Source organism: Antedon mediterranea, chromosome 3, assembly GCF_964355755.1.
Source record: "Antedon mediterranea chromosome 3, ecAntMedi1.1, whole genome shotgun sequence".
In the NCBI taxonomy this organism is placed as follows: domain Eukaryota; kingdom Metazoa; phylum Echinodermata; class Crinoidea; order Comatulida; family Antedonidae; genus Antedon; species Antedon mediterranea.
In genome coordinates, this window is record NC_092672.1 from 18,060,987 (window position 1) to 18,349,344 (window position 288,358).

Sequence of the window (288,358 nt, forward strand, 5' to 3'; positions counted from 1 at the left end):
TACCAAGAAAGTTACAACTTAAAACCTTTATTTTTGTTTTTAAAAGAAGTTGTAACATAGAAACTAATTTTGTCCGGAAATGTGTTTTTATTATTTATGTGATTTATTTGTGTTTAGAAAGTTACAACATTAACATTTAATTTGGTAAAAAAATGTGAATAACCCATTGTTCCGACAGAAGCTAATGATATTTACAAAGGATGACACACTTTGAATAGAATAAATACCGTATAACATAATTAAATTTTGTCAAGATAGTTGTCAAAAATAAATAAAATATATTATACTGAATTTACTTTGTACATTTATTTAATTTAGGCCGTAATTAGGTTTATTGTTCATTTATGATTGTGAAAAAAAAAAAAAATACATACTAATAAAACAGCATAGGCCTATAAAAAAAGTAAAAAAAAAAATAATGATTCAGTGTTATAATTTTATTTACCTGTCATTATGTTAATAAAACATATTTAAATTTAATTTATGTCATGTTAGATATATTTTCAAGGACATTTGTTACATACAAATAATTTTGTAAAGAAATTTGTTACATAAGATAAATTTGTTAAGAAGTTTGTTTCATAAAAATATTTGTGAAGATAAATTTGTTACATAAAAATAATTTTGTAAAGAAATTTGTTACAAAAATTTATTTTTTACAAGAAGTTTGTAACAGAAAATTATTTTGCAAAGAATTAGTTGCATCAATTGATTTTATATATCTAACATGAAATAAATTAAATTTAAATATGTTTTATTAACATAATGACAGGTAAATAAAATTATAACACTGAATCATTATTTTTTTTTTTACTTTTTTTATAGGCCTATGCTGTTTTATTAGTATGTATTTTTTTTTTTTCACAATCATAAATGAACAATAAACCTAATTACGGCCTAAATTAAATAAATGTACAAAGTAAATTCAGTATAATATATTTTATTTATTTTTGACAACTATCTATCAAAATTTAATTATGTTATACGGTATTTATTCTATTCAAAGTGTGTCATCCTTTGTAAATGTCATTAGCTTCTGTCGGAACAATGGGTTTCTTTTCTTTGATCATGTAGATTTCCAATTTCAATCCATTTCTATATGTCTAATCTGCAATCATTAATTTCCGTTCGCTCTTTTTTTGTTTATAAAATCTCTCACTATACTAAGGATTAAAAATTACAATCGGCTCCGTATATTCACATTTTTTTACCAAATTAAATGTTAATGTTGTAACTTTCTAAACACAAATAAATCACATAAATAATAAAAACACATTTCCTGACAAAATTAGTTTCTATGTTACAACTTCTTTTAAAAACAAAAATAAAGGTTTTAAGTTGTAACTTTCTTGGTAATTACATCCATTATCATTTGTTTTGTCGAGCGTTATGGTTGATTTAGAGGAAGTAGTTTTAGCATACATTGAATATAAATTGACGGGGTTAGTTGTTTTGGATTCACCCATCCTCCAGAGTACTATTCGTGCTTGTAAAGAGTTGGAAAACAATTTTAATGTGTTAGAATTGTGTAAAGATATTTCTTTGGAAGCGCTGTATTATGTATTAGAACAAATGATGAGCGATAGAAAAATAAACGTCGGCAGACTTGTGACAGGACTCGTTGTATGTACATGTGTTGCGACACAATGTGACACTGAATTGCAGTTAGAAAATGTAAAACGTGTCTCCTGTGGATTTTTCAAGGAAAAGTTTTCGTTATTTGAACTTCGTAATGACGATGAGTCGGTTAGTATGTTTCGTTTTTTGTTCGTGGGTAGTTTAACAAATATTCTTAAATTATTCATTTTATTTATAATGCGCGTGTTTTGTTTACTAATTATTTTTATTTATTATTTTCGTTCAGAATTTGTCTCTGTGTAGGAAGGGAGATGTTTTTTTCAAAGCAGTGGCATTTTTAGTGACTGGTATGGTGTTAACGCTTGTTTTTCGTTGAATGTCTTCAGATGTTTCGTCTAGTCATCAAAACAAATTATTATGAACACCATATTGTATTGATCTCTCTAATTACTTTTAGATGTGTTATCATTTATCTAAAATGTATATTTCTCAATAATAAACATTTACTTTATAAATTTTGTAAAAATACATTTATAATATGCCTTCTTATTGAAAGTGTCGTTACAAACCGTGCGTCTCAAATTTGTTTCCTTTTGTGTGCGTTTTTATATCAGTACGTATTGTGTCTTTCTTAAAAGATTTAAAATTGAAAACACGTATAAAATGAAATTCATTTTGAAAAAAAGAAATTGTATTTAAATTTAATAAGTCTATACTTTATACATTTTGTATGTTTATTTTTGTAATATTACTTATTATATATAAAATATAACTACTGTTAAAAATACTACTGTTTAAAATAAAAAATAAAAAGTAAACAGAATATTTTTAATCACAATCATTTAATATGTATGTTTGCAATTACATTTAACAAATTCAAAAACTTCATACACGAGTTAAACAACACGCAAAGATCAAATTTCATTTTTGTTGTTGACGTTAAAAACAAAATGTATTTCAATACACATTCTATTGTAATACACTTTACAAAATATAATTTTTAATCGCAATCATTTATTTTGTATGTTTGCAATTACATTTAACAAATTCAAAAACTTGTTTTCTTTTTTTTTTTTTTTTTTAAATAAATTAGAAAAACATCATACACGAATTAAACAACACGCAAAGATAAAATTTCATTTTTTGTTGTTGATGTTAAAAACAAAATGTATTTCAATACACATTCTACTTCAACAGAAAAGAAAAAAATTAAGTAAAGTCAAGAAATAAACTTATCATGAATTAAAATAGGAAAACTACTTTTACAAATTTACACTGACATAAATTAAGTCAAAACATAATTAATTTATTTTATTAAACAAATCTATTGCAATACACTTTACAAACATAATAATAATAAAAATTCAACAGAAAATAAAACAAATTAAATTAATTCGAAAAATAAATTTACCATGAATTAAAATAGGGTAACTACTTTTACAAATTTATAATACAAAATAAATATTAAGTGAGATTTTGGTTTACGGGTTATTTTGTTAGGATTAGTTGTTGTTATTTTTTCCAGTCCGATTCCTCGTACCATGCTACCAACTATTTCAAAATTGACTTCCTTTGATTTTTGGAAATCTAGAGTCAAACCTTTGATTTTGCAAACAGTTTGTCTGAATCAAATTTTATACACGTTATTTTTCCAAATCCATTCCCCATTGTTCATCAATAGCACTTACAAGTACCCAGTTTTGTTTGAATTTACGTTGAATGGATGTGTGTAATGTATTGCTTGTTCAGTCAGTCTTGAACTTGTCTCTTGGTAATATTTAAATCGTCTTTTACATTTTGATAAAGTCGGTCCACACCACCAAAACTATCAGGATGCTTAGGATCTTAATATACTTTTCTTAAGTACTCATCCATATTCATTACCCTCATTCACCCAAATGAAAATTAAAAAAATAAATCAAATACTTAAATAACACGCAAAGATCAAATTTCATTTTTGTTGTTGTTGCTTTTAAAAGAAAAAAACACAACCTTTATTTTAACACACATTCTATTTCAATATAATTTATAACCATAATAATAATAAATTTACCGAAAAGAAATAAGAATTATAACATTATGTAACATTAATTAAAAAAGTGTTAAGATATTATTTTAAATTTGTACAAATTACAATTGGTAAAGAATCTTATTAAAAAGCTCTGAATCATTTGTAATCAACTTTATGGCTTTATCGAACGCATCAACATTGATACAACGTAAATGAAAGTAGTTTAGCGCCCATTCAAAATGGGTAGCGCTATTGTCCACAAGTTTCAATGCCAGAATTGGTCGAAAAAATGTTAAGAGTTGTTCATATCTTGAGCCGTGAAAGTTATAACGTTCAACCATGTCCTTCAGAATGAATATAAATTCTTCTATGAAAACCTTCTCAATTGTTCTCATTATTTCTTTGTACTCAAGTTCGGTAGTTTCTTTCTTAATCTCCGCCTCCAGCACAGGGTTCAGGTACTCTTCTGCAAACACCTCATCTTCTACCTCATCTTCTACATCGGATTTTCTTGTCAGAAATAGGTGGTAGTCAACTACCGATGACGTGTCGTCGTATACAATCCTCTCCTCTTCAGAAATTATTCTCGATCTATAATGTTCGTCTTCTTCAGTATTAGATACATTATTGAAATCAACGTTCATTGGAGGTGGAGGTTGAATCGCCATTAAACACGTCATACAATTTGAAGGTACTGCTGTGCCGTGTTGATGTGAAACTTTGTGTATCTTTACTCGATTAGATACAGGGCTCTGTCCTTTTGAAGAAGAAAAAACTCTCTTACTACCGGATTGATTTTGAGTAGAATTCATCCTGATAGATAATAACAGCAGGATAAAGAACAGATGACTAAATGTTAAAAATCTAAAGCAGGAAAACTGTACTGTTTTCAAATTAACAATCTGTATATATATATAGTAAATCAGGTACCGTGTTAAAAATAAAACAATTTACATATATCATACTTAATTAAATAATTCATAGAATAAATACCAACGCAATTACTAAGTATTCGTTAAAACACTCTCATATTAATAAAAATATATTAATATTCACGATCGAATATTAAAACATCTCATTACTTATTCATTGGACTGAGATCGCTACGCTTACAAAAACAACGAATTATGATTGGTAGATTAATTCATTAGCGCTATGTTTATAAGGAATCTTATTGGTTCATTGCCTGATGACGTCACATACCCTCTAAAATCACAGGATTTGAAAAAAATAGACAGCGGATTGATGTTATGATTTTGTTCTTATACAAACATATAAAAAAAGCAGTAATCAAAGCTGATTAAACTTGTAGATTTTATTCATTAAAATATACTATAATATCAGACTTCTCAATGAAGGTAAGCACATTATTTTTAATTTTTATTTATTTATTTATTTATTACCATCTTTATATATTGAAGGAATACCCTTAAAAAATAATGCGGTTATTTAACTAAACGAAAAAACAAAAGGATAAAAAACTAATAAAATAATTAAATAACTTTTAATATCTTTGAATATCTCAACAAGGACAACGAATTCTAATTTCATTAGCATTATGCTTATAAGGAATCTTATTGGTTCATTGCCGGATGACGTCACATACCCGCTAAAATCACAGAATTACAAAAAATGACCTGTCCACGCCTCACATGTAAACTAATTCCATGGAAAGACAGCGAATTGATGTTATGATTCCTTATACAAACATAAAAAACAGTAATCAAAGCTGATTAAACTTGTGGATTTTATTCATTAAACTGTACATCAGACTTCTCAATGAAGGTAAGCACATTGTCTTTAATATTTAAATGTAAATATTTATTTAAACATCATGTAATACATGTATTACGTTTAAAAATTATACGTAAAACTATCACTCATTTACTAATTATTCATTAAAACACCCCTCATATTAATAAAAATATATTAATATTCATGAATATTAAAACATCTTATTACTTCTTCATTGGACTGAGATCGCTAAACAAATTAATTTATTCATTTATTAAAAAATAATACCATTTTAATTATTAAATATTCATAAAACTACCCCCTAATTAATTATTCATAAATAGTACACTCATAATTAATATATTAATATTCATTAATTAATTTATGAATTATTCATTGGACTGAACGGGGAACTATACTACTTGTGTTACACAAGCTTCATCCATATACCACGAATGGTCCAAAATATTAGATGGTACGAACCCACCAGTCGTCGATGCTATATTCCTTGATTGGGAAAAAGCATTTGACCGTGTGAGTCACCCTAAACTATTACGTAAGCTCCACAATTTTGGTCTATGTGGTCCAATTTTGAAATGGATGGGCTCCTTTCTTACTGATCATTGCCAACAGATTGTCCTAAATGGACTGATATCTGACCGTACGCCTGTTGTTTCAGGTGTACCTCAATGGTCGGTACTTGGCCCATTACTTTTCAACTCGTTCGTTTTTTACCTCCCTATGTCGATCAACTCTCAAAATATGACAATATGCCGACGATACGGTGGTGTTTAGGTCAATTAGATGTGAATATGATGCGATATTACTTCAAAAAGATCTAGATAACATCGATGAATAACATGATGAGACTTAATGCTAAAAAATGCAAAGTTCTCCATATTACTCGCAAACGTAATCCCATTCATGCTCGTTATCATATTCACACTAATGACCTTCAGGCAGTTACCTCCTACAAATATCTTGGTATTCACTTTGAAAGCAATCTCTCTTGTCAACGCATGTGTCCGCAATTACCACAAAATATCTCCAAATTGTCGGATTCATAAAGCGTTTAGTGATATTTAACGACCCTGTAGTTTTGATGAGGCTTTTTAACGGTTTATGTAGGCCCATACTTGAGTATGCTGCCCCTGTTTGGGTGCCTCATCAAAAACAACATATTACTAGCATAAATAAACCTCTTCGAAGGATCACAAAATTGTGTGCTAAGGGCGATTACGAGCAACGGCTTGAACATGGACCAGAGAGTGTGTTTTCTCAGTATACTTTTTATTATGAAATGTTTGTATGGTCGAATTGATCTTAATATTCATGATTTTAATCCAAGATATTCCGAATCAGTTATTTTTAAACACAAATATGCCAGAACCAATTCTTTTAAATATTCATTGTACACTACTTTTCCCCGTGTATGGCAAGAGATTCCTAATTATATTAGAGAACATTCTTTATTTAGTTTTAACACATTTGTGACAGCTCTCCGGTCTTATGTCAGGCAACTTTAAACTTTTTATTTTTTTATCTTTAAACTATCATTTTTATCTGTACATAATATTTATATATATATATATATATTTTAGATTCAATTTTAATGATTGTTCAATTTGATGCCTCGCAATTTTTAAATTTTTATATCTTTGTATTTTGAATGTTCAAGTGCGGTTCTAGGACACCTACCCCCTAGACAGTTACCCCCCGGATGTTTACCACCCGGACAACTACCCCCTTAGGACAACTACCCCCCGGACAACTACCCCCCGGACAACTACCCCCTTAGGACAACTACCCACTTAGGATAACAACCCCCCGGACAACTACCCCCCGGACAACCACCCCCTTAGGACAACTACCCCCTTAGGATAACTACCCCCCGGGTAACTACCCCCCCGGTCAACTACCCCCCGGTCAACTACCCCCGGTCAACTACCCCCCCCCCCCCCCCCCCATCCAAAAGTAGACAAATATATAGGACCGGTTTCTGTAAAAATGAAATCATCTGTTTTTAACGGGTGTTTCGAAACTAGAGACCCGAGACCAGAGACCTGACACGAGACCCAATACGAAAAGGGAGACCTATATTTGGGTCTCCCTTTTCGTATATTAGGGTCTCCCTTTTCGTCTAGTGTGGTCTCTCTTTTCGTATAGTGGGGTCTCCCTTTTCTTATAGTGGAGTCTCCCTTTTCTTATAGTGGGTCTCCCTTTTCGTATATTTGGGTCTCCCATTTTGTATATTTGGGTCTCCCTTTCGTATAACTGGGTCTCCCTTTTCGTATATTTAGGTCTCCCTTTTCGTATATTAGGGTCTCCCTTTTCGTATAGTGGGGTCTCCCTTTTCGTATAGTAGGGTCTCCCTTTTCGTACGTGGGTCTCCCTTTTCGTATATTTAGGTCTCCCTTTTCGTATTGGGTCTCTGGTCTCTGGTCTCGGGTCTCTAGTTTCGAAACACCCGTTTTTAACCGATTATTCTGTTTAACAGCACGCTAGACCCTAGATGCGCTAGATTTAAAGTACCGTATTTAATGAAAAAACGGCCTGGGCTGTTTATTGTTTAGGTGGTTTTTAGGTGGACATTTATTGGAAGAAAGTTGTTTATTCAATGGGAGGGGGTATAATCTAATGGAAATAGACGCCGATTATTCCATATGATGTTTCATGGGAGTGACATGGTCACCGTTTATTTGAGGGGAATTTATTTAAAGATCGACGTTTATTCGGTGAGTGAACATTGAGGTCAAATATCAAAAGTGATATTATTCTTCAAGTGTACAAAAATACATATAATTATGACAAATTTGAGACAAAAATTAATTCTTTTAAGACCAGTAGTTATCGAAGCATTGTCCTGACGCAAAAATTATTATTATTAGCGAACCCAGTCTTTACAGTAAATACAGGGAGTACTATATAATACGTTCGACTATCCTATTATCATGTGTGACAATCTTCAGTTTATACCAGGCTATATTTATGTTCAATCTTTTACTTTTGTTTACAATGGTGAATAGTAATTCGTCAAAGTAACGAATTAAAATATAGTTATTAATTCCTATTATACACTGTTGCAGAGTCAGGTTGTTGAATGGTCTGGGTGGTTAGGGTGTTCTAAAGGGATAGTTTTCTGGGTGGTAATTGTCCGGGGGGTAATTGTCCGGAGGGTAATTGTTCCTAGGGGGTAATTGTCCGGGGGGTAGTTGTCCAGGGGGTAGTTGTCCTAAGGGGGTTGTTGTCCTAAGGGGGTAGTTGTCCGGGGGGTATTTGTCCGGGGGGTAGTTTTCCTAAAGGGGTAGTTGTCCTAAGGGGGTAGTGGTCCAGGTGGTGGTTGTCCGGGGGGTAGTTGTCCGGGGGGTAAATGTCCAGGGGGTGAATATCCGGATACGAAAATTAATGACTGTTCGAATACTAAAACATCCTTAGAATATCTATAATTATCACACACTAAATTAGAAAAAACATTATGACGCCATTCCTGTTTTGAGATGTCACTCAATCGGAGATTACTCTTTTTTTTTTTTCTCTTTTGTGGCGCAAACACCACTTTTATTCACATTCATATTATCTCATATTACATAAAATCGTATTATTTAACTTGTAAATGTCGTTACAGTTCATAAGTAACATTTTTACATATATGAATTCTGTATTACTCCTTTTTTCATTAATTTTCGTATATTTTGTTATACACTTGACAGGATCATCATTGTCATCTATCCCGTTTTAAAATAGTTCACACATTTTCATTTGTTTGTTTTCATTTTACAACCCGGATTATACAATATATTTATATACATGATAAAAAAAACAATAATAACTCAGTACCACCAGTAACCCGTATTACTGTAATTCTTTTTCGGTTAATCGTATCAAATTAGAAATTATATTATCATAATCTTATTTCTTAAAGCTACCCATTTTTCTATACTTGTTTCTTTATTGTTATATGTTTCACATTCAATGTTATATAACATATTGCTTTTAAATGAATTCCATAAAGATTTACCCACTGGCTTATTTAGTGCAGATAACATTTTTATTCTATAAATAGTAAATGCTGCAAAAGTGTAAATATAATCTATTAGCTTATCTCCCGTTCCTAGTATTAATTGTTTAAATGATATATTATTGTGATTTAAACTTACAAAGATACTAAGCATTTTCCTCCAATATTTCTGAATAAATCTACAACTAAAAAACAAATGATTTTCATTTTCAATTTCTCCACATTTGTCACACGTTTGTGTTTCCTTAACTTTCCACTGATACAGCCGTTTGTTGGTAGGCAGTATTCTATGTAACATCTTATAATTGAATTGTGCTAGTTTCTTATCTTTCATTTTACATACTTTCCGTAACCAAGAAGTTTTCCAATCAATGTTGTTATCATTGAAGTACTCTTCCCATTTTAGTTGTGACATTGGAATAATGAAATATTCTTTCACAAACCATGAGTATATTAGTTTGGTAGTATTAATCTCATACTTGGTCCCAACTAATTCATCATTATCATCACAATTGAAAATATCTACCTCCTTAATAATACGTTTCCATTGAATTGGTATTGCCTTAATAATGCACAAATACTCATTTAACCAGTTTGTTTTACATTGTAGTTTCACCAGTATTTCGTTTGATGTTAAAAAAGTGTTCTTATTAACAATGTCTTTAATACTGATAATGCCACTGTCAATCCAATGCTTGTAGAAAAGCGATTTTTTTTTTTAGTTTAACGTAGTGGTTTCCCCACAGTTGCTCATTCATTATATCGTTATAAGTTTCAGGGTTTTTTTTAGAGATTCTGTTATAATTTATGTAGGCTTTTATCATATTTTTGTAAAACAGTGGAATTTTATCAGAATTAACATCAATAATGTTATAACATGACATATTAAGTAAAACATTAACATCACATATTTTTTTAATATAATACATTGGAATATTTTTCCATTTAGCACCATCATCATTCATAATTCTTTTTAACCAGCCACACATGAGTGCGTTAACATGAAGAGTAAAATCAGGCATTTTAATGCCTCCCATCTCAACATCACCAATTAGAGTTTTTCTTTTTATCTTTTCCCTTTTATTGTTCCAAATAAAATTATATATTAGATTTGTAACTTGTGTATATACATATTTTGGAACATCAGTGATATTTGCAGCATATGTTAATTTAGATAGTGCAAGAATTTTCAGGATTATTATTCTACCAAAAATTGAGAGATTTCTAGCATTCCATTGTTTTAAAGTCTTTTCTAGCTCTATTAATTTAACATCCCAGTTTTTTCTGGTACATTCTTCTGTATTATATCCTACATATATGCCTAAAATTTTGATCGGGTGTTTTACCCAATTTAATTCTAAAGGTCTATCTATTCTGTTCTTCCATTTACCAATCCAAAAAGCATTGGTTTTTTTTTTTATTTAGTGTCATTCCAGATACTTCACAAAAACGTTCAATTACACTGACTGCTGACTTAATACTTTTGTCATTACCAACATACAAAACAGTATCATCGGCTAATTGGCTTATTCTAGCTTCTATGTTATTTTCATTATTTGGAAGTTTAATACCCTTATAGTCATCTTTGTTTCTTATTCTAGATGCCATTACTTCAACCACTAAAATGAATAACAGAGCAGATAGAAGACAACCTTGTCTAATACCTCTTTCCATTTTAAAATTGTTTGAAACCCAACCATTGTTAACTGTGACACATTCAACGTTATTGTATAATACTTTTACCCAGTTACAAAAGAACATTCCAAAGTTAAACTTTTCTAGAACATTGAACATAAAATCTCTACTAATAGAGTCAAAAGCCTTCTTAAAATCTACGGTAATTATTGCCCCTTCGATATCATTACACTCTGTATAATAAAGCAGGTCTTCTATTAACCGAATGTTTTCACCAGCGAAACGGCCTTTTATATAACCTTTTTGGTCTGAACTTACTATTGATTTAATAACCATTTTAAGTCTGTTACTTAATACATGTGCAAGAATTTTGTAATCGGTGTTTAAGAGGGTAATGGGACGCCAATTATTCAAATTTTCTCTTTCTCCATCCTTGAACAAAAGGGTGATTACACCTCGTTTTTGCGAAAAGGATAATTCTTGAGAATTATAACTTTCATTTAACGCATCGCAAATTAAATGTTTAATATTATTCCAAAAGAACACATAAAATTCAACACTTAGACCATCCGATCCAGGTGTTTTATTTTTTTCCATCATTGAAATGGCCTTTTTACATTCATCAATAGTGACGTAACCTTCACAATTTTCTTTTTCTATTTCTGAAAGCTTGTTTATAGTAGAATTACAAAGGTATTTATTAATTTTTCCAGGGTTTATAACATTTTTTGCGTATAAACCTTCGAAATGTTGTATTTGTTCCTTTAAGATATCAATTGGGCTCGTTGCTAAGCTCCCATCTTTAGTAATTAAACTTTTTATGTGTTTCTTTTTACTTTTGGATCTTTATAACCCAAGAAAGTATTTTGTATTCCGCTCGCCTTCCTCTATCCATTTTACTCTGGACCTAATTTGCGCGCCTTTTGCTTCTACATTATAAATGTTTTCAAGCTCTATTTTTTTGTTTTCAATTTTATTTTCAATGGTTATATCACAATTTTGAGTATTCATAATTGTTTCATTTAAGTTTTTTATTTGTTTTTGTAATTTTTCTTTCTTTTTATTCTGGTTTTTATTTTTTTGTTTTCCGTATGCAATTGAAAATTCTTTTATTTTTGTTTTTACAAGCTCCCATAACAAACTTGCACTTACAGGTTCTCTATTATTTTTTAGTATTGAAACATCAATTATTTTAATTACTAATTTTGTAAATGTTTCATCTTTCAGAAAGCTATTGTTGAACATCCATAAACCAGGACCGCGTATTTTTTCATGCAAATCTATTTTAATTGATACCGCCTGGTGATCTGTGAGAATGGCTGGACGAATGTCACAGGCTAAAACATCTCCATTTGAAAAGAGATCTTCTGATATTAACCAGTAATCCAGCCTACGGAAAATGTTGTTAAATCTCTTACGCCACGTAAATTGTCGCTTATTCATGTTTTTGGATCTCCAAATATCATTTAAATTTAAATTTTTCATTAGGTTTTTAATCGTAAAAACAGATTTATCAGACCTATTTGCGCTACCTTTTTGGTCAATGTCACTATTCATGATGCAATTCAGATCTCCACCTAGAATGATAGAATTACCCTTCCCTCCATCAAAGTCATTGTAACATTTGTGTATGGTCCTAAAGAATGCACTTCTATTTTTGCTTTCATTAGGAGCATAAATATTTATAATGTCCAATTCCTTTTCATTTATCATTAAATTAAGAAATATATATCTTCCATCAATATCAGTTAACTTTTTAACAATTTTGCATTCAAGACCTTTTCGTAATAGTATCGACACTCCTCTACTATGTGAATTACCTATACTATGGATCGCTTCACCTTCCCAAACAAAGTTTGATTTATTAATAATCTCATTTGTTAGATGGGTTTCCTGAAGCAGACATATATCCGCTTTTTGATCTTTTACCCATTGGAATAGCTTATGTTGCTTATTTATATTTCTAGCTCCTCTAACGTTTAGTGTTATACAATGTAAATTCATAAGATTAGAGTAAAGAGCTTCCTAGGGAAATTACAATATTTAGAATACATATTATTAAGATTAAATTACTTGTTTTTGTTTCTCTTTCTTAAACTTCTTTTTTCAATACTCTTTGTTTTTTCTTCTGTCCTGCCTTCATTTCCGGACTGTTCCTTCAGATCTCTCGCTGCTTTCTTGTTTGTGCTAACACTTTTACTTTTTTGCATACTTTTTTCAAAGTAGTCAGTTACCTTCTTCTGTTCATGCTCCTCTCTTTCCCCAACTTCCTGCTCCTCTCTTTCTTCAGCTTTCTGGTACTTTCTTCCCGGTACTTCTTGTTCCTCTCCTTCTTCAACTTCCTCCTCCTCTCTTTCGTCCACTTCCTGCTCTTCTCTCTGCTCCTCTCTGTCATCATCTTTCTGCTCATTTTGGTTTGTGTGTTGTTCTATAGTGATCACACTTGTTTCTTTCTGCGCATTTTCATCATCTGATGATTCACTACTTCCATCAATACTAAACACTTCATCATGTGTTTCTGTATCAGATTGTACCGTAGCTCTTTTCCCGTAGTGGTTATCGTTAGCATTACTATTTTTTGGGTTTTCAAAGTTAAAAACCGATTCCCAAACTTTATTAATGTATGCACCAGGTGAACCAGATGATGATACATTATGCGCTTCAACATTACATCTGTCCCTAGTATGCCCTGGTAAATGACACTTGAAACAGATTATATCAGCTTTGCATTGAAAAGCTAAATGCCCAGTCTTTGTACATTTGTTGCATTTCACTTCCTGACCGTCATGAAAAGCCCGTGCTCTAAAACCATTTATTATTATCTGTCTTGGTATAGGCGATTTTAGCTTTTCTACAACGACAGCTCTGTCACCGTTTAGCCAGCTGGTTAATTGGCCATTAACCCTTATTTTTAGCCTTGTAACATCTCCTATTGGTTTGCATCCTAGCGCTTTCAACTTGCTAGCAATCTCTACGTCAGCAACCGATAATGGTATATCCTTTATGACTATTCTCGTTGTTTCCATGTTGTTGTATGCCAAATAAGGATTTTTATCATGAATTGTAATATTACAATTCCTAATGTTTAGTCCATTCGTAATTAGTTTCACTCTATCATTTCTATTATTTAGATAAATTCGCCATAGGTTCCGTATTTTTTGAACACCTATTATACTTTCTGCAGCAATTATTTTTAGTAGGGCTATACATAGGTCTTCATCTTTGAAAAAGCTTTTTCCTGTTGGTATTTGATCAGCCTTCAAAAAGATTGGCTTCACTACACTACGTTCTTTGTTTACTGTTTGCCCGTTCATCCTGCTGATTTCGTCACCGTCAGCCTGTGCAGCACTGTACATTCCTTTGTTAGTCCCGTTTCTATGGGTTTTTGACGCCATTGTTTGGCTTTCACCGGGCTTAGACGTGAACGATATACAAATTGTTTTTTCCTAGTATTTCTTTCAGGTAAAAACTTCCACCTTAACAAAGACTTGGTTTAACTTGACTTATTCACTATATTATACTCACTTAGAAATCAATCGAGATTTAGAAAACGTCAAATTTTAACCGTATTTCAGGAGCTGTAATAAACTATACCTTGGTTAAGTAAAATCACAACGCCCGGAGATTACTCTTTGCTAACCATTTTTTATTAAAATTATCGAAATCATTTTTTTTTTGTCTTGTGTGGGGTTGTCCCACTTTTATTATAATTCTGTGTTTTATATGTATATATATATATATATATTATATATATAAAAACAAAGGTACATTTGTAACAATTAATTATTTGCATGAATATTTCTCTTTCTATTGTATATTACTACGATTTTTACAGTGTTAAAAGTAGTTAAATTGCAGGCATATTTACATAAAAAGATGATTGATTTCAATATAAAACCATATGCTTTCATTTACAATCTTAAAAAAGATGGTAATTAAAATATAAAGATAAAACATGGTAATAAAATTCTGTGAACTGTCATTGAAATCGTTCTTATAAAATCTTGTTCATGTTCGGGCAGAGAGGCTATAAACTCAGAGAAGGCGTATAAAATATCATCCCTTTTCACCCAGACAAAAAGGATGAGATGAAAAAAGATGAATGCAAAAGTTTGAAAACTAGATAATAAGGATGATAGCATAGGATGATATTTAAATGAAAACCCTAAGCACTGTGCAAGTCCAAGATGCCAATTTGGCTCTGTGTGCATGTGAGACGCTTCATACCCGATGTCATCTTATTATAATACTACTTCAGTGTACAAAAAAAAACAATATTGCATTTTAGAAAATATGAAAAAACACTTCATACAAATTATATTCATGCTATCAATTGTAGCAGAGTTTCTTTTTTTGCACCCCATTTACGTTGTGTCTTAATTAAGTTACACATAATATGTTCATTTTCTAATAGATTTTTAACTTCAGCAGTGAAAAGAATCCAGATCTTTTTTTTATCATCTTTATCATTTCTTCCAGCTTTGGATATTATGTGTACCTTGTATATACAGAATAAAAACAGAGAAATCAATTCATTTACAATATTGTTTTTTGTTCCTGTAACAATTTTAAACTAAGTAATATTATCTTCAGCTGGAAAGCAAACAGCCAGCACATCTTTAAATTTGTGCCATGTCCATTGAATGGCATTGCATTCAAACAGCATGTGTTGTTCACTTTCTATCTGATTTATACAATTGTCACATAAATTGTTTTCTGCTAGATTCCATAGTTTTAATCTTTTTTTACACGGTAATATTCGATGTAGGAGTTTAAAGTTGAATTGAGCAACTTTACTATATGTTTCATCTTGTATACCTTATAATACCATACTTTATTCCAATCTATTTCTACGTTATTTAGCTCACATTCCTATTTTTTTTTTGTGAACCTGGTTCACTGGAACAGTTGTTTATAAATATTTATAGTAGATAGATCCTTTAATGTTCGTATGCAACAATGAATCATTATTGCCTACATCTTGATTATTTGTATTGTCTTTTCTAATAATTTCTTTCCACTCATTTGGTATGGCATTCATAAGCTGTAAATATTCAATTAAATCATTATGTTTTTTATACAAATTTGAAATTATTTCCCCTGCAGTACATACTCTATCATTTATAAATATATCACCAATTGTTTTATAATCAGAATATAACCATGATTTGAAGTACAATGATTTATTGTTAGATAATATAAACTTATTTTCCCATAATTGCTGATTTTTTATTTCTATTAAAGTTGTTGGTTTTGGATACACAATATTATTAAATTTTACTACAGCATTAATCATGTTCTTGTAGAATGTAGGCATATCTCTCAAGTTAGCATGATCATGTACATTAAGTTTAGTACTTTTTATTGTATATTCAATTGGGTGAAGGAAATATTTTGGTATGCATTTCCATTTACCTGGATCTGGACCTAACAGTCGCTTGACCCAATTTAGTTTAAGTTATTCAACCACAGAGCTAACATCTGGCATGTTTAAACCACCTTCTTTAATATTTTTAATTAAGGTTGTTCTCTTTATCTTTTCTCTTCTATTTGTTTAACTATATCTTTTGGAACATCAATTATACTTGCGTTATATATAAACTTACACAAAGCAAGTGTTTTAATAATAGTGATTTTACCAAAAAATGTAAGATTCCTTCTTTTCCATAAGTTTAATACATTTTCTAGATTGGTAATATTTTTGTCCCAGTTTCTCTTCTCACATAAATGCTTATTGTAACCTACATGGATTCCTAAAAAAGGGTTCACTAGTCCATGTAATATCTAATGGTCTTGAAACACTATTTTCGTTTTCACCAATCCACATACCATTTGTCTTTTTTCTATTTAATTTTAACCCTGAAACACTACAAAATGACTCAATCTCATTCAAGAAATATTTTAAACTACCTTCATCATGTGAAACAAGGCCAACAGCCATTAAGTCGCGTGCTACAATGCATAGTGATACCGGACCGACAGACCGACAGACAGACCGACAGACCGACAGACAGAGAGACCGACCGACCGACATAGTGAACTATACTGACCGAAATTACTGAACATGTTTAAAAATGTTGAAATGTTTAAAAACATTTATTTTTTTAAAATTTACACGTGCGTAGCCTGTCACTTTCGACGTGCTCGTATAACGTAATTTCGAGTTGAAAAGTAAGTCAAGAAAACAGAAATCGGGCAAAAAGAGTGCGTGATAACATTTAACGCGCAGTGCGCGCGCAAAAATATGCGCACTCATGGCAATTTTGTAAACGCTTAAAATTGCCTGAAATGTACTCTTATTTCATCGAAAATAAATTTTGAAAATGTTAAGCGCGCGTACGCATGCGTTACATGCGCTACGCACGTAATTGTATTGCCATATGATGATTTATGCCCTGAAATTTATGAGTACCAAATTTTATTTAATTGTGATTCATGGTTGTGAAGATATGATTACAAATCGTGCGTAGACCGCGTAATTTTTTATTGCGCACCGTGAAAACATAACCACATTGATTCCTGGCCATAAGGAATATACTGTGAAAAATTGACCTAGCTAGATTAAACTGATATCAAGATAAGGTCAGAAAGCGATAAAACGCATAGTGATACCGGACCGACAGACAGACAGACAGACCGACAGACCGACAGACAGACAGACAGACCGACCGACCGACATAGTGAACTATAGAGTCGCTTCCACGCGACTAAAAATTACGGTGTCATCCGCTAATTGAGCAATTTTAACGATATTATCATCATCATCGTCAGTGCTATTAGGTAACGTAATTCCTATACATTTAGGATTATTATTATTTCTGACATTTACTGCCATTATTTCTTATACCAGAATAAATAGCAAAGCAGATAATGGGCAACCTTGCCTCACGCCACATTCCATTTTAAACTTTTCTGACAACCATCCGTTGTTTTACTATTGCACATTCTGTTTCTTTATACATAACCCTTATCCATTTGATTTAAAACCTTAAACAGTAGTATTCTGTCTATTGAATCGAAAGCTTTCGCATAATCAAGAAAAACAACAGCACCTGTCATATTGCTTTTGTGTAGTTTAGTATGTCATTTACCAGTCTTACATTTTCTCCTCCAAACCTTTTTTTTACATATCTTTTTTGATCTTCATTTCATCCTATCACATTTTGTAGTCTGTTAGCTAATACATGGGCTAATATTTTAGAATCGACATTAAGAAGAGTAATCGGTCTCCAGTTTTCTATGTTTTCTCTTTGTCACTTTTTAGTCGCGTGGAAGCGACTCGTATAGTTCACTATGTCGGTCGGTCGGTCTGTCTGTCGGTCTGTCTGTCGGTCTGTCTGTCTGTCTGTCGGTCCGGTATCACTATGCGTTTTATCGCTTTATGACCTTATCTTGATATCAGTTTAATCTAGCTAAGTCAATTTTTCACAGAATATTCCTTATGGCCAGGAATCGATGTGGTTATGTTTTCACGGTGCGCAATAAAAAATTACGCGGTCTACGCACGATTTGACGAAATCACGTTTGTAATCATATCTTAACAACCATGAATCACAATTAAATAAAATTTGGTACTCATAAATTTCAGGGCATAAATCATCATATGGCAATACAATTACGTGCGTAGCGCATGTAACGCATGCGTACGCGCGCTTAACATTTTCAAAATTTATTTTCGATGAAATAAGAGTACGTTTCAGGCAATTTTAAGCGTTTACAAAATTGCCATGAGTGCGCAGATTTTTGCGCGCGCACTGCGCGTTAAATGTTGTTGCGCACTCTTTTTGCCCGATTTCTGTTTTCTTGACTTACTTTTCAACTCGAAATTACGTTATACGAGCACGTCAAAAGTGACAGGCTACGCACGTGTAAATTAAAAAAATATAAATGTTTTTAACCATTTCAACATTTTTAAACATGTTCAGTAATTTCGGTCAGTATAGTTCACTATGTCGGTCGGTCCGTCTGTCTGTCGGTCTGTCTGTCTGTCGGTCTGTTTGTCTGTCTGTCCGGTATCACTATGCATTGTAGCACGCGACTTAATGGCTGTTGGCCTTGTTATATATTTGGTTTATTATACATCTTTTTTGTGTTGTAGATAACTTTCCATTATTATAGTTTTAGTTCAAAGAATCACATAGGATATGTTTTAAATGGTTCCAAAAAGTGCGATAAAATTCTACAATTGGGCCATCAATACCTGGACTTTTATTTCATTTCATTTTAAAAATCGTTTCTGTACATTCATCAACAGATAGAAGACCTTCACATTTTTCCTTTTCTTCATCAGATAAAATGTTAAAATATGTATTGTTTAGGTATTTATTCATTAACATTCACAGGTACATCTTTATTAGAATAAAGGTTTTTATAGAATATAACCTCTTCTTTCAAAAGTATATTTAGCATTTCTTTTTAATACAGTGTTAATTTGTTTTCATTTTGCTTTAGCTTTTTCTAATCATCAATATCATTACACATTTGGGGCATACCACAATTTTACATTTAGAATTTTGCTATAGAGTCCATTGTGAGAGATAAATACCATGATCATGTAATTTTTTTAGCAACCTGAACATAATATTTGACAATTTGCTTTGTTTGCTACTTATTAAGCGTACCCAAAACTGTAACATTCTTTTATCAATTACTAATTTAATATTTACTCCATCGACTTCACCATAAACCATGCAATTTGCAGTGGATTTATTAGGTTTTTTGAGAATATGCTTTAAAAATTTTCTGTAAAAGACCTCGATCTGATCAAGCTTTTGGAATCCCCAAACTTCGCAACCATATACCAAAATTGGCAAAACGAGCTGGTCAAACAGTTCACACACAATGTCTAACGGAAGATTTAATTGTTTGGCTTTTGTTAAAGATGTATTGTCCCTTGAAACACAAAAAATGAAAAAAAAAATATTCTAAATTTAAATTGGCCATATCAAAGTAATATTAAAGTTATTCACTTTAAGTCGAAAATTCGAGCCAAAAACAACAGTTTACGTAATTAACAGGTAAATTAATTAGATTACATTTCGTCTGAGAAATCGTCGCAAGTGAAAGTAAACAAAGATTTCAAACCATGAGTATGCATTATGCATGATGCTAATTAGGATTGTTTACAACTCATCACGGTTGAGAAGGTGTTTTCACACAGATCGCGAGGAAGTTTTATGATTATGCATACAGAGTAGCCAAACAAGCGCATTGCATTATGGGATATGTTTTGATTGAAAACTTTGACTGGAAGTCAAAGTTATTTTTTGAACAAAAAAACATCTGTATTTCGGTTAAATTTTTTTTTTTTTGACTAATTTTTGGTGGAAGTTAATAACTATTATGATACTTCAAAATGACCCACTTTTTTTCGAAATGAAAAAAAAAAATTTTTTTTTAATTAGTCAAAGGGACAATACATCTCATACTGTACATTAATTGCTCTTTTGGCTTGTGTTACTTGCTTGTCAATAGCTTTAATAGTTTTACATTTTTACAGTATTTTTAACTTTTTATCTTGAATCTTTATTAAATTAGTCATTAAAATTAAAGGTTGTCCCTAAATGACCTTTATAGTAACGACTAACAGATATCTCTATGAGGATGTATCTGTAAGTTTTATTTATTTTTATTTATTTATTATCATATATTTTTGTTGTTCTGTTTTTATTTTTGTAATTTATATATATTGTACATACAGTTTACGTATTATGTATTTTCATACAGATCTAATTAATTAATTAGTTTACATTTTGTTTTGATGTTATGTGTTAGTATTTAGAACTTTGTAGCTTATGTTATTTGTATTTTGTCTGTAAAATGGATGCACCATTAACTGATAATGTGTGCCACCGATATAAAGGTGATTCCTGTGAATAAAAAAAAAAAAAAAAAAATTCAAAATCATCAAGGTAAATCGCAAACAAAAGTGGTGACAAGTTTTCCCCTTGTCGTATTCCAACATTAGGGCCTACATGGAAAACAATCGGAAATTAAACCATTCAATTTGACACAAGACTTGGCCGTTACATACATATAATATATAACATTAATAACTTTACCGTTTATGCCACATGAAATTAATTTGCATGCTCCGCAAAAAAGATCTATCAACTAAGTCGAACGCTTCTTATATCGAACGAAGGTGCAGGTATTATGGGCGATGAACTATTAACAACCTTTTGTGTTTGTTTAAATATACAGTAGTTCAATTATGGAGTGTGAAACTAGAATATTATAATTAGTTGAGTACCCATCCCTAAATCCTGCTTGTTCTTCGCCCATAATACCTGCACCTTCGATATAAGAGAGTCGATTGTTAATAGTTGCCGTAAACAATTTCCCCATACAGCTAAGTAGGGTGATCCCTCGATAGTTATCAGGATCATTGGGGGAGCCCTTCTTTTTGTATAGGCACAATTCCGATGCACCAGTCTTGTGGCACTACACCCTAATCAAGAATCAAGTTAAATAATCGAGTAATTGTTTCAATTAATTCCATCTAAGTATTTGTTGATTATGTTATCAACGGTATCAACAGTAACAAAACGAACGCGTTCATCCGCCGTGTCTAGTGTACGGTTGCTGAATTCCGCCAAAGAAAACATTTATTTTATAATAATACGGCGTTATAACGCCGTAATTAGGGCGTCATAACGCCCTAATTATACAATCCGTTCACACGTACATGCGCAGTACATTAACAAACCTTTAGAATCTATTCAATATCATACATAACGGAAACAACAAATATTGATTCATTCATGTCACGATTATTATATATCCCTGGTTCTCTATTTTTCATCCTGTATATCAATGATATGCTGATGACATATCTATTTTTAAATAAAAAATCTTAACTATCTGTATGAAGAACTTAAATTAATAAAATAATAAATTAAATAAAATAAATCAATCAATCAAATGCTTTATGGACGAAACAAGCTTATAGGCCTACAACCTTCCCAAATGTTTAATGACATTGAGATTCAACTGGTAGACCTTGTTAAGTTTCTTGGTGTATTGACTCTTATTTAAGCTGCTGGAAACATCAAATACATTATTGCAGATGATAAGGCTATCCAGATTTGTACCTCAAAGTATTCTCCAAAATAGTAATAATGATTATCGAATAGGGCCTATTTATAAAGCGCTCTTTACCGAGCGCTTTAGTCTCACAGCGCTACATGAAAAGAATAAGTTTTGAAATAGAGTGAGTTCAAGAGAGATTCCACGCTAGAAGTGAAACACTGTGATCTTGTATTACAAAATATTCAATGATACTTCGGAAATAGATCCAGTATCGAGAATGGGCTGTAGTGGGACATAATAATGGTTTAGGTTCGTGATATGTGGAGAGCAGTTCCATGGAAAAGGTTGCAATCTTGTAGGCCTACTACTGGATGCGCTTGTTTACCGGCAACCAGTTACCTAGCTTTCCATACTTTTATCATTGTAACATTACTTGGGGCATGCAATATTTATTACATTCCCACGAAAGTGGTTTCCCTTTTTTTCTAAGTAAGATTATTTTCCTAATTGCTATTGATATCTACGAACAGCAGCATTTCTAAACTGGTGTCGGTGTCTTCTCTAGGCTTGCAAACGCATTCGATACCGTACATTTCTACATAAACTATAAAATATGATATATATAAAATATGCCTTTTCAACTTATTAAAGCTCCTTATCTAACCTCTATAACCTAAAATGTACCATGATGTACGTTTTATTTATCAATCATATTCTTTGTATTATGTTAAAATTTAATTTAAACCAATTAGGCAGCTATGCATAAAGGAAACATACAATGTATAGTTACCTAATGTATCCTCATTTGCGAACGTTGTATCTATATTGTATTAATATTATAATTATTGAAATTTTTTTTTTTTTTTTGGGTAGAAAAATAAAATTTAACATTGAACTTGCTGACTAAACTCTTTATAATACTGGATAATACAAGAATATCTCTTGTTGCTAAAAAAAACCAATTTCTCTTCTAACACAATCCCTTAGGTTGATGTAAAAGCGCATAGAACCTTCTGGAGTAGTTGGGATCTCCCATTCGTTGAATATGATTTTATTGAAATAGTATTCAAATATAGATCACGATGACATGGGTATTGGTCTTTAAATTTACTTGATTCTTTACAAAGGTCTATTCTCCTCTGATCTACCAGCTTGATGTGATCCTTGCTGTGATAAACCTGTGGCAGCTGAAACTTCACTAGAGGGCGTCCATTGGTAACATAGTCCAGAGCCATATATATATGGCTCTGACATGGTCCTACTTAGACCTTCTTATCAAATGAGTGTCCCATCTCCGCTGTTCTATCAAGATCATACTGCATAAATGTAAACAATGATAATTATAAATACATAATTTACAATCTAAATCCAACGTATTACAAGCTTGAAACCGAATAAGCGAGGTTCTCTAGTTCCGTACTACACAGTGATTGTTTCTCAGAAATGGCATCCATGTATTTCAATATAGCTAATAATTATTTAAAAAATGCAATATCTTTTTAACCAGAAGCTGTACAGTAGGTATGGTATATGAAGGTGTGTTGAAATGTGTGTTGTGATCATGGAATACTATAAGTACATTAGCTAGATTGACATTGAGATAAAAATAAATCTAATGTAGCCTATAATTAAACTACTACATTCATTTAGTTAAAATTTGAAAGCGTTCTTTTTATGGAAAAAAACCCATAAATTAACAGACAACCACAATTGACATGCCTTCTATTTTAATGCTTATAAATGATTTTCTACATCTACATGAAGATGGCAGATGATCAACAGGCATTATGAATGTCTGTATCTGTATGCGACAAACACCTTCCTGGTTGTCGTTGCACGCAGGTCGGTGTCTGATGTGCTGCGACAAACACCTTCCTGGTTGTCGTTGCACGCAGGTCGGTGTCTGATGTGCTGCGACAAACACCTTCCTGGTTGTCGTTGCACGCAGGTCGGTGTCTGATGTGCTGCGACAAACACCTTCCTGGTTGTCGTTGCACGCAGGTCGGTGTCTGATGTGCTGCGACAAACACCTTCCTGGTTGTCGTTGCACGCAGGTCGGTGTCTGATGTGCTGCGACAAACACCTTCCTGGTTGTCGTTGCACGCAGGTCGGTGTCTGATGTGCTGCGACAAACACCTTCCTGGTTGTCGTTGCACGCAGGTCGGTGTCTGATGTGCTGCGACAAACACCTTCCTGGTTGTCGTTGCACGCAGGTCGGTGTCTGATGTGCAGCAGTTATATTAAATAGTGGACGGTGGATCAGGTCGTTAATGTTTATTTGTTCAAGTTCGGATTTGACGGTCTTGGTATTTGGAGCATCGCGGACTTTGAAAGGCAAATTGTTCCATTCAGGGATCGTTTTGGGAGACAATGAGTGACGATAACAGTCTTTGTTAGCAGGAATAAAATCGATCGTTAGCGAGGGCGTCAGTCTGTCTTGTCTTTATACCTGTAGATGTATACTTGTAGATGCTTTGCGATAATTCTGGATATTGTTCGGTGTTATGTTGTGAGTTTCTTTGTAGAGTGTGACAAGTCTTGATTTTGCTCTTCTTTCATGGAGGCTTTCCCAGTTCAGATCCTTCAGAATGTGTGTGATGCTTGAATCGCGACTGTAATCTCGGACTGTGAATCTAGCAGCTCAGCTCTGTTCTTCTTATAGGATTCTTGCTGGGGATCCCAGATGGCAGAACAGCAGTGGTGGCGCCAGCGGGGGGGCTACGGGGGCTCTAGCCCCCTCGTCGGGGAGCCTAGCCCCCCCGTCGGGGAACACGGGTACTTTTTGTCGGGGAATATAATATACAGTAAAAAATGTTCGCGTTCACTTCATATAGCTTCAGCGCCTAGAAAACCACGTTCCATTGACCGTGTGAGTACGTCAGAGGGCTATTATGCACTTTTATGCATTCATTTATTGCCAGCGATCTAACTTACTACTAAACATTAGCTAGGTACGCACTTGTCTGGCGGTATCCCTTTGTACGAATCGTTCAACGTTGGGTCAACACGCGTGATATCAAGTTCCATCCAGGGACCAAAATGTGTAATGTAGTTATTTTCCAGGCGAAGTTTACCGACGGTTACCGAAGGGAACACGGGTACTTTTTGTCGGGGAATAAATTATAATATACAGTAAAAAGCGTTCGCGTTCACTTCGTAGCTAGCTTCAGCGCCTAGAAAACCGCGACGTTTCATTGACCGTGAGAGTACGTCAGAGTGATATTATGCACTTTATATGCATTCATTATTGCCAGCGATCTAACTTACTCCTAAACAATAGCTAGGTTCGCACTTGTCTGTCGGTATCCCTTTGTACGAATCGTTCAACGTTGGGTCGAGACGCGTGATATCATGTTCCATCCAGGGACCAAAATGTGTACTGTAGTTATTTTCCAGGCGAAGTTTACTGACGGTTACGTCGTGTACTGCGTCGACGTACGTTACACTATAGCAGCAAAAACGAATTATGTTAATTGTTCGTATGTTCACCAATTTTTTAATTTACAAGTAACCTTCTTTACCGTGGGGCACCTAAAATAAATTTTTCATCCATTACTAAACAAAAAAACATGCCATTTTCGCTTAGCCAACATCTTATTATAGCTAAGTTATTACATTTTCAATGTCCTGTATGTCATGAATTTCTCACCACTCGGAAGTCCAGATGGTACGCACGCATACACTTGGGAGGAATAAACTTATTTCCCTGACTGAAAAAGGTCTACGCTTGCGTTTTTTAAGCCTCTAGGCCTGATGTTTCCAAAGTATAAAATGCTATTTTTTGAAGACCTGCAGCTCTAGTTTTAAACAGTTTCTTAGCTCAGCCCCAACAATAAAGCTGGTCATATTTCGAAGTACAAGAAGTGCATTTTCCGGGACCTAACATCTCTATTTTTCAAACATTTCATAGCTCAGTCACAACCATGATAGGGACTTATATATTTTGTTTCATGTTTTGAAGTATAATAAGTTCAATTTCCGGGACCTCCAACTCTATTTTTCTAAATTTTCTTTGAACTTTTATTTTTTAAATTGAAAAATATGGATTGAAACAGTCATCGCGCATCGTTTTTTTGCACGCAGTATTTTATTTATGCATTATAAAAAATGGAAAAAATGGCTACCCTAAATCTGATTAAAATGACCTCAAATGACGCTAGAACGCGTTGCTTCCGGGGGCTTCGCCCCCTGGACCCCCACCGGGGGTCCTTGGCGGCCCCCTGGCCCCAGCCTAGTGATGCTCGCTTCGCTCGCATAGCCCCCTCGTCGGGGAATGTAGCCCCCGCGTCGGGAAGATCCTGGCGCCACCCCTGCAGAACAGTATTCCAATCTTGGTCTAACCAATGTTTAATTTGTAGGCAATGGATTTTGTGTTTTTATTATAGAAGTACAGATTTTTTTTCAGCAAACCTAGCATACTGTTAGCTTTGGATGCTATTTGGTCTATGTGTGTCGACCACTTGAGATACCTAGCATACTGTTAGCTTTGGATGCTATTTGGTCTATGTGTGTCGACCACTTGAGATCAGAGCTTAGTTTCACTCCCAAATACGGATAATGCACTTCTTTTAATTTCAAGTGTCCCATGGAGTATTCAGATTTAATCGGTTTCTTCTTGTGGGTGATAGTCATAGCGTACTAGCATTTGGACGCATTTAATGACATTTGCCAGTCGCTTTCCCATTTGCTTATTCAAAACATTTGCTTTATCAGCTGCTGATGAATATGTTCCTTCGGTTGAATTCCAATATGCCTATTTTCTGTTCCTTTGTCTCTTCTGACAAGAGTAGGATATCCTCCTATCTTTTCGACTGCTTTCAAGAAGAAACCTCCAATATACGTTGGGTCATTTGTTGTGCTGTTTGCCTCAAGCCATTAGTTTTCTTGAAAATCCATCAATGCATCCATTAATACCAATGCCATAGGCCTACCGCGCATGTAGCTTACATGTGAACGGATTTTAGGCCTACTATAATTAGTTCGTTATAACCCCGTAGGCTATTTACGGTGTTATAACGCCGTATTATGGCGTTATAACGCCGTGTTAGGGCGTTATAACGCCGTATTAGGGTGTTGTACGCCGTATTAGGGTGTTATAACGTACACAAATACAAAATGAAAATGACGCACAGAATTAATGAAGGCTATTTTTATCAAAACAAGGTTTAATCGGATGCGAAGACCTGCATATTCCAAAAATGTCGATTTACTAAAGGAAAGAATCTTTAAAGAAAATCCTTGTTAATACGCTATTTTGCCGCCGAAATCAAACACGTCATGGTTGCCGTTTCATACTGGAAGAAAAATTCTATTCTAGCGAGTGCATTTTAACAATACATTAAAATTGACTGAAGAACATTGAAAGTAGCCGACCTGATTGACAAGCGGATCGTGAAACCAACAAGCCATTTTACCTATTTTGTAGGGCTATGATAAAATTCCACGTTTACTTTTATTGTATGTTTTGTTATGTTATTAACATAACAAAATGTATGTACCGTTTTTGCCATACGAAACATGATTAAAACATAATAACCGTAATGAAAGAAATCGCGCAATCGATTGGTGTATTTTTGTGTACCAATTTTTTTAAGATGTCGTACATTTTTCTCCAGAGATGCGTAGACAGAAAATGTGAGAAAACTCTTGACTAAAAATTACAATTAACACAATCATTTTTAATTGGTTATCCGCCCTTGTTATTATTGTAATTAGGCTATAATGACGTAAGTTACGCGCGATTTTATGAATTGCTGGTATTTAACATAGGTCGATAAGATAACCCGTACAAAAATTTAAATTGAAACAAAGCGTAAATTTATGTCATGCGCTAACTATCTGTGGAAAAAAAAATGACCCAAAAGTCAGAGCCATATATAGAGAGAGTTACGGCATTGCGTTCACGGATTTTAGAAAGTCACGTGGTGTGCACGCCGGCCATGTTTGTGTCCAACTATGCCTATGTAGCGTATGAAGTCGAGTCATTTGCTTAAAAAATGTATAACATTCACAAGGCTTTAAATATCGAATTTAATATCAAAACAATCAATTTTTTTAAAGGTTTCTGTTAGAATAATAACGGAGTTACTGCGAACATGATTTTAAACAACAAAATGTAAAAACAATGCATTACTATAGAGAATCGCTGTACAAACTAAACGCGTACGCGTAGAGTGTGCATGGAGCGCACAAAGCCATTTATTGGAAAGAGTCGGAAATTGAATGGATTAAAGCTAATCCATTCAATGTCGAAACTCTCTCTCTGCCAAAAGTGGGCCGATAGCGCCCTCTATAAAACAAAAGACACGTGTGTACGTGAGACGTCCCTCTCTCTCACCACCACCCGCCGCCGCCGCCACGCTCTTGCTTCTTTCCCTTTCCTTTTTGTCAAACAACATGTAGCCTAGGCCTAGTTGGCGTCTGTGCGATTATTAAATCATCTACAAATACAGTTTTCCAAATTAATATTGTATTCCTTTAGGGTTTATGTGGTGTACGGATTCTTAGGAAGTTGTTAACCATCCTCGTTTAACGTATGTATGTTTGAGATTTACTAGGCCTAGGCTAGACTCTCTAGTAGGCCTAGCTAGCTAGGCAGTTATTAGGCTAGCCTAGTAGTAGTAGTAGTATAGCTGAGTTTCAAAACCAAGACTTGTGGTGGGCCAGCAGTGCGTTGTGTGAATGTCGGGTTGATTACCAATGCGTGTGGACGATTGGGCCCAACGTGTTTAGACGTAATTCCCACGGACGGGTAGACTACGCAATTCATGTAGTTTAATTGGCGCTAATTAATAATGTAGGCTAGTAGTTTATTTATTAAATTCTCTTTAGTTAGTTTATTCATTATTGGGAAACGAAAAATACAGTGTTATATTTAGGCCGCTGGAATACATTACATGGTTCTCGTCGGCGCCCGCTTGCGATTTTAGGCCCCGCACCCAAAAAGTTCATCTTTCATCTTTGTGTATTTGTTAAGAAAAATCAGGGGTAAATATGGGAAAAGTACAAATTTTGTTATATTTTCATGAAAATCTGACTCACCTCCCGCCGATCGTGAACACTCAAACAATTGTGTATGTGATCGCACGATTTTGCAACATAAAGTGTGTATGTTAATCGTCGCGGACCGCCATCAATCTGTATTTTGAGCCTCAGTCTGAAACCAAGTGTTCTAGTAGTCCGGGCGGTGAGCGTGTGTTTGAACATTACGGTTATTTCACCTAATTAAAATACTGTGATGAAAGATGAACGTTGACAAAAATCAAGTGATGACGAGAACCATGTAATGTATTTCCAGCGGCCTTATAGGCCCTATCCTAGGCTATATCTATTCTCACTAGCCTACGACGATGAAAATCATTTTATAATGTTTCTTGTTTATTTATTTTGCAAATAAAGTTTAGCACTGTACTGAATTAAAGTTTAGCACTGTACTGAGTTAAAGTTTAGCACTGTACTGAATTAAAGTTTAGCACTGTACTGACTTAAAGTTTCAGAAACACTTTCTTTCAATTAGACAGTGGTTTAGGTATTTGTAACCATATGAACTGGATAAAACCTTCTCATTTTTGCTGTTTGAGCAGTTTTAGGATAATAATAAATTAAGTGCATGTTCTAGAAATAGAACGCCCTTGTCGGTAATCAGGATTTGGTCTAAATTGAAAACTGATGAGCACAAGTTGTGGCTCGGTCATACAGGACTTGAGGGTCTCCTACCCTATTAAAGAAACTGAAATTCATAAAGTGAATAACTGTGTTCTTAAGTTAGGGAAAAAAGGAATCCCCGGTCAGCAAAAACACATAACTGTTGTTGAAGAACTGCCATTGAAGGTGCAGCTCCGATAAGGTTATAACTACTTAGTATAAAAAGGATATGTTGGCTTACTTTCCGGGCTTAATCGTATTTAGTTTTATTGGTCTATAGACTTATCTAATAATACTAATAGTACTATAGGATGGTAAAAATGTTTATTAATAAGTTGTTTCTTGCATACATATAAATGTTGTCTATAAAATAAAAATATTAACTAATTGCGTCCTTGGGTACCGTCGAGTCTAGCTTCTACCAGCTAGACCCCAGTACTTGGCTAGACCTAGAGTAGTAGTAGGCCTAGTACATAATAGGTCTAAGTAGCCTATTAATTACTCCCTGAGCAGATGATTACTAATTGTTTTGATTGAATTTTAAGCTTGATATCAAGATTACAGGTATTTGAAAATGGGAAAGAAATCGAAAGTTGGTAAACAACGGAAAGATAGATACTATCATCTTGCGAAAGAAACTGGTAATATGTTAATTATAATTTATTGACAGCGTTAAAGCTTTTTATTTTGCACAGAAACGTTCTCATTGGTGGCACTAAGAACAAGACAATTACATTGTTCCCATTAAATTCTAATAATTATGAGTTGATCTGCCAAAAACACTGTTATTATTAATTAGTATAGTATAATTTTAAATCACTCAACCGACCCTAAACTGACGAAAATGAAGGTTTTTTTTTTTTTGTGAGCCAAACGAAAATTGTGAAACCAAATGGTGAAAAAATATCGACTCATTCGCCAAATTGGCGAATATATTTCACCTCCGCCCGACATGTAAAAAAAGAATCGTGCAACCAACCGTAAATCAATCACGTGATAACCGGAATACGTGATTATCCATTTTGAGAGGATCAAAGTTTTAACTACCGTAAATAAACTGTTTGATTACACAGTGGTTGAATCACGTTTTTAATAGTTATCAAATTTTTAAACACCCATATAATTAATGGACTCTACCAATGTTGATCGCAAAGAACAACAGATCGTCGCACATAGCACGAAGTTGTTGAGGCGGTATTTTTTAAATTTTACTGTACAGTACTACGATCCGATTACGAACTTGTTAAATGATTGAAAAGGCATGGATTCGCCAAGCAAGTAGGCCTAGGCCTATACGTTTAATAAAAATTTACCTAGGATTGTCGTAAGCCTTTTGTTCAAACTTGTTATTTATATAGCGATAATCAACCCGTACCGGCATGCACACTAGGCCTTTAGCCGGACCTCTAGCCTAGGCCTAATCCTCGGTCGATCGATGTCGCCGGTGGGGAATTTCCTCGCAATAATAAATCTGCGAAATATAGCTTATAAACGGCCTATATTTTAATGTTATATATTTAATGCCAGTGTAAGTACGTATGGATAAAACAATATAAAACTCAATATTTTTCATCTGAAATAATATGTTAACTCGCGTAATGTAGTTAACACGTTAATAGTTATTTCGATTTTCATTGTTTTTGGGTTTATGGAAGCCTAGCCTCAAAAAGCTATAGGCATACGTTTATTCAATAAACCTTTTTTAAACTTTTGTTGAAACAATATTTATACCTAGCGCGAGCCTACTGTAGGGTGCAGTGAAGTGTTTTTAAAGTCTTTTTGTATCATTTGTGTAAATTGTTTATTTTTTTGCTGGCAACACATTTTTGTTGTATTAAGGCTAATAAGGCACGATTTACAAATAGTTTCTTTCCAGGAGCTATTAGAACCTTAAACATCATGTAGAAACTTTTTGTGTTGTGTCCGTTGGATATTGTGCTCCGCCAACAGAGCAAACAGAATTTCTATGTTTTTTTCCTTAAAACAAATGACAATAAATGATACTTGACTTGACGTGCCAGTGAATGTATGAGGTAATAACCCTGGGAATCTTGTAATCTTTATAGTAGCACTCGGCCGTGGTGCTATTCCATCGTGCTGGGCCAGTAGAAGTACACAGGTCAGACCAAGTGTGTAACTTAGGCCTAGCATAGACACTCGGCCGTGGTGCTATTCCACCGTGCTGGGCCAGTAGAAGTACACAGGTCAGACCAAGTGTGTAGCTTAGGCCTAGCATAGATCCTTAATTTTCTGAATGAAGGCTAGCGTTCTAGTGATAAGAACCAGGCTAAAACCTGTATTATTAAAAGCTGTATTTAAAATAACCAATACAAATCAATAATTCACAGTTTGCAAATATATTTTGACTGAAATTCACTGTACTACATTCTCAAAAAATCATGGCAAGATTCTCAGCCATGATTTTGATAAACTTTTGCAGCGTTATATGACGTCATACTACGTCCACTGGTACTCGTGTCAAAGAGCGACAGTCAAAATGATCAAATTTACCGCCTAATACATGCTTGTATCATACAATGACATAATAGTGTAGCAGTCGACATAGTAGATTTGAAAATCTAAAAGTCCTTAATAATGCAATAATTATTGTCTTGCCTATACAGATATTTCTCCATCTTCATACAGTCAACCAGCCTCTAATAACCTTGTTTGCTGCTAATTTTGTCTAGATAGAACTCAACTCCCAGTTGCAGTCTTAAATCTAAGATCGTATATACACATAAATTTTTCATATTTTTTTTGCTTAGGTTATCGTTCACGCTCTGCATTCAAATTAATTCAGCTAAACAGAAAATTTCAATTTCTTCAGAAGTCTCGTGTTCTTGTGGATTTATGTGCAGCACCAGGAGGATGGTAAGCAATAGGAATCGTAGTAACATTAACAACGTTATGCAGATGTTTCTGCCATACTGAATACTCAATTCTTTCAGTTAATTAATTTTAATTCCCACCTGAGAATTACTTGCACCCGTATTCTTAAACTGGACTTTAGTCATAGTTCGAGCTAAAACTTTAAAAGTGACGTCATTTTAATTCATAAATTGAACTTCAACTAAATCAGTGACTAAATCAGGCCAACCTCCACTAAATCGAAACATTTTTTTTGTCCTTGAGGGGGTAGGTTTTTAAATGAGGTTTATAAAAAATGTAACGGTTATTAAGTTTTTATATTGGCCAGATATTGAAGAATGAAATATCTATTTATGTATTAATTAGCTTAATTTGATATCCATTGGCATGTGTTAAACTGTTATAATATTGCAAATCATGTTTATTTACACCCGTATACAAATTTTATTTGTATTTATATATATTATTTTAATACTGATCTTGTTCCAATAATAAACGATATGTGATAATGTTAAAAAAATACCACTCAAATTATCTTTTTTTCTTGATATTGAGACAGGGGTCGCTTAAGTTCATACTGAAATGCTTTATTTGTCCATTAACATAGTAAAATAACAATCTATATATAAATTATGGTTAATTCTGACATAGGCGAGCACAATGGAAAAACTTCGGTACTAATCTCCGCCTTGAACACCTACCTTATCTATCTCAGATGTACCGCGAAACGTAGATTTGATAACATTAGTTTTCAGTTCGACGCTATTGTTCCATATTTCTATCTTGGGAAGATATTATAAAGAGTTTTTTAACAAAATTTATGATTTCAACAGAAGATTTTCAACTCAATTTCAATTCTTCGCGGTCAAAGTAATTTCCGGGTTGACTTCAACTTGCAACAACCTGGTTTCAACTATTTTCTCTCTTTTATACACAAGGGAGCAGTTAAAATAATAGATTTGACCCTAAAGGTGACTGGAAACGGGCACTTTCCATTAATCAATACAGTGTCCCTTTGGAAGACGGAAGAAAAAAACAGATAGTAGGACTGGAGCTTAAGTTAGCCATAGTCATAGCCATTTCAGTTTTTTTTTTATTTTAGAAACGGACCTTGCATGTGAAGGTACAGTAGTTAAAAAATAAAAATTATACTGCAAATAATAATAAAGATCAAATTAAATATATGCCATAAAGAATCGGAATATATTGTGGGGAATAGTATTATAAAATTACATAGGGAGATTTGTTGATAAGACATTTTGTTTAAAATCGAGTGAAATCCTGATAGCTGAGTTTTATTGAGTAAGCTGGAAGAAATGACTATAGGCTATCTGTGTCCCGTTAGGACTGGGGTGTCTGCCCATGTTGCAAGCCATCTAAAACATCTTCTTGTCGCGGAAGTTAGTTTCAAAAGATGTTTAAATTAAATAATGTATTAATAATTATTAGGATGGTATTTATTTGAATAAACGCCTCATTATAAACATCACTTTTGAATAATAATCCTTCCCCCCCCCCCCCCCCCAAACCCAACTATCTAATAAACGTCCATCAACATTTATAATAACACAATTATACTATTTGTAGTAGAATTCATCGCACTGTTATCTACAATTTACCAAGCATTTGTTATTCTTTTTTACCACTTTTCATATCTATTAGAGGATTTCATTTTATTACAAATGTTACCATATTATTAAACCTAAAAAATGTAACATTATATACTGTACCTTTAATAAGCACCTCCCTCAAATGAACTCCGCCTCCCCACCTCCGCCCTATAAGGTCTCTACCAAACAATAAACACTACTTTAAAATGTTACTAATCATCTAAGACACTGTGAAACAGAGTAGTTTAGTTTTACGAATGTCTAGCATTTTCAATAATGGTAACCGACAGAAAACGTACAAGGAGAACATTATCATTCCGAGAACCATCGTCTACACTTCCTAGACGGGCTCACCCTCTAGTAATAGAAATTCATCTTAAAGCAGGACATCCAACACAAGGTATACAATTGAAATGCATTCTGTTGTTGTTCTAGTCTCAGACATCCAACACAAGGTATACAATTGAAATGCATTCTGTTGTTGTTCTAGTCTCAGACATCCAACACAAGGTATACAATTGAAATGCATTCTGTTGTTGTTCTAGTCTCAGACATCCAACACAAGGTATACAATTGAAATGCATTCTGTTGTTGTTCTAGTCTCAGACATCCAACACAAGGTATACAATTGAAATGCATTCTGTTGTTGTTCTAGTCTCAGACATCCAACACAAGGTATACAATTGAAATGCATTCTGTTGTTGTTCTAGTCTCAGACATCCAACACAAGGTATACAATTGAAATGCATTCTGTTGTTGTTCTAGTCTCAGACATCCAACACAAGGTATACAATTGAAATGCATTCTGTTGTTGTTCTAGTCTCAGACATCCAACACAAGGTATACAATTGAAATGCATTCTGTTGTTGTTCTAGTCTCAGACATCCAACACAAGGTATACAATTGAAATGCATTCTGTTGTTGTTCTAGTCTCAGACATCCAACACAAGGTATACAATTGAAATGCATTCTGTTGTTGTTCTAGTCTCAGACATCCAACACAAGGTATACAATTGAAATGCATTCTGTTGTTGTTCTAGTCTCAGACATCCAACACAAGGTATACAATTGAAATGCATTCTGTTGTTGTTCTAGTCTCAGACATCCAACACAAGGTATACAATTGAAATGCATTCTGTTGTTGTTCTAGTCTCAGACATCCAACACAAGGTATACAATTGAAATGCATTCTGTTGTTGTTCTAGTCTCAGACATCCAACACAAGGTATACAATTGAAATGCATTCTGTTGTTCTAGTCTCAGACATCCAACACAAGGTATACAATTGAAATGCATTCTGTTGTTGTTCTAGTCTCAGACATCCAACACAAGGTATACAATTGAAATGCATTCTGTTGTTGTTCTAGTCTCAGACATCCAACACAAGGTATACAATTGAAATGCATTCTGTTGTTGTTCTAGTCTCAGACATCCAACACAAGGTATACAATTGAAATGCATTCTGTTGTTGTTCTAGTCTCAGACATCCAACACAAGGTATACAATTGAAATGCATTCTGTTGTTGTTCTAGTCTCAGACATCCAACACAAGGTATACAATTGAAATGCATTCTGTTGTTGTTCTAGTCTCAGACATCCAACACAAGGTATACAATTGAAATGCATTCTGTTGTTGTTCTAGTCTCAGACATCCAACACAAGGTATACAATTGAAATGCATTCTGTTGTTGTTCTAGTCTCAGACATCCAACACAAGGTATACAATTGAAATGCATTCTGTTGTTGTTCTAGTCTCAGACATCCAACACAAGGTATACAATTGAAATGCATTCTGTTGTTGTTCTAGTCTCAGACATCCAACACAAGGTATACAATTGAAATGCATTCTGTTGTTGTTCTAGTCCATCCAACACAAGGTATACAATTGAAATGCATTCTGTTGTTGTTCTAGTCTCAGACATCCAACACAAGGTATACAATTGAAATGCATTCTGTTGTTGTTCTAGTCTCAGACATCCAACACAAGGTATACAATTGAAATGCATTCTGTTGTTGTTCTAGTCTCAGACATCCAACACAAGGTATACAATTGAAATGCATTCTGTTGTTGTTCTAGTCTCAGACATCCAACACAAGGTATACAATTGAAATGCATTCTGTTGTTGTTCTAGTCTCAGACATCCAACACAAGGTATACAATTGAAATGCATTCTGTTGTTGTTCTAGTCTCAGACATCCAACACAAGGTATACAATTGAAATGCATTCTGTTGTTGTTCTAGTCTCAGACATCCAACACAAGGTATACAATTGAAATGCATTCTGTTGTTGTTCTAGTCTCAGACATCCAACACAAGGTATACAATTGAAATGCATTCTGTTGTTGTTCTAGTCTCAGACATCCAACACAAGGTATACAATTGAAATGCATTCTGTTGTTGTTCTAGTCTCAGACATCCAACACAAGGTATACAATTGAAATGCATTCTGTTGTTGTTCTAGTCTCAGACATCCAACACAAGGTATACAATTGAAATGCATTCTGTTGTTGTTCTAGTCTCAGACATCCAACACAAGGTATACAATTGAAATGCATTCTGTTGTTGTTCTAGTCTCAGACATCCAACACAAGGTATACAATTGAAATGCATTCTGTTGTTGTTCTAGTCTCAGACATCCAACACAAGGTATACAATTGAAATGCATTCTGTTGTTGTTCTAGTCTCAGACATCCAACACAAGGTATACAATTGAAATGCATTCTGTTGTTGTTCTAGTCTCAGACATCCAACACAAGGTATACAATTGAAATGCATTCTGTTGTTGTTCTAGTCTCATCTGTACAGAGCATTGATTCCTGGTTCTTTGGTTCTCATCTTTTGACATTTCATATGAAAAAGACACTGCGGAATGATATGGTGCTTTACAAACAAAGTTGTCTTCTTTGTCATCTTAACATGTGTCACCACCTTCACTTTACAAATATTGTCAAACCTTTTATTTATTTTACATTTTTTACAGCCCTTATTAATTTTGATAGATGTCTAACGCACTTTAATATGTAGATTTGATTAAATTTGGGATAAATTAACTTTTCTATGAAAATTAGTGACAAATCAGTAACAATGCGTGTCCATTTTGATGTTTTCTTAAATTTACATACCCTATAGGCTATATTTTGTTACCAAAATCATAAAAATTCATCAACTAAATCAAGCCTAAAGCACACTCTTGTATCGGGTTGTGGCATTAACCTACAGTTTATCTAAAGTAATTAATTAAAATGATTTTACAGGCTTCAAGTTGCATCCAAGCATATGCCAATATCAAGTCAGATTATAGGAGTTGATCTGTTTCCTATCAAAGCAATACCAAATGTGGTGACATTTACTGCTGATATCACCACTGAAAAATGTAGACAGGTAAGGAAACTTTTCTTATTTAAGTCTACATTATTACAGCAAGACTGGATGAACTCTACATCCACTAGATGTCTATTTACATAACCTACCATATCAAAGGAGAATTATCAACAGTTTGGGTGGAAATTAATTAACTTTGTAACAAATTCAAGAAATGTAAAATGTGACTGTACAGTGATCAAAGCATCATACCATGTTTTAATGTGAAGTGAATTACTGAGCAAAACAATAGAAATGACTTTCCTTTGGAAATAATTCAATTATAGTTCATCATTCAAATGTATAAGGTAATGCCCTCAATTTGTTACTGTACATGATCTTAGCTAAGACTGTTTATAGCAATGTCTAACAGGGCATAGCATAGCATTTTCAACACCCCTTCAATAATGACTGAATTTAGTATGCAGTAGTTATTGTTCTATATAGCTACTGAAGAAAGAATTAAAAACATGGAAAGCAGACTGTATAATCCATGATGGTGCACCAAATGTGGGGAAAAATTGGTTGCATGATGCCTTTTCGCAGGGTAAGTGTTAATTATAAAATATATTTTCAAATGTGTTAAAGAGTTGGTTTTTATGATGTTTTTTCAGAGAGTTGTTACAAATGTTTTTACATGAGGATACAGCTAGTTTAAAGTAGTGAAAGTTAGTGAACTGTAAAAGATGCTTCCACAGACAGATGTTCATTGTTATAACAATTTTGTAACAGCAGATGTGATGATGAAATTTACACTTGATAGATAATATTACAGATATTTGATTGTACAATTTAAACTGAAACTTTATTACTTTTAGATTTAAGTATTTTATATTGTTTGAAGGTTTGCATAGCAAAATCAAATGTTGTATTAGTTCTGAATATTAATTCAACTCAAAAGAACATACGTTCTACCAAACATTACATATTTATGCAGTATTGTATCTTGAATTGATAATATTTCGTACAGTGTGAAAGCCTTTAAGCTTGTTTTCCAGTCGACTTTATTCAACGCTATCGGCTATCTACTACGATTTACAGGAAAAGATACTTTTTTAACCAACGACGACACAAAACTTTGTTGATTACAGGAAAAGGTGTAATAATTGACGCTACAAGTCTAGATCGCAAAACCCAAAAAATGACCATTCGTCTTGGCGATACAGTACATGACGTCACATAATTTATGGAAAAATCCTGCTGAATACATTTATTTGAGTTGCATCGCGGCGCGTTCAAAGCTAGGCCTTGTCTCCTGTGAGCCTAGTAGAGGCAGGGGAGTTCCTATTACTCCATGCTATAGCCTAGACCTATCTCAGTACAAGTTTTGAAATAAGATTCGATAAAACAAGTTATTTTTTCTGTTTCATTTTTTTCCGTTATGACGTCTGTTTCTTTTTTTTGCGTTATGACAGCGTTGAGTTTCAACTCTAACATTGCAGTCTCATGCTAAAGTGTTTACCGACCGACATAGTGAGCTCTAAAGTCATGTTGCACGCGAATAAAACACATCTTGGCGTACACCATCAAGGCCATAGCCAGCATTAGGCAGACAATTCTTTAATTTTCACAACCCAACCCAATTCCCCTGCACAGAACTATGAAGCATGGCATCACAAAAGCGGTGCAGAGTTGCAACCCCAAGTTTTGAGATATTTAGACTTGAGGTTCACAATGTGAAAAACGGCCTAACCAATCCATTTTGAGATTTCAATAAAAAACCGAAACTATCATAACTATGAATATTTTGCAATTATTTAAGTTGTTTCCATTGAAAATCTTTTAGTAAATCGTATTTACAATCTTTACGACGCTTTTGTAAACAGTCATGTCCTGTTTGGTACGTATCTGTTCGAAAATATATCAGCTACCATATTTTTCAACATAATGGATTTTCTCTGATTGGCTGACGCTTTTTACAATGAAACAGCATGGCTTCCACCGTTAATTTGTTTATTTATTATTTTTTTTAAATAACATAAAATATAATATTATATACTGGAGAGTGATGGTGTAATGGTAATATCGGACTAGCATGTGATAGGCATGGGTTCGAGGTTATCTGTACCATACTAATTGCATCCTTAGGCAAGATGCTTTAACTCTCATTGCCTAATCTGGTAGGCGCTGCACTGCTGGCTGCCGTGGGTCCGTGGAGGGCCTAATCCGAATTTCCTCACTGAGGACAAATATTAATACAAAATACAAATACAAAAAATACAAAAATATTATGTACCACTTAGTGATATCTTTTCAACTAATTCGCTGTTATTGAGGAGAAAATGGTGAGTTTTGTCCGAGAACCTTGTCGCATTGATTGGCCGGCTACGCTAGCTAGGCTTAGCTATTCATTGATGCTTTCCTTAGCTAGAAGGTGATTCATATGTTTTCATTAAAAACTCTTCATATAATAAACCAATTTTAAAGCATATTAAAGTTAAGCTTCATTTAATTTAAGAGAGATTCTGCACTTGCTTTACATCCCATACCACTACTGCACTGCAGCATTATTTCATTCTTTGTTTTCACAGCTCAATTAACACTGTCCTCGTTGAAGCTGTCTGTAGAGTTTTTAAATAAGGGTGGTTGGTTTGTAACCAAGGTGTTTCGATCCAAAGATTACCAGGCTTTGCTGTGGGTGCTCTATCAACTTTTCAGGAAGGTACACGCTACCAAACCACAAGCATCCAGAAATGAGTCAGCTGAGATATTTGTTGTGTGTCAGGGTTTTACAGCACCGGACAAAATTGGTGAGATATTGGGGTTTTATGTATTTATCATCAAGAGGAACTGTTGTATAAACATGTACTTGTTTAAAACATGAAGCTATCTTGTCTAAAAAATGTATAGACATCACAAGGACCAGTGCGAGTACTATGCCTACTTGTAGATAGCCCCAGTCTAGGCTAGGTAGAGATGCTAGGCACCCTGTTGGTCTGCCCAGTAACCACCCTCGGATGCATATGCCTCAATACAGACAGGTTTAGGCCTACACAGAATGTTGGTTTGTTAGTAGCATCTAGGCTAGACCTATTTTGCTTGATCCTCATACAAATTAGTCTAGGTCTAATATTCATTTACTTGTTTTTGTTTTGACTGCCATTTTCTTTTTATTGATCATCGTCCACACACTTTTCTCTCCATCCTCCCCGTGGCCCCTTTACTCTTTTTAAAAATATGCAAATTAGTTTTAGAGAGGAAAGTGATTGGACCATAGGGGAATTAAATCTTCTGTGATTGGACAATGGGGACACTCATGAATATTTATGATTATTTTTACCCTTAAGTTTTACCCTTAAATTAAGTGTTTTCCTTAGGTAAGTGAATCCCTTAACTCATTTGGGAATACCCCTTAAGTGTTTCCCTTTGTTAAGGGAATTCTTAAATTTTAAGGGTAAGTATTTCCCTTAGCCTAAGTGAGATTGGTGAATACGGCCACTGGATCTTGTCATATGACCATCTCTTCTAAAGAATGTAGGCATGACAAGGACCAGGATCTTGTCATATGACCATCTCTTCTAAAGAATGTAGACATGACAAGGACCAGGATCTTGTCATGTGACCATCTCTTCTAAAGAATGTAGGCATGACGAGGACCAGGATCTTGTCATGTGACCATCTCTTCTAAAGAATGTAGGCATGACAAGGACCAGGATCTTGTCATATGACCATCTCTTCTAAAGAATGTAGACATGACAAGGACCAGGATCTTGTCATGTGACCATCTCTTCTAAAGAATGTAGACATGACAAGGACCAGGATCTTGTCATGTGACCATCTCTTCTAAAGAATGTAGACATGACAAGGACCAGGATCTTGTCATATGACCATCTCTTCTGGAGAATGTAGGCATGACAAGGACCAGGATCTTGTCATATGACCATCTCTTCTGGAGAATGTAGACATGACAAGGACCAGGATCTTGTCATGTGACCATCTCTTCTGGAGAATGTAGACATGACAAGGACCAGGATCTTGTCATGTGACCATCTCTTCTAAAGAATGTAGACATGACAAGGACCAGGATCTTGTCATGTGACCATCTCTTCTAAAGAATGTAGGCATGACAAGGACCAGGATCTTGTCATGTGACCATCTCTTCTGGAGAATGTAGACATGACAAGGACCAGGATCTTGTCATGTGACCATCTCTTCTAAAGAATGTAGGCATGACGAGGACCAGGATCTTGTCATATGACCATCTCTTCTAAAGAATGTAGACATGACAAGGACCAGGATCTTGTCATGTGACCATCTCTTCTAAAGAATGTAGGCATGACAAGGACCAGGATCTTGTCATGTGACCATCTCTTCTAAAGAATGTAGGCATGACAAGGACCAGGATCTTGTCATGTGACCATCTCTTCTAAAGAATGTAGGCATGACAAGGACCAGGATCTTGTCATGTGACCATCTCTTCTGGAGAATGTAGACATGACAAGGACCAGGATCTTGTCATGTGACCATCTCTTCTAAAGAATGTAGGCATGACGAGGACCAGGATCTTGTCATGTGACCATCTCTTCTAAAGAATGTAGGCATGACGAGGACCAGGATCTTGTCAATTGATTATCCCTTCTAAAATTTGTAGACTTTATTCATGATCTCATAATTATTACAAGTCATGCGGACTTGACGTTTTAATTATCTCTGCATCCAGATGGTCACTATAAGTTTCCGTAAAACAAATTTTGTTTAGATGTTGGCACTGAATAAGTCATTTGAGATGTGTGTGGAACTACAACTACAGTTTTGTACAATTTAGTTGAAAAGTCTTAATTGAAAATTACCCAATAGAATAAGGTCATAATATGGATTTATAAATCTTGAAATTGTATTCCTTCCACTTCAGATCAGAAGTTTTTTGATCCCAAATATATATTTAAGGATGTGAATCCTGATCCCAAGAAGAAGTTAACTATTCTTATGGACCCTTCCAAGCTGAAGAAAGCCAAAGCATTAGGCTATGCTGAAGGCGATTACACTCAACATAAGCAAGTTTTGATTTCTGACTTTCTCAGTACAAATGAGCCTATCGAAATGCTTAATGAATGCAATGAGGTACGATGCAGTTTGCTTTATTAGTAGTAGTTTTCTAAATATCTGGTAATGACACTTCCTTGGTAGTTAGTAGGGAGGTTTCGCAACCTTACGAATACGATAACGAAAACGGATACGTCACACATTTGTGAAACTTTTGAGGTGATCCCCATTTCATATTCATAAAGCGTATTCGTGTTGACGAATATCACAAAACGAGTATTTGATCTATTTTGCACATTTTGCATTTTCATGATTATAATATAATTATACTTTTATTGAAAGTAATTTACTAAAATGCCAGGTCAATTTTTGATAAATAGCAGTTTTTTAAGTCCTCACTCGCTTTGATGTTACGTTAGGCAGCCAAGCACCAAGCAACACCTACCTGCGCTTCGCTCAAATTTACCACAGTCATATTTTGGACGGTGCCCTCAATATTTCGTTGCCATGCGAAACAGATTTTTACTGGCTTACGCTATCGTATTCGTAAGATTTAAGTGTAATTACCCAGATTAGATAAGGTGTACATGGCAATGACGTTTTCTTAATGAATGTATGACAACATCCTACTTTTAATATATTATGTATACCTATGTTTTAATCAAAATTAATGGGTTCTTATTCTTATTCTTTTATTGCCAAATATAAAATACATGAAAAACACGACATACAAAAAAAAACAATAGAACCAACTGAGTGAGCTGGCATGGGACACAAAAGCGAACCTAATCACTGACTTAAAGCCTGTGTTCCCCACTCACCCAGTTTCACAAGAAATGATTATACCATCTTAAAATATAATATATCAAGATTCCAAAGTTAGAATGACTTGACGTTCGATGTTAATAGTCTAGGATATTTTGGAAGGTTGCATTTTTTATTTGCTATATTGATAAATTTTGGATATGTTGTAGAATAGACATCACTGAATCAAAAAAGTATTTGCTCCATAATTTCTTTCATACAAAATTTCATTTCAAAATGGCCGCCATTTTGGACAAAATTGTTAAAAATATTGTAAGTTTCATTAAAAGATGTTATCGAGATATCTGAAATTCAATCATAAAAGTAAAAATAAATGTTCAAATAATATTTCACATCATTTGGTTGAAATTTCAGCCATTTTGGCTTGTTCAGTTACACAAATGATGTGAAATATTATTTGAATATTTATTGTTACTTATATGATTGAATTTCTATCTTGATAACATTTTTTAATGCCATAAACTTTCAAATAGAAAAAAAAATTGTCAAAAATGGTGGCCATTTAAAATTGCTGCCAACCCCAATTGCCTATGAAAAAAATAGAGCAAATACTTTTTGGATTCAGTGATGTCTATTCTACAACATATCCAATTTTTACAAAATATATGTAAATAATTAAGTTTAAAAAAGTATTTGATGGATATATGTGGCCATTTTAGATATATGGAGGCCATTTTGGCGTATTCTATTACACAAATGATGTGAAATATTATTTGAACATTTATTGTTACTTATATGATTGAATTTCTCAATAACATCTTTTAAAGTCATATTTACAATATTTTATAAAGAATTGTCAAAAATCTCGACTATTTTGAAATTGCTGCCAACCCCCCTTGCCTATGAAAAAAAACCAACTGGCAATTTCATGGAATACGCAGCTTTACACAAGCCACACTTACGGAATTAACAGCTTTGAAATTATATCACAAAAAATGTACTTATAATTCTTATGAAGCCGAGTATAAAACTGAATTCAAATAACGGGAGGCAAGTCATGATTCAACGTTTCAATCTATATTTGATCGTCATCAGGAATGAACAAATAAAGATCAAACGTTATTATACTTATTGGATTCAGTGATGTCTATTCTATTCTATTTTATTTATGTGCTGTTTTATACCTACAGCTTGTATTTGACAGTGATCAGTTGCTAAATCATAGACTTACAACAGAAGAAATTAAGAAATGTTGTCAAGATATACGTGTTTTAGGCAGAAGAGAAGTACGCGAATTATTACAGTGGCGAAGTAAACTTAGAAAACTATTAGACAAGTGTGGTGATGATACACAAGATGGGTAAATAACTTTGCTTAATACTTGTTCATAACATTTCTACACACTACCTACTGTATGTTGTAAAGAAGGTTCTAATAGTGCCCAATAAGGATACTACACTTATTTTCTTGCTCGCATCATGTTTTTTACTTTTTTACAACTGATTTATTTTCATGCTTTCTATGTCTATCCTCTTCCACCTCTGACTTATAGATTCCAAACTCTCTTTATTGATTCAAATCGTTTCATAGAACATGTCCCATTTATCTCAACCATACTCCTTCCATTATTTATAAACCAAATACAGTATTGTACTTGCATTATACTATTCATCAGTTCTATTGCTATTCAACAGAGATAAAGAAAAGACACATGAAACCAAGCAGAAAGAAGATGAAGAATCTGAAGAGGAAGAACTGAGTAAAGAACTTACTAAGCTCAATGATGCAGAAAAAGCTGACGCAAAAAGGTTAGAAAGAATAATTTCCAGCTTCAAGTAAAGGCGTTTTTTAATTTAGACCAACCTAAGAAAAAAATTTTTTTCCTGTCAATTTTTGGCCTCAAAAATGTTTTATTTATTTATTTTTTTCATTGAAGACGTACATAGGCGTGGCTAGGCCTAAAGCCTGTTTTCCTGTTGACCCTGTCATCGATAATCGTTAAAAGTTTAACGACAATCGTTTGAAAACGATCAAGTTGAAATGATATTGATAGCGCAAACATTTGATTTCTAGCGTCGCTGCCTCTACTAGTAGGCTCACGGTGTAGGAGACGTGGGCCTAGGCATACTAATAACTCTATACTGATGGTTCTTCGTTTTCAATAGGCCTATCCTAGTCCAAATAGCATTTTGGACTAGGCAGAAAACTTGGACCTACCTAATATCCCCACGCCTACTTTCCGCCTACAGTCATTTTGGGAAGGCTAGGCCTAGCTTTGACTGCGCCACGATGCAACAAAAATAAATGTAGTCAGCAGAATTTTCCATCAATTATGTGACATCATGTGCTGTATCGCTAAGATGATTGGTCAGTTCTTACGTTTTAGCGTTGCGATATCGCTAGAGTTGAACTGGATTTAACACCTTTTCCTGTAAATCACCGACGATTTGTATCGTCGTCGTTATTTTAAAAAGTGCCATTTCCTGTAAATCGTTAACATTTCAATGTTTGCGTAGGAGATTGCCGATTATTGTTAACGATAGCGTCAAATTATGTCGACAGGAAAACAGGTTTTATGTTAATAGACCTGACAGTCACATGGTTGTAACTACTGCACGAAAGTGCCTGTCTGTCAAAATAAATCAAGAGCCTATCCTAAGGATAAGCCTAGGCCTATTTCAACAGATTATTAAATTACTAGGCCAGCCTAATTAAACTAAAGCCCTACCCTCCTAGACAATAATAATATTACAATATGTCCTATTATTTTACTGTCAAATAAGGTAAATATTGATTTCAATAACTCTTACGTACATATTCATAGCTGTAGACGTGTGCATATCGATGCTTAAATGAATCGGAGTATAGGCCTATCATATATTATATATATGAGAATTTTAGATATATTAGTCATATCTTAAAAATAATATTAACATGTTTTAGATACGGAAATGTTCATTATTTAAAGATGTATTGTCCCCCTGAAAAAATGTTTTTTTGACAGTTTTTTGTTGATTATGTCATTTTAATATCATATAATAGTTATCCACTTTGACCAAAACTTGGATCGAAAAAAATTATTTACCTGAAGAAACTGTAATTTAAAGCAAAAAAATAGGTTGGATTTAACCATTTATTTTGTAATTTTAGTGAAAACATAATGTTGTCTTCGTTTTTTTCTACACAATTGATTAACTTGATTAAAACTACAAAATAACCTATTCAAAGTCTGAATGTAAGGCTATCAAACAACTTGGTAGCCTCGGTCTGTGTCCCTTCTTGCTGACATTTTCTTTAAAGTTGTCTTTTCTATAAATACAGTCAACTCTCCCAATACCGGACTCTCCCAAAACCGGAATTCACGGAAAACCGGACTTTTTTTGAGAGCCCAATTTGTCCCTATTCTAAATGTACTGTAATTTAAACTCCAAATATTTACGAAAACAACGTAACATCTTTGTCGCTGACTCTGATTCAATACATTCACAATGTACAAAAGCTTTTAACCATACCCTGACCATGCATGAAGTGCACAACGTTTTGCGGTACGATCAAATAATGTTGCCATGGAGCGCTACACTGTGATTGACAGGTCAGTTCATTGTTAACCCACGAGGCGGCAATTGCTTTGTTGCGTATCGAACTGCGGTGGGGTTTTTCACATCGAAGCGCTATGTCTTAATGTCTATTGTTTTTAGCAGGGAGTTGTTAACAACTCCCTGTTTTTTAGCATATGAATTGTTTTTTAATAAAGTTCAATTTACATTCCACTTTGTGTCTTTGTTTTTTTAAATTATTGTTAAATTCACAATTGCAATAGGACTTTAAAATGGAATGTTTCACTAAAAATGTGCATCATTATAAATTTGGAAATCATTATGGCAAAAACGTAAACGGAATGAACTTGACTTAACTAGTGTTAATAAACTTTGAAATGTTACCAATTAATTATTGTGTCATTATTGCTTGGCTCGTTTACCTAAATCAATTTTCATCATTGCTATCAAATTACGTCAAAATAAAGGAGCTTAAAAAACATGTGGTCTAGGTGTGGGCATTTTTATTTGATTATGACACCTCTGCACATGCGCATCAATCAAAGCCCCGCTCTCTGCTATTTTTATCACCCATGCTGCTGCTAGCTCGCGATAAACAATAAACAGACCAAAATTATGTTCACCGTACGTACGTAGGCCTAGCCTAGGCCTTTGCTGCTAAAAACACATTGAGAAACAATAATTTACTACTGTAACATGTTTTATTGGTACAGTAAATAATGTAACTTTTAAAAAAGGTAAATTGAATTAGCTTAATATTAATAAAGTAGGCCTAGGCCTATCAGTATTTATTTAATTAAAACTAGCTTGACACAATCATAGCCTAGGCCTTCCCTACGCTAGACCGTACCGGGCAGCATTCGGACCGGTGATTCAAAGCATTTTCAGTGACAACGTGATGACTTTAAAAATATGTTTTCAGGAAACCGGACTTTCGAAAAACCGGAAAATATATGCCCGCCCAAGGGTGTCCGGTATTGGGAGAGTTGACTGTATATTGGGTTGGATGGAACAACTCAGTCACAATGTACTTCATCGGAGCGAAACTTATTTCTTGAACTATGATCTAATCGGATACTATAAAGGATATTACTTTTATAATTTAAAGTTCCTTTCTTTTTAATGCAAAAAATAAAGAATACTAAAATCAAACATTAAAAGTCATTTTTGTAGTTTTAACTTTTGATATCAAATATTCAACAACAAATACTTCTAATTCTAAATTATAGATCTCATTTCTTTTCATAAAAGTGAAACTTGTATCTCAATTGTTGTATCTCAGACAGGACCACAATATAAAACAAGTGTATTTATACCTTATTGTGAAATCCTGTAAAAATATGATGTAAAATAATAAATGCGTTATTGCCATGTAATTCAATGTTTAAACCTTCAGGGCCATAGTTACCAGTATGGTTGGTAAGTTTTCAACCTGTCAACTTTTGGCAGAAGCTTGAAGGAAAGTTTCACTTGAAAGAAATAAAGATACAGCTCATTCACAAGCTTCATAGGCATCATTAACTCCCACTTCTCATCTTCTACAATCTCAACCGATTTCATTAGATATGAATGCACATGGCTGTGGTCTAAAAACACATGTACAAGGGCAAGGCAAGAAAATGCCGGGTGATGACTCTTGCCCGAGATGAGTGGAGGTGGACAGAGATGACATTAAGAAGCAATTCTTATTTCGACCCGGTGAATTAAACGGCCTTTTGACATGTAGAATTGTGAAAATAGTAGCTTTTGTTGAAACTGAACTTGTATTACCTATACAACAGTGACCCAAATATCTTAAATGGAAAACATCTCTAAAGGACGTCACAGAAGCACATACTAACTCTGCTTTCTCTCTACTACAACTTCTGACACTTTTCTAGAAAAAATGCAGACAGAGAAAGAGATTCTTAAGTGACGTATCATTTTCTTTGAAAGACGCTGATCATAAAGATATTAACTTGAATACAGAGAATCGACGAAATCTAAATGATGTGGTTAAACTATCCCTATATATGTCAGAGACGCCAGACAACGATATCTGCACACATGCAAAGTGTCAAATATTTCTTTGCTCATGACCACCTGAACTATGGCCGGTTACTTCCACTGTATCACTTTCAACAGATTACTGAAACAAATTACAGATATTGGAGTTAATGAGGGGACATGTATGTGTGACAAAGGGACTTTGCTGGATTTACATCAACTGATCAAGGTCATTGAGCGTTTATCATTGGAATAACACAAATTAATGATATCATCAGAGCTGGCAAATCTAGGTGATGAGTTTACCAACATTTAAAGAGAGATGATATCGCGATTAATGAAGAATGCTGCAATTCTCACAGATGTGTTTGTTGGCCATGGCATGATGACATTGGACAGAAAATGTTTGAGGTATTGGTAAAAGTCTTCTAGAAGGCAAATAGTCTCGATGGGATCTTAAGAAAAGGACGAATATTGGCAAAAAACATATATGATGGTGAATACAGGTGACAAACTTATCAAAGTAAAAGAGGACTCCTATAGATTGTTGGGATTCAAGACAGCTCACTGATTAGAAATATTTCCTTTGGCAGAGTTAGTTGTTGAGATGCTGAGATGTTTTAACATTAAAAGTGTACTGAACTGTAGACCTCCTGACGGTCAACATTTTGTGTAATAATCACCATGTTGTCATAGGCATATCATATCATCATGTTGTTTCAATCTTATTTAATTTAACTTGCACACCCATTTTTTTTTTTTAATTGCGACCATTTTAAAATTTAAAATGGCCGCCATTTTGTGTTAATAACCACATTGTTGTCATAGGCCTATCATTTTATGTGATTTCAATCGATGTCATAACTTGCACATGTTTTAATACGAAATTTAATCCATTTTTTAAAAATGGTGGCCATTTTGAAATTCAAAATGTCAGAATACTGATGAATATAGGTTTATGATAATTCTTATATAGCAGAAAACTCATATGGCATTAATTTTAACTTAAAATATTATTCATAATGGGTGTTACTAATGGTACATTTATTGGATATTTTACGTATTGGTGGCCATCTTGGATTTGACACCTTTAAGCTTTTTTAAAAAAAATGGCAACATATATTTATTATTACCTTACATCCTAAAGACACAAAATCAGCTGGAATTTTGCTTTTTTTAACAAAAAAAAAACGAAATTACATAGTGGCCTACATTATAGAGCAAGATTGGCACAAAAAGATTTCACATAACAAAATGGTAAAATTTGCGGGGTTTTTTTTTTTTGGTGGGGGGGAGGGGTAGTTAATGGACACCTGTTACCATGGCAACCAATAATTTGTTTTCAAAAATATTTCAGTTTTGTTATATTTACCTAAAGTGTGATTAATTACCAAAGCATGAAGAAAATCCATTTTTTGGCATTTGGCCACTTTTTAATGAAATAGGTTGATATTTGTAGTCACTAATAGTGTATGGCGTATTTGGCATTCATTCCCTCTTACTGTATTATAAATAATACACAGCAACCAGTTGGACCAATTAGTGTTTTGTATACTAAATTACATTGATCGCTGGAGTAATATTTAACTCGCTGTGAGGTGTTTATTTTGGATTTGAACAAACACTGCAGCACATCTTTCTTGTACCACTTCATCTCAAGCAAACCAATTGAATAAAATACAAGATGGAATTTTATACAAAGATGGTTTTTTTTTTCAGAAAAAGAAAAGATACCATAAAAAAGAGAAGAAAACTGCGAGAAAAACTACAAAAACTGAAAACTGTTGGAGATCATCTTGAATCTGATGATGTTTCTTTATTTTCACTTAAGAAAATTCGTAGCAAAAAGGTTTTATTTTCAATTTCCTACTGTTACGTAAAAACATTGTTCCCTGTATAATTTGGCTAGTCTGTAAGACTGCCTTCCCTTTCCAAATGCATTATCCCTAACCTTAGCCTAGTACAAGCAAACCTGTTTGCAAACTCAGAATTTGCCACTGCCTGGGTTGAGTGTAAACTGGAAGCTGGTTATCTGAGAATAACATGTTGTGTAATCTTCAGATGGACAGTCTCCAAATAATGAAATAATTGGGAGGTTGTAAACTAGTGTAGGCTATTCTTTGATTTAAAAAAAAAAAAATACATTTTCACTATGATTGATGTTTCATTTACAGCAACTGGAAGAGGTTGACAAAGGAGGTGCTGTTGATGTAGATGACGATTTGACTGAGGTTATAGAGCTTAGTGAAGATGAGGAAGATATAGACAGCGGTTTAGATTCAGATGAAACAGAAATACTTAGAAAGGATAACTTGAGCAAGGAGGAGGAGAATGATGATGATCTGTCAGATTAGTATGTTTGAACCCTAAAATCATAGCTTCCACTGAAAAGAAGAGATTAGAAATTTATTTGTTTAAAAAAATGGTTATTATTTACTGTTGATTGATTGATTGATTTTATTTAGCATCTTAATATGCATAATACAGAAACACTTTGCAAGATAAAAATAAAATTTAAAATAATTTTTTTAAAGCGCATACAGATAAGAACATATAATGTAAATTTTCAATGAGTTACTCTATTAAACATTTGCATGCAAACATATAACAACATTTTAAATAATAGTATCCATTGTTTTGTGATCTCAATAGACAATAATTGTATCCATTGTTTCGTGATCTAAATTGAGCTAAACTTGTATTTTTACATAAATAAATAATTTTAAAACAGTATATATTTTTTTATCAGTTAATAATTAACACTAGAGTAGGTACACAGAATAATTCGTTTGTAATAATACTTTTAATTGCATCATGATTCCATAACATTTTTCTTACTCTTATAGTGAAATAGATGCAAGTGAATCAGGGAATCCTTTAACTGTTGACTTGGAACACGAAGAAAAATCATCACAATTAGAAAGGCAAACTAATTTATGGTTTGATAAGGTATGAACTGTTGTGTATTACCTCATAGTACCATTATTTACATTGTAAACCATGGGCGAAAATTTTTCCAGATTTGCAAAAAATAAAACGGCTACTTTAGCCATTTTGGCGATGAAATATGATTAAATCATTTTTACGAAAGCATTCACCCGCTGTGCGTAGTTGACAGCGAGTAAACCATGAAGTCTTATCACACGATTTTCGTGGCATAGAAGCATCAGCATGACCAGCCAAGCGTAAAAAAAACCAAAAATTCAGGGAATTTTTAAAAAACTAAATTAATAACTGTATGATTAAAAACAATTTGAACAATTGTTTTGATCGTCTAAAATACAATGTAAATTATTATTTTTTCAATCATACAGTAATTTAGACCTGGCTCTCTCTAAATGCCTTACAAAAAGGTACAAGGAACAGGGTATAGTTAGGCCTAAATAATAGACATGGATAAATTGACTTAAATGTTTTTACCATTATATTTTCTTTTTTGGCTAAAGACCGATTCCTTTGGCTAAATAAAAAAGGGGACTTAAGCCATTTTGGCTATAGATAAACTGATTTTACTAAAAAAAAAATATTTTGACTTTCGCCAAATGGCTAAACAAAATGTTAGTGCTACCCCAGATTGTATACTACCTTATTGAAATCTAGTTTTATTTTAGTGTCACGGTTTTAGTCTAGTTGCCCAACATCATCAACTTCTTTCTGATCTTTTTTATCACTTTCAAAGCGTTGTGTTAACATGAATGGATGAAAAAGAATTTCAGTCAAATAAGCACCTCACTCAGCCTGAGTACCACCTCAGTCAAATTATCACCTCACTTAGCCTATGTACCACCTCAGTCAAAATAAGCACGTCACTTAGTTTAAGTATCACCTCATTCAAAATAATCCCCTCACTCAGACTAAGTACCACCTCAGTCAAAATATGCACCTCACTCCATCTAAGCACCACCTTATTCAAAATTAGCACCTCACTCAGTCTAAGTACCACCTCAGTCAAAATAAGCACAGCATTCAGCTCAATTATCACCTCAGTGGAATAATTACCCGACTCTGCTTAAACAAGCACCTCACTCAGCCCATTTACTACTTTAGTCAAATAAGCACATCATTCGACTTTTACCACATCAGTCAAATAAGCCACCTCACTTAGCCTAATTACCACCTCAGTCAAATAAGCACCTCACTCGGCCCATTTACTACCTCAGTCAATAAGCACCTTACTCCGCAGTGGAATAAGCACCTCACTCCGCAGTGGAATAAGCACCTCACTCAGCCTAAGTACACCCTCAGTCAAATAAGCACCTCACTCAGCCCATTTACTACCTCGGTCAAATAAGCACCTCCTTCCGCAGTGGAATAAACACCTCACCCAGCCTAATTACCACCTCAGTCAAATAAGCACCTCATTCGGCTCGGTTACCACTTCAGTCAAATAAGCACCTCACAATGAATAATTATTACTTAAGTCAAATAAGCACCTCACTCAGCCTAATTACCGCCTCAGTCAAATAAGCACCTCCCTCCGCAGTGGAATAAACACCTCACCCAGCCTAATTACCACCTCAGTCAAATAAGCACCTCATTCGGCTCGGTTACCACTTCAGTCAAATAAGCACCTCACAATGAATAATTATTACTTAAGTCAAATAAGCACCTCACTCAGCCTAATTACCGCCTCAGTCAAATAATAACCTCACTCTGCACAATTACCACCAATTTTTAAAATATTTTTTTGTGGCTACATCATGCTATAGATACTGCTATAAAACAATTTCAATTTGCTTTTTTCAAAAATCTAGGCAATCTTTTCTGGAATAGAAAATGATGAAGATGAAGATTATGAGATTTCACAGATGACTGAACATTATAAAAAAGAAGGTGGTTCCATATTAGGTAATTAGCTTGTAATGTCATTTTTTGTGATTGTAAAAACATTGTTAACCCTTGCAGAGACAACATTTCTTGCCAACATGACACAGCTGCATGCAGGCATTCTGTACCTCAACAACAAACCAACTATTTATGATATTTCAAATGTCAATTAAAAACATAACATTAAAATTATTGTATTTGGTGTAGGCTGAGGTTACTGTAGTGTTTTTATAAAGTTATTACTCCTAATTTAATTTTGCCTTATTTATTTCAGAAAGACCAAAAATGTCATCCAATAAAAACCTGACAACAAATATAAAAGAAACCTTGGAAAGTGACTATGAAGAAAGCAGTGATGATGATAATGACCATGTTAAAAAACAGAATGTTCATAATAATAATATGTTAGAGGATGAAAGTGATGATAGTGATTATGATGATGAAGTACTGATAAGCAAATCAGACAGTAAATCTAAAAAACGAAAAGCTTTTGAAGTAGTACCAGCTGAAGGTCCAGGTAATGATGCATTCTATCGTTTTTAAAATGAATATGTATTCTCATACTGTATAAAATAATATACAGTCCACTCGCCTAAGTCGAGTCTAATGGAACTGGTATAACTTTGACTTACAGATTTGTAAAAAAAAAGTCTAGGCCTAAAGGCTCACTCGCCGCGCTACTACTAGACCCTCTTGTTAGGCCTACTTCGCGATTACATATATCGATCACTGCCCACACGATGAGCCTTGAAATGAGTTTGCTTAGCTAGGCCTAATAAATGCTAAGCCTCCCTTATCGGTAATGTGTACTGTTTTCATTATGATTTAAGCCGTAACAATAATAAGAAAACATATAATAAATATATTTCAGTTCTTTATTGTTACTCATTGTTTATTGCCATCTGTCTAGCACATAACAAAATACAACGCTAAACAACTCGCGTAGTACTTTATATACTAGTGCAAGTTATAGGACGCCGCCTATGCTATGCAACCTGCTTGAGAGAATCAATATGGTCCCACATTATCACCTCTGTCGTTTGTTTATCGAATTACTTGCGTTTCGTCAGCTTTTTTAGAATGTTGTTGCCGCATGATTTGTGACTTTGACTTATACGATACAAATCACTACAGAATGTGTGTACCCAAAAAAAACGTCGACTTGGGACGAATTTCAACTTACAAATACAAATTACACAGTAAAGTATAGGAAAGAATTGGAACTTTCATAAAAATTTGAGTTTCCCACTTTTATTTAAAGCAGATACAGATTCCCAAATGAGACAAACATAGTATTAAATCTTCCCCAATGTATTTGGAAAAAAACTTAAGACACAATTTTCTTCAAGAAATATTAGGAAACTAATGTTTTTCATATATATTTCAATGGTATTTTATTACAAAAATTGTGTATTAGTGTGATTACCAATCATGACATTAAAAAAGCATTTTGAGCAGTTTTTTAAAAGAATGTATTTTGTTTTCTTTATTTGTCCTATAATTCCATGCTTGTGTTCAAATATCAGGATCTGGACCTGTGGTTTGCCATGGCTTTGGGTTTGTATGCAATATTAATTAAATCTTTTATTTGTTTATACCCATAGCGCCTAGACAGCTAGGCCCTCAAGATTTAGCTCTTGGAACTTTGATAGCAACATCAAAAAAGAAGAAAAGGGAAATCATTGAAGGAGGCTTTCATAGGTAAAATAATAATTACTGAAATTGGAAAATGAATAAAGGTTTCATCTGTCTTCAATTACTAAGAATGTTTTCACATGTATGAACAAAAGAAGACATTTAAACAAAATATGTAATAATAAATAAATCATGCTATAATTATAAAATTACTGTATGAAACTGTACATTTAACGTACAGTATTTGATATTGTATGTTGATTTTGCCATTTTAAGATGATCACCTACCTTGTTCAGTGACAATATATTATCTGCATTATCTGTTTTACAGGTACACTTTCAATGATGATAATCTTCCAGAATGGTTTGTAGATGACGAATTGAAACATTACAAAAAACACATACCAGTTACCAAGGTAACATACACACATTGTTCACACTATTTTATTTATTTTTATTCAGGGTACCCGAGTCTAGGACTCGCTCATCTTCTTTTCTTCTTCCATCTGGATACTATTGAGCCAACTTTCAAGTCCTACTAGTTCTTTACACGTCGTTTGACGGCTCAGAAACATGGCATGCATATACTAGGGTAATAGGTGAACAAAGCTATAGAGAGAAAATCTTCCTACTTTCAACCGGATGCAGAATTATGACGTCATAAACATAGTACCAATTGAAAAAAGTGTGATTTATAAAGTACTACTCCTCCGTTGTAGTATTGAGCTGGGATTTGGCATTGGTATACTACAGGGACATGTCCTCAAAGCTATAGAGCCAGATTTTTTTATTTCAAACCGGATGCAGCCATATGACGTTAGAAGATGTTACCTAATATAGTCGTGTTTGGTGTCATTTCAAAGGCCTTGACTTAAAACCTATTTATGATATTGTGACGTCACTTCTGCTCCCGGAAATAGAAAAAAAAATCACTGAGATTTCATAATTTAATGTGACGTAACTTTTCGGAATAAAGCCGTATTTGGTAGCGAGGTTATTGTATGTGACGTTACATCCCGTCTTATGAGGTCATTACAATTGCAATTTTAGAAGGAAATTATCCGAGCAACAACATATTAACGTGTTGAAGAAATTGGGACACGTAGAATATAGATGCGCGTTTTTTTAAACGTGATGAACTATGATGTAAAAGATGAAAATACGACTTTATGAAGACATCACAACATCCGATACATAAAATGTTTATATGAATTCATATCTACAATTCAACAGCTTCCAGAAACGTTTTAATAATGAGTATCATTTTTTATTCTGAGGAGCTATAACATATTGGAATTTACTGTAAAGATGAAAATAAGTGACCCACGTTATACACACTTTTGCACATGATGAAATTAAAATGTTTGTAACTCCCACAAAAGATAATTGATTGAACAAACAAATATTAATATCTGGGAGAAATTAAGTTACGGATAAGCGATATGTGCTCTATTAAATTTGATGAGCTATGACGAAAGAGGCAAAAATTCTATATTTTATATTCAAGTGGCCATACGATGACGTCGTAACACCCGAGAAGTAACAATTTTGCATGAATTGATATCTACAACTTATTAAAAAAATCGGGATCACGGTTGTTCCCGAGGAGCTATAATAGATTCAAAATAGGCAGGATTTCGCACAAATTGTCTAATTCAACATGCTCGTATGGTGTCATTTCAAGTGGAAATAGTCAAATTTTTTGTTAATTTCTAGAAAAGGCTGGAAAAACAAAATTTGTGTTTCCTACCCCAAGGGCACCGTACGCATAGAAAAGTTTGAGCTTGTGGGAATTTGCGTAGAAAGTTGATTAGAAATTCATTTTGCCCAAAAAAAAATGTGCACGTAACTTTGTGTGAAACATGCCATTTTTAATCCACAGAAAGTTGACTCTTGAAATGAATTAAATTTTGTGTCAATACAAAATGACATAAAATCGTGTTGCGCAACTCTGACGTTTTAAAAAATAGAAGGTGCACAACTTCATGTAAATGGCGAATGTTGACAAAGTTACGAAATGTTGTCTTTACACGTTTTAGAGAAATATAATGCACAAAAATAGGGTGGAAAGAAAGAAGAAAAATACAGGAAAAAAAAGTTGATGATTTCATACAATCACAGGGAGTTATCCGCTCAAAGTTTGGATAACTAATTATTGTTTTATTATTAAAGGCCATAATGTCTAGTAATCATTTCATTTCCTCCATTGGTTCAATTGTATTGTATGTTTTTAATTATTTGTATATTTTGTAATTGTACAGGAATTGGTAGAGGAGTACAAAGCTAGACTAAAAGAAATAAATGCACGGCCAATCAAGAAAGTAGCAGAGGCAAAGGCTAGAAAAAAGAAAAAAGCAATGATGAAGATGGAGAAATTAAAGAAAAAAGCAGAAGCAATTACTGACACAGTTGATACATCTGCAAAAGAAAAAATGAATCAAATAAAAAGGTATTTTGGGTTGTTGGGTAGGGAATATGGCAAACAATTTCTACATTATTTTAATCATAAAACTAGGGATTTCTTTAGAAAGAAATAGATTAATGTTGCTCATTAGAATGCTATTAGCATCTACCTCTGAGCTAGAAAGTGAAACTTAAAATTGTTAGTTTATTGAAATGAACATAATGTTATATGTATGTTGAGGAAATTATTAGGATTGGTATTACAACCTATTATTAAGATTGGTATTACAACCTATTATTAGGATTGGTATTACAACCTATTATTAGGATTGGTATTACAACCTATTATTAGGATTGGTATTACAACCTATTATTAGGATTGGTATTACAACCTATTATTAGGATTGGTATTACAACCTATTATTAGGATTGGTATTACAACCTATTATTAGGATTGGTATTACAACCTATTATTAGGATTGGTATTACAACCTATTATTAGGATTGGTATTACAACCTATTATTAGGATTGGTATTACAACCTATTATTAGGATTGGTATTACAACCTATTATTAGGATTGGTATTACAACCTATTATTAGGATTGGTATTACAACCTATTATTAGGATTGGTATTACAACCTATTATTAGGATTGGTATTACAACCTATTATTAGGATTGGTATTACAACCTATTATTAGGATTGGTATTACAACCTATTATTAGGATTGGTATTACAACCTATTATTAGGATTGGTATTACAACCTATTATTAGGATTGGTATTACAACCTATTATTAGGATTGGTATTACAACCTATTATTAGGATTGGTATTACAACCTATTATTAGGATTGGTATTACAACCTATTATTAGGATTGGTATTACAACCTATTATTAGGATTGGTATTACAACCTATTATTAGGATTGGTATTACAACCTATTATTAGGATTGGTATTACAACCTATTATTAGGATTGGTATTACAACCTATTATTAGGATTGGTATTACAACCTCGTACAATGTTTATTATTGGACTTTGCACACCAAGAAGCAAATATAATCAAAGTAAAATTAGGCATTCATGAACTGTTCATTTTACTTGGCATTTTATGCTTTTTACCTGAAGCATATCTACAGTATTAACTTCAAATCTTATCTTCTCATTAAAAGTTTGTACAAGAAAGCTGGAATGGGGAAGAATAAGAAAACAGAGGTGAAATATGTAAGAGCACGTAAAAGCCTAGCGGGAAAGAAAGCAGTTCGACCAAAAGGCATCAAAGGACCATACAAGATGGTAGATCCAAGAATGAAGAAAGAAGTACGAGCTAAACAAAGAGCTGAACAAAGGAATAAGAAGAGAGGAGGAAGGCGATAAAATGAATATAAATAAACAGACAAAACCTATTTAAACAATATAATAATCTTAAATACAGTTTAATTGTTACATAGTACAAAGCAATTGTTTAGAAATAGGAAGATGTATTCATCATTATCTTAAGCTGTTCAGCAGCTTGAAATAAAAATATGATTTTGAGCAATCTAATCATTACAAACCAAGGTATTTGGGTAAAGAAACTGTCTTTCCGACAACTGCAACAATTTTAACACATAACAATTCTGTTTACAGTAAAACCAGTCGCACAGGAATGCTTCTGACATATTCTATTCAATTCAACTAATAGTAAATTAAAGTTCCTTTAAACCATTTCACTGTCTTTTTATGGTTACATTGTGGACTATTGCTACAAGGTCTTGGGCTTGAATCCTAACAAAATGTTTTGACCTTTTGCCACATTTTCAACCAAGTCAAAAATGATTGTTTGACCACGCTAAACCAATTTCTGAAGTCAAATTCTCTGGACCTCAAAGTGCATAAGAAAGTTGATGTAGCTACTAGAGTATAGGGCCTGGCCGCTGCCATAGTCTTTTCTTCAAGATAGGAGTTTTTTTGTTGTATAACTACAGAACTTTCCCACATCGTCATCTCGCCATATCGCATCATATTTTTATTGTGATGATGAAGAGAAAGAGGTCACATACACGCACAAGAATCATACAATATGCATAATTCATAAGCTAATTCAGGTCAAGGGTTAAATTAAACTGGAAGCCAGTTGGCCGCCAGCCAACTGACTTCCGGTTGATAATTTTTTTACTTTAAATAACAATTTTCTCAGGTAAATATTTTTTGTTTCCTCCAATTTTTGGTCAAAGTAAATAACTTTCATGTGACATTAAAATGGCCTATTCAATAATTTGTTGTTTTTAAAGGGACAATACATAATAATTGATAATAATAATAATAAATAGATTTGAACTCGTCACTATAGACGAGTTAGGTTATCCGCACGACAAATGCCATGTGCACGTCATATGTTACAATATTGCGCACAGAAAAACGATTATGTTATTGTGACCTGCAGAAAAGAACATGTTGTGAGTGTGCTTTCTGTTCTGTGTCTTATGTGTTTATATATATAAAAGTATCTCTTCGGAGATCCCGCCTCGTGAATAAAAATACTGAAAGATGAGGGCGTATATATTCGATCTCTGTTGCGCGTGCGTACAACCGAGGACTAGTGCTGTCCCGCCGTACCACGCCGAGAATGTTAAAGAGTCGCTATCCAATCGAGTTTGAACAATACCATGAAAGCCCCAGTGGTCTAATGGTTAGGGCAACTGCATATCAAGCAGACGGTCCGAGTTCGAGTCTCGGTTGGGGCGACTTTTTCTCATTCTCACAGATTTCCTCATCTTTATCGTTTCAAACTATATATATATATATATATCCAATCGAGTTTGAAAAATACCATGAAAGCCCCAGTGGTCTAATGGTTAGGACATCTGCATATCAAGCAGGCGGTCCGAGTTCGAGTCTCAGTTGGGGCGACTTTTTCTCATTCTCACAGATTTCCTCATCTTTATCGTTTCAAACTATATATATATATATATATCCAATCGAGTTTGAAAAATACCATGAAAGCCCCAGTGGTCTAATGGTTAGGACATCTGCATATCAAGCAGGCGGTCCGAGTTCGAGTCTCAGTTGGGGCGACTTTTTCTCATTCTCACAGATTTCCTCATCTTTATCGTTTCAAATTAATTAATTAAATTTCAGTATATCACCGGGCGGTTTAGAATTAATGTTCTTTGCCTGTTGTGTTTATATATATATATATATATATATTATACTATATACAGTCCAGCATAGATAAAATTACGAGACCCATCTTTCAATCCAATTTTTAACATGATAATGTCATCAAAATGAAACACATAGATAGCAATTTCGGAAGGGACTTTTTTTAGCAACAACATAATAATGTGTTGAAGACATTTGAATACGTAGAATATGGATGCGCGCTCTTTTAAATGTCATGAACTTTGACGCAAAATATGAAAAAAACGACTTTTACAATTCAACTGGCCATATGACGTCACAACATCCAATGTGCAAAATGTTTACATTAATTCGTATCTAAAATTCAACAGCTTCCAGAAAAGGTTTTAATCATGAGTATCGCTTTTTATTCTGAGGAGCTATAACATATTTAAAATTAATGGAATGTTGAAAATAAGTGACCCAAGTTCACAATTTTAAAAATGGTAAATCATGCGAAAGATAAAAATGGTGGGGGCGGGGGAATGGAATAGGGATAAGTGGAGATGCGCTGTATTAAATGGGATGAGCTATGACGAAAGAGACAAAAATCCTTTATTTTATATTCGAGTGGCCATACGATGATGTCACAATGTCTGGTTAGCCATATTGATTCATGATCCGATATCTGCAACTCATCAATTTCCAGAATATGTAATTTTAAAAAGTTCACCACGTAGTTTAGAATCTATGACTGTTTAAAAAAAGGCATAATTTTGACGAATTTTTGAACTTTTTAATCAAAAACGCGCGCAAATTGTCCAATTAGACGTGCTCGTATGACATTTTAAGTCGAAATATGTTTTTAATGCTACATGCGCGTGCGTGGGACTTTTTGACATGCTCAAAATGAATTGAAACGTGTAGAAAGTATATTAGAAATTTATTTAAAATTTTTACAAAATTTGCCTTTTTTTTCACAGAAAGTTAGCGCATGACATAAATTACACCTTTGCTAAGTTTCAATTTAGTTCTTGTCATGAAACACCAGCATCATGTGGTAGGGATGACTTAAACTAACCAAATCCTCAGATACTATACAGAGCTATTATATAGTTAGCGGTCCAGACATTAATGATAACTTTGAAAACGACAGAGCAGACTAAATCCAGAATGAAGTGACTTGTGATTACAGGTTTCCAATCATCCGTTGTAGCTATATATTCATTTCAAACATAGGAGGTTCAGAGTTCGACTTTTTCTTATTCTCACAGATTTCCTCATTACATGTTTATTGTTTCAAATTAATTAATCAACATTCACTGGGTGGTTTAGAACTTCTTCTAATGCCTGTAAATGTTTATTTACAACATAGTTATGGTCTTTAATGGTTGCAAGGTTATTAAAGAACCATTACATGACATTTATTAGAAATACAGTTATTGTAGACATTTAGAGAATAACAATGAAATGAACATTTCTTGTTTCCAATCCTTTTGTTGCCAAATAAAATCACTGGATCATGTGATTTATAAATAAGCAAATTCCACCACTTACGAATGTTTTAATTAAACACTTTAAATTGAAATGGCAACAATACCTATAGTCTGAAATTTTTTTTTTTCAAACGCCAACGGACTGTAAGTTTAAATACCATAGGCCTTAAAAGTAGGATATTATATAATAATATAATACGAAGTTACCATTTTTTCAGGCAACTAATGGAACATACAGTTACTAAGAGATGCAAGAATCATTTACTTAGCTCAAGTGTCATCGATTTGTTGGATCCACTGATACTTTCCTCCTTAGTGGACTAAAAGTATCATGTAAAATGTTTGGCATTACTTCCGATATTATAGGCTCCTACACAAATTGCGTCACAACATTTTTCAATCCAATCCCCAATTATATTGGCTGCAAACATTGCTCTATCCAGAAATGTTTCCAAATGCAACAAATAATGAATACTGTAACTATATGTTCAATCTTTTGTATTTTATTTGCCATGAGGCATGATGGCAGTGTCCCCTATGCATACACAATCCTAAGCTGGACTCAATGTTCCCGGATATCGCAGCAATCAAAGTCAAATTTGGAACATTAAATTAAATTGTTTATGTAAAGAGATATTGCAGAATTCATGAAAATGACCTGTCTCTTGTCAGCCGCACCTTCAAATTGCAGGAATGGGAGATGTTCTATCACTGATCAATCAACGTTATGTTTACGCCAACATTTTTTCTTTATCCGTTTTCCCCCATCTAAAAATAAAAGTGTTTCGGATGTGACATCACAATGACATCCAAAATAAGTACACGCTATCAAGCTAATCATACTGCTGTACGACAAGATGGAATGTTAAAATCTATCAAGCTAATCTTACTGCTGTATGACAAGATGGAATGTTAAAATCTATCAAGCTAATCATACTGCTGTACGACAAGATGGAATGTTAAAATCTATCAAGCTAATCTTACTGCTGTATGACAAGATGGAATGTTAAAATCTATCAAGCTAATCTTACTGCTGTATGACAAGATGGAATGTTAAAATCTATCAAGCTAATCTTACTGCTGTATGACAAGATGGAATGTTAAAATCTATCAAGCTAATCTTACTGCTGTATGACAAGATGGAATGTTAAAATCTATCAAGCTAATCTTACTGCTGTATGACAAGATGGAATGTTAAAATCTATCAAGCTAATATTACTGCTGTATGACAAGATGGAATGTTAAAATCTATCAAGCTAATCTTACTGCTGTATGACAAGATGGAATGTTAAAATCTATATTATATATACAATTTACTGCAGACTATTGCACCATCCCAAGTTTTTCGGAACTAAAGATAGATGCCATGTGTTGCATCTGACCAGATGAAAGGGGCTACCTGTACATTGTACATTGTATTGTGGCGCAAAATAATTAAAAGACGAAGGTGTTTAATAGCAAAATGAACAGGTACAATTACTTTGATGTTGGAAATGAATGTTGGGATAGTGTCTGTACTCACATTGGTCATGTATGTGGCATCGTTGTTTAGCCTAATAGTACATCTATCTGTCTGACGGCTTAGTTTTATCAACTATGAACTTGTCTTGATGAAAAACAATTTGAAATCCACAGGTGTCCGAATCATGGCATTGTCCTAACCTTGGGTCATTGAGGTACATGAACATTGACAATGTCACAAGTTTCGAAACACATTCCTTTTCACTAAATAATCTTTCACATGGTCAAGTCTACGATTTCTAAATTTACAATTTTGCGTAGCGGATAATGATTCGATTTTGTAAAATCTAAAAGTTACTCCAAATCGGGCAAATTTGAAGAGAAAATACTGAAAACATTTTCACTTACCTATTCATCATCTTCATGATCATCTTGAACTTTTAACTTTGTTAGGGTGACATTTTGTTTACTCTGAGTAGAGATTAAAAACTGAAATATACTGTTTTAGGCTTTCTAGTATTTTAAGATTTATTGATAATCTCACTACTTTAATTTAAGACTTAAATTTACAATCAACTTCATAAATATAATATTTATATTATATAATTTTCCAGAATGCAACGTAATACAATTACAATCAAAGTGCTCTATGCAATGGTAATGATTACATCAACATTATAGTGTCGTCTTTCATAAACAAATTTCAAATTCCATTCTACTACGTGAGAGGTACAATCGTGCAGTATTTACAACTGTCACAGATACTCACCAATGTTGGATATAAAATATTTGATATGACAATTTTAACTGTTTTGATGAATCACAAAAACAATGATAAAAAAATTTACTATGGATATCACAAAAGTAATCAATAAATACATTTCTATATAAATTAAATATAAATTAAGTGCCCAATAAATAAACTTACTGTACTATGTTATTTTTTTATGTAAGGGGAAAATGGCAAAATCAGCAATGTGGTCACATTATACGAGTTTTCAAAAAAATATATATATAGTAGGAGGCCTTTGTCATTTTCCCCCTGTATATTGTAATTATAAATGAAACTACATAAATCACGTAATAATTTGAGCAATTAACTTATAGACACTGGAAGGCAAAGCAATGATTGGTCAACACATTTGTCCAGTACTAACAATTACAACAATAAACATAAAAACAAAACTACATATCAAAAATATTAAAGGAAGACTTAACTTTTAAGTAAGTAACCAGTGTACAATAATGTGTTAGTTTGAAGATAACATTAATAAATGAGTAGTGAAATCTACCACCATACTTATTTCAAACATCAATTCTCATCACCAATTAAAATGTCATTAAACTATATTTTGAATGTTAATCATAACATCCTGTTGTCACCATTATTTGAAGAAATATTTAACTAATGTAGCACCCTTTAGTTGTTAAAACTGTTAAAATATCAAATAAATGTTTTCTATAAATTAATTTTGTTAATTTTGAGTGAAATAGTGAATAGCACTTTGTCTAACAAGTACACTAGATTAATTAAAAGCAATCATTGAAAGTGAATTTGTAAATCATGTAGATGCAGAATACCTGTCACATAATTCCTAATGGTGCTGCTATATTTATTTTGGAAGTATTATATGACTTAAAGATATGTCCTGAAAAATAATTTTAAAAATTGCCATTTTAATGTCGCATCAAAAATTTAGATCGAAAAAGTGAAAACATTAATAAAATCTAGCTTTATTTATTTTTAAGGTTGTGTGTTGGAAGTTGGACTACTGATCGATGGTTCGATTTCAACTCTCGCCGCATTGCTTGTATCCTTAGGTAAGATACTTTACTTAACAAGTACACTAGATTAATTAAAAGCAATCATTGAAAGTGAATTTGTAAATCATGTAGATGCAGAATACCTGTCACATAATTCCTAATGGTGCTGCTATATTTATTTTGGAAGTATTATATGACTTAAAGATATGTCCTGAAAAATAATTTTAAAAATTGCCATTTTAATGTCGCATCAAAAATTTAGATCGAAAAAGTGAAAACATTAATAAAATCTAGCTTTATTTATTTTTAAGGTTGTGTGTTGGAAGTTGGACTACTGATCGATGGTTCGATTTCAACTCTCGCCGCATTGCTTGTATCCTTAGGTAAGATACTTTACTTACTTTTTCCTCTATCCACCCAGGTGTATAAATGGGTACCCAGTTAGATCAAGACAAACATTTGCACTGATTACTAGCTACATTATGGGAGTATGTTTCCAGACATGTTTGGTGCAAAAAACATGACTGGGGTAATAATGTGAAGCGCTTAAAAGCATTGTGCAATAAGAACTATATAAAAAACGAATATTATTATTTTATTGACTTTATTAAAACTGCAATATAGCCTTTAATCTTTAATTGTGAGGCATTGTCAATTTACCACAAAAAAATGTTGAATATACCAATGCATACTTTTTAAAGGATTGTAATTGTTAGTGCATCTGCCATTGATTTTGTGTAACTTAGATTACCATTTTTTTAAATATATTCTGTTAACAGTATGCACGCTAGCTTACTGAACTAGTGATATTAGCTGAATTGCTTTTAGTTGTTACAAATGTTAAGTTGTATCGGGAGCTTCCTTGCTGAAGTAAGGGGCAGACTCGTTGACAAGTAGTGTGTGGCATATGTTACAGACAGGCATCTTACGTCGTCGTGGTCCGCTTTCAACCATCTTTGTGAGACAGTCACTGCAGAATACCTTACAACAGTGCATACAGTGATGCTACAATAAAAAAATATAAATAAATAAGCTATAATCTTGAGTTTGACAAAATATTCTTGTTTGGAAATTATTTTCTCTTTCTCACTGAATGCTGATGATGTTTTATGATGCATTTATTAATTGTGTTTTCAGATAAATATGACCATAATCTATGTATAATATATATAAAAGAGTTAAAATATTTATTAAATTGAAAATATAAACATTTGTGACCATGTTGAGAATAACATTGACTGGTAAATCCGGTAAATAAGCCTAAAAGAGTGCAGTGGTGCTACAGTACATTTTAGTAGTGTTAAGATATAGGAAATTAATTAAAACCGACTTTAATTTATGCAAATTTCAACCATTTTCATACAGAAAACTATATAAACAAAAACAACAATAACAAAATCTTGGAAAAATACTAATTTATAAAAAAAAATCAGCATTCCTAACACTATGAATCTTGTAGCATCACTTTTTGAAAAACAAATGATTATTTAATGATGCTCATTCTGCTTCCCCAACGTTGAAAACTAATGAGGATGCAGCTTCTGTAATAAAACACTAGCAGTAACCCTTTTCTGCCTTATACTTTGCATGTATAATAAAAGCGCACTCTAATAAAAGTAATTTGACAAAAAAAAAATGTTATGGCCATGGATTTTGTTATACACTATAAACTTTAAAATGTTATACACTTTAAAATATCTGTAAGTTAAAATTTTTTTTACTTGGGAGATTTGCTACTTTTGTAATTAAAGTGTGGTCTAGCAATAACATGTCTAACACGGTCTTGTCTGCCTTAAAAATAATTCACATGGGATGATTAGTATTATAAAAGCCCAATACTGGATATTGAACTTTGTGCTGTGTGAATATTAATCTAGGGTGCGCATCAGAAAGTGACGTCTGTTAATATATCAGGGGTTAGATTAAAACTTTTTAATGATAAAATATAAATATGAATTAAGTTATAGAATTAAGATGCGAGTATTGGAATAATAAAACAGACTTTAAAATATACACAAAGAGTGCACTCACTACTTGAAATTAGATGATGCGCTCGGACACAAACTTTTATATCTAATATTTTGTGGAAACACGACTTTGGAATCATTTTATTTGTGTGTGGGGGTGTGTGTGTGGTTTTTTTTTCCGTTTTTTTTTCATTTACATTTTGTTATTTTAATGGTTTTTATATTTTGCAAATTTTTTGCGTGAGGTTTGGTATCTTTTCTGTACTTTTGTAATTACATTGTGGTTAAGATGTTTTGCTTTAAGCAGAGATACTTATTATTTACACTATCGCAGATTTGAACTCGAACCTACTAAGCATTAATTTCAATGGCCACAGCGTTTTACAAAATACATTCTGTCCATAGGATAGGTGTAATTAATTAAAATTTCATTGCGGTACACAACGGAGAAGGTTGTGTAGTTTATACGTGACGTAACAACTTGCAAAACATGGTCAAATTACTGCTATTTTTTGCCTTTTTTTAGTGTTTATCCTTAAAATTTAGGAAAGTGACATAGCCATTGTGTGCGGCCCAATAAACATCAGTGTGCCAAATGTGAGAACGTATCGTTTAGTGATTTTGGAGATACGTAAAATACGCGAAAAATGTAGTAGCATTAATATATAGATATCACTTTTAATCACAGTGGCACCCTTTTAATAAAAGTTAATAGATTAATATTTACATTAAAAAATATTGTAAATGGGTTAAAATATAATCTTACCTTTTTTCGTTTATCTTTTAAATGTTGTTTGCACCCATTACAACTATCTACATCATCTTCATGCTGCCAGCGCACTTCATTATCTGTTTGACGAACATTTTCTAATTGCACCTTTTAACAAAAAACAATAAGATATGTTGTTTTTGTTGGTGTATAAAACAGTACCTTTCGTTTGAATTTGTTATTTATTTATACTGGGTAGGCTCTTCAGTCAAAGAATGGTCTCCCAGAGAGTCGAGTTATGATCAGTGGCTGGGGAAATCTCCTACTCGTCTCGAAAGATGTACTAGGTTCTTTAAAGTGCACATGAGCTAGATGTGTAGACTGGACCTACAGATAGTCCTTACCCAAGAAGACTTGTTCTACTACCAGAACCATGGAGCGAGTGAGCCTCGAACCCTTTACTTGCTGATGTTATAGCTACATAATTACGGTTCTAGTGTCTTAACCACTCGGCCACTCACTCGCTCGTTTCGTCAACTACATTCAAACATTAATTAATAAACAATTTTTAACAATCCATAAATCACACCAACCAAATGAATGAGAATCCAGTATATAAAAGCATTTCAAAGTTTGCTGTATGTGTAGACACCATCAATGCACACTCACTCACACTCACACAAGATTACTCAATGCACACTCACTCACTCACACAAGATTACTCAATGCACACTCACTCACTCACACAAGATTACTCAATGCACACTCACTCACTCACACAAGATTACTCAATGCACACTCACTCACTCACACAAGATTACTCAATGCACACTCACTCACACTCACACAAGATTACTCAATGCACACTCACTCACACTCACACAAGATTACTCAATGCACACTCACTCACTCACACAAGATTACTCAATGCACACTCACTCACTCACACAAGATTACTCAATGCACACTCACTCACTCACACAAGATTACTCAATGCACACTCACTCACTCACTCACACAAGATTACTCAATGCACACTCACTCACTCACACAAGATTACTCAATGCACACTCACTCACTCACACAAGATTACTCAATGCACACTCACTCACTCACACAAGATTACTCAATGCACACTCACTCACTCACACAAGATTACTCAATGCACACTCACTCACACTCACACAAGATTACTCAATGCACACTCACTCACACTCACAAAAGATTACTCAATGCACACTCACTCACACTCACACAAGATTACTCAATGCACACTCACTCACTCACACAAGATTACTCAATGCACACTCACTCACTCACACAAGATTACTCAATGCACACTCACTCACTCACACAAGATTACTCAATGCACACTCACTCACTCACACAAGATTACTCAATGCACACTCACTCACACTCACACAAGATTACTCAATGCACACTCACTCACTCACACAAGATTACTCAATGCACACTCACTCACACTCACACAAGATTACTCAATGCACACTCACTCACTCACACACACAAGATTACTCAATGCACACTCACTCACTCACACAAGATTACTCAATGCACACTCACTCACTCACACAAGATTACTCAATGCACACTCACTCACACTCACACAAGATTACTCAATGCACACTCACTCACACTCACACAAGATTACTCAATGCACACTCACTCACTCACACAAGATTACTCAATGCACACTCACTCACTCACACAAGATTACTCAATGCACACTCACTCACTCACACAAGATTACTCAATGCACACTCACTCACACTCACACAAGATTACTCAATGCACACTCACTCACTCACACACACAAGATTACTCAATGCACACTCACTCACTCACACAAGATTACTCAATGCACACTCACTCACTCACACAAGATTACTCAATGCACACTCACTCACTCACACAAGATTACTCAATGCACACTCACTCACTCACACAAGATTACTCAATGCACACTCACTCACTCACACAAGATTACTCAATGCACACTCACTCACACTCACACAAGATTACTCAATGCACACTCACTCACTCACACAAGATTACTCAATGCACACTCACTCACACTCACACAAGATTACTCAATGCACACTCACTCACTCACACAAGATTACTCAATGCACACTCACTCACTCACACAAGATTACTCAATGCACACTCACTCACTCACACAAGATTACTCAATGCACACTCACTCACACTCACACAAGATTACTCAATGCACACTCACTCACTCACACACACAAGATTACTCAATGCACACTCACTCACACTCACACAAGATTACTTGCACAGAAAAGAATGAGGGAACACAAATTGAGTTCAAATCAAACATACCTGTAAAGTTTGTGATAATTTAACAAGATCATGTTGAACTGTTTCACTATTTTCAAGACCCTGCTGTAACCCCTGTACTTTACGCTTACATTCATGTAAATTATTCTCAAGGGTTTCCTGGAAATTACATAAAATAACATTACTATAAACATTAGCTACAGATTGAGCAATTTGGTGATGACATTTGGTGATGACATTTGGTGATGACATTTGGTGATGACATTTGGTGATGACATTTGTAATTACAATATAAATGTGATATGACAATGTTTGCAAGGACAATAATGCTATTTGTGATTACGATAATAATACTTGATTATGATAATAATGAGGTTTGTGGTAAAAATGACAATGTTTGTGATAATGATGAAAATAATGAGGTTTGTGATAGCAATGACAATATTGATGTAATACTATATGTTATAATATAATTTCCAAAAATGGCAATTTATTACTACTACTTGAAACATTATTAACCATTTGATGTACCTTTGTTTCTTGAAGTTCTTGGTTCTGTTGTTTTAATGAGTCCAAGACCGTTCTCATTTCTTCATCTTTACTAAATAAATCTGTGTGCTCCTTTTCAAGTTCTTGTAAATTTCTGGTAGTTCTATTTAATTCATCTTCAATACTACGTAATTTTACTGCAAAAAAGTGTGCAATACCTAAATGAATTTAGACAATATACAAACTAACAATGTACAAATATTTTAGAGTTAAAGCAACATATTTTATAACTCAAAACCTCTTTATTTTTATTTTAAATAGACTTTTTGTGCCCAATATATTGTCAGGGTTGACATGCATGGCAACATTTTTAGAGCAACAACCAATCAGAAAGCAGACAATTTTGTCAAAATACATGTTTTAGGAGCTACATACAATGTTTTGAGTGATATACACCAGGTTTTGAATTAGCAAGAATTTCACTAAAAATGATTATGGTTATTGAAAATAGGTTTTTATAAATAATTTTTATTTCAACTAAATTTTTAATAGATTTTTTGTGAAATTTGTGCTCCCAAAAATATTTAAATGCACTTCAGAGATCTTTTTTTTTTAATTCTACCATATCGAATACAAAGAAAAGACAAATGAAATATAAAAGGCAAGGAAATGTGAAACAGGTGCAAAACACCTATGTTGGTTGCAGGTCAACCCAGAACACAGCACAGAACAAAATAATTACATTCTACAATTTAAGCAAGAAAGCGACCAACTAGAAACATATTTCAAAATTATTTAAAAAATAAGTATTTAGATAATTTAAAAATTTGGCCCTTTTAAAAGAACTAACAGATATATCTAAGTTACGAATTTCACCGGGTAAGTTATTCAAAATTCTGGTAACACGTTGGTATGTATGATTGAAAGAAGATTCTGTTCTGCAGTGACGAATATCAAAACGAGTACCAACAGAAGAAGAGCTACGAGTAACATGTTGTGGATTAGGAATATTAAATAAATTGTCAGTAATAATTATATTAGAATTGAATAACTTAAAATAATAATTCAACATGTATTAGTTTCTATCAATGGTAAAGCAATACAATGAAAAGAGTGGTAATTTATAATGAGACAATACAAAATATACCATTAATAGAGGATCTTGCAAGAAGAGATTTCTTGTCACGCAAGACCCATAAACAAAAAGAAAAAAATACATTTGTATATAATTATTAATTATATATATGAAATAAAAAAGTCATTACACGGAACATTTTGAAGGTCTAGTTTGAGTACAATGATAATAAATGATTTTTTTACGAAAAGTTGGGAGAGAGGAAGAGTTAACAATAATAGTTTCTAATTGATTCCAAATTAAGGGCCAAAAACAAAATTAAAGTGGGAAAACTATCTTACAAAAGGAATAGTTAACTGAAACTTACGAACCGTACTTCTTAAATTATGACCATGGTTGAAATCAGCAGTGTTAAATAAATTCATCATGGGAGAAGGAAGATTGTTAGAAAAATATTGAAAGACAAAAGAGGCACTTTGCAATTTATGCACCTAACTTAAGTTCATAAAATAAAGGTTCAAATGGAGTAATGCGAGACGTAAAAGTAATATTTTTAATAGCACGCTTAATCAGCTTATTAAGTTTATCAAGATGAGATAGATAGTCAGCAGCCCAAATTATGTTACAATAATGAAGATGAGGTAAAATTAAAGAATTATATAATGAAAAAAAGAATATGCTGGGGAAAAGTGTGCTTAAGATTATTTATAATCCCAATTGTTTAGAAATTTTATTTGCAATATGATTTTGATGACTGGTCCATCTCAAGTTTTCCTGGATTAAAACACCAAGGAACAAAGTCTCTGACGTTTGTTTAATGTTATCTCCATTAATAAATATATTGTAATTTGTGAGGTCTAACGATTGACGTGTATGAAAAAGAATGTAATTGGTTTTCATGGATTTTATAAGGAGTTTATTTGAGATTATATATTTGACAATTCATTATCTATATATAAATTTACGTAAGGGCAAAATTCGATAAATCGCGCGTTATTTCGAGAATGTTTACTCGATGGTATATCAAGTTGGTTCATACTGTTGGTACTGATTTTAACCACCTGATGTAACCCTGTTTACTAATTAAATTGAGTTCGGTAATTAGTTATTGACGATTAAAACGAATTTAGGTTCAACGATTTGCCCCAAATAGGGGTGTTTTCTGATCGTGGTATACACTGTCTAATGGATGTCAATTTGAAAAATACCCGCATACAATAAAACGAGGACACTTCGCATTTTCGTATCTCCTCCTACGATAATTGTTTTTAATAGCTGAAAACCGGTTGAACAGCTAGAGTACAGCGTCATAATGTTGAAGACAGGCCGATTTTCCTTAAAAAATGCTATTTTGATACATTTAATATAGGTTTATACAAATGTATTGATTTGCGATGAATGGAACATTCCAATCTCTGTTCCACAAGTGTCTATTCCCTCAGGCGTCGTAAAGGCAAGTACTGTATACTCATAACAGAAATTCGATCCATTTTTTTTCAATCTGTGCTCCAGAGGTTGGATATAGATTTTTTTTAACGTATAATGAGCTAGCGTTTTCAGTCGCCGTTTATTATGTACAAATCTTTATTATTGCAGTTAAACCACCCCGGGAACCACCCACATCATCACCCTTCCCTCACTGGCATGAGTGGCGTTGTAAAGCCAGTAGAGGATAGGCCTACGGTGGTACGAAGGATCAACAACAACTTTGGTGGGTAGGGTAGGAACCAACTTAAGTATGAATTGGCTCTATAAACAATTGAAAACTATTAGGCCTACTAATTAAGTTGAGTTAGAAAATTTAATATTTATTAACGATTAAATCGAATTTATGATTTGCCCCGAATAGAGGTGGTTTTCACAAATTGTTTAACATTATAATAGTAATTACATCGTAATGTTTTACTGTGTTTAGTGGTATATTATTTTGTAAAACATGAAAACAATTAATATTTCGTTACTAAATGGATAAAGAATATATTTAAAAATTGTTACTCTTTGCACCCATCCTCTTCCATATCCCTCAACCATAATGTTACATACAAAACACAAATTAAGTTTGTTTAAATTTGACTTAAACAATTGGTCTCATTTTGTGACAAGTTTCTCTTTCGGAAGTAATTCCCAGGGTGCTAATTTTAGTTGAGTACATAAATCACAGTGTCTATTTATTCGTTCCTGTAAACGACATGTATTATTGTCCTGCATTATTGTACATTTGAAATCGCCAGTTTTTTAACGTTGAAATTATTATGTATTTGAGAACCATCTGTGGGCACGACCTAGATGGTACGCGAGCGAAGCGAGCGTACCATCTAGTAATAATAATTACAATAAAACATTTAAATCTGAATGAGAAAAAAAGAGTGTAGTGTCATCAGCAAAGGAGATGACATGTAGGGTGTAACTAACTCTGGATAAGTCATTTACGTAAAGGGTCATTCCATACCAAATCACCCAAAAAAAATGACATTTTAAACCCTACTTTCTTCAAATTTGTTCAAATTTGGTTTTTGGGTTATTTTTAGCCAAAAAAACCCGAAATTTTTAATTTGAGCGCCATACGACCAACGGTTCGCGCTACGTGCCGGCGTTTCTTTGCAATTTTTAAATTACCGTATCTCCATAATGTGTGGACCGATTTTGTTGTGACAGTTATCTTTGGAAAGCTAATTGTTAAATCTATCTATCCAAATCTTACTTTTGAGATAGAACTATTTAAAAGATTTATAACTTATTCTATTCCATTTGACCTAGGATTTGACCTTGTGGGACAAATTTTTTTTAGATGAAATTTTGTGAAAATTATCTCCTACATGATATTTACATAATATAAAAAATGTCTTTCTAACTGGTTTATTGCAGATAGATTAACGGTGAACACCAAAAAAACAAATTATATTGTATTTACTAATATAAATGTAAAAATTGACACATAAATCTAAATTTACTAATTAATACTGATATTATAGAACGAGTAAATCAAAGTTTCTTGGTGTTCATCAAGATGAAAAAGTATCATTTGCATATCATGTAAATTCAAGTTTCAACAGCTATAGGCACCATGAATAAAATAAAACACATACTCCCATAAGAACTCAAATTAAAAATATACAACTCTCTCATATTACCTAACATAGCCATAACACTATAGAGATCTACTAATCAAACTATTTTAAATCTTCTTTATATATTTACAAAAGAAAGCACTTAGAATTGTTTGCATCAATCCTTTCATCATCCTTCTTTACCACTCATTTCCCGCACACAAACATTATAATATATTAACGCTACTAAATTTTTTGCATATTCTAAGCCACTGAATGGTACGTGCTCACGATAGGCTATTTCACTTTCCTGACTGTGCTAAAATAAAATCTAGTTGAAGGCTGAACTCCCTCAAGTTGTCTTATATCTACTTTCAAGATACTATAGTACAGTAGCTAACTCAAGGTCAAATAATCATTTTTGTTGCAACAAAAGGTTGCACAGCAATAAATGGTTAAATGGCATTCTAACACACAATCACACAATTTAACTCGTTATTTAAAATTTGCCATCTTTTTGCTAGTAAAAAATAGGAATAATTCATTCACACTGTTTTTAATCAGTTAATTTAGTTTTAGTAATTGATACACATTTCATTTCTTTACCATGATCTTCTTTATATTCCTCCAGTTCCTGCTGATAAGTTTCATCAAGTGACATCCGTGTGTGCTGTTCACTTTCAAGTTGATTCTTCAAAAAAGATATTTCATTTCTAAGTTTTTGACTTTCTTGTTCAAATGACACTTTCATTTTAACAACATCTTCTCTGTACCTAGTTATTACAGCTTGGCATTCCTGTAAACAATGATAGTATCAGATGATGTGATTCAAAATCTAATAACGTTATTATTTTATGTAAACACTTGCTAGTTCAATCTATAGATTTAGATTCAATTCCTGTGTATGTATATAACACCTAACAAATTCCTGTCGTTTAATTGGACGATTGTGGGTCACATGGTGTGCAATAGTACGCACTATTAAACGGTCCTTATCACGATGGCAGTACATTTTTGGAGAGATATATGTACCAATTTAGACCAAAAAAATCATTTAAATTAGCTTTAGATCGTTTGTATGATTTTGATTAATTAATGGGAACATCTCTACAAGACAGAATTAGCCCAGTTGTCCAAGGTTCGTAATGGTATTGATGCCTTTCTAGTAGCCTAACTAGGCATATTGGTATTACGCTAGACTAAAGCGCCTAGGCCTAGCCTAAGATTGTTTGGTCGTTTATTGACATAATTAACACTACAGTAGGTGTGTTTATAAAATCCAAATAAATATAATATTTATAATATTATAAACAAAGCAAATAAATTTTACTGTTTCAACATGAATAAAATGTAGGCCTAGGCCTACCTTTTATTCAATCTGATTAAAAGGACAGGAATCTATTTAGATGTTACATAAAACTGTGGTTTTCAAACCTCTGTTGTCTTTGGCATTTGGAAACCATCTTTATTAGCAATTGATGCATGCTTAGCATGTTTTCCAACAAGGTCTTTGTTCTCTTCCTGTAGTCTTGTAACCTGTACATAATCAATGAAACAATGCATTACAAACAAGAAGGATAGCACAAATGCCTGTAAAGAATCAATTGGCATAGACTTGTGTTGTCAGACCTGTAGGGCCTAGTACTTGAGGATTCGGATCACGATGAATTTTTCGAGCCGCCGCTTTAGCCAGCTATATCCCCAGAGGACTACTCATTTAGAGCTATAACAAGGAAAAGCTTATTATCTACAGCTGACATTTTCAGTATTTTGTAAACTCGACTAATTGATAGCTCCAAGCTGTGGGACCCAAAAAATGTCTGTGAAAAGAGAGTCTATGGCTCACGGTTGAACGATAGTTTTTGGTGTTGCATAATTATAATAAACTTGACAGCAAGCTAGCTGGTGAATAGAACTATTGAATATCGCTTTGACCATTGATTGGAATGTGATACAAAATCAGCCAATCAAATAGGATATAATAATGACTATTTTGTACTTACCTCTTGGTAAATTTGTTCCCTTGATTGCATAAACATTTGCTACAAGACAAGACAAGATAATCAAATATGTTTCCTATACTGCTCTTACAAAAAACATCTAGGCTGGATATAATCACAACCAACAACTCCCTACAAGATTAGACAGTTGCACTAACCAAGAAAGTGTATGTGAGGTATATACTTGGAATATGATAATCGGAGGTAGGTTACCACACCTATTTGGTTATGTTGCTTTGTAATTTCCTGTCAGCTAGTGACTCCCATACCTTATTGTTTGTTTTATATTTTGTAAATGTATCTTATTTGCCAGAATAAATACAATGTATTCAAAAAATCAAAAAATAACATAAGGCGTAAATACTAAGTCTACCAGATAGTAACAATAGTGAATAAAGCCGCAAAAGAAATAGTGTAGCATTCATTTAAATAGTAAGAACAATTCTAGGTTATTAGACAAAGTACATTCACACTAACTGATTTTAGTTTTAGCTTTTTTATACATTTTATCTATTTTTACTCACTGTAAAGAAGTCAGTGATACCAAGTATTCAAGGACTAGTTCCTTGTTCATGCATCACTGATCATGTTTTTGAATAAAAGAAATTTGTTGTTGTAGGCCTATCATTATGCTTTACAATGTGTTGTATGGGAGTGGGATTTGACAGTGCATTCAATCTTGATGAATATAATCTATTTGAGTAATAAATTCATAATTATTACCAGTTGATCACGAACTTCATTATTAGTGCGCAGAAAGTCTTGACGAAGATGAGACAAGAAGTCTTCGGACTCTTGATTCTTATAGGTTAAAGAACGAATCTAAGACAAATTACACAAACAAAAATTATGATTTAAGAACACTTGTTTATATAAACACAAAAAATATACAGTATTTGCATTAAATGTGATAGAGTTATAGGCGGATCCAAGGGGGATGGGTTGTACAGCATCCTCAGCCACCGACCCCTGGGATTATACTGTATTTCTTAAAATTAGTTTGGAGATAATACAGTATTCAGATGAGTATGTGTGTCATGTATTATGAAATACTCCAAACATAAGTTATAGCACACAATTTTATTATCACCAGTATTGTTGCAATACTACTATATTAACAATGCTACTTCAACTTTTTTTTAAACCACAACGACATCGCCGCCGTCACCAGTCTATAATAAGTGACAGCGATGTAGCATTACTTGCCATCAACAACGTTTTTTTCGCGTCACTCAAATAAATTTTTAAACAAGATTTCCGTTAGGAGGCTTATTAATTGTACAGACGAGTAGTTGTAAATCGCGTTATCTGTAAATGTACACGCGCACAACTAAAGACAATTTATTTTATGAATAGACATGTGCAGCAATTGTAATTAAGCTTGGTTGCCACTAGAGACGCAACACAAGGACGTAACGCAATGTAAGTTAGTTTGAATAATTCATCGCTTGTCATTGGTCAACACGCTTGTGTTGCATTTACATCCTTGCGTTATGTCCTAGTGGGAACCAAGCTTTACGAACAAATAAACAAACTGCGCATGTGTACAGATGCAAATATCGCACAATAACAAACATGCTGCCTGAACATTCAGACGTCGTCGTAGTTCGTTTGTGGTGTGTGTTACGAGGTTTTCGCGAGTAAAACGCCGACCATACATGACTCAGCCGTTGCATAGTCAACTATTGAGTAGGCCTCCAATGGATGTGGCGACTGGTATCGAGTCAGGACGGTGAGGCTGCAGTGGATAGGCTGCAGTGGATAGGCCTAACATTTTTTAATGCGGTCATATTTTATTTCTTTTTTAAATAGCAAATTTTGAATAAATAAAAATAAAAACAATACAAGACAACAACCTACATATTTATTTGATGTATCCATTTTCATGGTAACTCACCTGTGTCTGTGACTCACCTGTGTCTGTGACTCACCTGTGTCTGTGACTCACCTGTGTCTGTGACTCACCTGCGTCTGTGACTCACCTGCGTCTGTGACTCACCTGCGTCTGTGACTCACCTGTGTCTGTGACTCACCTGTGTCTGTGACTCACCTGTGTCTGTGACTCACCTGTGTCTGTGACTCACCTGTGTCTGTGACTCACCTGTGTCTGTGACTCACCTGTGTCTGTGACTCACCTGTGTCTGTGACTCACCTGTGTCTGTGACTCACCTGTGTCTGTGACTCACCTGTGTCTGTGACTCACCTGTGTCTGTGACTCACCTGTGTCTGTGACTCACCTGTGTCTGTGACTCACCTGTGTCTGTGACTCACCTGTGTCTGTGCATCTTCTGCAGCATTCTTTAAAGATTCTTCTAACTCACATCTTTGTTTCATCTCCTTTCTTACTTTTTCTTGTTGTTGTCGTACATCCTAAAATAAATAATAAAAACATGAATCTTTGAATTTAAGGCCACTCTCAGTGTGCCAACACTAACAGCTCACTAAAAAGTTCCACTTATTACAATAAGTCAGAGCGCTGTATAGTGTAACAAATAATTATCCAATCAGATTCTTTGAAAGCACTCGCGTACTGAAGCCGTTTAGTATGTGTCCGATAGAACGTGATCATAGTTTGCGGCAATTTTTTTATTGAGCAAAGTGTTATTCGTGCCAGTTGAATGGTTAGTTTACACACTTTGTGCTATCAGTTGTCACAATTGCTATATCTGAGAGCAATGTGATGTGCATGTGAACAAGGTATAGCATTATTTCCAAACACTTTTTGTAATTCCAAACTAAATTTTGAAAATTAAATTGTTTTTTGATGGAATTATCAACACTAAACACTTTGTGTACTTAGTATGATAAGCACTGTGTAGATGATTAAAAACACACTCTGGGAATCATAAAAATGTTATTCTTTATTTTAAAATATCCAGAACATCAGCCACAAACAGGCTGGTAGAAACTTATAGATTGTTCACCATCTGTAAAGCCGCAACTTGTTCCTTGAATGCAATCTCCACTGACTGCACTTTTTGCAACTGTTGCTCATAATTCACACACATGTCACAGGGTCTTCCAAGTTTCTCTCTTGATTGTCGAACCTAAATAAAAAAACTTCAGGGTTATCCATACTATTAACTTCTCTACCAAATATAGTCCATTTTAAGAGAAAATTAATCGGTTAATTGTAAAATTATGACATTATACTGGGATATTTGGTATTTACAGTATGACATTGGCAGTGCAAGGAATACAGACTTATTATCAATAGTGAGGAATTAGACTAAAATTCTACTAGAGGGAATTTTGGAAATTGGCTTTGTTACAAATAAGATTCTTTCTTTACCTGTTCTTGAAATTGAATCCACTCTTTCTCGCTAACAATTCTCTGACCAGATGACACCTTCATAAACTCAGAGGGCGCTGTAACACTTGCTACAACAGAACGCATTCTTTCACCCTCTGGAGTTTCACCTGTGTGATAAATTGATGTATATAAGATAATATTTTTCAAAAAAATGTAATATATAATATTATGGCAACTGGAATAGAATTTTTTTCATTTATCATCTTTCTCTAAAAATGCTCATATAAATTATTTACCTACAGTCACAATAATTTATACTATAGAGACTGAAGTAATAGACAGCACAGTAATTTGCTGTTGTAAGGCAATATTCCCAGATCATTTTTCAAGAAAAAAAATGATATTCTTAAGATTTATTTAAAGGTTTCTAACAAATTTTATGCACACAACAATTATACAATGATTATGATTGAACTTTAAAAGTGTAAACTAAAAACTCTACTAATACACTTAGTCTAGATTATTAGCTATTGATTATGTAACATTTATTCAAATATGGCAACAAATAATGTCTATGCAGAGATGATTGTTCTACAAAAATGTCATTGTAAACATTGTTTAAATCGCCGTTCCGCAACCTATGGGTCGCAATCTTGCGAAATCATCTCCGATGTTGAATTTTTATCAATTATAGTTTATACACTACTGATCTAGATGTGAAACTCTACAAAACTGATTACAGTATTTTCCCTGTGTTGATGCGAGTAGCGTAAATTGGGAACTGATGAGGGCACATGGAGGTTTTTGGTGCATAGTTTGTTGTTACAAGTGGTGAATTCTCCTTTAGAACAAGGAATTAATCACCTAAGTTGGTTCTACGCCAATAGATTTATGTAGAACCTTTGATGTTGTCGAAGGCTTTTGAAGTTTTGCTTTTACCTACTTGTACAATGTACCGGTGGTGGAAACTTCTACTATTGATTTATTATCTGTTTGTTTTAATTTAATATCTTAATTTCTTAAACACAGGGGCGGTCGCAAAACTATTTAAGCGGTTGCCCAAGAGTCCAGGGCCATTATATAACGTGTGGTGGAGCCTGTGGCGAAGTGATTTTCGTTAAATGAAACCTCTAGATGGCCGTAAAATGTACTCTACGCTACCAAACAGCAATACCATCGTATCCCGCCTATTTTTTCCACCGGTAAAAGGATAACATTTTGTTGAAGCTGCTGCTATAAATATATTGAGCAAAACATTGAATTGTATTATTTTGAAATAAATGCTAAATAAGTCAGTAAAACCACAATTTTCATTTTATGATGATGATTTCATATGACAGGGTTTTCCACGAACAAAATGTGTAGTGGCCTTTCATACCTTCTCATGATGCACACAAGAAATCCAAACAGTCAGAAATTCATTCTGAGCATGTTCAGAAACATATCTACAAAAAAAAAAAAAGCCCACCGCCGGTAAATTAATATTACGCTGTATTCTGTCAATTTAAATATAAGCTCTTCCAACCCTGGACTTCTATAACGGGATGGGATTTAAATTTTAATTTAGTGGCAGAAAAAACATTTTGTATGTAATTAGGGGCCATAGCTAAATGATATAGCGATAATAGCGATTTTGTTGAGGCCATAGACAGGGGGAGGGGGAGGGTTCTGGTTCGGGAGGAGGGTTCTGGTTTGGGAGAAAATCCTCTTTTTTTTTTATAGCGAATCCCCCCCCCCCCCCGCCCCCTATATAGGGCTATATATGGGAGTGTCATTTCCGGTTACTTACTTACAATTATCTATCATAAATTAAACGTGCGAGAGTACCATTTCCGGTCACAGGGGTGTCATTTTTCATGAATTTTACCAGTGAGAGTACCACTTCCATCCATCTAGCGTTAACATTTAACTAAAATTTGCTTCGCCACAGGCCACACCATATGGGGGTTGGGCGGTGTGTGGCTCAAATACCTGTTGGGCCCCGAAAATAAAAATATAATCATGGGGTCGTGTTCAAAAAAGGTTGCGGAATGCAGGTTTAAGTGACTCCTAAGCCTGCTGAATGGTTTTCATAGATGAATAGTGGCATAACGACTATGAGCACTCACTGGCTAAATCCAGGGACCCCAGTTCTTAAGGGGTCCCAGAACATAGCACTTTGGAATGCTAAACTAGGGGGCCTGTGTTATGTCACTGTAATGATATGCTTCCACTACCTACTGGGTATCAACATATTATTATTGGATTTATAATGCATATAATGTATCATAATTCTGCATGTATTTTATTGGTTTGTAAATTTCTATATTGAGATAAATAAATCAAACACTACTATTATTAATTTGGTGGTTTGGTTTTTCTACACTTTTTTCAATACTTACTAAGTATGGCCCTTTCCTGTGCTTCAGTAAGACTATAGCTAGATGCAATTGACTGGGTGTCTGCATTTATTCCACTATCTGAGAAGTCCATTTGATTGTGTGACACTGGTGTATCGATGTCAGGAACATCTGATATACTCCTACCGTAGTTCCTGGAGCCTTCTGATCCACTGGTCGATTGTAGAAAGCTATCTTCAGAAGTTATACTAGTTCCTTCAGGAGTTTGGTAATGATCATTAGATGATGGAATTCCTACTGGTGAACTAACACCTCTTTTCAAAATCTTGTCTCCATTAATCTTGAATAAAAAAAAAAATATTTGGTACAATAAAAAATGTTAAACTAGATTTTAACTAATTACTTTGACAAGTTAGTTATCCGCACAATAACAGACCCCGTATGCACGCATGTTAGCAAATGAGCACAGAAAAAGACTATGCCATTATGACCTGAATAAAATAATAATATGTTCTAAGTGCTGAATTCCACCATTTTAAATCCACAGAAAGTTGACCCTTGATTTTCTAAATTTTCATCAAGTGTCACTAAAAGAATACTTTTGGTTTTTAATCTATGATCAATCATTGAAAAACATAAAATCATGTACAAGTTATGTTGTGCAAGTCTGAGTACGTCATTGAAAAATAGGTGGTGCACAACCTTAGGTGAATGTCAATATGTTGCAAAAGTGAAATGACATAAAAAATCGAGAGAAAAAAACATGATTTTCATACTCCGTGTGCACCATACACATAAAATGTCATGATTCGTGTAGAAAGTTGATTAGAAAGAAATTTAGTTTGTTAAAGTTAGATAATTAGTTATTGACAATTAAAACTAATTTAGGTTCAACGATTTGCCCCAAATAGACATGTTTTCCAAACGTGATATACAATGTCTAATGGATGTCGATGCTAAAAAATACCTGCACTCAATAATACGAGAATGCTTCGAATCATTGAACCTATCTCCTTCTACAATAATTGTTTTAATAGCTGAAAACCAGTTAAACAGCTCGAGTACAGCATCATAATGTGGAAGACAAACCAACTTTACTTTAAAAATGATGATGATGGAATATTCCAATCTCTCTTAGAAGTGTCAATTCCCACAGACGTAATAAACCATGAGTGCAAAACAAAAACCACTACTCATAACAGAAATTCAAACTAGTTTTTATTAATCTGTGACTCGAATGCAGAGGTGGGACGTCAGGTCATCTTTTACGAAATTTGAGCTGTTTTTTCGATCGGCGTCTATATATTCAACTTTTATTACTGCAGTTTCACCACCACCACCTAGCCCTGTCTGATGCACATAGCGTTGTAAAGCTGTTTTGAAGGGACGTAAAGTTTTATTCCTATTCCTAGAGTATTAAAGGACAAATTTCAGTAAATCGCACAAAACTTTGTCCTCAACGGTTTAGAAAGTATGGGTTCATACTCTCTGTAGTGTATTGTGCCATCAATTGAAAACCAGTATTGAGGCCTACTAATCAAGTTGTGTTAAATAATTAAAGCTAATTTAGGGTTAAAGGATTTGCTCCGAATAGGTGTTTTTCACAAACTGATTTACATTATGAAATAATAGTATGTTAACTTGGTCCCATTTCTTTTTGTACCCAACTTTATTTTGGCTAGGATCTATCAACGCATTTTTTTTCTGTAATGCAATGTGTACATATTTATGTAACCCTGCCATGGTTTACCATGTTTTCCTTATTAGAAATGAAAGGAAACTAACAGGAAAGTAAAACGACCCGTAGGAAGACCAAGAAATATTATAACTGGATGAATCAAATAAAGAAAGACTTACAAGGACTAGTAGACACTAACACAATAACAAACCATCCTGCCATAAACAGAAAAAAATGGAAACAAATTGTGGAAAGCGTAATGTCGGAAGACGGAAAACGTTAGCAACCTTATTAGATTTTTGCTATACTTTGTAGTGTAGTAGAATAATCCTTTCTTTGTTGTTAAGCCCAAGTTTTAATTAGTTGTTTATCTTTTTGTTAGAACTTCCTTTGCTGTTTATGTCATTATGTCATAAACTATGTGGTAATGCATGAGAGCTTTCTGTTTTTCTATAGACACTGACCAATAAGGGCCAGTTTACCCTTTAAAATATATGACTTTATTTAAAGCTAACTTACGTTTTACTGTACTGCAGTATAATTACATTACCGAACTAAGTTTTAAGTTCGCGTTGATTGGAAGTTTACATTACCGAACTAAGTTTTAAAGTTCGCGTTGATTGGAAGTTTGTGCTAGTTTGGCATATTGCACTAAAAAAACTATATTTGATCGACTGTATTGTACATATTGAAGACTGTTCGTTTTATTTTGAATATTGGCTCTTTGTATAGGTGAGTGATTGAACACCAATTTACTTTGTTCTATATTTAAAGTTCATTATTGTATAAGTATATTACTGTTGTTATTATTTACAGTTAATGCTGTTTTAATGGAAGTCATTACAGTATACTGTAGTATAACTTAACATGACATTATTATCAATTATGTTTAAACCTATTTTTATAAATGGAATGTTTCCATGATTGGTGTGTTACTGTTAGGGTAAGCAGGCTCAAGATAGACCTATTACTGTATATCATATAGGCATTGTATAGATCAGCAAATTGTTATTTTCCTCTTTTACTTATTTATTGTTCTTTAAGACAATGTTTCATTTTCCTTTTTCATTATGTTATTTTTGAGACAACGATTGCCATTATGAAGTCGTTTTATGACTATTGCCATGTAAGGCTGATAATGTACTTATGGTACATTCAATGTTAAACTATTTTAGACAGTATACTGTATTATTATACTGTATCCGAAGAACCACTGGTTCTCGGACACCGAAATTATCTGTATAAAGTAGACTGCTATATAAATTAACTGTATTCATCTACCGTAAGGCGAAAAACGCAAGACGGAGGTCAAGGTCGCCGTTGGAAGCGGTAGCTACCTTATCTTGAATAACCTTATCGGCGCCTTAGATAAGTCATACTTTCCGTTCTCTATTGTTTTATTTTTTTTTTATTCTAGTTTGGTCGAATAAACCGTGTTTTGTTCCATTTAAATTTATGTTCTGATGTTTTTGTATTTGAGTTACGTTTGCGCTATATTTATTCGTTAAGATTAATTATAAAAGTTGCGGAAACAAACCTGGGTTACATTTATTTATGTGCCTTTTCACAATGTTAGTTGTGTTTTAACACATTATTTAACAGGCTTTGCCTTTGTTGCACGTATTCCACCTTAAGCTTTTATTAATGATGGCCACAATTATATTTGTGAGGTAATTATATTCAACTTTAACATCGTGTCTGTACTGTGTGTGGAGTGCCTTGCATTCACTTTGACAATTTCGGATTACGATACAGACACGGTACCTTTACTTGAGGGTATGCGAGCAAAGTGAGCGTACTGTCAAGTATATCTAATTAAAGATGTTATATAAATAAGAAATAGTTGAAAATTACAGGTGTGTTTTACCTCCAATTCTTTTACTTTCATTTCTTCCATTTCCTGAAAATGTTTGTCCCTCATTGATTGTAAATTCTTAATTCTTTGTTCTTGTTCTTCCCTTTCTCTGTCTTTTTCTTGCATCTCCTGTATCTGTCTTTGTTGTTCTGAACTGAGCACAGCTTGGAATCGTCTCATGTCATTCATCTGTAGTCTCTGCATTTCAAGAAATTGGTCATTGGCCATTTGCCAAGTTCGTTTTAGGTTGTCATGTTCACTTTTTTCTTTTTCTAAGCGCTTACAAACTAATTGAAAAAAAAAAATTTATGATTATATAGTGTTCCTCAATCTGTAATGATGATTTACACTGTGTTTCTGCTGCATACCCTCAAAATACTGTAATTTTTTTAAATTAAAGTTTGCTCGAACAAACTTTGCTAATGTAGACTACTTTAGGTGTGGTGTGATGACAACTTGTAATTAAAATTATTAGACAGAGACAACACATTTTAACACGGACAAACTTGTGGTTTGCACCATATAAAACAATGATCATTTATTTTGTTCATAACATCAGTGCAAACATGCAAAATATAAACTTGTAATATTCCAGAAACCAGAAATTGTAAAGTTATACAGTATTTCAAATTTTTTGTTGTCGCAAAACAAAGTCATTAAGAGTAAACAAACAATAAATTCAGAAGCAGGAAGATCACGATAATCAAAAAATCAAATCCACCAACCATCAAAGAGTTCTTTACTGCGAGCATCAACTTCTTCTTGCAGGACTGATTTCTGTTTATTCAATACTGCTACATACATCTCAAGATCTACCCTTGAAGCCTTCTCATTGTCTAAGGTATTACTTAGTTCTTGAATCTACAAGAATTTAAATCAAAATAATAATCGCAGAAGGTTCACTGGAAAAACATTAATTGCTCAATAATACGGGCATGACGTATGTTACAACACTACACATCTATCTGCTAGTGTGGGGGCGGTTATCAACGCTCTGTTAAAAGTCCTACGAATTTCGAATGCAAAAATCGTTTATAATTTATATTTACTCTTTTATGGTTTAGTTGGTTGTTAGGTCATCAACCACGTACAAGCTTTTAGCTTTTTGTTGATGGACCTTTTCGTCTTTTAATGTAATTTATTCTATGTTTAATGACATTTTTCTTTTCTCTTGAATGAAAATGAATAAAATGAAATATATCAGGGAAACATGACATTAAATGAATTGCAAGTATCTTAAACTAAACTTCAAAGGTTGCAATTCGATGATTATATGAACAACTACTGTAATTAATGAAAATGAGAGATGTCCAACATTTATTAAAATGTTAATTTTGTGGCTTTCTCGAAAGCTTTTACCAATTGTTCTAAACCGAAGAATCTGAAGGCCTTGATAAAAAGCACAAGACCACTTGTTCTGAGTGATCTAAGGTACGAAGTGCCATGTACAGTTCCTTCTAAAAGGGGACATGAATTGGTAAATTTTAGAGTTACATACTGTAAACATGTATAACATTAAAGATTAGAACTTGTCTTCATTAAAAAAAGAGCTTTCATTTATTAATTAAACGGTTATCAAGAATTTGATGATGTCACGAAAGGTCCTCACAGTATGTTGGCAAAAAGAAATAGAAAATTGTCTTAATTGTCTATTGTTAGTAAAACGCTTTACAGTATTTAATAATGCCGTATGGCACCAGGGTGCACTAATAAAGGTTACTACAAAATCAGGAAATTCTACGGAAATGGCTCAACACAACGCAACTAAAACCATCCACCGCCAGTGAGCATTTCGAAAAAGATTGCTATATGAAAGACTTGAAAGCATAGCTTTTTAAAAAAAAATTATTCTGTCCCTACATTGATTGATTTTCAAGCTATAAAAAAGTTACAAAAAATTCTAGGCCTAACCCGACAGTATCCGACGACATGGAGAGACGATCGCGAATGTATGGAGGCTAGAGAGAAATGCTACCCTTTTAAAGCCTAGTTTCCTCTGTCTTCATCAATTATCGTACCCAGCCATAACAGTACATAGCATTGGCGTTTGTCACCACCGTTTTTCCGCAGCGCCTATGCTTATACACTGTCGCACTGAAAACGCTATGTTATTTTTGTTTTTCACGTTCAGCTGGTCACGAATGTTCACCAGATGAGAGGCTGACGTATACCTTGTTGATTTATAAACTCTAGGCCTTACTACAAGATGTGTACTACTGTGTGTTTAGGTTGAGGATGTGATATACACTACAAGCATGTGTATGCGAGTTTAGCGTAATGGTTATGTAACCAGCCTTTCAATTAACAATAGCTTCAGCTGACTACAATACAACAGCAACGGCAAAATCAAAAGGGTGAATTTGAAAAGAAATAGGGATTTGAAAAGAAATAGGGTTTTATTAAACTACTCGCATCAAAAAACCTTGACCACATATCTATCTGTATTTTCATTTTGGGAAAGATCTTGTAATTACTTTTTGAGTAATCCTGCTAACAAACAAACATACAAACAAACACTTACTAAGTGATCGCTTACATATACAAGTATTAATTTTTTTAAATACCTTTTCTTCTAAGTCAGTTGCAGATCGTTTTGTTGACTTTGAACCTGTCAAATCAGACATCATTTGCTAAAATAAACAAAAAAGAATTTAGTGTTTTTAATAAATAAGAAACCTTTGTTAGAACTTTTACATGCAATTGGGATGTAAACAAACAAAAAATAAATATACCTCAAGTTGTAGTTTAAGATGCTTATTTTGTCTTTCAGATGCTTCTAATTTCTGTTTCTGTTTTTTAAGATCTTCCTCTAGTGGTATGATGATAGACTTTAACAAATCGGAGTCCTTCCTGGCCTGTATCGTTCAATACAATTTGATGTTAAACAATGTTACATAAAATTATTAGTAAACTGCAAGCTACATTTACTGAGTCTTCACTTGAAGAAATGATACTTGTACTAAAATGTCTATTACAGTACCAACAAAATACATTCTAAAGACCAAAGTAATAAGATAAATATTTTGGCACATATGGCGTTTCATATGTATACTACTTGCTTAAAATCCATCTGGGCAAACATGTACATGTCATATGGTTGGACAAGAATTCTTGGTGCATACGATTATCTGGTTGTTTAGTTTCAGCCGCATGCGATTGGCTGCTCACTCGAAAATGAATTTTTGTAATTTCAAAGATCGAACAACTAAGATGATGTGCAATGCACTATGTTACGTTTTGACAATGTGGAGACACACATGCGTGTACATTTAATTTTAGTTAATTTTACGCCTACTGGTAAACAGTTTACAGAGTAATGGAATTTTCCTCAAGAACAGGAAAACTGGATCTTATTGTTATCTTTATTCCCACCCAGATCCACCTTGCCCTGCGTGGTAGTAATGTCGGTGATATATACCTAGGCCCATATTGGCATTTTAGTTGCTAGATCGCTCATACGAGTACAACCACTACACTTGTTATTGTAACAAACACTTGGCAACACTCTTATAATACCGGTCACAATTTATATTTCAACAATTGTCGAAAAATTTTGAAATCAAAATAATTACAGACTTGGGGCAAGTCTAAGACCGAACCTGTATGAATGATAGATTTGGTTTTAAAGCGGAAACAGTTATGGCAAATTTTATGTTCAAATCTATAACACTACAATTGGATAGCCTTTTTCGTTAATTGACTATTCTTGGCCACTCGCACTGGTTAAACTAAAGGTGTGAAACCAAATTAAGTGCAATCTTGTATCAGACTGGAATGGCACAGAGCATTTGCTCATACAAATTATACTTTGCTAATTATTTGGTTGGAATAAGGGGATGATCACAATACCGATTCCAATTTGTTTTGGTCAAATATTTGTGTGGATTTTCCATGATTCATTTCTATAGGTATAGGCCTAATTAAAAATTAATTTGGGAAACTGACTGACAATTCGGACATGAGAGGTGGGACAAAAGAAAATCTTAAAAACACATGGTGTTGATGGGGGTCTGAACAGTTTGGTGGGTAAGTATAGATATATCAAAAACATTTTTAAAATGCATCTTGAATGAAAAATATTTTTTACTTGGCTTAATTTGATTCACCTGATTCATACTCTGTTCTAGAGACTCGTCTTCAGTATTGGCACTAGGTACATCTCTTGACACTGTCAAACTTTTAATAGACTTTGTCACTGCACTTAATATACCTTTATCACTAAAATAAGGAATCAAAAAAATACTTGAATTGTCAAAGGAAAGAAACCAAACTCTTTATTTTATTATATGATGCCTCCCAACTAATGCTTTTAAATTTATAGGCAGGGCAGTCTATAATGTTTGCATTTGTGCAAGGCAGTGATTGTTTTTTGTTGTTGTATTGTTAGTTAGTGCAATTATGCTTTGTTATCTTTTGTTTTCTTTCTGGATGTATTTATCTTGTTTTCTGGTTCAGTACCATTTCATTTTGCATTGATGTTAATTTGGTAATATCTAATATTTTTTCTTATACTGATTGCAACAAGATTATTCAAATTGAATTAAGGTTTGGAAATATATTTTACTTGCCTTTCTCCAGAAGCATTTTCATTGATATAGTGATGAAGTTTCTGTAGTTCCTCTGTTAGGCGATCATTTGCTTCTAATAACTTTAGTCGCTCTTGTTGATAAGTTGCACTTATTTCTTCTGTGGTAACAGCAACTGCTTCTGTAATACAAGTATTTGAGATGAGATCCTACTAAAAGGTTAGTTTGCTTCTCACATTGGAATCACTCATGTCATAAAAAAGATAAACAAATCATGAACCAATATAGAAAAGTAGCAAAAATAAACAATTAACAGAAACAACATATAGCTATGTTTGTTATGAAACACTCCCCAAAAAATATTAAATATTAATTCTGTAGTTTATCATTTTAAATGTCCTGAAAAACTTTCAACTAGTGTATGTATAACAGTAGCATCTTTGAGATGCTTTCTACTGTACATGTTTCTGTTAATTGCTTATTTTTGTTATTTATTCGATTGGTTCATTATAAGTTAGTTTTATACTATACAGTTAACTTCTTGTTGATTTATTGTTACTCAGTGGTTTTGTTTTCAGGAATAAAATTATGTACAATTTTATTAATCAAAATTATAACAAAGGAGTTACTTCCTTAATATAAGCTCTGTCTACACTATTAAACTTTATGTGACAACAAAATGTGCCCAAGTATGGACATGATGATGTCATATCACTACCATATTTAGGCATATCACTACCATATTTTGCATATCACTACCATACAGTATTTGAGCATATCACACCTTTTTTGTCAAACCAGTTTGATAGTGTAGACAGAGCTTTATTAATGTTTTTAACTACTGCCTCAGTTTAGGTTGTACTACACATGGGGAATAGTATTTATACTCCTTTTATTAACAAGAAATGTGAACCTGCTGTGTATTCATGAATAAATGTTAATTTCTATTTAAATGCATTAGCTTTATTTGATTTGATCACTTTATTTCAGAATAAATATTCCATATATACTATATATACAACAACAAATAATAACAAAACCGAAAATCAAACTAAAATAGCAGTTTTTCCCACTTAGTGTAGAGATTTGAATATCGGAACAAATAGTTTGTGGTACACCTAACCAAATCGTTTTCACTATTCACAACTCTTAATCTAAAACCATAGACGCACTTGCGTACATGCTCGTAAAAAGAGGGAATTCCCCCGTGGCAAACATTTACAACAAAAAATGAATGAATACTGTACCATCAACCATCTTCTGCATGGAAGCAATGTCTTGTTGATGTTTAATTTTTAAGTCATTTAACTCTTCATATTTAGAAGTCTCTGCAAATGCTGTCAAAGTCTTCATTTCTTCTAGTTCCTTACTGAAATTATCCCGTTGTTCTTGAATGCTATTTGCTTCTTTGACCAACTCAGCTATAAATAAAAAGTTCAGTTTGGACATTTAACACTAAAATTTTCATCATTTTTATATAACACACCTTAGTAGATTCTTGTCATTTGTTAGGAGGATTGTGGGACATATGTTGTTCAATAAAAACTCCACTGAACTCTTACATCATCAAGAGTGCAATTTATTTATATATATGCGAGTGTAATTTTGTTAAATGTTGTTATTTGCTCGTTCATTACTAGGGATTTTCATGTCGACTGTTACCATTTATGGTATGCACATGCGATAGGGGAGTAGCATGTTGAGCACTTGTTTAGTGGCATTTTGGCATTCGTTATCTAACATGAGTTTGAGTGGACATATGACATCATAACACAGCAAAAGTTTACCAAAATAATGGTGGAGAATGATTTCGCAATGATTTTATGAGAATGTAGTAAAGTGAATTTCAGTAAAATTATATTTCCAAACTGTGAATTATTAGTTTTTATTGGTTATTTTTAATAAAGCTTTTAATAATACAGGTTATGGTCTAGGACACCAGCCACAAAATTAAGGATCCTAAGCTGTACACTTAGCCTGGCCTAAGCCAGTGTACTGCCACCGGTCCAGCGCAGTGGAATAGCTCCTTTATACCTTCTCTTGCAAGAAAGAGCTCTTTGAACTTGGCTCTTTTTTGTGCAAAGTCTGCTTCCATTCCTTGTCTTTGTTGTATTAATAACTGCTGGTTTTTCTGCAGTTCTATATTCTGACTTTTAAGTATTGATATTTCATTGTCCTGGGTACCTGAAAAAACAATAAATTAACACAACAATTCAACAACACATTGTTCTAGAAATTATAATATGTTTGCTAGATCAGCAGATTGGACCGGTCATCACAAACATATTTCAAACAAAATGTCTAAATGCATTGTTAATCATCATTAATCATGTGTTATAAAACAGATAAAATATTATTTTCCTCAGCACATTTTACTTTCTTTGTATAATTCGCTTATATTACCACATTTACTATATTGCAATATTATATGGTCAGCTGATTAGTGATTACCATTGAAATTTACGGTTCAGGGACGATTCGGCCCGGGACTATTCGGCCCACTTTTGGAAACGTCTCACTTTAGACCAAATTCATATTCATTTTTTTGGGTATTTATCAAGTTTTTAAAGGTGTTTAACAATCCGTATTTTATTGATATTGACAAAGTTGATATAATATATAATAAATTACTAAAAAAACGTAATTTTATATTCAATTTATTACTTCGAAAACCTTGTTTATTTCTTGCATTCGCCAAGCGGCCAACAGAGGGCGTAACTTGTTTACATCGTTCGCGTGACTAAAAATTGATCATTTTCGACAATGTTTTCAAAATGTTTGCTTTATTGCATCTTTATCCCTAGTAGTACTACACCATATAGTCTCTCTGGAAATAACGTTTGGGGAAAAAATTAATTTTGTGCTTATAAAATGCCGATAAATTTAAGTGTGCCGAATCGTCTCAGGGCCGAATCGTCCCGGGCCGAATAGTCCCGGGCTGAATCGTCCCAGGGCCGAATCGTCCCGGGCCGAATCGTCTCAGGGCCGAATCGTCCCGTTACCAAATTTACATAGAATTTTCATTTTTTTAAAACGTGTTGTTTCGAATATTAAACTTTGAACCATCTAAAACTGCATCAGAACCTTTGTTTAAACAAGAAATATTTCTTACAAAAAACGCTGCTCGCTTGTTGACGTAACAGTTTTAAAGATATATTGTCTCCCTAAAATTGGTTTTTTTCGTGCCGCTGCTCTAGCCAGCTATGTCCCATGAGGACATATTCATTAATAAGCTGTTTCATAGCGGTAGCTTTAGTATCTAAGGTCTGCCAATTTGCAAACTCAACTATAATTTATAGGTCCCAGTTGCTGGACCCAAAAAACGTCTGGGAAAAGAGAGTCTATGAGGGCTCACGGTTCAACGATTTTGGATTCTTGCCCTTTGATTGGTTGATGCGAATCAACAGATTGTGGAAGAATTTTCACTTGTACCACATACGTTGTCTCTAGAGGGTTGCATGCCTGCAACAGTTTAGGTTGAGGTCACACATAAACAGGCTACTGCACAGCACAGTAAAGTTCAAAATTGACCATTTTTGAATTAGTAGATTATTATTTGTAGGCAAAAAATACATTGTTGGAAAGGTACACATTCCTGTTCTTTCAAATGCTGTGTATAAAATTAACTAGTGAAAAAATGGGCATGTGATTCATAAATATAGAACTATCTGTGATTTGTATGTATCTTTGAGATTAAAGGACATCTTTTTAATAATTAATCATAAATTAATCAAAAGAACAATGATTAATTTTAAAATTTCGAGCGGCGTTTTTTGTAAGAAATATTTCTTGTTTAAAATTTGCTTTCGAATGTGTCATTTTAATGATATTCACTTTATGATGAGCAATTATTATATACTATTTTTTTTAATCTCTCTTTACAGGTCCTGGAGTATAGAAGATGGGATTTTCATTGGCAAATCTCACCGTTTAAGGTACAAATATATTATTTTATGATGATAAATAAATGTCATTGTTAAGAATAAGATTCTTTAAATGTAATGATTTAAACGTACCTGTACATCAACGGCGTGGTGTTATATTTATTTGCAAGAAATGATGACGTAGAGACAATATAAATATTACTGTAAAATACTTCATTGAATATATAAAATATAAAAATTTAAGAAATAATTTTGAGTGATAGGCGGATAATTTCATTTTATGGTAGGAGATGAGGCGAGTAAACTTTCCTTATGCATGCTCAGCACATGGTTTTGCTGACTCGATCCCGGAGATTCCCCTTTTAAAGTAAAATATCAACAATAATGATACTATAGACGTAAAGGTGACCTGAATTAAACATTTTAGAGTTACATACTGTAAACATGTATAACATTAAAGATTACAACTTGTCTTCATTACAAAGAGAGCTTTCATTTATTAATTTCAAGTTCAGGTAATTAGCATAGAAGACATCTGATTTGACAGGGATTTTATGACGTCACGAAAGGTCCTTACAATTCAACGCAATCTTAATCGCGATGATACACATGCAGTATGGCAGATATTGAGACAATAGAAAACTGGCTCAGGTACACGCATGAATTTTAAATATAATATCTGGTTAATTGTACATAGATCAAATATTTGTATAGATAAGATGAAAAAACATGAATTTCCCTTAAAATGGTAAAATACCAAATTTGGCAAAATTCTGATATAAAAACTAGGAAGACCTTTTTTCAGTAGTTAGGTAGTTTAACCTAATGTAATTAACGTGTCTGGTGACTCCCTAGAAGGTGAAAAAAAAAGATGGTGGATATACAGTACAGTGGATATACAGTACAGTGGATTGTACATTTTTTTTTGGTTTTTATCAAGTTTTTAAAGGTGTTTAACAATCCGTATTTTATTGATATTGGCAATGTTGATAAAATAAATTACTAAAAAAAACCAAAGTTTATATTCAATTTCTTACTTCGAAAACTTTGTTTATTTTGTGCATTCGCCAAGCGACCAACAGAGGGCGTAAATTGTTTACATCGTTAACGTGACTAATGATAATTTTCGACAATTTTTTCTAAATGTTTGCTTTATTGCATCTTTATCCATACTACAGTTACAGTAGGTCTTAGCCTAGTAGGGCCTAGTAGTACTAGACCTACAACATATAAATTATGCCGTGGCTATTAAAGATACGGTACCATATCCTAACTTCAGTGACGTAATGCAATTTTACCGTACCTTTAGCAAACGGAAGTTAGGATACGGTACCGGCGTATAAATGTATTCTATATCTGTCCTGAAAATAAAGTTTGGGGGAAAAAGCTTATTTATGCTTATAACTGTGCCGAATTGTCTCAGGGCTGAATCGTCTCAGGGCCGAATCGTCCCGCTACCGTATCAGCTAGGCCTAGGCTAGGCCCCTCTACTCTAGCTAGCTAGGCCTAGCCTAGTAGCCTAGCTAGTACAGTAGTACTAGTAGAGTACTACTGTACTCTATCTAGCCTAGGCTAGGCTAAGTAGGAGGTTTACTTACTAATAGTAGTAGGCTATGCCTACTTGGTCTATCATTTAGGTAGAATAAATAATTGTAGCATACGTTTACCTGGAACAGTCACATCCCCTGGTTCAATAAAAGGTTCTAGGCCTAGCTGCCCATAAACGCCAACATACCGGCCACCGCCCGTCAATGAATCCCCGGGTGGTACACAACCTTCTCCGGCTGCTGCAGCAGCTGCCTGCATCCCAACTAGGCCTGGGCCTAAGTTCTTCTGGGTCTGATTTTGCATAATTAATCAGTTATGGTTGAACCATTTAAGTACTGTACTTAATGATGTCAATAATATAATGTACTTAATGAAATTAACCTTCATAAGTAGCGAGATTTCTAAAATATAGCAATAATTGTTTCATTGCAAACCGTAGTAACTTCTTCCACAAAAAAAAAAACAGAATCGCAGATGATGATCAATAATTTTATAACCAGTGCGCATGCTCAATTCAAATAATTATTATTATCAGCCCCTGAGACAATTTGGTCCGGGACGATTCGGCCCTGGGACGATTTGGCCCGGGACTATTCGGCCCGTGACGATTCGGCCCTGAAGCAGCGGTACGGGTACTGCACCAACAGGGTTGTAATTCTTAAACTACTGTGGAGTAGCTTTGCGTCAGGGAAGCTAGTCAAGTCGCCCCATCACAAAGTCGCCCCATACAAAGTCGCCCCTTACACAGTCGCCCCATCGCAAAGTCGCCCCAAAACAAAGTCGCCCCGACACAGTCGCCCCATCGCAAAGTCGCCCCATCGCAAAGTCGCCCCAACTCAAAGTCGCCCCATCGCAAAGTCGCCCCAAAACGTTAACATAGTTTTAACAAGTGCGTAAATGTCGCAATGATACACAAAATAACACGGAACGTATAAAAGGGGAAGCCCCGGTCGCGATTTTTTTTTTCGTACATAAGTTGGGGACCCCCTCATAAAACGTCACAAAATAAACATGAATAATTCATCAGTTAAATTTTCTTGTTCCGTGTGCACCCAAGCGTATAGCAACAAGAAGTGATTACACAAGTGCGGTACGATTCTAGGCCTAATCTCCGCTGTGGTTGCCGCGTGGGATTTCATAAAAGAATAGCGGCGTTTTGTGTGGATTGTCGAAATAATCAGCCTTTAGTTTATGGTGTTTTTAATATAATTTATTACTAAAGAATTACGTGTTAAAATTATAGTTTCTATTAATACTATTAGGCCTAATTATTAGTCTCTATAAACCCATGTCTATTCTAGTAGTAGCTGTGTGGGTGTGCAGGGCCGTAGCCAGGATCTGTCAAGGGGGGGTTCGCACACTAAGTATTTGGGTCACTGTTGATGATCATTGCTCTCAATCTTGTACTGTTACATGCGGGGTTCCTCAAGGAAGTATCCTTGGACCCCTTTTGTTCTTATGTTTTGTTAATGACATGGTAACTTGTATTGATCCTGATTGTAAACTCCTTCTATACGCTGATGACAGTGCAATTGTTTATTCACACAGAAATCCAGATATTATTTCTAAGAAGCTAGGGTCAACACTAGACTCCTTGTGTGATTGGCTTGTAGACAATAAGTTAACAATTAACCTGGATAAAACTGAGTGTATACTATTTGGTTCTAAGAGAAAAACTAAAAATGTTAACAATTTTAATGTCTCAACAAATGATAACAATATCAACACTAGTAATTGTGTCAAGTATCTGGGTATTGAAATAGATCAAAATTTAACGTGTTCTGAATATGCATGTAAAACCATTAAGAAAATTAATAATAGGCTTAAGTTTATGTACCGCCAACGTAAGATACTAAGTTGTAAGAATCGTAAACTATTATGCTCTGCTCTCATCCAATGTGTTTTTGATTATGCTGCATCTTCTTGGTTCTGTGGAACCAGTAAAGCTATCCAAAGAAAACTACAAATTGCTCAAAACAAAATGGTTAGACTCATAAAAGGAGTTGAACCCAGAAGACATATAGGTGCTGATCAATTAGACGATTATGGATTGTTAAATGTAAAATATCGAGTAAAGTTCTTGCAAATTAGCCAAGTTCATAAAATATTTATGGGCAGAAGTGCTTCATACCTAAACGAAAACTTTCGTAGAGTTAATAACTTACATGGTCACTTCACTCGTGGTAGTAAACTCAATTTTGTTGTACCTAAAGTCCAAGGCATAGAATGTAATACGTTCTATTTTAATGCAATCAGAGAATGGAATAACCTTCCTGACTATATTAAACAAATTTCCAACACATCTAAATTTAAAACTGAATTGAAACAATATTACAAAATTAAACATAGATAAATTATTATTGTGCCATTATATCAGATGTTTTGCTTATATGCTTATATATTTATGAACCCCGTCTTATAATGTTTGTTTTGTTAAAATTATAATTACTATCTTTTTAGGGACCACATTGGAATTAAGTTGTTTTACTTTAAACGACTTTATGTGTTTTCCCGTGCATCGTCAGACTTCATTAATCCCGCCATTTTTATTTGCTTTTTTGATGTACATGTATATTAATATTTAAGGTGATTTTATATATTATTGATGTATTTTTAATGTTATTTATTGAGAGATGCCAAATAAATGAAAGAAAAAAAAACACCCCCACCCCCATACCATAATCCTCTATGATACATTATACTTCATATCCACACATAAATACTGATGTATGTCGGAAGGCTATATACTTTATGCATGCTGCCTGCAGGGGAGGCGCCAGGATCTTCCCGACGTGGGGGCTACATTCCCCGACGAGGGGGCTATGCGAGCGAAGCGAGCATCACTAGGCTGGGGCCAGGGGGCCGCCAAGGGCCCCCGGTGGGGTCCAGGGGGCGAATCCCCCGGAAGCAACGCGTTCTGGCGTCATTTGAGGTCATTTTAATCAGATTTAGGGTAGCCATTTCTTATAATGCATAAATAAAATACTGCGTGCAAAAAAACGATGCGCGATTACTGTTTCAATCCATATTTTTCAATTTAAAAAATAAAAGTTCAAAGAAAATTTAGAAAAATAGAGTTGGAGGTCCCGGAAATTGGACTTATTATACTTCAAAACATGAAACAAAATATATAAGTCCCTATCATGGTTGTGACTGAGCTAAGAAATGTTTGAAAAATAGAGATGTTAGGTCCCGGAAAATGCACTTCTTGTACTTCGAAATATGACCAGCTTTATTGTTGGGGCTGAGCTAAGAAAATGTTTAAAACTAGAGCTGCAGGTCTTCAAAAAATTGCATTTTATACTTTGGAAACATCAGGCCTAGAGGCTTAAAAAACGCAAGCGTAGACCTTTTTTAGTCGGGGAAATAAGTTTATTCCTCCCAAGTGTATGCGTGCGTACCATCTGGACTTCCGAGTGGTGAGAAATTCATGACATACAGGACATTGAAAATGTAATAACTTAGCTATAATAAGATGTTGGCTAAGCGAAAATGGCATGTTTTTTTTATTTAGTAATGGATGAAAAATTTATTTTAGGTGCCCCACGGTACAGAAGGTTACTTGTAAATTAAAAAATTGGTGACCATACGAACAATTAACATAATTCGTTTTTGCTGTGTGTAGCGTACGTCGACGCAGTACACGACGTAACCGTCGGTAAACTTCGCCTGGAAAATAACTACAGTACACTTTTTGGTCCCTGAATGGAACATGATATCACGCGTCTCGACCCAACATTGAACGATTCGTACAAAGGGATACCGCCAGACAAGTGCGAACCTAGCTATTGTTTAGTAGTAAGTTAGATCGCTGGCAATAATGAATGCATATAAAGTGCATAATATCACTCTGACGTACTCTCACGGTCAATGAAACGTCGCGGTTTTCTTGGCGCTGAAGCTAGAGCTACGAAGTGAACGCGAACGCTTTTTACTGTATATTATATTCCCCGACAAAAAGTACCCGTGTTCCCTTCGGTAACCATCGGTAAACTTCGCCTGGAAAATAACTACATTACACATTTTGGTCCCTGGATGGAACTTGATATCACGCGTCTCGACCCAACGTTGAACGATTCGTACAAAGGGATACCGCCAGACAAGTGCGTACCTAGCTAATGTTTAGTATAGTAAGTTAGATCGCTGGCAATAATGAATGTCAATGGAACGTCGTGGTTTTCTAGGCGCTGAGGCTGTATGAAGTGAACGCGAACGTTTTTTTACTGTATATTATTATTCCCCGACAAAAAGTACCCGTGTTCCCCGACGGGGGGGCTAGGCTCCCCGACGAGGGGGATAGAGCCCCCGTAGCCCCCCCGCTGGCGCCACCACTGGCTGCCTGACTGCCAGTGATCTAAACAATTGGTACGCAGTTGTCTGGCGGTGTCCTTTGTACGAATCGTTCGTCCCCCAGCTCGCTGTGAGACGCGTCAATATCATGTTACATGAGGGACCAAACATTTGTTTTTCAGGTTAAAATCGGCAATTCATTTGCAACTCTTTACAGACTATATCACTCGAAGTACGCTCATACAGGGAAGAAGGTACTGTATGAGTTATTCCGAACGAGTTCACGAATTTTTTAATTTACGAACAACTTTTTGTACTGTGGGGCACGTATTTGGACGATTTTCGCAGATGAGGGTGAGGTATTGGGCATTTCGGGGATGGGGGTTCGCAGTCGGTTAAGGGGGGTTCGCTGTAAATCGCTGTTCGCCCGAACCATAAAAACCCCCCCTGGCTACGGGCCTGGTGTGTTTGACGTGTGTGTGTTAGGTATGACCAAAGATAGTTACACTATCTTTGGTATGACACAATCCGAGTAATAAGTCAGCAAAATTAAACAATAAACATTACACAAAAATACATTTTTTATTCTCGTGGGTCAAATCTTCCCATCTCATGTGTTCATATACGCGCATTTTTAAAGTTCCTTTGAGTACATGCATATTGTTTGATAATAAAATAGCAGAAAAAAAAAATACAGTACACAAATTATACACATTCTTTATTCTTGTGGGTCTAAACTTTCTTTGGGCTATGTCCAATGAATTACTACTTAGAATGTCTTGCCTAGCTGTCGATTAGCCTCGACTCGACACATTTTGTGTGAAGAGTGCGTGAAGGCAATCACGTGAATTGACTTAGAATCCTAGGCCTACTGTAGAAAGTATCGTGTCGCAGTTGTGTATAATCACTTCTTGTTGCTATACGCTTGGGTGCACACGGAACAACAAATTTAACTGATGAATTATTCATGTTTATTTTGTGACGTTTCATCAGGGGGTCCCCAACTTATGTACGAAAAAAAAAATCGCGCCCCGGTCGCCATGTAGTCTCAGGTCACACGATCGGCACGCTCCCCCCCCCCCCCCCCCATCATCAGAGAGGACGACAGTCAATCCGCGGTTGCACTAACGTGCTAGCTCACAAGAGGGAAACCCCCGTAATTACTCCGCCGTTGTCGCACTAAAGCCGGTGTTTTCCTGTCGACGTTATTCGACGCTATCGTTAACAAAAATCGGCGATCTTCTACGTAAACATTAACATTTTAACGATTTACAGGAAAAGGTACTTTTTTAACTAACGACGACGATACAAAATGTCGGCGATTTACAGGAAAAGGTGTAATAATCGACGGTAATCGACGCTACAAGTCGCGATCGTTGACAATCGCAAGAGTTGAATCCAGTTCAACTCTAGCGATATCGCAACGCTAAAACGTAAGAACTGACCAATCATCATGGCGATACAGCACATGACGTCACATAATTGATGGCAAATTCTGCTTTTCAATTCACATTTATTTACTCATCGTTACTTACTACATTTATTTTTGTTGCATCGCGGCGCGGTCAAAGCTAGGCCTAGCCTTACCAAAGTTACTATAAAATGATGTTCCGGAAAGTAAGTGCGGGAATATTAGGTAGGTCAAAGTCTTCAGCCTAGTCCAAAATGCTATTTGGACTAGGATAGGCCTACTGAAAACGAAGAACCATCTGTATAGAGATATTAGTATGCCTAGGCCCACGTGTCCTACACTGTGAGCCTACTGCTAGAGGCAGGGGAGTCCTCTATTCATTTTTGCGCGTTACGACGACGTCGAGAAAGAAGACCGGAGTTTCAACTCTAACGTTCAACGCTAGAAATTAAATGTTCGCGCGATCGTTAACATTTCAACTTGATCGTTTTCAAACGATCGTCGTTGAACTTTTAACGATTAACGATGATAGCGTCGACTACTAACGTCGACAGGAAAACAGGCTTTACGCACCATCTGAAGATTGGGAAACCACGCCGGAGTTTTACGATATCAGTCGCGTTTGAAATCGGTCGCGTTTAATCTTGGTCGCGTTTAATTTTGGTCGCGATAAAAATAATGATGTTACGATCTAGGATTATTTTTACTTTGGTCGATGAATATTTATTATTATATTATTAGGCCTATATTAATAATTGATTTTTTTTATTTTACAGGTCTATGATGAGAAAGATGTGTGCCTTAAAAAATGACAATTTGTAAACATAGTTTAAGATTATTTTTATAGTATTATTCGGCATAATGTCATTTAACAGTACATAATATTTAAATGTGAAATATTTTATAGGAAACGCTACGTCAGTGTCTTTTATTTTATATGCAACAAATTACGTAAAACAATTTATTTATAAAGATTCAGTTTACTATTAGTATTACAATGAACATTGATTATAAGCCTGGAAAGGCAACTGTCTTGTTTGATTTCAAATTAAATAAACACCCGATATGAGGATATATTTATAAGGCATGATAATTAGAATGTTCTATAACCAAAAGGGTTGAAAAGAATGTCTTACAGTAAAATGATAATTGTGCTGTTGAATAAAAGGCGACTCCAATCTGAAACAAACCGGAGCAGCTGCGCCTTCTGGCATCTGTTACGTCTTTCTGCTGACCGTCTGTTTTAAAAACACCGAAACAACGATACTGTACGATGGTTTTTCCAACTATTTTTTTAATGATTAATTATGTATTATAATAGGATAAACATTATAATGTATACGACATTTAGCGCGACCAAAGTAACAACGTGATCGATACCAAACGCAACCGATATGATTAAAATAGCGTAGGCCTACTAGTAGCGGCGGCGCTTCATAGTCATACCGAAATAAAACCGTGGGCGACTTTGCGATGGGGCGACTTTGCGATGGGGCGACTTTGCGATGGGGCGACTTTGCGATGGGGCGACTTTGCGTTGGGGCGACTTTGCGATCGGGCGACTTTGTATGGGGCGACTTTGCGATTGGGCGACTTGACTGGATCCCTTTAGTAATTGGTCAGTTGTTTTGCCCTACTCTGCTTTCTATATATTATCTATGTAACTAAAAATCATAGAGGTGTCACGATGAATATGGTCCGGGGCCAAAATCGGTCCGGCCGGACCAGTTTTGGCTCTAAAATTGTGGTCAAAAACAGTCCGCCACTGCCAAAATCGGTCCGGGCTTTTCTTCTGTCGATTTTAATTGAATTACTAGGCCTATGATGCTGTTTTAAGTTGTTTATGGCTAGAAAAATATCCCATGATATATATTAGTAAGTTATCTTGTCGGATAAATACTATAAATAAATGTATTTTATCTAAAAACATAACTTAGGTGTTCACTCATATTTGGACCTGCCACACACTCACATGAACGGGTATGAGACGCTGATATTGCCAGCTATATTTTATTTATGATTGAGGCCTTTTCCTTCCTCCTCAGCCTAATCAATATTGGATAATTGTTTTATAATAATTGTATTGAATTGATATATTGAGTGATAAATAAATGATTTAAAATTAAATTGTTTTTAACATCATGGGGAAACGAAGATGTTAAAAAAGAACAAAATGGATTAAAAACAGGCAGAGATACATATTGTATACAAAAAGCCTAACAATTAGTACTTATTATTGATGAGTTAATACTAATAATGATAAAAAAAAACAGGCTTAATTTATAATATTAAAATAACAAATAAAACCCCATAGTTTTCAATATAATGACTAATCATGGCCTTTTTTTAATGATATATGCATTGTGAATCATTTTGCGCACCATATTTGTAAGACCGGACCATATTTGGCGGCCAAAAACAGTCCTACTACCAGTTTTGGTCCGGCCGGACAGGTTTTGGCAGCCATAAATGGTCCCCCAGACTGATTTTGGCAGCCAAAACTGGTCCGCCGGACTTTGGCCCGGACTGATTTTGGTGTGACAGAGCCTTGATATAATTGGTGTCAAAATTGATCAGAACAGACATATTTATACTATTTTGGAAAACGCAAGGTTTTTCCTTTGACACGATGTCTATGCAGACCCTGTAATATAGGCTACAGATAGGCCTACAGGATCTTGAAGAAGACAAATGACAAAACAATGGCCATAGGCTACTGAATCTAGCATATGAGCGGGACAAAATTGTAGGCAAAGGTTTTTTAATTTTAAATGAATGTACTCCTGATCACGTACAACAAATCAACCCCTCCGTCATCCATCGCCTTCATATGCAAATGAGCATATATCGGGGCATATTATGTAAATTATATATAAAACCCATATTTTCACGATATCTCCAAAACTAATAATCACTTTATTACATTTTTTGTAGCACACCCTATGTTTTCATATCCAATGAACACATTCAAAGCATTTTCAGATACCATATAATACCGTAACAATTACCGATAATGATAATAATACCATTTCGCTGACAACCATTAAACGTCGCGCGCACAACTGAAATAGAAACGCGCGATAGACACCTTACAAATACACGCCTAGTGAAACAAGGCCATATAGATGGCTGTAGTCGCGTGCTCATTAGTGTTTACCGACCAACCAACCAACCTACCAACTGACCGAAATTACTGAACATGTTTAAAAATGTTGAAATGTTTAAAAACATTTATATTTTTTTAATTTACACGTGCGTAGCCTGTCACTTTTGACGTGCGTAATTTCGAGTTGAAAAGTAAGTCAAGAAAACAGAAATCGGGCAAAAAGAGTGCGCAATAGCATTTAACGCGCAGTGCGCGCGCAAAGATCTGCGCACTCATGGCAATTTTGTAAACGCTTAAAATTGCCTGAAATGTACTCTTATTTCATCGAAAATAAATGTTGAAAATGTTAAGCGCGCGTACGCATGCGTTACATGTGCTACGCACGTAATTGTATTGCCATATGATGATTTATGCCCTGAAATTTATGAGTACCAAATTTTATTTAATTGTGATTCATGGTTGTGAAGATATGATTACAAACGTGATTTCGTTAAATCGTGCGTAGACCGCGTAATTTTTTATTGCGCACCGTGAAAACATAACCACATCGATTCCTGGCCATAAGGAATATACTGTGAAAAATTGACTTAGCTAGATTAAACTGATATCAAGATAAGGTCAGAAAGCGATAAAACGCATAGTGATACCGGACTGACAGACCAACCGACATAGTGAACTATAGAGTCACGTCCACGCGATTAAAAATCAATAACGACGTAAACGGTACCGGAGCAATCCATAAAGGTATCGCGTCCGGCAAGAGTACTGTGAATCAGCAGCATAGGCCTTGTCGACAACATATTACTGCTGAACAACGTCAGAAGTGATTAGGATGGTCAAAACATTAACGAAAAGCTTAATAATGTAAGTGAACAGAGATTAGCTGATCAAGTACGTAAGATTAAAATGAAAAAGTATCTAGAGAATGTGGAACAACAAGAAATAGCACTCAAAATAAAAAATGAAAACCAACAGTTAAATCAAACTGTTATAGTAGCGTCAAATAGAGAAACATCATCTAAAAGCCCAAGTAACATATTAGGCGAAGATCAACATTATACATTACTTGAACCTTATAGAAACGAAAGCAATATTATTACCAATAATGAAGTCGTATAATAGAGCAAAGTTAATATCAGAGGTTAAAAATGAAGCCGTGGAAATGATTGAAACTCGAAATATCACAGATCTAAATTCATTAATGTACGCAGCTGCTTATGTCACAACTGAAAACATGGGAATGTTAACAAAACGAAGGGAAAGAAAAGTATATGAACCATTCTTGAAACCATTCTTGAAACGGAGAATAAAACAAAGTATTGAAACATGAAGAAAAGCTCTCAGCAAGATCAAGGAAAGCCGAAAAGGAAACATGAGATTAAAACACAAAGAAAGAAAAAGATCGATTGAATAGAAAATACAGCCTCGAAGAGAAAGGCACTTTGCAAGTTTCAGACATATTAAAGCAGAAAATCAAGGCAGGAGATATGATGAAAGATGTCAACAGTTTAAACAGAACCGCCAATTTAAAACAAACCAGAAATGGTTTTATCAAACTCTGGATGGAAGGGAAAAAAAGAGGCATAACAACCTGACCCAATTGAGGTAGGTTCATTTTGGAGAAAAATTTGGTCGGAAGATATTAAGCACAATGAGTGTGCTTATTGGCTAGAAGAAGAAGGGTTCAGTACAATTGAAATACAAGATGATATCAAATCACTATGGTAGATATCAAAATAGCAGTTAATAAAATAGCAAATTGGAAGGCAGTTCGACCTGAACTAGTCCAGGGACACTGGTTTAAAAGGGAAGAACAGTATTAATTCAGAAAAATAATTATCGCCATATTGCCTGTCTGCCAATAATGTGGAAACTACTCACTGGAATCTTGGGAGAAAAGTAGTACTAGCACCTTGATAGGAACAACATTCTACCTGATGAGCAAAAAGGTTGCAGAAAGAGAAGACGAGGAACAAAGGACCATTTATTGGTAGACAAGGCGATTCTAAAAAATTCCCGAATAAGACTGACTAACTTGTCAATGGCGTGGGTAGATTATAAAAAAGCGTACGACATGGTACCACATTCGTGGATTCTCAAATGCTTAGAGATATGAGCAAGTTGACATCAAAAGAGGAATTTTCCAAAGAGACTCGCTATCACCGTTACTGTTTGTCTTAATCATGCTGCCACTGACCTTTGTATTACGGAAGGTGAGAGCTGGTTATAAATTTGAAAAGGGCATGAAACATGTTAACCATCTTTTGTTCATAGATGATCTAAAATTGTATGGATCTAATAACGACCAACTAGACTCACTTGTACAGGCTGTAAGGGTATTTTCACGAGATATTAGAATGTCGTTTGGTCTTGACAAGTGTGCGGTTCCAGAATTAAAGAGAGGTAGACAGGTTGGCTGTAATGGGTTAGATTTGTTAGATGGTGAACATATCAGAGAGGTTGGAGAAGACGGCTACAAATACCTTGGTATATTGCAGCTGGATAAGATTCTGAATGCTAAGATGAAAGACAAGATCACATCTGAGATATAAAGAGAGTTAAAAACTATGTAAATCTAAACTAAATGGGGGAAACATGATAAGTGGCGTCAACGCATGGGCTGTTAGTGTGTTACGCTACAGTGCAGGGATAATTGATTGGTCTTTGGAAGAGCTGGGCAACATCGGCAGACGAACTAGAAAAGTTATGGCAATGAACGGAAGTATGCATACCAGAAGTAATGTCATGAGACTATATTTACCGCGGAAGGTCTTTTTTTAGTCTCAGCAGCCGGTCAACCATATCGAATGATTGCGTTAGTTTTAATTAATTACACATATTCTTTGAACAGAATGGTCAATATTGACCCATCAATGTTTATCATTCTGTTAAGACATCAATCAATCATACACAATCAAAAGAGCACATTCATCATTACACCAGTTGACATAGGTCAAAGGTCAACACTTTTACAAGTGATATGCTAAATAATTCAAAGATACTCAAATTATAAGATCGATGGTCATAAAGATAATCACGTTATTTGTGAAGTTATGTTATTTTGATATTTTTTCTAGTGCGCATTATTTTTAATGTATTATAATACTGTAAAATAAATAATAACATTAATATTATGACTGTTAAATTTAAAGTGTTATGATGTCAAATGTGACGCTGACCTTCAATGATTTACCACTACACAGTTGCATTTATTAGAGCTACAATATTCGTAAACTACTATTCATCAGAATCAGGGAATACCAGTTTATCCACAGGATAGGGCATAGGCAGATCCAGGTGGCCCAGCCCACCCTCATCCTCCCACCTTTAATTTTAATTCACATTCTAAGACTCTGGCAATTCACTGATCCCCATCTTTTTCTATTTAATAATCTTGGATTCGTCACTATGTGTTTGTCTTTTCATTGTCAAGTTCTGAAAATACTGTATGTTTCAAATATGTCAATGATTACCTTTCATAAGGGACCATCTGGATCCATTTTGAAAATATTAAGAGAATATTGCCTGTTTCCCTAGTTGACGACACATTTACTCAGATCTATAATCTTGGTCAATAATGCTATATATTTTACTTTTATTGGCTAATAAAAACTGGAATCCACAACTCACTACACAGACGGATCACAATTTTTATATGAGTCTCGATATGGTTGCTAGCCACAGATAGTTTTCCTGTGCATGGTGTAGTACACATTTTTACTCGGGGTACCCGAGTCTAGGACTTACTCATTTTCTCCTCCACCATCTGGACACTATTGAGTAAAAAGTGCGATTTTTAAAGTACTACTCCTCCATTATTAGTTGTAGTATTGAGCTGGGATTTGGCATGAATATACTACAGGGACATGTCCTCAAAGCTATAGAGCCGGATTTTTAATTTTTTGTTAATTAATTTGTTTAATTAAGAAGCCACAATGTGTGACACACACCACAGCGTTATGTAGTTATATGGTTATATGCGGCTTCTTGGCGTAGTGGTTATCATGTTTGCTTAACACGCAGAAGGTACCTGGTTCGAGCCCGGACGAAACCTTTTTTTTTTAAACTTTATGGTGAAAAGTACTGTATACGCAATATGATAATTATACACAGTATATCTTATTTTTATTATTTTTTTAAATACTTATTTTGTGTAATCGGTAATTATCACTTTTACACATGTTTATTTTTCTTTGTGCTTATTACCATATTTATTTGTAATTTAAATGGATTAAAAAACTTTCTGTAACCCACATTTTTAGTGTAAGTGGGTTTCGTAGTGTAGTGATTGTCAAGTCTGCTTAACACGCAGAAGGTCCCGGTTAGAGCCCTGGCGAAACCTATTTTTCTTTAACTTTAACTGTATACGTCTGTATACAGCTTTTTTCTCTGTACCCCGAGTATTGCACATTCGTGCTTTTTTGTTAATTAATTTGTTTAATTAAGAAGCCACAATGTGTGACACACACCACAGCGTTATGTAGTTATATGCGGATTCTTGGCGTAGTGGTTATCACGTTTGCTTAACACGCAGAAGGTACCTGGTTCGAGCCCGGGCTAAACCTTTTTTTTTAAACTTTACGGTGAAAAGTACTGTATACGCAATATGATAATTATACAGAGTATATCTTATTTTTATTATTTTTTAAAATACTTATTTTGTGTAATCGGTAATTATCACTTTTACACATGTTTATTTTGCTTTGTGCTTATTACCATTTATTTGTAATTTAAATGGATTAAAAAACTTTCTGTAACCCACATTTTTAATGTAAGAGGATTCGTAGTGTAGTGGTTGTCAAGTCTGCTTAACACGCAGAAGGTCCCGGTTCGAGCCCTGGCGAAACCTATTTTTCTTTAACTTTCTAACTGTATACGTCTGTATACAGCTTCTTTCGCGGTACCCCGAGTATCGCACATTCGTGCTTGTTGTAATAAGGTCCATCTTTCCCAAGGTTGCAAAATATACCGTTCAAAGTTAGCAGTATGATATCAGGAGAGATTAAACTCATCTGATTCTCTTCTTTAAGATATTTTCATTTCAATTTAAGCTTATTGATCATAAAACATTACATAGTATTGGAAAACAATATACTATTAGAATAAAATGAATGGAACGAACATTATTGGCAGTGGCAAAGGTTCGGAGACAAATAGAACCAAGTCAATGTCTATGTCATCTAATATATAAAAAAAAAACAATGCTTGGAATGATTGTGTTCATTGTAAATGATTCTTCCTTTTTTCGAAAGAGAAATCAATCATGGTGGTCAAATCCTGGTGGTCACGTATAGAGATAATTAAAGTTTTTTGAAGAACTAGACCAAACGACCAAAATCTTCACAGAATAGTGTCTGGAAGTTGTGAAACATGTGCGCTCTACAACAAAAGTCAGAGTTAATCATCTCTTTTAGAATTTTCTTTTGATGCACCGGCTAGTGTTTGGATAGTAAAAATGTAAAATCATTACATGTACAAGGGTTCCAGATATATCTATTCAGTGAGGTTGGTATGTACATATTCTGGACGTACTAGTTGAACTATGAATTATCTTCTGATAATGGGGATGATAAAAGTGATAACCAATAATATAGTAAGATTTGTTGGACGGTTATCCACCAAGGTGTTCAAGGCGCCTGTGAAAAACAAATGGAAACTAATAATCCGTAAATTTTACAAACCTACCAAATCTAGACAAAAACTACATAATTGTATTTTGTTTACCAGCACCTAAACAAATAAAAACCAAAATGATATATTGCCAACGTAAAGAAGCAGATCAAATCAGATAGTTTATTGCCTCAACATAAAAATTGCAGGTCTGCAACCATGTTCTGACCAATCTCTACAAAATGAATTTTGAAAAATTTTATAAGTTGCTTTAACTATTAATTTTATTCAAGGTCAGTGTAACATTTTATGTCTAATTTGATTAATAACAGTATTATAATTATATTGATTACAATTATAATGAAATAACATAACTTTACTGATCAGCTAATTTGATTACTTGTAAAACTATCGATATCATAGTTTGGACAAATAATGAAATTGACCTGATGTCCACTGATGGAATTATGTATTCGCTCTTTAGTCTAGGACCTGGGTCAGATTATGGATTAAGGAATAGAAAGATATGCATCGACGGTGACATCAAACGATTTTCGAACGCGCATGCCTATACTAAAGCACTGCTGTCAATCAAACAAACACGCTCATTGAACTCCGTGTCTCTAACCGCGGCCCTCTATAGAACGCTGCGAATCAACTGTTACATTTTTTTAGAACAAATCGTATGCGCAGTCTGATTGTTTTATTGACATGTCTGCATCGATGATTAATTGACAACAACAATATATTGCTGAACAATTCTGTTTTAATTTCATCACAATCGGACTACGAAAAGTTCACTTTCTTACGACCGGTAATTTTAAGTAGTTGGTAATATTAATAAAATACGCAATTTTTATATTTGAATTATCATATTGGCCTTCCACCTGCTGCCATTAAAAATTGCGGTAATCTATAGAATATTAAATTATGCATTTGACTATGTATGTTGTTACCGTGTCCTGTGGTCTCACGTACAGCAAACGTGTTTTTAATATATGGCTAAGCAGAGGTTTCTTCATAAATCTCCTTAATTATCGATGTGATTATATTTAAATTGTAGTGCCTGGTGATTGGCTAGTGGTTATGTCATCCAAATCACATCCAATCACCGGACCTAATTGAATGAAAAATATATAATACAACATAATTAATATCTAAAAGTAATAAAACAGTAAAAAGTGGTTCAAAATGCTTGGTAAATTTACCAAGATCTTCCAAACACTTGAATCATTTAATATTATAAATAAACCAAAATAAATTTACACTATTTAATATACTCATTTTTTTTTTTAAATAATAAAATATGCACATTTTCCACAAAATTAGCATCATAATTGCAGATTTTTAATAAACAATGGATAGAATATTTTATGGGCTTTCATTTGATACCAAATAGTTTTTCAAAAACTTAATTAATATTATATAAATAAACACAACAATTACGCTGCAAAATATTCATTTTTTGTATAAAAGTAAACAAATTATGCACATTTCCCATAAAATTAGCTTCATAATTAAAAATTGTCAATACAAGTTGGGTAGCAATGGGTATAGTATATTGTATATGCTTTCATTTGATACCATATACAGTGTGTCCATTGACATTTTAAAGAATAATTTAACCCGAAAATGTGGTTTTTGGTCACTTTTGGGTCAAAGGCCGGCCAGTAAAAGCATTTCTGGTCATTTTTTCGCTAAAAGTTGTTAGACCGAATATATAAATATGTATATTCTGAACAATTTGTCACCAAAATCAAATCTGTACGACAAGTGTTTGTCGAGATATAAGAACCACACATTTTTAACCTATGACCCCGATTTTGGGCATGTTCGCTTAGGATAGTGAATTTGGCACACATCCCAATCATGTTGTTCTTTGGGGTCAAATTATGCTATAACAGTTGAGATATTCTCTTCTAAATTAAATGCATACAAATCTTACCCAGGTCGTAGACTACTGTAAAATTAATTCGTTTTTAAAGTTTAGCTGTGCCATTTTGATATAGGCCCTAATTATCTTTCATAAAAATTTATGTTTAACGACGTTTAACAAGGCCATATACATGTCTGCAGTCGCGTGTTTAAGTTAGTGTTTACCGACCGACCGACCGACATAGTGACTAAAAATCGTTTTTAAATTGTTTTGCACAAAACGATTACATTCATCATTAGAATTGAAGAAAATGTAGTTTTATACCGTTACGCATGGACAAAGATACTTTTGTCCAAGGTTTAACTGTTTTGGTTTCGAGTACAGTAATAATTAGGGAGTTTTCGCAACCTTACGAATACGATAACGAAAACGCGTGTGGCGATAGCAAAAATAGAGGCTTTATGATTAATGCCGCCCTCTATTTTTTTGAAAACTTTTGACTGAGGAGTGACGTAGGCTAATTTCGTTATTTTCGTCAAAAAAAGATTGTAATTCAGTAACAGTACACCATTCGGCATTATATTAAACAATATCAATGGGGAAGAAAAACGAAGCTAGTATGTATAAATTATGATTAGTTTAATTTCATCTGGTTTCTTTCACGGTTTCTACTTTTTTACAAGGCTAGGCCTAGGCCTAGGCCCTAGGCCTAGCCTACTCTAGCTACTAGGCCGGCAATCGCCCACCAGTACCAAGCTAGGCCTAGGTAGGCTAGGCCGGCTAGGCTAGTAGTAGTAGGCCTAGCCTCTACTAGACTAGGGCTTAGCAATGCTTAGGCCTAGCTAGCTATGGCCCGGGATCCAGTCAAGTTGCCCCATCCAAAGTCGCCCAATACAAAGTCGCCCCATCGCAAAGTCGCCCCAAAACAAAGTCGCCCCAAAACAAAGTCGCCCCATCGCAAAGTCGCCCCATCACAAAGTCACCCCATTCCAAAGTCGCCCCATTGCAAAGTCGCCCCATATTAGTTTCCAATGGTTTTTCTTTATTTTTTTAGGTGAATCTTCAAGCAGTCCTCACAAAAAACACAAGAAACATAAACATAAAAAACATAAAAAGAAACGAAGCCACCATCCAAGTGAAGATGAGAGTGCTGTCATTATGCCTTCAGTTACAAGCATTGGGGAATCAGGCAAACCTCAACTCAAACTTAAAATCAAACTGGGAGGATATATGATTAACACTAAAGAGTATGTATTTATTTTGCCTCCTTTCATGGTAAACCCTACACTGAAGGCTTCTGCTTTAACTTGTAATACTTTGTGAAAATGAGCTGTATGAAAATTGCTGAAATGTATGATCACAATTTAAAAACTCTTAATAGAGGGCATACATAAATATTAACTTATAAACAATAATAATACTTCATTCTTATATACGGTAATCAATTTATATAGTGCAAAATGCCCTGGTCATTTGTTAAACATACTTCTATAATTGTGCGGTTTGTGCAGTATTAAGCATGCTTTTCACAAATTTGTTAGGGCGAATCAAGGCTTTAAATCAAAGCTTATATGTATGCATACTGTATTTATGTTTCCATCTTCCAAATCCCTCTCTGCAATTAATTCTTGTTAAACCTCAAGTTTTACGCTTCAGGGAATTATTTCTACTTTTTGCAAAGCATAACATTGCACAACTAATCAGAGCTTAGGAAACAAGCTATGATGCGTACATGAGCGAATCGAAAAGTTCAGGAGACATGCAATGAACAAGACAATCACAGCTATTGCTCTTGTAGTGGAAAGGGTGGTGTGATTTTTTTCTCATACCAGTTTATTAATTTATCTCTTGCAATTCCAGTTTTCTTTCAGAATGTCTATTTTATATTAAACAATTTCATTTTCCTCCTAAATATTTAGGGTCTCAAGATCATCAGTTACTGATCTTGATGATGAAAGCCTTGAATATTCTGGTAAGAATTCACAGCAGCAAATTAGTATCAAATTAAAAATTTAAAGTAAAAATCTACAATTATTCTAAAGAAAGCTTTTCGTTTTGTCTAGTCAATAGGAAGCATACGTTGGCAATGACAAGATCTAGAACTTATGGGAATTATACATTAATGATGTCATTTGTTACAAGATCATCACCTGGACTGTATCTAGAATCTATGAATTGGGTGGGTCATTCCATATCAAATCAACTACAACAAACGGTTTGCACGCTATGACATTTACATTTAAACGTGTCAACTGATTTTTGTTGATACAGATGTCATTAGAAAGGTTATGTTTTAAGCTATTTAAATATCACATTTACTTTTTATTCATATCTATTTTAAAGATGTTTAAACTATTCTATTCACTTTGACCTTGGATTTGACCTTGTTGGACATGTGATATGAAGACAACATTTTGTGAAATTTATCCCTTACAATTTACATGTTTGATAACATAAGTTTGGTATTTTGGAAACTACATAGAATTCAATGACCACCTATTTAACCAGGGAGGTATCTTCCTGATTTAACTGTGTCCAGTTGTAATTACAGTACTACAGTATATTTGTATTTCAAAACCTTAATTGGTCACGGTACAGTATTTTATGGAAGAAGATAAAAATACATTGGTATCAGTGGCTACATTTCATTGATTGAATGGTCTAATAATGAATGCAAGTCGATATATAGTAGTCACAGAATTTCTTTCACCATCCCAATCCATCCATATTATATATATCCATTTTATTTAATTAAATCTTTCTATTCAATTTCTTTACTTAATTAATTGTATATTTTGTGGTCTATATAGATCATTCTGAAGATGTCCACCATAACACCAAATCAAAAGACACGGAAGAAGAGGCCTGGCTTAGTGCCCTTGAAAAAGGAGAGTTAGATGATATTGGTGAATTGAAGAAGATTAGAGATCCTGCAAACTTAACTGCCAGACAGGTTAGAATCAGTCACTGTATAAAGTAATGTAGGTCTCAGGTCCTCTATGATCCACACCAAACTGTAGCTGCACATCAAAAGACCATAAACTGTTTTTGTAGACCTAAAAATTGGAATTTTGATTAGGGTATTACTCAAAACAGCACATGCACAAGGTCCTCAACACTTCAAAGATGTTACAACATTACACTACTGTACAGTGCCTGTGTGTTAACTACCAGGGTAACCCCCAACTTGCTCATGACACTACAGTGGCTGTGTGTGAACTACCAGGGTAACCCCCAACTTGCTTATGACACTACAGTGGCTGTGTGTGAACTACCAGGGTAACCCCCAACTTGCTCATGACACTACAGTGGCTGTGTGTGAACTACCAGGGTAACCCCCAACTTGCTCATGACACTACAGTGGCTGTGTGTGAACTACCAGGGTAACCCCCAACTTGCTTATGACACTACAGTGGCTGTGTGTGAACTACCAGGGTAACCCCCAACTCATCTCTGAAGATGTACTATAGTAGGTTGCACACAAGCATTTTGTGTACACTGGATGGTTTATAGTTCATATCCGAAAAAACTCCAAAACCATGGATCAAGTGAGCCTCGAACCCTTGATGATTGTATGGCCATGTATTATGGTTCCACTGTCTTAATCATTTGGCCACAACAACAATCATTTTTTTAAACTTCTTTATAAAAAATTGTTTGATGTTTTTCAAAATGTTTGTTGTTACTATTGATAATTGTCTTTTATTTATTCATTTAAGAAAGCAATGTTGCATGGGTTAAGCGCAGAAGAGGAGAAAAAATTAATGAAATTGCCAACTGGTCAAAAATCCGCAGAAGTAACAGAAGAAATGCTTGAAAAGAGAGCAGAAAGAGCATTAAAGCGACGTCAACAGGCAAAGAAAAAAGCAGAAGAAAATAAAGTATGTTGTTGTTGTAATATTTACAGTAGACAAAGGTGTACATCACCAACTTCTTGCCATCAGCAAAACTATTTTGATATGATACACTTTTAATTTAACTTGAACTTATGCTGCTTTGAAATAATGAATTGTTCAGCATTGTTTATCACCATTTCAGACTTCCCAACTCTCCCGATAATTGCAGGGGTTTCCCGATTGTTTTTTTAATGTACAAACAAAAATATCCCAGTGTATTACAGTATTTATTTAGGCTCTACTAATACAGTAGTACTACTACTACTACTACTATTTCAACATGGTATTATTTTGTTTTTCATTTTTCCAGGGACCTCTGCCATTTGTATGAACTACCTCTGTGCTAGTTAAATTAAAGTTTAATTGCTTAAGTATTTTAATTGTATTTATTTTATTGAATTCTCAAACAGAAGCTAACACTTGAACGTCTTTTGAGAAAACAAGCAATGAAATCAAAACTTGAAAAGGTAAACTTTAAATTTGATTATTTTGGTTGTACTATTTGCAGTCAGCATAATAAAACAGAGTATGTTGCTGTTATCTATTGCTATCTATTTAAATATTTTTTTAAATTAAATTTAAATTATTATTCTTATTTGAAATACAAATATTATGACATCACAACAGTCTTTCAGACGTTGAAGACAGATGTCCTCATATTATGTGATTTCAAAAATAAAAATAGGCATTTTTTAATTTACCAAGAAAGATGTAAAGATTTTTTTAAACTAATACGTTCAACACAATCAAATGTAAGATACTTTAGAATTATTAATTTTTATTCTTTTTTTTTAAAGTCTAATACAATACACTAAGTAAAATTGTGTTGTTATGTTTAATACTTGAAATTTTTACACAATTGTGCTAGTTTTGTATTTTTTATTTATTTTTTTTTAGGCAAAGCATAAAAAAAAAGGAAACATTCCATTTGTCCGGTACATTAATAGTAGTACTAAAGGGATTTCTCTGAACTATCCAGAAGGCTTAGGATTCCCTTTGGAACCAAAATTATCAGTGTAAGTACAAAAAATATGAACCATACCATTAACAATACAATGAATATTTATGAGATGAATGGAGACAATAGTTTCATGATTTGATTATATTGTTTATAACACACATTTATTTGATAAATTAGCCTGGCATTCATTTAGACCACTAAATTTGCACAGATGACTAGGATATATACACTCAAGTTCAAGGATGTACAATGCACCAACATGATTAATTTAACTATTACATTGTTCTTGTTCTTCACAGGCCAATTCCATTACCCAAAAATTGTGGAGTAGAAGGTTGTAACAACATAAAGCGATATACATGTTCCAAAACTGCTGTTCCTCTTTGCAGCTTACAGTGTTATCAAAAGAACTTAATTATTATGAACAAATCATGATGTGCTAAAGCTAAATACTACATAATTTATGATTTCGAATTAGTGCTATAACATGGTGACAGAAGAAAGATGGAACAGATTTACAGTTCAAACATGCTGAGAAAAGATATTTTCAGTGTTTCATTTAGGTGGCTGATTAATTATGGTTTTCACTTGCATGGCTAGCAACAACTAAATAATGTGTGTACATTGGGAAACGAGTGAATTGCATTTGTATGTGTGGATAATGAAATCATGTACATTCGTTATGTGTGCATGGTCAAAGTTTTTACTTAGTACATATTTATTAATACTAAAGAGACTAAATGAATGCTGGAAGAGCAACAATTTCAATACACAAATTCACATAAACCATGAGTTGTAGCTTTAGTGCTGGTTATGATCCTTTCCTACAAATCCAATAATTTGCAAAACAACTCTAATGTGTGTATTGAAAATTAATAATATTAACATAGCATCAGAATAATTGTACTTACTAGATGGTACGCGAGTGAAGCAAACATACCATCTAGGTCGTGCCCACAGATGGTTCTCGAATACATAGTAATTTCTGCGTTAAAAAAATGGCGATTTTAAATGACAATAATACATGTCGTTTACAGGAACTAAAATTAGGTTTTGTATGGGATTGAGGGATGGGGAAGAGGATAGGTGCAAAGAGAAACAATTTTCAAATATATTCTTTATCCATCCAGTAACGAAATATTAATTGTTTTCATGTTTTACAAATAATTTAATGTAAAACATTGCGATTTAATACTTTGTTGAAACTGTCACTGTCATAGACGATTGAAATAGTAAAGTACATGTAACGATACATCACTACAACGTTTACATTTTTTTTGTAATTACAGTATTAATTATAAACGTTGAGAAGCAACTGTCAGTAATAAAGTTTATTTGTATATGTGTTTTTTATATAATGTAAAACAGTTTCTGTAAAACACCTATTCGGGGCAAATCGTAAATTCACTTTAATCGGTAATAAATAACTATCTAATTTAATTTAATTAGTAGGCCTAATGGTTTTCAGTTGTTTCTTGGAGCCAATTCATACTTAAGTTGCAGTAACTGTGCAAACAACTATGCCTAAACGGGCCCTTAGAAAGTTATGTGATGGTAAAATGAGAATTTTAAAATGAGAATTTTAAAATGAAAAATAAACTAGACTTGAATTGCATGGAATCGGCCTGCCACATTCCTGTCTTACTATCTTATGATTTTAACTGTCTGATCAATTGAAATAAGAAGTACATTCAGGGGGGTGGATGGTGGTTGAACTGCAAAAATAATGTTGATTGTACAGATATCCCACCTCTGCAGTCACATATTTTTTTTAATGGATCGAATTTCTGTTATGAGTGCACTTGTCATTGTGTTATTACGCTTGAGGGAGAAGAGAGACTGGAATGTTCCATTCATTGCCAAGCAATACGTTTGTATAAACGTATATTAAATCTATTAAAATAGTAGTAGTAAAGCCTGTCTACAACATTATGATGCTGTACTCGAGCTGTTTAAACAATTTTCAGCTATTAAAAACAATTATCGTAGAAGAAGATAGGCAAATGCGAAGCATCCTCGTATTATTTTTCGGCATTGACATCCATTAGACAGTGTATACCACGATCCAAAAACACCCCTATTTGGGGCAGATTGTTGAACCTAAATTCAGTTTAATTGTCAATAACGAATTATCTGAATCAATTTAATAAGAAAACAGGGTTACATCAGGTGGTTGAAATCAGTACCGAAAGTACGAACCAACTTTATATTACCATCGAGTAAACATTCTAGAAATAACGCTCAAAATTGTAAGTGGGTACAGGAAATAATTTTAACAAAATGTTACCAATATTCAATTACATTTTTTAGGATCATAAATAAAATCTAAGATTCCAATGAGTTTACCTTCGCCGTGGCATTCTGTTTCATTTTTTAATTGCCGTGGGTTTTTAAATTGCCGTGATATTTTGTGAAAATTGCTGTGACACTTACAGGCCACTGTACCAAAATGAATCTGTCAAATTAACAAAAATTATTTGTTTGTTTTTCTAGTTAATGCACTATCGTGAATTGTCTTAAAAAAGGATCCAATTAAAAATTAACTTGTAGTGTGTACCATCTATATTTGTTTTAAAAAATTATTTTCATTTATGTCTTGGCCTAGACTCTCGTCTTGCAGAAAAAAAGTAAATATTGTAAAGTAAAAAAAGTAAAAGTAAATTTGTTATACTCATAAAATGGAACAAATACTTTCTTGTGTTATTAGGGAGGTTTCGCAACCTTAAGAATACGATAACGAAAACGGATACGTCATACATTTGTGAAACTTTTGAGCTGATCCCCATTTCATATTCGTAAAGCGTATTCGTGTTGACGAATATCACCAGTCATATTCGTAACTACAAAACGAGTATAGTTTTTGATCTATTTTTGCACATTTTGCATTTGAATTAGGAATGATTCATGATTATAATATAATTATAGATTTATTGAAAGTAATTTACTAAAATGCCAAGTCAATTTTGATAAATAGCAGTTTTTAAAGTCCTCACTCGCTTTGATGTTACGCTAGGCCTAGGCAACCAAGCAACACGTACCTGCGCTTCGTTCAAATTTACCGCAGTCATATTTTGGACGCGCCTCAATATTTTGTTGCCATGCGAAACAGATTTTTACTGGCTTACGAAAACGAATACGTGTGCGTGACGTATCCGTTTTCGTATTCGTAAGATTGCGAAACCTCTCTATTGCTATTATTTTTACAAGGTGAAATAGAATATTTCACCTCATAAAATTATTTGTACCATTGCACTCATAAACATTCATTATTTGTATTATTTGTGTACAATTGTTCAATCAAAACACTCTAATCTGGGACTAGTATGAAATTAATGATAAATTGTCTTTCTATATTGTATTGCAATTCTCAAATTTAATAGCATGATTAGCAATGAAATACACAAATGTTTCACAAAACAATAACTATACTAAATAAAGGGCTAATATTAATGTTCATTTTTAGCACCAAATCAAACTTTGAATAACAAATTTTTATATAAACATACCTACACAATAAAGTCATAACATTTAAAATAAATAATGATACTGTTTTTCAAACTACAATATAGGCATATACAACTTTTTCTTAATTAGATACACAATTATATATATCAATTAAAAGATCAATTGTTCCATGAGAAATGTAAGGCTTGCATAGAAACATTGCTTTTACAGATAATCTCTCTTATCACTGATGCAAAATAACTAATCATGGAATTTCTTTTCATATCCTACATATGATTATTTTCATTATTATAAATCACAAGTTTACACATACACAAAATATATTTGGTTTTAACATGCTAAAAACATACAAAAGATACAGCGAAATCACATCATATACAACTTTAGAACAAACATCAGCAACAATAATTGAATTGAAACTTAGATACTGACATTTCATTGAGCACACTTATAATCAATATACATACACAAAATACACAGAGGTATAACTTGTAAATAAACTTTTAAAATACTTTGAAGTATACACAAAGTAGTTGATTGTTGATATTTAGATAACAACATGAAGAAAATCACAGTCCTGAAAGATACAAAAATAATAATTAATTGTATTACAGTATGTTTGTTTTGCAGCTAAATTGTAAGCTATACTGGGATTGGGTGCAGGTGAATCTAGATAGCAACTACAGCCTGACAAGGAGATCCTTGAATATTCACCTATTTTTTGACTACAGGTTGCAGTGCTCATTTGTACATTGTATTTTGTGTATATACTTTTTTGTAAATCAAAGTAGCTGTAGTTAGTATGTTATTGCTTAAATTTTCAATATAAATACAAATATAGGATACAAAACACTTCCGTCCGTTTCATGCTAAAGGCTATTGTGACAAAATGGCAAAATACAAAACAAAATTCATGTTTTTTTTTCATATCCATATTATACATGCTTACCTCACATGACATCAATAAATTCTGACTGCCAATCATATCCAGTGAATTAACAGAAAATACAGGCTGACCAAGACACATACTGTTTGTATGCAGATCTACTCCATCACCTAACTGTTGCCTTACATTACTAAGCGTTAAACAGTCTTGCTGTAAAAATAAAAAAACGAATGATGTCAATTTATTAATATTATTTGGTTTTTAAAGATATAGTGTCCTCCAAAAACATGAAAAATCAAGATTAATTAAATCAGAGTTTGAATAGGTTATTTTGTAGTTTTAATAAAGTTCATCACTTCCATAGAAAAAAAAAAATGTTTTCACTTATAAAATGACAAAATTAATTGTTAAATTCAATCAAACCCCACTGGCTGGTAGCCAATTTTCCTATTTTTTCCTTTAAATTACATTTTTTTTCAAAAAAATTTTTTCAATCCAATTTTTGGTCAAAGTGGAGTGTCTTATATGACATTAAAATAGCATAATTCAACAAAAATGTTTTTAAGAATTATTAGTCATCCACACCTTGATGGATAACGCCTTGTGATTGTATGAGGTCATCAACTTTTTTTCTATATTATTAGTTATCCGCAATATGCGGTTAACTCCTTGTGATTGTATGAGGTCATCAACTTTTTTTCTATATTATTAGTTATCCGCAATATGCGGTGAACTCCTTGTTATTGTATTGGATCATCACTATTGTTTTCTGCATTATTCTTTCTCCCTTCCTTTTTTGTGAGTTACGTTTCTCTAAAACGTGTAAACATAACATTTCATAACTTTGACAACATGTGGACATTTACGTGAAGTTGTGCACCTCCTATTTTCGACGTCAGAGTTGGGCAACGCGCGATTTTATGAATTGAACGAGCACAAATGTGCGATACTCGGGGCACAGTGATTTTCTTTTCAAAGATACCAAACATGTCTATAATGCGAAGATTTTCGTAAACCGGAAGTGACGTCACATAACCCGAAATGACTTTATGACAAAAATTATGAATCTCCAAGTAATTTCCTTTTTAAATAATATGAAACACGGCTTAATTTTTTAAAACCGGAAGTGATGACGTGATAATTATACATCCGGTTATGTTTTTTTATTCAGCCACAATAACCTATATTTTCCAGGATTAAGTTCATTGCATGATACGGATTTTTTAGGGTGGATTTAGACGATAAGGATTTTGCCAGGGTGGGTTCATTCTACGTTTTTGCAAGGGTGGGTTCATTCTATGACTCTGATTTCATCAGGATGGGTTTATAGACGATACGGATTTTGCCAGGGTGGGTTTATAGACGATACGGATTTCATCAGGATGGGTTCACGAAGTACGAAAATTCTCTCTCTACAGCTTTGTTCACCTATTACCCTAGTATATGCATGCCATGTTTCAGAGCCGTCAGACGACGTGTAAAGAACTAGTAGGGCTTGAAAGTTGGTTTAATAGTGTCAAGATGGAAGAGGACAAGATGAGAGAGTCCTACCCTGAGTAAAAACCAAAATTCATTTTGTATTGACACTTGTCGAGATTTAAGGACATATTGGTGTTTGGTATTATAACCTTTCACCCTGACCTTTTGACCTTTCGCCACATTTTCAAAATGTGTAACCAAGCCAAAAATTATTGTTTGACCATCCTAAGCCAATTTCTGAAATTAAATTCTCTGGACCTATATGAAAGTTGATCTAGCTACCAGAGTATCTATAAATGATGTTGACAGAGCTTATAATTTATTTCATACTAAGCTCAATGAACATTCGTAAATAAAACAAACCTTGGATTACAGACGGTATAATTAAATCCATTAATAAACGCAATAAACTCTACAAATTGACCAATCTAACCTGTGTTATATCTAGAAACTATTTCAGAAACAAATTTAATACCTATGGGAATGATAAAGAAAACATGGCAAACTATTAAATTGATCCTCGGTAAAAATAATAATCGCCGACTTCCGTCTTTTATCAAAAACAATAACATTAAAATCACCGATCCGCAAAATATTACTAACGAATAATGTGTGTGTATTCTATTTTTTAATGTTTGTTTAAATTTATATATATATCATGTTTTTAATTGTACTAATATATACTTGCCAATCTTTAAGAAGAATTTCTTATTTTATATGATAATGGAAAAATTAAGCTATTCAGTATCAGTATTCAGAAAGTATGTGGGATCCTGAAACTATAGCTGAAAAGCTACCAAAACAAGAATGAGTTTGTGACAAAACCGATTTACTCACTAATTACTGTGCCATATATATTTTATCAAGCCTTCATGTCTTTAATATACAAATACTGAATATTTACAAAGTATAATAAAATAATTGTATTTGTTTTATAACACACCTGCTGTGAATTATTATTATTATCATTTTTTGTGTGGAAGTCTAGCAATATGAAAAAATTTAAGCGAAAATGATATATAGACTCGCATTTATAGCCATCAAGATAGAGCTGATATGCGATTTTTGTTTGCTGTTAAAACCATTAAAGGCACCTATGTTTTTTCAATTTAAAGTCACAAACTTCATTTTATGTAAAATTAAATACTCTATGGGCCTATTGCAATAATTTGTTCACCTTTAAATGGTAACAAATGTGAAAAATAAGTAGATTCTAACAATGTTAGCGCCCTGCTATAAATATTGCATATTGCATTGAACGCACAAAACAAATGGAATAATCATAACTTTTCAACAAAAATACTGGGTCTATTTTGTCATAAAAAGAAAGATAATTAATGCAGCAACTAGACAGTACCAGGCTATAGCTAGCGTACAGCAACTAGACAATACCAGGCTATATCTAGCGTACAGCAACTAGACAATACCAGGCTATAGCTAGCGTACAATGTTTGTAACAATACTAGCAGGTGGGTGGGTTATAATACTATCTAATAGAGGATATTTAAATCCTGTATAATTGTTTCCTTGATCTGGAAAAACCTCTGATTTTCTTGCCAACACAAGATGCCATGGGTACTCTATGATTTTTACCAACGCACCCTCAACACCATCGAATAAATTGCCGGTAGGCTGTGTAACGGTATCGTCTGATAAGAGAAACAAAAATGTATAAACAAATCAATGTATAATTGTGTCCATTTAAAAACTACTGTATACAATGTATGTGTTTACAATACATGCCTACTCACTGTTGTCATAGTCATTGTATGACAAAGTATATACAGTACTTTATTGATTTAACAATGTCAGTATCATTCATATTGTCTATTCTTTTAATTGTGTAGAGTACCTTTCTATTCCACCCTCTACCATTTGCTCCGGATCGCGACACATACTGCCATTAAGAGATTTGTAACATGGATTTAATATCACGGGCTCAAACCATAGGTGAATTGTAATGCAATTTTAAAAAAGACTATTATATAGCATTTCCTTAATATGTTTAATGCTTAAAATGTAAACATGTTACTACATAAATGAACTAGAAAGCCACTACGAGAGTGCATACCTCCGCCTACTGTAAAATTCTCCTACATAAGATTTCTCCGGTAAAATAAACACCTGTGAGTTGTACTAGTACTACTAGCCAGTTGGTTAAATTACTGGTAAATGGAATGCAGTTTATGTCGGTATTAATTATTATTAGTATTATTATTACCCTAATTTTTTTTAAATCTATATAGTCTAGTAATAGTAGGCCTAGTAATGCACTGCAAGGTCTTGCTAGCCTAGGTTGGGAACAATTTAATTGTAGTCTGGTAGGCCTAGTTAGGGCACTCACCTTACTAATAATAGGTCTCTAGTCTAGCCTAGTACTACTCTACAGTACTACTCTACTACTAGTTAAGTAGGCTAGGCCTAATGTAAATCAACTACCAAGTACCATTACAAACCTAACTTACCATTCTCTTCCATGCCTTGTATGCAGGTTTGCAGGTGATCCAAACCGTTCTAGGTCCCTTGCCCGGCGAGTCTTTAGAAAGCTCTCTGTCCCCAGAGGGTAATCCCGGTCTTTCCTCTGGACTTTGTGAATTATTCTCAAAAGGTCTTGCGCCTACTACTACTAAACTAGTAGATTTTACTCTAACTCGTCATCCACATCACACATCACATCACATCAATGGGCTTTCATCTCCACTAATATCCATGCCTAACTAACGCGATTTACACAGTAAAGATTAGATACCTCTGTCGCATGAACGAAAATTAAAATGTCGTCATTCAAAAATAAATACTGATTAAGCTAACTTACTTATCCAAGAATAAAAATTCAAAGGCATAAGTAATTAATTCCATAGTTTGTGTCAATGATTTACTTTAAAATTCCTATCTCTGTAACACAAAAGTTTCTTTTAGTGATGTCACAAAAAGGTTTTCACACGTTCCGATCCCAAGGGGCATTTTGAGGGGGTTGTCGTCGTCCAAAACATTTAGTATGACAAGCTTAAAACAGATTGATCTACACGTTGAGCCAATAAAATGATATTGCGAGCTCAGTATGTAATGTGGTCTTTACATACACATTTTTATTTATAATCATTTAAGACTAAAATAAACATGTGTGTGGGCCATGGTATTAAAGAAAAAAAAATGTAACCTCCGTCTGAATCCTAAGTCCACATGCACAAAATATTACACCTTTATTTTCCATAAGTCCATTTCTAAAAAAAAATTTAAAAAATGAATGTTGCATATTCAAATAATTTCATTGCTTGTCAGATTCAAAAGTTAATTTTTTGACTGCAAAACATTGGCCCAAGACGACTATGATTTTCACTCTTTGAAATAAACTATTGCAGGCAACGACTGTACAGTGTGCATAGTCTAAGAGGTCTTTTGTTATCCCGTTATCCAATGCGTTCTAATAGAGACATGCGCAGCACTTGTACTTTGCAATTTCTAGTATAGGCTAATGTATAATTTATATTGCTAACTGAACATATAATAAAATAGAATAAAATAATTAGATTATTGGTAATGTTTCATTATAATAGATTTACACTAACCTCTTACAGATAGGACAGGTGACTACTTCTTTAGTATGCATATTAGCAACTGATGCACACAGCACTTCTTCCTCATGCTTTAAATGTGCCTCATATTCTCCAAGTAAAGTTTGCTCTAAATCAAGTAAAATTATTTAAAATAAATATTATCAGGCAGCCTAAACAACATTACAATATTAGTTATAATGCAATTAGAAAAGCTCTGCAAACTTATATTTGTGTGTGTTTGAAGTATAGTACAAGGTACTGTAAATAGATTACATTATTCCATTGTCTCCAAAGACGGACACATACTGTACATATATCCGACAAAATAAATTTTAAGACTGTTTTTCTTTTCTTTAAATTTTAAAAGTTTGTTCAGATAAATGAACATGTATTACATGTCAAGCGTATGTTTGGCGCAATCTTTATTATATATTTTGTATTCTATTCATGGTTCCATGTTGCTGTCATATCCATCACATTTATGGAATATACAAAGATAGAAAAAAACGGGTTACGAATTATAAAATTATTAATTCTTTGATACTATACAGTATTTTTTTCTCGATTAATAAAAAAAATGATTGTTTTAACATATTAGTATGATGTTATAAATGTCTTCTTTAAGATTTGATTTGAGTATGTTTACAAAAAAAAAAAACCCAGATAATAACAAAAAGTCATATCTGTCACTGGCCGTCATCCCCGTCACAACAACAAAAATGGGAAATGTGACGGAGATGAGCGTGATGGAGATGATGTATTTAGCCTGGACAGCCCAGCAGACATACTGCTAGATACCGTGAATATATTGTACTTCCAGTTAAAAAAAGACCAGACATTATAATTATTTAATGAGTTTTATACTGTTCAGATATGACGTTCAATAAAGGTACGCAACTGTAATTTGTCTAAAACCTCATTTTCTTTTTTTTTATCTTTTAATTTTATTGAAAATAATGTGCGGCTAGTTTTATTTCCATATCTTCGCACGTTTACAACACACAATCAATTTTTCCCCACCTTTCCTTAAACTATAGACGGGACATTTAAAATGTGTGACAATTATATGACACAAAACTGCGGGAAATTTTCATGAACAAAAGTCCTGTTATAAAATATATGCAGCGATCATAAAATTGAAGATGTACGATTGGCACATGAGGTTTTAGGGGGTTGCCCAAAACATTTTTATAAAAATTAACAATATCAATGTTATTATCTTTGGTTTATGTAAATAATTATTAAGTTAAGACTTTGTGTAACTTGGTAACTACTGGGTGTATTGGAATATTTTTTGTGCCAAACTACTCAGAAGACCCATATTTCTATCCACTCTAATGGGCAACTTTTGCAAAAGTGGACGGAAACCCCTTTTCTGACCACTGGTCAAGAAATTGGCCATATGAATATCTGATTCTCAGCAACCACTGTCAGAAAGTGATAATTGTGGTCTCAAATTACTCGCAAAGTATATGTTTCTATTTCTTCTAATGTAATAAAAATCATAAACTGTCAATAAACCCCTAATTTTGACCTTTGACATATAGCTGGCACAAACATTTTGGCTTGGAGAACACTTTTCATATCTCAGAAATTGTTGGGCGGATATGGTTGTAGTTGGTGTCAAAATACTCAGATACACATTTCTATTCACTTTAATGGACAACTTTCGCCAAAAACGTAAGACTTTATTTTTTATCATTGGTCAAGAAAATAGTTCATATCAATATCATTCTCAGCAACTATTTTTGCGCGTAGCACACTTTTTTAACAACTAGCGAATGTTGTCTTGCTTAATATCAAGATTTAAAATGCTGAAAAAAATATCTTGATACCATGTTTACTTCCAGAGATATCTCAGTCTAAAGTTTTGGTTGTTACAATCAGTTTTTTGAGAAATGCTTTTAAAGGAAAGTAACAGGAAATGACAAATACAAACAAATAAATAGGGCAATAAGGGTATTCTAATTGTTTTATTTCAATGAAACTTCGCACCTTTGTTAATTAACTATTGTTCTATTATGAACAATTTTCATTAAAATCAACAAGTGTTCAATTTAAGCATAAACATGATAGGTTTTATAAAAATCATAATTTACACCATCTTTTTATCCAACATGCCACACAGATGTTAAATTGTATTTATTTATTTGTCTCAAAATATAAAAACACCAAGGTAATGTAAATAAATATTGTTTCAGCTATCATTTTCTGTAAAAATAAATTTGTTTTTTATTGTTTTTGGCTATTTCTACAAATCTACACATGCGACTTATGTCCAATTTCGCTTGCTTGTGCCACATATGTTACCAAACAACCACCGCACATAACTCCCTCCATCCCCAACACCTCTTTGAATTATAATCCATCCCGATAGGCTCCTATGTACAGGATTTTAAAGCAATGATCACAAATATAAACATATACATTGTGAACAATTGGACACCAACATTGGCTCCCTACGACAACTATTTATCAATTTATATTATTACAATATTAAGAAACTTATAAATTTATGTCAATAACCACACTTCCAGTCATTTTCAAGCAAGCTCAGAACTGTTAAACTGAATATAAATATACATCTTGGGAACAATTTGCTCCTACTGTAGTTTTAATTCTGTCAGACATTAGATATGGCGAACAGAGGTCAAAATTGTTGAAAATGGGTTTTCCAGTAAATTTTTAAACAAATATTCTATTACTATTAGAGCTAATATAACCACATACATTGTGAACAATTTGACACCAAAATTAACTCAATACAATATTCATGTTTGTATGAAAATAGTGGCCATTTTGTTTACGTGATAAACAGCACAGTAAAATACATGATAAACATGATATTTCTCAGTTTTAATCTCAATAACTTCAATCTACACCAATGTCCACAATCAACTATCAAATGATTCAAAAGTGCATTTCACCAATAAATGCATTAAAAGTAGACGCATTCCACTCTCCATTACTGATGCTCTTTTGGCGCTCCATAGAAACGAAAATATTGAACATTGAGTATGCGAAATTTGTGAATAGTGTGCGAGAAACACATCTGTAAACCAATGTTTATTTATAAATAATACCAAGTATTTATTTGTTCCTTTTTGTGTTAATCTCTTTCATAAAAGTATGAGGCCTAATTCTAAGGTGTGGTATTCAGGTTAAAGTTAGTTGAATTTGGAGTCAAAATACAAGGCAGGTGTGAAAAGGAAACACCCCTGAAACCAATGCAATAAATATATAACAAACAAACCGTCAAGTTTGTTTGTTGTGAAACAAAGGTTTATATTTACTCTTATACCACGCCTTTGAAACAGGTGAAAATATTGTGAGTTTATTTCTGTTTGTAATAAATATTTAATTAAATTTATAGTAAAAAGCATTAATAAATGAAACCTACTATGTTTAAAATTATGTATAGATCAGCTATTATTGTTTTTAAGCTGTCGTAGAATTTGTAATCTAAGGTCTTGGGTCTTACTGTACATTTTGTGATCTTAGGTCTTAGGGGGTTTTAGGTTTTGTGGTCTTAGGTTTAGTGGTCTTAGGGGGTCTTAGGTTTAGTGGTCTTAGGTTTAGTGGTCTTAGGTCTTAGGGGGTCTTAGGTTTAGTGGTCTTAGGTCTTAGGTTTAGTGATCTTAGATCTTAGGGGGTCTTAGGTTTAGTGGTCTTAGGTCTTAGGGAGTCTTAGGTTTAGTGGTCTTAGGCCTTGGGGTGTCTTAGGTTTAGTGGTCTTAGGTTTTGTGACACCCTTAATGATACAATCTTTTAAGTTGAACTCTAGCTGCTGTAGTATCCACCTATTACTGTACCTAGAAGGCCAAAGAGAAAAACCAGGCATAGTATAATAAGAGCTGGGCGTGAAAAACATACTAAAAATAATCATATCAATAATCAATCTCTAATCAATAATCATTTCTGGATTTATCAAACTCTCTCTTATCTAAAAACAATATCAAATTTTGCAGTATTAATATAAGATCATTTAGGAAAAAAAACAACAGAATTTGTAGATTTCGTTTCGGAAATGTGGTTTAAACCAGAAGAAACATCAGTTATAGGAGATATTACGACCAACAGATACTCTCTATGTAGGTACTAAAAGAGGTGGTGGAGTTGCACTTCTTTAAAGTGAAAGCATAGTGGTTAAATGTTATGAAACAGGATTATTATTACCAAAATCAGTTAAACTGCTAAATATCATCCTCAAAGCGAAAACGGGTTGCAGTCTAAATGTTTTCACTGAAGAATTCTCAACTTTGGTTGATCACTATTTATTGAAGCTCCCATACGTTGGAGACTTTATCATCCATGTGGATATGCCAAATGATGCAGATCACTTTCAGAATCTACTTGTGGCAAGCATCTTCAACAGCATGTGTCTACACCTACACACCAACATGGTCATACATTAGACTTGGTGATAACTCGTTCATCTGATCCTCCTGTTTTCTCAAACCTTAATGTCATTGATGGTATATCAGATCACTATGCAATCACATGTAAGAAGCCACCAGTAATCACCAAATCCATCGCAACTCTGGAATGCTATAAATTTTAAACATTGTGTAAGGATATCACACAGTCTGATCTTGGAACCTCGCTCTCAAAGCTTGATTTATCAAGTAAAGTATGACTATATATCACCACTTTGAGTGAACTTCTTGACAAACAAAAAAAAGAACAGTAAAGGTCCGACCAAAGACGAGTTGGTATAACAGTGATATTTATGCTGAGAAAAGAACAAAGCGTAAACTTGAAAAGAAATGGAGAATCTGTCATCTTGAAATAGATCGTCAAGCTTACATTGCACAAAAGAGGAACGTAAATTCCATGTTAAGAAAGGCAATAAGCCAACTACTAGATTGGCTTGTGTGAAGAACATGCAGCAGATCAGAAAAGACTGTGTAGGCGCAGTCATTCCAATAATAACAGAAATCATTACCATTCTCTTAATACCGGCATAGTCAAGTTGTTGTTGTTTTAAGAAAAAAAACATAGAAATTCTGTTTGCTCTGTTGGCAGGACACAATATCCAACGGACACAACATGCACTAAAAAAATAAACATTACAAAAAGTGTCTACATTATGTCTACGGCTCTAATAGCTCCTGGAAAGAAACTGTTTGTAAATCGTGCCTTATTGGCCTTAATAGAACAAAATCGCTGACCGCTGCGCATCGACTGGAACATACTAAAGGCCGGATGAAATTGATCATCTTTGATAGCCACTGCCTTTTTCAGAAGACGATCCGAAAATATGTTCTCCAAAGGCAATTGTGCAGATCCAATTATATGCGATGCAGTCTTGACTATTCTATTTAGGTCATGTGTTTCATTTTCGGTAGCGTTATAGAACCATACCGATATGACAGTTACTGTAGTAGGTAACAGTCATAGGTAAATAAAGAAAAAGAAAGGGCGACACTACACAGCCCTGTGGTACACCTGTATATAATAGTGCTAGATGAACTGAAAATTGCTCATGCTCGTCCTTCAATAAAAAATCAAAACAAAAATTACCGCCCGGTGTCGAACCTTTCTTTTCTTGGAAAGACCTCACTCATTACTCCATATCTTCTATTAGAGCATTATATAAATGAGAATAACCAGTCAGCATATCGTGCATGTCATAGCATAAAGAGTTCCCTTTTAAAGGTACAGAATGATTTGTTACAAGGAAAATAATGCTATTAGTGTTGTTGGATTTGTCAGTCGATACAGACGGACATAACCCGTCTGAAAAATTGCATTGGCATAAATGGTGTTGCTCTTACTGGTTCCAGTCATATCTTACAGAAAGACGTCAACTTGTCTGTATCAATAATGCATTCTCAGATGAAGTTTGTCTGGAATATGGTGTACCACAGGGGTCAGTTACACAAACACAGTATACATAGGAATATGGTGTACCACAGGGGTCAGTTACACAAACACAGTATACATTTCCATTTCTATGCAGATGATAAACAGATTTATGTGTCAGTAAATCCAGTTCAGAGGGATGTTGCTGCAGCAATCAGTAAGTTGGAAGCCTGTATAAAAGATGTTCATAATTAGATGACAACAAATTAACTAAAGTTGAATGATGGAAAGACCAAGTTTATCATCGTCGAGTCCAAATGTAACATATCCAAAATCAACATCACACATATCAGAATCGGAAACTCTAATATTGCTCCCTCATTGGTGGTCCAGAATTTGGGAATCATGCTGAATAGTAATCTGACTATGGAAGCACAAATAACAACTGTATCTAAAGCAGCATGTATATTGATCAGGAACCTTGGTCGTATTCGCAGTAATCTTAATCTTAACAGCTGAATTGATTGTACACTCATTTTTCACTTCTAAAATTGACATTGGTAATGCCTTGTTGTATGGCATACCAAAATCTCCAATACAACGTATGCAGCGCTTGCAAAATATGGAAGCTAGAATTGTGACTTACATATGATCATATAACTCCTGTTCTGATAGATTTTCATTGGTTGGCTGTTCAACAACGTATTAAGTATAAACTGGCGTTGTTCATTTTTAAGATCCTAAATGACAGCACTTCAGCTTACTTATCTGACCTTGTGGATCGTTATGAATCATCCCGCAGAGGCCTACGATTATTGTCACAAAACCTTTTTCAAGAGCATAGAGTCAAAAATCAGTGAGGCCACAGATCTTTTTACGTTGTAGCCTCAAGTGTATGGAACAGTTTACCAGCAACAGTTAAATGCTTCACTAGTTTCAAGACCAACCTGAAGACGTCGCTATTTGCTGATGTACTCATACGTTGCTAATGCACAAATCGCCATGAGCTCCACATGGGTGGGGCACACCGGCGCTATACAAGTTTTCATTTATTATTATTATTATTGCAGTTTCGCACCTAAGAGAGATTTCACGGTCACCGCAGCGCTGCAGGTGAATGAGAGATTGTGGGCGGAAAGTGCAGTTAGCACCGGGCCGCCATTGACGATTGAGCACAGAAGAGGAATGTAAATTCCATGGTAAGAAAGGCAAAGGCCAACTACTACATTGGCTTGTGTGAAGAACATGCAGCAGATCAGAAAGGACTTTTTAAAATTGTTAACCAACTCCTTCATCATCGCCAGGTATCACCTCTCCCAGATAGTCTTTCTGACTTAGATCTTGCGAACAGGTTCTGTCAGTTTTTCACAGACAAGATCAAGATCATCAGAGATGACTTCAAGATTGATGACATGTCATTTAATGAGCCTGTGACAGCTGTTCATCAGCATCTCACAACATTTACACCAGCATCTCAAGATGAGATCCGCAACATTCTGATGAAATCACCAACAAAATCATGCAGGTTAGATCCAGTTCCTACTTCTATACTGAAGAAGTGTATAGACGCAGTCGTTCCAATAATAACGGAAATCATTAACCATTCTCTTAATACCGGCATAGTGCCAGATGAACTGAAAATTGCTCACGTTCGTCCTTTAATAAAAAAGCAAAACTTGGATCATAACACGCTGAAAAATTACCGCCCGGTGTCGAATCTTTCTTTTCTTGGAAAGACTCTGGAGCGTGTAGTGACATCACGCATTACTCCATATCTTCAAAAGCATAATTTAAATGAGAATTACCAGTCGGCATATCGTGCATGTCATAGCACGGAGAGTTCCCTTTTAAAGGTACAGAATGATTTGTTACAAGGAATGAATGATGGGAAAATAACGCTATTGGTGTTGTTGGATTTGTCAGCAGCGTTTGATACAGTTGATCACCAAAGACTGATAACCCGTCTGAGAAATCGCATTGGCATAAATGGTGTTGCTCTTAACTGGTTCCAGTCATATCTTACAGGAAGACGTCAGCTAGTCTGTATCAATGATGCATTCTCAGATGAAGCTTGCCTGGAATATGGTGTACCACAGGGGTCAGTAATTGGGCCTGGCCAGTTTTCCATTTATACGCTTCCCCTTGGTGACATTATTCGCAAACACAGTCTACATTTCCATTTCTATGCAGATGATACACAGATTTATGTGTCAGTAAATCCAGTGCAAAGGGATGTTGCTGCAGCAATCAGTAAGATGGAAGCCTGTATAGAAGATGTTCGCAATTGGATGACAACAAATTACCTAAAGTTGAATGATGGAAAGACAGAGTTTATTATCGTCGGGTCTAAATGTAACATCTCCAAAATCAACATCACACATATCAGAATCGGAAACTCTAACATCGCTCCCTCATCGGTGGTCCGGAATCTGGGAATCATGCTGGATAGTAATCTCACTATGGAAGCACAAATAACAACTGTATCCAAAGCAGCATGCATATCGATTAGGAACCTTGGTCGTATTCGCGGTAATCTTAACAAGAAAACAGCTGAATTGATTGTACACTCATTTGTCACTTCTAAAATTGACATTGGTAATGCCTTGTTGTTTGGCATACCAAAATCTCAAATACAACGTTTGCAGCGCTTGCAAAATATGGCAGCTAGAATTGTAACTTATACAAAATCAAACGCTCACATAACTCCTGTCCTGATGGATTTGCATTGGTTGCCTGTTCAACAACGTATTAAGTACAAACTTGCGTTGTTTGTATTCAAGATCCTAAATGACAGTGCTCCTGCTTATTTATCTGACCTTGTGGATCGTTACGAATCATCCCGCAGAGGCCTACGATCATTGTCACAAAACCTTCTTCAAGAGCGTAGAGCGAAAAATCAGTGGGGTCAGAGATCTTTTTACGTTGCGGCCGCAAGTGTATGGAACAGCTTACCAGCAACAGTTAAATGCTCAACTAGTCTAAACAGTTTCAAGACCAACCTAAAGACGTCGCTATTCGCTGATGTTCTCGCACGTTGTTAATGCACAAAGCGCCATGAGCGCCACATGGGTGGAGGATACCGGCGCTATATAAGTTTTCATTTATTATTATTATTACATGGACGATTTAATTGTTGATCGTACGTGGGATCCAGTGAACTGTGCATCCTGTGTAGCATGTCATGGTACGTGGGACCCACTGAACTGTGCATCCTGTGTAGCATGTCATGGTACGTGGGACCCAGTGAACTTTGCATCCTGTGTAGCATGTCATGGTTGCTGTGCTTTTATTTTATTCATATGTTCTTTTTTGATACCAAAAATATACTGTTTAGCATTTTTATGGTGGACAATTATAAATCCTAATCATTTTCGTGGACCGATCGGCTTCCCTTTATTTTTAGAATGGGTCCGATCGTCCACACAGTTGGGTATTTCCCCTCGCCTAATGTTTTTTAATGAATTTAAATAATAAATTAAAATTTGTAAATAGTAATAGTAGTTAGTAATAATAAATTGTTTACCTTCTTTCATAAGCTCCAGTTGAATTTCTTCCATAATGCTTAGAACTGTGTCAATATCATCTATCTCTTCTACAAGCTGCAAAAAAAAAGTCATACAGTAAGTCCCACGCAACTGGTGCGAGACCCAATCTTATGATCCCGCGCCATGCACCTAAAATGTTATTGTTTTAAACAAATCTCAATTTTTTTTTTATTACTGCCACAATAACATAAAAATCAACAACTTTATTGGGAGTAGGCATACTGTATGTTATGGATTATGCATGTTTCAGGCCTGGACATATTAACCAACGTTTCTTCCAAATTTAGGCAAAAAAAGATTTTTTGAAAACTTTGTAAAACTGTGTACAGGAAAGCCTAAATAAGTTTTTAATAAGCAGAAAACTTTACGACTACCGTATATTTCGGTGTATAAGTCGCACTTTTGACATGCAAATTTGACCTCTAAATTAAGGATGCGTCTTATACACCGAACATAAATGCCTCACCACACAGATTGTACATATCGATACCTTGAAGGTAAGGCCTAGGCACCTAGTACTAAGAGTAGGCCTAGGACAGTGTACTAAACGTAACGGCAACCAGCTTCTGTCTAGTTTTCAAGGCATTTTAGCGTGATGTTATACTAAATATGATGAAAAGATTTGTTCATTATGGAGCTGTTTTAGGTGCTCAGATAAAATTTCATTTGTAAACGTTTACGATTGCAAGTATTATAGTTATACGCACGATCGCCGTACCTCCAGCGCAAGCCCTTCTTGGCGGCCATATGAATACGATGAAAACGTTCGCCCTATCAAATGATCGCGCGAGGCTAGCCCACACACATGGTCATGCACTCGATGTTGCGGGTGCGAAAACTCATGAATAACAAGTTAGAAAGAACTGACTTCCCTTCTTGTTGAGGCTGAGCGCGGCCGAGCCTAGGTAAGAAAAAACCTAAATAAAGGACGCCGTTGTAGATATAACAAAATATCTTATTACAATAATATTGATTACAATTTTAAAAAACATTGTTTTGATGAAATATAAAGTGCGTCTTCTACATCGACGATATAAAAAATACCGATATTTTACTCTCAGTTAGGGGGTGCGTCTTATACACAGGTGCGACTTATACACCGAAATATACGGTAGGCTTCCAGAGATAAACAAAGTGACAATGGTTGGGCACTGAAAAACACTATTAAAAAGTTAAACACACGGTCTAAAAAAATGTGGATTTGCAACAAAACAATTGAATTAATAGTCCAGTCAAAAATCACCCTCACCGGGGCATAAGCTCATACATTTATGAAACTTACACAGTAGGTTCAGAATATATTGTAAAGATTGCATCGTTCAAAATTTGGGATTTAAGGAGAAAATTAGACTTATATAGCAAATTTTAACCGCCTAATGTCATAAATTGCGCACAAATGCGATGAAGCACGACTGAAATAAGGAGAAGCAAGATATACGCTAATTAACGGTTTATACAATCATTTAAGTATACAATATACAATACATTATATAATAAAATACATATATGAACCCAAATAAAACCTAAAATATTTAGTGTTTAAAAATGTTCAAATGAAAAAGCCTCTTTTTTTAGTGGCAGAATATGTTTTTCTAATTACATTTTTTTTATATATTTATACACATTACAACCTCTAGTATACTGTACACCATCATGATGGATTATATAGTGCATATTGTACTGACAAGTAATGATCTCCTAGTTATCTGGCTTTATTCTGGATATTGTAAATATTTTAGGTTTTATTTGGGTTTCTTTATATGTTACATTTTATTATATTACATAGCCTATGTAAATACGTAAACGTGATTGGTTGAAACTGCATCACATGACAACCGCTGCAAGGATCGTAAATCGTATATATCCTCAAGTACGATGATATTGACTGTGTAATTTTAGCGTAATTATCGTGTCCCTGTCATTAAACAGATAAAATCCAGCAAATTCTCGAGTACGATGATATTGACTGTGTGGCAACACTCGCGTTTGGCGATAAATAAACAAAAGTCATCTACTGGGTCTTGAACTCGCGATGAAATTGTCACTCCATCATAAGACAACGCTTCATGCGTTGCGCCACGGAACTTGCTTGAAGAAATTAATCAACTAAACTATTTAAACTATGTATACATAGCGCCCTCATTTGTTATTAGTCCTCCCTAGATGTGATGAAAGACTGTTTGTGATTGGTTAATACTCACAGTAGTAACCGGTACACGCACGACGCTGCGAACATCCGGTTATTCGGCTCGCGAAGAAGACAAATTATTATTTATTTGGCCTACCTGATAATAATATTATTATTAATGTAAGCTTATTGATGGAAATTCTTCTGTTATTATTTAAACGACCTACAGTAGGCTAGTGAATATTTTATTGCCAAAGAATCATTAATTAGTAATTATCTGTACAGTATATTATTCTTAGCAAGGTAAGGTGTCTAGGCAGCTTGTTTACTGTACATACAATACAAAAAGGAGGCCTAGCCTAGCTACCCGCCGACCCAGCAGATATTCTACTTGTTGTTGGCTATGTAATATAACAGATATCGCCTTTTACTGTATATTGGTAAAATATAAGATTTGACATCCCCTCAGGATGATATTATGTTCTAGGGGAATTATATATTTCCCTCAAACATAACATTATTTTCTTGGGGATGTCAAATCTTATATTTCACCTCTAAGCAGGCAATATCTGTATAATAATTAATATAATGTATTGTAAAAAACTATACTTAAATTATTGTATAAACAGGTAATTAACTTAGGTTTTATAGCTTTGTTGATCTATTTTTCAACATCTCAGGATTTCAGTCACATTCTCCCAGTAAACAATTTACGACATGGTGGTTAAAAATTGGGTATAGATGTCCAATTTTCTAGTTAAATCCTAAATTGGAATGACACAATATCAAGAAATGATCTTTACAATATATTCTGAACATACTGTGTAAGTTTCATTAAATTACGAGCTTATGCTCCAGTAAGGGTGATTTTTGAATAAGTATAACTGTTAATTTCTGTTTATAGAAGGAAAAAAAAAAATCCATTTACAGTATTATTTGTACTAAACTAAAAAAATTATTGAGACTAGACCTAATTCCAGACTAGGGCCTCTAAACAAAAATATATTGCTTTCATCAAGCATTTAAACCAGAAATGAACCATTACATCAGGAACATCAGTACATCTTCGTTCTGCTCTTAATACCCTCCACTCCTTTTCCATTACATCAGTGACAACTGAAGGCAGCTTTCCATCCTGAATTATTGATCCTGAACATCGTATACGTTCCAGTAAATTATCACGACTTTTTCGAAGTCTCTGCAAACACCGCTGAAAGGTAATGAAAATAATTTTAAAATCTAGGCCTAGGACTATATGTAAATTTTAATTCCATTCACAATTGATTTCTCAGTTTTTAAGTCAACAGTCATGTCCCGACAAATGTGGTCAACTAATTACTGATGAGTTGCTACTAATAATGATTTTAAAAAACAGGTTTTTAACTTTATATTAATATTATTTGTGACATTTTGTAAAAATTATACATATATATTACTTTAAAAACATTAAACCAGGTCATTCCTTGTCTTAAATGTACGTTTATAAATTATGATAAAAAGTGAGAAACAATTCACTACCTAAGTAGCTTCCGGCAAATGACCTCTTGTGGGCGGTCTTTAGGCCTAGCCTAGCTAGGCTTAGTTTTGTAGGCCTAGCTGGTAAACATCGGTAACGTACGAACATCGTACGCTAGCTATATACCTACCCCGACATTGTATAGTTACTGCATTAATTGTCTTTCTATTTTTGCCAAAAATTTGGGAAAACTCAGTATATTCACTGAAAAGTTAGGAGTAATTATCTTTCTGTTTTTGCCAGACTGCGTTGATACAAATTGGGAGAAACCTAGTATTTTCGCATTTGTTTTGGCCTCATGATCGATCGAAAAGTAGGTGAATTACAGAAGAAAAACAAAAATATCGATATTTTGGGATTTATAGCGGGCTGCTAAAATTACATAGAATTTACTTATTTTTCGCATTTTTAACCGTCTAAAGACAAAAAAGTTATCTCAATAGGACCACATATTATGTGGTCACAGTGCGTCATAGTCATCTAAAGGTAAGTAACATTTTTGACGCATGGGTATGTCATGGTATTCATAAGGTACGACGCACCTCTCCCAGGGTCGTATAGTGGGTCATACAATTGACAAGTGCATAATACTTGGGATAAAGATGAAATAAAGCAAACATTTTGAAAACATAGTCGAAAATGATGTTTTTTTTAGTAACGCTAACGATGTAAACAAGTTACGCCCTCTGTTGGCCGCTTGGCGAATGGACGAAATAAACAAAGTTTTCGAAGTAATAAATTGAATATAAAATTACGTTTTTTAGTAATTTACTTTATATTAGGCCTAGCTAGGCCTATATAAAAATTATCAATATAAGTAAAATACGGATTGTTAAACACCTTCAAAACGTGATAAATATCAACAAAAATGATTATGAATTTGGTCTAAAAAGTGAAACATTTCTCATCGTCCCAGCCAGATTCATTTTGTCATTGGTCTTATCATCCATAGGCCTACTACTAGGGCTAGCCTAGGCCTAGGCCTAGTTCCTAATATGAGGCAGTTAAACCTAGAAATTGACATAGCTTAGCCTCCTATCTAAACCTAGGCCCGGCGCACTTACTAGGGCCTAGGCTATGCCTAGCTAGACTCTAGTAGGCTAGCTAGGGTCCCGTTTAGGGTTCCGTTTAGAGTAGTAGGCCTCACTTCCTGAATTTTGACTGAGTGGGGCTGAATGGAAAGATAACGAATTGAAAGTACCTTGCGGTATGTTTCTTTCCAAGAAGGAGGAGTAGTGGCTTTATAGAGTGCCCTATGGTCACGTTCCCATTTAGCAGATGTTGGGCTAGAAAATTTGGAAGAACCACCGTCAATTTCCATCGGAGCTGCCATTTTTGTTTTGTCTTGTCGGTGGCGTGGTTGGCGTGAGTGTGGTGGCTGCTGGCCGTGGCTGTTTTTGCTGCTGCTCCTGCCGCGGAAGCTACTGTGTGTAAAGTATGGCGTGCAAAAAAATATACATTCAGCAGAATCTACGAAAGCCCATTAGGGCCAAACCAAATTTATATTAATTTCAGAAATTCGAAATAACGAATTGAATTTGAAATTCCGAATTTTATAATTCGAATTTTCAAATTAATACGAAGGCCTATTTAGGCGCGGCTAGTGCTGTTCTAACGGAAATAGTAATTCGAAATTTTGAATTAGGCCTTAATTTAATTATTTGAAATTTCGAATTAGGCAGAATAATTCGAAATTTCAGCTTTTGTTTCAAATTAAAAGTCAACATTTCAAATAATTATTAATCAAAATTAAATTGTTTATTTATAACTGAATAATTAATTATTTTTGTTTTGAAGTGGTTAAGCCATAGTTAAGGGACGCACGAAAATAACGATCGATGATAAATAGATAAACATACTTTTTTGTTTGTTAAATTTTTTGTTTTCATGCATGCCTTTGGTGAAAATGATATTTTCACACGTTAAATGATGCCATGATTAGTAAGAAGAATATCGATTTTATTGCTCTAATTGACCGTGACGTCATTTGATTGGAATTTTCTACCGAAATTCAATTAAATTGCAGTTTCTGAGTCATTAATGTTTATCCTTTATCCTATACATTAATGACATGCCTGAGTTTTAAAGTACTTTGACAAATTAATTATTCAAATAAAAACAAATTGTATCAAGAATAAAAATCGGAACTGTATTTATGCCAGCCTCACATAGGCCTACTTATAAATAAATTGTATAAATTAAATGTCAACACTAAAATGTTGTTATGGCTTATCAATTACCTTAGGGAACGAGTACCACAGTATGTTATCGGAGATGCACAATAAAAGTATGCAAAGTTAGCACAGGCGCCCCACAAGGCTATGTATTATCCCCCATTATTATTTACACTCTATAATATAGTGACTATGTATGTGAAAGACCCTAAATGCTCCATCATCAAGTATGCAGATGATACTACTGTAATAACAGATTTCATGTCAGACAAGCCTAACGGTTACTTCGATGAAGTAGGCCTAAATAGATTTGTAAAATGGTGTGGCGATAGATACTTCGAGCTCAATATTAAAAAAACTAAAGAATTAATTATTGATTGATCATTTCAGAATTTAAAAACGTCAAATTGAACCACTTATAATCGACGGAGCTGTTGTGGACAAATATAACTATTTAGGAACCATGATTGATGAAAAAATTACCTGGACAGACCAGGCTGCAGCAACTGTTCGCAAAGCTAATCAACGTTTGTATTTCCTTTCTTTGGAAACTCAAAAACTTTAGGGTAAATGAAGAAATACTTTACTATTCTAAAAGCCGAATATACAAAGTGTTCTAATGTTTAACTTGTTACTGTGGTAACACGTATGAATACAATAAAAAGCAATTTGAACGCATACCGTAGTTAAAAGAGCTAAGGAATGCATAAATGGAGATAATAATGTTATGAAAATGTATGATAATCGAATGGAACAGAAAAGAAATGCATATGTCTCACAATGCATATTTAAATATAATGACAACACACAAATAGGCCTACAGTCGGAGAGCCGTGTGCGATAATTTGCCAATAACGGTCGAAAAGTTGAACGCGGCTGCTCTCCGACTGAATAGTTGTATTTCGAACACCTGGGAATGCCTTATTGCATTTATCCTCTGTACATATTATGTTATTGTTCTGTGTATTTTACTTCATGTTTTAACTTTTTACTGATTTTATTCTATTTTATATTATGTTGCCATGAGAAAAACCAATTTCAAATCTTTCGTTGACGAACTATTTGACAAATAAAGTTATCCTGTATCTTGTATGGCCAATGATTTTGTTATACACTATCCATTCACTATGAAATATATTATGTAGACTAAAAATGAAAGCAATACTGGATATGGAACTTTACTTTTGACTTCACAGACTGTGCGAGTGCGAAGATAAAAGACACTAACGAAAAATGGCGATGTGTGAATTACGGTAATGCACGCAAACACCAACGAAGTATAAAATGCCAAACTATTTATTTTGGGTGTTTTTCGTGTATTTGATACATAATTATATAAAATAAAAAAGGTTATAGCATAAATTGATTAAAAAATACATTGCTGCGGAAACATGAATTGTTGAGTTGTTTTCATGTTCAACAATTTATAAAAACCATTTGGAATCGTTTTCTTTGTATGTGTTCATTTTTATTCATTTACATTTTCTTTTTATTTCAATGGTTTTGATATTTTGCAATTTTTTTGTGTGGGAGATTTGTTAGCTATTCTGTAATTAAATTGTGGTCTATTATAGCAGCAGTAACCCGTGCTCCGCACTATCTTGTTTGCCTTAATAATGATGATTAAATAGGGTAAAAGCGCAATACTGGATACTGAAATATGAAAGTGACAACGTGCATGACAGGTTCACGTTGAAGTATGTCAATCAGTCGGCAGATTAAAACATTTTAATTATAAAATATGAATATGAATTAAGTTATAGAATAATAAAACTACAGCTGCTTACGGACACAAAAAGTGCACAACTCGAAATTAAATGATGCGCTCAGGCACAACCTTTTAAATTGTGGGTGTATTTTTTGTTGATATTATGTGGAAACACGACACCAATTTGGATTCGTGTTATTTAAATTGTTATTTGTTATTTTATTACATTTCATGGTTTTTGATATTTTGCAATTTTGTTGTTTGTGAGGTTTCGTATCTTTTTTTCTAGTTTTGTAATTACATCGTAGTCTAGTTTGATTTTAATTACATATGATTCGAACTCGAACTTATTGATATCAGTGGCCACTCGCTGAGACCAATTGTGATTTACGAAGAAATTAAAACAACGACGCGATCATTGGATACGGTCTTCAGAGTGGTTCCCAGTAGGCTTATCATCAGGTTGCGTAGTTTATACAGTGACGTAACATGGTCAAATTACTGCTATTTGTTGCCCTTTTTTTAGAGTTTATCCTTAAAATTTAAGTGACATAGACTATTATATGCGCCCCATCAATAAACATCAGTGTGCTAAATGTGGCACGTAACCGCTCAGTGGTTTTGGAGGAGATACGTAAAATTACGCGAACACTTTAGTAGCATTGTCTCATGATTCTTGAAACTTCCCAAGAACGAGGTCTCTTAAATCAGAGGAAAGACACATTACAGAACTTGAAAGAGTGAGGATTGAAAACAATCCGAGATCAAAAGATGGCATGATATTGAAAAGAAGATTAAAATGATTTTGGAGAGAAAAAAAGAAAGAAAAACAATAATACGTTTTACATTAACATAAAGAAAATAGTTTGGAAGTCAATCCATCAATATTAAATTGTTCATTTTCGTTTAAATCATGTTGATAATAAATAGGCTTATAAATAAAAATATAATTTCATCTAAAAACAACTACTACTGAAAATGCCATGATTTAAATTCATTATCGCTTTACCAATGTTGCGTCTAAAAGGTTTTTAATTAATTTATCGTTAGGCCTATTTATTGTTAACATTATCGTTATCAATTTTGCGTCAAAAAAAATGAGAGAGCCTTGTGATAAAATGTGATACTGTTATAATATTTAGATTATTTTAAATTATGAGACCAGTGGAAATAGCTTTTGTTTTTGTTGATCCAGGACTTTTGGTTTAGATTTTTCAAATTGCCATAATGATCAGTTACATAAGCCTACGACGTGTTACTTTAGCCTACTTTTATTTAAAAGTAATCTTACTATGACTATTGTCATTATGCATTAAACAACTTTATGTTGACAAAAAAAAAATCCGCATGCAAAGATGTCAGTTATAATAATAACATTTATTTGGAACAACACTTTTTAACAGTGGCACACATGCGTAGATGGTGCGTCCATACAAATTACAAAATTTAATACAAAAACACTGGAAAATAAAAAAACTGAAGCTAAAACATTTTTCATATTTGATTAAGAACTAAAAACATAAATTTGACTCAACGCTATTACAAAACTTATTTTAAAACTAAAACTACACTAATACAACTACTAGTTTTCCAAGAGCAATGGAAAAGAAAACACACATTTTTAAAATAAAACAGTTCAAAGTTGTGATACAATTTCATTTCATAGTTTCCAAGCACGGCTTGTGTACATTTTGCAATAACTGTCAAACACAGCATAAATCTCATGAGAGTTATTTTTTTTTTAAATTACGTGCTTCCTATGACATATTTAACCTTAATAGATTAACCCAAGTATTTACCATTGCAATAAGATTATGTTAAAGTGTTTGCAATTCTTCAATTCTAATACAATGTATTACTTACTACAAATAAACAGGATGTTTAACATCTTCTTCACCTGACCCACAAACCCTACACTTATCATTTAGATTATCAATGTTCCACTTATTTGTAATTTTTCCAAGTGGTAAAGTGTTTGAACGAAGTTTAAATTTTAAACTTGAGCCATAAAAATCTGTTTTATCCAATAGGTAAGGTTCTAGCCCAGGGGACTCTTTTATAAAGAGTAATCAAGCAAAGATGTTATCAGTGTGTGTTTGCGCCCTCTTTTGTCTTTGTCTAATTAATCTTAAGTACAATACTGTACTACGAGTCTCGTATTCGGTATTGAAATCCGGTAGTTAGTGCGATCAGGAGCCAGTTTTCAGTCAAACAAAAGTCCATCAAAAATTGGTTTTATATTGGAAAACCCATAACAGACAGAAAGGTAATATTGTTACAATTATTTTGTTTGTACTAAAGTAGACATTATGTTTAGTAATATTTTTTTAATGAATAATATAGGCCTAGAATCCAATACGTTTTTATAGCAGCTGTTTTTGCTGGTGTGATGTGGTTGTTTGTTCATGACATGGATGGATTAAGATGAGCAGTCTGTTGTTTGTTTATTAATAAATGCTAATTTTGTACAATGTAATTATTGTGGTTCAGTGGAGGTGAAATATGTTCTGAAATCTTGGATACTACTAGATACCACACTAAATGTAATTTTGGAAAAATAATTTTTTATATTTAATAATATACAAATAATGAATGTTTATAAGTCGACATGTATTGTAATGAAACAAATAATGGCATGAGGTGAATGATGAAAGGTTATATATCAACGAGGCAACACGAATATAAAACATTCATTATTTGTTCGCCGTGGCTAAAGATACGGTATCATATCCTAACTTCCGTTTGCTAAAGGTACGGTAAAATTGCATTACGACATAATCAGCCAATGGGGTGCTGGGACGTGTGTGATGTCATCGTATAAGGACTTTGGATTTGCGACTAGAGAATGCCTATTGACGGCGCCAGCATGCATGGATGTGTGCGCTGATTCTGTGACTCAGCCCTGGGGTTAGACCTAGCAATGTTGAATCCAGAAGTTTAAAGACCCCTTCCCTACAATTTGTGACGTTTTGTAAAAATAATACAAATATATTACTTTAAAACATTAAACCAGGTCATTCCTTGTCTTAAATGTACGTTTTATGGTAAATTACGATAAAAAGTGAGAAACAATGCACTACCTAAGTAGCTCGCGGCGAATGACCTCTCATTGACAGTCTTTAAGCCTAGCCTAGCTAGACTGGAAAACCCGGTGTTTTCGCTGAAAAGTTAGTCTTCCATTTGTTTTGGCCTCACTATCGATACAGTTTAGTAATGTAATAGCAAAATTAGAAGTAATGGGATTATAATTCAATGTTGGAAATTGTGTTGCATCTAGTTCATTCGTCCCTAGTTACTATGAGGGTTTTATTTTTATTCCAAATGGCCTTATTTTTTATTAAACTTTGTTTACAAATGGTGACCATAAACAACAAGCAAATGCGGACAATAAAGAGGTCCTCAAATACTATGATTTAGACAGAGCCCCAGGGCTGAGTCACAGAAATCAGCGCATACATGCAGCTGGCACCGCTTTCCCTACACAAACAAACTCATATAATGAAGCTATAGGTTATAGTACGTAGTTTGGCTTCTTATGCAACGGTTTTCTGTATTGTAGAATTAAAATCAACATGTTTTGGCTTTTCAATAATAACAGACATAGGCTACATTTAGTTTGTTTTCACACACGACGGCGATAATATCGATAAATGAAGCATAAGAAAATGTTAAGCGTTTGATCAATGTTTTCGCGATATGAAAACAAATCCAAAGGCCTTACACGATGACGTCACACATATACCACATCCCCACTGACTGACTGATTATAACGTAATGCAATTTTACCGTACCTTTAGCAAACGGAAGTTAGGATACGGTACCGTATCTTTAGCCACAGCATTATTTTAGATTCCTGTCATTTTAAATGGTAGCCCCTAGCCAAGGCCTACATTTTATTCACATTGGTTAAAACAGTAACATTTGGTTTTTTAATAATATTATATTAAATGTTATATTTATATGTTTTTATAAACACACCTACTTTAGTGTTAATTATGTCAACAAATTACCAAACAATCCTAGGCCTAGCAAGGCTCAAACGCTTAGGCTAGGCCTAGCCTATACTAACAGGCCTAGGCTAGACCGTACTAGCTTGGCTGAAAGGCAAAACTTCGACAGACAATTGGAACTTATCTAGGCTAATTATGGTTTTTCCAACGATTCCATGTCTTGTAGAGATGTTCCCATTAATTAATCAAAATCCTACACATGATCTAAAGCTATTGTAAATTAAATGCCTTTTTGATCTAAATTAGTAAATATATCTTTCCAGAAATGTACTTCCATCGCAAAAAACCAGTCATCATAACATTTAAATCGCCACCATAGTCCAAAATAGGTGGCGTTGTTGTATTTAAAAATCAATAGTATAAAACAAAATATTTATACTGTATATTATAAACACAAAAAGATTTTTTTTTTCATACGCCAAAAAAAGTACTACCGGTATTAAACAATCGTATAATTGTGCGTACTATTGCACACCATGTGACCCACATTTGTCCAATCAAATGACAGGAATTTATTTAGGTGTTATTATATATATTAATTATAATTCATTAATTTATTCTCATAATTCCCATTAATCAGGCCCGTAGCCAGGCTTATGTTTCGGGCGTACAACAAACCATATAACAGCGAACCGCATTTAATCCACTCAAACCCCCATCCCCAAAATGCCCAATACCCGCTGTTATGACAAATATGGTCCGGGGCCAAAATCGGGCAGCCGGACTAGTTTTGGCTCTAAATTTAAGGCCAAAAGGAGTCCGCCACTGCCAAAATCGGTCTTGGTTTTTCTTCTGTAGATTTTAATTAAAATACCAGGCTTTGTTATCTTTTTTTGTAGGTTATCACATTCAACAGAGGGCATCTCGGTTATTCGAGCCCCATTTTAGTTCAAATTTTAGTGCTTGTTCAATTAATTATCTTTCTCATGAGTTGCGACCATTTCATTTTGATTACGTTATCATGTGAAAAAACTTGAATAACGTAGCTGGTCGTGTAATTTTAACTTTGAACAGTATATATTTGAATATCTTACAGCTCTTCAGAATTAAGGGTGACCTTGATGAATATAATTTGTTATGAAAGCTGATGAAATGTAGATAGGAATTTATATAAAAATTATGTTATGATGTATGATAATATGGTCAGTTGAAGTTAAAAAGTTTTTTCATCTCTTTCGTCAAATTCATAACAATTTCAAAGAGCACATAGTGCTTTTCTACGTGCCAAATTTTCATGTCATAGGATGGCGTAGATCAACATTTTACGACTACTGTACTATATTATTGTACAGTACCTGCATGATTAAATGATGCATGATATAATTCGTCAAAGTGACGAATTAAATTTTAGTTTTACTTTAGAGTTAATAAAATATAATGAATAACTCGAATTTTAAAAAGTGAACTGTGACATTTATGTATTCAACTTTGCCATTTATATTTTCTATTTTTTATGTAGGTTTACAGAAGATGATTATGCAAAATGTACATAGTAGAAATGTATGGCGGTATCTGACAAATCCTGTGTGAGATCATCGCTGTATAAATTTACTTCTACACCTCTACTGCTTAATGGTGCTCTATGATTGGTCTCTATTTCAACATAATTATATCATCCAATAATTGGTGTTTTGAGTCTCAGTACGCTCATTTTTTGTTTGCACATAAGGAGACAGAAATCAGTTGTTTCAAGAATTCTTTTTCTCTATCTCCAAGAAGTATAATCTGCAGGGATGGGTGAAATATCTATGGGAGGCTCTATGGATCGTTGGACATGTCCAAATGATAGACAACTGGCGTTGAGGGCAAAGTATGTAATTATGTACAAAAGTTAAACACATTTTCAAGATTTTTTTTAAAAAGCACACAATTTCAATATTTTTAAATTGGTGTTGGTAGCAGGTTTGTTACTATTTAAAGTGAATGAAAATAAATAAATAAAACTGTACATTAGGCCTACATGTCTCCCATTCACTAAATCCTCTTTTCTACATTCAGTCACTTAAAATTATGAAGATTCTTTGAATTTCATTTTGTTAATGTTATACAATTTTAAAATTTGAACCGCATGTTTATTTAGTGATAGTTAACCTCTTTTCCATGTATGAATATGAAACTTCTTTATTTGCTTGCTCGCTTTATTTACTGTACATATTAATATCCATAGTGATCGTAGTGAATAATATTCCAGGATACAAAACTATAACATTATAACCCATTCCAACTTGTTTAAACAGTGTTTGTTTTATCCAGGTTTATGGCAGGAAAAATATACATAGTATAGACTTACTGGTACATTATATAATAGTTTGTGAAACAGGCAACAATAAAATTAAAAATTTACTTAAACATTTATATAGGCCTATTATCTGTTAAATGAGTGAATTACAAAAGAAAAACAAAAATATCAATCCGTGCGCAATGCATTTTGGGATTTATAGCGGGCCGCTAAAATTACTAGAATCGGCTTATTTTTCACATTTTTAACCGTTTAAAGACAAACAAGTTATCTCAATAGGACCATTTCACCTTATTATATCTAAAAAACGTATGGAAGGTCTTTATTGTTTTTAAAGTTATATATACAGTATGCATTATTTTCTACTCATATTTTGATGTCTGTCACAAATGGGCATGCTCTGTTGCTGTGAAACAAAAACTTTGATTTAAATTGGGCCTAGGCATACATCAGACAAACTGCTATCATATCAACTTTTTGGTTGATTACAATTAACATGTACATAAAAAGCCAGATGCAATCGTTGTGCAACTTTTATGAATATGATTCACTATTTATCATATAGAAATATTTAATTAGTATTAAAGACATTTTTCTTACATAAAACAAGTTTTTATGGATAACGATTTATGCTTTCTTGTGATGTCATGATCAATAAGAACAATGAAATTGTTGTATTGCCATGATATTGTTGCTAATTAGACGTCATTGATTGCATATGTGAAAATATTATTTTCATCAAAGGCAACAAAAATAATTATCCTATAGTTCTAGGATGACAACTGTTTATCTAGTTATTGTCGATTATTATCGTCCTAGTATAAACAGGTCTTTATCCTGTAGTAGGATAATTTATCCAAATGAATAATTCATTGAAAGCAGCATGTATGATTACTGTTATTAGTGGCATTCTGAAAGCAGAATGACAATCAAATTAAAGTTAATTAAATAGTGAAAATGATGAACAGATTTATCCGAAATACCAGTGCGAATCATCCTGCCATTCAAAGACCAGAAATCTGCGAACTCCGTCAAGCGACAACTATGCCAACTAAGTCACAAGATAAACAAAAACATTGTCCCTGTATTCATAAGTAAAAAAGTTAAAGATAACATTAGGAAAGTCGAAAAGAAACCTACTATTATAAGTCAACAATGTGTTGTGTATAAATTTAAATGTGACTTGTGCGATGCAAGTTATGTTGGATATACATGCCGACACCTCTACCAACGCATTGTTGAACATAGTAGATGCTTATTATAGGACAGCATTTGAAGGATCATAACGTGATTGTTAATCCCAGTAAAATTAATTCATGTTTTAGTATACTTAGGAAATGCAAAAACAAATTTGACTGTCTTATCTATGAAATGTTGTATATCAGACAATTAAAATCTAGTCTGAATAAACAAAGTGACTCTGTAAAAGCTAAGCTTTTCATTTGACAGGATGTTAGACAATAGGTCTTTTGTTATTTAAACTTTGACCCTTGGCTTGTGCTACTTAATTAGTTGTTGTTTTATATTTTATTCATTGGACTTGATAATGACCCCATGATGGAGTCGAAACGTCGTTCTCTTTTAAGCGTTATTTTTATAATATGTATTCAAAATGATGAACATTAGATTTTTACCGTTTTTTTTTTTTTTTTACAGACTGAACACAGGTTGGTCATTTCATACTAAGGCTTCACAGAGGTACAAGAAAGGAGATTCTCTGTCTCATGAAGAACATGAAAGAATACTTCATGTCATCCAGAAAGCTGATAAGCTAGAGATTTTGGAACAAGAGAGAATTGGGTTTGTATTTTCATAATTCTACAGATTAGACAATATGCGTATTTAGGGTGAGGTGGAGTGTTTAGATTATCAACCCTAAATATCTAATTTGTAGGCCAGTCATCCTTCCAATTATTTTAACTTTCACCTGGGACAAAAGTTTCCTATTTTTGGATTTAATATTTTACTCAGCCTTAGTCACGAGGAGTCTTTTCAACAAATTACAATATGCTGAGCCTAAGAAGGTGGAGAGTACAAACGTTCCAACCCTGCCAATTTCTCCGGGAGATTTCCATTCATTTTGATTCCAGTTACATATTAATTAATTTTTAACAGTATGTTTGAAATCTTTTTCTTGAAGGTAGATTTCTTTAAATCCTCATTTATTATTTACTAGCAATTATACCCGCCCCAGGGCGGGTTTCAAAATTAGTTTAAAGGCTACTCAGTACATAACACCCGACGCCAGTATCTGTCTATATCTCACCAACTGCCACTCCTCTTCAATAAACACCCCATACTCTTCCTTAAAAACAAATTCTTCCCAGTGATGGACAAATTCAATTCAACCTAAGCTTCAAATTGAGAGGAGTATACATAGCTATGATGGGTCTAATAATGGTTGAAGTACGTTGTAAATTGTGTAAATGAATATGTGTCATATTGGCTGATAATTAAAATATCTAATTTAGATACTGCGGTCCCCCAGCCTTCTTTCTCCTTTCACCACCCCAGCCACCATCAACAAACCTTAACTCCGCCCCTAGACATTTCAATAGTAACTTTTCCAATCATATAGGGTACTTCATTACGGTAGTATTTTGGCTCCTCCTCCTCCACCCTACAAACACACCCCAGATCACTGGGTGATGTGTTCCAAATACAGTTTCGGTCATGGTGATAGGCCTACATCCCCACCCCAAACTCTCAGCCTCTTCCCAGGGATAATTAAATACTTTAACATTTTCCAACCACAATTTTGGTGTAAGCTAAATCCCCTATCCCCTGAACCCCAACTCCCAAACCCTATCTCCCAAACCCTATCTCCCAACCCCACTCTCCCACAATTGACGTTTTTTCCTTGGAGGCATGGTGATGTAGTTGAACACAGTAACAGTAAACAACGTGTGTATGTTCACACAGGAATGGATTTCTGTAATGAGACAATCCAGGAGGCCAATACATAGCTGGATATGGTTAAAGTACTTTGCTAAATGTGTAATTGAATAGGTGTCATATTGGTTAATGAATAAAATATGTATATCTATATACGCCTTGCTGAGGATAATTAAAATACTGTCAAACTTTTGTAGTATAATTTTACAATTCGATAGCCTACAACCCCGAGCCCTAGCAAAAAATGACATCACAAACGACCACACCACCCCCCGCCCCCACCCCTCCCACAAAAACCCCAGGAGTCGGGGGAATTTTTTTAAATGTAGTTTAAAACCTTCCGGGTACAATTGCCATCATTTTGATACCCCATACGTATGGTTACGTGCAGAAACGGAAATTTGTATAACGAACAAACATCGAAAGTGGGGGGTTTGACCACATTTTGGTCCCTAACATGGATCCTAGGTGGCGGATGATGTTGAAATATAGCTTAGAACATTCCCGGTACAATTGCGATCATTTTGATACCCCATATGTAAGATTACGTGCAGTAACAAAAATTTGTATAACGAACAAACAGACAAACAAACAAACAAACAGACAAACTCTCTCACTTATAATATAGATAATATAGATAGTACAATGAATGAATGATTATTTATAAAATGTGTATCTTGAATATTTCAAAAACACAATAATGTGTATTTGGAAAAGCATTGCTTTATTATCAATAGAGTTTGAAAAATGCAATTGGGCTATATTATGCAACTGCATGATCACTCTTGCAAAAAATGATAATCAGCATTGATATGTTTCTAAGTATTGTATATTTAACATTTCATCATCATACACTATCATACAAATAAATTATGAGTTGAATGGGGAGGATATTTTATGTGTTGACAGACTTTTATAAACAACTGATGAATGCTTATGAGTGTAATGGTACAAATAATGGCATGAGGTGAAGGATGAAAGGTTATATTTCAATGAGGCGAAGCCGAGTTGATATTCATTCCAGACAATGGTGCCTGCCTTTATTTTATATATAACCTTTTATCATTTACCAAATGCCATTATTTGTACAATTACACGAATATAAAACATTCATTATTTGTTTTATATTACATCTAAATATATTCCTGTCATTTGAATCAATTAAATGGTGGCCTTGCCAAGGCCTACATTTGATTCACATTGATTAAAACAGTAACAGTTGGTTTTTAATAATATTAATAATTATATTAAATATTATATGGATTTTATAAACACATCTACTGTACTGTAGTGTTAAAGACCTGTTCCCTAGAATTTGTGACGTTTTAGAAAAATAATTCATATTTATTACTTTAAAAATATTAAACTAGGTCATTCCTTGTCTTAAATATATGTTTTATGGTAAATTATTTTAAGAGGACGATTATGTGTTCACTTCTTGAACAGCCTGCATAACCTGTTTTGATTGAAATTGTTTATGGCTTGCCGATCTATGTTTTATATATATATATATATTTTATCTGTATCTTATTGTTAACCGTTTTTGATGTTGTATTGTTTTATGTTTCAAACCTGTTAGTGGCGGTATTTATCGCTGTTGGTTTTGATTGAATAAAATAAAATAAAATAAAATAAAATTATGATAAAAAGAGAGAAACAATGCACTACCTATAACTTAAGTAGCTCACAGTGAATGTCCTCTCGTTGGCCAAGCTGGTAAACATCGGTAACGTACGAACATCTGACGCTAGCTATAGCCTGACACTGTATAGTTGCTGCAATAATTATCTTTCTGTTTTTGCCAGAATGCGTTGATACAAATTGGGGGAAACCTAGTATTTTCGTTTGTTTTGACCTCATGATCAATCGAAAAGTGGGTGAATTACAGAAGAAAAACAAAAATATCAATCCGCACGCAATGCATGTTAGGATTTATAGCGGGCTGCTAAAATGATTAGAAACGCCTTATTTTTCATATTTGTAATCATTTAAAGACGAAAAAAGTTATCTCAATAGGACTATATAGTATTTATTTTTACATTAAAATGTAGTTTGTGAACGTAAATTAGATCTAAAAAACGTAGGGAATGGTAGTCAATTATGTCAACAAACGACCAAACAATCCTAGACCTAGCAAGCCTAAAACGCCTAGGCCTAATACTAACAGGCCTAGACCTAGCTAAATATGAAATATCTAGGTTAATTATGTTTTTTCCAACGATTCCATTCTAGTATTGAATAGCATGTGACCCACAATCCACCAATCAAATGACCACAATCTACTCTGTTATAATACTAATCTAATTATTATTTTATTCAATATATTTTAATTAATAAGTCAATTCAAAATTTTGGAAATTATAAATTAATTATAAATATTAAACTTGAAGTAGTCATTATAAATGATCACATCATCATACAATTTATATTGTGATCAGATATTCATTCTGATCATATCATTATAAATTACTAATTGCATGTAAAATAATTATCATAATTATTGATAAGTTTGTTAAAATTAAAGGTAATAATAAATGTGTATTTTACGAAATCGTAAAGTAATTGAATCAATATCTAGTTAATAATAAGTTAAGACAATAGTAAATTGATTTTTACGGTACAAAATATTTTAACTTTTTTACACTAGATTGTATCAGAATGCAGATTGTAGGAATATTAGTATCAATAAATAGTGTATTCTAAATCCCTAGTTAAATTGAAATGACAAACCTGTTTCTAAATTACGTATTCAGTACTAGAGTAATATTTAGATACAATCGACCATTTTAATTCCATCTTCAGCATGTAGTTATTATTTACAAGTAATAATGCGTTCTTCTAATATTTCATCCTATTATATACAGTTTAATAATTTAACTGACCTTCTAATATTTCATCTTATTTTACAAGCATATTGTAGATATTTTAGCCAACGTAGCTGAATGGTAACAGCAAGCTCTTCGTTGATCAATTATTGATTACTGTTTCAGGTCACCTTGGTAATTCTACAGTCCATGTCTGTTATTCATGAATATATAATAATTTACTGCGTTCTTGTTAACATGGTTTGCAAACCATGATGAAGGTTCAAAACAGGATTTTTAAATTGCATTTAGTATGTTCTCTATATTTGTTGTGCAACTGAAATTTTGACTTTTACAGTTTATTTGAATATGCCGATTTTATACTAAATATTAATTCGTCATTTAAGATAATTCATAATGATGTATTAAATGATAACTTTAAATATTTTAAAATAAATTTTTAATTAAAAACATTCATGACAGTATGTCAGACAAAGATTATAAGATAGTGCCTGCTTAGAGATAAAATACAAGATTTGATATCCCCGACAGAATGATATTTTGCTCAAGAATCAATCAAAAATATATATTTCCCGAAGCACTAGCTGATGGAAATATAATTCTCGAGAGCATAATATCATTCCCGAGTGGATGTCAAATCTTATATTTTACTGATATAAAAGGTGATATCTGTTATATTATTTTTTTTTTTTTAAATTTTATTTCATACTCATCCAACAGCGAGTAGCCCGCCAATTACAGGATGGATAAACTATTTAATAATTTCACAAGACAAACATATACACAAGATGCTCTACATAAACAAAGACTTACTATTAAGTCTTTGGGAGTGGAGTTGTAAATTGTCATGAGAAAAAAACCCTGACATATGACAGGACTTGAACCCAGGACCCTTAGATTGGTAGCAAAGCATCATAACCACCAAGCCACAGCTCCACTTATATAGCCAACAACAAGTAGAATATCTACTGGGTCGGGTAGCTAGGCCTCCTTTATGTAATAAGCCTGCCTATAGTTAGGCGTTGCATTCACCTAATATACAGATAATTACTAATTAATGATTCCTTGGTAATAAAATATTCACTTATGCCTAGGTCGTTTAAATAATAACAGAAGAATTTCCATCAATAAGCCTACATTAATAATAATAATTATTATCAGGTAGGTTGAATAAATAATAATTGTCTTCTTCGATCCGAATCACCGGAAGTTCAGCGTGCCGCACGTACTAGGTTACTACCGTGAGTATCGACCAACCACAAAACGTCTTTCCTCACGTCCATAGAGGGTGGATAACAAATGAGGGCGCTATGTATGCATAGTTTAAATAGTTTAGTTGATTAATTTCTTCAAGTAAGTTACGTGGCGCAGCGAGTAAAACTTTGTATCGTGATGATGTCAACTAATCTTTGCGAGTTCAAGTCTCAGTAGATGACTTTTGTTTATTAGTGTTCCCACACGAAAATGACACAGTCAATATCATTGTACTCGAGAATTTACTGGATTTTAAATGTTTAATGACAGGGACACGATAGTCACGCAGTCATGGGAAAATTACTCTGTCAATATCATCGTACTCGAGGAAATTTACGATTTAGGATTCTCGCAGCAGTAGTCATGTGATGCAGTTTCAACCAATCATGTTCACGTATTTACCTAGGCTATGTAATATAATCATTTATCACATATTTTGCTGTTCTTCTAAATACTATAAACATGAAAAAATTGTATCATAATAATCAACAATCATTTTTTAGATATTTATAAGTTTATAAAAGGATTTCTTATACAAAATTACAAGAATGTATTAATTTATTCTAAGATTTAAATTAGTTTAATATAAATATTAGACAAAGGTCTTAAAAACATTTTAAATATAAAGAAACACCAATAGCCAATATAAAAAAGGAAAAAATACAATGGGATCAGGCATTAAGCAGGCGGATGAAATAGGGGATATTTGGTACATTGGACTGATTTAATGGAGTTGCTAAGCGCCTTGGTTAAGCCAGAGTGCCATACGACATTGGCATATTCGAGCAAGGGCCTAATATACCCACAATAGACAGAGCATAGCTCTTTTTACTCGGGGTACCTGAGTCTAGAACTCGCTCATTTTCTCCTCCATCTGGACACTATTGAGTAAAAAGTGCGATTTATAAAGTACCACTCCTCCCTTATTCGTTGTAGTATTGAGCAGGGATTTGGCATGAAAATACTAAAGGCACATATCCTCAAAGCTATAGAGCCGTATATTTGAATTTGCCTTTTTTGTTAATTAATTTGTTTAATTAAGACGCCACAATGTGTGACACACCACAGCGTTATGTTGTTATATGTGGCTTCTTGGCGTAGGGGTTATCACGTCTGCTTAACACGCAGAAGGTCCCCGGTTTGAGCCCGGGCAAAACCTTTTTTTTAAAAACTTTATGGTGAAAAGTACTGTATGCGCAATATGATATAGAGTATAATACACTACAGTGTATCTTGTTTTTATTATTGTTTTAAATACTTATTTTGTGTAATCGGTATTAATTATCAATTTTACACATGTTTATTTTGCTTTGTGCTTTTTACCATTATTTATTTGTAATTTAAATGGATTAAAAAACTTTACGTAACCCACATTTTTGGTGTAAGAGGTTTCGTAGTGTAGTGGTTATCAAGTCTGCTTAACACGCAGAAGGTCCTCGGTTCGAGCCCTGGCGAAACCCATTTTTCTTAAACTTTATGGTGAAATATACTGTATAAATAATATGATATAGAGTATATCTCGTTTTATTACTCGGGGTACCTGAGTCTAGGATTCTCTCATCTTTTCCTCTTCTTCTTCGATCTGGACACTATTGAGTAAAAGTGCGATTTATAAAGTACTACTCCTCCCTTATTCGTTGTAGTATTGAGCTGGGATTTGGCATGAATATACTACAGGGACAGGGATATTTTAATTTCAAACCTTATCACGTCTCGAAGATGGTACCATATAGCCGTATTTGGTAGCGAGGTTATTGATATGTGACGTTACATCCGGTCTTACGACGTCTATACAGCTTCTTTTGCTGTACCCCGAGTATCGCACATTCGTGCTTGTTTAGACTCCTTAAGAAAAGAGTTTTTAGGATGTTATCGCAAATATGCCTATCCGATTTAAAATCGTTTTTTAGCATGACTCCAAGTATGTTAGCATGGTTGACAAATGTTAATTCATTGCCACCAAGATAAATTTTATTTTCATGAATATTCTTATTAATACTAAAACATATTTGTAGAGCCTGGCATTTAGAAGGGTTAAGATCCATCGCATTGTTTACGATTTTCATATACTGATAAGTATAATTGGTTAATTGGTGCCATTAACAGCATCATTAATAATTTGAATGGCAATAGGACTAAACTTGGTTCCTTGGAGGAAACCAGCATCTAACATGATAACAAAGGGAATTATTATACTTTACACATTGTTGATTTCCTGGATATGGAGGGGACGATAAATAAATAAGTAGTATTCAATATTAGTAAAAGATATATGGAACGATGGCATTATGTACACTGAGTATGCATAATACATCTTGTGCATTAATCGATTGGTGCTGACGTAGTCTACCTGACGGTATTGCTCTTATACAACGACAGACTTGAGATCAAGTACAAGATCATGTTTAAATTCGATTATGTTGAACAGATTTTATATTGCATTTCTTTTTGGAAATTATCACTGATATTCCAGAATATTGACTAAAATATAATTTTCATGTATGTATTGTAATGACCCATCTGTGTACTACAGAGCATGTGTATTTTACATGATAGAATTAAGGTTATTATATAACATTATTAACCATTATTTCGAGGATAAAGACTACTGTAAGTGCCCTGTTGTGTTGATGCCCCACTGGTTCACTTTCTTATCTAACTCCAACACTCTTGCACTCTTACCACTTTAATTCTTATGGCTATAACCCTCTTGCATACACATACTGTACATTTGGTATTCACCAAAATATGATTTTAAAAGAAACCTTTAGAATCATGCTCAAAATGACATGTTTTTTTTTTATTGGATTGCAAATTTATTATTTTATTTAAGTAAATATTATTCGTATATAAATCTTCTTATTAAATTCTCTAATTGCCAAATAAATATAGCTATTTGAACAAGGATAACAATAGCATATGCCACTGCATATTGATTAATTTGCAGTTCTTTGCCTACCTACTACACAACCACTCATAAGCACTCCTCATTAACATTAGCATTATGCTTGACTGATCCATGTGCATGCATGATAACTCTTCTATTTGGCCTGCTGTAGTATTGTCAAATATTTTACGGATCATTTATAGTATAAAGAAACAAAATTATATATATGCTACATAAAATGTGTACAGTTTATTTAAAAAATTAAAATAAAAGATCATTATATTTGTATATTTTTTATTAGAAGCATAACTTCATTAGCTAGTTTGCACTGGCATATTAATTGTTTTACTGTTATTATTAAGAACCAATTGTCATCATATGCAGAATTTGATGATGGTGGTTTGCGGTGATGGGTGTAGTGGCCTACAGTTGTTGTGTAGCTGTAGCGCGTATATCTAAAGGCTGCTACACACTAGGGCGATAACAATCGATTATAAAAGAATAAACAGTTTTCCTTGTAGAACTATAATAGGATAACCAAATTTGATAAAAATCATTTCATTGGACGTGTGAAAATATTATTTTCATCAAAGGCAGCATATTTAAATGTTTATCCTATAGTTCTATGGTAAAAACTTTTTAGATTTCATTGGTTTTATGTAGGAAAAATGTACTGTATGTATGTATCTGTTTATCGTTATCATCCTAGTGTAAGCGTGAAGCGTTTATATTAAAATAGTTAAAAAACAAAAATTTGTATTGTTCACTGGAGACACTTACGAAATAAACAGGGGTGCAGCCAGCGATGAAATCAAGGGGGGAGGGGCATCAACAGCTAATTGGAGTATTTTGCGAGCTAAGCGAAGCCCCCTGTATGCTTTGGCGAACTAGGGCAATCTAGATCATTTGAATCAGTTTACGCGTGCATAAATATGACAATGTTAACACTAATACACTTTAACAAAAAACCAATCTGAATAAAAATAGGGGGGAGTCAGGACCCCTGTGACCCCCACTGGCCTCACCCCTGATAAACAACAACAGTTTGATAGGGGGAGTCAGGGCCCCTGTGACCCCCACTGGCTGCACCCCTGATAAACAACAACAGTTTGATAGGGGGGAGTCAGGGCCCCTGTGACCCCCACTGGCTGCACCCCTGATAAACAACAACAGTTTGATAGGGGGGAGTCAGGGCCCCTGTGACCCCCACTGGCTGCACCCCTGATAAACAACAACAGTTTGATAGGTTCTACCCAAACCAAAAAAAACCTCCCTGCTTCAATCCTATTTATAGTTCCTATTTACCTTTTTTGGATTATAACCAATTGGCTACAGTGGAACATGTTGGGCGTGTCGGATGCAAAGAGCTTTCAATAATGAGTTTTGTAAATTTTTATTTTGGAATTTTATCTGAAAGCAGTTTTGAAAAAATTTGGTGCCAAAACATAAAGATAATTACATTTTTAATGATTTCTTAAACTGAAATCCTAAATCTTCTGTGACTTAAAGGACAACTTGACCGAGGAACATATTTTTACAATGTATTAGGGATGTACATATGATTTTAGAACAATCGCGAGATTAAGGATATCGCCGCACTCGCTCGCCGTACAGCCGTCGCCATAAATTGGTGTGATGTCACAGGTGCATCACAAAATCTACTTAATGAGTCCAGATAAGCAAAAATCAACATTTATATTTTGTACAATTTTGCGAATTACCTGTGACGTCATGGGAGTCGCATGGCATATAGAATATTTTACTGTTTCAGAGCTTAATTTATAATTTAATAATATTAATGGCATGTTATTGCATCACTGAATCATGAAATTAATATTGATTTGTGAATATTTATCAAATTGTTTGTTCATTTGGTTTTCAAGTTTAGTGTAACCATAGATTCTGTATCAAAGAAAAGTGAGTCTAGCGCAAAAACAATGATACGTTGGTCAGTTTTTAACATAATGTGGACTGAATAGCAACTAACGATGCATGTTAATTAAATCCTTGCTGTATATAAAACAAAAAAACATCCACCAGAAATCAGCAAATTTCCATAAAAACTATATTGTTTTTAATACTGAACAGGTCTCCAGCAATATGTCATTTCAATGTCAGTATTCACTTTGATAAAAATTGTCTTAATTAAAAAAAATATATATATATATATATATATTTACCTTAAAAAAATGAAATTTCAAGAAAAAGTAGCCAAACAGAAGCCCATTATCTGTCAGACAACTTATTTTTGGTTAAATCAGTTTAATATTTGTCTTTTTATGAAGTGAACAAAAAGTTATTGTTGTTTGTTTTTCTGCGGAAGTGACTTTAAATCTACATAATGACTTATGCAAAGTTTGATTTTATTCATCTTTTTTTTCTTCATTTTTTGTGGAAAATACACCTTTAATAAATGTGATATAGTAACAACACATCAGTTTGTTGCACTTTTTCGTACAAACTTTCAATCAACATCTTTATATTTTTATCTACCCACAGACGTTTGGTAGAAAGATTGGATAACATGAAGAAGAATGCTTTGGGTAATGGAACGACCCAATGTATTTTGTGCGGAGATGAGTTTGGTTTGCTAGGAGCCTCTCCATTAACATGTTTTGATTGCAAACGGGTAAGAAACATTTTTTGTGTGATAGAGAAAAGAACATTTTTGTTAAGGTTGAATTTCCTCTACTATACTCTCACAAAAAGAAATCCACCCAGAAGAAAATTCCAATCGATACCTATAAATACCAGTAACCAAATTGAACTAGTAACCAAATTGAACTAGTAACCAAATTGAACTAGTAACCAAATTGAACTAGTAACCAAATTGAACTAGTAACCAAATTGAACTAGTAACCAAATTGAACTAGTAACCAAATTGAACTAGTAACCAAATTGAACTAGTAACCAAATTGAACTAGTAACCAAATTGAACTAGTAACCAAATTGAACTAGTAACCAAATTGAACTAGTAACCAAATTGAACTAGTAACCAAATTGAACTAGTAACCAAATTGAACTAGTAACCAAATTGAACTAGTAACCAAATTGAACTAGTAACCAAATTGAACTAGTAACCAAATTGAACTAGTAACCAAATTGAACTAGTAACCAAATTGAACTAGTAACCAAATTGAACTAGTAACCAAATTGAACTAGTAACCAAATTGAACTAGTAACCAAATTGAACTAGTAACCAAATTGAACTAGTAACCAAATTGAACTAGTAACCAAATTGAACTAGTAACCAAATTGAACTAGTAACCAAATTGAACTAGTAACCAAATTGAACTAGTAACCAAATTGAACTAGTAACCAAATTGAACTAGTAACCAAATTGAACTAGTAACCAAATTGAACTAGTAACCAAATTGAACTAGTAACCAAATTGAACTAGTAACCAAATTGAACTAGTAACCAAATTGAACTAGTAACCAAATTGAACTAGTAACCAAATTGAACTAGTAACCAAATTGAACTAGTAACCAAATTGAACTAGTTACCTGCTGGAACTAGTACCTGCTGGAACTAGTTCCTGCTGGAACTAGTACCTGCTGGAACTAGTACCTGCTGGAACTAGTACCTGCTGGAACTAGTACCTGCTGGAACTAGTACCTGCTGGAACTAGTACCTGCTGGAACTAGTACCTGCTGGAACTAGTACCTGCTGGAACTAGTACCTGCTGGAACTAGTACCTGCTGGAACTAGTACCTGCTGGAGCAGAGATTCAACTTTAAATACTTATTAAACAAGTACTTAAAGCCTCTCATTTTCTCCTGGTGAGTATGGTAACAAATTTATAAATTGATAAGGACTAAGGAACGAGAGGAATATCTTTTTACAATACAGTATTGCAAACTCCTAAATCTCTGTCTGGACTGGAATTTATGTTAACAAAGAATTTGATGTGCCCATATAGACACGATGACATTATATCCATACCATATTTGATTACATCACATTTTTTGTCACATAAAGTTTGATAGGGATGTCCCAAAGAAGGGTTCTTAATGTACTTCAAATTAATGACAGTTTAAAAAATGTTAAATCCATAGTTATCTTTTGAAAAAAAATTTAAAATGTTTTTAATTTCTAATTACTAATAAAACATTAAAATAAATTTGAAGCAATTTTTCTGAAATGTTTTTTGTTGCTTTGTAGTTGTTGTTGTTATCTTTTTCTTTAGGATCCTGTATGGGACAAGAGACTTCTCTTCTTGTCTTCATCTAATACAGGATACCCAATAATAGGTCTTTAAAAGTTTAAAAATTATATCATATGTAAATTGTTATTTTTTTATTATTGAAATTAATAATAAATGTTCTTGAAATGAAATTAAATCAATTTAACCAGAGAAAAATGCTCATTATTTTTTGTTTATATTTTCACCTTTATTTTTTAATATGGAAAATATTATTTTGTGTTTCTATGCCTATTATTTTCACATGTTTTGTTTGAAGTTGTGGTTTTTGCCTACATAAACTGTCAGTTACTGTACATTCAATTTTAATATTTTTCAAATTATAATGGCAGCATACAATTAAGTAAAAAAGATGGTAAGATATTGTTGGTTGGGTATACTTCCTTTTATTACTAAGGGGTTTTTTAGTTGCATGAATTATGTTTATTTTTATGGTGTTTGCTATCCATGACAAGACACTTTTTAAGCCACTATGTGGCTGATGTTGTTGGTATGTTTTAAGGGCAGAGTCTAGGATTTCTTCTATAACTTTAATCATCAAATAACAATGTGATATAGAACTGCAAATTTGTTGTCAGCTGGTTGATAACAAAACCTATTTCTAAAGCCATTTGGCTTACATTTTTGGTGCTTTAATTTAATTAATTAATTTGACACAATAAATATGGGAAATCTGTAAGAATGAGAAAAAGTCACCCAATCGAGATTCGAACCTGGAAACTTCTGCTTGATATGCAGATGTTCTAACCATTAAACCACTGGAGCTTTCATGGTATTGTTGAAAGTCGATTGGATAGCGATTCTTTAATACTCTCGGCGTGGTACGCCGGAACAGCACTAGTCCCTTTAATTGTATGCATGCGCACCAGAGATCAAATACGTATATATATATTTGCTTAAAATACTTGTTAATGTTTTACATTTTCCTATTCTACAGTGGCATACAATATGGCTGTGTGCTTTCTTGTCCCAGCCAAAATATCCCCGATTATCTAATTTATAGTAACTTGGTATTATCTGATATTTTATCACATATTTATTTATCCTTTAAAAATATATAGTATTTACAAAAGAAAATTCAATTCTTTGGTTTAAGATTTTGTTGTTGAATGTATGTAGTTAATAATGCTTTTAATGTGTTTATTTTCTCCAGTCTGTGTGCACAAAATGCGGCGTTGATACCCTTAATTGCCAGAAACAACCTATACTACTTTGCAAGATTTGTAGTGAAAACAGAGAAGTATGTTTTAGTTGTATGAAATGTATACCGTATTAAACACAAATCTCAATTGTAGAATTGTTTAATGCAGACCTGTATTTAGAAATATATATTGTCATTGTACTATAATCTTTATCACAATAAAAATGTGTAAGCAAAATTGCAGTACAGTAGTATTTTCTTGTAGCGACCAACAGTAGGGTACAGTAGTTTAGTTGGCCAACCGCTACAAAGTCATGCAGCAGTTTTACAAAATTATATGCAGAATAAATCATGTTTTTTGGGGGATAAAATAACACATGTAAATCATATGAGTAATCTTGGCTGATATGTGTTCTGCCCTGCCTGCTTTGGGAAGGTTTGGATGAGATCTGTCCAAGATGACCTATTTTGTGCAATTTGTTTGTTTTGCATGATGTGGAAGTTTTTAATTGTTTTAAATTCTAAATGTGTATGAATTGAATCAATGTCGGATTTTAGAATTAGTGGTAGAGTTGTATGTGACCTTTTTCTGAACTTTAGTATGTGTAGCTCTGAAAAATAGAATTCTATGACTTTAGTTTGTTGGAGTGTGTGGCCGACAAGAAATCACTCTTTCATTATATTTTTTGTAAACCAAATTAACGTTACTGTATTTTTGTCTTCCATTGTCTGCATTCAAAAAAAGGGTCATAATATTTTAATATTATATTTTCATTTCATATCGTAGATACTTTTGATTAACCCAAACATATATAATATGAATAGTTATTAATTTATCTGTAGCTGTGGAAAAAATCTGGAGCCTGGTTTTTCAAAGCAATTCCTAAATATGTGATTCCTGAAAAACGGCAAGACACCGACAAGTATCAGGCCATGGGACCAAGCAGAACAGCTGCTACTTTACGTAACAGACAGCAGCGCACCGCAGGACGATCACGACGTAAGTCATACTAATTGTTAATTAAGTACCCGGTTTAAATAATCGAAGAAAGATTTAAATTTTAAGGGAGAATAATCTTTAAAACAATGAACTTTGAACAAATATTTCTGTAAAGAAATAGTGTATAGTGTGTTGCATGTCTTCGACAAATAATGTCTGGGAAAAGAAGGCTCACGCTTGAACGATTTTCGATTCTTGCCCTTTGATTGGTTGACTTGTGGCGAATCAACACAAAGTGAAGTCATGATGTAAGTCTGAGGACTGCATGTCCAAAAGACGAGAAAATAATGTATTGAAATTTACAACGTTGATATTACAAAATATATTACTAAATTTGTTAAGGTCATACAATTGCCTACTGAGGGCGCAATTTATTTGCTTCGTTCATGGCTAAAAATTATTATTTTCGACGAAGTCAAATTTTCATAATTCTTTCTTTATTTTAATATTGATACAAAATATCAACAGACAATGTATGCTATTAACTGTTAATGTTGCATCGTTATCCCTAGCTAGGTAGTAGGCCTATATACATATAAATGCTGCTTCCAAAATATTTATACTCTCGCATACTTTACTCATATACTGAATAATTGATGTGTTTGTATGATTTTATTAGCTGCTTATCACAGTGAAAGTGAATCAGAATCATCAAGTAGTTCTGATGATGAAGTTGCTATTCGCAAAAAGAAGTTGAACAAAAGGAACGGTGGTGCAATAAGTAAGTTTCTTATTTATCAAAAGCAGTCAGATGGTAAAAATGTACACAAATTGTGACCATCATTTCAAAGTTTTAGTCTAAATTTCCGTGCTCTGCACAGTGCATGCTCACAAATATACACATCCATGCAAATATATGAAATATTTAAAATGGTTTGAAACATACTGTATTATTGAAAGATTGATTTTGCCCAGTTACAACATTATAAGGTCTTGTACATGCATGTTGAATGCGCACACATTTGATCTTATATGATGATGGATAACCTGGAGTTTATTTTTTTTTTAAATATTTTTATTATTCTTTATTTGGTTCAATATATATAAAAACATATATCCGGCATTCCTCATATAAACTGCAAAGATAGTAACAAATATACATACAAAATACAAATCAATACAAAAAATACAAATAAATGAACTAATTATGATGTATTTATAATTATGGCCGCCGGTAATGAAAATATAACTAAAAGCAGAAAATCATGTGTAGATCATGTAACTATTGATTGCATACTACAAAAAATTGAATGGTGACAATTTTTCAAAATCCATTTTGACGTAATCTTGCTAACAGACAGACAAATCATTAATAACCTCCTTGACAGAGCTAATTATGATTTATAATACATGCTTTTTGTTTGTATAGCAAAGGATAATGACAATCTAAGCATTGCCAGCTCCAGCCACAATGAGTTAATAGGCATCTATGGAGCTGGTGTAACAGGAAGCAGGACAAGTCTTGGCAGCATGGGATTTGGTGCTACTAGTGCTACAGAAAGTACGCAACAAGAATCCGACAGTGATGATCGAAGTAAGAGTCCAACAAATACTGCAGGTATGCAATTTTCCATACTTGTTTGTTGTTCTTGAAGTTCTTATAAAGGCAAGATGGTCATTTCGATACACAATGTGGAGTAGAAAAAATGTGTATGATGAACAACCAAACAAATTCTTTCCCTTATAATATAGATTATAACCCAGATAAATTGTTTATGTAAGAAGACTACCCAGTATTCTTATAACCCAGGAGCCTTAATAACCCAGGTAATCCAATAGTCTTATAACCAGTTAGTCTTATTTAGGTACTTTTCTTATCCCAGGTACACTTCTTAAACCAAGTACTCTTAACCCAGTTTTTAGTCTTATTAAACCCAGTTAGTCTTATTAAACCCAGATAGGGACAGTGTCAAAATTATATTACTCCGTGAACGCAGTAAACACAAAGTTTACCGCGGTTAACGGATGTTAGTCTATGCAAAATCTTGTGGATTTCATTAATTGCGCTAGCAAATTGATTATTCATAAATAAGCAAATGAATATTCATGAGTAGAACCAGAGATACGCTCCGTTGATTTTTGGAGTTAATACAAGAGTTTAAACAATAAATATCCTGCCTAATTTGATTACATTCTACTGTTACTATTATTTATACCAGTAGACGTTAAAAAACAAGCCGCACACTTTCATGACCAGACAGTGGGCAAACCCTGTCAACATCTAAATGAACAAGACGGCGCTAATATTATTAGCTGAAAATATAATTCTGAAAATAAAATTTGTGTACTGCTTTTTTCTTTTTATTAAAAATAATTACATAGCGATTAACATTACACAAATATCTTACGGAAAATGGTCTTTTATTTTTCTATTTCTTCTATCCTGAGAATTTTTACAAGAGCGCGAAACAAATGTGTTAATAATAGCTGCGTTGTTCCAGACAAATCGCCACTTAGCTAGCACGAAACTATAGCCTACTGCTGAAAAAATGTTTTGCCAATTGTCAGCAGAAACGGACAGGTACTATACAGGCAAAAACACATTTTAATTTCTTGAGGTGCGTGTGTATGTCAAATGGATAAAATTAATAATCGTTCGTTCGCCGGCGAAACTCGCATGATGAACACACATGGTAATTTCTTACCAGAGGGGCGCATGTACATCAAATGGAATTTTCACAACAGTCGTTGGTTCGGGAAACATGTTGAAAACAAAACCTTCAGGCTCCAAAAATGAGAATTCTCCTGAATTGAAAACAGCAGAAACTAGAAAGCCACTCCGAGAGTGCATACCTCCGCCTACTGTAAATTCTCCTACATAAGATTTCTCCGGGAAAAAATATATATATTTGTGTGTGTCTTAATGCTGTTTGTGATTTAGGCTAATTTCACTACAAGCATGTGTATGCGAGTTTGATGTAATGGTTATGTAACAAGCCTTTCAATTAACAATAGCTTCAGTTGACTAACAATAGAACAGCAACGCGAAAATCAAACGAATGAATTTGAAAAGAAATAGGTTTTTAAACTACTCGCATCAAAAAAGGTGCACATTAAATCAAATTATGTTTTAAAATTACAAATCACCAATTATAACTCTTGCCTCTTGTACAAAAATGAAGTTTTTTGGACAAGTAGTTCTCGAGAAAATGCAATTTTAGTTTACTTAATACTTTAAGACTGCTCGCTGGCTTTTGAAAAATTCTGTCCTATCTTTTAACACTAGCAGGTCTGAAAAGTATACTAAAAAGTGGTTCAGAATTGGGACCATGGTCCCAAATGGTTCCAAAATTTGATGGAATGGTCCTTGACCACATATCTATCTGTATATTCATTTTGGTAAAGATCTTGTAATTACTTTTTGAGTAATCCTGCTAACAAACAGACAAACAGACAAACACACGCGATCGATTACATATACCTCCTTGGCGGAGGTAAACAACACTTATATAATGTATAATGTCTTACAAAGTGTTCAAACCGTTTACAGCATGTGCTGTTTTTTATTATTCAGTAAATGAAGCAAACGAATCCATAATTTTCTCATTAATATGAATGAGGCAAAACGTTAGTAGCGTTAGCACTTAACGCTTCAATGAACATGGTTACACCCACCTCATTAAAGAATTGTAGTACACAGAATAACACACCACGTTACACGTAGTAATATAATTTTGACGCTGCCCCTTAGTCTTATTGAACCCAGTTAGTCTTATAAACCCCAGTTAGTCTTATTAAACCCAGGTAGTCTTATTAAACCCAGTTAGTCTTGTTAAACCCAGGTAGTCTTGTTAAACCCAGTTAGCCTTATTAAACCCAGTTAGACTTATTAAACCCAGGTAGACTTATTAAACCCAGGTAGACTTATTAAACCCAGGTAGTCTTATAACCCAGGTAGTCTTATAACCCAGGTAGTCTTATAACCAGGAGTCTTAGAACCCAGGTTGTCTTATAACCAAGTAGTCTTATAACCCAGGTAGTCTTATAACCAAGTAGTCTTAGAAACCAGGTAGTCTTATAACCCAGGTAGTCTTATAACCAAGTAGTCTTAGAAACCAGGTTGTCTTAGAAACCAGGTAGTCTTATAACCCAAGTGGTCTTATAACCCAAGTAGTCTTATAACCCAAGTGGTCTTATAACCCAAGTGGTCTTATAACCCAGGTAGTCTTATAACCAAGTAGTCTTAGAAACCAGGTAGTCTTAGAACCCAGGTAGTCTTATAACCCAAGTGGTCTTATAACCCAAGTGGTCTTATAACCCAAGTGGTCTTATAACCCAGGTAGTCTTATAACCAAGTAGTCTTAGAAACCAGGTGGTCTTAGAAACCAGGTGGTCTTAGAACCCAGGTAGTCTTATAACCCAAGTGGTCTTATAACCCAAGTAGTCTTATAACCCAGGTAGTCTTATAACCCAGGTAGTCTTATAACCCAGGTAGTCTTATAACCAAGTAGTCTTAGAAACCAGGTTGTCTTAGAACCCAGGTTGTCTTATAACCCAAGTAGTCTTATAACCAAGTAGTCTTAGAAACCAGGTTGTCTTAGAACCCAGGTTGTCTTATAACCCAAGTAGTCTTATAACCCAAGTGGTCTTATAACCCAGGTAGTCTTATAACCAAGTAGTCTTAGAAACCAGGTTGTCTTAGAACCCAGGTAGTCTTATAACCCAAGTGGTCTTATAACCCAAGTGGTCTTATAACCCAGGTAGTCTTATAACCAAGTAGTCTTATAACCAGGTTGTCTTAGAAACCAGGTTGTCTTATAACCCAGGTTGTCTTATAACCCAAGTAGTCTTATAACCCAAGTAGTCTTATAACCAAGTAGTCTTAGAAACCAGGTAGTCTTATAACCAAGTAGTCTTAGAAACCAGGTTGTCTTATAACCCAAGTAGTCTTATAACCCAAGTAGTCTTATAACCCAAGTAGTCTTAGAAACCAGGTAGTCTTATAACCAAGTAGTCTTAGAAACCAGGTTGTCTTAGAACCCAGGTTGTCTTATAACCCAAGTAGTCTTATAACCAAGTAGTCTTAGAAACCAGGTTGTCTTAGAACCCAGGTTGTCTTATAACCCAAGTAGTCTTATAACCCAAGTGGTCTTATAACCCAGGTAGTCTTATAACCCAAGTGGTCTTATAACCCAAGTAGTCTTATAACCCAAAAGTGGTCTTATAACCCAGGTAGTCTTATAACCAAGTAGTCTTATAACCAGGTTGTCTTAGAAACCAGGTTGTCTTATAACCCAGGTTGTCTTATAACCCAAGTAGTCTTATAACCCAAGTCGTCTTATAACCAAGTAGTCTTAGAAACCAGGTAGTCTTATAACCAAGTAGTCTTAGAAACCAGGTTGTCTTATAACCCAGGTTGTCTTATAACCCAAGTAGTCTTATAACCCAAGTAGTCTTATAACCCAAGTAGTCTTATAACCCAAGTAGTCTTATAACCAAGTAGTCTTAGAAACCAGGTTGTCTTAGAACCCAGGTTGTCTTATAACCCAAGTAGTCTTAGAAACCAGGTTGTCTTAGAACCCAGGTTGTCTTATAACCCAAGTAGTCTTATAACCCAAGTGGTCTTATAACCCAGGTAGTCTTATAACCAAGTAGTCTTAGAAACCAGGTTGTCTTAGAACCCAGGTAGTCTTATAACCCAAGTGGTCTTATAACCCAAGTAGTCTTATAACCCAAGTGGTCTTATAACCCAGGTAGTCTTATAACCCAGGTTGTCTTAGAAACCAGGTAGTCTTATAACCTAAGTAGTCTTAGAAACCAGGTAGTCTTATAACCAAGTAGTCTTATAACCCAGGTAGTCTTAGAAACCAGGTAGTCTTATAACCCAGGTAGTCTTATAACCAAGTAGTCTTATAACCCAGGTTGTCCAAAGTATTATTATGTAGTCTAACCCAGTAGTTATAACCCATGTAACCTTTTCTAGTTAGTCTTAATCCAAGTACTTTAGTAATAACCCAGGTTGTCCAAGGTATATAGTTATAACCCAGTGTAATCTTATATCCTTGGTAGTCTTTATAACCCAGATGTATCTCATTATTATATGCAATTTTTTTAATTTGCAAGATTTTGTTCTTGCATACTGTACACACAGTACATTATGCATGTTACTACTGATATATAGGTTTATATAGGTTAATGCACATTATTCAAGTATAACAATATTTTTTTAAAATAATTTTATCATTAATATTATAATAACAATGTGTTTGTTTTCAAGTAAAATGCATTTATTTATGAGGAGAATTGTGTAAACCTAACACTGTATTAATGTGATGTCAACTTGTGATGTCACAATTCATTTGAATGCATTTTTCTTGATTTTTCTTTAATGTTTTAACTTTTCTGCACTACATTTGTTACTACTTATCTTGGGACACCTTATCATTGCTTGTATGCATACACAGCCTGTTCTGCTATTAATTCTTTCTCTTAGATTTGAGTCGTACAAGCTCTTTGCGATCATTTCGATCTAGCACTAATTACTCTCTCTCAGGTAAGGAGCTGATGGCATGATGTATTATAGCATGACACAGCTCATATCAGATGCCACCATAGCTTTAACATTGCACTTCATGTTTTGTGTAATACAATTGGTTCGTTTCATTGTGGTATCAAGTAAAATCCATCTTCATCATATTTTGTACAATTTTTTTTGTATAATTCATTGAGTAAAAAACAGCATGTTTTGCAAAGGCGATCATACATGTACATGGTAGTTTCGTATCATAAACTATTATATATTTATTTATTACATATTTAATTATCGAATACCATGTGACTCAAAACAAATTACAAGAATCTCAGCAGGTGATTTATAATATCTGTTTAGCTTGGTTGCAAGTGCAAATCGATGTTGCTTGTTCTGGTTGTCATACTTTACAAATTGTGTTCTGTGACTTAAATCATTTTATGTTGTGTTTCAGAAAACTAAAAAAGTATCAAAACATGGCGGTCTAACAAAAATGGTCAATAAAAACTGTTATATATAAATATTTATTTTGTATGATCTGTATTTTAAAATCAAATATTAATATGTAAAGTTTAATCCATTTGCATGCTGTTTTCCTTTTGTAATTTCAATATTCATTTTAATTCCATAGATGTCCAAATGGTTCAACCTAAAAGCATTAAATGCATTTTCTATTTCATGTATAAGTTTATAAATTTGTACCCTATTTTATAAGAATTGTATGAAATAGTGCTTTATTTTGGTTGTTAGAGTAAATTTATATATTCTGTTTACAATAGACAGTAATCAGTAGTGCTTTTACTTTTTTATTAGTGTAAAACTTGTTTCTGATTACAGACAGTAAATACAGTAGAACTATTACGTCGACACCTTTGAGATCCAAAACATTTTTCTCCTTAATAGGGAACAATAACCAACAATTGAATGTAGAAAAAAAGATATGTCAAAATTAACAATACCGGTAATAAACTGGACTCATGGAATTCTACAACACTTTTGTACTATAATTTATTATCTAAATGAATATAATTATGTTGCTCTTTTTTGTTTGTTTTTGTGATGGGAAAACAAATTTATCCAATTATAGGGACTAACTTAAACATTCGACTAAAAATTGTTGGAGTTGCCCGTAGTGTTAAAAATTGACCTTGTTTGACCAATTGTCCCCTTAATAGAGGTGTCCCCTCAATGATCTATGTAATATACTAAGGTCTCAAAGGCAAACATTCTTATCTTCTATGCTCATTTATTTTTAAATTTTACAAATTTAAAATGTTTTTTTAAGAACTTTAAGCAATGATCATAAACTTTAAGCAATGATCATAAAGCACAATATGTATTTTTTGCTGATGAAAGATATTTATCTGTTTACAGACTTAAGCCATACAAGTTCTGTTAGATCTGCTGGAAGCACATCAAATGTAGCACCACCACAAAAACAAGGATCTCAGGAGTCTCATGATGATATGGACAAAGCATTTACAGATTATTCAGCATCAGGCTTCTCAATGGCTGGACATGAGCAAGGAGGCTTAGGTCTAGCTGACCCAGTACAGATGGACCTTAGTCCTGATGACTGTAAGATATATATCATTTTGAGACCAGCTTAGCATGGTCTTAATTGTAAAAACTTGGTCGTGGGATAATCGTTTTTATTAGAAAATAATCTTATTTTGAACCTTGTAAATGAAATGGTCTTCAAAGCTGGTTCATTGTTTATGCTCGGCTTGTTGTAAGAACCAATTTCTATACAGTATTTGGGCTCCAGCTTTGAATATCATCCTGATTTCCATTCCATCCCAATCATCAGAAGTTGAAAGAGTATAGTAGGCTTGGTCAGCACTATAAAATACTGCCCTTGAAATACTTAATTTGACTTGATACGGGCTACGGGGTCTGTAGCCCCTCGTCGGGGAGCCTAGCCCCCCCCGTCGGGGAATGCGAGTGCTTTTCGTCGGGGAATGTATAATATACAGTAAAAATCATTCGCGTTCACTTCGTAGCTTCAGCGCCTAGAAAACCGCGACGTTCCATTTTTTAGTACGTCGGACGGAGAGCTATTAATTACACTTTTTTGCATGCATTATTGCCGGCGATCTAATAAACAATAGGTACGCACTTGTCTGGCGGTGTCCCTTTGTACGAATTGTTTAACATTGAACCCGGCCCATAGCGGATTACGCGTGATATCATGTTCCATCCAGGGACCAGAATGTGTACTGTAGTTTCCAGGCGAACTTTACTGAAGCGTTACGTTGTGTACTGTGTATCGACGTACGCTATACAGCAAAAGGGTACGAATTATGTTCGCGATCTATTGTTTTTTTTATATTTACGATTAACCCTGTAGGCCTACCGTGGGGTACCTAAAATAGACGTTTCACTGTAGGCTCGCCTACATCACTAAACAAACATTTTTCCAACATCTTAATAAAGTTATTACATTTCCAATGTCCTGTATGTCATGAACTGCTCATCATACATCGAAATTCCAGATTCCACATCTGGGAAATAAACTGATTTTCCCCGAATGAAAATGGTCTACGCTTGCGGACGCATTCCCCTCCAAATAAAAGGTAAAAAGGGTCACTTTTTTAAGCCTTTAGGCCTGAATTTGTTTAAATCATAAGTGTAGTTTTAGAAGACCTGCAGCTCTAGTTTTCAAAATTGTCTTAGCTCAACCGTCCCCAATTATAGAGCTGGTCATGGATACTTATACATTTCGTTTCATATTTCGATGTACAAATTGTCTGGGAACATAGAGCTCTCTTTTTTTCAAATTTGTTTCCATATCCATGGTAGGGCTGGTCCATATCCATGGTAGGGCTGGTCCATATCCAAGGTAGGGCTGGTCCATATCCATGGTAGGGCTGGTTCATATCCATGGTAGGGCTGGTCCATATCCATGGTAGGGCTGGTCCATATCCATGGTAGGGCTGGTCCATATCCATGGTAGGGCTGGTCCATATCCATGGTAGGGCTGGTCCATATCCATGGTAGGGCTGGTCCATATCCATGGTAGGGCTGGTCCATATCCATGTTAGGGCTGGTCCATATCCATGGTAGGGCTGGTCCATATCCATGGTAGGGCTGGTCCATATCCATGGTAGGGCTGGTCCATATCCATGGTAGGGCTGGTCCATATCCATGGTAGGGCTGGTCCATATCCATGGTAGGGCTGGTCCATATCCATGGTAGGGCTGGTCCATATCCATGGTAGGGCTGGTCCATATCCATGGTAGGGCTGGTCCATATCCATGGTAGGGCTGGTCCATATCCATGGTAGGGCTGGTCCATATCCATGGTAGGGCTGGTCCATATCCATGGTAGGGCTGGTCCATATCCATGGTAGGGCTGGTCCATATCCATGGTAGGGCTGGTTCTGTACCGGTATATATTTTGTTTTATGCTTTGAAGTATAATAAGTCCAATTTCCGGGACCTAGCAACTCTATTTTTCAAAATGTTCTTAGCTCCACCCCAACCATGGTGGGCTGGTCCTGTAGACCTATAATTTCGTTCCATATTTCAATGTTTTGCAGGGATCTAGCAGCTCTATTTTTCAAAATTGTCTTAGCTACACCCAACCATCCATGGCGGGCTGGTCCTGTAGACTTATAATTTCGTTTCATTTATCAATATGGGCCTATATAAGTGCAATTTCCAGGTACCTAGCAGTTCTATTTTTCACAATTTTCTTAGCAGCTCAACCCTAATGGTAGCTGGTCCTGGAGACGTATATAGTTTGTTTCTTTTTTTTTCGAAATACTATATTCCAATTTCCGGGACATAACAAACTTGTTTAAATGTTCTTAGCTCTATCTCAACCTCGGTGGGCTGGTTCTCTGGTAGACTTGTAATTTTTCAAAATGTTCTTACAGATCAGTCCATGGGTGTTAGTCTCGCACATTTACAATTTTCGCACCCCCACCAGACAGCAATCTGCCTACGCCTCTGCGATTATAACGATATACCTCTTGGCCCGTGGGAAGTATTACGTTCGCGTATATTTTCTATGATAGGCATATTGAACTTCATTTTTAAAATTGAAAGAGTGGATTTACAGTCATCGCATCGGATCTCATGCAATGTGTTTTTCGCACAGTATTTTATCTATATACCATACAAAATGGGAAAAGTTGGCTACCCTAAATCTAATTAAAACGGCCTCAAATTATGCTATAACGCGTTGCTTCCGCCCCTGGACCCCGGGGGCCCTTGGCGGCCCCCTGGCCCCCAGCCTAGCAAGGCTGGCTTCGCTCGTATAGCCCCTCCGTCGGGGAATTTATCCCCCGCGTCGGAAAGATCCTGGCGCCACCGCTGTCTCTCTCGCGATCCAAACGGAACCCACATGGTTGTGCACCGAATACGTACTATTAAAAAGTTTCCTTGCATTCATCAAACATTGAGAGACACAATTTTTGTTATTCATGCAACCGTGAATAATAAAATAATATTTGTGCAACTTCACTAAACTAGGCCCGGGCCTAGCCTAAACGATAAACGATCCATCAAGTTGCAGAAAATAAAAATAATCATTATTTTATTTTAAAAAGACATGGCTGATAAATTTTAGGGGGTGCTAAAGGTTGTTTAGCCCCCGTCGTCTAAATCCGTGCCTGGTCTGTAAAGCTTAGCTGCCAGTTTCCTATCTTTAATGGCTTTTTGTACCTCATTATCAAACCATGTAATGTAATGTTTTCATTTATTAGTAATTTTTTTTAATGCCAAATACCATTGGTTGCTGCTAATATTCAAATATTTTTCCAAGATTCCCAAAGGGCATCAACATCTACAAATGAATTGGCAGTCCAATTGTTTAGTTTATTTCTTTCAATCAATCAATCAAATCAAAGATATTTTGAAATAGTAATAAAATTTATTATTCCAACATTTGGGTTTTGAATGGGGGACTGCATACAAATTTTGAGTTTAATATTAAGTGTTTAATAGAAGAACTTTATGCCTAGTCTGGTTCGTTTTTTATCTTAATTATTTCAGAAGTTAACCTTTACCCATAATCCTTCATTTGTGTCTGATAAACAATCATAAGATAAATTATGATGATTTTATTATTTTCTTAGCACCACTCGGTACACTGGAGTTCTCTGTTTTATATGATGCTGTAAGTAATGTTCTTCACTGCACTATCATCAGAGCAAAAGGCTTAAGAGCAATGGATTCTAATGGCTTCTCAGATCCATATGTCAAATTACATCTTCTACCCGGGGCATCAAAGGTAAAGTAATTGTGCTCATACACCATGTATTTTTCACTTTTTAAAATGTATTTAATACAAAATTGATTCATTAATTCATAGTTTTGAATGCAGAAAGTTTACAAATGTTTACAGAAAGAGAATAGGTGGTAATTTTAACATAAAGAAGTGGTAATTAGTTTGCAGTAATTGCTGTTGATTTTTATTTTGCAGTCTTCTAAGCTGAGAACAAAAACAATGAGCAAGACCTTAAACCCAGAGTTTAATGAAACTTTGACATATTTTGGCGTAACTGATGAAGACCTCCAACGAAAGACGTTGAGGTAAGCACTTATGTAGGTTGTAATGTTAATTATTTAAATATCATTTACCAAAATATTTTGGCAACATGAATGTTACTACAATGCAATAAAAGCCTATAAAAAACAGACAGACAGACAAATGGACTGACTGATTGTTCTACCCAAAGCATTATAGAGATCTTGATAGATATCAATTGTTTTGTACAACAATGCAATAGACACGTTCTCATAAGATTTTATCGTGCTTTCGTATCGTGATATTAAATATCACGTTAATTGTCATTGTTTGCTTTATAGACCTACTATTCACCTTAACTTTACTTGTTTGACTGTTTATAGTGACAACACACCCCTATTGTTTGAATTTAAATTATTTAATTTAAGTATTTTTGATTTTCTTTCAGACTTACTGTAATGGATGAAGACAAATTAGGACACAATGACTTTATTGGAGAGCACAGATTAGCATTAAGGAAACTGACTCCCCATACCACCAAGACATGTAGTGTCTACCTCCAAAGGCCTCTACCTGTAAGTTTGATAAAATATACCGTCAAATTATCCTTGTTTCTAGTCCTCATAGTTTGCCTATTTCTGCTCCTTGTATTTTCCATTATCAGTCTGCCTATTTTGTTGGTGTTGTCATAGATATTCCATTCCTCTTTTCTATTTTATCTTTTAGCTGTCGGTCCATCCATGACTCATAGAGTCTCCATTATGGATGTTGTTTACGTATTTTCTCAATGTTTCCCAATTCCTGTTCTTGTTTTTTCATAATCTTCCCATTCCCACCTTTTGTGGCCTCAATGTTTCCCCATTCCTGTTCTTGATATTTTCATAATCTGCCCATTTCCACCTTTTGTGGCCTCAATGTCTCCCAATTTCTGCTCTTGGTAATTTCATCTTTAGTCAGTTCGTTCCTGCACCCAACTGCTATGTTATAAACTGCACCCAACTGCTATGTTATAAACTGCACCCAACTGCTATGTTATAAACTTTTGTTGACAAAATACTAAATAACTAATACTCTGCATCTGTTAATTAATAGTTAGATAAAGATGAAGAAATTGGTGAAAATGAAGGAAAAATTCTCATCTCTTTGAAATACATATCGTCTAAACAACAACTATTGGTAGGCATTGTACGCTGCGCTGGTTTAGCATCTATGGATTCGAATGGCTATTCAGACCCTTATGTTAAGGTGTAAGTAACCTTTGTAATAATGTATACACAGATACTCTTCCACCACTGTATCAGTCACCAGTAGGCTTTACTATATAATATATTAATACCAGATGTTTCATTTTAGGTGTTTGAAACCAGACCAAGGAAAGAAGTATAGGTTCAAGACCAGCGTCAAGAAGCGAACTCTTAACCCAGAGTTTCATGAAGTATGATTTTTAAAATAATTCAAAATAATCAAATATATTTTTATATTCGTTCATTGAACCATTAAGGAAATAATTTATTTATGTCTTCCATGATCAGGGCTGTAGCCAGGATTGGACAATGGAGGGTTTGAAAACAAGTACTTGAGTCAAAGGCACCACAATGGTGCAAACATTTGTTAAATGACATCCCTAGATGCCCGAAAATGGTACTCTCGCACATAAAATTCATGATAAATAATAACCTCTAGTTCGCCAGAAATGACAGCGCTTGCAAACAGCAAAAGCCATTTAAAAGACACTACATTAGGATAACGTTTTTTTGCGTTCAATGCATGTGAACGTCAGGTCAGGGGAACTCCCTAATATTATATAAACGCTAATAAATATAAACAACATTTCAATCCAGATCAAAGCAACCTGACAATCCACAATGAAATTGCAGACCCACCACCTTACATCACTACCCTACAAAATATGACCAAACCATTGATGATCTACCACCATCCAACGAAGAGGTATTGAATGCCATAAAAAACCTCAAGGCACGCAAATAAACTTTGGACATTAATATTGATGTCCTAAAAACGTCCAGCCCTTTACTAAATGAAGTAATTGACACCATGTACCAAGCATGGTCAAGTGGTGAAGTTTCAGACGGAGATAACCACAATATGGTCTGAACTAAAACTGAAACCATGATCATCAACAGGTTAGATGAAAGAGATGGGAAATACCCTGACCCTATCATCGGCATAAACAACATCAAATTTAATAATGTGAAGACCTTTTATTTAACTTGGATCATAGAAAACTTACAACAATATCCATATAGGTGAAGAAGAACTTAAATATCGCAGAATTCTGCCAAAGGTGCATTTGCACTATATCTACTTTGACAACACATGAGATGCATGAGGTATAACACCTAGCCTGCGCACTGAGTGCATCGAACTGTCAAACTAATTTCCCAGGCCTTTTTCATGATATTTATACACTGTTTTTTTTCTTTTTTTTTAAATAAAAAAGAACGTTTTGCAGTAAAAAGTATGTCCATAAAAACCACATTCCCTAGGTTTTTTTTTTTTACATTTAAGGTCACTAACTGAGATTTATGTAAATATAAATACTACAGTATATGGATTTAATGCAATAATTTTTTTCTTCTTTAAATGGTAAAAATCTTAAATATAAGTATAAGTTAAATAATTTAAGCGGCCCACTATAAATACCAGCATGCATTACGTGCGGATTGATATTTTTGTTTTGCATCTGTGATGTACCCACTTAATTTGATCGCGAAAGCAAAACAAATGGAAGAATTGTAACTTTTCAGCAAAAATGCCAGGGGTTTCCCAATTTGTATTCATGTATTGTGCTAAAAAAAAAAAAAAAGCAACTAGACAACGCCAAACTTAAAACTAAAAAGCCTATAGATAGCGTACAATGTTTCGCTTACCAGCTAGGCCTACAAAACTAAAGCTTAGGCCTAAAGACGCAAGCTACTGTTGCATTGTTTTTTTCTTTTTAAACGTAAACGTACATTTTAAATTTAAGACAAAGAATGTCCTGGTTTAATGTTAAGTAATATATATATATACATTATATTTACAAAACGTCAACAATTGTAGGGAACGTGTCTTGTGAATTACGTATTTGTAAGTACTTGTTATTGCTGTTGGTTACACTTCTGCTGGCCACTATTACTAAATTAAAAGCAAAACACTATGACATAAATCGAATAATTACAAGAATTTTGGATTGTCAGAAATGGGTATATGTCGTGGGTGGGGGTTCTCTGTAGATTAAAGGAGGTTTGCTGTGGAACCAAATAAACTCTCCTGGCTAATGGGCCTAATGATTGGACAGTAGATGTTGTTTTTAATTCCCAAAAACATACATACAACCTACAAGACTACAAGATAGGGAGGCTGAGGTTGATAATGAAATATATGTTTTTGTTTTAAAAAGGAATTCACTTATGATGTAAAAGACAGTGAACTGGCTAAGAAGACTTTGGAGGTAACAGTTTGGGATCAAGACTTTGGCAAAGCCAACGATTACATTGGTATTAAATGTATTATATTTGTAAAATAGTATATAAAATCTTTTATCAATATGTCAAATCAATAATCTTATAAGGCAAAATATTTGAAACCATGACCACCGAGTTGAAAAATACTGCTTCAAAAATTAGCATATCATCTAGTTGGTTCAGTAATCTACCAAGTACAAGTACGTAAATAATCTGGTGTCTGAATTACCACAATATTACCACATTATCATGTGACAAGGACTAATGACTGCTAAATCCCCAGATATCTCATGTATTTTTTTGTTTATTTTGCAGGAGGTGTACAACTTGGGATCCACGCAAGGGGTCCACGCCTAAAGCATTGGTTTGAGACTTTGAAGAACTCGGATAAACGTTTTGAACGTTGGCATGTACTTAGTAGAGAAGACTTTGGAGAAATTGAACCATGATATTGATGTTTTTTTTCAACAAGAGCAAATTGGTAACTGTATATTGAAGACAATGTCACTATAGTTGTCATATATTAATTTATCACATTTTATATTAGTTAAATATAAAACAGTGGTAAACTTACTAAAGAGCCATTGATATTTTAGTCATTGATAGTTATTATAAATTAGTGCAAAATAGGTGTATAGTCTATTTAATAATTGCTGTATCTCATAATAACCAAGTATATATTTAGAATTTTGACCTATTTCAAAGCTACATATTTAATAATTGTTGAACTTTTTAAAATGTTGATGTTACTTAAGTACAGTTGACAAAATTGGTTTTGACCGTCTTGTGCAAATAGCAAAGTGCATGCCAAAAAGGCATATCTACCAACTTGCATATTGCCTGCTACAGTGCTAGACACTATTTGAACTGATTTGATTCCATATCTAGGGCTAATCTGCTAAAAACACGCCCATGTCACGTAAACAGACATTGTTTACCAAGTATATCAAACACGCCCATGTCACGTAAACAGACATTGTTTACCAAGTATATCAAATACAGCAAAGTACATGTTTATAAGACCTTATACATTCAATTAATTTTAAACACAGTAAAATGGATGAATGTTTGGAAATTAATTATTCAATTCCCAAATACGGGAGTTTCCTACTAATCATTTTTTAATATAAAGCTTAAGTTACATCAACATTTCAGTATAGTATAAAACTAGTCAACAGTTTTGTATCTTGATATTAATTTTGTAATTAAATTTGCAATGATGACGCAATGTGCAATTAAGTTTGACCAAATCACAGAACAACATTACTCTATAGGTCTTTTACTTTAATAATATTTCATCCGCATACTTCAGTTAAGTATTTACATATGAGCCTAAACCTTAGTACTATATATATGAAAGTAATGAAAATATTTACTATAAAGAATCAATTTCATGTTTGTATGTACAGTATTATTGGTTTATTGATGTGTGCTAATGTAATGTGACACACTGTAGTGTCTGCACATGTATTATGTAATGTGACACACTAGGTTTATTACTGTAGTGTCTGCACATGTATTTTCTAAACTGCAAATTGTTTTTAGTTTGTATTGTGAAACTTTTTAGCGTTGTATACTATAGATAATTGTTATGTATGTATTATATACTTATATATATATATATATATTATATATCAGCAAAAACAATGCTGAAAACTATGGACCAACAGATAGCTAATTCTACCTACACAGCAGGTCTGAGAAACACAAATAAAGCAGACAGAAGACGGAATGCAGTATACAAACAATTTATTGCTTTTACAATTTTAAATACATTTTTTTTACTAATTATTCTTTTACTTAATTTTATTTTATATTACTATTTAAAAAAGATTATGTACAAATCAAACCCAATTTAAGTTAAAAATATTGAATACTGTACCATCTCTGTAATGAAAACATGTTAATACAAATAATGATTAATGAAAGATTTACTGAAAAGATTAAAGCGTGGTTCCCACTAGGACGCAACACAATGATGCATTGACGCAAAGTGCTATATTGCATAATAGTGGCAACTGATGATGCAACAGCGTTGCAAACATTGCAGGTTTGATTTCATGCAGGTGGGGAAAACACAATTATTGGAAGGGTATTTTCTTATGTTGCGTTACGTCGCTAGTGGGAACCACGCTTTATGTATGATTCCCAATAATAGAAAATAGCATTGTAAAACTCCATTTGAAAAATAAAGTAAATGATGTATGTAATATAAAATGTTTGATTTTGTGACTTGTAAAAGGATGCACCATGCATGTCAGTAATAGCACCCTATATTTCAACAATTTTCTCATCTCATTATTATAATCAAAATAGTACTGTCTGTAAAATCACAATTGAGATAATATCTGTGCGATGAAATATTTTTTATTACTACAGGCACAACATGAACTGCAGGAAAGATTGTTATCTTTCCTAGTGTTTGTTAATGACATACATTTTGCATCGAACTGTAGTGTAGAGAGGAATGAATAGTAAATTTAAAAACATCATGTATACAATAAACAGTTGCAATTAAAGGAGCCCAGGGCCATGAGAATTTGTCACCAATAAAGGAACTTGACGAACATGTTCCATTAAAAGGATATGATTGGCTGCCTGCCTTCCAGTTGATACAGAACGTTCCATGAGACTTGACGGGTACGAAGTATGAAGCCAATCACCAGCAAAACTTAAGTTTGGGATGCCACATCTATTAGGGAATGTTACATTAGGCCTAAACTGTTCTGTGTTGATTTTAAACGATGGAAAATTATCTTCAAATGAATTAACATGATATGCAAGCATAGTGAAATTCTCACTGAATATTTCAGGATATATCATTTTAACAGTTGGTTGGATTATTTCCCACACTTTATCATCTGGTGTATCCTTTTCCTTCCATGTATACAGATGAAATTCCAGGACAGATCCATTGGTTTTATTAGCCCACATTGCAAAGTGTTCTTCCAACAGATGATACTGCGCTATAAGGTTGACTGGTGTATAATCTGGCGTTTCAAGAATATCTGGACGATTGTGAGGTTGTTTGTCAAACCAGGCGCGGAATATCTTGTACCTTGGTGCTAATGGTAACTTGCCAACTTTGGACTGTAAACATTGTAGACTAACTCCAATTTTTGAATCTGGTGAATAGTTCTTTTGTGTAGTATTAATAATTCTTTGAAGGCCAACCAGATTTGTAGCTAATATCACATGATCAAACATCTCTTTAGTTTCAGTTGAAATTACTTTGCCATTTGATGAATTGAAATATAAAGACTTCACAGTTGAATTTGTTTCAATTCTGATAAATAAATGATAAAATGACAATGACAATTTGCACAATAATTGAATACAAATTAACTAAACTATACCTATACACATATTTTATCTATATTACTTAAGAGATAGTCTAAACTGACAGTAAAATGAATAAATATTTGATAATAATGAGAATAAAATCTGCCACAACCAAGACGGGTTGATATGCAGATGTCCTACCATTAGACCTCTAGTTTTTAAATTTACAAATGGATTCCCAAAGAGATACTTTTGTATAAACTAACTAGTTGTCTAATGTACCTGACACCATTTTCTTGTAAAACTTTTTTCCAAGGACCTATTACTGCATCTTGATAATTCTTGGTTGTAACTTCCCTTCCATCAGCCTAAAAATAAAATAAAGATATTTAATATGTAATTGGTCCATTTAAACAAACCAAATTTGTATTGTATAATTTTAATTAAAAAAATTAGAAGAAAGAATTACAGTATCCTCTTTCTATATTATACATAATCAATGGATTTTACCAAAATATAGGTGAACTTGATTATGTTCACATTAACTACCTGTTCAAGAGCAGTTGCTGACATGCAGTTTGATTTATTTTTTATTTTCTTATCTTAACTTGCAATTGAGAAGTGACATATCAATCTAGAGTTATATTTACTTTATTAAAATATTATTAAAATAGAGATTTTATAGATGGATACAGTTTTTTAATTACTGCATTTAAATACAGACAAATAATTAGCACCAACCTGTGGTTCACTTAGGAAATACATCTGCATATATGTGAGCATTTCAGCTGCACTGATTGTATGCCTTTCATTCAACGTTACAGACAGAGCAGGTCGCATTATAATGCTATAAAATGCCTCATCAACATGCTTTTCTTTTGCCCAGTCATCTTAAGTAATAAAATAATAAAATAATATAAAATTGAACAGTCATTAAAATAATTAGTTTAGTTTAGTATAGCACAAATGTACAATATTAGTATCAGCAACACAATATTTCTGTTAACAGATTAACAAATAAAATTTATTTTCTAAAAAACTGATTCCAACGCTAAAAAAAACTATGACAACCAGCCAGTCCAACGACTCTATAGCCCCTTTCTCACAGAGCTGTGTGCCAGGAATCGGGAATATACCATTACCATGCCGGTATGGTTTTCTGTAAGAACGGATCGTCTTGACATCTGCTTTAGACCTAGTAATATTACTAGGGATATTCCCCGCAATGCCAGACGGGCATTCTGTGAGAACGTAATATTTAATTCCCCGTCGCGGCTTTGACACCTTTCGTCGCCTTGTAAATTGTACAGCATTCTATTGGTGTTTTACAGATTGCTGATGATGGCTAATTAATTGCTGTACCTGTATAATATATGCACAATATACTGTACATAGCATGTATTGCATAAATATGCTATAAAGGAAGATAATAATCTGTAACTTAAAATTCGCCGCAATATATCACTAGACAAAAATACTAACAATAAAAGACGCCCTCAATAATTATTTTGTCAGAGACTTTTTATTGGCCGAATATGCCCGACTCCTTTCTCACAGAAAGCCGGTATATACCGGTTATATTTCCGGCACAATAGTCCGATGAGAATGGGTATATACCGGTAACGATACCGGCACGACGCCAGCATACTACCGGTATATTGCAGGCACATCTGTGAGAAAGGGGCTTATGAAATATATTTCATAGTGAAATCAAATGTTGATATAAAGTTTGCGGTACACCACATAGTTCTGAAAAGAAAGTTTCTAGAGAAGGGAGGAAAACTTTCTATATTAATCAACCAATAAGGACTCGGTTCTGTACTAAAAAATAACCAAAAGTACTTACCAAGAGATATATTTGCATATTTCTCAAAAATAGTATCATAATTGTAATACAATAAATCTGGCAAGGACAATGAGGACTCGATTGCATTAGTCATCTTTAGATTGGGACTGCGAAAAATGATACCTATGAATAAAATTAAAATGCTAAATTTAAAAAATATCAGGAATGAATATAAGAATGCCTTATACCATCAAAAAGTGTAATTCTCACATTTTTTCATTCTCTGCAATTGATTTTTTTTTTTCAATATTAAACCAGGCCATTCCTTGTCTTGAATGTATTTGATTATGATAAAAAGAAAACAATCTCTCTCTCACCCGAGGTGTCTTAAGCCCACACTAGCCTGCTAACAGTGGTAATGTACAAACATCATAGGCCTATGAGCTTTACATTGTCTTGTTGCTGAATTAATTATCTTAATTTTTTTGGCAGAATCCGTTAATATAATATATATCCCATCCAAACCGTTAAGAAGGAATCAAAATTAGTTCAATAGGCCTATATACAATTTAATTTTACAAAAAATGTACAGAAGTTTGTGACCTTAAAATACAAAAAAAATGTAATTAATTTCACCAGGCACTTTAAAGTTGCCTTTAAATTTTTAACCTTTTAAATGTGTTTTTGTATGTGTATGCTATAAAATTGTTCTTATGTACATCCACTTAAAAATATCATTCCATTATTTGTCTTTTGAGAAATATTTGGACAGAGATTTGTAATGTTAGGATATACAGTATGTCTGAACTCACCAAGTAGATTTAACGGGAATGGCCCTTCACTATATATTTCCTCTGGTAAATAATTTCTAAAAACATAGTCGACCGCCTTCCACTCTCTAAAATTTCCATCGATTCCAAGTCTTTTGCGAATATCTTTAAACTGATGGTAGTTGTAAAACCAGGCTATAATATAAAATGTCCATATACAACTTTATCCTTCTTAACAACACTGCATGTGGAGCATGTACTGTACCTTCTTAAAATGTAATACATTAATATAATTATTAAGCATTATTCAGTAAAAAAATAATCAAATCACTGTCAAAATAGAACTTTTTCTTAATTTAATTTTCATGATGTAATTTCATAAAGTTTATTTTGAATTGTACGTTCCAAGAAAAAGTATTACAAAAATAATGACCAAAGCACCAACAACTCATAAATAATGTCCTACCATGAAAGGCATGTTCAACAGGCCATGTTTGATTTAATCGCTCAATGTTTTTTGTATGAAGACGTCCACCAAGTACCAAATCCTTCTCACAAATTGTCACATTAAATCCTCTCTCGGAAAGTTCCAAGGCTGCTGAGAGACTTGCAAGACCACCTCCTATAATATAAAATACCCTATTTATAGAGATCTACCAATACTTTTATAATTTATATTGCCTGCCTGGATGATCACACAACACTGAATATACTGACAATAAAGCTAGTGGTGTGACACCTTTCCCTTTAATTCACTATGTTCATTGGGACATACAGATTTCCTAGTTAAATATTGTTTCCAAATTATTAAATAAAAATCTGAACTTAAAACTGTTCATCCGAATTTTTAACAAACTACAAGTTGAAACTAGAAAGGCACTCCGAGAGTGGATACCTCCGCCGACTGTAAAAAAATTCTCCTACATAAGATTTCTCCGGTAAAAGAAAAAAATATATATATATGTGTGTGCGTGTCTTAATGCTGTTTGTGATTTACGCTAATTTCACTACAAGCATGTGTATGCGAGTTTGGTGTAATGGTTATGTAACAAGCCTTTCAATTAACAATAGCTTCAGTTGACCAACAATAGAACAGCAATGCGAAAATCAAACGAGTGAATTTGAATTTCAGTTTACTTGTTACTTTAAGACTGCTCGCCGGCTTTTGAAAAAATTCTGTCCTATCTTTTAACACTAGCAGGTCTGAAAAGTATACTAAAAAAGTGGTCCAGAATTGGGGGGACCATGGTCCCAAAATTTAATGGAATGGTCCATGACAATATATCTATCTGTATATTCATTTTGATAAAGATCTTGTATTTAATTTTTGAGTAATCCTGCTAACAAACAAACACACGCTACCGATTACATATACCTCCTTGGCGGAGGTAAATTTTATCAAATTGTCAAAATCAAAATGTGTGTTATTGAATACTGTACCTGCTATAAGAACTGTCCTAGAGACTCCAGCTGGAAGCTTTGGAGCATCAGAAGGATTTACAGGTGGAATATCAACAGGTGGCTTTGGGAATGCTATGCAACATCCAACAAACAACAAACACCCTGAAAAATTTCACGTTACAAATTAATTCTTATATTCCACCGCACTATGGAACGCATTTTGATTATTATGAATTTCATAATGTGATATAAATGAAATGCATTGATGATATGAATTTCAATTTCATGGTGCGATCTGAATGAAATGCTTTGGAGGGAACAATTTTTGTTTTGGTTTAAATAATTTCACTTTTTTCATTCAAAGCATTTTATTAACATGGCAACAAAATTTGTACCATCTATGCATTTCATTCACATCCAGCAAAATTCATATCACCAATGCATTTCAATAAACACGTCATGAAATTCATATCACCAATGCATTTCAATAAACACGTCATGAAATTCATATCATCGTGTGTGTTCCATACAACTGCAAGCATACATTATGTTAGGACAAGCAAATCCTAATAGTTTGGCAATACGGAATTGTAATTAGAGAATGGTGTCAACCGTAAAACACACACAGATTTCATTTGTCATCACTGACGCTGGCTAGCCTAGGCCCTCTTAATCCATATTGGTCCCAATCATCCTATTTGTTTGGCCTGATCATCTTAGCTCAGGGCACAAGAGTCTTGTGTTCGATATCATAATAATCCCGTTTTATTTTGGTCTTGATAAAATTAACATCCGGTATTCTGTATGGAACATCACACTGATACGTTTTTGCAGTATATAAGAAATCCACTAATAAAGGCTTATGGCTCAGTTTAACAGATAATATTACTTGAAAATGACCGGTGACTGGTTATTGACCTAAGTACATAATTTAATAAAACTTGGTATATTTTATATTAATAATTATAACAACATAAATTAAAAAATATTTGTCGTAGGGAGCAAATTTTGGTGTCAGATTGTTTGCAATATTTATTTATATACTTGTCATAGTGCAACATTTTTTCCAAAAGTGAACGGAACATTTTTTTTCATGTATTAGCATTTGACCCACTTTCTAAATAACGACATGCCGTAGAAAGTTGAAACTTAGGCGCACATTGTTTATAATAATAGATCTTATATACTTATATTCACTCTAATGGATTGTAATATTTGAAAAATAACTTGTGTGAAGAAGTTCCAATTTTATTTGACCAAATAAATGCATCGGTAACGCCTCACAGTTGACTGCTCAATACAATAGACACGGAAGAACACATACTTTACTCTTTTTTTCTCAATTTTTTTTTCTCCTTATGTTAGAATAATTGTTTTTCTCCAGATTAATAAGGGGGCGGAGGGTGCGTGTGTCCCCCTCCCCCTCTGGATTTGCCACTGGTCAAACGCATTCGATTATGAAATTGTGATATGCCGAGAAATTTACTTTTAACTTCAATTTTATCAGTTTCTGAAAGAATTAAGCTTTGAAATTTGTAATATACCATTAATAATCAATTCCAAGCAGGTGGCTGCTCTCTGGTGGTAGGATTTGATTTGTTGCTCTGGTAGGTGGTCTAGTAGGGCCTAACCCTAGCCTAGAGGCCTGGCTAGCTACACGCGGCTACATACATGCCTCGCATTTTTTTGAAATATTTAATACCTCACAAATTTTCGGCATGCCTCGAATAACGCAGCTTCGCACTTGACCGATCATCCTATTTGTTGAGCCCGATCGTCTTACAACTTTGTTGGCCCGTTCGTGGTCGATTCCGATGAATTGTCCGTTCCGATCGCGCGCCTGTTCACTAGGCCTAGGCTTATCCTGACTTGATGTCTAGCCTACCTAGGCTAGGCCTACTAGCCTAGGCCTAGTTAGGCCCTATATTTTTAATTTCTAAAAATCAAGTGATGTGTCGTAATAATAACTAGGCCTAGGCTAGTGCATATTATCTATTAAATCAGACAATCATAGGGCCTACCATAAATGATAGAAATACTCGTAGCAACAGTGCTATGCAGGTGACCCTCCATCTCTCTAATAGGGCCTAGATCTCTTACACTACCACAGTTAGTAGACTATAGTAGGCCTAGACGCTCTATCAAAGAAGTTAGTGTGTGATCAAAGATCAGTGTGATCAAAGAATATATATCACAAGGGGTAGTAACAAAGTGCGAGGCAGCGAGGCACGCGAGGCAGGGAAGGCATGCGAGGCAAGTCAGAAATTTATGCGAGGCATCGTTTTACCATCATCAAAAAATGCGAGGCATCATTTTATCATTTCTCAAAATTGCAAGGCAGGAAATCACCGAAATTGAAGTAGCCTAGGCCTAGGCCCGCTAGGCTAGTTTCCTTTTGCACCTGCCTTGTATTTTAACCAACTTTATCCTGAATACCACAGCTTAGAATTAGTAGGCCTACTTTAATGAAGAAAAATCACATAAAAGTAACAATAAATCCATTAAATTGGTGATTTTACAGACGTTGTTTTTCTCGCATTTCGCACACTCAATGTTCAATATTTTGGTTTCTATGGAACGCCAAAAGAGCAAAATTAATTAGAGGGCTAAAAACTCTGTGGAATCCATTTATATTTAACGCATTATTTGGTGAAAATCAAGTACAATTTCAATAGATTTTGTCACTGTCAGTAATGAAAAATGTTACTGTTGATAATGTACACGGTTTCGTTAACATTTTAAAGAATAAAATAGAAAAATTCATCATAATATCCTTAGTAGGATGTCCTAGGTCTAGACTAGGTAGTGATGTTGATTTAGGATCGATTATTATTCTTTGAAAACAGAACAGTATCAGCAGTAACATATTACAGCATTTTTATTGACAAATTAACAAATATATTGAAATAAAACGTGTTTTTCACCAATAAATGCATGAGAAATTGACGCATTCCACTGAGTTTTAGTCCTCTATTATCGTTGCTCTTTTGGCGCTCCATAGAAACAAAAATATTGAACATTGAATAAGTGAAATTCGCGAACAGTGTGCGAGAAACACGCCTGTAAAATCATTAATTTAAGGATTTATTTGTTACTTTTTATGTGATTCTTTCATTAAAGTACTCATGAGGTATACTTCTAAGGTGTGGTATTCACACGATAAAGTTAGTTATCAAATTTGGAGTAAAAATACAAGCGAAGGAAACTAGCGCCAGGTTTATTAATACGTACATGGACAACAATAAATAAAAATCGTTCGTAATATACCTAGCTTACTAAAACAGGAATAGTGTATCATTATTAAATATTACACCAATTATTATTATATCAAAATTGATTAAATTATTTTCTACATAGGCCTCTTATCTAGGTTAGGGCTAAGCATATTAGCTAAAGTTTAATTTTAGGCCTAGTATTACAATTGTCGGACGTAAATCTTTTTTCACACGCGCTCCAGAATTCTGTCGCAATTTTTTTCTTTGCGGCATGTTATTGGATCGCCATATCAGTTACCTTTTATTCACCGCCAGTTATTGAACTTGTCCTGGCAATCGCTGTTCACCTTATTTGCGAGAGAGGTACACCACACGTGTTGTTCCTAGAGAATGGAATGTCAAAAATGTCTTTGGCACGCCGCTCAGAGAGAAGTCTGTGCGTTGCTGCTGAAACCACGTGCTATAGGAGGGGAATGCACCACAATCCTCTGAGCTGAGGGCTGAATCATTCCGCTACCTGCTAAATAGTAAAGAGGGATTTTCCATCTCTCGGGTCTACCGGATCTAGGCGCAGGGGTGTGACAAAATATTATTTTCACTCTGCTATGTTCGAGAGACATGTGAGTGAACACGCTCGAAATGCCAACAAACATTGCAGTCATTTGATGAGTGTGTCGCTTTAACAATTATTGTTTATCGAAAGTTAGAGACTGTCGTTTAGATTTTTGAACCGTAGTTTGGGCACTTTTGACACGATATGACTTGAATGAAAAAACAATCGTTACATAAAAATAAACAACATGATGAGTGTATACACGAATCTATTTAGATACGCTTGTATCGATTGATTATTAGGCCTATAATATAGCATAATAGCACGTTAAGATATGCCTCGCACCTTTTTGAAATTGTAAACTATATGCCACGCATGCCTCGCACTTTTAGAAATGATAAAATGATGCCTCGCACAAATATTTGGCATGCCGCGCATGCCTCGCTTGCCTCGCTGCCTCGCACTTTGTCAACACTCTATCACAAGAATGAGTATTCCGCGATTTTTGCATGAGAAATTTGTAACAGAGAGCTCCAGTGAGTGATGCCCGCCCTCATAAGGGCGGATGTATACATACTAAATATGCTTGATTTAATAGATATTATACATGTCACATTAAATAGAATTATGATAATAGTTTTTGCAATTGTAAACTATTTTATAATACATATAGTGTACATTCACTTTTACAGACAATTATTTACTAACATGCTAAGTTAGTTCACAAAAAAGGCCTAACACAGCAACACCAAAAATCAATGAATCTGTAGGAACTTCACACACATATTTGCGTGTGTGCGCTCAACGCGTAAAGTTATGCAAATTGCTGTTGTAAATATAGCGAACGCGCAACGAGCGATCTCTCTCTCTCTGCGTCAAGTTTTCAACGAGAAGACATCGACATTTTTATGAGCAAACCATTGCGAGTTTTAATACAAGTTTTACGATAATAATTAGTTGTCCTAATTATTAGCACTATTACATTTTGATATTTAGCGTTTTAACTTTACATATTTTACTACGTGTTACTGTATGTTATCGTGTTTCAATTATTGTACCGTTGTATATATTATTGTCCTGAACTAGTCTAGCCTATTAACCTTACACTGCGCACGTACGTACGCGCTTCGTGTGGATATGTGGTTTCTACACTCCGTATAGTTTATTTACTTCGAGCCTAGGATACTTCCAGCTTTGGACATCGTTTGACTGCTACAATACTCCATTACCGTATTCTAAATAGGGTAAGTAAAGACCGAATTACTTATTCCCTAAAAATCGTTACTCAGCACGGCCTATTCTTTACCATTGCCGTGTACTACTCTACGCCCGGTAAATTAAGTATTGTTTTTATGATATAAATTAGTATAAAATACATGTTATTAATAGGACAAAATGTTAAATGTTATTAACATTTATTTGTTTTACCAGAAACAAGTTAAATATAGGAATATTATTAAACAATCCTTCGTGAAAACGCGTAAACACCAACACGCCCGGTCACGCTATCGTAGCGCCCGGTTGATAAAGCAAACTGTTTATACGGCAGTTTTTACTAAATAAATTGCATAAAACGAACAATTAAATATCCAAATAGTATTTAACATGATGTTGGCATGTAGTTGATAACATTTTTTATCATGAAAATACTACCGGTGGTCTAGCCTTGGATTATTGAAATCGTCACAAAGTTGTATACATCCCAGATACATCCACACTTATGGCGGCGCCCTACCACATGGACAATATTACTGTTACAGGGAAAATCGCGGATTACTCATTCTTGTGATATATATTCTTTGGTGTGATCATCAAAGATCAAAGTTGAGAGCGCAAGATATTATGGAACGCCTCCTCTGCCTTCAGTTCACATTTATCATGCAGTACACTATGGAACGCCTCCTCTGCCTTCAGTTCACATTTATCATGCAGTACACACCATGCCAATCGAAAATTGACAACTATAACATTGGTTTCCATTATAGTCATGTCCATAAAATTTTTTGTTATTGTTATTGTCCTTTCCTTTTTTTTTCCAGTAAAAAACAGGTAAACTTCAAACATTTTAAACTTAAAAAGGTGTAATGTTCATTCAAAACCGGATATTTCGGTGCGGACATGGTAACTGTGGACCAGGTATTGCGTGGGCCATTGGTTCTGGGTCGTCATCATCATAGTTGCTATCTATTTCCAATCAACACTTACTTCTTGCCACACACCTTGCGGAATTAGGTTAGACATCCTTAGCGGTTCTCGGGCACTACTCTCTAATCGATTCCTGGAAACCAAACTTTGAGTCTCATGTTTCGTTTTAATTACCCCTTGATGACCTTTATATGCGATATCGGTAAAATTTTTGTCGTAAAGTCTTAGGGATCACTATTCTATTCTATGATCACGTAGCAGTATGTTCTTATCTGTGCTAATGATGCTGAGTAGGCCTAATGTTTCGTGTCCTTGTAACAAACCCACAACTGATGTACATTATACGTTTTATACGTTGTTTGCATAAACAAATAAAAACATTTCCAAACACACTTATTTGGAAATAACGCGCACCCAGGGCAAGCTGATGGTACATCTTCTGTCATAACGAGACCTTGACTTGTACGACGAATGTTGAGAAAGTTAAGACATATTATATTATTATTATTGTTGTATCCAAATTGACAAGCAAAATAAAAATTATTATTATTATTATTATTATTATTATTCTTCATTATGTTTTATATTGTATTGTGTATTATTTCTCAAAATACAGATTTCATCACTTTATGTGACAGTTGCATACATTATGCTAAATTGCTAAATAAAAGTAGGAAACAGGGTAGAGTAAAAACATCAGCAACAACAAAATATTACCGTATTTCCATTTTTTATTCATGATTTAATGGTCAATTTCCATGAATGTTAAATCCGATTTACTAACCAATACATTTAACCGAAGTTAATCTACAAAGTGCACGGAAACTTTTGACAAAGATATATTAATTGATACAAAATAAGTCAATCGATCAATCAAATAAACATTTATTTCTTTCATTTTCAAATGAACATTAATACATTAATACATTAATACATTATACATTATAAATTCTGAGATTTTTTTTTGATATTTATAATAAATGATATGTATAAAAAGGTGATTAAATTATATAAAAAATGAAAGAGAAAACAATACTATATACATTTTTATGGGAAGAAAAAACGGACTAATTTTTTTTAATATAGTTGCCTATTTTCGTATGTAAAATTGTAATGCAAGAATTGCACCAAATAATCTCGTTTGCAGGCATACCAACTTCAATTGTATTTTTGGGAGTTTTAGGTTCATACCAACATAACAAACACTTAACATAAAATTCTTTTCTTTGCGTCTCTAAAGTTATATAGAGTTGTGATGCAGAGGAATTGAAATAGAGAGACGACATTATTTGGTATATTTCCATGCTGCTATTTCATTGTTAAAAATTCTTTTGATCAAATTGATTTTAAAGGTAGTTATTATAGTAGGTACATGAACCATATCTAGACCTCTATGTATTTTGTTTCCAAAAATAACCGTAGTCCGTTTTTCCTTCCCATAAAAATGTATATAGTATTGTTTCTATAGCTGTAATAACCCATTGAGGTACATCGGGGACCATAATTGGAAATAAAATTAGGGATATAAGCAGTGATTTAATAATTACCACTTTACCTTTCAACGACAGATATCTTTTTTCCCATAGGTAAGTAATGTTTTGTTGTTTTTCTATTCGCTTCGTCCAATTTTCCTCGATATTTTCAGCCGGTATTGTGCTTTTGCTTTCCCCTCATTTTTACAATTAATGTCTTCGACATTTTCCTTTTTATTAACGTTATTACCAAGCCACAGGCCTTCTGTTTTATTTCTATTTAGATGCAAGCTTGACAAATTGAAAAATTCTTTAATGATTTTAAAAACATTTGAGATGCGAGCATCATCACCAAGGAATAATGTGTTGTCATCTGCATAGCTAGTAATTTTGATTTTGTTAATTGGATAATTTGTATTAGGCAATTTGATACCGTTTACATCTTTAGTCATTTTAATTTTGAGAGTGAAGATTTCCGTCGCTATGTTAAAAAGATAAGGACTCAATAGCCTGGCAGATATAATAGATGCTTGGAATATAAATGTTCTGACAGGAAATGTGTCATTGTTATCATGTTTATTATTAAAATCAATACCACAAAAAAAACAATGATCTTTGAACCAAAATTGTTGATCAAGAGAGCGAGGGTTGGTTTAGCTATAGTTTCTGTTTCTATCTTTCTTTTTTTCTCCACTTGTATACATTTCTTATTTATGAGGTCCTTCTACATGTAAAATGTAGTGCTTGTCTTGATAACACATGAAAATTGATGGATTTTCCCTCGCGGTGCTAGCTCTGTTAACACCAACAGCACCCTTTTCTGTCATTTTTACAATATCCATTTCATCATCAATGCTCTTTCCACATATAGCACATTGGGTAAAATGGATAGAGAACGGGATTGTTTAAATCAAAGATCTTTTTAATAAAGATGCAACATTAAAATCTTTTTCACAACTTAAACAAGTGGTGCAAAGAAAACAATCCTTCACCATAGAATACTTTATGCTTTCTAATGCAGTCAAATAACCCCTTGTTATTGTCAGGATATTATTTTTTCTATATTCTTCTTTCTTTCTACTTCGTCACAATTTTGGTTATAGTTACCATTAATCCACTCTTTTGGGAGATGAAGATAATAATTGAAAATGAAAAGGATGACAGCATACTGAAACAATTAGTTTTGAATTTGGAAGGTTTTCATTCCTCTATGAGTTTTTTGTGCTATTGGTCATACGATGCAGTCGTCCGGACTGTTATAATTAGATACTACTGCAGACTATTAATAATGAAATTAGACATATATAATAGTGATCTGGTATTTCATTTATTTTCCACCTCCTATAGATAGTAACTGGCCACTGTCTGGGTCCCAAGGGTAAACACCATCCAAGTCAGTTAGCTAGACAAGAATATGCTGTCAAAACAAGTCATCCAGGGGTGTTTTCAGACATGCATGTTACAGTATCAGAGTTGTTTTCAATAACATGACAGCACAGGACTAAAAAAAAACCATGGAACTTGTTTTTGCAGACAATGCTGTAACATATATTATCTGTAAAGGCAATACATGGTCATTTTCTTGTTGATATGGCATTGAATGCATTGCTCATCTTGAAAGCATAGTATATATTTTCCAGTTGTCGAAGAAGATCTACGTGGCAAAACAGACATACTGAAGGCACTAGACATATTCGATGTACTTGTTAGAGCCCTACAGTTACTAGTCCTGTACATTACAATTACTACTGTATATAGATATATAATCAGGGAAAATTTTCATTTAAAAATTTTGTTTAGCAATATTGCTAATCAAACTGATTTTTAAGTCGAGAAACATAGTTTTGTATTGTATTTTTTGCTACACAATTTTCAAAATGTGTAGCAATAAGGTTGTTTTGTATAGCTTTTTGCTACGCTACACTGGCGAAAATGTTCCCTGATATAATACAACCTATAATCCTACTACCCTAGATATAGACATTTCTAAACTATTGATCTCAGCTCCGTTTCCATGGTAATTGATGAGTATAATATTAGTGTAAGGGGAGTTGGAATCACTGTTAGTGTAGGATATAGTTTTTAGTTGACCAGCTTGATGATAACACCTATGTACTGTAACTTGCTTGATATATTATTCTATTAAATTATCGGATCTATATTCTGTTGTGAAATACTGAAACAGTGTCCGAGATGTTTATACGACCCGGTAACATTTGGCGACCACGATGGGACAGGTAGGCAAATAAAGACATTTTAGAAGTAAAATAGAATTTAATGCTACCTGTTCAGCGACACGTCTGACCCATACTAGACTGTTGTGGTGCAACGAGTGCTGGTAGGATCGTAACAAGAACCTAGAAATAAGAGGGTGAGTTAGATTGACTACCATGGCAAATGATATGACACCACTTCAATGCTACGAACTGGTAATAAAGCAGATAAATGCCGCAGATCAGCAGACTTTATTAAAGGTATGCAATTACTTAAAAATAAATGGGTACGAAGATATCACTGACAAGACAGATAGTAAATTGAAATTAGGGAAGAAGATTCTAAAAGAAATTAATAAAGATGAATTAGAAGCACTGTCTGACGAACGTCTCATTGCCATGTTAAATGATCTGAGTAAATTCATGTATGGGATTATTGTCGGTGTAACATCGAGTAATGTCACGACGACCAGTACGACTCCAGCGACGACAGATGGGGGCCTAGTTAGATTGACTAGACGAGACTTTAAAATTGCTGGACAAATTGGAGAGCCGAGACAAAAGGACCGACTCATATTTTCAAGTTTGGTCCACCAAATTGAAAATGCCAAGCTAAAGGCCATCCCCGACTCGGAAATAATAGAAGCTGTTGTACGGGCCGTGGGACCAGGATCAGCTCTACGCAGTTATCTTGAATGTCGCCGAAACATCACATTACCAAATCTGCGCCGAATGCTGCGATCCCATTATGGTGAAAAAGAAGCAACCAAGCTGTACCACCAACTTTCGAGGAACACCCAAGAGCCGAGAGAATCAGCCGGCACCTTCTTAGTTAGGACATTGGACTTGAGGCAGAAGGTGATATTTGCGAGCCAAGAGAGTGAAACTGGTTTGGAATACGATTCCAAACTAGTGGATAGTATGTTCAGACATGCATTGCTGACCGGATTAAGAAGTGAATCGATCCGAAATGAGTTAAAACTGTACTTACAGGACAAAGGAGTGACGGATGAAATACTGTTTGAACGGATGAATAGTGCGGCAAGTAATAAAGCAGAGCGATGTGAAAAGCTTGATCGACACTATATTGTTGAGGTCAAAGAGAGTTGAGTGCACGAAGAGAAATACCAGAAACCAAAGGAGGGCACCTTGATGCAGGAGATGGCCGAACTAAAGGCGGGAATGGCTGATATGGCAATTCTGAAGACCCAAATGGCCACCTTGCAAGAACTGTTGACTAATGAACCACCACGATTCCAAAGACAAGCACGTAGATTGTGCCAATCATGCCAGCAAAACAATGAAACGGAATGCAGTCATTGTTATATATGTGGGTCGTCAGAACATTTCGCACGAGGATGTCGGCAACGAAGAAATGATCAATCGGGAAACGGCCGACGGTTACAGTCGGGAGACAAACTGTAACCTGTAAATATCAACCCCACACGTCTCACATCTGTAACATCTCTCCAGAGAAAGAAGAGAAAATCGTTCGACTGGTAGGCAAGAAGTGCACAGTCACTTGCTACTTTGAAAAAGTGAAGACGACAGTACTCTGGGACATGGGGGCCCAAGTGTCGATAGCACCAGCCTGGTGGGTATCGACATATTTACCGGACATGAAACCTAAACCACTTGATGAACTAATTGGGAACACCAACCTTCATTTACAAGCTGCAAATGGTACACCAATTCCATTCAACGGTTGGATCGAAGTGATCATGACTTTATCAACCAATCAGCCTGCACTTACGGTTACCTTACTAATATCACCAAATAATATGGAAAGGCCAATCCTGGGGTACAACGTCATTCAGGAGATAGTGAAAAGAGATAACACAAGTACGTCCATCCAAGCGGCTTTCCCAGCAATGAGAAAAACCGACATACAAGCATTTTTTAGCCTTATAAAAGCTGAATACCCACCTGAGGTAGCCACCGTCATCGTGGGGAGACAAGATGAAGTCAATCCTAAGCAGGGATCATCATGCGTGACATGTAAGGTACGCTCTCCTTTTTACTTTATCGGGAAATTACTACTATTTGAACCCGACGATCAGGCAGCACCTTCTGAGAAGTTACATGTAGGCCTACCACCTTCAGTGGTACAACTCCAGGACGGAACAATGAAAGTGAACATATTTGTCTTAAATGACAGCAATAGTGACATAATTTTAAGAAGACGCACATAATTAGGTTCCCTGAATATATTTGAAGGCATGGAGATCTGTGAAAAGGAAGCTGTACCACCAACGCCTGTAGTTATCAATTCAATGACTGATTCACCCCTAGGGATTCCACCAGTAAACTTAACAGACTTAAACAGAAATCAACTTAGAACTGCCACTGAATTGCTGGTGGACGAGGCAGCAGCTTTTGCGAAGAATGACAACGATTTGGGATGTTTGCGAGATTTAAACATGAAAATTAGATTAAAAGACGACGAACCCGTTCAAAAAACATATATTTCCATCCCACCACCACTGTAAAGAGAGGTCAAGACCTATTTAAAAGATCTTATCGGCAGAGGATGGATTCAAAAGTCTGAGTCACCGTATTCATCCCCTGTTGTATGTGTTAGAAAAAAGGACTGCAGTTTAAGGTTATGCATAGATTACCGAGAGCTAAACAAAAAAACTATTCCGGATAGACAGCCTATACCTAGAATTCAGGATGTTTTGGACAGCCTTGGAGGAAACTCATGGTTCTCTACACTTGACCAAGGAAAGGCATATCACCAAGGATTTGTAGCCGAGGAGAGCAGACAAGCTACGGCATTCGTTACTCCATGGGGCCTGTATGAATGGCTTCGGATTCCATTTGGGCTTACTAATGCCCCAGCAGTTTTTCAACGACACATGGAGTCTTGTCTTGATGGTTTAATTGGTGAAATTACTGTTGTATACTTAGACGATATATTGGTATATGGGAAAACGTTTGAAGAACACACAGCCAATCTACGACGAGTTCTGCAACGATTACAAGAACGAGGTGTGAAGTTAAAATCGAGCAAGTGTTTGCTTTTCAAGTGTGAAGTACGTTATTTGGGTAGAGTAGTCTCGGAAGACGGTTACACAATGGATCCCAGTGAAACGGAGGCAGTATTAGCACTACGTGACCGACAACCAACAACTGTAGGAGAAGTGAGAAAAATCGTTGGCCTTCTCGGGTATTATTGGCAATATATTCCCAAATTCTCAAGTATTGCAAAACCACTATATAATCTTTTAAAATGTGAGACTCAGAACGAGAAGCAGACGAAGAAAAAGAAGATGATGTCCAAACCCAATCGACGCCAAAAGAACAAGCAGATTCTCTCAAAACAACCAGTAGTGTGGACCCTGCAGCATCAAAGCACACTAAGCACGCTCATCGATTGTTTAACATCACCACCTGTGATGGGTTTCCCTGATCACAGTCAACCATTCGTATTGCACACGGATGCATCCAAAGACGGGTTGGGAGCAGTACTTTACCAGTTACAAAAAGGAAAGCTCCGGGTTATTGCATACGGATCTAGGACCCTAAGCCCAGCAGAGAAAAATTATCATCTCCATTCCGGAAAACTTGAATTTTTGGCGCTGAAATGGGCTATTACCGAGCGGTTCCGGGATTATTTATATTATTCACAACCTTTTACTGTATATACTGACAATAACCCACTAAATATGTTCTTACATCAGCGAAATTGAATGCGACTGGCTATAGATGGGTTGCCGAATTAGCGGACTTCAACTTCTCAATAAAGTACAGACCTGGACGAATAAACATTGACGCGGATACTTTATCGAGACTACCACTGGATATCAGCAATTTTAAAAATGACTTTACAGAAGAGGTCCACGAACCACACCATATCACCTTCAAGGGAACGGGCAGGAAGAGCGATTTAACCGAACATTATTATCTATGCTGGAAACATTCACTCAACAGACTTGTACATGCCTACAATTGTACACGACATGATGCAATGGATATTCACCATTCTTTTTGATGTACGGGAGATACCCACGTCTTCCAGTTGATATTGCATTTGGACTCCATAAACCATCAGAGAGAGACACAGTAAATCCTTCCGAATATGCTCGTCAATGGAAATCAAACATGGAGTAGGTATATAGAGTAGCAGCGAGGAACAGTCAGAAATCAGCCAACAGAGGAACAACTACGATCGAAAGGTAGCGTACACGTCTCTAGAACCCGGTGACAGAGTATTGGTCAAAAACTGTGTGCACCCCGGAGGACCAGGAAAGTTGCAGAGCTTCTATGAAGATGATGTGTATGTGGTATTGGAACAAAAAGGTGAAGGCATGCCCGTTTATGAAGTTACACCAGAACATGGCCATGGTAGACATCGTACGCTTCATAGAAATCTTCTTTGTCCGTGTGACTACCTGCAGACGGAAGAAGACAAAGAAAATACCAGCTACGAACCATGTTCCAGAGAGGAAGCAGTGAACGGCCTCCAGCATTCTGATGATATATATATAAACTTTATTTAGACACGAGACTGATGTGCAGTACAACTTGTTCAATCAATATTGATTGTTTTTACACAAGTTCGTGATACTGTATTACAAAACAAAAAAAATCAACACCATATAAATACAACAGAAACGAAAAAAATTGAAATTGAAAAGAAACAAAATTACAGCAGAATCCCCTTCATCTGATTATATATTTACTGTCGTGGTACGTGAGACCATGCCCGGATTGATTTGGAAGTTTTCTCCCCGGGTATCAAGCGTGCGAGGCTTGGCTCAAATGAATGCAATATCAAGACCAAAAGAAAGACAACAAGTTGTTGATTGCCGTTACCAGACCATTTATTGTGTACGAATCAACGTCACTCAGAAAATAAAGAGAACGAAGAAAGGAAAACCCTGCAAATATACAAACAAGCGTTACATAATTTCAATATATATATATATATAGATATATAATACAACCTATAATCCTACTACCCTAGATATAGACATTCCTAACCTATTGATCTCAGCTCCTTTTCCATGGTAATTGATGAGTATAATATTAGTGTAAGGGGAGTTGGAATCACTGTTAGTGTAGGAGTTAGTTTTTAGTTGACCAGCTTGATGATAACACCTATGTACTGTAACTTGCTTGATATATATATTATTCTATTAAATTATCGGATCTATATTCTGTTGTGAAATACTGAAACAGTGTAGGAGTATTTATGTTTATACGACCCGGTAACATACTTATCAGAGACCAAGGTGAAACAAGGATTGATTGTACCGATGAGTCTATAACACACATACCTCAAAAGCTTGACAATGAAACATTTTCTCAAACAAAATCCTACAGGCTCATTATGGGTGCAGTATATGTCTATGGACTCCATAGAGTAGCACTTTGGGCATTCATTAAATCACAACGTACTTGTACGTGATTGGCGTACCATACTTACCTGGGGTTTTGGACAGCGTGGTGTGTTCACGCAGGTTGGGTTGAAACGTTGTCATGTTATGTTATGTTGAAGTATAGCTTCTTACCTTTAGTGATTCTTACCTTTAGTGATTAAAAGAGGCTGTGAGCTTAATGCTCGTAATACTAGTTGCCTCCTCTCCTTTTGTTTATGTGAATGTCGAGGTTGTTTTTGAATTAATTTGTTTTTGTGCTGTTAATGACATGTTCTGGTAGTGAGTTCCATTTGTTGATTGCTCTGACGTCAAAATAGGTATCTCTCCTGATGGTTTTGTATCTAGGTTTAGATAGTGTAAGTGAGTGTCCTCTGGTTATATAACCTCCAGGGTTCTGCCTTAGAGTGAAAAATGAACTTGCCTCAATGTTTACTATACCACGGATAATTTTGAACATTTCAATGAGATCACCTCTATCTCGTCTTTCTTCGAGTGTTGGTAGGTGAGTATTTAATAAACTTCACTTTACTGATAATAGTGGTCGATATATTTATTCGAGTCAGTAAAATTGGTGCCGAAACCTCCCTGATCTACTAGGTCTAGAATTTGGATGATAACGATCGGGATAAAGATACCAACGAATCAGGTAATATTATGGATAAATTATTCCGAGTACCACATCGGCTAGTCTGACTCTCCAGGTAGGAGAGTTAGACAAACGAGTAGAAGCTTTGGACGCCGTCCAGAGCCAGGTAGAAGAAAAGCTATCGGACGATCAATTACGATTTTCGTTCTCGTTTGTTAAGAACAAAATTGGAAGCAATGAATAGAATAGCTGAGCTTTCCGAGCAGTCACAGTTACACGTGAGCTCGAGTAATAATGACACTACCAACGGTATTGGCAGTCGTCTTAATAATACAACAAAGCTACCTAAATTGGAAATAAAGAAATTTTGTGGTGAAATATCTGAATGGCAGACATTTTGGAATCAATTTTGTGCTGAAGTGGATAGTACCACCATTCCCAAGGTTAATAAATTCACATATTTAAAAAACCTTTTTTCAGGAGAAGCTTTGAACAGCATTGCAGGTTTAGCGCTGACAGACATAAATTATGATATTGCAATTCAATCACTAAAAGCTCGGTTTGGTCGACCGAAGCGTATAATCTTTTCACATATTCAGGCACTCATTAATATCAATGTCAATACAAGTCAGGCTTCAACCGCAGCGGAGTTGTGGTCTATTCGAGATGAACTTAATGGACATGTCCAATCATTAGGAGCACTAGGGGTCAATGGAGAAGAAAAATATGGCATAATACTGACTCCCCTTATTTTATCACGCTTACCCGGGCGCTTACCTCCAGAAATCCGCCTTGAATGGGCAAGATCAGGAATCGGTAAGAAGCAGATTTAAAATATTTACTGGAATTTTTTTAATCAGAGATTGAGCGTCGCGAACGTTCTGAAGGGTTTGCGAATACGGTTCACAGTTCAGGAAGTGTGCAAAATCAAGGAACAGTTTCAGCTATGCCAGCTACAGTTGCTGTTGCAGGTAAAATCAAGAACTGTATATTTTGTAATAGGACAAATCATAGCTCGTAGAAATGTAGACAACTTAGATCGATGACATATGCTTAGAAATCGAATGCGATTAAGGAAGCACACTCCTGCTTCAAATGTTTGAACACTAGTCACTTTGCAAGGAAATGCAGTTTCAAATGTCGCAGTTGTAACGGACCTCATCATGAAATTATCTGGCAGAAATGAACAACACAGACAGCCACTCCGGTTCCAGTTTTCACAGAACCAGTAGTCCAAGCTGCAACTACAGAACCATTAGTCCAAGCTGCAACTACAACTCATTCGAACACTGACATTCCTCATAGTTATACTGTCTTACAGAATGCTAAAGTCAGAGTTAAAGGTAGTAAAGTAATGTTGTAAATAAGGTAGGAGCAGTGGGGTTAACACCCAAATCATTTGCATTTGCTGCCTTTGGTGAAGGTAAGTCCTCACAAAATGAAACTAGGAATATTTACAAATTAAATGTTGAAAATAAATATGGTAGGAATAATGAATTGCATTGAAGTTAAATCGATATGTGCACCCATGTTTAGAGCTAAGGTTCCACAGTCCTCCTTGAAAGCAGTAGCCCATCTCCCATTAGAAGATGACTATGACAAAGAGAGGGAGATCCATGTTGACATTTTAGTGGGCTTAGATTATTATTGGCAATTTATGGGACGTGGCATACACAATCTTCCAGAGGGTCTGGTAGCCCAAGACACTGTTTTCGGTTGGGTTATCTCAGGGAGATGGAATTTGAATGACAATATAAATGTTACTCGTAATCATAATGTTAACCATGTATCCCCACAGTTGCTTTGCATTACAGACATATCCGATGACAGATTGAAAAAATTCTGGGACAAGTGATGGAGTGCAAGATGCTGTACTGAAAGAGTTCAATGAGAGCATACGTCTGGTGAATGAGAGATATGAAGTTAAGTTACCATGGAAAGAGGGTATGAAAGAGTGCCTTCAAAATAATAGAGAGGTAGCTAAGGTGAGGTTAAATAGTCTGAATAGGAGGCTTGCTAAAGACAAAGAATTAGGTGAAAAATATGAGGCCTCTATCTCTGAAATGGAGAGATTAGGCATAATTGCTGAAGCTCACACCACAGATAGTGGTATTGTTTATTACCTTCCCCATCACCCAGTAGTGAAAGATGCCAGTTTTACAACCAAGGTTAGGGGGTGTCACGAAAGCTCAGACCACGAAAGCTCAGACCCCCTAAGACCTAAGATCACGAAAGCTAAGACCCAACACCTAAGATTACAAATACTAAGATATACTACAGATTAAAAACAATACTTGTTTATCCATACATAATTTTAAACACAGTAGGTTTCATTTATTACCATAAATATAATTTAATACTACCGCAAAACATAGATAAACTCACATTATTTTCGCCCGTTGAGTAAATGTATATTTTTTCTTTACAACAAACAAACTTGACGGGTTGTTTGTTGGTATATATTTACTCCATTGTGTTGGTTCAGAGGATGTTTTTCTTACGCACCTGCCTTTCTTGTATTTTGACTCCAAATTTGTTGACTAACTTTATCCTGAACACCACACTTTAAAATTAGGACTTATAAGTACTTTCAGAAGGAGAAACACATAATAACAAATAAATAAATCCTTTAAATTGATGATTTTACATATGTGTTTCTTTGTATACTGTAATGTAACTCCTCGAGCTCCCACCATGCTCAATGTTTTTGTTTCCCTGGAGCGCCAAAAGAGCAACAATAATAGTACAAGCATAAAAACAGAAAGAAAACGAAACAAAAAAACTTATCATGATTTTTAAATTAAAATTTATTTGCCAGTATTTATTTCTTCGTACTTGCATGATTATACTATTATCATTACAATTTTAATTTTACATTGTTCCATCCACACTGTAGATGGACTCCACAGAGTTTTCAGCCCTCTATATAATTTTTGCTCTTTTGACGTTCCATAGAAACAAAAACATTGAACATGGGGTAGGCCTACTGTAGTACTGTAGGTTAGTCATTTTGTGTGCGAGAAAAACGTCTGTAAAATCATCAATTTAAAAATGTATTTGTTACTTTTTATGTGATTCTTTTTCATGAAAGTGCCAATTCTAAGGTGTGGTATTCAGAATAAATGTTGGGAGTTAAAATACAAGGCAGGTGCGAAAGATAAATATTTGTAATCTTAGGTGTTGGGTCTTAGCTTTCGTGATCTTAGGTCTTAGGGGGTCTGAGCTTTCGTGGTCTGAGCTTTCGTGACACCCCCAAGGTTAGGGTGGTATTCGATGCCTCTACTAAATGCAATAATGGGATTTCACTGAATGATTGCCTAGAAACGGGCCCCCACTTATACCAGGACTTGTTGACATTTTATTACGGTTCCGAAGGTGGAAAATTTGATTAACCTCTGACATTACAAAGGCATTTTTGCAAATCAAGGTCCATGAGGATGACCAAAATGTCCATAGGTTTTCTTTGGAAAAAGGAGGAGAAAATCAGAACAATGAAATTTCTGAGAGTGCCATTTGGCAATGCTAGTAGCCCATTTTTATTAAATGCCACAATTCGCCACCATTTGACAAAGTACCCAAGTTGCCTCCCTATTACAGAACTAAAGGATAACCTTTATGTGGATGACTGGCTCACAGGAGCTGACTATTATGAGGATGCATTATTATTGTTTCAACAGGCAAAAGAAATCATGGCCCAAGGGAAATTCCCCCTCACATCCTGGAACTCTAATAACACAAAGGTAACAGAGATGTTCTTTAATGAGTTTGGTTCAAAACACATAGAACGACAGAGTGTCAAGGTTCTTGGTTTGAAATGGATAAAACCTTCTGATAGTTTTGGATTTGATGTATTAGATGTTTCAGAGGGATTAGTAGCAACAAAACGAGTTGTTTTGAGCATCTTAGCTAGAATGTTTGATCCATTAGGATTTCTAACTCCCTTCACTATGGCTGTTAAAATCTTGTTACAAGATATTTGGTTATTAAATTTAGGATGGGATGAACATACCCCAGAGATGATTCAGCAAAGGTTTGACAAGTGGATATATGGATTAGTCTATACGAAATTGGGAAATCCCTAGATGCTATACTCCTGCATTGTTATGGTCAGGTATGTCGGATATTGAGTTACATGGGTTATATGGGGCAGTAGTTTACCTTCGTATCCCAAAGTCTGATGGATTTAAAGTTTCACATCCAGAGCGAGAGTCTCTCCAGTGAAAAAAGTTTCACTTCCTCGTTTGGAATTATTAGGTGCCCTTCTTACTGCTAGGTTAGTAGTTTTTGTAAGAGACGCATTGAGACTTCAGAATGTAATTTGTAGATTTTGGACAGACTCCACAGTGACATTAGGCTGGATTCAAGGAGATCCAGCAAGGTGGGATACCTTTGTAAGAAACAGGGTTATAGAAATTCGTAACCTTTCACAGATAAACACTTGGGCCCATTGTCCAGGGAAACACAACCCTGCAAATTTGTTAACTAGGGGTATCTCTGCAGGAGACTTAGTATCATCTGGTGGTATTTGGCTTGATGGTCCAGCGTGGTTAGCTAATAAGTTTGATTTACCTACTCATAGTGTTTCATTAGAAGAAATAGAAAATGTAAAGCCAGAAACACAGTCAGCTTTGCTAGTAGAATTATGTCCCCCAAAGGTCAGAATATTTGATGTTCTTAGATGGGGTACTTTAGAAAAGCAGTTAGAATAAACTGCATTGTGTAAAAGGTTTGTCAAAAAGTTGAAAGGTCGGATGTGACTTTCCAGAAAACTTCTCTCATGATGAACTGGCTATGGCTAAACTTTGTTTATTTCAACAGGAAAAAGAAGTTGCATTTGGACAAGAACTAGATTCTTTAAAGAGTCGTAAATCTATAAGTGGCTCTTCTCCACTCTCTAAATTACGTCCATTTATGGGATATGACAGGTTGTTAAGAATTACGGGTCGTCTGCAGCAGGCAGACCTTTCTTATGATGAGAAACACCCTATCATTCTACCTAAAGGCCATTTCACAACATGGTTAATTCAATCATTTCATGTTAAATTACAAGATGCAGGTGTTGACACAGTTATCAATGCAGAAATACATATTGGATACTTGGTGTCAGAAAGTTAATGAAGTCCGTTAAAAAACGGTGTATACCATGCCAAAAAGTTGATTCCCTGGCATGCAATGAAGTAGCAGCACCACTTCCGAAATTGAGAGTGCACCAGGCACCCCCATTTACGGTCACTGGTTTGGATTATGCCGGACCACTGTTCAGCCTTGATTTTCCGAATGTTAAGCTTTACATACTATATTGTTTACGTGTGCAGTGGTAAGAGCAGTCCATTTAGAATTGACTGAATCCTTAACTCAAAAAGATTGTATGTTGGTGTTCTATCAGTTTTTTATTCTGATAATGCTAAAACATTTGTAGGTGCTCGGACAGAGTTATCCACCCTTTTCGGTGAGGAGGGTCCGAAGTGGAAATTTATTGCTCCCAGATCTCCTTGGTGGGGAGGATGGTGGGAGCGTCTTGTTCGCTCCATTAAAGGAGCTTTAAAAAAGTCAATTGGAAGTAAATGTCTCAAAAGAACAGAACTCGAAACATCATTGCAAGAGGTAGAAGATTGTGTGAATTCTAGGCCATTAACCTTTGTTGGAGATGAGGTAGACACTTCAAAGGCCTTAACCCCTTCTCATTTTTTAATAGGCAAGGTTGCAGGATTCCAAAATAAAATATCTGAACTTGAAGTAGAGATAACGAGAGCGAATTTGTGTGAAAGAGAACTTGTGCGACAGAGAAGACTAGAGTTGTTTTGGGAAGTATGGAGCAAGGAATACTTGAGAAATTTACCTCCCACAATAAATGTTGGATTAGGTTTGCTTGTATTAATCCGTGAGGATAATATACCTCGCATGAAATGGCCCCTGTGACGTATTGTTAAAGAATTTCCTGGAAGGGACGGAGTGACTCGATGTTTTGAATTAAAAACATGTAAGGGTAATTTAGTACGGGCTATACAAAGATTACATAACCTAGAGTTGGACGGTGGGAGTAACAACCTTCCACAGTCCGTATGCACATCCTTCCATAAGTCTTGTGAAATTAGTGGTAATGAGAAAAAGCCAAAGGAGAACAATTCAAGGCGTAGTAGTAGAACGATCAAACCAATAGATAGACTTGATTTGTAGTAGTGTTTGTTTAATCAATAAATTGACTGATACAGTGTTTTCTATAGAGAGAATATGATTTAATGAAGAACTTTTATGTTATTGTTTGACGTTATTTAACAGAAGTATCAGTAAAATTACTATTAATATCTTCAATTTGTTCTAGAAAAGATATACAAGTTAATTTAAATGATGGTTCTAATGTTTATTCAAGTTTGTAAGAAGAACAGTTCAGTATGAATATTGTAACGATTTTGATACCCCTCTTATTGTTATGGAGTAGTCCTCTTAGGAGGCTTCTGATTGGTGGGAGCTCCAACCTTGAACAGGAAGAGTCATAGGCTTAAAAATTATCTGATCCAATCCATACTAGGAATTACTTTGTACCTGAAGTTACACGCAATTATTAGGTAGGGCATACGAATATCATTTCTATTATGTACTGTATCATCAGTTGTGAAAAGAATAAAACGCCTCCTGAATTCGTAACAGATTGTAGTTTGTGCTTCTGTACGTCATATTACTTACTTATCGTCGTCGGAATAACACCGACGCCAAACCCGCTAACAACGAGGCAGGGAAACGTTACAATATATATTGTTGCGTTGCGGCATTGCATTTGCCATATTTTATTTGTTGATATTTATAGTTAATATCAGGTGGGAGAATGTACGCGATTGGCGTACCATACTTACCTGGGGTTTTGGACAGCGTGGTGTGTTCACGCAGGTTGGGTTGAAACGTTGTCATGTTATGTTATGTATGTTGAAACTTCACTTTACTGATATTAGTGGTCGATATATGTATTTGAGTCAGTAAAAGTACTGGTAACTTCATGCAATATTTAGAGACACTTAAAAAAATGTTTCCATTCTACGCAGCCACTGGACACTCACACTATGCTAAATCTGTGTATATCTATATCCAAGATATGTTTGACCTAAATGAATTACAGCCTGACATTTAACAAGAGGATGTACATGGTCAATTTGTCATCCGCAGAACCGACCGCTTCTGCGCTGGGTTGCCAACAGACTTGATAATAGAACAGGAACTAATGAGATGAAGACTACTGGCGGTCTTACTCGAGAAAGCGGTATGGAAGAAAGACATACCGCTATGCAATGCCTGCTTGTGCAGAAATCAATGATTCAATGCAAGAGCTATTATGAAAACAATATAGCACAAGTAAACAACACAAAGAAATGACACAAGCATGAAAAACCAGAGATCAAAAGTATGCAGAGGAGATAATATATTCATTTTTTGAGGATCCCAATCCCTTTGAAGCTGCAAAGGTGGTCCACAACATTGCAACTGGAGAGACAGGAACAGAATCAGCTAATCCTCACAAAGCTGTTGAAGTGGGAACAAACATTTTAAAGAAAATGGAAGGACAATGTGCATTTCAGTACACATTTCGCAAAAAAAACCAAGTACTAGGATGTGACACTCAATGGTGAAACCGTATGTATATAACACAATTTGGTCTTGGTGGTTTTCTCATCCTGTTAATCATACACAATGTAAAAGAGCGAATAAATCATTTCATCAGTTGATATAAGATCAATTTCATAAGTTGACATAAGGTCAAAGGTCAACATTTTGCATTTATGCATATTAATTAGTTACCAAATAAATGGAAAGTTGTCCAAACTTAATATCGATAGTTTTACAAGCAATCAAATTATTTCATCAGTAAAGTTATGCTATTTTATTATAATTTTAATCAAAATAATTATAATACTGTAATTAATCAAATCAGACTTAAAATGTTATGCTGACCTTGAATAAAATAAATGGTTAAAGCACAACTTATAAAACTTCATTTCATCGGTCAGAACATGGTTGCAGGCCTGCAATATTCATTTTGAGGCGATAAAGTATCTGATTTGATCTGCTTCTTTATGTTGGCAATATATAATTTGTTTTTATTTGTCTAAACGCAATGTTTCCGGAACCACCGGTAGGTGGCGTTGTACACGACTCAAGCCTTCACGGGACACACTTAAAGGGGGGTTCCGGGTTTAAAATGAATAGTAAAAAATGTAAAATATATTTGTTTGTCTCTTGAACGGTAAAAGTTTCAATTTATATAAGCGCCCAGTGAAGCAGAACGAAGGCTGTGAAATCAGGCCAGATTACAAGTGCAGCTACGGCAAAATCACACTGTGGTTACAAAATAGGAAATTCGTGAAATGGTCCATCTTCCGACGACTCGTTATCAAAAACCATATCAATTACTTTTGTAAAATTATACTTATCTGATGTAATTTTAGTCGGTCTTCCCATTTATAAAGTCAATTTTTTATGAAAATTCATCAAAACAGTGAAAAATTAGATATGTTTGCACTTTACGTTTGCCGATTTTCGCACCGACTTAGGGAAAAATCAAAATCAATGAAGCGTAACGTATACTGTACATTCCTGCTGAGGATCGAGCGAGACGAAAATACACGTGCTCTCTCTGCTGCCCATGCCTGGCATCGTCACGTGATAAGCAGATACAACAATACCAAACTGGTCGGGTCGAGTATACCCCGTCTATAATCACAACATGAACGATGTACAGTATTTGATTGAAGGTCGACTTGACCTACCGGATTGGTATAGATAATATAGCTCGAATGAGAGAGTTGGAATATTTGTGTAGTGCAGCCTAGTAAAAGGCCTGGTAGTATCAATTCGCATAGGGTCTACTACTACACTAGCTAGCTCAATTTTTAACTGGGCCGGATCGGCTAGGTCTCCTTCCTACTACCTGGTCTACTTGCTTGATGCATGAGTATCCGCTTTTTTGGAGAGTATTAAGCCTATTTTATTTTAGGCCTACTTAGACGATCGGGACACCATACGTGTGGACGGCGATCGGACCTTGTTTTGCTTCAATATTTACAGCCGATTTTGTAGAACGTTTTAGGTTCAGATTGTTTAGGAGTTTGGTTGATAGGATGGGTTTTGTTATTTATGGGCCAATCGTCTAGTAGTAGGCTAGCTAGGCCCATGGGCCCCATTGTTTTAACGTAGCCATCGTGGCATGGAATCCCTAGTCAGAATGGCTCTCGCCCATATTATTATTAGGCTAGGCCTAGAGTAGTATTGTACGTGAAGCCGATAATACGATCTGTACTATAGAGGTATAAAAATAGTATAATTTATTCCGTATCTGTACTAAATTTTGTATTTCATTAAATGTCAAATAAATATATGCTACTACTGTTATTATTACACTTTAGGCCTAGCTTAGAAAATCTACAAAAAATGTATTTCACAATGATCGGGTGGTCGTCGTTTGACAGGGAAGAGAGATGTAAATTAGTTGACAAACACAACGTACATGACGTCGCGAGTTTGGAATCCACTGGTGACGTGATTTTGTGAATATCTCATGAATATTAATGAGCTTCCCTAAGCTGCTGAAAAACAGACTTTCCATGAATTTACCCTAAAATGTATATGAAATTTAATTTTTTTAATTTCTCGTTATTACTTCTTCATTCTGACATGTCTATATTGTTATAATATTTTTTATTTAATAAATAAACGATATTTAAAACCAATTTTAAACCCAGAATCCCCCTTTAATACTTTCGTAGAAAGAAATCAGGTAATGACCTAAAATGCCCCAGATATGTACAGTATGTTGTAGCCAACATTTTGACATTGTATCGCATGGAACGCCTTAGAATGGTTTTAAGAGAGTTCTTCGGCATGTCTTCGGAAGAAACGTCTTCGGAAGCGTTGGAATGTTCGGAAATATCACCCAAACAAAGTTTAAAATGATCATGCTGATTGGTCGGTTAAAATTCTTATGTACAGCAGTATATGTTTTATTCATTCATATACAAAATAAAACCCGATTGAATCAACGAGCTGGATGGCTTAGTGAGCTTGTATTGAGGGTATTGCCCATGGGGGTTGCAATAATTTTCTACTTGACAATCTTTTAAAATATTTTTTTTTTTAGTTTGAGAGAGATTATAATTATAATAATTATAAGCCGTCAGACAGATAGATGCACTATTAGACTAAACAATGATGCCACATACATGACCAATGTGAGTACAGACACTATCCTAACATTCACTTCCAACATCAAAATCAGGAGGTGAGAGGTAGCATTCCACGTATGGATAATGCTCTCACCACTAGAATACTTCATCAACAACAGTCATACTCCAAGCACAGGAGGAACATAACACAAAATTATGTGCAACATCAAAACAGCTCAAGACATGTGCACCAGTACATTGAAATCCCTTCACCGGACCATGCCTTCAACAAGCACTGCATGTTAGCCAAAGTAATAAATTGTACCTGGTCATTTTGCTAACACCTTCATCATTTAATTATTGTGCAGCAGCACAACATCTATAAATGTACAGGTAGCCCCTTTCATCTGACCAGACGCAACACATGGCATTTATCTCTAGTTCTGAAAAATTCTGGGTACTCAGATAATTTATTTTATTTATTTATTAACAATATTTAACTAGGGAGATAACTGAGATTACTTGATGTACTAGACAGTCTGTGCACCTTAACTGGTAAACAAAATACAATTATGTGGTTTTTGGCAGAATTTTTTCAAAATCTTTTTTTTTTTTTTTTTTGGGAATTAGTCAAAGGGACAATACATCTTTAAACATAAAATCCAGCAAATTCTCAAGTAATATTATATTGACTGTGTATTTTTCGTGTAGGAATACTCGCGTTTGCCGATAAAAACAAAAGTCATCTACTGGGACTTGAACTTGCAATGATTTGTCACACCATTACAAGACAACGTTTCAGTTGTTGCGCCACACAACTTGCTTGAAGAAATTAATCAACTAAACAATGTATACATAGAGCCTCATTTGTTATTAGTCCTCCCTAGATGTGATGAAAGACCGTTTATGATTAGTAACCTGTTACGCGCAACGTACCTCCTACCAAATAATAATATTATTATTGTTAATGTAGGCTTATTGATGGAAATTCTTCTGTTAATAAGTGAATATTTTATTGCCAAGGAATCATTAATTATTATTAGTATATTATTCTTCGCAAGGTAAGGTGAATGCAATGCCTAACTAGGCAGGCTTATTACAAAGGAGGCCTAGCTACACCCGACCCAGCAGTAGATATTCAACTTGTTGTTGGCTATGTAATATAACAGAGGAATAATATACATCCCTCAGCTAGTGCTTCAGGAAATATATATTCCCTCAAACATAATATCATTTCCTCGGAGATGTTAAATCTTAAAAATTGGATGGCAATTTGTACCCTTTCGGGTGGTGATACTCTCCCTTCCTGCCACCGGACTGTCCTCTATAATAGGGAGAGGATAGTGACTGCGTTTAAGTGCGCAGTTAAGACAGATTGACATTTGGAGATAAGCCGGCACCAGCTATGGCGCAAACAGCTTTGAAGTTAACAGCGAAACAAAATGAAGCCAGATATCCAAGAGCAGCAATGGTATTAAAGAATGATGTTTACATGGATGATATACCGGTATGTACCTCGGTTAGAATGGAAGAGGCAAAATCGCTCATCAAAGATATCGACATAGTGTTAAATAAAGGAGGCTTTACGGTGAAAGAGTGGGTATCAAACAGCTGATTGGTGACAGACGACACAAAGGGCAAGATTGCATCTGTTTTGGAAAACAAAGACAACGAGGAAAAGGTATTGGGAGTCATCAGGTGGCAGAAAGAAGACGATAATTTAATGATTAGTGTGAAGATTGATTACACCTTGTTAAACGGAAGAATAAATAAGAGGAAGGCGTTAGGCGTCATAGCTAGAATATGGAAGAACCTGTTCTGTGAGCTAATGAAGCTAGATGAGCTAACATGTCCTATACCCCTTTTACACTATCACCGTAACAGCGGTGTAACCCTGCGGTTGTTAGTACACCGGGCCGTTAAAAGCCGGTGTTGTGGTTTTTATTGACTGGTAATGGGAAAATCCAACCACCCCGGTGTGCTCTCCCCGGGGTGAAACGAAGCTGAATGTTTTCCGGTGTACCTTCTCCAGTGTAGTCGAATCTACACCGCAGACACAAAGTGTAAACGGTTTTTGTCATTCAACACTGAGCTGTCATTGACTTGAAAATGTAACATGTTGTCACAGAAATACAATATATTATGCAAACAAAATAGGTTTTTTGCTTAAAGACCCCTTCCCTGCAATTTTGGACGTTTTTTGGAAAATAATACATATATATCACTTTAAAAACATTAAACCATGTCATTCCTTGCCTTAAATGTACGTTTTATGGTAAATTATGATAAAAAGTGAGAAACAATGCACTACCTAAGTAGCTCGCGGCGATCGACCTCTCGTGGACGGTCTTAGGCCTAGCCTAGCTAGGCTTAGTTTTGTAGGCCTAGCTGGTAAACATCGATAACGTACGAACATCGTACGCTAGCTATATACCTAGCCTGACGTTGTATAGTTGCTGCATTAATTGTCTTTCTATTTTTGCCAGACTCCGTTGATACAAATTGGGGAAAACCCGGTATTTTCGCTGAAAAGTTAGGAGTCTTCCATTTGTTTTGGCTTCACGATCGATCGAAAAGTGGGCGAATTACAGGTGAAAAACAAAAATATCAATCCGCGCGCAATGCATTTTGGGATTTATAGCGGGCCGCTATAATTATTAGAATCGATTTATTTTTCACATTTTTAACCGTTAAAAAAGTTATCGCAGTAGGACCATATAGTATTATTTTTACATTAAATATAGTTTGTGATCTTAAATTAGATCTAAAAAACGTAGGGAATGGGGCTTTAAAATACATCTTTTTTTGCATAAAATAATAATTGTACGATATATTGTGCTGTTCGTTATTTTCTTTTAAAGGCACAAACAAATTTGTGATTTTTCTTTTCTGCTGAAAATATTAAAAATTGTTTGTTTGCATTCTACCTTACCAAAACGCCTAAAATAATGTAATATTGGTGTAACTCTACCCTGGCCGATTTTATGTTGGCCTAATTATTAAAAAAGTGAAAAATATATATATTACTGACGTTTCAATGGATGAAAATGATATCTTTTTTAGGAACTGAAAAAGAACCATATAATAATTTTCCTTCATTGATACATTGTTATGCTAATTATTTAAATACTTACCGTACCCTACCCTATTTTTATGCCAACCTAACAATTTAAGGCCTATTTAATGTACGTACAGTCTACAAGGCGGAAATGCAGTCATTTTAAAAAGAAAAATAATTGTTAGGCCCTAATGTTTCAAATAATAAATGATAATCTTAATAGTCACAAAGAAAATATTACACTGGACTACATTCAAAATTAAATAAATTTTGTGTAGTTTCGGATTATTATGTTTTTATATGATATTTGTCGATATGTTCCAGTGTTTAACGTTTAAACCATAGTCAGTTAAGTTCCACGTGTGCGCTTGCAATAGTGATTTGATTGACAGCACCGGGGTGATCGATGTAGTGTAAATGGGCGCAACTCAAGTTTATATCGCAGTTTTTTGGCTAGTGTAAATGGAAATTGCCTCCGAGTTCAACTCATGTTCCTCTCTCAGTCGATAGTGTAAAAAGGATACTAGAGGTCTCACACCAAAGGGCACCTCAGACGAGTTAACCTTAATAGTCTTCTGTGATGCCTCTGAGAAAGCCTATGGTTTATGTGCATATGCAAGATGGATATTAAATGATGGGACATATAAGACAAGGTTCATAGCTGGGAAGTCGAGAGTTGCACCAATAAAAAAGACTGACGATACCGAGATTAGAATTACAGGCTGCAGTAATGGCAGTAAGACTGGCATCTATGATAATTGAAGAAACAAGGATTAAATTTAACCAGACAATATATCTGACGGATAGCATGATTGTGCTTGGCTGGTTAAGGAAATCTGTCAACTTTAAGGCATTCGTTGTCGAGAGTTGCGGAAATTCAGGAAAAATCTGACAAAGGTAATTGGAGACACGTACCGGAAGTATGAATCCTGCAGTGCTGACGATGTATCGAGGGGTATACCAGCAAGTAATTTAGAGGTAGGTGGATCAGAGGACCAGAGCTTCTTAAGTTGAATATTAATGACTGGCCCAATGAGAAAATCAGTGTTTCAAAAGATGATGATGAAGCAAAACTATGCATGAACATCCAAATCGCTGATGCTTCTAATGTTAAGCTAGATGGATTAGAAACATGGGAGATCCTGCTCAAAGAGTACAGAAAGCATCTTTATGGACTTGATTCTGAAGCATTAAATGTTGAGAAAGTAAAAGAGCTTGAATTGATCTTACTAAGAAGGGTTCAACAAGAATGTTTTGGAGAAGAATTGAAAGCATTACAGAGAGGAAAAGAAGTATAAAAAAACAGTAAGTTGACCTTACTAGATCCCAAGTGTGATGAAGATACCAAGCTCATCAGAGTAGGTGGGAGATTAAGAAAGAGTAGTGGTAACTTGGAACTTGATGTTCACCCAGTTCTGCTGGAACCCAACCATCACATTAAAAAACTGTTAGTTAAAAGAATAGATGCTAATGTTTACAATCACCACGCTGGTGCGGAAAGTATTCACTTACATCAGGCGAAGATACTGGATCTTGAAGGGGAGAAGTTTGATAAAGTCAGTGATGAGAAGTTGCATAGAATGCTACAAATGGCGAAGTAATTCTGAGGTTCCGAAAATGGCAGATGTCCCAGAAGCAAGATCAAGAATTGGAAAACCCCCTTTTTTCTCAACAGGAATAGACTGCTTTGGACCAATGCTAATAAAAATTAAACGATCACAAGAAAAAAGATGGGGAGTGATTTTTAAATGCCTAACAACGCGAGCTATCCATTTAGAAATAGTTAGTGGAATGGACACAGACACTTTTTTGTTAGCATTGAGAAGATTCATTGCAAGACGTGGAACTCCAAAAGAAATCCTTGCGGATTGCGGAACTAATGCCAAGAGAGAGCTGAATGAAGCGTTTAATAATATAAGAGTTGAACTGCAAGAACGGCTGGCTAAACAGATTGAATTTAAATTCAATCCACCAGGTGCTCCACATTTTGGCGGTGTCTGGGAGAGGGACATAAAATCTGTGAAGACCGCCTTAAAATGCTGTCTCAAAGATAGAGTAATTAGTGAGGTATTACTTGCGACTATAATGGTAGAAGTTGAAAGGCTTTTGAATGCCAGACCTTTGGGATACGCATCCAGTGATGTTGCAGATCCAGATCCGATAACACCAAACTTGCTATTAATTGCACGATGGGATTCCACACTTCCAGCTGTTGCTGTAAAGCACATTGAACTCAAGGGGTGTCGTCAGTGGAAGCATAGCCAAGTGATTGCAGATTTATTCTGGAAAAGATTTGTTGGAGAGTACCTATCTAGCCTACAGATTAGACAAAAGTGGTATAGAGAAAGTTCCAATTAAAAAGTTGATGACGTCACATTGGTAATCAATGATCAACTGCCAAGAAGAGAATGGCTTATTAATAGGATTATTAAAGTGTATTGTTGTTGTGGACTGTATACCAAGTATATACTAGCCTTTTATTTTATACCTTACTTTAAGTAAAACCGGGATGATCAGTCATGACAAGACAACATTCCTAAGAACCCAAAGCTATGACCTTATAGGTTATTACCATGGAAACCTGCCCTCCCTCTCTTAGAAGATATGATAATTAGCTAAAGAAATCACACTTTACCTTACTGTGATAAAGGAAGAACACCTATTTTTTATTATACGGAATTTACATGATTGAAACAATATTTAAATGTTTTAGAAACAACAGAATTATATAGGATCCACAGTCAAGTGAGTAATTTAACTTTAGTTACTTGTAGTTTCAGTATTATAATTGTAGATTAGAGATTTTGTTATATATTGATTATAACCTCACCTAATCTTTTGAGGCTATTATAAGTTTTAAAGTAAAGTAGATTCAATTAGGCATTTCAACTAATAATGATAACGTTGATCGAATGATTTATTGCATTTAATTGTTTAGAATGTTTATTGTATTCTTTTATAGTTTACACGTTGGAATAAAGTTACTACACCGACAGTCAGGTGATTTTGGGATACATATCCAACGAATCTAAACGTTTCCACGTATATGTGGCAAACAGAGTCCACAGAATACACTCAGTATCTGACTCCAGCCAGTGGTACCACATTCATATTGACCAGAATCCAGCTGACATTGCATCAAGATCTGTGAGAGCAGAAGACCTTACAGTAGGAATACTACGTGGTTCACAGGACCCGAGTTTCTGTGGAGTTCACAGCCTAGTCCGACAAATTCCATCAATTTGAAAGAGGTGTTGCCGCTGAACGAAAATGACCCCGAAATCCGTACAAAGGTTTACACCAAAGCCACCAATGTAATGCCAGGATTAGGAACTGAAAGATTTAAACGCTTCTCGAGTTGGAAATCTCTCAAGCGAGCAGTTGCAGCCTTAATACTGAAGACCAGAGTGTTGAAGTCAAAAAGGGTAAACAAGCAGCAAGATGTGACACAACGATTGCTAGAACGGCCGTCGTTGATTGAACTGCAACGTGCGGAAATGATCATACTAAAAGAGGTCCAGTACCAGTCTTTCAGCAAAGAAACATTAGAACTGACACCCGAAAATAAAATTCAACCTACGATCAAGACTGGCCCTCTTAAAAAATTAAGTCCCTTCATAGACCAAGATGGACTGCTAAGAGTTGGCGGACGCTTAAGAAGGGCTGACCTCGAACTTGGAGGCAAACACCCAATTCTCCTCCCGAAAGACAGCTACGTCTCTAAATTGGTCGCAGAACACTTTCATTATCAAGTGCAACATCAAAGTCGTCAGCTGACAACTGCCGCTATTCGATCAGGAGGCATGTGGATACTTGGAGCACACAACTTGGTAAGAAGTATCGTGAACAAGTGTGTTGTGTGCAGAAAACTCAGAGGAAAACCGTTAACCTAACAAATGGGAGACTTACCCAAAGACAGACTAGAGGCAACTCCGCCATTCACCAACGTCGGTACTGACGTATTCGGCCCATGACCTGTCAAAACAAGAAAAACCAGAGGTGGAGCAGCTGACTCCAAGAGATGGGCTGTAATCTTTACATGCCTCTGCAGCAGAGCCGTTCATGTCGAAATAATTGAATCAATGGATACATCAGCCTTCATTATGGCACTACGTCGTTTTATTGCATTACGAGGATCAGTTTCCAGACTCAGGAGCGACTAAGGCACCAACTTCATTGGAGCAAAGAACGAGCTTGACGCTTCACTTAGACAGATGGATCAGGCACTCGTTGACAGGTACCTGACCTCTCAAAATTGTCAGTGGATCTTTAACCCACCACATGCTTCACACTTCGGAGGAGTTTGGGAGAGGCAGATCGGAACCATTCGACGCATCTTAGAAGCAATGTTTGATCAACTGGGCGGACATCGACTCACACATGAAGTCCTAGTGACATTAATGGCTGAGGCATGCGCAATTGTTAATTCACGTCCCATCACCACACAATCCGCAGATCCAATAGCCCTCAGCCCCTCCATGCTATTAACTCAGAAATCCATGTCACTACATCCACCCCCAGGAAACTTTGTAAAGGAGGATATCTATGGAAGGAAGAGATGGCGTCAGGTCCAGTACCTGGCAGACCAGTTCTGGGCTCGCTGGAAAAAAGAGTACCTCCAAAATCTTCAATCTAGACAGAAATGGTTCCATACCAAACCAGACATTTCAGATGATGATGTCGTGCTTCTTCGTGAAAAAGACGACCCTAGATGCAACTGGCCACTCGGACGTGTAATTAAGACATACCCTAGTGAGGATGGAAAGGTTTGCAAAGCTGACATCCTTATATGCCGAGATGGAACTCGACGTACCTACTTAAGACCAATCTCCGAGCTTGTATTGATCCAGAAAGCTCCAATCTCTACTTTGTTTAGACTTGATTATTCTGATTGAAAGTATACTAGGAATGATTGAATTACTATGTACAAGCTTAGTTATTAGAATATGTAGATTAAAAATGTTCCCTTTTAAGTTTTAAAATTTTTAGGCGGGGAGTGTTGTGGACTGTATACCAAGTGTATACTAGCCTTTTATTTTATACCTCACTTTAAGTAAAACAGGGATGATCAGTCATGACAAGACAACATTCCTAAGAACCCAAAGTTATGACCTTATAGGTTATTACCATGGAAACCTGCCCTCTCTCTCTTAGAAGATATGATAATTAGCTAAAGAAACCACACTTTACCTTACTGTGATAAAGGAAGAACACCTATTTTTTATTATACGGAATTTACATGATTGAAACAATGTTTAAATGTTTTAGAAAAAACAGAATTATATAGGATCCACAGTCAAGTGAGTAATTTAACTTTAGTTACTTGTAGTTTCAGTATTATAATTGTAGATTAGAGATTTTGTTATATATTGATTAAAACCTCACCTAATCTTTTGAGGCTATTATAAGTTTTAAAGTAAAGTAGATTCAATTAGGCATTTCAACTAATAATGATAACGTTGATCGAATGATTTATTGCATTTAATTGTTTAGAATGTTTATTGTATTCTTTTATAGTTTACACGTTGGAATAAAGTTTGGGAACCATCGCTCTGACCTTTGGCCTTTATTTTGTTTCGACGAGTTAAACTAACTGGTGAAAATTGTGTTACCACTGAAGCTATACGACCCGACTTGAAACACTAGGCTACACGCAAACAGCAACCAGTACATGTATCCTAGTGATGATGGAAGAGTTAGAGTAGCAGATGTCGTTGTAAATAACAAAGAGTATAAAAGGCCAGTAACAAAGCGTATTAAGCTTGAGGAGTGGAAGTGTAAAAAAAAATAAAAAAATTAAATGTTTGGAAAATACTGTATAACTAATTTGTTGTATAATGGGATTTCCCCATTGGTTGGGGAGTGTAAGATTTAGTTTAATCTTAATTGGCGCAGCCAACGGATTTGTGGGAGATGAGCGTAGAAAACGCTACCGTGTGTGTGTTACAGTTAAATACTAAGAAACATTAGTTTAAAATCAAAATCAGGTGATATAATACGAGTAAAAGCAATTATAGGCCTATAGCTTTAGCTAGTGTGGTATCTAAGGTACTAGAATCTGTATTAATTAAATTGTCCGGAGATAGCCTTAAGTCATCTGACCATCAGTTTGCGTTTAAATCGGGTCACTCCACAGATACATTTATATTTTGTTCAAGTTGTTGAATTTTATACTCGGCAGAATAGCCCTGTATATGCTTGCTTTCTTGATGCCTCTAAGGCATAATATGACAGAGTAAATCACTGGACTCTTTTTAAAATATTGTTAAACAGAAAGATGGCAACCGCAATTGTAAAATTGTTAGCGTGTTGGTACTCACAGCAACAGTTTTGTATTAAATGGGGAAGTAATGGTTCTATGTAAGAAACGAAGTGCGAAAGGGCGGAATCATGTCTCCGTTACTGTATAATGTTTACATTGATGATCTGAATGTAGCACTTAGTAGATGTGGTTATGGGTGTAAAACCTCAAATATTGTCCTAAATAATTTAAGTTATGCTGATGACATGACTATTATGGCTTCATCTTTTTATGGGTTGAAAAATATGGTTAAAATATGTGAGCAGTATGGTGTAGAACATGATGTTATTTATAACGCAAACAAATCTGTCTGTATGGTTTTTTTCTCCAAAGAAGAAACATGGTGAAGTGGTATCAAATATTATGCTAAATAATGATATATTTTTATTTATTTAATTATTTATCTATTTCAATTTTTTTTTTTTTCGTTTTAAGGGGCTTCGCGTCTAAAGCATTAGCTTACAGTTTAACCCCGTTCACAACTTCAATTAATTTTTCAGGTCATTTTGTACTAATCTGTACTGTTGTATGTTATGGTCTAACAACACTGTTAAGATTATTAAATCTCTGGAGGTGTGCTACAACAACTCATGGAGAATGTTGCTAGGCTTACCTAAGCACTGTAGTGCTAGTAATATGTTTGCCACGAGGATAATTCCCTCTTTCTACGAGCATGTACGCAAGTGCGTCTATGGTTTTAGATTAAGAATTGTAAATAGTGAAAACGATCTGGTTTAGTTAGGTGTACCACAAACTATTTGTTCCGATATTCATATCTCTACACATAAGTGGGAAAAAATCCTATTTTAGTTTGATTTTCCGGTTTCTTATTATTTGTTGTTGTATATTTAGTATATGGAATATTTATTCTGAAATAAATTGATAAAAATAGATAAAATATTGAGCATAACAAAAGTAAGTTGTTTAAATGGCTAACAGGTAACGTTTTACAGATTTTAAAGTAATTAAATATACAGAAAGTTTTATTTTAACAGGGAGATCGTGCCATAGTTTAGGTCCAGCTATTGAAATAAAAAATTTATTTCTAGTTAATCTTGTAAAGGGAACATATAAACGTGTCCTTCTCAAATTATAATCATTACTTAAATTACTTTTTGATCAAATTCCAAGTATACAATGAGGAAGTTTATTATTAATAAATTTAAACATAAAAATAGCAACTTGAACCTAATAATATTGTTTAAATAAAGGTTTGGATGGGGTTCGATAATGGGAAAAAGTGATGATTCTTGAAATACGTTTTTGTAACAAAATAAGTGTATCTTATTTATAATCAGGTGCCCAAATAATATTACAATATTGAAAATGAGGAAGAATAAGTGTATTATAAACAGACAGCAAATGTTCCTAAAAAGATGATTGTATGTTTTATTTTATCATTTACAGACTTGTGTTCATCAATCTGTAATTTATGTAGAGCGCGCTAGGCGTACACAAAAATGTCCCAATCTATATTATAAGTGAGAGAGTTTGTACGTTTGTTTGTCTTTCTGTTTGTTCGTTATAAAAATTGATGTTTCTGCACGTAACTATACATATGGGGTATCAAAATTATCGCAATTGTACCGGGAAGGTTTTAAGCTACATTTTAAAAAGTCTGGGGATTTGGTAGGAGAGGGGGGGGGGGGGGAGTTGGGGTTCAGAGGATAGTGGAGATTTTGCTTAGGCTAGGGGTAGTAGGCTATCAAATTGACAAAAAGTATTTTAATTATCCCTGGGAAGGGGATGGGAGGGGGTGGCAATGTAGGCCTATCACCATGACCGAAACTGTACTTGGAATGTTTTAAACTACATTTGAAAACTACAACTTAGGGATTATGGGTTGGGAGTGATGGCTAACATAATTTGTACTGGCATCGTCTTAAAGACATCACCCAGTATCTGAGGTATGTTGGGAGGGGAAGGAGGAGGGGCGAAAATACTGGCGTAATGAAGTAGCCTATCCCGATGGGGAACACTGTATGGTTTAGAAATGATTAATTCCCTCCCTGAACCATTTGATGATGGAAAGTTTTCAGTCAGACAGACACCAGGGAAGTTTAAGGGAATTTGGACAGACATGGGAGTGGAGACGACAATTATAAAAGAAAGCAAGAGCAACAGCGGAATAATAGGATTGACTCGTAGAGGTTCAGCTGTACTGAGGTAGACATGTATACGGCACCTTTATAGGTGTTTCGCCTAACAGGAAATGTCGAGGAAAAGGCAAATCAACACCCTGAAATATTTAAGGCTGGAAATAGAATGTTATTTATTTCAGGCGGATATCAAATGAGATTGATGTCAAAGGTGGTAAATCAGATAGGAATTAATGAAATTGTAGAAGACTTATTGTCAACTCATACTGAAGCTGATACAAGAATGCTCTTGTATTTTAACAACCGAATGATCACTATACATTCTAAAGGACGGCTAATTGTTAAAGATAAAGACGTGCTAGTTCTTTTGACACATTAGGGAGGTTTCGCAACCTTACGAATACGATAACGAAAACGGGTATAGTTTTTGATCTTTTGCACATTTTGCATTTGAATCAGGAATGATTCATGATTATAATATAATTATAGATTTATTGAAAGTAATTTACTAAAGTAATTAGTAAAAAGTAAAGGTCAATTTTGATAAATAGCAGTTTTTAAAGTCCTCACTCGCTTTGATGTTACGCTAGGCCTAGGCAGCCAAGCACCAAAGCAATACGTACCACCTGCGCTTCGCTCAAATTTACCGCAGTCATATTTTGGACGGCGCCCTCAATATTTTTCCTGCCTTACGAATAACGAATACGTGTGCATGACGTTTTCGTTATCGTATTTGTAAGATTGCAAAACCTCCCTATTATTGTTGAGAAATGCAGGGAATTTGTGAAGTTTGGTTTGAGACTGGCCACATGACCAAGATGTTAGATTTTAGAAGGTATATTCCAGTGCATTCAATTCTGATCGGATTGGGAAAGAAGTTAGTAAAGTGTTGCCAGCTGCACATTCCCTTACAGAATGTGACACAGTCTCATCATTATTTGGAGTAGGAAAGAAAACAGTGTTCCGTATATTGCTGAAAATGCCAAAAGAACACTTAAATAATCTTCAAGATCTTAATGATGATGACATAAAGCTGTGAACTTTTCAAGGAAATTTGTTGCTAATCTTTATGATACTACTATGTATGGCACGCCAAGCTGTCATTTATTTGGAAATAAAGATATCTTAGTTTAAAACTAAGATATCTTAGTTTAAAACTAAGATATCTTAGTTTAAAACTAAGATATCTCTATAGAGATATCTCTATTAAAAACTAAGATATCTCTATTAAAAACTAAGATATATCTATTTAAAACTAAGATATCTCTATTAAAAACTAAGATATCTCTATTGCTTGAATAAATGACAGCTTAGCGCGCCATAACTATGCGATTTGAAGGAACACATGAATGTCTCAATAAGCTACGGGTTTGTATGGCAACAACACGTTGTGCATCAGTATCAAAACTTCCACCATGTGAAGCATCATTCCTGCAACACGTCAAACGTGCATCATGGCAGACAAAGACATGGTGTAAATCACATGTGGCAAAACCAGAACTTCCGAACCCTATTGGAAATGGTTGGGAATTCAATGATAATGGTGTAAAGTCCTGTTTTTTTTTAAAGGCCAAACTGCAGTAGACAAATTGTGTTGTAAAGATTTATGTCGTCCGTTGAGGGCGCATATTATAATATGCTTCGAGTATCGGACGATGGTGTGCGTGCACCCGTTCGCAGTTAATGTCATATAAACATGCCTGTAGCGTTCCAATCACCATATTATTATGTAAATTATAGTGTTTTGGTGAGTTCTGAAATATTATTAACCTTATTACTTGTTTTTATATAAACCAGGAATCCTGGTAATAGGCTGTAATTGTTGATAAAAAGATTTTAAAAGTTATATTTTAGTCAGTTTAGGTGACGTCTCTAGGCCGACGCACGTTGTTTTCATTGTTTTGTACTCTGCGAGAGCCTCTCTCGCTCGGACAGTTTGGGTCACGTGACCCGTATGCTAATATTGCCGGTACTATTGTAACTTATCCGTTTCCATTTATTTTGTATTTGTAGTGATGAATGAACACAAGCACACACGCACACGCACACACCCACATTGCCAAATAGCCACATTGACACCTTGTCAATTTGCAACCTCATCACCTATACTGTGGAGGATTACCTATTAAAAGATACCTTGAGTTTTACACGCCGACTACTTTGTTTCATTCTGTCTGTAAATCTACCCACTTACTACCGAACCAGATAAAACAGTACATACATTTCTACATGGTCCCTCGAGCCGGATAAAAATGGCGGAGGAATTGAAACAACTGAAAATCAACAGACGTAATGCTAAAGGAAATTTAACCAGACAAGGCAACGCACTGAGGAGGATGCTTGCATTGGAGAACCCAGATTTGGAAGAGATTAAAAGGAAGGCAGATTTATTAGAGGACCTCTTCGCCGTAGTAGAACTAAAGCATAACGAATTAGTCGAACATGTGGAGGGCGAGGAAGACTACAACACAGAAGAGAAATGGATGCAGGATTGCCAGGACCAGTTCTTGATTGAAAAGGAACAGACAAGAAACAGTATTAGATCTTTAGAAAAGAAACTAAATGAGACTGTTGTTTTAGTAAATGACAGTAATGTAAATAATAGTAATGTTATTAATGATGAAGTTTCAAGTAATCAAAATGATATCCATGATGATAATGTTAGTGATGTTAATTTAAGTGATCCCGCTATTGAAGTTGATAATGTTAACGATAATAATGTCATTAACCCTAATTTATCCACAGCCAGCAGTAGTTCATTGGACACAAACGCCTTCAACTGGGAAGGCTTGTTACGGGCAATTGCTCTACCCCGCAGCCAACCGAAAAAATTCAGAGGAGACCCGCTACGGTACCATGCATTCATTACAGCATACAAGAGCACCGTTTCTCAAGTCCCAGATGATGGTGTCAAGTTACAACATCTACTCTCATTATGTGAGGGTGCTGCATATTCTTCAATACAGTATTGTGTCCTTAAACCAGCCGAAGAAGGCTACATAGCAGCCATTAAAAAGCTAAAAGAGAAGTTTGGGGACCCCAACATAATAACCAAGGCCTGGACTGATAAAATACTGAAGCGAGAGACAGTTACCCTCGATACACTCGGAGATTTTGCAGATGACCTAGGAAACTGCTACGGAACCCTAGAAGCTTTGGGGAAACTCTCGGAACTGGATACCATGGAGGGATTATCCAAAGTTGTGCAGATTTTACCGACATTCCTCCGAAACAAGTGGAAAGACGTCAATTTCAAGTTGAAAGAGAACCATACCACCGCTACACTCAAGCATCTACTTGAATTTGTTCAGAAGGCTAGGGACAAAGAGGAAGATCCAGTATTTGGAAGGGTGCTAACCGCTAAGAAACCAGAAAAGGATAAACCTAACCAAAGGGATCACCAAAGAAATCACCGACCACCAACAACTATGACCCTTACAGATACGAAAGACAGCAAGAAACTACCTCGGATGTTCTGTCCTTACTGTAACGGAAACGAGCATTTCCTTGGGGGCTGCAAAAGCTTTAGAGAACTAAGCAAATCCCAGATGAAGGATTGGATCACTAATAACAATCGCTGTAAACATTGCGCTAGAAAACATGTTACCACCGAATGTACTCTTCGGAAGGGTTGTAAGATGTGCTCTGAACTGCATCTTACAGTTTTGCACGACACCCTGTCACCGGCATCTCAACAGTCCACTCCTTCCAATCCAGCAGCGGCAACCAACCAACTCTACAGTCTGTGTCAACAGTACAAGCCCAGAGACGTATTCCTGAAAATCGTCCCGGTAACATTATACAGTCCTACCAGCCAAGTTGATACCTACGCTGTTTTAGATGGTGGGTCGATGAGAACCATGCTGCTCACTGATGGAATGAATAAACTACACATACAGGGCCATGAAGACAGCATTGTTCTGAAAACTGTGGAACACGGAACAACCACTGTTCCTGGACGGAGTGTAAACGTACAAATATCGGCAAGAGGCGAGACTCACAACAGATATAACCTTGACGATGCGTTTTCTTCGACCTTGTTAACACTGGGGACCTACTCGTACCCAACAAGAGAGATCAAAGAGAACTACAATTACCTGAAAGATGTCCCTTTACCAGAAATAACTGACGCACTTCCTTTAGTCATGATCGGAGCTGACAACGTACATTTGCTTACGCATAGAAGCCCGATGATACAGCTAGGCATTAACTCTCCAGCAGCAGTACATACAGTGTTTGGATGGACATTGCATGGCCCAGTTCCTATGCCTTTGACCAAGCCACCGGTCACTGTAACAACCTTCACCCTATGCGAGTCATCACAACTGAAGTCTGATGTTAGAAGGCCTTGGCAGGTGGAAGAACTTCCTCCTAGTAAGGCAGCAACTCGTTCTCGACTCGACCAAATGGCAGTGAACAATCTCGACCATTCCACACACCTGATTCAAGTAGATGGAGTGAACCGTTATGAGGTTCCTCTGTTGCGTGATAACAGCGGTACACGATTCCGAGCTGGTGTTGAGTCGGTGATTCCACACATGAGGAGAACGGAGAGGTGCTACAACCAGAAGCCTGAAAGACGTGAGAAACACAACCAATTAATCCAGAAGCTAGTCGACGATAAACTAGTGAAGATTATTACAGCCGAAGAAGCCGAGAAGTCTGAGGAATCGTGGTTCGTCCCTCACTATGTTATCGAACAGAAAGGTAAACATAGATTAGTGTTCAATTGCTCCCACGAATTCCAGGGTCTGAACTTGAATAAGCATCTGCTAGCCGGACCTAATTTGGGTTCATCTCTCATCGGAGTAATCCTGAGGTTTCGCCAACATGAAGTAGCGATATCTGGCGACATTAAAGCCATGTTCCACCAGGTACGACTAAAACCAGAAGACCAATCCCTGTTCCGCTTCATCTGGAGGGATTGTGATGAAACTAAACAACCTACCATCTACCAATGGTTATCTCTGTTATTTGGATCTACCTGTAGCCCGTGCTGCGCTACTTATCCACTCCAGAAACTAGCTGTAGAGCATGGTGAACAATATCCAGAAGTTAAAAGATCCGTCATGGAGGCCTTTTATGTAGACAACTGTTTGGATAGCACGAAATCTACAGAAGAAGCTGAAATCCTTGTGCATGACATCAGGACTGTACTGAGCATGGCTGGCTTCAACGTCAGACAGTGGGCTAGCAATAAACCGGAGGTTTTAAAGGGATTGCCTGAAGAAGCACTCTCATCCTGCACTATATTAGAGTTCCAACAAGACACTAATGAAGCAGAACCTATGTTGGGTATGCGCTGGGATACTGGATCTGACTCACTTACATACCGCCAGAATCACGATCATCAAGATGTTGTAACAATGCGATATATTTACCGGACACTGGCAAGACAATACGACCCCATTGGCTTCTTGGTTCCATTCCTTATTAGGGGCAAGCTTATAGTCCAAGACTTGTGGAATATGGATAACATCGATTGGGACAGAGAAATAACTAACTCCGAGATTCGAGCCTCCTGGGTCCAATGGGAAGACGAACTTAAGTACATCGATCAGGTCAACATCTAGAGACGATATCTCACACTTAAGGATGCCACTCACCAGTTACATGTCTTCTGCGATTCTTCCGAAAGAGCTTATGGTGCAGTCGGCTACATCCGCGGAGAGCGAGATGGGAAAGTGGAAACCGCATTCGTTATAGCCAAATCCAAAGTTGCTCCTAAGAAACAGTTAAGCATGCCAAGATTGGAACTCTGCGCCGCACTGGTTGGTGCGAGACTGATGGACTTTATGGAGCAAACCTTGAAGATTCCTATTAGTACGAAGCACCTGTGGAGCGATTCCACAACGGTACTGACGTGGCTCACTTCAGAAACCTGTAGATTCAAGGTCTTCGTCGGAACTCGAGTAACAGAAATAAACCACTTAACCAAAGACATGACCTGGCACTATGTGCCTACAAAGCAGAATGTAGCAGATGATATCACAAGAGGTATGTCCTTGGAGGAAGTCGCAAGCGACCACAGGTGGAAATATGGACCGTCCTTTCTAGCTCAGGCTACAGACCACTGGCCAGTGATGCCCAAACTCAAAGATCAACCTGGTGACACAGAAGTCAAGAAAAGTGTTTTCTGTGGGCTAGTCAATGTTGATGCTACAGATGAGATCAGCCACCTAAAGGACTTTGATGCACTGTTGCTCCAGCTCGGCCGGAAGTTTGATGGGGCGGCCCCTCAACAAATTGAGAATGAAGCCTGGAGAATGGTACAACGATGCTGTTTCCCAGAAGACGTTACAGCACTGAAAACTGGAACCTCACTACCTACAGGTAGTAGACTGAAGCAATTAAGTCCAGAATGGGACAATGACGCTGGTCTTATAAGAGTAGGTGGACGATTGAGTGAAGCAAATGCTATACAAGAGCAATTGAAGCACCCAATCATTCTTGATCCAAAGCACTACATCACAAAACTCATAATCCGACATACCGACGCTAAGTTGCTACATCCTGGACCAGAACGTGTTCTAGCAGACCTGAGAAGGAGATACTGGATTCTCAGAGGCAGAGAAGCTGTTAAAGGACAACAACGACTTTGTCAAGAATGTCAGAGGTGGCGAGCAAATCCTACCATTCCTCGGATGAGAGACCTGCCGGCCGCAAGATTACAAATATTCAAACCTGTTTTCCACTGCACCGGGATCGACTGCTTCGGACCCATGTCTGTGAAAGTTGGACGGAGAACAGAAAAGAGATGGGGAATAGTCTACAAGTGTATGACAGTTGGCGCCATCCATTTAGAGCTTTTGGAGAGCATGAATACGGAAGCATTCCTGTTGTCGTTTCGCAGATTTGTTGCGCGAAAGGGCCAACCAGCTAAGATTTTCAGTGATTGTGGAACTAACTTCAAAGGGGGAGACAAAGAACTCAAGTCAGCCTTCGACCTGATGACAGCTGATCTTCGAGACAAACTACGACCGTTTCAAGTAGAATTCATCTACAATCCTCCTAACGCTCCTCACTTCGGAGGAATATGGGAGAGAGCGGTTAGGAGTGCGAAGACAGCTCTCAGAGTAGCAATAGGCAACCAGCTAGTTACAGAACCAGTTCTTATGACCCTGCTTATAGAAGTTGAAGGTATACTAAACCCAAAACCACTGGGTTACGTATCAAATGACTCTAAGGATGTCAACGCGGTTACACCCAACATCCTTCTGATGGGACGGCTAGATCCAGTTATGCCACAGGTGATATACACCGAACATGATCTTTTGACGAAGAAAAGATGGAGACATAGCCAGGTGCTGATTAACCATTTCTGGAGACACTTTATCAGGCACCACTTGCCGAACCTGCAGGTCAGGCAGAAGTGGTGGAGGGAGTCGGAGAACTTGCAGGAAGACACGGTCGTCCTTATCATGGACAACCTACTTCCCCGAGGCCAATGGATAATAGGACGTATAACCAAAGTTTTCCCCGGAGAGGATGGCAGAGTGCGCCCGGCCAAAGTACTCGTTAAGGGCATATGTACGCCCTGTTGTAAAACTGATCAAACTCCCAGAGCTTCAGTAACCGTTCAAGTTTTTTTTTTTATTAGATACCTTGTATTTACATGTCTTTATATGATAGTTTACTTTAAATTTAGTGCCTAAATTTAGGGGCGGCTGTTGTAAAGATTTATGTCGTCCGTTGAGGGCGCATATTATAATATGCTTCGAGTATCGGACGATGGTGTGCGTGCACCCGTTCGCAGTTAATGTCATATAAACATGCCTGTAGCGTTCCAATCACCATATTATTATGTAAATTATAGTGTTTTGGTGAGTTCTGAAATATTATTAACCTTATTACTTGTTTTTATATAAACCAGGAATCCTGGTAATAGGCTGTAATTGTTGATAAAAAGATTTTAAAAGTTATATTTTAGTCAGTTTAGGTGACGTCTTCTCTAGGCCGACGCACGTTGTTTTCATTGTTTTGTACTCTGCGAGAGCCTCTCTCTCTATTGTAACTTATCCGTTTCCATTTATTTTGTATTTGTAGTGATGAATGAACACAAGCACACACGCACACGCACACACCCACATTGCCAAATAGCCACATTGACACCTTGTCAATTTGCAACCTCATCACCTATACTGTGGAGGATTACCTATTAAAAGATACCTTGAGTTTTACACGCCGACTACTTTGTTTCATTCTGTCTGTCATTCTACCCACTTACTACCGAACCAGATAAAACAGTACATACATTTCTACAAATTGCAAGATCTGTTTTGTGCATATGAAGGGAAAAGCAAATAGGTATAGGACCGTAGAATATTTCAAGGTATTGTTGCGGCAGCCAAATTTGCATATCGCTTGCCCGGTGTGGCGAAGCGTCATCTAGCGTGGTTTGTGAAATGTTAGGCACTCAATCTCTTGACATCATTGCATTGAGTCATTAATTCCCACAGCCAATTGTGCGGGACATCTAGGAGTGATTGTTTAGAGCTTATTTATTGGTCTGTCTGTCTGTCGGTCCGGTATCACTATGCGTTTTATCGCTTTCTGACCTTATCTTGATATCAGTTTAATCTAGCTAGGTCAATTTTTCACAGTATATTCCTTATGGCCAGGAATCAATGTGGTTATGTTTTCACGGTGCGCAATAAAAAATTACGCGGTCTACGCACGATTCAACGAAATCACGTTTGTAATCATATCTTCACAACCATGAATCACAATTAAATAAAATTTGGTACTCATAAATTTCAGGGCATAAATCATCATATGGCAATACAATTACGTGCGTAGCGCATGTAACGCATGCGTACGCGCGCTTAACATTTTCAAAATTTATTTTCGATGAAATAAGAGTACATTTCAGGCAATTTTAAGCGTTTACAAAATTGCCATGAGTGCGCATATTTTTGCGCGCGCACTGCGCGTTAAATGTTATTGCGCACTCTTTTTGCCCGATTTCTGTTTTCTTGACTTACTTTTCAACTCGAAATTACGTTATACGAGCACGTCGAAAGTGACAGGCTACGCACGTGTAAATTTAAAAAAAATAAATGTTTTTAAACATTTCAACATTTTTAAACATGTTCAGTAATTTCGGTCAGTATAGTTCACTATGTCGGTCGGTCGGTCTCTCTGTCTGTCTGTCTGTCGGTCGGTCTGTCTGTCGGTCCGGTATCACTATGCATTGTAGCACGCGACTTAATGGCTGTTGGCCTTGTTCTAATACCAGAGAATGTTTTTAGCAGGTTTCAATAACTATATTGGTGATTAGTTCGGAGAATGTCACATTCATCAAGTACCCAATGCAAAGAACCTGGGTATTTTTCTTGACTCATCAATGAGCATGAGTAGGCAGATATCTAAAATCACCAGCACTTCAACTTTTCAAATGCGCAATATTAAGAGGATAGGAAAATACCTTTCCAGAGATGCGACAGAGCAAGTGGTACTTGCTTTTGTGACCTCATGTTTGGATTTTGGAAATTCTGTCCTTCATGGTATTACTAAGGGAAGTATCCAGCACCTCAAACTGTTGAAGAATACAGCTGCTAGGATTATAACATGTGTTACCTTCTTCCATCAATGCTTGCTTAACATGAATGATCTTAATATCAAAGCTTTCGTTACATTTTCCTCAGACAATAATGGTCGTGCAACAAGAACATCTGTTGATGACCTCAATCTTACTGTTAGATATGGTCATACTGAATCACATAAATGGATGTATTTACAACGCATTGTTCCCATGTGGAATCAGTTAGATCAAGATACTAGAGAAGCACCTACGTCTTACAGGTTTAAGCTAGGGGCTAACAAATATTTCAACGACTTATTTACCAATACGTATGAAACTGGCAATATGTGCACATGGGTGTCCTGTTGTCGCTGCTGTAAAAGTCGACCAACTTAGTTTAATCTTAAATAATACAAATTTATAAATTACTATTACGGTACCGTATATATAAACTTTTTTACTCATTGTGCAATTTGGGATTGGACCGTCCTAGAGGTGTTTACCACCTGTTGGTCCCATCCTTCAAGAGTGCGCTTAAGACACATCTGCTGTCGGTTGCTTTTGGCAATTTGTAAGATTTTTAAATTGTTTAGCTATACCCACATCAATGAGAACACCTGTAAGTTATGTACTGGCTGGTTTATGCACCTTAAATTGCTGGTAAACGGAAGCAGTGATGTGGGTTCGATTGGTTTTCACAAGCGCCTTGAGCACTTTTGTGGATATGTGCGCTGTATAAGTCTTCTTATTATTATTATTATTATTATTATCGCATTGAGACTTGTTACAGTGACAATGATTAGGTAACGGAAGTCGATGGAGTGCTATAATAGTAAAGACTGGAACATTTCGACACAAACGTTGTGCTCCTTCAAATACAAATAATTTTTTTTTCCAAATAATGTCTGCTATTATTATTTCCAAATTTACCATCATTTAGAAAGCAAGCTTTAGCCCGTAATGGATATACAAGCAGACTTGTACCAAGAGGTGATCAAATATGAAAATAATGACACATGAAGAATCTTCGCAAACAGTTAGAAACTTAAAGAAACAGATAGAGAAAGGGAAGTCAGAAATACAAAAGAAAAATTGAAAGAGCATGGATTGCGAGGTGATTACAGAGCCTTAGCTTATAACTTAAAACAAGCAGGGGAGAATGGTCTATTAGATGACAATAATACGGAATTTGGTATAGCCCAAATCATTTATTTCCTACCTATTCCTATAATGTAGCAGGCCAAATAAGACTAAGTTCTGATTAGCTCTTTTTCTGTACGTGTAACGCTATATTGTGGTAAAAAACTTATCCAGGGACCTACTAGGTATCTAGCACCCTTGGTTTTGATTTTGACGGAGCAGGACGTGTTGCGTTGATTGGGCGCTACCTGTCATAAACATAAACCCTCTTTATTTAATTTAGTGTACGTACTGTACATGTGTGGGCCTAAAGCGAGCAGACTGAACGAGAGGAACCTGAGAACCTGATGATAGGCTAAGCGAGATTAAATTTCCCATCTGTCCGTAAATAAACTAGGGTGTGGGACTCTTCCGGTGGTCCGTTTATTAGAAGGAGCATACTCCTTCCGATAAGCCGAGCATCTTATCTTTAACTTTATAATAAATGTTCTGAACACGCTTTTGTAGTATACAGCGCTAGCTGTCACGTGAAACATAACACGTTGTTGCTTAGTTATACCTTTATACAATCGAGTGATTCAATTAAAAGTTTACTGTTAAAGAGCTGTTTTAGTAGTTTGTTGTTTCCGAACATCACATAATTGGCGACGAGGATTTTATCCAATATACAAAGAACACTATCAAGAACGTATCATTACTTACTTGGGCTACAAGTTAGGCACAAAATTTTCTTTTAGGCCATCAGCATGTAGGCCTACAGTAGAATTAACATCACCGATCAGCGAAGTGATTGCATTGCAGTACTGGCGAGGACGCGCATCATATTCACACTTAGCAACCACAGTAGGCTAACAACCACGTGAGTTTTCAGTACTAGTACTAGTACTATCTGAACTCACGGAAACGGCACCAACTAGGTGGGAACGCTGGCTTAAGCGTTTTGATAATTTTCTCATCGCTAAGGCAATTACCGATGACGGACGGAAACGAGCAATGTTACTCCACCTAGGAGGAGAAGATGTGTTTGAAATAAGTGAAACTCACACGACGGGGAACGAAACTTATCTAGAAACAAAAGCAAAAAATTGACAACATACTTTGCACCTAAACGTAATGTTGAATATGAAGTGTTCATGTTCAGGCAAGCTGCCCAGCACCCCACTGAATTGCTGGACAAATACTATGCTATGTTGTGCCAACTAGCAAAGAACTGTGAGTTCCAGGATAAGGAAGCGGAAATAAAATCGCATATTATACAACGCTGTCAACTTGTAAAGGTCCGCAACAAGGGCTTAAGTGAAGCAAACATGACACTAAAAGCATTACTTACATTTGGTCGAACTCTAGAAGCCACCCAGGTACAAGCAAAAGCAATGGCGGGAGGTGTAGAGACAGAAAAAACTATACATGTGGTAGAACACAAACAGAAGTACTACTAACCTCGAAAACCGAAATATGGAGGGAAGCAAGGAGGTAAACATAAAGCAAAGCCAGAAACAAGTAACCGTCGTTGCACAGGATGTGGAGGTTGTCATGGTACGGAGAAGCGTGATAAAGTTTGCCCAGCCTGGGGAAAACAATGTCATAAATGTAAACGATCAAACCATTTTGCTTCAGTTTGCAAGGCAACCACACCGGCAAATAAGATGCACATGATACAAACGGAAACAGAGATTCCGATGCAATCGGCAACGGCAGCAGCCATTGATGTTGATGAGTATGGATTTCCTTTATTTAAATCTGATACCTTAGGAAAATATGTGAAGCCTTATGTGCGCTGTTACACTTAATGGTGTACCAGTAATGATGGAAATAAGAAGAAAAGTTACAATCTTCCATTGTTGATAGTACCTCTGGCAAGGGTCCAAGTTTACTTGGCAGAGACTGGCTACAACAAATGAAAGTAAATTGGGCAACCGTACATCATCTGGACAAACTTGACTATACATAGATCTTTCCAGAGCTTTTAAAAAATGAACTTGGTACGCTAAAAGGTAATAAAGCAAAATTGTGGATTGATAAGGAAGTACAACCCAGATTCTTTAAAGCTAGACCAGTTCCACATGCACTCTTTAAAGTAGAGTCTGAACTGGATAGATTAGTAGCAGAAGGGGTAATTAAACCAGTAGAATTCGCAGATTGGGCTGCACCTATTGTCCCTGTTCTAAAAGCTAATGGGATGTGCAAATTTTTGGCAATTACAAGCTTACTGTTAACGTTTCTGCAAAAGTGGACAGATATCCAATTCCAAACATCGAAGACCTTTATACCAACTCCAAGTTGGATCTCAGTCATGCTTATCAACAAATTGAGTTTGACGAGGGGTCCCAAAAACTAACAACAATCAACACAACAAAGGGGTTGTTTGTTTACACCAGGATGTGTTATGGTATCTCATCAGCACCCGGTGTATTGCAACGCTTGATGGAATAAATCGTACAAGGAATTCCGATGATTGCAGTGTACTTAGACGATGTGTTAGTGACAGGATCTTCACAGGACTACGCTTAAAACGAGAAAAGTGTACGTTTATGCAGGAGTCATGTGTGTATCTAGGGCATAAACTAGATGCTGAAGGGGTACACCCAACTAAAGAGAAAGTGCAGGCAGTGGCACAGGCACCTATCCCAAAGAACACTTCAGAACTGAAAAGTTACTTGGGTATGATAAATAATTATCATCGATTCTTGCGAAACCTCAGTACTGCTTTGGCACCACTAAATAATCTTCTGCGCATGATGTCAAATGGAGATGGAGCGCAAACGAACAGAGAGCATTTGAGTTGTCGAAGAACATGCTACAATCTTCTCAAGTAATTATCCATTACAATCCAGCCCTACCATTACTCCTCAGCTGTGATGCATCACCATACAGCATTGGCGCTGTGCTGTCTCATAGAATGCCTGATGGGACAGACAAGCCTGTAGCTTTCGTCTCTCGATCTCTTTTGAAGGCAGAAGCAAACTATGCCAACATTGAGAGAAAAGGGCTAGCAATCATTTTTGAAATTACAAAGTTCCTGTATTGTAGGGAATTCATCATCCAGACAGATCATAAGCCATTGTTAGGCTTACTGAAAGAAGACAAACTAGTTTCAACCATGGCTAGTGCAAGAATCCAAAGATGGACCTTGAAATTGGCTAATTACGACTATACATTGCAGTACAAGCCTGGTACCCAGAACGGCAATGCAGATGGTCTCAGTAGACTGCCGTTGGCCACTGTGCCAGCTACTGTTCCTGTTCCAGAGGAAATTGTGTTCTCAATGAACTTGCTGACAGCACCGCAGATACGAAATGGACAGCAAGAGATCCATTGTTGTCAGCAGTCCTAAAATATACAGGCCAAGGTTGGCATTTCGGGGTTAGAGAAGAATTCAAAACGTACCATCGCAAGAAGGGTGTACTTTCCACACAGAAAGGATGTTTATTTTGGGGTTCAAGAGTGATAATCCCAGCTGAAGGCCGAGAAATACTACTGTCAGAATTACATTGCATTGTGCGGATGAAATCATTGGCAAGGAGTTATATTTGGTGGCCTAATCTTGATATGGACATAGAAATTACTGTTCGGAGATGCCCTACTTGTCAGCAGTACGGGAAAGCACCACCAAAAGCAAATCTGCATCCATGGGAGTGGCCAGGAAACATATTTGAAGGGAAAATGATACTAGTTATAGTTGAAAAAAATAACAATTGTTTTGATGATCATCACAGATTTATGATACTAATAATTATGACTACAAAGTAGCTAATGATATTGATAATTGATTTTAACAGACTTTATATTCAATTCACTTTTATTTCAGAACAAAGTCCATATCGTAACAAATAACAATATTCAATAAATAGATGCAAGTAAAGTAGTATACCACATGTCGCACATAATAATGCCGTCGGAAAACCGTCAACTAGGAGTGAAAAAAAACCACCATTTTTATGGCTACTGATACAAGTTAACATACGTAAAAGTATACATGAAATTATGTTCAATCCATTTTCTGTTCAACTTTGAATCTTTTAGAATTTGAGAAAAAACACATGTTATTAAAGTATTACAGCTTTTTTAAATTTTTGTTTTGAAACAAAAAATTGATTTTCGAATGTACTCATAGAAAGAGGGAACATGGTTATCAACAAACATTGCACTAGCACTACAGCTCCTTGAGCGTCTTAAAATCTTTCTAAATGCGTTATTATAACAGACCTGTAATGACTTCATAGTTTTTACATTAAAATCGCACCATAAGGCCGCACAATACATACTAATACAGTATGACTTAAACAAAGTAATCTTAACATCCGTTGAGCATTTACTAAATTTTCTACAAAGAGAGTTACCTCTAATACATAATGATCGATATTGCCTTTTAATATCCAGTTCGTCCCTAGTATCATTACTAATAACACAACCAACCCAGGTAGCAAGCCCATATGGGGCCCATCCCATATGGGAAATCCAATATTTAAAAAATAAAGACCCCATATGGGATATCCCATATGGGTTTGCCCCATGATAAACCAATGTGGCACCCATCTGCCAAAAATCTGGGCTGATATGTATGGGCAAGCCCATATATATTCAGTTCTATATGCGACCCATCTGCCAAACATCTAGGGTAATACATATGGGCAAGCCCATATATAATCTATATGGGACCCATCTGCCAAACGTCTGGGCTAATACATATGGGCCAGCCCATATCTAATATATATGGGACCCATCTACCAAAAATATGGGATAATGCATATGGGCAAGCCCATACATATTCTATATGCGACCCATCTGACAAACATCTGGGCTAATAATAAGCCAATACATAATCTATATGAGACCCATCTGCCAAAAATCTGGGGGTAATGCATATGGGCAAGCCCATATATAATCGATATGAGACCCATCTGCCAAACATCTGGGCTAATATATAAGGGCAAGCCCGTACCTAATCTAGATGGAACCCAGCTGCCAAAAATCTGGGCTAATACATATGGTTAAGCCCATATATAATTGATATGGGACCCATCTGCCAAACTTCTGGGCTAATACATATGGGCAAGCCAATACCTAATCTATATGGGACCCATCTGCCAAAATACTGGGCATATATAATCGATATGGGAACCATCTGCCAAACATCTGGGGTAATAGGCCTACATATGGGCAAGCTCGTTAAGGGACCCATCTGCTAAACATCTAGGGTAATACATATGGACAAGCCCATATATAATCTATATGGGACCCATCTGCCAAAATACTGGGCTAATACAGATGGGTAAGCCCATATCTAATCTATATGGGACCCATCTACCAAACATCTGGGGTTATACATGGGTAAGCCCATATGTAATCTACATGGGACCCAGCTGCCAAACATCTTGGGTAATAAATATGGGACGCATCTGCCAAAATATGGGGTAATGCATATGGAAAAGCCCATATATAATCGATATTGGACCCATCTACCAAACATCTGGGCTAATACAGATGGGTAAGCCCATATCTAATCGATATAGGTCCCATCTGCCAAACCTCTGGGGTAATACATATGGGCAAGCCCATATATAATCTATATAGAACCCATCTGCCAAACATCTGGAGTAATACATACGGGCAAGCCCATATATATTCCATATGGGACCCATCTGCCAACAATCTGGGGTAATACCAGGCCCCACCCATATATAATCTATATGGGACCCACATGCCAAACATCTGATGTAATACATGGGCAAACCCATATAAAATCTATGGGACGCATCTCCCTATCTGGGCTAAAATACATAATAGACAAGTTCATATAATTGTTCCCATCTGCTGAACATATTGGCAAGCTGATGTATAATATATGGGACCCATCTTGCATACATATCTGTGCTTACACAAACATTAAACAACCTTTCCCAATAATTTAAAATGTAACATGAATTGTACACATTTTGACAAAATTGTCCTATTATTGGAAAACATTAATTCAAATATAACATTTACAAAGTATAGTTTCTCAAATACGTCCATTTGAGTCAATCAAGTTGAATAAAACAAAATTTATTAAGAAGTGTATTCTTAAAACCTCCGTTTATTTGAACTTGGGTGATAAACTTTAAAGCTGGGATGAATCATCATCATCTACAGTTGGTGTTTTGTTTGAGATTATAAGTTCATGAAACAATTGAATTGAAAACAAAACTATTTTAAGTACTTTATTACAGTAGATAAAAGTTCAATTAATGATCAAATATGCAATTTAAATTGTATTGTCTTATAAAAATGTTTCTATAATAATATAACAATACGACACAAAATATTAAGTGTGATAAAATATAAAAATGTCTCAAATGGTAGAAAAACTGTACAAATAATAATATATGTATAATCAATTCTTGGGTTTACCATCAATAGCTGCGCCTGAAAATGCTAGACCGTAAGAATTAAGTATCTTAAAGTTTTAGTAGGCCTAGGCCTATACAAATTATAATTTGAAAAGACTCAAGTGGTCGCGTCATCTAACGTCACAGCCAATCACCGGCACTCTACGCGGCCATACTCGTATCCGGCCCTGGGACTGGTCAGTGGCGAGTGACGTCACGGCCAGTCCCCCGCACGCGGGGGGCGTAATTTTTTTTTCCAGGACGAACGTGGGCAATTTACATAAATGGGCGTGGCTTAACCCCCAACTACTCTCGCGCATGCGCGTATTGTCTAAAAAAAGTTTTACTTTAAGTAGAGAGAGTATGCAGAGAGATGGCGAGTTGTTTAGCTGGGAATGCTTGCGCTGATCTAAAACTCGATACATGTCCTCGATTGCAGGTAAATTTTATCTCATCTTGTTTGAATGATGCATTGTTTTTCATGGGAGCTTATTAAGTTATTTTTTGACCCAAAATGTTCAACGAATTTCACAAAAAATGCAGTAGAATTGGTCTCACACAATCGATCGGTAGCCTAGTTCAGGTAGTGCATGGAGGTATAACTCCATGGGTAGTGTGTGTAGTGTTTGTTGTATACACAATAAATTACATGCGCGTGTACACTGTTACTTGTTGTACGACTACCTATATAGGCCTACTCTAGTTATACTCATACATATAGATGTTGAAATGTTGTATAAATCTCATGGTATTAAAACAATCACCCCAGTGTGTCATTCGGGCTGCAGCGTGGTCTGTGTGGCATACTGCTGGATAATGTGTGTAATGTAAAAAATGGTTCTGAAGCAGAAATAAACAAATGAGAACAGGGTACCATATGTATAATTACATGGTATATGTAGATCTGTCCATAACCTATGACATCTTTCCCAGCCCAGTAGAGCATAGCCCTACATATTAAAAGCAAGTCATTTGCTTTTAAAAAGGACAACGTTTGGCTTGATAATGGGTTCATTACTACAAGTACAACACTTAATTTCATCATAAACACACCCCTTTTAATATTATTCTTTCTTTAGAGTTTTGGATTGCAACAACAAGGACAAACAAGTAAAATACATACACGTTTGTTTTCGTCATAAGATGTTGGTTGCTCTAGACCTGTATTTTGTTGAATGTTTTGAGGTCTGTCACATCACCAGCATACTGATTAAGGCCATTTTTATGCCATTAAAGCCATCTGATTATAAATTAATTTCTCTTACAGATAATACTTCCAGAATTGCAATCAGGTCACAAGTATAAAATTTGCCACTATGAAGAAAACTGAAATTCAATGCTATGTACCCTAAGGTTACCACTCACCTCTGCTGAAGAAACACTAAGGTGGCTTAAAGAGTTTGAAGGAACTTCTTACTCAACATGGAGGACAAACAAAACATATCCAAATAGCGGACAAAAAAATGTCTTCCGGGTATGTACAGAAATTTGTCTCGTATCGTGTGTGAAAGTTGTGACAGCTGTAAGGATATTATTTTAACTGTTGATAGTTGTCAGTTTAAATTACTACTTGGGTTTTGTTTTGTGTTTTTTTTGTTTTTTTTTATCTTTTGTGGTTAACCACCACCTTTATTCATTCAATGAATAAAACAACAATTACAGAATCTCTAAGCATTTTCTACATTTTTTCGCTATTTTCTTATTTTTATCCTCTTTAATATTAATAATAATTTTAATATTTTGGCTTATACGTAGTACCCAATATTTTCTTAATGTATATATTTGTTTTGTCTAAAATATATGTTTACATTATTTTCTGCATATTTTTTTATGTTATCTATTACAAAATATATTGCATTAATAAAAAGTTGTTTACTTATGAAACGTTTGTTAACTAATTATTTATCATAATTTCTGTGTCTTTTAGTTTATATATTTATATATATATATAATATCAACACATTCACACACACCGTATATATATATAGAAATACATACCATATATAAATATTTCTCATTCTCACAAATTTCATGGATTTGTTTGTCCTCCATCGTTTCAAATTAATTAATTATATTTCAGTATATCACCGGGCGGTTTAGAATTCATGTTCTATGCCTGATGTGTTTATATACATACACACATATATACCCATAAAATGCATACACATATGAATAAAATTAACATTAAAATTAAGAACGATAAAAAATATACACAAATTTACAAAACAAAAAACAGAAATTAATTCATTAATGAGTTTGCTATTTGTATTTCCAGTAACTATATTAGTCCAACTTGAAAAGTTGTGTTGTGTTTCGTTAACAGGAATTTATCACTAACAGCTAATTTCCATAGTTTTGTTTTTGTTTTTATTAGAGGTTTTGAAGAATTATCATGAATTCGATAAAAGTTCACATTGCAGCAAGGAATTTTGTATGGTTTGATTTGGACAGGATAAAGATCTTTAATAAAATAGCTATGATAACAAGTTCTAAATCAGATGGGCACAAATGCTGTTTTGCAATATTGTACCAAATACTCATCATCTGAAGTCTGCAAACATTACTTTACGTAATAAATATTTTCTACATATCATCAGTTTGATAATTATTGTCCTGTTTTTAATGGATGGAACCTGCCACCTCCTGATTGACATGATGTATGTTTTCTTATAACAGGTTGACTTGCATTGTCACCATAACACCCATCCACGATCCTCAACAGCTGACCTGAAGAAAGGTTCCAAAAACACCAACTGCCCGAGCACAATGTTTGTCATAGTAAAGAGGACAGCTGACTGTCGTGGTCGAAACAGGTAAGCATGATTGTTTTTAAAGAAATTTAAAAGACATGACGGTATAGAAACAATACATTGACGCAAATTTTAAAAATGTAAATGTTAGGCCTATTAATTTGGCACTGGTTCTAATCCTCCTGAGAAAAAGCGACCATCTGCAAGAAAATTGTGTTAACCACCAGTTTAATCACTTCATTTCTTTGAGTTGAAATATGTTGTACCAATTCAAATGATTTATGGATTTAAGGATTTATGTGTGTCTTAATATCAACACACACAGTTTACTTTTGTTTAAATTGTTTTCCCAAGTTCCTGTACTGTCTGTCTCTGATGATTCATTAAAGCCAATGCATCAGTTACAGCTTAAATTTTTGTTTTAACTGTTCAGGTCTAAAGATAAACACATAGGGCAAGGTTATCCAACAATCATAACCTTGAAGTGGGATCACAACCATGAGGTGGCAAGTGCTGATGCCCTTCGAGAAAGGGATGTAAGTGATGGTGCAACGGAGAAGCTTCTTGGGCTCTACAGATCAGGCCATTCACCATCATCTGCTCTTAGTATCCCTATTTTAAGTCTAAAAAGGGCCAATCTGGGAAAAAATTAGAAACAAGTGTTTCTCAACTGATTTGAGTTATATAGGTTCTATATATCCACCAAAAAAAAGTTCCAGCTCATCTGGCCTGGGGAAAGCCGCCATTTTGGATTTTTAAAATGGCCGCCATAAAATACATATTTTTGCTCATATATCAGCTTCCACATCATGTATGGATATGATTTTAGTGGCAAAGTATATGTTTTGAGGGTCAATGAATCCAAATACAGCATTTTGAAGTTTACTGAATGTCTGCCATCTTGTTTTTCAAAATGGCCGCCATAAAATACAGATTTGTACTCATCTCAAATTCTATATCGTGTATCAACGTGATTTTAGTGACAAAGTGTAGTTGTGAGTATCAAGAAATCGAAAAACAGCATTTTCATAATTTACTCAATGGCCGCCATTTTGTTTTTCAAAATGGCCGCCATTTGTTTTTCAAAATGGCCACCATAAAAATACAGATTTTTGCTCTTATCTCAGCTTCCACATAATGTATGGAAGTGATTTTGGTGGCAATGTATATATTTTGAGGGTCAAGGATTTCAATTACAGCATTTTTTTAAGTTCATTTAATGGCCACCATTTTGTTTTTCAAAATGGCCGCCATAAAATACAGGTTTTGCTAATTTCGTAGCTCATATAAATAATGAAGACATGATTTTGATAACTAAGTCTATGTCTTGATTGTTACAGAATAAAAAATCAGCATTCTAAAATACAGAGTCGCCGAAAGTGATCAGATCTTCTTATTCCATTTAGGACCAAATTCATAGTTGAAGGCTACTGCTCCACTGGCTTTAGAGATGTTGCTTTTTTTTGCATACAGTTTGTTAAATACAGTAATAGTTTTAAAATTCCCAATCAAACTGGCACAACCGGGGGCACAACATATAATAATAACAACATTTATGTACAATCCCCTTTGTCTAGTCTCCGAGATCTATCGCTATCACAATCCTCATTATTATTATGTCAACGTCGTGAGTTAATCACAAGATCGAGTTCCATACTGATTACGACCAAAGAGGTACACAAGAAAATACCAGAGAGTGTACTGTAACTATCATTCGCGAGAAGAAACTAATAAACAAGATATTCTAAAGAAGTTACATAGACATGTAAAGATATTTTCCAAATATAAAGAGAAGCATGGCCAACTTGCAGTTAAAAGTACAACTTATGGATAAAGCAAGTAACATATCTTATGAATACATAGTAATACACTGGGAGATCAACACTAGTCACCCTAAATGGTCTGCATTTATGTTTAAATCTAGCTGCTTATCTGCCATCAGAATAACCTTCGATCAACCAATGTGACGTAAAGTAATGCAAATAGTTAGAGAAAGAAAACTGCCATTTGTCGTCAAACTCGAAAGATTCTTAAGAGCTTTCTGGGAAAGTCAAAAAGATATCAAGAACATTTAAGCTGTGGCTGTATCATTAGATGGTATAACTTTTTAGGCATGATTGTGCAATTGGGAGCTCCAGGTTCAGATATAGCATCTACAGTATGCTTTCATATTTGCAGCAGCTGGTCATGGCCAAAATGCCAAAAGTGGAAGGCTATATCTGGAAATGCTGAAAGACAAATTTCAAGATACATAAGGTTTTCTCTATTGTGAGAGTGTCTGAAAACTGATTCTTCACCATTATAACACGTTGCATGATATCCATTCTTTTGGAACATCTTGTATTGTATGCATATGGAAATTTGTCTTTTAGGCATATTGGCCATCATAGTCAATTGTCCTATACTGTGTCTACATCTGGAGACAAAATGGTACATCCTCATCTCGTGTCATCATTATATGATACATAGCTTCATCCTCTTAGAGCTTTAGAATAGACAGCTCTCTTTAAAGTAGGTTATGCACAACTTCAAAACCTCAACCCACCATTATGTCCAATATAACCAAGAAAGCTCCTGAAAAGATAAACTCCTCCATGTTTGATTATTATGACTGATAGATAAGCAGCTAGATATACGTTTTCAGAGTGGCTGTACCATTGTATAAACTGTTGACATATTAATTGGATAAAAAAGAATGATCGGCATAAACTATCTTCGATTTGTCCAGTTATCGCATTATACCTACATGCATAAATCCAGACCAGTTATGAAATATCATTAAAATTACAAGAAATATTAACACCCAATTATTTTACTGGGCCTTTGGTCCATGAAATACTTTTCTCAGATGACGTTTTATAGTCGCAGTTTCTTAACGATCCTATTCTCATAATGTTACTTTTTTCATAATTAATTCTGAGTCCAGAATATATAGAAAATTCATCCAGTATATCTATAATCGGTTTAATTGAGTTTTGGTGTTTGAGAAAAACACAGTGTCATCTGCAAATTGGCTAATTCTTATGTCTACATTATGGTGAAGTAGTGTTAGTCCCCAGTGTATTAGGTAACCATCCATTCAGTCACATAAGATGTTGCTTTAAATTGCTTTACTTGCTTTATCTATAACGTATCTGATTGGAATATGCTTAACTAAAGTTGGCCATGCTTCTCTTTAGGATTTGGAAAATATCTTAAAATGTCGTCTAACAAACTTTTTTAGAATATTTTATTTTTAGGTTCTTCACGCGAATGATATAGTTACAGTACATCGCTGATATCTTCTTGAGTACAGTATCTCCTGGGGTATCTCCTCCATAATCATTGTGGTTCCCATATATTATCACCAACATATTGACTTATTCTCGTCATCACTTTCCAACTGTATTTCAAAAGCTGAATTTTGTTTTTATTCTGTAATCTTCAAAACATAGGCTTAGCAAAATCATAATCATAGTAGCTCATAAATTAGCAAAAACCTGTAGCTTATGGCCACCATTTTGACAATCAAAATGGTGGCCCTTGAGTGAACTTCAAAAAGCTGTATTTAGATTTCTTGACCCTCAAAACATAAACATTGCCACCAAAATCACTTCCATGCACGATGTAGAAGCTGAGGTACGAGGACAAATCTGTAAATTTTATGGCAGCCATTTTGAAAACAAAATGGCAGGCATTAGGTGAACTTTAAGATACTATATTTGAATTCCTTGACCTTCAAAACATATACTTTTCTATCAAAATTACGTTCATATGATGTAGAAGCTGAGATATGAGGAAAAATCTGTAAATTTTATAGCAGCCATTTTGATTTTCAAAATGGCGGCCATTGGGTGAAATTCAAATTAATGCTGTATTTGGATTCCTTGACCGTCAAAACCTACATTTTGCCACCAAAATCATGTCTATACATGATATAGAAGCTGAGATAAGCACAAATCTGTATTTTAAGGCGGCCATTTTGAAAAACAAGATGGCGGTCATTGAGTGAACTTCAAAATGCTGTATTTAGATTCCTTGACCCTCAAAACATACATTTTGCCACCAAAATCATTTCCATGCATGATGTAGAAGAGGAGATATGAGCAAAAACCTGTATTTTACGGCGGCCATTTTGAAATCCAAAATGGCGGCTTTCCCCAGGCCAGATGAGCTGGAACTTTTTTTTGGTGGATATATAGACCCCATATGACACAAATCAGTTGAGAAACACTTGTTTCTAATTTTTTCCCAGAGAAAGTGTAAAATGGGGATACTATCTGGATACCATCAAATATGATCTTCAAGAAGGCTGTACAAATGTTGAGTACACAAGAGTCTCTGCAGACAGAGCCCATTGCCCTGATTTGCAGTCCTGTTACAGGTAACATTCTGTCTATGCTTTTCAAAGTTCTACATTGCTCTTTTCAAAATTGTATACAGTTTGGGAACAGGATGTTTGATTGATCTTCAGGGTCTATAGAAACAAGTAAAAATGCTTGAAGCATTCCAATTTGTCCGGGCTGCTTAGTGGACGAAAACAAAAAACTTTAGTTTACTTTTATTCTTTTAGCAGGTAAATAAAAAAGGTTGAAGAGGGAAACATATATGCATGATAAGTGCTTTTCAAGGGGGTTTTAGGAAACGTGGTCTTCCCGATGTCGGAAATTTTGAGGGCATTTTGACACCCCTTTATAACAACCTGAAAATCGACTGAGTTGAACAATTTTGGTTTACTTCAAGAAATCTGCTCGGTACTCCCAAAAGACCAAAGAGGGTATATGAAGAGATAAAGTATTATCGATTCTATTCAATGCAAAATAATTTTCAGCAAGTATTTATATAGTATGCAAGCAACAAAAAATGTATACCTAATTTTTGGTATGTGTTATCTTTTTTTGATTTTAGGGTATTTTACAAGGAATTCAGGACACACTATGGGGACACCGGTGGAGCAAAAATGATGCTATTCCTTGACAAAAAGGTTCAAGATTTTAATGAGAACCACAATGATGAATGTGTAAAGCTAGAGACAACCTGTGATGGCCAGACCGTCATTGCTATTTGCACACCCCTTATGAAGCGAGTACACTCTATGTGGAAAATCAGTAAAGAGATGGTTTTTGTGGACTCCTCTGGCAACATGGATCGCCAGAACTGCAGAGTCTTTTTATTGCTGATGCATAGCCCTGCTGGTGCTCTTCCACTTGGTGTTTTAATAACATCTTCAAGCTGCTTCATTCAATTTTACCAGAGAGTGCTTTCTTCAATGCAAGTAATGGTCCAGGTATATTTATGACAGATGATTGCACATCACTTCGATTGGCCCTGCATGAAGTTTATCCTAATTCTGTCTTGCTGCTGTGCCATTTCCACTTGCTTCAAGCCATGTGGAGATGGCTGTGGGACAGCAAGCACAAGATTGATAAAAATGATCGACCCCATCTCCTTAACATCTTCAAAGCCATGGTGTATGCTGAGACTGAGGATGACCTACACAGCATGTTCAAAAGAACAACAGAAGCTGATGCTACTTCCCTAAAGTATCCAGGCTTTGTAGCTCATGTGAATGAAATCTATGAGCGCAGAGTGACATGGTCACTAGCCCACAGGAAAGATCTGAGAACAAAGGGCAACAACACTACAGCTTATTGTGAAGCTGCCATGAGAATTCTCAAAGACAAAATCTTCTACAGGCTGAAGGCATTCAATATCTGTCAACTTACTGATTTTGTTCTGACCCGGTTGGAAAATTATAATGTAAGAAAGCTGACAGACATCGCCAACAATCGCCTCAACAGCAACAACTTGATTTCTCGATTCTACCCTTGTCCGAAAGATGTTTCCCCGGATGCTGTCACCAAGCTAGGAAATTGTCAAGAGTACACAGTAAAAAGTGCCAGGGAAAACACTTATTACAATGTGAACATGGACATTGGAATCTGCACATGCCCAATAGGTAGAACAGGTGCTCCATGCAAGCACCAAGCAGCTATTATGCACAAATACAGTATAAGAATCAAGCAACTTCCTCCCTGTTCAGTCTGTAGACATGAGAAAGCTTTTCTACACAATTGCTACTGGTGGAGATGCAATTGATGACCATTGGTTTCAGCCACTCAGGAGTGGTATATTGCAGACTGACAACTGCCGAAACATCAGTGTCTCCTCTCCAAAAGATGCCTCATCCACAGAAGAAGCCTCCTCCCTAGAAGGAACCCCCTCACTAGAAGGAACCGCCTCCCTAGAAGGAACCTCCTTTACAGAAGGAATAGCCTCCACAGAAGGAACAGCCTCCACAGAAGGGACGTCCTGTACAGCAGATGATGATGCAACCCCAGCTAAAGGTGGCGCACACCATATGGGACAATTACAAGACCCCCAGATCCTCCGCATCCAATCGTTAAGATCACAGGCAACACTGATTAATCAATTTAGCCAACCAAGCAAGCGTGTGCCACAGGTTGAAGAACAGTATAGAGTGTACATTTAATTCAATCCGACAAGAGCTGAGAAACGGGGATCATGAGTTTGAGAAGGCAGTCAAGCATTTCGTCTCAAACTATAACAAGCTCACTACACACAGTCACCTTGTCAGTGCTCTGCATACTTTTGGTAAGTACAGTGGGGCATCATTAGCATCGAGGTGTAAGGTCAAGGCAAGGGGACTTCAAACATCTAGCAAAATTGGAGTGCAGCCCACATCTGTTGCTAGGCGTAAGATGCCACTGGGTGGGAGGAGGCGTTTGACTGTTGGAAGACCATCAAAGGCTGCATTCACCACCGAGCATGGCTATGCTGTTAAACGCAAAACCAACACACCAAATAGCATGCATGACCTTCCAAGGAAGAAGCGATCGGCAGCCCCGCACAACCTTTCATTTTGTGTTTTACAAAATGCATCACTCGGCAAAAGCCACACTTCAAAGTAAATTCTCATAGTACTGCTGTTTCACAGCCCATTTTTATAATGAACACGTTGAGATTATTTAGAGGGTTAGATTTAGTTGATACCGTAGTTGACACTTTTTAGAGTGTTAGGTTTTTGTTGATAGTTGACATTATTTAGAGGATTAGGTTCAGTTCATAGTTGAGGTTATTTAGAGGGTTAGGTTCAGTTCATAGCTGAGGTTATTTAGAGAGTTCGGTTTAGTTGATAGATGATATTATTTAGAGGGTTAGGTTCAGTTCATAGTTGAGGTTATTTACAGGGTTAGGTACAAAGCCCTTAATAAAATGATATACCAAACCAAATACTCAAGCAAGAGATTATATTTCGTCATATGATAATATGTAAATACAAATAGCAGTACTGTATGTACTGTATACATTGAATTCTGTAATGAAACAAAAGATACATTAGAAAATAGTAATCGTAATATTTGTATTGTTTTATTTTAACATTTCTCTTTTTCTGATTTATTAAATTATATTTACAATTTCTTTTAAAACAGTTATAATAAAGGATGTGCAATTTGAATTTATGTGTATCTGGTTGAGTTAGTCTATTGCCATTATTAGTTAAGAATAACATAATGCCATTGAAACTACAAACATCACTTCATAAGGTATCATTAAATAGTCACCTATTTTTCCAATATTTTTTATTTTATACCCATAACACTTTGGCCAGGAACATTAATATTATTCTTGTAAACTGGTGGTTTACAAAACATCAGCTAGTTGTAAGTACACATATTGATAAACATGAAGACATTGCAGACAGTGTGACTTTCTTAGATGTCATTAGGTAGTTATTATTTGTGCTGTCCGTTTGAGGAGTTTTATTGATCGTAGCGCCCTCTGGGGTCAACTAAGGTTAGCTCTACCGCAAGGTTACTTTCTTTTTAACAAGTTAGTCATCTTTGAAAGATGTATCATTAAGATGCAAAGTTACCTGTGTTTATCACCGTTTTAATGTTTTCTGGTGAGTTTCGGAACCTATATATAGTAGTTATGTTTTTACCTTAGAATCTGATAGTTGTTATTTTGTTAGCTGTTACTTATTATATTAAAAGAATTTTATGGATCTTTGGTCCAACATGTTACCACGAGGATGACAAGGTGTGGCTCGTCGTTGTTTCGAGCTTCCCGTTAACGAAGAATGTGCACCTACGTTAACGTTGTATGCCATATGTTAGCACTGTATGCCGTATGTTAAGCCTAAAATATAACTAGCGTTTATCCATATATATTTTAAGCACTAGAAGGTTATAATTTTATCGTATAATTTTCTTAGTTTCTGGTCATTTATAGCTTCTGCTAAAGGACCTCCACTCGCCGATTTTTCTTAGTCATGAATATTTATGAGTTAGTTTAGAGATTGAGGGCGGTGTTTACCAACGTTATTATAGTGATAATATGTTTCTTTTTAGACATTTTAAAGTTATCCAAGTGATTTGCTCAGATTGAATCCGTATTATGTTGAGTCACACTCTGTAAGTTTATTTGTAATAATCAGTTGTTATGGTTACATTCGATTGTTCATAGGTTTTGATGTAACTGAAGTGTGTTATGCGTAACGCTAAACTTTATTGTAAGAAATTGAAGTTTGCAAACAGTTGATAATCTCTGTTTGTAGAGAATGTAATATTTCACCATTCTGACATATTTACTATATAAATCCATTAATCATTTTATTCATGATGTTTGTGACTAGACTATGTATCGATTATGTTTGTTTGCAGTTTTACCGCTTTGGAATAAAGACAAAGAAGTACCCGTACTCAAGTGTTTGTGTTCCTTGGTTATACTCATTGGTATAGAGGGCGTCCCGGCTCCCCAGGTCCAATTACATTATTGCTTTGGAACAACGAAAATGAGCATAACATCATGTACGATGACCATGATTATCTTAATACCAACTAATAATAATACCTAACCCTTAAAGATGTATTGTCCCCCAAAAACATAAAAAATGAAATGAATAAAATCAGCCTTGAATAGCTCATTTTGCAGTTTTTAAATTATAGTTATTCACTTCTGTAGAAAAAAAACCCAGCAAAAATAACTATTTTACTTATACATTTTTGACATTCCAGTTCTCGGCAAAATATTTTTAATAAACCATACTGAAAACAATAACATTATTTATCAAAAACAATCAGGCTTTGCAAGGGATTCCGCACACTTAGATAACATTTTCATCCTAAACAGCACAATCCAAAAATATTTAAGTAAAACTTAAGAGGGGATCGAGTATTCTGTTGTTTCGTTGATCTTAAACTTCCCTTTGACAGCATAAATCAAAATTTTTTATTAACAAAATTAAGATAAATAGGTTTAAGCAATAATAAATTTCATGTAGCAACCACAACTGCTTTTCGAGCTATGTCAGAAATAGCTGCTATTATAGCAGTATTTAACCCTGGCCTTAGACTAAATACTAGCATCAGTAGCATGCTTTCCAAGTAACAGCTATAGGCCTACCTAGCAGTAACACTTAACTCTCAGACCTGAGAGCATAACGACAGTCCCACTGTCTATTTTACCAATAATGGCACAACTAGCATTAACTAGCATGGTCATAGCACCAAATTAGTAAAAAAATCTGTATGTCTTAACACAGAAAAAAGCAGATACAAACATTTGTTATTTTGTACGCGATTATTTAGATCCGTGAATGGCTTTCTGTCGCCTCACAACTATTTCAGTCCAAGTACGCATGCGCGAGAGTATTTTGGAGGTTAAGTCACGCCCATTTATGTAAATTGCTCACGTTCGTCCTGGAAAAAAAAAATACGCGCCCCGGATGTAGTACGTGATGGGCACATGTGCAACTGTATCACCGCACTGGCGGCACTCTGATTAAGGTAGTGTGATATAAAGATATACTTTTATATTTAAGAAATTGACCTTTGTATCGGAATTCAAATAGGTTCACAAACTTGACCCAGAAAGTCCAAAGGAGAGTTTGTCCAGATGTTTTAATGACCATTTAGTTTATAATAGAGTCCCTAAAGAAAACACTTAGCTTAATTTTGTGACTTTCCCATCGTTAAACCAGGAGTGACTGACACTATTTAAGTACAGATTTGACAGTGTCATCCATCACAGAAATACCTTATTATACCGTTAATCACTCCCACTTAAACACCCCTGGATCAACTTAGGACCAATCGTTACCCTCACAGATGATGTAATGACATTATGCAAATGAACTGAGCCAATATACTCCCAAGTTTCAGAAGGGCCCAGACACACCTTACAGCCATTTCACGGAGCACACACCTTACAGCCACCTCACGGAGCACACACCTTACAGCCACTTCTCCAGAAGCAGACTAACACACTTCACACCTCACCGACAGCATCATTGATTGTCCGTTCCTTATCTATACTTATAGTTGTATATTGTACTGAAGTATTATACTGAATAAACAATATATGTGTTACGACAGTCAAGCGAGTTAGAGTCTTTCATTAGTACCTCAACAACCCAACATTATATTACAGTAGCAATAAAAGAAGACTTGTTTTACAAAGAATTGACCTATTTAATGAAGAGTCATTTGGAGTCGAAATCGAGCGTAATCGTAAGTCGGTTCAAGTTGTATTCATGTACTAGACCTGCCGGTCAATCAGTGAGCAACTACGTTGCTAGTTTGCGTAGGCTAGCTGAACTATGTCGTTTCGGCAAGACGCTCAAGGAAATGTTATGGTATAGGCTAGTCCTTGGCATAAACGACAACCAAATTCAAAGAAAGATGTTGTCATAAACCACGCTGAATTTTAAATCGGCAGTGGAAATAGCGAACGATATTTTGGAAGCAGACGCCAACGTGAAAGATTTAAAAATTTTATGCAGTTATTATTTTATATTAATAAATATAAAGTAAATACTCAATTTATTTAGGTAAGGTTACATATAGTTCATGATTGCTACTCACTGTAATAATATAGTAGTACTACAACTAGGCCATTTATATTGTTCTTAATACTCAATTAATAATTAGTGACTTTCTATTCTATGTCCTTATTTTAAGTTAGTTATTTTGTATTTTCTGTTTTAAATATAAAATAATTTTTTTGATAGATCAAGAGCCATTTGAAGTTAATTCAGAGGCTACTGTAGAGGAGGATGACCCTATACAGGAAGTTGAAAATGCCCAATTGGTTGAAGATGTTGAAGTGTTAGAATTTGTTCAAGTGGATACAAATGTTTAGTTCTTGTTCAAGAAGATGATGATGTGGATCAACCAGCTGGTCCAGTGCAGGTAGAAGAAGAAAGACCCAGAAAAAAGGCAAAAAAGACAAAACTAAACAAATCTATGGAAGCTGTCTCAACACTAATAGCAGACAGATTTGAGGCATCCGAGAAAAGATTGATAGAGGATGAGAGGAGACTAGCGAAAGAACAGAGGGACTGGGAATTAAAAGTTGAAAGAGAGAATAGAAATGCCCAACAAGAGCTTTATACACAAGTACAAAACACTCAAAGGGATATGCTACAACAGTTTACAACATGCATGACAACAATGATGACAACAATGCAAAATCAACATGTTCCCAATCAAATCCAACATCCAACTCCTGTTTTTTACTCCAATCAACCACGAGTTAATTACAATATGGATCCTCAATCACACACTCAAGGATACTTATACCAGTCATCTTCTTCACCATCAGCTACTTCACCATCAGCTACTTCACCATCAGCTACTTCACCATTAGCTACTTCACCTTACAGCGGTAATACATCATCATCCAGCTCAGCAGACAGCAGCCAAGGAGAATTTTATACACTTTAAACACATTTTAAACCAATCATTGTGTTTATGTTAATTTAATGTAATCTTGGAGTTGTTAAATGAAAATGATTGAAAATAGTAAATTTTTAATTACTGTATACTAATAATGTTAATTTAAAACTTGAGATGATACAATGATTATTTTCTGTCAAACAAGTGTACACCATGACATTATTTTAGTAAACTCCTTTAATCACAGCATGCTATTTTTCATATGTTGACCTTTTAGCACTATCAATACATCATTTTTATTGTTACAAATTAATTGTTTAGTTATACAAACAAACATTAACTGCTGGTAAGATTTTTGTTTAAACATGGAGTAAAACTCCATGGTTTAAATCAAAAAGGTTTTATTTTGTAGTTATACAACTACATTATCAATACAAAAAACACCTGTTATTAAATGGAAACCATTTAACACGTTAAATTACAGTAATAAAAAAACTAAATCAGTTTAACAACAATGATTTACAATTTGAAAAAAATAATTAGTTTTCCTGTTTTTTTGTTTACTTTAAGATAATACTGTAATATAGTGTATTATTATGTATATCGTGTATATATACAAATAATATATTTGTCTGATTATTGTTTAATAAAAAACACTAAAAATTAAAACAAAAATAACAACAATAAAGGACGCCCTCAATAATTATTTTGTCAGAATTTTTATTAACCGAATATGCCAGACTCCTTTCTCACAGAAAGCCGGTATATACCGGTTATATTTCCGGCACAATAGTCCAATGAGAATGGGTATATGCCGGTAACGATACCGGCACGACGCCAGCATCATACCGGTATATTGCAGGCACGTCTGTGAGAAAGGGGCTATAGAGAACAAAGGTAGCGTAGCTCCAATAACTGTCCAAGTCAAAATTAATGAACACCTCTTACCATGGAGGTTGACACGGGAGCAAGCATTCGTGTTATTGTAATAAATTACCATTCCCTAACATATAGAGTAACATAGTATTTACATGAACATTCTAGAATAGGGTGTCACGAAACCTAAGACCACGAAAGCTAAGACCCCCTAAGACCTAAGATCACGAAAGCTAAGACCCAAGACCTAAGATCACGAAAGCTAAGACCCAAGACCTAAGATTACAAATATTTATCTTTCGCACCTGCCTTGTATTTTAACTCCCAACATTTATTCTGAATACCACACCTTAGAATTGGCACTTTCATGAAAAAGAATCACATTAAAAAAGTAACAAATACATTTTTAAATTGATGATTTTACAGACGTTTTTCTCGCACACAAAATGACTAGCCTACAGACAGTATAGTACACTAGTAGGCCTACCCCATGTTCAATGTTTTTGTTTCTATGGAACGTCAAAAGAGCAAAAATTATATAGAGGGCTGAAAACTCTGTGGAGTCCATCTACATAAACAATGTAAAATTAAAATTGTAATGACAATAGTATAATCATGCAAGTACGAAGAAATAAATACTGGCAAATAAATTTTAACTTAAAAATCAATCAAGTTTTTTTGTTTCGTTTTCTTTCTGTTTTTATACTTGTACTATTATTGTTGCTCTTTTGGCGCTCCATAGAAACAAAAACATTGAGCGGGGGAGCTCGAGGAGTTACATTGGCCGTTACATTACAGTATACAAAGAAACACGCCTGTAAAATCATCAATTTAAAGGATTTATTTATTTGTTATTATGTGTTTCTCCTTCTGAAAGTCCTAATTTTAAAGTGTGGTATTATTCAGGATAAAGTTAGTCAACAAATTTGGAGTCAAAATACAAGAAAGGCAGGTGCGTAAGAAAAACATCCTCTGAACCAACACATTGGAGTAAATATATACCAACAAACAACCCGTCAAGTTTGTTTGTTGTAAAGAAAAAATATACATTTACTCAACGGGCGAAAATAATGTGAGTTTATCTATGTTTTTCGGTAGTATTAAATTATATTTATGGAAATAAATGAAACCTACTGTGTTTAAAATTATGTATGGATAAACAAGTATTGTTTTTAAGCTGTAGTATATCTTAGAATTTGTAGTCTTGGGTCTTAGCTTTCGTGGTCTTAGGTTTCGTGACACCCTTCTAGAATAAGGTGTTTTGATTTAAGAAACCATGTATAATTAATAAAAACAATTAAGAACATTCCAGAAGCGCTATTAATAGAAACTGTAATCATGTAATAATGAGAAGTACTGTATAAAGAATGATCTAGAAGGATAGGAGCATCTTGTATATAAAGGGATGTAAACTATTGTAAGGTTTTTGGATTAGAGGTTGGATATTATTATATTATACCTTGTATAATTAATAAAAACAATTAAGAACATTCCAGAAGCGCTAATAGAAACTGTAATCATGTAATAATGAGAAGTATAAAGAATGATCTAGAAGGATAGGAGCATCTTGTATATAAAGGAATGTAAACTATTGTAAGGTTGTTGGATTAGAGGTTGGATATTATATTGTAAAGTTATTGTGAAGCTGTTGTTTAAAGTGCTTACTGGATTGTTAAAAGTTGAAGTTGATTGAAATTAAAGCTTTGTTTTTGAGTTATTATACAACTTTGTGGATTTTGTGTGTATACGTTTATGTCACAAGGGAGTTCCTAAAGTATTTTCAACCGCTCGGAAACATACGTGAGTGGAGTTTTTGACAGTTATAAGCAAAGCTCATTACAACAATTTATGGAAAAACAATTAGCCATAAGCCACACTGTACTACGCACATACACAAATGGGAATGTAGGCATTGTTGGAACAATTAATGTAAACGTGTTGTATGGGAACGTTGCGTACAAACTTCCATTACTAGTTGTAAAAGGCAGCGGACCGGCATTGGTAGGCCGTGATTGCTTAGAGCATATCAAGAATTAAGAGCCATTGTCTGTAAAAATCAAAGATGGTGGCAGATGTAAAAAAATGGATTTCTCTCAAATTTTTACCATGAATAGACATTTCAATAAAAAGCATATCTACAACATTCATTTTAATTTTTAGCCTCCGTTGCCATGACAACGGTCAATTATCAAAATGTTGATGTTTTTGCCATTTTTCACAGATTTTCTATACTGAAAAGTACAAACTTGTATACTTATTTTAACCAAAAATACTTAAAGTATACAGTTTTTGTTTATAGCAGTGTAAACAACATGTATTGAGTTCCATTTAATGTAGAAAAAAAAAATTATTACAAAATGGGGTTTGGTTGATACCATTATTATAAAAAGGGGTGTTTTTAAAAAATATTTTTTGATAAAAGTATACCTCATAAACGTACCTATAACTTCCAAAGTGGTGTTTTTAAATCAATGAGGTTTTTTAATTTGATAGTCAATAGGTTTGTCAATAATAATCACGAAAAAAACACTGGGGTAAATTTCGTACATAGGTTTTGTGTTGCCAGGAAAATACGAAAAATACAAAAAAATACAAACAAAATATCAACAAACAAAACACATGAAACACAATTTAAATATGGCTAATCCAATAATAAAATGTACATGTGGCTTGTCATAATGCTACTAGAGTCATACGAATAGTTTAGATAAAATAGGAGAATGTGTTGCCAGGTTTATTTCAATTAATTGCCAGAAAAACAGTATTTTGCATTGAAATATTTAGTTGATGGAAAATAATGTTAAACTTTGAAATAATTGCGTCAATGGATTTTATAAATTTTTAAATCTATTTTGTGTAAAGAGATACAGAAAGACCTCCCAAAAAATCTGACATTGTAAATAGGTCATTTGAGGTCAAAATTATAGAATTTAAAACCAATGTTTAATAATAAAGTGTGATATTTTACATGGTTCACATCAGGGGCTTCAATATTTGTTATATGTAGCATTAACATACCTGAGTATATCATTGACTTTTGATTGGTTCAAATTGGTAGTCGAAAGTGGTGGTTGTAAGGTCCTATATGTATATTTATATAGAGGGCGCATTTCATTTCAACATTGTTTTTCGTTCATGTGCAAGTTTTTTAGATGATGATAAGACATGTGCGCGCCTAAGGTTGTTGTAGGAGGAGACATAAAATGGTCGCAAGGATGAGATCATCTGTCATAGGCGTCTGATAATATACTATTATAAAATTGTTACGCGGAGAAAGACCATAGGTTTTGGTGAGCATCCGGTTTATTATTAACTTTAGATTGATATTATTTAGTTATTGTTTGATTTATAGTAGTTGGAAAGGCCCTAAGCTTTCTCCTACTCGTTGCCTATGATGATATGAACGGCTAGGCTAGGTTAGGCCAGATAGCCTACATCATTGTTGTCACGAGGCTGGTCAAGACGTTCATTAATATCAATGTGTTAATGTTGATATAACAATTGTAGGCCATATCTGTCCTGTATAGTAAGGAAGGCATTTTTAAATTCACTTAAATCACATGTTTTATATCGACTTTGTTGAATCGACTATAATGTATTTTATACGTTTTTTTTATATTGACACTGTTGATTCGTCTATTTGTTATTTAAATATTTTTATATAGTTTATTTGTTGTTACTTTGGGATTACGGAACCTGAACTCTTAGGTTCACTTTTTTAGGTTCCTGCCTACTCCCTTAGTTTCTGTGTTTTTGTTTGTTTGTTACTGGTTTTTGGCAATAAATAATAATAATAATAATTTATATTATGTAATCAGCATCTCAAGTGTAATTTACAGAGAATTATTTAAGTGTTTATACAGTATTGTGATTTATTACACATATACGTTGTTCTGTGTAAGCCAATAGAGGGCTGTACATTGAGAGTTTTGACGTTGCTACAACGACAGGGATCGTCTTTAAATTGTTGTTATTTGCATGATTCGATATAACATGGTACTGCTGTATGTTAACATAGGCATTTATATTTGTCTGTTTCTTATTAGAAACGCCACAAGCTACATGCATCACATGTTTGACAGCTTAAAGGAGGAAATAAAAATAAGGAATAAGCAGTATATATTGTGTGTAGTCTTGTTGTTGTCTACCTGAATCTAACTGCGTGAACAGAGGTTGTTACATTTCAAAACCTGTGTCTACGAGTCAATCTAGACAAACAAATCGGAGGTGCATTGTTGTGCAACAGGAGGCTTTATGTACGTTGGATATCCAAAGGTCAAGTAAGATTTGTGCAATTAATGGAGGTTCTTGATGCGTGAATAGGCTCGCTTTGGAGGAACCAAGAGGAATTTGCATAATTTAAGATACTGTACCATCAAGGAAAGAACCGTATCTAAATATTGTTATCAAGGACTTTATCATTGATTATATATATGCATTGTAATTTAATTACTTTCCACAAGGATTTATTGCATTTATGAATTTAGTGTTAATATTGTACACATCTAAATATTTCAATTACTGTTGTGCTACTCATTTAATTGATATTGAATTTGTAACAATGCCTCTCTCCAAAGGTTCTTCTGTATGCTCTAGCTCTGCTGCATCCATTAGGTTGTCAGCCGCACAAACACGAGCTGACCTGGCAGTAGCTAAGGCAAAAAGGGATGTTGAATTAAAGAAACAAGAATTGGCTGCAGATATTCAAAGATTAGAACTTGAATCTGAAGTAACTATGAACGAGGTAAAATTACAGGTTTATGAACAGGAAATAAAGAAAATGGAGGAGGAAGAGGAGAATTATAGGCAATCGAGAGACTTGGATTTTCCTGAAGGAAATAGTCAAGAAAGAGTAGCAGATTATATTCAGTCTAGCATCACTCATAGTTCTATGCCACCATTACAAGATTACAATGAAGAAGATTATGCTGTAAGGGAAGGACAGCTATCTAGTTTGATGCAACTGTGCAACCCAAGACAAAGGCGGCTATTAATTTATTAAGGATCCGATTCATGATGCATTCATGCAGTTTATAAAAACCACCAGTTTACCAAAGAGGGAGTTGACTCCATTTAGTGGGCAGCCAACAGATATAATAGGTTTATTCGAGAAAAAGAAAAAAAAAGTGGAGAAAAAGGTGCCTGATGAGTGTTGACAAAGTGCGAGGCATGCGAGGCATATAGTTTACAATTTCAAAAAGGTGCGAGGCATATCTTAACGTGCTATTATGCTATATTATAGGCCTAATAATCAATCGATACAAGCGTATCTAAATAGATTTGTGTATACACTCATCATGTTGTTTATTTTTATGTAACGATTGTTTTTTCATTCAAGTCATATCGTGTCAAATTTTACTTTTACAAAAGTGCCCAAACTACGGTTCAAAAATCTGAACGACAGTCTTCAACTTTCGATAAACAATAATTGTTATAGCAACACACTCATCAAATGACTGCAATGTTTGTTGGCATTTCGAGCGTGTTCACTCACATGTCTCTCGAACATAGCAGAGTGAAAATAATATTTTGTCACACCCCTGCGCCTAGATCCGGTAGACCCGAGAGATGGAAAATCCCTCTTTACTATTTAGCAGGTAGCGGAATGATTCAGCCCTCAGCTCAGAGGATTGTGGTGCATTCCCCTCCTATAGCACGTGGTTTCAGCAGCAACGCACAGACTTTTCTCTAAGCGGCGTGCCAAAGACATTTTTGACATTCCATTCTCTAGGAACAACACGTGTACCTCTCTCGCAAATAAGGTGAACAGCGATTGCCAGGACAAGTTCAATAACTGGCGGTGAATAAAAAGGGATCCAATAACATGCCGCAAAGAAAAAAATTGCGACAGAATTCTGGAGCGCGTGTGAAAAAAGACTTACGTCCGACAATTGTAATACTAGGCCTAAAATTAAACTTTAGCTAATATGCTTAGCCCTAACCTAGATAAGAGGCCTATGTAGAAAATAATATAATCAATTTTGATATAATAATAATTGGTGTAATATTTAATAATGATACACTATTCCTGTTTTAGTAAGCTAGGTATATTACGAACGATTTTTATTTATTGTTGTCCATGTACGTACTAATAAACCTGGCGCTAGTTTCCTTCGCTTGTATTTTTACTCCAAATTTGATAACTAACTTTATCGTGTGAATACCACACCTTAGAAGTATACCTCATGAGTACTTTAATGAAAGAATCACATAAAAAGTAACAAATAAATCCTTAAATTAATGATTTTACAGGCGTGTTTCTCGCACACTGTTCGCGAATTTCACTTATTCAATGTTCAATATTTTTGTTTCTATGGAGCGCCAAAAGAGCAACGATAATAGAGGACTCAGTGGAATGCGTCAATTTCTCATGCATTTATTAGTGAAAAACACGTTTTATTTCAATATATTTGTTAATTTGTCAATAAAAATGCTGTAATATGTTACTGCTGATACTGTTCTGTTTTCAAAGAATAATAATCGATCCTAAATCAACATCACTACCTAGTCTAGACCTAGGACATCCTACTAAGGATATTCTGATGAATTTTTCTATTTTGTTCTTTTAAAGGAAACCGTGTACATTATCAATAGTACACCGGTGAACAGTAACATTTTTCCTTACTGACAGTGACAAAATCTATTGAAATTGTACTTGATTTTCACCAAATAATGCGTTAAATATAAATGGATTCCACAGAGTTTTTAGCCCTCTAATTAATTTTGCTCTTTTGGCGTTCCATAGAAACCAAAATATTGAACATTGAGTGTGCGAAATGCGAGAAAAACAACGTCTGTCAAATCACCAATTTAATGGATTTATTGTTACTTTTATGTGATTTTTCTTCATTAAAGTAGACCTACTAATTCTAAGCTGTGGTATTCAGGATAAAGTTGGTTAAAATACAAGGCAGGTGCAAAAGGAAAGTAGCCTAGCGGGCCTAGGCCTAGGCTACTTCAATTTCGGTGATTTCCTGCCTTGCAATTTTGAGAAATGATAAAATGATGCCTCGCATTTTTTGATGATGGTAAAACGATGCCTCGCATAAATTTCTGACTTGCCTCGCATGCCTTCCCTGCCTCGCTGCCTCGCACTTTGTTACTACCCGTGCCTGATAATCAAGACAGACTTTACTACCTGGAACAGTTTACTGCAGGAGAGGTGAACCAGCTTGTTCAGAGTTTTATTCATATGGAACCAGAAAAGGGCTATAAGGAAGCTAAACAAGCCATCGTGAAAAGATACGGTAATAAGTTTAAATTGGCGGAATCGTATCTTCAAAGAGTTAACGGTTTCCCAGAGATAAAGGCAGAAGACGGCGGTAGAATCTCAACGTTTTCATTACTTCTTTTAGAGTGTCAAAATGTAATGTTAGATTTGGGCTATATGGATGAACTTAATGTTACCACTAACCTTCAAATAATTATCAAGAACATACAAGATGCGCGAAAAATGGCGCACCAAAACTGATGCTATCCAGCAGAACCGTCGAGTTGTATTTCGAGATTTAGTGGAATTTGTGTCTACACAGGCAAGGATACTGGACAACCCAACATTTGGTAGGATAAAGGATGATAAGGTAATGGGAAAGACCTCATCAAAATATACGAAGAAGGATACTATGAGCGGTGCATTTGCAAGCGTAGAAGAAACATCTTACAAGGACTCTCCCATAAAGAATGTATGCCCGTATTGCAAACTGTCAGGGTGTTGGTTAGGAAAATGTTCACCGTTTGCAAAACTAAACAGAGAAGATAAACTTAACTTCTTGGCAAAGGAAAGGAGATGTTATGGTTGCTTTATAGGAAAGGGACACGTATCCAAGAAGTGCAGTAGACAAAGTACATGTAAAAAATGCAACCAGAAACATCCCACCATTCTTCACAGAGATGATACACCGCCCAAGGAACAAATTAGTGGTGCTCCAGCAGGTCAGCATAACGCTACACAGACAAGTAATGGTAATACTGTGCAGTCAGCAAGTCAGCTCGCTGCTACGTCGAAAGAATTTGTACCAGCTAGTAGCGATCTAGCATCAGCTTGTGTTGATGACGATGCAGATTGCGCGCTGGCCGTCGTACCAGTTTTGGTAAAGCTTAACGGCCGCCAAGTAACAACTTATGCATTTTTAGACCCAGGCAGTAACATCTCTTATTTCAGATAAGTTAATGCAACAATTAGGAGTAGGCGAAACCAAAGGTTCAATTTCATTCAAAACGATGGGCGTGCCACATACGGCGTCTGCGAAGTTAGTGAAGAATATAAGAATACAGGCTTTGACTGGGAAAGAAAATGATGTGACGATTCCTTTTGCCTTCTCGAAAGAAAACTTACCTATTGAGCGGAATTTAATACCCATGCAAGAAGAAATAGATAAGTGGCCCCATCTGAGTGGAGTGAAAATCAACTATATTGAGGCCGACATTGGGCTGCTGATTAGTATGAAGGTTCCAGGAGCTTACACAGCCCTCGAGATCAAGACTGGTCCTGAAGACGCACCTCATGCAACAAAAACCAAGCTTGGGTGGATTGTGTGGGGATTGATAAAGGGAAAGTCGAGAGCCAGTCAACATGCTTCTTACAGAACTCAACTTGTGGCCTACTGTATAACTCTACACATGAGGAAACAAGGTTAGAGAAGCTATATCAAGGATCCTTAGAAATGGACTTTCCAGAAAAGGGACTTAATCAGGAACAGCAACTTTCCATTGAAGATAAGGAATTGATATCTAAAGTTGAGAAAGGCAGCACTATGGTCGATGGTCATTATTGTGTCGCCTTGCCATTTAAGGAAGGTCAAGTAAAACTACCAAACAACTGGTATTTGGCAGAGAAAAGGTTGAAATCTTTGCAGAAACGACTAACGAACGATGACAAATACAAGCAAGAATATTGCTCATACATGGAAGGTTTGGTTGAGAAAGGATTTGCTGAGAAGGTGCCAGTAGGTGAAGTGACAAAGAATAGACAGTGTTGGTACGTGCCGCATCATGGTGTTTATCACCCTCAGAAGCAAAAACTGCGAGTAGTTTTCGACTGTGCGGCCAAAGCAGAAGGTGTGTCGTTGAATGACTGTCTTCTCCCTGGACCAAATCTTACTAACAGTTTGCTAGGAGTGCTATTGCGATTTCGGCAAGGTAAAATAGCGCTCGTAGCTGATATTGAGGCCATGTTCTGGCAAGTGATAGTTCCGGTGAAGGATAGGGATTTCTTAAGATATATTTGGCATCCGGATAGTACTCCAGAAGTCTATAGAATGAAGGTACACACCTTTGGTGCAACATGTAGCCCATCTTGTGCCAACTTTGCGTTAAAGAAAACTGCTGATGATAACAAGGACGATTTCCCTAAGGACGTAATTGAAACTGTAAAAAATAATTTTTATGTGGATGATCTCCTTAAGAGCCTCGACAATCCAGAGATGGCTATTGAGATGGTTGAACATTTGAGAAGACTTTGTCGACGAGGTGGGTTCAATCTGACAAAGTGGTCAAGTAGCAACAAAGGCGTTATACAATCCGTGCCTGAGGATCAACGTTCAACAGAATTAAAGGGACTTAATTTGAACCAGGAACTAATACCTACTGAGCGAACGCTAGGTATAAATTGTGACTTGGAGAATGACGTGTTTCAACTGAGTACACCCAGTGTGACAAGGCAACAAAACATATGGACTAGAAGACACTTATTGTCAGTAATGAGTTCAGTATTTGACCCGATGGGGTTGATGTCACCAGTGGTACTGCCAGCAAAAGACATTTTTCAGCGATCACTTAGTTTGAAGGACAGCGGTTGGGATGACCCATTCTCAAAGGAATTACAAGGGGAGTGCACAAAGTGGTGGAGTGAGCTACAGAGGTTGTGGTTGCTAGATGGTTAGGAACATATGCACATTGCAAATGTCAACTACACGTATTTGCTGACGCATCCAGCAGTTATAAGACAAGAAATGGACGTCGAATTTGACAAGGTCTTTTTCTGGACAGACAGTATGATTGTTTTGAATTACATTCATAATAGAAATACGAGATTCAGTGTGTTTGTGGCCAACAGGCTACGCGTGATTCACGAGGGCTCGGAACTTAATCAATGTTAGGAGTAAAACCAATCCAGCTGACCTTGCATCTCGAGGAATAAATCTAAAAAATGAGGATAAGGTTGCTATGTGGCTACGAGGGCCGGCATTCCTCACAAGAGATCCGTCGGAATGGCCACAGCTATTTCAAGGTAGTCCATTGAAAATTGATGATCCTGACGTAAAGGAAGAACCAAAACCGTTGGATGAATGATCTGATTAAGCGGTACTCTTCCTATCACAAACTAAAGAAGGCAGTCGTATGGTGGACTAAATTTATAGGTTACTTGTCCCATAAATCTGTAACACCAATGATAACAGCAACTGAAATGGAACAGGCCGAGATAGACTTGATCAGATATGTACAGGAAGAGTTTTTCAACGAAGAGATTGATGCGTTGAAGGGCCAAAGGGATGTGAAGAAAACTAGTTGCCTTGCAAAATTAAACCCGACCTTGGATAAATGTGTGCTGAAGGTTGGAGGGAGATTGAAGAATTCGGAGTTGGACGAAAATGCCAAGCATCCAATTGTATTGCCGAAGCATATCGTCTTTCAGAGGTGATAATTAACGAGGTTCACAAGCGCACAGGTCATTGTGGCAGGAATCAGTTAATCAACGAGGTGCGAAAGCATGTGTTACGAGATGTGTCACTTGCTGAAGATACCAAAGAAAACCTGAAGAACAGCAGATGGCCGACCTTCCAGCTAGTAGAGTATCCACAGGGAGTAGACCATTTGCTCATATAGGCATCGACTATTTTGTTTTTGGGAATAAGACATGTGCGCGCCTAAGGTTGTAGGAGGAGACATAAAATGGTCGCAAGGATGAGATCATCTGTCATAGGCGTCTGATAATAATATTATAAAATTGTTACGCGGAGAAAGACCATAGGTTTTGGTGAGCATCCGGTTTATTATCAACTTTAGATTGATATTATTTAGTTATTGTTTGATTTATAGTAGTTGGAAAGGCCCTAAGCTTTTTCCTACTCGTTGCCTATGATGATATGAACGGCTAGGCTAGGTTAGGCCAGATAGCCTACATCATTGTTGTCACGAGGCTGGTCAAGACGTTCATTAATTTCAATGTGTTAATGTTGATATAACAATTGTAGGCCATATCTGTCCTGTATAGTAAGGAAGGCATTTATATTATGTAATCAGCACCTCAAGTGTAATTTACAGAGAATTATTTAAGTGTTTATACAGTATTGTGATTTATTACACATATACGTTGTTCTGTGTAAGCCAATAGAGGGCTGTACATGCTACGACGACAGGGATCGTCTTTAAATTGTTGTTATTTGCATGATTCGTTATAACATGGTACTGCTGTATGTTAACATAGGCATTTATATTTGTATGTTTCTTATTAGAAACGCCACAAGCTACATGCATCACATGTTTGACAGCTTAAAGGAGCAAATAAAAATAAGGAATAAGCAGTATATTGTGAGTAGTCTTGTTGTTGTCTACCTGAATCTAACTCCGTGAACAGAGGTCGTTACAGTGGTGGATGGGCATGTGGGATCTGCTTAGGTTAGCAAATAAAAGAAGTAAACAAATAAAAGAGGAGCTTCAAAATAAGAGAGGAGTAATCTGTTGCAAAGATTAAAATTCACAACAATCTGATAATTTGTTCAAATTTCCAGAGGATATAACCTATAAAATGACATTAAAACTGGGAATTACAGAATCTATAATTAAAAATATTGGTTTTTTTTTCTCACAATAAAAAATAAAATGTTTTTACTAATATACCATGTTTTTTTTTTATAAAAATGCCTATGTTTCTCGCAACACTGCTTGTAGATTTTTAACTTACCCCAGTATTTTATTTTAGAAATCAATTATTAAACATTAGAACTACCTATTTGCAATAAATCAGCTAAAAAAATACACCACTTTGGGCGTTATGGTGAAGTAAAGTTTAGTTGCATTGAACAATTTAAAAAAAGTGAAAAACACCCCTTTTTAAATAAATGGTATCTCCCAAAGTATGACATAAAAAAAAAAAAAATATGAAACAGGTACACAATGCATTGTTATTATGCATACACTAATTATTTTTTTATAATTAAATGAACAAAACAAAAATATCGTTCATCAAAGTAGTAACAATATCCATTTTAAAAAACCTTAAAAAAGGACAAAATTTGTCAAAAACACAAATTTGGCCGTTGCCATGGAAATATACATGTGAAATAAAAAATATTTCATATTTGATTTCTCTTAACACATATATAGCCATGTGCAAAATTTGAAAGAAATCCATTTTTTTTAGTATGCCACTCTTTTTTATATTTTTGTTATATTACAATTGCTCTTAAAGAAGGTAACCATCAAAAATTGCCGCGGGGAAATCAACAACATTATGAACAAGTTTCTTGAGGTATTTAAGGATGGACTTGGAACCTATACAGGGCCTAAAGCCAAAATTCATGTTAACGCTGATGCTACGCCCTCATATTACAAGGAAAACACGTGACTGCTACAGGAGTAAGTCCAACCGAGGAGAAGGTACAAGCAGTCAAGAACGCACCACCACCGACAGATGTGACTCAGTTGAAATCATTTCTTAGACTCTTAAATTATTATTGTGCATTTTTATCTAATGTATCAACTGTGCTCGAGCCTTTAAACAGACTCTTCCGCAAAGGTGTTCAGTGGCGTTGGTCAAAGAGTGAGCAAGCTTCCTTTTATGAAGCTAAAGATGTTATCATGTTCGGATAAAATACTAGTGCATTATGACCCTTCAAAAGAAATTAGATTGTTATGCGATGCATCAGCCTATGGCATTTCGGCTGTTTTGGCACCACATTGATGGTTTTGATAAGCCTATTGCATACGCTTCGCGCACTCTGTCTTCGGCAGAGCGGAATTACAGCATGATCGAAAAGGAAGGTCTTGCTTGCGTATTCGGTGTAAAGAAATTCCACCAATACTTGTATGGGTTGCACTTTGTATTATCATCAGATCATAAGCCTCTCCAATCTTTATTTATTGAATGTAAAGGTATTCCGTTAATGGCCTATGCTAGAATACAGAGATGGGCCTTAACTTTAGCTGCTTATGATTATACTATGGATTATCGCCCTGGTAATCAGAATGAGGTGGCTGATTGTTGAAGTAGATTGCCTTTACCTGTTACTGAGAGCAATGTTCCCGTGCCGGGTGATGTGGTTTTGTTGATGGAACACATCATCAACAACGCCTCCTCTTCAGTAAAGTCCGATGACATCAGAAAGTGGACCGATAAAGATCCCATATTATCTCATGTCAGACATTGTATATTATATGGTAATTGGGGTAAGACTAACGTACATCTTGACTCACAAGATGAGTTCAAACACTATTTTAGACGTAAAGATGAATTAAGTGTATATGATGGGTGTTTATTGTGGGGGTCCCGTATAGTGGTCCTTGCAAAGGGCCGAAACCTCATTATCAAGGAATTACATGATTGTCACCCAGGGATAACCCAAATGAAAGCTATAAGTAGACAATACATATGGTGGCCAGGTATTGAAAATGAATTGGAAAAATGTGTTAGCACATGTACCAAATGTCAGGTTAACAGGAAAAAACCTGCCGAGACACCTTTAAGTATGTGGGAGTATCCAAAAGAACTGTGGTCTCGAGTACACATAGATTTCATGGGACAATACATGGGAAAGTCATTTCTGATTATTGTAGATTCTTATACTAAATGGATAGATGCAGTGATTATGAATTCTATAAATGGTGAGTGCACAATTGAGGCACTTGGAAAGATATTCGCCATTCATGGCATTCCTAAGGTCTTAGTGAGTGATAATGGGCCAACGTACACCAGCACTCAATTTAAGGAATTTACTGTTTGTAATGGCATCAAACATTATTTTAGCGCCCCCTTTAAACCCTCCTCTAATGGTTTAGCGGAAAGGGCAGTCCAAACAGTAAAACAGGGCCTTGCAAAGATGACTGAGGGTTCATTGCAAATCAAGGTATCACAAGTACTTTTTAAGTATCGGATTACCCCCCATTCTACCACTGGTATTACACCCTGCGAGGCACTCATGGGTAGAATGTTAAATTCACATTTGAGCATGGTACACCCAAACTTAAACAATAAAGTAAGGCTTAAGCAGGAACGACAAAAATACCACCACAACCGTCACTCCCAAGTCAGGGATTTCGACATAAATGACAAGGTATTTGTTGTTAACTATGCCAGCGGTGATCGATGGCTGCCTGGGGTAGTAGAGCTTAAGCAGGGCAGCAAAATGTACGATATAAAGTTGGTAGACGGTAGAGTTATGCAACAACATGTAGACCAAATAAGACGCCGTTTATCTGTGGGGGAAGACGGTAGTGTTTGTCAAACTGAAAATTCTAGTGTTAATGTTTCTAGTATTAATGTTGATAGTGTTAATGTTTCTAGTACTAATGTTGATAGTGTTAATGTTTCTAGTATTAATGTTGATAGTGTTAATGTTTCTAGTATTAATGTTGATAGTGTTAATGTTTCTAGTATTAATGTTGATAGTGTTAATGTTTCTAGTATTAATGTTGATAGTGTTAATGTTTCTAGTATTAATGTTGATAGTGTTAATGTTTCTAGTATTAATGTTGATAGTGTTAATGTTTCTAGTATTAATGTTGATAGTGTTAATGTTTCTAGTATTAATGTTGATAGTGTTAATGTTTCTAGTATTAATGTTGATAGTGTTAATGTTTCTAGTATTAATGTTGATAGTGTTAATGTTTCTAGTATTAATGTTGATAGTGTTAATGTTGATGTTGATAGTACTATGTTGATAGTACTAATGTTGATGAAAATCTTGAAGGAACTGATCAAAATGATCACTTCAGCGTTAACGCTGGTAAGAATGTCAACGAAAACGTTGCATCAACTGAGCAAAAGAATAACGATAACTCAGTGATTGTTCGAAGATCCATGAGAAATAGAAAAGCCCCTAAAAAACTGGGGTATGACTGATTCGTTCATGTTACTGTGTTAAAAAAAGGTCACAATCATTTGTTCATATGTCACTGTGTTAAAAAAAAGTTACAATTATTCACTTTAGGGTTCAATGCTTAAACGGGAGGGTGTGATATTCATATATTATTTGTTGACCTTTGAACTTTACTGTACCATGATAACCATGCCCCGGATGTAGTACGCGATGGGCACACGTGCAACTGTATCACCGCACTGGCGGCACTATGATTAAGGTAGCAATAAAAGAAGACTTGTTTTACTTTAGCGTACATGTGCTTTTTATATTAATAACTCCAAGTTATTACAGGCACCATTGCATGCGTTGGTAGGAAAGTAAGGGACGACAACATAGTAACATGAATCGTCTTCCGCAACCTACCAGATAACTTTTTTTGTCTTTCGGGTCAAAAGGGAATCAGCGAGGAAGATGTCGGAGACTGAAATTATATTACTATTATTTTGTTACTTTTATTGAGAATGATTCTATTATATTTAATCGTATTTTACACTTATATAATTATTTTGATTGAAACTACTTATTATCATAGAATGTCGTGGCGCGAACGGTTACCTCGTGAGGAGTTGACATAGAAGCTCAAGGAGGATAAGTTGTGTTAAAAGTAGTTTAAAGTTTGTTTTGCAAAAAGGAACCATTTTAATTATGGTTGCTGTTAATGACAATTGCAGACTGCAGTAAATTAAGCTGATTTGAGAGCAACTTGTTTTTTTATTGTAACGATACTAAGCTGTGTTAGTGTTACATGAATTACTATTTTGAGGACTTGCTATGATATAATTTCCCGAGTTAAAGATGTGTTATTGGCTGAATGCTATAATGATGTAAACTGATGGAGATAGATAACTTTGAGAAGTTATTATTTGAGTTGTATTCTTTATGATGATTTGAGGTAATAATGCTTAGATATAAGTTGAAGAGGTTAACTTATGTCATTGTAATATTATTTTATCTGATTGGTATTACAGGGGTGTGTATTTTAGTCCGTTTAATAATTCACGTTCGATGATTTACAGTCCAGTTATAATAAAAGTCTTACAATTTAAATACAGAACAGAGTACGAGGTTCTTTTTTGCTCTTTGTGTGTGGCCCACGACATCATTATAGAATATGTGATTTACTTATAGAATTTCAAGAGGTCTTTGTATCCAGTGATAAAGACTTGTGAAACCTTTCATTGATACCAGTAATGCACGGCCAATACGGAAACCTCCCCGGAGACAACCTGTGAAGTACTAGGAAGAAATAAAGAACCAGATCACTGACTTATTAGAACGAGGGGTTATTGAGCCTACTGAGAGTCTTTGGGCATCGAAAAGGTACCCAGAATATCTAAGGGAAAGCCGGCCCTTTTATCGCCAGGCGAAAGAAACGAACTGAGTTCCCAAGAAGAAAACGATACTAAAGTTACCGACCTCATCCGATCTTCAATACCATTTAAGAATACAACACAATGTACCCGTGCAAGCAACGCCCTGCAAGGCAACATCGTGTGCCGAGTGGTGAAAGTAGTGGAAACTAGCACTATTACTATGATGCGGAGCGGAAACGTACTACAAATAGAAGAAACCTCCAGCGAGTATTTTTTTTTAATTGAGTAATAGGCATATTGTTAAAGTTTATAATTGATGCTCTTTGTTTGCTTTAAAATTTAAATAACTAAAACTATAGTAAAAGGCATAGTAGACCCTTTGTATAGAATTGTAAATTAATTGTATTCTTGATCATTTTTAGGCTAAGCCTATTTTTTTGTATTCTGATTCAGAGGACGAATCAGTCCGAGAGGGGGATAATGTAACGGAATTTGGTACAGTATATATAGCCCAAATCATTTATTTCCTACCTATTGCTATAATGTAGCAGGCCAAATAAGACTAAGTTCTGATTTAGCACAAGTGTGAAAATGAAAATGTTGATGTAAAATAAACCACGAAATAGCCTAAAAACCCGAATAAATTGACCAATAAATTGACCAAGACAACAGAAAAAGTCTGCCACACTGTTTCACTAACTTGTCAAGACAAGCTAATTATTTATTCACAAGTGTCATAGTGATGTGAACATAAACATAAACCCTTTTTACCTAGCAATAATTATTTAATTTAGTGTATGTACTGTATGTGTGTGGGCCTACAGCGAGCAGACTGAACGAGAGGAACCTGATGATAGGCTAGCTTAGTGAGATTAAACTTCCCATCTGTCCGTAGAATAAACTAGGGTGTGGGACTCTTCCGGTGGTCCGTTTATTAGAAGGAGCACACTCCTTTCGATAAGCCGAGCATCTTGTCTTTAACTTTATAATAAATAACTAGGCTGGCCAGGCTCTAGGCCTAACGAACGAGATTGCTACCGGACTATAGTACGCAGTAGAGACAGGCGAGAGAGAAAAAGATTTTCTATCCACTATTTCATCAAATTTGAACAGAAAAGGTCCACAGGGTTGTCGTTACAAAGCTTCCTGCCAACAATTTTATGAAGTGATTATGCTATGGGGTGCATGGCCCCAGACTAGCAGACTTTGTGACAAGAAATTTACTGGGCCCTAATGTTTATTCAATCTATTAAAAGGTGGCGAAAACAACATGAGGTGAAATTATAACCTGGATTTGATGAGAAAAACTGTTTCACAGATGTACAAAGATGCGAAGCAGAGACAAAATATCACTCAACCAATTTCAACACTTATTGCAGAAGATAAGACTACTACAATTGCTGAGATATGATATGACCAAGTGTCAGACAGTCTTGTTGGATTTTTTGGAATTGATGGAGAGAATCATAAGTGCCTGGATAACTATTCAATTGTACTTGGGAATGATGAAAATACCTATGACAAGCTCGTCAAAATTGGATCTTATGCTTGTCTCATAAAAATCCACGCATACCAATCCTGATAATGCCAACGTGCAACTGCTTTTCTCACATTATGGTTCGACACCAACACCAAAGGATTCAGCGATATTATGAACAACATATTGAGCCGGTGCTTGGACCACTTATAGGTGGATCATCTGATGGTGATTCTCGTAGAAGAAAGTTGATGCTGGAAGAGGCTTCTACAGCATATGGTGAAATGAAATTTAGGCCAATACCCAAAGCCTTGGGTTTCATCTATTCAGCACGCATGGAAAAAAATTTAGGCCTACAGAATAATGGTTATACTATACACAGAGTTTGTGATCAAGATCCAATTCACAATCTTAAGAAAGCTATTAACCCATTAGATTTGTCAACTACATGTCGGATGCAACATCGCCACAATTAATCATCTCCACTTAGTGTATAATGAGTTCAATGCAATCCAACATGGTCTGTATAGAGACGATATATTATGCAGGGATTGACAAAATTGGGCTGCTGCTCAAGGACTTGTTTACAAAACATAATAGATGGCAATGATGGCAAAATATTCTTCTTCTGTATTTGAAGATTGTATGGTTTTATCTTGAAATAATAATAATAATAATAATGGCAATTTGTAAAGCGCAAGCATCCGTCTAAAAAAAGACGCTCACTGCGCTACTGAACAAAGAACATGAAAAAAGTTACAAATCTTAAACTACTAGACTACGAACATTACAAATACGCTACAAGTTTTCTGGATAAGACATGGTGAATAAATGAGTCTTAAAAAAAGAATCACATATGCAGCAATTGTTTTTTGGACTATGGAGAAATTGGATTCTGAACACCCTTAATCTAACATTGATAAACAATTTTATTACCGACATTGCTTTCAAGATATGCTCCTATCATGTCATTTTGCTGTTATGCTAATTGTTTACTATAGGGACAATCACCCAACATTACAATGCCGACTTGATCTTGTTGGGTCAGAACCATGTGAAATATACTTCAGTCAGAATGGTGCAAACACATTATTAGATTAGATTAGATTATTAGATGCAGATCCAAATGGTCATTTTCTCGAGCACATAAAAAGCAAGAAAACATTTGGGGAAAATAGTTCCCAGGTAAGCAGGCAAACTTAGGCGTATATCCAGACGAAGGTGAAGAAATTGTTGAATGGAAAAAGGGCATCCAAATTGCAAGAAAGATGGCTGTTCAAGCTGGAATGCTTCCCGATCATGTTAATGGTGATGGTGATGATGATGATGACTGGGTTTACATCACTGCATTTTAATTAAATTTAGGTACTGTGCTTTTTTTAGAAAATATTCAAAATAATCATGTACTGTATATATTTATTACAGGAAAGTGGATCCAACTGTCTTAGTACCAGGATATGGCCATCAGTACAATAGTTTTACAGCTCAATAGCAATCCCGCACTTTCCTATGATAGGCTTGTTCGTGTACAACATCACTGGGGCTGATCCAGGGTGGGGGGAAGGGTCCCCACGGGGTCCGGATCCCCTAAATTTTAAGGGTGCCCTTTTTTTAGAGGTTCAATATTTTATTCGTGTGACATATTTGTGTGTATATTAGTATGCACAGAGTAGGCTACACTAACCCCAAAAATAAAGACAGAAATTTATCACAATGCGCGCGATGTTAAGTTACGGCGGCCGATCAAAGAGCATCGTGAGAGGTGGTGACGCGTGATGATCTCTACTTAAACTTCTAAATATAGATTGTTTCACATACTACAGAGGGCGCATGTAAATACAGTAAGTGTATATTTAGGTCTAGGCTTAGGGTAGTATTTCCTAGTTAAATTACCTTACATACATTTTAGTCAATCTATTCTTAATTTCCATTTTCATTAACCACGTTACTATGCGCATAATGCCGCCATTGGCGCGGTGTTGTTATACATTATTAATAAACACTTTTAGTTTTATTCTGAAAATAAATTAATCATGAAAATATTTTTTTTAGTGAATATTTATTTACCTATAATATAAGATCAAGTATTTTTTATTTCCATTTCACTCAACCACAAACATGTGAATAATGAATGTGGTTGTTAAAAGATTGTTATCGTCCTACTATAGCTAGATAGAGGCCTATAATATACTATCTATAGGCCTAGCTAGTAGTAGTAGTATAGCTTATTTGTTTACTACGAAACCCTCGAACGGCTCCATTGGCATTATCTACCTTATTTTAAAGTTGTAGTTAGGCCTCTTATGACCTCAAAATGTGTTTTCTACACCAGGTGTTGATGAGGATGGTAACCTATCCGATCCAGAAACGGCTGTCAATGATGACATTAATGTAGACATTCAACTTCCTGTGGATTTAGAGATGCCCATTGAGCAAGAAGGAGGTAAATAATAATTCTTCACAACTGTCCATGTTCATGCAGACAGTATCACGCGTTAGTGAAGAATGTATGTATCCTAAACAACTATAAAAATTTACAAAACGGATATACAGTATTTTCAATTAATGTTGTGATTATTTTGCAGTTATTTGCAAGGATGTTGGGGACATTGTTAACAAGCTTATTGATATATCAACTCTAACACCATCAGAAATCAATTTAAGTGGTTAGTGTGCAGCCCATCAGATCATGGTGGATACTGCAAGTATTGTGTGATGCTCCCTCCAGATAAGACTAATTTATCCAATGCCGTATTAGTTGGGAGACCATTTAAAATTCTTAAGCATGCCAAAGGTAAAGATGGAGTACTTGATTGTCACACTAATTTCCAGTATCATAAAACTGCTGTAGAAAAATACAAGCAGCTTAGTATGTCTGTCCTACATCCTGAACATCTTGTTGATGTTCTGTTAAATGACGCTAGCAAACAAATCTACAAGGACAATATCCATATTCTCCAAAGTATCATCGAGGCAGTACTGCTATGTGGCAAGCAGAATATTACCCTTCGTGGCCATCGAGATGATAGTACAAGCAGCTGTAGCAACACTGAGAAGTTTCTAGCCATATTAAAGTTATTAAGTAGTAGAGATCCAATATTGAGGAAACACCTGGAATCTAGTAATAAAAATAGCACTTAAACTTTGAAAACCATACAAAATGAATTGAGAGGTATAATTGGTGAATTTGTTAGGAATAAGATAACAATTGATTTGTCTGATCAAAAGTATTCGAAGTACTACACTATTATAGCCGATGAGGTTACTACTACTACCACCAACAAACAGGTATTATCATTTTGTGTACGGTTCTTAACCGGTGATGAGCAGGTGGAAATTGCAGAACATTTTGTCAACTTTGTCAACTTAAACCGCACCACAGGCAAGGCGATTGCTGATGCCATCATGAAATCGTTGAGTGACAATGGATTCAACTACCAAAATCTCAGAGGTCAGGCATACAATGGGGCTTCGGCTATGTCATCTGCTGTAAGAGGTGTGAATGGTAGAATAAGAGAGGTAGTACCATTTAGCACTATACTCCCACTGTAAAAGTCACATTCTGAATTTGAGTATCGCATCATCCTGCAAGCTACAAGAAATTAGATGATTGGTTCAATCAATGAAGTATTTTTGTTTTTTTCAAACTCGCCAAAACGTCAAGCAATGTTTGAAAACGTTTTAGAACATTCTGATTATGATGGGAAAAAAAAGAAAATTAAGGGTTTTTGTAAAACACGTTGGGTGGAGCGTCATGATTGTTATGAAACGTTTCATGAGTTGTTTGCACACATAGTTACCACACTTGAAGTTATACTTCGGCCGAATGATTTCCCCCGACATAATTGGTAATGATGAATGGTCATGGGATCCCGACACCAGGACGAAAGCACAGGGGCTATATTCAACACTACAGTCTTTTGAGTTTTTAATGTCATTTTTTGTGACAAAGCAGTGCTTATTTCCAATTAGACAGATTGCTGTCAAGTTACAACACAGTAATTTGGACTCTTTCGAAGCCTACCATAAGATTGATACAGTCATTAGTCAGTTACAAGAGATAAGACGTGATATTGATAATCATTTTTCTGCTTGGTTTTCTGATGCATCACAACTTACTGTAAGTGTTGGTGGCGTAGTATCCAAACCAAGAACCAACAGGCGACAATTGCACAGAAGCAATGTGCCAGCAAATACCATTGAAGAGTATATCCGGAAAAACCTGGCTATCCCATTCATAGATCACTTGCTCAATGAAATGGAGACAAGATTCAATATCGCTTCACTGTTTGAAATAATTCCCGAATTAATTATCAAGAGCATCAACGTTGCACCCGTCTGTGAAAAATTGTTATTTTGGAGGAGCGACTTGCCATCTCCTTTGTCATATAATGAATTAAGGTACTGGAGAGCCCATTGGATAACCGCAAAGAGAGAAGACCATCCACAAAATTTACTTGAATGTCTAAGAAATTGTGACAAGGATATTTATCCCAATATTTATGAGCTCCTCTGTATACTGTATGTTGTGTCTACCAGTTGGTAGTGCAGAAGCGGAACGCTCCTTCTCAGGGTTAAGACGAGTGAAGAGCTACCTCCGTAATATGACGACGGTAGAGAGACTGACCGGATGATACATCATGATGTTGATGTAAATGTAATTTCAGACATTTTTATTCTTAGAAACAATAGGAGATTGTTCAAACGGAGCATTCTCAACATGTTGTAAATACTTTAAGATACTAGATAATAATGTTAAATGTTCGTGGTGGTGAGCCAGAATAATAGTATTCTGGAGTGAGGGTATGGGTTACCTCTACCTCTCTAGGCTCCCCAGACGCACACTGGGTTAACAAATGTATTGTAAATAATGTTAAATGTTCGTGGTGGTGAGCCAGAATAACAGTATTCTGGAGTGAGGGTATGGGTTACCTCTACCTCTCTAGGCTCCCCAGACGCACACTGGGTTAACAAATGTATTGTAAATGTTCGTGGTGGTGAGCCAGAATAACAGTATTCTGGAGTGAGGGTATGGGTTACCTCTACCTCTCTAGGCCCCCCAGACGCACACTGGGTTAACAAATGTATTGTAAATAATGTTAAATGTTCGTGGTGGTAATACACTACTTGAAAACTTATAATGTTTTACCGTATACTTTACGACGGGTATTGTCTGAATTCTTAATTTTGTGTTTATCAAATTATAAACGGAAAAACTGCTCAATTAAATCAAATATATTCAGTAATCAACATGAAAACAATGTCGAATGATAAAAGATTACATGCATCATCAATTGATAATAATAATGAATTATTATCATTTATGACCGTATCGGAAGTACGTTCATTGGACTTCCCCCAACGTTTGCATTGAACGCAACAAAAAAAGATGTATCTATAGTTAGTCGCCGCGTGCCTAGGCTATGCTCACTTTGCTGTTTGCTAGCTAGCGCTAATAAAGTGTCATTCCCGGCGAACTAGAAAGGTGCCATTTATCATAGATTTTGTGTGCGAGAGTACCGTTTCCGGCCATCTAAGTGTGTCCTGTAACAAAATTTGCTTCGCCACAACCCCCACCCAGGGGTTCAAATACTCAATATCTGATGTGCCCTTTTTATCGGTGGACCCCCCCCCCCCCTCTCAAAAATGTCTGGATCCGCCTCAGACATCAGAGACAAGATCAACAAAGTAAAGAGACAAATGAAAAGGATGCCATCAATTTGTTTGATGATTTCGCATTGCTAACCTTCAGCGAATACTGTAATATAAGGATATACTTTTATATTTAAGAAATTGACCTTTGTATCGGAATTCAAATAGGTTCACAAACTTGACCCAGAAAGTCCAAAGGAGAGTTTGTTTGTTTGTTTGTTTGTTTGTTTATTGAGGCCGAATTGAACAAATTAGTCAAACTAGGAATCTTAGCAGTAGGACACCAATCGTATACTTCCCCTGTCCTTCTTGTTTCAAAGAAAAATTCAAAAGATAAAAGAGTTGTCACAGACTTCCGCTATCTCAATTCCAGGATAAAACGTATTAATCACCCATTCCCATTATTAGCCGAAACTCTGAAAACAATAGGTAACGCTAATGCACAGATTCTTAGCGTAATTGATTTGAAATCAGCGTTCCACTGCGTACCATTAGCCGAACATGCCCAACAATATACAGGTATAGCTTCATATCATGGTGGAAAACATTATTATTATAAGAGATTAGCACAAGGATTAAACGTTTCGCCAGGTATATTTCAAGCAAAGATTGACGAAATTTTAAATGAAATCCCAAATTCTAGAAAATTCTGTATCGCCCATCATGATGATATTATTTTATTTAGCCAAGACAAATTTGCTCATAAGCAGCACCTTGTTTCCGTTTTACAAGCCCTACAATTAAATGGTTTTAGAATTTGTCCAAAGAAATGTAAGTTATTCAAGAATAAAGTGCAATATATGGGACACACCATCCTGATTAATTCTTCAGGACACGCATGTATCACACCATTAGGCGACAGGTGTGCAGCTATCCGAAATTTGCCAGTCCCACGAACCCATAAAGAAACTAAACGATTTATTGGTGCAGTAAATTATGTATCCCATTTTTTCCCTCAAATACAATCAATTTTACGTCCGTTACATACACTCGCAAGTAAACGCCGAAAATTTGTTTGGTCTACTGACCACCAGAAAGCATTTGACGAAATTAAACAATTAATGGTTAAACCACCTACTCTTCAAATGCCTAGAAAAGAAGGTAGATTTACGCTATATAGCGACACTTCAAGAACCGCAACAGGTTCATATTTAACACAAACAGTAAACGATAAAGAACACATAATAGGTTATTATTCCAAAATCTTACCACAAGCCTGTCAACGATATAGCGTCACAGAATTAGAGTTATTTGGACTTTACATTAACGTTTCAGCATTTCGACACTTACTAAAGGGTTGCGAATTTGATGCATTCGTAGACCACTCAGCAATTGTACAAATTTGGAATTCGAAAGATCAGCCATGTACACCCCGTTTACAGAAACTAATATTACGATTGTCCGGATACATTTTCCAAATTGGTTATAAGAAAGGAACTGAATTAGTTTTAGCGGATTTTCTCTCCCGAGCCCCTCGTGATGACGATTCCGAAATTGATCAAGTTGTACCCATTGCATTTAATATTACAGAGACTGAATCTCTTAACCCGATTACAAACACATCTACTAGCAGACCAGTAACAAGGTCATACGCCAAGAAAATGGGAATAAATATACCTGACCTACATAAACCCAAACCAGTACAAACGCCCGTCATTAATCAAAACCCAGTGACAACAAACACGCGACCTACACCTCAACCTACCGCTACACCACAAATAATCACGAGACAACAAACAAACGCACATCGATCACCGCCTATCATAACGCCACCTATCGTAACGCCACCCCCAATACGTAATGTAAACATTCGACAACCTCTAGAGGAACGACTAGTAGACAAAAATAAGCAAAGCAAAGATACTACACATCGAAACGTACCAGTTGAATTGTATACATCGCCCAAACCACTAGTACCAAACATAACTGAATTTAAGTCAGCACACATCCCAAAACAACAAGACTTAGATAGATTAATGGATGTTATTCAAAGAAAGATAATTAGAGATTATAACCTCCCAGTAGATGTTAAACAATTACGTGTTGAACAAGAAACTTCACCATTCTTTAAGCCAGTTTACGATTATTTAGCTCATGATATCCTTCCAGCCGATAAGAAAGCAGCTCGTGCAGTTCAGAATAAGTCAGAGCAGTACATATTGTGCAACGGTTTACTATTCCGTTTATTTTTCCAAGATAAAGGTGGAGAATTTGTATTGCAATTAGCTGTTCCTGAAAACTTAGCAGAGACTGTTATTTCTCAGTATCACGACAATTTGTTAAGTAGCCACCAAGGTACGATGCGTACTTACCTTACTACTAGGAAATTATTTTACATGCCCCTTATGTTTGAGAAAGTCAACAATTATACCCAAGCGTGTCTTAGATGTCAACAATTTCGTCCCAAAACCGATAAATTACGTCCTTTACACGATCGAGTACCAGCAACTTCCGTCCCTTTCATACACTCAGTCTAGATTTTAAGAGTATGCCAACTTCACCTTCAGGTTTTAAACATATTATGGTAGTATGTGATGAGATAACTAGATTTTTGATTTGTGTACCTTTGAAATTCATTGATGCCGAAACAATTTGTGAAGCACTAATTCAAAAGGTCATCAGTATTTTTGGACCCCCATCTCGTCTTATTTCAGATGCAGCAACCTCCCTTACAGGAAAATTATTAACACTGTTATGTAACACCCTTAATATTGATAGGAAAATCATCAGCGTCCACAATCACGGTAGTTTACAAGTTGAACGTCATATCCGCACCGTATCGGACCTGTTAAAAGTCAACCTTAACCAATTCGGAACAGATTGGGTTAGATTTGTATCAACAACATGTTATGCTTATAACTCGTTTTCATCCCCACATCTAGGAAACCACTCCCCTTACGAATTAGTTTTTGGCCGCCAACCTCCAAGTTTGACCTCATTAGCATTTAACCCTATTTCAGGATTGTCTCATTCCTATGAAGAATACTTTGAACACCTCAAGAAGAAATTTCAAAACATTTCACAGACAATGCTACAATTACAGCGAACACAACAAAACGTCCAAAACTCAAAAATTTCCCAACGCTTAGAAAAAAGTCCAATTTACTCAGTAGGACAACTCGTATATTTATACAAGCCAACATCATCATCACTAACAGCAAATTCAAAGAAAATCGCCGCAGAATGGGTCGGACCATTAGTGATTCATGAAGTACTAGACAGAACACACTACATCCTAGCGACGATTAAAGGAGAAATACTTCGCGACGTATTCAATTATAACAGACTGAAACCCTGTTTTATGAGAACACCCAAAGAACGCAAAAATTTTACACATCTCCAAAAACTTAAACAATTGTTGAATGAACCAACCGATGATAATAACGATAAAATCCAAAACACCATTAATGTAGTAAATGACGAAATCAATGTTGAATTTGTAGACGAACATGATAGGACACCCGCCCAATTGCAATCAGATACCCTTACACATCCAACTAAGATAGAACCCCTTAACTTGCAACCTTACATTGACTGTGTAGAGAATAACATGGGATTAGCAGCCCCATTCCAAATGAAAGAAGAACAAATAAAGGAACAAACTAATCTAATTATGACAGCACCTAATGATTCAAATATGACATTAAACCGAGGTAGATTTAAAGCAGGACATTTCCAAGTTTTAGTTTCGTATTCTAAACCGACTTCAGCCAAACGCAACACTGATAAAACAAAACACGAATCTAATGATCGCAAATTTTGGTGGAATATTGACAGATATAACGATACAGATAAATTGATTAAAGAGATCATTAAAGATAAACAGATACCGATAAGTGGATCGCCAAAACGATTCATAAAACGTTTGTATAATGCAACAAATTACTGATTTAAATTTTTTTTGCAAGATTATTTTAAATTACGACATTTGCTAAATTATTGATAGCATAGTCTACGTATTTGATAAGATTTGTTTAGTAATGATGTGATTTCAGTTAAAAGAGAATTGAATTTATGTTTAAGTATTGATTTTGTAACGAGTTTTTTTGATAATGATTAATTTTGAATTTTGATGATCGATATATTGAGATATTGAAAAGAACGACAATCATTTTGTAACAAATATTTTGTTGAACCTTTGAGTCGTTAATCTCAAGCATTAATTAATTGATATACAAGAACAGGAGATTTTCTTAGTACTTTTAATTTTAATATTTTTTAAATTGAGTACAAAAGTCGAATTTGTCGATTGATTGAAATCGTAATTACCTGTAAATATAAATGCTTAAATCGATAAAGTTGCGACGATAATGATATATTGTGGATAAGTTTGTGTCAACGGGACACACACATTTGTTTCTTTAAAGTTTTAAGTGATTAAGTTTGATATTTGATTTTAGGCTAATCAGCCACAGTTTCTTGAGTTTTATGTTTTGATTTGATTTATGTTTAAAGACCATTAGAACGCGATGAGTTGTCGCACGATTTGATGTATGTTCAATGTAACATACTATTTTTTTTAAGTTTTGTAATTTTATTTTCAACTGATTTATGTTTGATTTACGCGAATTTTATACCAAATTCATTTTTAATTTCATTTTTTTAAGAGAGAGAAGAGAGAGAGTGAAAGTGATAAGGTTACACTTCAGAGTCAATGGTTTTGGCTAACTCAATTTTTGCATATATGTATAATAATGTTTTTTTTCTTTTATATAACTTTAATTTTGCATGCCACTATTATAACCATTTTTATATGTTAAATAGATTAGAAAAAAAAAAGGAAAACAGAGGGATGTAATATAAGGATATACTTTTATATTTAAGAAATTGACCTTTGTATCGGAATTCAAATAGGTTCACAAACTTGACCCAGAAAGTCCAAAGGAGAGTTTGTCCAGATGTTTTAATGACCATTTAGTTTATAATAGAATCCCTAAAGAAAACACTTAGCTTAACCTTGCGACCGTTCCCATCGTAAAACAATTAGATAATGACAGTTTTAAGCAGAGATTTGACAGGGCCAATTCATCATTGTAACCTCCCCAGATAAGATCAATCACTCCCACTTAAACACCCCTGGATCAACTTAGGACCAATCGTTACCCTCACAGATGATGTAATGACATTATGCAAATGAACTGAGCCAATATACTCCCAAGTTTCAGAAGGGCCCAGACACACCTTACAGCCACCTCACGGAGCACACACCTCACAGCAGACCTACACACTTCACACCTCACCGACAGCATCATTGACCGTCCGTTCCTTATGTATACTTATAGTTGTATATTGTACTGAAGTATTATACTGAATAAACAATATATGTGTTACGACAGTCAAGCGAGTAAGAGTCTTTCATTAGTACCTCAACAACCCAAACATTATATTACAATACCAAGAAAGGGGCATACTCTTCTTCCTCTGTTTCATGCATTTCAGCCATGTTGTATACTTTGTGTCTATGATGGAATTAAATAATAGTATTAAATCGGGGTATATTAAATACTGATTTGATATGCACTGTGACTGGTCTAGGCTATGTGTGGACTACGCTAGCTACTACTACTATACTATGCATATATATTTGTACGTAAACCTATCCTATCCCCGGGGGGTCACTTGTATATAAACCAAACAGCAAAAACAAAACAAGCAGCAGCCACTTCAAGACATAAGGCACTTGTGCTACCTGTTTTATTTAATTCCATCATAGACACAAACTATACAACATGGATGAAGTGCATGAAACAGAGGAAGAAGAGTATGGAAGTGACAACGATATTTTTTTTATTCTGTTCCAAGACTATATTTATATGAAACGCAATATTCAACAACCGAGATAGAGCGCAGAAGAAAGAAGAATAATAATCCTGTACAGTTGCACCCCTGCCAACGGCTTTAGTAAGTAGACTGAATGACAGTTTTTTGTGTACATGTGGTTTTTGTACACCAATGGCAACGGAAGACGAATGTGTATGTTGCAATGAAGTTCAACAAACATTGTCTTTGTTAGAGAGAGATAGGTCTACTAAAACTCCAATGGAAGATGACGATTTATTAATATAGTGCATTACATCTCATTGTGATCTTGAGCACACTTAAATACAAGTACATTTTTTCGAAGTCATCGACACAACTGAAAAAAATGTCTAAAACCAAGGGGCCTACATGGCAAACTAAATAATGAGTATTTAAAAGCTTTTGGTTTTTTATTCAAGATATCTTTCTTCCTTTATATTTCTAATATTCTTCCTACATAATACATAAATTTTTCCACTAGTTCCATTGTGTTAAACTCTAATCAAGAGCACTAGAAGCACAAGAATATGTTTTGTTTTTAAAAATACATTTGACCACTAAATCTGTTTTGCATGACCATGTTTTCAAAAGTCACTATAATATAACCATTTACTATATAGTGTAAAGGCCAAATGAAGAAGTTTATTTGACTATTACTATTAATTAACGGTACTTTGTTTATTGTGTGGCTCTAGGAAGCTAAATTAGCTCATTGTTCCACTTGAGTGACTCCTTGCTGATTGGCTAGTTAGGAGAGCTCACAGGTGGCATTATTATGCAAATTAGCTCACTGTGTTTTGTGGCCAAGTTAGTACAAGACAATGGTGGTTAATTTACAC

At 34.9% G+C, this 288,358-nt stretch overlaps 11 protein-coding genes, 1 long non-coding RNA gene and 1 other non-coding gene across 15 annotated transcripts; 10 read left to right on the plus strand and 3 right to left on the minus strand.

Moving 5' to 3' along the window:
* Nucleotides 1-28,334: 28,334 nt before the first annotated feature.
* Nucleotides 28,335-59,360, plus strand: LOC140044992 (pre-rRNA 2'-O-ribose RNA methyltransferase FTSJ3-like). The gene is made up of 18 exons (XM_072089720.1): nucleotides 28,335-28,540; nucleotides 30,197-30,292; nucleotides 32,420-32,525; nucleotides 37,388-37,514; nucleotides 37,941-38,040; nucleotides 40,025-40,243; nucleotides 42,346-42,554; nucleotides 44,432-44,601; nucleotides 44,936-45,049; nucleotides 50,504-50,633; nucleotides 50,959-51,137; nucleotides 51,631-51,733; nucleotides 53,539-53,632; nucleotides 53,886-54,128; nucleotides 55,216-55,312; nucleotides 55,578-55,662; nucleotides 57,508-57,695; nucleotides 58,826-59,360. The coding sequence occupies exons 2-18, from the start codon at nucleotides 30,226-30,228 to the stop codon at nucleotides 59,028-59,030; spliced, it is 2,436 nt and encodes an 811-aa protein (XP_071945821.1). The 5' UTR covers nucleotides 28,335-28,540; nucleotides 30,197-30,225; the 3' UTR covers nucleotides 59,031-59,360.
* A 4,751-nt stretch (nucleotides 59,361-64,111) lies between these two features.
* LOC140044987 (rab GTPase-binding effector protein 1-like) lies at nucleotides 64,112-96,614 on the minus strand. The gene is made up of 21 exons (XM_072089713.1): nucleotides 96,291-96,614; nucleotides 92,774-92,923; nucleotides 91,987-92,160; nucleotides 90,782-90,920; nucleotides 90,320-90,431; nucleotides 88,946-89,068; nucleotides 88,778-88,843; nucleotides 86,939-87,074; nucleotides 86,226-86,500; nucleotides 82,723-83,020; nucleotides 80,381-80,508; nucleotides 80,013-80,135; nucleotides 79,360-79,458; nucleotides 77,812-77,910; nucleotides 77,092-77,130; nucleotides 76,523-76,624; nucleotides 75,695-75,884; nucleotides 71,009-71,163; nucleotides 70,520-70,636; nucleotides 68,210-68,320; nucleotides 64,112-66,481 (listed from the first exon to the last, which is right to left on the minus strand). The coding sequence occupies exons 1-21, from the start codon at nucleotides 96,472-96,474 to the stop codon at nucleotides 66,317-66,319; spliced, it is 2,985 nt and encodes a 994-aa protein (XP_071945814.1). The 5' UTR covers nucleotides 96,475-96,614; the 3' UTR covers nucleotides 64,112-66,316.
* A 16,349-nt stretch (nucleotides 96,615-112,963) lies between these two features.
* On the plus strand, nucleotides 112,964-118,913 carry LOC140044988 (INO80 complex subunit B-like). Its single transcript, XM_072089714.1, has 8 exons — nucleotides 112,964-113,081; nucleotides 113,519-113,711; nucleotides 114,384-114,436; nucleotides 115,275-115,417; nucleotides 116,184-116,345; nucleotides 116,771-116,827; nucleotides 117,258-117,376; nucleotides 117,621-118,913. The coding sequence occupies exons 1-8, from the start codon at nucleotides 113,060-113,062 to the stop codon at nucleotides 117,754-117,756; spliced, it is 885 nt and encodes a 294-aa protein (XP_071945815.1). The 5' UTR covers nucleotides 112,964-113,059; the 3' UTR covers nucleotides 117,757-118,913.
* A 1,770-nt stretch (nucleotides 118,914-120,683) lies between these two features.
* On the minus strand, nucleotides 120,684-141,115 carry LOC140044989 (RPA-interacting protein B-like). Its single transcript, XM_072089715.1, has 7 exons — nucleotides 140,904-141,115; nucleotides 139,232-139,396; nucleotides 136,037-136,112; nucleotides 126,721-126,835; nucleotides 126,312-126,375; nucleotides 121,736-121,882; nucleotides 120,684-121,363 (listed from the first exon to the last, which is right to left on the minus strand). The coding sequence occupies exons 1-7, from the start codon at nucleotides 141,033-141,035 to the stop codon at nucleotides 121,334-121,336; spliced, it is 729 nt and encodes a 242-aa protein (XP_071945816.1). The 5' UTR covers nucleotides 141,036-141,115; the 3' UTR covers nucleotides 120,684-121,333.
* A 4,649-nt stretch (nucleotides 141,116-145,764) lies between these two features.
* LOC140044990 (rabphilin-3A-like) lies at nucleotides 145,765-183,217 on the plus strand. Of its 3 annotated transcripts, XM_072089716.1 has the most exons (17): nucleotides 145,765-145,850; nucleotides 149,054-149,404; nucleotides 151,490-151,633; nucleotides 162,194-162,323; nucleotides 165,052-165,138; nucleotides 165,883-166,039; nucleotides 166,659-166,760; nucleotides 167,409-167,597; nucleotides 172,473-172,532; nucleotides 173,883-174,086; nucleotides 177,592-177,746; nucleotides 177,939-178,048; nucleotides 178,432-178,558; nucleotides 179,076-179,230; nucleotides 179,337-179,418; nucleotides 181,387-181,483; nucleotides 181,766-183,217. In XM_072089716.1, the coding sequence occupies exons 2-17, from the start codon at nucleotides 149,328-149,330 to the stop codon at nucleotides 181,897-181,899; spliced, it is 2,010 nt and encodes a 669-aa protein (XP_071945817.1). In that variant the 5' UTR covers nucleotides 145,765-145,850; nucleotides 149,054-149,327; the 3' UTR covers nucleotides 181,900-183,217. The 3 variants fall into 3 exon arrangements, with proteins under 3 accessions (XP_071945817.1, XP_071945818.1, XP_071945819.1); XM_072089717.1 differs by lacking the exon at nucleotides 172,473-172,532; XM_072089718.1 differs by lacking the exon at nucleotides 172,473-172,532 and having other exon boundaries at nucleotides 167,409-167,573.
* Trnav-aac (transfer RNA valine (anticodon AAC)) lies at nucleotides 158,195-158,267 on the plus strand. The gene has a single exon. It is a non-coding gene; the product is annotated as a tRNA-Val (tRNA).
* Nucleotides 183,218-183,630: 413 nt separating the features above from the next.
* LOC140044991 (carotenoid phi-ring synthase-like) lies at nucleotides 183,631-190,823 on the minus strand. The gene is made up of 8 exons (XM_072089719.1): nucleotides 190,711-190,823; nucleotides 188,729-188,851; nucleotides 187,755-187,910; nucleotides 187,331-187,483; nucleotides 186,579-186,701; nucleotides 185,474-185,622; nucleotides 185,015-185,100; nucleotides 183,631-184,736 (listed from the first exon to the last, which is right to left on the minus strand). The coding sequence occupies exons 1-8, from the start codon at nucleotides 190,760-190,762 to the stop codon at nucleotides 183,965-183,967; spliced, it is 1,614 nt and encodes a 537-aa protein (XP_071945820.1). The 5' UTR covers nucleotides 190,763-190,823; the 3' UTR covers nucleotides 183,631-183,964.
* A 15,076-nt stretch (nucleotides 190,824-205,899) lies between these two features.
* LOC140043668 (uncharacterized) lies at nucleotides 205,900-208,413 on the plus strand. Its single transcript, XM_072088173.1, has 2 exons — nucleotides 205,900-206,425; nucleotides 207,515-208,413. Exon 2 carries the CDS (start codon nucleotides 207,689-207,691, stop codon nucleotides 208,337-208,339), a length of 651 nt encoding a protein of 216 aa, XP_071944274.1. The 5' UTR covers nucleotides 205,900-206,425; nucleotides 207,515-207,688; the 3' UTR covers nucleotides 208,340-208,413.
* A 6,008-nt stretch (nucleotides 208,414-214,421) lies between these two features.
* Nucleotides 214,422-231,436, plus strand: LOC140044093 (uncharacterized). The gene is made up of 2 exons (XM_072088572.1): nucleotides 214,422-214,471; nucleotides 227,877-231,436. Exon 2 carries the CDS (start codon nucleotides 228,116-228,118, stop codon nucleotides 231,434-231,436), a length of 3,321 nt encoding a protein of 1,106 aa, XP_071944673.1. The 5' UTR covers nucleotides 214,422-214,471; nucleotides 227,877-228,115.
* Nucleotides 221,678-222,358, plus strand: LOC140044091 (uncharacterized). Its single transcript, XM_072088571.1, has one exon. The coding sequence runs from the start codon at nucleotides 221,678-221,680 to the stop codon at nucleotides 222,356-222,358; it is 681 nt and encodes a 226-aa protein (XP_071944672.1).
* An 11,833-nt stretch (nucleotides 231,437-243,269) lies between the features above and the next one.
* On the plus strand, nucleotides 243,270-245,507 carry LOC140043669 (uncharacterized). Its single transcript, XR_011844346.1, has 3 exons — nucleotides 243,270-243,333; nucleotides 244,162-244,368; nucleotides 245,269-245,507. It is a non-coding gene; the product is annotated as an uncharacterized lncRNA (long non-coding RNA).
* A 21,357-nt stretch (nucleotides 245,508-266,864) lies between these two features.
* Nucleotides 266,865-268,082, plus strand: LOC140044094 (uncharacterized). The gene has a single exon (XM_072088573.1). It carries the CDS (start codon nucleotides 266,865-266,867, stop codon nucleotides 268,080-268,082), a length of 1,218 nt encoding a protein of 405 aa, XP_071944674.1.
* Nucleotides 268,083-277,336: 9,254 nt separating this feature from the next.
* LOC140044095 (52 kDa repressor of the inhibitor of the protein kinase-like) lies at nucleotides 277,337-280,614 on the plus strand. The gene is made up of 6 exons (XM_072088574.1): nucleotides 277,337-277,382; nucleotides 278,401-278,511; nucleotides 278,654-278,734; nucleotides 278,827-279,189; nucleotides 279,322-279,587; nucleotides 279,865-280,614. Exons 1-6 carry the CDS (start codon nucleotides 277,337-277,339, stop codon nucleotides 280,612-280,614), a joined length of 1,617 nt encoding a protein of 538 aa, XP_071944675.1.
* The last annotated feature ends 7,744 nt before the right edge of the window (nucleotides 280,615-288,358 follow it).

Coding starts and splice junctions, on each gene's coding strand:
- LOC140044991 (XM_072089719.1), bottom strand. CDS start 190,762: ATGGAGGGTCACCTGCATAGCACTGTTGCTACGAGTATTTCTATCATT. Junction 185,623..186,578: donor ATATGCAAATATATCTCTTG/GTAAGTACTTTT, acceptor TTATTACTTAAG/ATGACTGGGCAAAAGAAAAG. Junction 185,101..185,473: donor ATTTCCTAAGTGAACCACAG/GTTGGTGCTAAT, acceptor TTTTATTTTTAG/GCTGATGGAAGGGAAGTTAC.
- LOC140044990 (XM_072089716.1), top strand. CDS start 149,328: ATGGGTGAAATATCTATGGGAGGCTCTATGGATCGTTGGACATGTCCA. Junction 172,533..173,882: donor CACTAATTACTCTCTCTCAG/GTAAGGAGCTGA, acceptor ATCTGTTTACAG/ACTTAAGCCATACAAGTTCT. Junction 179,231..179,336: donor TCAGACCCTTATGTTAAGGT/GTAAGTAACCTT, acceptor GTTTCATTTTAG/GTGTTTGAAACCAGACCAAG.
- LOC140044095 (XM_072088574.1), top strand. CDS start 277,337: ATGGCTGTTCAAGCTGGAATGCTTCCCGATCATGTTAATGGTGATG. Junction 278,512..278,653: donor GCCCATTGAGCAAGAAGGAG/GTAAATAATAAT, acceptor ATTATTTTGCAG/TTATTTGCAAGGATGTTGGG. Junction 279,190..279,321: donor GAGGAAACACCTGGAATCTA/GTAATAAAAATA, acceptor ACACTATTATAG/CCGATGAGGTTACTACTACT.
- LOC140043668 (XM_072088173.1), top strand. CDS start 207,689: ATGAGGATGACCAAAATGTCCATAGGTTTTCTTTGGAAAAAGGAGGAG.
- LOC140044987 (XM_072089713.1), bottom strand. CDS start 96,474: ATGCAAAATCAGACCCAGAAGAACTTAGGCCCAGGCCTAGTTGGGATG. Junction 77,911..79,359: donor CAGAAGATGCACAGACACAG/GTGAGTCACAGA, acceptor AATTTGTCTTAG/ATTCGTTCTTTAACCTATAA. Junction 75,885..76,522: donor AAATGCCAAAGACAACAGAG/GTTTGAAAACCA, acceptor CATTGTTTACAG/GAATGCCAAGCTGTAATAAC.
- LOC140044988 (XM_072089714.1), top strand. CDS start 113,060: ATGGGGAAGAAAAACGAAGCTA. Junction 113,082..113,518: donor GGGGAAGAAAAACGAAGCTA/GTATGTATAAAT, acceptor TTATTTTTTTAG/GTGAATCTTCAAGCAGTCCT. Junction 116,828..117,257: donor TGAAATCAAAACTTGAAAAG/GTAAACTTTAAA, acceptor ATTTTTTTTTAG/GCAAAGCATAAAAAAAAAGG.
- LOC140044992 (XM_072089720.1), top strand. CDS start 30,226: ATGGGAAAGAAATCGAAAGTTGGTAAACAACGGAAAGATAGATACTAT. Junction 50,634..50,958: donor AGAAAATTCGTAGCAAAAAG/GTTTTATTTTCA, acceptor TTTCATTTACAG/CAACTGGAAGAGGTTGACAA. Junction 51,734..53,538: donor CTAATTTATGGTTTGATAAG/GTATGAACTGTT, acceptor TCAAAAATCTAG/GCAATCTTTTCTGGAATAGA.
- LOC140044091 (XM_072088571.1), top strand. CDS start 221,678: ATGGATCAGGCACTCGTTGACAGGTACCTGACCTCTCAAAATTGTCAG.
- LOC140044094 (XM_072088573.1), top strand. CDS start 266,865: ATGGACTTTCCAGAAAAGGGACTTAATCAGGAACAGCAACTTTCCATT.
- LOC140044093 (XM_072088572.1), top strand. CDS start 228,116: ATGGCGGAGGAATTGAAACAACTGAAAATCAACAGACGTAATGCTAAA.
- LOC140044989 (XM_072089715.1), bottom strand. CDS start 141,035: ATGGCAGCTCCGATGGAAATTGACGGTGGTTCTTCCAAATTTTCTAGC. Junction 126,376..126,720: donor ACCTGTCCTATCTGTAAGAG/GTTAGTGTAAAT, acceptor ATTTTTTTTTAG/AAATGGACTTATGGAAAATA. Junction 121,364..121,735: donor ATTTATTGATGTCATGTGAG/GTAAGCATGTAT, acceptor TGTATCTTTCAG/GACTGTGATTTTCTTCATGT.